Source organism: Rhinopithecus roxellana, chromosome 19, assembly GCF_007565055.1.
Source record: "Rhinopithecus roxellana isolate Shanxi Qingling chromosome 19, ASM756505v1, whole genome shotgun sequence".
Taxonomy (NCBI): domain Eukaryota; kingdom Metazoa; phylum Chordata; class Mammalia; order Primates; family Cercopithecidae; genus Rhinopithecus; species Rhinopithecus roxellana.
The window spans coordinates 57,423,542-57,711,899 of NC_044567.1; the positions used below are offsets into that span (position 1 = coordinate 57,423,542).

Genomic DNA, 288,358 nt, shown 5'->3' on the forward strand with positions numbered 1-288,358 from the left:
AGCACATTTCTTTCTACTTGAAACTAAGATTATTTATAAAAGGAAAACTACCTAGGAGATGATGACTGGGCAAAGCTTGTCTAACCAGAGAACTTCATAAATCCATGGCTTCTTCCTCATGCTATTCCTGGAAACCACCTTTTAAAATTGTTCCCATAAGATGTTGGATCATACCCAATGTGAAACCATCAAAAGATAATTGTTGTAATTGCACCAATAATAAGTGCCATAATGAGTCACTAGACATCTGTATTTACATGCTGAGGGATTATGTCTTAGTTTCTATATCCAAAGTTAGGTTTGTAATTATTATTATAAGTTACCATTATGCTCAGGTAGGACATTTAATATACACTCAATAAATAATTATTTATTGAATAACAAACAGTTTACTTTGCATTATAAGGAAATCTGACTAGATGAGAAGGAATTTTAGTAACTATAGAAATCAGTAATGATTCTAACATGATCAAAATGTCAGCATATGTGGAACGTGAAAGTTAGAAGTTTTATTGCTCCATGATATAATAAAACAAACTGGAACAAATGCTAATAGTGAAAAATAAAGAAAAGCTATGAGAAACAGTATATAGAAAAAAATCATCAGAACTTGATGATTAATTCAATGTGAAGTAATGGATTAAGGAAAATGAAATCAAGGAAGTCCTCATTCCCACTGCATGAGAAAATCATATTTAGGAATAATTTCAATAAAGAATTATGGCTATTGAGATGATGGATAATTCCATGATACATTTAGTTTTAATGAAGGAAAGATTTTGTCAAGTTGAACCTTAGAATTTGGAAGGAGGGGAAAAAAATAAAACAGAAATGGCCAGGTTCCAAGGACATAAAACAGTGCATTGCTGGAACTGAAGAAAATAGTTCCAAGAAGTTACATACAAATATTGAACTATCAAAAAGCCCTGAAAAAAATGACACTGTATTTGATAGTTTGTATGCCACAGTCAACCTTATTAATATCATTTTGGTAAAGTAAGGGGAGCGGAAACCTTGCTATGGAGCCAGGGTTCTGACACATGGAAATGAAGGCAATTAGGGCAAACACATGTTTGAGAAATTGGGGTGTCAAATAAAATGAATGGCAACTCTAGAGAGTCACAGCATGAGGAGTAATATTTTCTTTTACAAGGTAGAAGAGGCCAAAGGTTTTCCTACTTAAGACAGAAATCGCATAAAGAATGAGCTTGCATGTACAAGAAAGACTGAGAAAACAAGTAGAAAGGAGTTTAAAAAGGGGAATGGAATCTTTAGCAATCATTTGCTTATTTGTCTCTTTGCTCACCTAATCCTCAAAGTTAAAATCATTTCACCCTCATCTATGACTCAAAGTCAATAATAATTTTAAATTTTATATTTTAAAATAAAGAATGTGATTGGATTGTAACTGAAAGGATAAATGCTTGAGGGGATGGATATCCCATTCTCCATGATGTGCTTATTTCACATTGAAGGCCTGTATCAAAACATCTCATTTACCCCATAAATAAATAAATATATATTTATTTATATACATTTATTATATATAATATATAAAATAATAATAATTATTTTTTATTATACTTTATGTTCTAGGGTACATGTGCACAACGTGCAGGTTTGTCACATATGTATACATGTGCCATGTTGGTGTGCTGCACCCATTAACTCGTCATTTACATTAGGTATATCTCCTAATGTTTTCACTGCCCCCTCCCACCTCCCCCCACCCCACAACAGGCCCTGGTGTGTGATGTTCCCCTTCCTGTGTCCAAGTGATCTCATGGTTCATTTCCCACCTATGATTGAGAACATGCGGTGTTTGGTTTTCTGTTCTTGCGATAGTTTGCTGAGAATGATGGTTTCCAGCTGCATCCATGTCCCTACAAAGGACATGAACTCATCCTTTTTTATGGCTGCATAGTATTCCATGGTGTGTATGTGCCACATTTTCTTAATCCAGTCTGTCATTGATGGACATTTGGGTTGATTCCAAGTCTTTGCTATTGTGAATAGTGCCGTAATAAACATACGTGTGCATGTGTCTTTATAGCAACATGATTTATAATCCTTTGGGTATATACCCAGTATTGGGATGGCTGGGTCAAATGGTATTTCTAGTTCTAGATCCTTGAGGAATCGCCACACTGTCTTCCACGATGGTTGAACTAGTTTACAGCCCCACCAACAGTGTAAAAGTGTTCCTACTTCTCCACAGCTTCTCCAGCACCTGTTGTTTCCTGATTTTTTAATGATTGTCATTCTAACTGGTGTGAGATGGTATCTCATTGTGGTTTTGATTTGCATTTCTCTGATGGCTAGTGATGATGAGCATTTTTTCATGTGTCTGTTGGCTGTATAAATGTCTTCTTTTGAGAAGTGTCGGTTCATTTCCTTTGCCCACTTTTTGATGGGGTTGTTTTTATCTTGTAAATTTGTTTGAGTTCTTTGTAGGTTCTGGATATTAGCCCTTTGTCAGATGAGTAGATTGCAAAAATTTTCTCCCATTCTGTAGGTTGCCTGTTCACTCTGATGGTAGTTTCTTTTGCTGTGCAGAAGCTCTTTAGTTTAATTAGATCCCATTTATCAATTTTGGCTTTTGTTGCAGTTGCTTTTGGTGATTTAGACATGAAGTCCTTGCCCATGCCTATGTCCTGAATGGTATTGCCTAGGTTTTCTTCTAGGATTTTTATGGTTTTAGGTCTAACATTTAAGTCTCTAATCCATCTTGAATTAATTTTTGTATAAGGTATAGGGAAGGGATCCAGTTTCAGCTTTCTACTTATGGCTAGCCAGTTTTCCCAGCACCATTTATTAAATAGGGAATCCTTTCCCCATTTCTTGTTTTTGTCAGGTTTGTCAAAGATCAGATGGTTATAGATGTGTGGTATAATTTCTGAGGGCTGTGTTCTGTTCCATTGGTCTATATCTCTGTTTTGGCACCAGTACCATGCTGTTTTGGTTACTGTAGCCTTGTAGTATAGTTTGAAGTCAGGTAGTGTGATGCTTCCAGCTTTGTTCTTTTGACTTAGGATTGTCTTGTGCGGCCCAGCACTGGTCTGTGGCCTAGGGTTTGAGAACTCCTGAATTAGACAATGAGGCCTCTGAAGAACAAGATTCTAGGATAAATTTTGATAAGGTTATAAAATTCCTTCTTGGTGATTTCCCTTTCAATTAGCTTGCCTAATACTATTGCATCTTATGGAATGGAGGCCTACTAAATATCTAACAGTCCCATTTTGGAGGTTTTATCATTGAGAATTGTATCCAGTGATCTTATTTTTGGTTAACAATGGACACCTTTTGCTAAGGACCAGATAAATTGGAAAGCAAAACCAACAAACAAAATAAAGTTGTCAATCAAACAAGCAAAATAAAGGATTGTTCTGCATGGTTCAGACATCTTTGTGTCAAGACATCATTGAGCAAAGGGGATTTGTGTCCTCAGTTGAAGAAAGTAGAAAATTAAATAAATCCTGAGAATCCAAATTTAACTAAGGGTATCTACTGTTTTAAAACCCATTGCTCTCACAAAATTGCAGTCATAAAACAAGAAGAAAATAAAACTGTGATGTAACAGAGCTACAAAACATCAGTAAGGAACCAAGCAAATAAAAAAGACATGTAGTATTTTCGCAGACTTCAGTGCTATGTCTCTATTGCCTGGATAATTGGTATGGATGTGCCAGTCAGTCAAAGCATAGCATTTGGTGCAATGATGTCTCCCATTTGTAACATAAAAATAAGATTGTTATTTTCATAACAACACCACATTGTACTCCTTTAATTATTAGACTTAAAGCTTATATGAATCTCTCTGACTCCTAATCCAGAAGAGCCTTTGCAAACCAAGACTGCTCGCTCCTGTGGGACATCAGTTTTTCAGGTCGATAAAAGTTGCAGTACCTTAAGGAATTTCCAATGCTATTGGCTTCACCCCTTCTTCCAGCTACTGACGTTCTTGTCCTCCATTGGTACTTATGACATTTTTTGACCAAGTGGAAGGCCCATTTAGTTCTTAAATTCACTTCTCTTCACATCTGAGCCATTTCAGGTCTTTTTATATGCTGAAAAGGTAAATGGTGGAGGCAACCCTATCGGTATGCTACTCCTGCTTTGAACTCATGAGCAACGTCCTTGAAGAGGACGTTGAGGGTGGCTGTGTCTGAGGCAAAAGAAGAGGGTGGCTGTGTCTGAGGCAAAGGTCATTGTTGTTTGTTTAATTTTAATTACAAGCAAAATTAAGTCTAAACATAAGACTTAGAAGCTAAACCAAATTGAAACTATTGGAATTGGGGCACTCCTGCCTGCCACGTGGCAGGGTGCAGTCTCAACAACCCTTCCCTGCCTTACATCCTTAAGAACTAGAATCTTGGGTCTGGCTGGCATTTTGAAGAAGGCACATCCAAGCAGAAGAGAAGCACATGATTCAAATCAGAGACGCCTCAGAGCCATTCCACTATGATAATTTACTGTCTGCAATTTTAAAAGGCTGATTTAGAAGTGGAGTAAGCTCCCAGTTTTATGTTTATACACTGCCCTTTTTTGTTATTGCATCTGACCCTTTCTCAACTTGATGATGAATCTGAGATTCTTATACCTCTTTCCAAATAATTTTAAGAGACAAAACTCATCTTCGATTGAAGGGAATAAATAACTCAGAGATTGGCATTGGTATCCTTACTAAGGTGGCTTAGGTCAGGAAAGGCAATGTTTTTCTAAGGTTGTCTGCATCAAACATAAGCCTCTGGCTAGAGTCAGGACTTAGTAATCGTAAGAGTCCTTTTCAGCATCTCTCCTAACTTCACATATTAGTGCATGCGTTTGTTACAACTAAACCAGACTCGACTGTTTCAGGATCTAGTTCATTCTAAAGCTTTTTTCCAGTGGGGACATCCAAATCTCCCAACAGGAACGTTCAAAAGACCTCCAGTCCATAATCAGATGGCTTTGATCAATTTCCACCCTACAAGTCTAACCACTACCCTCTTCAGCACCACTCACACCTCAAGGACACTATCCAGGTAGACTCCCCTTATTTAGTGTATATGGACTGGTGTTCTCCACAGCACACAGAGAACTTCCGATGAATGGTTCTCTTCAGTTACAATTCAGTCTCTTTCTACTGAAGCCTCTGGAATAGTCAATAGCTTAGGATATGAACATAAACACTGTTCTGTCCCAGCTTGAGGTCTGGGTTCCGATCTTGCATTGAGTGACTGAAAGTTCCAGCCTTTGCTTCCTGGTTAACTAAACTCTCTCCCAGCCAGGTGTGGTGGATCATGCCTGTAATCACAGCACTTTGGGAGCTGAGGCAGGCGGATCATTTGAGCTCAGGAATTTGAGACCAGCCTGGACAACATAGTGAGACGCTGTCTCTACAAAAAAGAAAGAAAGAAAGAAAGAAAGAGAGAGAGAGAGAGAGAGAGAGAGAGAGAGAGAGAGAGAGAGAGAGAGAGAGAAAGAAAGAAAGAAAGAAAGAAAGAAAGAAAGAAAGAAAGAAAGAAAGAAAGAAAGAAAGAAAGAAAGAAAGAAAGAAAGAAAGAAAGAAAGAAAGAAAGAAAGATTAGCTGACTATGGTGGCATGCACCTGTAGTTGCCGCTACTTGGAGGGCTGAGGCGAGAGGATTGCCTAAGTCCAGGAGGTTGACATCACACCACTGCACACCAGCCTGGGTGACAGAGTGAGACCCTGTCTCAAAAAATAAAAATGAAAAATCAGTCAATGCTTGGTTCTTACCTGGTACTCTAAATATGTTCTTGTTAACGTTACCAAAGTAGGAATAAGAAGAAGTTATTATCAGAATATGAAATGATGATAAAATTATTAATCACAGTTGTCTTCAGAATAAAAAAAAAAACATAAGGGATTGTTATTTTACAGTTTAGTAAATATTCCCCATGTGCTTCAATATGTTAAAAGAATTCAGTAAATATCACAATTCAATTAAATCACCCCAGGATTTATGGTGGTGACCCCTCATGACTGGCCAATTTTAAGGCAACTTGATTAATATTCTTTTATTGATTCACAGAAAAGGAAATTGTCCATTGGCCTCTGCGGGCATACCCTATATAGCTGCTAGGTGTGAGAGCCTTTTTTGAAGTACACATTCTAATTGGCAGTGTCAGACAAGCAAAAATATATACAATAAAAAGATAATTATATGTTACTTTAGGAAAATAGTGCTATAGAAATAAAAGGAAGAGGCCGGGCGCGGTGGCTCAAGCCTGTAATCCCAGCACTTTGGGAGGCCGAGACAGGCGGATCACGAGGTCAGGAGATCGAGACCATCCTGGCGAACATGGTGAAACCCCGTCTCTACTAAAAAATACAAAAAAAAAAAAAAAAAAAAAAACTAGCCGGGCGAGGTGGCGGGCGCCTGTAGTCCCAACTACCCGGAAGGCTGAGGCAGGAGAATGGCGTGAACCCGGGAGGCGGAGCTTGCAGTGAGCTGAGATCCGGCCACTGCACTCCAGCCTGGGCGACAGAGCGAGACTCCGTCTCAAAAAAAATAAATAAATAAATAAATAAAAAATAAAAGGAAGAAAGACAGAGCCAAGTTTAAAAAAAGATATTGTAAAGTGCTAGAATTAGGTGGATAGGCATGGTTCCATGTTAAAGAAGTTGGTCAGGGCAAGCTTACTTGGGAACGGTTAAGTAAAGTCTAGAAGGAGGTAAGAGAGAAAGCCTTGAGACTATCTGGGAAAATTGCCTTTCATAGCTAGTAGGTACCATACGATGCAGCTACGTCTGACGTGTGTGAGGAAAGGCAAAGTTTTAGTGAGGGAATGAGAGAGCAGAGGGGGAGGTCAGGGAGGTCCCAGAGGCTTTGGGGGGCACTAGAAGTCCCTGTAAACAAACTTAGGGTTTTGGTTTTGTAAATTTTACTTTAAGTTCAAGGGTTCAAGTGTGGTTTTGTTACATAGATACACTTGTATCATGGTGGTTTGTTGTACAGATTATTTCAGTACCCAGGTATTAAGCCCAGTACATATAAGTTATTTTTCCTGATCCTCTGCCTCCTCCCTCCTCTACCCTCTGATGGACCCCAGTGTAAATGTTTGTTGAATTTTGCTAATAACATACATATATTCTGCGTATCTTCTTTTAAGTATCAAATAGTATATCATCAAAAATAAAATATAATTTAACCTGCTGTTTTGTAGTATTTCCTTTCTTATCCAAAACTTTAATGCTATGCATGACCAAGGTCTTCTGATAATAGCATATTCTCATGTGAATCAGTGAAACTGGATCACAATGAACAATTTTGGAAATTCTTGGTAAGTCGGCCTCTTAGTCTTGAATATGCATATCCTAATCCCTTCTGTCATGTTGGAGGAACTTTTTGTTTCTTCTTTTCGTGAGTAGTAATAGACTTGTTCCCACTGGTTAAACGCCTGAGCTTTCTTTATTGTACTGTAAATCATAGAACAGCACATCTTCACATTATCTGGAAAAACGCACTAAGAAAAAACAAAAACACATGCATTTCCTCTATGCCCTTGAATACTTTGCAATGTCCCTGGAATAACAGTACTCTCGGCTTCACTGTTTAGTCACATGAGGAAACCTGCAGATGGCACCACTGCTGCTAGTAGCCATCTTGAGCCAAACTTCAGAAAAACGGTAGTGAAATGGACTTAGAATCCTAGTAAACTTTGGATCAAACCAAACTTAGAGCTCACTCTGTCTTTAAATTTTTCAGGTGTAAGTAAAATGTTTTCTTATTTTTAAGTGTTTTCTTATTTTAATTCTTTGAATTAAGAATATTAATACAGGCAACATATGTACTTCTTTTTTTTTTTTTTGAGACGGAGTCTCGCTCTGTCGCCCAGGCTGGGGTGCAGTGGCCGGATCTCAGCTCACTGCAAGCTCCGCCTCCCGGGTTCACGCCATTCTCCTGTCTCAGCCTCCCGAGTAGCTGGGACTACAGGCGCCCGCCACCTCGCCCGGCTAGTTTTTTGTATTTTTTAGTAGAGATGGGGTTTCACCGTGTTAGCCAGGATGGTCTCGATCTCCTGACCTCGTGATCCGCCCGTCTCGGCCTCCCAAAGTGCTGGGATTACAGGCTTGAGCCACCGCGCATACTTCTAATGCAATATCTAAGAACAATTGCCTCCAACAAAAAAAAGGCATAAAATGTATTTCTCAAGAAATGTCACTTTTTTTTTTAGCAAGAACATCAGCTTCAACTTGCAGGAAGTTAACTGAAAATCCCCACAGATAGAAATGACTGAAGTGAATGCCCTTCAGGACAATAAAGCATTGCTCGGTTCCTTAGGTCTTTCGATAAACTTGTAGTTCATTTGGTTCCCTCTGCTATTGTTCATCAATAATCACTGAAGCTTAATAATTATTTCCTAGTGCTTATCACTTATTTTTCCACCCCACTTTATTACTGTCTCACATTAGTTACCTTGCTCCCATTGTGTGTGTGTGTGCGTGTGTGTGTGTGCACGCGTGTGTGCATATATGTGCATTTGCTTTCCGATAGCATGGTTTTATTTTGCAATTTTTTATCTTTTAAAATGAAGATGGGAAAACTCTAATATATAATTTCAATGTATTTAAAAATGAATTATTCTGGATTGTAACGTGAAAGTCAGTGTAGTCATAACGGAAAGCAATTTTGAAAGTTCTAAATGAATCCTTATTTTCTTTTAAAAACGTTAAATTACAGTGGTTGGATATGTCTGATGAGCTTCCCCCTTATCCTTTCAAAATGTTTGTTTTGGATATAAATATATTTTTATAACTCAGTTAATTTGCATATACATTCCATTTCAACCCCAATCCAAAATCCAAACCCCTGCCATTTTTCTGTCTGCACCCCACCTATGGTAACACTGTCACGTTCTGATTTTCAAGCTTAATTTCTGTCTTCAAAGCAACAGAAGCAGTTTTGTGTTTAAGCAAATAGAGTCCTAGTTTAAAATTTCTCTCTTTTCTCATTTGCACATTTTTAATATTCCTTCTATCACATTCCCCCCACATACATCTTGAAAAGAAATAAAGTATCTCAAGTGATTCAACTTTTAAGTACTATATTTTCCAACAAGGCTTTGAAAACAAAATACTCTCAAACTGCAGGGTATTTTATAATCACAAATTTGCTCATTCCCATTATCCCTAAGGGGCTAAAGCACATATTATTATTCCATTAAGGAAATGAAGACTCTCGGAGCCAAGCAATCCTCTCTTTAGCTCCCTCCTCCCATTCCCATGTTCTAAAACTTCCTCTGCATAAATAGTTCTCAAACTTTGTTAGCTATAACCTTGTGACTTGCAGAAGATGCTTAAGCATCACTCCTGCAGGGATTCTCAAGAGGTAATCCAGGTTGGTTCTATTTTCCCACTTGAAACAAAGCAGCTCAGCCTTTGCGTTGTACATTGTAGGTCTGTCTCATATTGTACTTGGAAAAATGAAAATTAAAAAGGAACTTGGCGTTCAACGTGGCTGAACATAATTTTTTAATTAAGAGTTTATCCATGAATACAGTATTCTAGATTTTTCCTAGCAGCTACCCAAATCAACACAAAATAATGGTGACAAAAATCCAAAACAGTCAAAGCAAAATTTAACATTTATATTTTTTCTCTAAAAATATTTCTATACTAAAATAATTCATGAAAAAATGTTGCTTATATTTAATATACAAATTCATTCAATTATTTTGCAAAATGACGTACAGTTATTTTGTTCTATAGAATATATCAAGCACCAAGATTGGGGTAGGTCTCTCTTAAAATTGATCTGTTTTATCACATATAATTTATTTATGAAAGTTTTCTTCTATTTCTACTTCTTTTTGTATGAGTGGGTGCTAAATTTTATCAAATGCTTTCTCTAGATCTATTCATATATTTATACTTTTTTCTTTATACTTTAATGTGGAAAATTACATTGATTTTTTTCTTAGTGTCTTAGATAATTCTGATGTAAAGGGGCATGACTTTTTTCCTTGGAGAAATGTTCAGTGCAACTGACCTGAACTGATTTGACCTGTTACTTTTTGAGATTAATTTAAAATTATCATTTCCCAGATGATCATGAATGCTGTTCTAATTATTTAGAATAAATCCAAAGTAATTGCATATTTATGATGTGTTGATAATGCTTGAGTTAAAGGCCCAGAATAACCTTTTCCAAGACATGTTCTGTTGATTTCTAACTCCATAGAATGCTCCAATTGACTTTCATGGTCATATACATTTGGGAAACACCACACACTAGATCTTAGGAATCTTAGGATTTACTTAGGAAATCAAAGTATATGTTAGCAGATTAAAGGTTCTTGTAAGTTCTACGGAATACATTTATTCATCTTTTTTAGTGACATATTTCCCAAATACATTGGACCATGGGACCTCTTTCTTTGCAAACATTTGACAGTTTTTGAAGCTATTAATGCACTTGGGAAAAGGTCTGTCTTTTGTAGATGAGTATTTTTGAAAAGCTTTATTGAGTTAGAGTTTATTAACTTGTGATAATCTGGAGATTTACCAAACCCATGCTTTCCTTTAAAATTTATATAAAAATATAATTTCTAATTCTATAAAGTTTAAGAATATCTATATAAGAAGCAAATACATCATTGAATGTTCATATCTTAAATAACAGTTAAACTTCAATGTAGACACATGTCCCTTTTAACTATCTCTTATTTTTGCAGAAACAAATATTTTATTTCTAACTCTTTAAGCATAAGTTAGATGAAAGCCCCAAAAAACCACTTAGTGAAGAGGAATAAAAAATAAATCATGACAAAAAAAGTAGGCTTTTAAATTTGCAAGTGGCAATTGCATTTTATATATATACAAAAGAGTTTAAACTTAATATACCAAAACCTCATTTACCTGAAGTACAATAATTCTAAATTTTTAACAGTTTAACCTGCTAAAGAAGTCTGGTGAAATTAGCCTTTTTAATATCTGTGAAAGAGAATATAGAAATCAAATTAAAATCATGGAAGCAATAATTCAGTGACTGTCATAATTTCTTTCGTCTTTTGTGACTACTTAATATCCTAATTAAAAATCTCTCTTATCTACTTGCAAAAGCATTTACAAACTCTAACACTGAGTAGCCTTACCCCAAGCCAGTCAGTGTGCATGAACTGGAAGATGATTTGCAGATAGATACCTTTTAAATTGCTTCTTTATTAACTACAATAACACAATGTATCTTTCATTTCTTTCATACCAGACTTCTTTCTGAGTCTTCCAATTCTTTGTCACCCTTCTCCTGAGGTCAGGGAAAATATGCAAGGTATTTCTGAGGAGAAGGGTATGACTAAGCAAATCTTTAATCCATAGTTTTCTTGATCTTCTTATGTAATAAGGGCATAAAAGAATGGAGACTAACATTTACTGAGCATCTAATGGGTATAAATCCTGTGTTGGGAGCTTCATATGCCTTTTAAGCCTTACAGCAAACCTCCAAACATCTCCATTTTGCTGATGAGCGAAAGTCTAGAAAGGTCATTCAGTAAGTAAGTAGTGGGCTTGAACATGAAGTCAAATTCATCTTGCTCTCAACGCTATGTTTTTTCCACCCTGTCACATGCTTTACTGTATGAAAATGTCTCTTTTTAAAGTGTACTTTAACATTTTTGCAATTATGGTCCTTCAATTAATACTTGAGATATTCTCTGTTTCCTTTAGAGTGGAGAAAAATGAGGTTAATTATAGAAAAGACTCAACCCTTGATCATTAATCCCTAGTAAGAAGAAAAAGGTGGTATTAGAATGTATATTTTTTTATTCCACATGCTGGTTTTTTTTGTTGTTTGTTTCAACATCTTGCTTCTTCTTGGCATGCTTGTCCTGTTGTTTCCATTACCCTAGAAGGCCTTTATGCATATAAGCAAATCTCTCTATTTTGTTAAATCTTCCTACCCACAATATTCCATAGACGACCTTTTGTTACAAGCCATTTCATTGGATTCAGATTGGTCACTGAAACATGATCCTTCCATCAGTACCTGAAACTCGTTTAACTCATGATGTGAACCTCATACTAACTTTTGAAGAAACCCATTGGCCATTGGGACCATAAAAAATAAGAGTTTCAGCTTAAGTTCTAATGTTCTTACTTATTTATTGTTTATGAAAGTTATACCCAATGTAAAGCAGGATGCTTGACAAAAAATAGAGCCAGAACAGTTAAAATTAATACATAACAAGATGGTACAAACCCTGAGTTGAGTTAATTAATGCAGTTGATAACCCAACGGTAACTACACTAGCAAGGTGGACATTTTAAAATGATTTCATTTTAAAAACTCAGACTTTTTGTTCCCTTAACTTCCAAATCACTGTATTTATGTGCTTTCCTATTGTGATTCCATTTTATATTTTATTCTTCTTGAGCCTGCAAAATATTACAATAAATTTTGATGTTTACTCCTCTTTTGCAAGGCTAGCCTAACAAATAATTCTTGATTTATTAAAAAATAACAAATCAACAACTGAGAACAATACTTTGTTGTGCTTTGTCTTTTTTGTTGTTGTCGTTATGAAGGGAAAGTAAAGCACTCTGTTTTGAAATGAATAGATGAATGATAATGTGCTCCTCAATGGGACACTGTCTCAAAACCTATTTTATTTCTGTGACTGGGATCTTCTGTGTGCCTCAGTCAGCTGGCTGATCAGCACTAGGTGCTGGGACAAGAGCCAGGTTGGCCTAACAAAGGAGTATGGAATTGCCTTGAGCTGTCAGGAGCAGAGCAGCCATTTATGTATCACTCAACATGGATGAACAATACAGAAAGTGACCCCAAATTCATCACTTTATACCTCTTTCAAAATATCCAAATAAATAAAATGCCTTCATTCACTCAAATGTTTAGTTTTAAAATACAAGTTGTATTGAAGAAGTCTGATATATTTTTTTCTCTGTAGTGCATGTTGCAAACTATTTTTTTTAGCAAAAATAGCTAACACTTAGTGAATATATACTTTATTCTAAGCACTCCCCAAGCTGCCTTCTCACTTAATCTTCACATCAACCCAATTAGTACATGCCATTGTTATTAAGGTTGTTAAAATGGGAAAAATAAGGCGTGGAGAGGTTAACATGACTTACCTAGGATTTCATGGCTAATAGGAGGATGAGTCAGATTAGAAACTGGTAAGTATGGTATTACAGCCTATCATTTATTATTTCATTAACATCGTCACGCTTACCATGCTGGCTAAATCAAGTTATCCGAAAGACTATTTTGTTCTTGCAAGAGTGTTGGCGCTATTAGACAAGAATATTTTCTTCCTATGTAAGACTGAGCTGGAAAAAGGGGATGCAAAACTATATTCATCAAGGAAACTTCTTTTCCTAGGTTATAGGAAAAGAGGAACAAAACATTGGTGGAGTGTCCCTGTGAGAACAAGAGACAACAAGCCAACAAAGTGAGACTTGACTTACTCTCAGAGACCTCCCCTTCCTTGGAGCCAGGGCCAGCAAATTCTTAGACATTAAACTGGCTATGTGCTCTCATAGCACAAGCAGCCAAATGACATGGTAGCAGCAAGCAAAAAGGAAATGTACTTTTTAGTTGTGTATTTGTTTAAATTTTATTTCAATCGCCTTAGGAGTACAAGTGGATTTTTGGTTACATGGATGAATTGTAGAGTGGTGAAGTCTGGACTTTAAGTGTACCTGCCACTCAAATAGTGTATGTTGTACACAATCAGTAATTAAAAAATGAAATGTATTTTTAAAACATTTTCCCTGTGAGAAGCTCGAATAAATCAAAACACAAACAATTCATGTCAGAATTGTTCTGTAGTACAAAAGAGATTTGCCAGATATGAAGGTAGGTCACTTTCTGGAGATGGAACAAAGCCTACATATATACACAAAACCTTTTAAAACTTATATATGTATGTGTGTATATATATAAGTATCTATGTGTATATATGTACACCTATATATGTATCAGTATACATATATCTTAGTATACATATATTTATATAGAGTTTATGTAAGACATATATACTAATATATATACTGATATATTAGTATATAGCATATTATATATTATATACAATACAATATATATGATATATATTATATATCATATTATATAATATGTTATACATTATATATGTATACATCATACATCTATGTATATAATGTATATATGTATATACATATGTGTATATAATATATATACACATTACATATGTAAATATGTAATACATTATATATAAGATATATAATATATCATGTTATATATTATATATACTAATATATCAGTATGTATATTAGTATATATGTCATACATAAACTCTATATAAATATATCTTATATAATTATTACTTATATATTAGTATATATTAGTATGCTATATATACTAATATATTAGTATATATTAGTATATGTAGGCACATATACACTATATATAGTACATTGATATATGTACATATAAAGGTTTTGAAAGGCTTGTGTGTATACACAGTATCAAATAAACAAAATTTAGTCAAAAGCATCTTAAATTGGCTTGGTTAACAGATGACATATAATATGCTAAAGAAGCCAGTTTAAGAAGATTTTAACCAAATCTTCTGTTTTTCAGTACACTGGAGAAACAAGCATTGGGATGGATATTATTACTTGTTTGTTTTTGTTATGCTTCTTTGAACAGTCTCATCACTTATTGAATGTGGACATTCATAAACTCTTGAAAAATTTTAAAATAGAGCATCATCAAATATCTTCTTGTAGTCTCTTCAATGTTCCTTAAAAACCCAAACCTTCATATATTTAAATCAGAGAGTTCTAGAACTTTATAAAGTAAGCATACACGGAATGAGCTGGATATTTTATACGGGGCAATTCCACTCTGTCATTCCTGTCTTCTGCAAACCTTTCTAAGTTGCTGCATGGATTCTGTAATTCTGTACTTCTTTTCCCCTTTACTGTCAATCCTAAGATAGCAGGAATACTTAACAACACCAGTTATTTTGAAAGGATGCTTCTTGGCCCTTCTTTCTAACTGCTTAAACCATTCTTCTGTGTTGAGAAATGAAAAAAAAAAAAAATCTTTACTCAATTTTTGGTGGTTTCTAGTTGATTGACTTCTAATGAGCTATCTGGCATCAGCAGCTCCATGAGGCTGAAAAGGTTTTTCCTATTCTCTGACTTAGGCCAGTCTTGCATTCAGTTTGAACATTTTTCCTTAGCTCATTAAATGCATGAAGGTGAATATAGACCATAAAGAAATGTTCTTTAAAAACTATGTCAGAGACAAAGATGTCTTATATCATTTTTTAATCCATCACTACAAATAAATATAAATGGACTGGGCATGGTGACTCATGCCTGTAATCCCAGCACTTTGGGAGGCCAAGGCAGGAGGATCACTTGAGGTCAGGCGTTCAAAACCAGCCTGGATAACAGGGTGACACCCCATCTGTACCAAAAAATACAAAAATTAGCCAGGCATGATGGGGCATGCCTGTAGTCCCAGCTACTCAGGAGGCTGAGGCACGAGAATCACTTGAACCCAGGAAGTGGAGGCTGAAGTGAGCAGAGATTGTGCCACTGCACTCCAGTCTGGGTGGCAGTGTGAGACCCTGTGTGTGTGTGTGTGTGTGTGTGTGTGTGTGTATGTGTGTGTGTATAAATTATGTGTATATGTACATATATATGTGTGTGTGTGTGTGTATATATATATGTACATATATATCACCTGCACATGCCAGACCGGACCTGAAATGCAAAGGCCACAAAAGTTACACATGGGGCAGGGAGGTACGTCACCTACTGACTTTTTGAGGGGAGAGGAGGAGAAGAAATAATAAAAGAAAAAAGGAAGAATTGAAGTCAGTACATCCTAATTATTGTGCTCAAACTTACTATATATATATATATATGTACATATATATTTGTATGTGTGTGTGTGGTAATTAATGACATACATAATGCTTAACCAAGCCCCTTATTTTTTTCCACTTTTACCACGCAAGTTACTTGAAGAGAAATTGTTGTCATTTTTCATGATCATTTCCTCACCATGTGGAGTTAGAAGCATAAACAGACATTTGCAATAACCCCATCCTCCCAAATGTCCTCTTCTCCAGCTCCCAAGTTTCTTCTTTTGCCTTTTCTTCCTGTTCCCTTTCTCCATTTCTCAATCTCTGTTTAAGTTAACATTAGCTTAGAAGGGCAATGGATTCTCAGACCTTCTACTCATTCTAAGACCTTTTGTTACCAAATAAGTACTTAACTAGTTGAAAGAAAGAACCTGATTTCATTAATGAGGAAATAAAGTATGTGTTCAACCCAGGAACAAGAAAAGAACAAAAAAACAGCAAGGTGGCTGTGAGACTAGGTTACAGAACCAGACAGGTGGCTTCAAATATGGGCTCCTTTCCTTTGCTAATGATGTGAACTTGGTTGGTCATTCATACTTAAAGACTCAATCTTTCCATCTGCAAACTGGGATTCATGTCAGTTTTCTAGGAATTCAATAGGTTTAATAAATAGCATCCCTCTTTCCCATCCATGTTCTAAAAAAATTGAGAAAATACAGAAAAAGAAGCAGATGGAGTCAAAATTTTCACCTTGATTCATGATAACGACTAAGTGAGATGATGTAGCTTAGTGTCTGAGCCAAATAAACCTACAAGGTAAATATCAGACTGAGACATTTAACCACTTGCACATGCCAGACCGGACCTGAAATGCAAAGACCACAAAGGTTACACATGGGGCAGGGAGGTACGTCACCTACTGACTTTGAGGGGAGAGGGGGAGAAGAAGTAAATAAAAGAAAAAAGGAAGAGCTGAAGTCAGTACACCCAAATTATTGTCCTCAAACTTAGTAGTTCAATGAATCATCTTATTACTTCTGGTAGAATAGTGATTAAGGGTTAGAAAAAGACAGAACTGTTTATATCGGGGGAAACTTTAGGGGCTGGAAAGAACTATTCCCCCATAATTTTCCCCCAGGTTTCTGAGGTCTTAACGCTTTGTGTCTAGACATTGCACTTACTGTCAGTCAATAAGCGCCACCCACTCAGGGAAGGAGAGCAGCATTTTTTTTTACAACAGCTTTGTGTCCAGGTTTTTGTACTTTTCCAATACCAGCCATACCTCCACTGGGTTGTCTTCTAGACCTACAAGTGGCTATTGTACATTTTGTTCTCAGAAGACTCTGGCATGAGTCACAATAAAATGTTAAATAAACGGACTCTGAGGTGGCATTTTACCCAAAGCTGAAAATTCATACTCTGATCTCTTTCTTAACCTCGAACTATGTCCAGCCATATTATTCAATGTAGCCTACTAGGGCACTGCAAAAAGTTTGAATGAAAACCTCATGAGTCAATAATAAAATTTCCCCCAACTAGAGATTCCAGAAAGAAGTTAATTCAAATAGCATTTCCCTTGTTTAAAGTTTGTTTCTTGTGTATAACAGTCCAAAAGAACCCCCCATCGAATTCTTTTTTATTTGCAAATTACAGATAATTTTGCAAATGAAAAATTATGTATATATGGTCATGTGCCACATAATGATGTTTCAGTCAAGGATGGACCACATGTATGAAAGTAGTCCCATAAGATTATAATGGAGCTGAAAAATTCCTATAGCCTGCTGACTTCTTAGCCTTTGTAGTCATACACAATACATTACTCACATGTTTGTGGTGATGCTGGTATAAACACAACTATTGCTCTGCCAGTCTTACAAAAGTCTAGCACAGGCAACTATGTATAGTACATAATACTAGACTGTTATAATAAATTACTGTGTTACTGGTTTATGTATTTACTATGTTATATTTCTATGGTTATTTTCAAGTATACTCCTACTTACAAAAAATATGTCAACTGTAAAACAGCCTCAGGCAGGTCCTTGTAGGAGGGATTCCAGAAGAAGGCATTGTTATCATAGAAAATGACAGTTTCACGCATGTTACTGCCCCTGAAGGCAGCGGGACAAGAGGTGAAGAAGAAAAACAGTGATATTGATGATCATGACTGTGTGTTGTCTCAGGCTAATGTGTGTGCTTGTGTTTTAGTCTTTAACAAAAAAGTTTTAATAGTAAAAAATAAAAGGGAAGATAGCATATAGAATAAGTGCATAAAGAAAAAAATATGTACAGCTGTACAATGTGTGTTTTAAACTAAGCGTTATTACAAAAAAGTCAAAAAGTTAAAAAACATGAGAAAGTTGATAAAGTAAAAGTGTTACAGTAAGCTAAGGTTAAATTCATTGTTGAAGAAAAACATTTTAAATACATGTAGTGTATCCTAAGTGTACAGTGTTTATAAAGTCTAAAGTAGTGTACAGTAATCTCCTAGACCTTCACATTCATTCAATATCACTCACTCATAGACTCACCCAGAGCAACTTCCAGTCCTACAAGTTCCATTCATGGTATACCAGTGTGCTCTGCAGGCATACTATCTTTCATTTTTCGTGCAGTATTTTTACTGTACCTTTTCTATATTTAGATACACAAATAATTACCGATACACAAATTGTGTTACAATTACCGACAGTATTCCCTGCAGTCATACACAGGTTTGTAGCCTAGAAGCAACAGGCTATACCATACAACCTCAGTGTATAGCAGCCTCTACCATCTAGGTTTGTGTAAGTACACTCTATGATGTTCGCACAACAACAAAATCACCTTAGGATGCATTTTGCAGAATGTATCCCCATCATTAAGCATTGCATGGCTGTACGTGTATATATATGTATTTGTTTATATCCATATATAATAAAATGGATCCAACCCTGCTTTTTTTCAACTTTTATTTTAAGTTCAGGTGTATAAGTGCAGGTTTGTTGCATAAGTAAAATTGTGTCATGGGTGTTTATTGTACAGATTATTTCATCACCCATGTACTAGGCCTAGTACTCATTACTATTTTTCCTGATCCTCTCCCTCCTCTCACCCTCCACCCTCTGATAGATCCTAGTGTGTATTGTTACCCACTGTGTGTCTATGTGTTCTCATCATTTAGCTCCACTTATAAGTGAAAACATGTGGTATTTGGTATTTTGTTCCTGTGTTAGTTTGCTAAGGATAATGGCCTCCATCTCAATCCATGTCCTTACAAATGATGTGATCTCATTTCTTTTTATGACTGCATTGTATTCCATGGTGTATGTGTACCACATTTTCTTTATCCAGTCTGTCATTCGTGGGCATTTTGGTAGATTCTATGTCTTTGCTATTGTAAATAGTCCTGCAACGAACATACACGTGCTTGTGTCTTTGTAAAAGAATGACTTATATTCCTTTGGGTGTATACCCAGTATTGGGATTGCTGGGTCAAATGGTATTTCTGTGTTTAGGTCTTTGAGGAATCACCCCACTGTCTTCCACAATGTCAAACCTCATTCTTTCTCTTCTCGTGCTTAACTAAAGGGCATGGGATGCCAATATAGAGCTAGTGTTCCTTCAGCAGATGCAACCTGGGCTGTTTTCTCAGGAATCGGTTCAATTTTCTTCAGGGCTTTGAAAGTTAAATTAGTTTGACAACAAGACTCTGGTGCTCATGATTTTCTTTTTAAAGAGTCCCATAGAAGTAAAGCCACATGATTATCACCAACATATTTAGAAAACAAGAGACTTACTCTGAGAAATATTATATTCCTAGAACCTAGCACTTGGTCTTGCCAAAAGCTGGAGAAGATATCCAATATTATCTGAGCAAAGGAAGAATGCCTTGGGTTTATCTTTAGCTGAGTGCCTCTCAGTTCATACCAGTTGCTCAGAATCTGCAATCTGTAACCTTGCTTGGTTGGGAGGAAGCTCCTTGCAGATGGTTCCCTTGGAACTGTGCATTTGGTGTCACTCCTTGTTCTCTCAGACATCATTGCTTTCTTGGCGAGTTAACATTTTTGCAATGGTGCCATCCCAGCTCCAAGATCGTTTTTTGTGTTATTTTTTCTTTTATATCCATATTTTCAAAATCTGTTCATTTATGCTTACACCTTGAGTCTCATGTTCTTGCCACCCAAGTTCCAAATTGAGTCAGCCTCTGCATTTATCAATGTGACCCTTTCCCCTGCCTCCTGTTTTTGAATTACTTATGTCCAAGACACCAGTCTTCTAGGGAAAATTTTCACCCCACTCAGAGCCACCATAAGACCACAAGTGAGGAGGTGGTTATGGAGTCTGTAGCCCAACCACAGGAGTGCAATCTTTGTTCTTTCTCGATTTCTTTTTTGTCTGATCTACAGTATCTACACTTTAAAGACTGAATCTTATTAATGCACATAGAACTCAGTCTGGCACCAAAAATGTGGCTCAACCCTCTTGCCTCTAAAAGGCCAGTGCACAAAATGTTTGTTTTTCTTGTGACAGATTTTATGCTGTTCAAGCGGTACTTCTAGGGTAAGCTACAAGAACTTGCCATTGAGGCTTTCTGCAGTGGATAATGCAAGTTGGTGACTGCTGAGATCCAAACACAGCCTGAATCTTTGCCATCTATGTGGCCAGCATTTGCTGAGGTCCTTATAAGGCTGCCATAACTACACAGAAGCTGTAACATTGTTTGCATGCCCTGCCTGAGGCTTAAGTTGCCTACACATCTTCAGAAGCCCTCCTCTGCTCAAGGTCAGGGCCTTGCGTAGAGGTTAAGCCTCATTGGCAGAGACATTTAAAGCCTGAGCACCATTCACTTGAAGCTACTCATGCAAATACCCCTGATATTATGAAAATGGCTACTTCCCTCTGGAAAAAACCACAATAAGCAGCACCAAACATTTAGCACAACTGATTGAAGCCTTATGGCCTGTCCACAGCAGCTAAGAGCCAAGGCTCAAGGGAAAAAATCTGCCTGGGCTAGTATACGCCTTTACAAAGCACCAAGATAAGAATGTTCTTCCCACACACTAAACTCATGGCCCCAAACCATATTTCTTACCCACATCAAAAACCTCTTCATGGAGATCTTCAGCTTCTCTAATTATTCTCTTTTCCTTTATTGCTCAGTATTTCTGCTCGAGTCTCTGGGGGTGTGTGGGAATTGATACCCTCATTCTGCATATATTCTCTGATCTAAAAAGACTGAGAGATAGAATATATCAGGAGGTCACAAATCACCATGTGCAGATTTCCAATGGACACATCAAACCTGTTTCACCACAATAAATTCTCTTAGCCTATTTTGAGAATATAAAAGAATCCAGAGAATAAGGAGAAATAAATTTTATGACAGTGCATTCTTTGGAGAATACCGCATGAGTCTCATCTGATTCCATCTCAGACATGAGAGGTCGGCCCATCCACCTCACCTTAATCCTTCCAATGGTTTCCAAAGTGTAATTTGGAGAGGCTACTCCCATGGGTGAGGGGCACAGCCGACTGAAATCCTCCCTGTGCCCAAGAATCCTGGAGCATGAGAGATCTTCTGAATGGTCTATAGAGATCCTTCTCTATGGGGATTGCCCTGCTTTTCCAGTTATTTCCAAGAACAAAGAAGCACAAATGCTTCCCAGGGACTGGATGTGGGTCCTTGGGAGAGCTGATGAGAGTCGTCTAGTCCAACAGAACACACCAGATGGAGGTTGGAGGGAGAGGGAAGAATGAGTGGGAAGAGACGGAGTGAACATCTCAGGGCTCAGGAGCATGAGCAGCCAGCACCTCGAGTGGTGAGAAGCTGGAGGTGTTCTACTCATGCATTATCTTTCACATGAACAATAATTTCAAAAGCGGGCAGAAAGCATTCTCCCCACACAGCAATGCCCATTTAATAAGTTGGCCATGATGATTGACTTGGTAATGCATGTAAAAGGCTTAGGACAGCATGCTTATTAGCCTATCACCAGTACCTATATGTTTAACATTATATGACAAAAGGTCAGTGAGTGTCTTAGTCCCACTCTTTCCTACTATTTATTACACACCCCTTGCCCCACTCCTGGCTAGTCAGCTTGCATATACAGTCATTTCTGCCATAATGCAACATATGTGTTCCTAAGAATCGCTGCTCTGTGTAATGTCATGCAATTAAAACCACAGAGCTTTGGATAAATCGGCTTAGGCACACAACACTCATAATCAGTGACACATTTTTTGAAAAGATAGAAATATAATAAAGATGGCAGCATACCCTGTATCTAAGATAAAAGCTGAAATTAAAACAAAAATGGTATCACAATTTTATCCATGTTAAGTGGTTAAGAAACACATATCACATTCAATATGGCACCTGGAGTTTGCTTGTGGACAGCTCTGAGTTACTGTGAAGTGAGGGAGGGAGCATCCTCTGAAACCAGACAGAAAGCTGTAACGCCAAATGTAGACGGGTGTGGCTTGTGGTCCTCGTGAGGTGTGTCCATTTGTGTGCTTTGTGTAACTTCTAGGTGGCTCCCTTCAGCTGAGTGCAGTTTTCTGTGTTTACCTACTGCTTCTCATGGATGACAACGCATGTAAACAAATGCAAAATTTATGTTATCCTCAAATGGATGATAATGTACCAATTACGCTGGAAAAAAATTCATATTTTCAAAATGAGCAGAACTAACAGTACATATTTACAAACCAGAAGCCACACATCCCCTAGCCTGCTTTGAAAAGGGATAATTTATAAGAATGTGATCTCCCAAGTGCAATAGTTAGAATCTTTGGATTTAGGCCACGAGCATTTGCCAAAAGAAATATATAATGGAGAAGAGAGTTGTGGAGACCTTTGTTGGGAAAGCCAGAACATCCTCACAGAGTTACTCAACTCTGACTAAATTATATGTGAAGACCTAGACAACACCTAAAGAATTATTGTGCATTTTGAAAGCAGGAAGAGGAAAATAAAAGGAGGAAACAAATGACCCTGATCAATTCTTAGTAATAACAAAGGAGATATGATTCACACTACACTCTAATGTGATAAATTCAAATGGTAACTACTTTTTGTCTATTTCTGCCAAAAATGAAGACCTAGGATCATAGGAAAATACTATGTTTACTAAATCTATCAGTCAAAGCCACTAAATCCTAATTCTTCTATTTCAAGATCCATTAAAAAGAAATTTCTGGGGCCAGGCGCGGTGGCTCATGCCTATAATCCCAGCACTTTGGGAGGCCGAGGCGGGTGGATCACGTGGTCAGGAGATTGAGCCCATCCTGGCTAACACAGTGAAACCCCATATCTACTAAAAATACAAAAAAAAAAAAAAAAAAAAAACCTTAGCCAGGTGTAGCGGCGGGTGCCTGTAGTCCCAGCTACTCGGGAGGCTGAGGCAGGAGAATGGCGTGAACTCAGGAGGCGGAGCTTGCAGTGAGCCAAGATTGCGCCACTGCACTCCAGCCTGGGTGACAGAGTGAGACTCCGTCTCAAAAAAAAAAAAAAAAAAAAGTACGTATTTATTTTTAACTTTTGTTTTGGGTTCAGGCATACATATGCAGGTTTGTTATACAGGTAAACTGTCATGGGGGTTTGTTGTATAGATTATTTTGGATTATTTAGTCACCCAGGTACTACACCTAGTACCCGGTGGTTATTTTCTGTCTCTCTTATCTCACCCTCCACCCTCAAGTAGGCCCTAGTGTCTGTTGTCCCCCTGTTTGTGTCCATGTGTTCTCTTCATTTAGCTCCCACTTATAAGTGAGAACATTCAGTGTTTGGTTTTCTGTTCCGGTGTTAGTTTGCTAATGGCCTCCAGCTCCATCCGTGTTTCTGCAAAAGACATTGTCTCATTTCTTTTTATGGTGGCATAGTTTTCTATAGTGTATATGTACCACATTTTTTACCCAGTCTTCCATTGATGGGCATTTAGGTTGATTCCATGTCTATGCTATTGCAATGAACATATGCATGCATGTGTCTTTATGGCATATTCCTTTGGGTAAATACACAGTAATGGGATTGCTGGGCCAAATATTAATTCTGTTTTAGAAATGTCTACTTCTTTGTTTTTGGAGTGAAAAATAAAGAATCCAATCGAACAAGAAATATAAAGGTTTGTTTGTATTTTAATTATTAAAATATTGAAAAAGAATAAATGAATTATTTATAAAAGCAGATTATCAGTCACTGGAGGCAGGTGCCAAAATAAATTCTTCTCTTCAGTGTAATAAAAAGTGTTCTGAAGCAAATTGGAATATAATATTGATAATGACAATAAATCATACATTCTTATACCTTTGGAAAAATGTAATTTTTGTGCATTTCTGAAGTTATTTGAACCTTCTTTTTTATCATCAGTGTTTCTAGGTAGTATTCATTTCTTTAGACGGAAGGTTCTTAAAAAAGTCATGACTGCCTTATTAGTTATGTTCGCACTTCTAAAACTTCCAGTCCATTCCATCTGCAGTGAGCCACTTCAGCAAAATATATTTTGGACCCTGAATTATTTGGCATAGTGTAGCAAAGCAACTGGTTGTTTGACTTTTTTTGTTGTTGTCTGGTATCATGTAGATAGTTATTTTTAGAACCAACTCTAAATGACTTTTCTCTGGTCTTTTTTTTTTTCTTTTCTCTCTTTTTTTTTTTGAGATGGAGAGTCTCGCTCTGTTGCCCAGGCTGGGGTGCAGTGGTGCAATCTCAGCTCACTGCAACCTCCACCTCCAGGGTTCAAGAGATTCTCCTGCCTCAGCCTCCCGAGTAACTGGGACTACAGGCATGCACCACCAAATCCAGCTAATTTTTTTGTATTTTTAGTAGAGATGAGGTTTCACCATGACAGCCAGGATGGTCTTGATCTCCTGACCTCGTGATCCGCCCACCTCAACCTCCCAAAGTGTTGGGATTATAGGCGTGAGCCACCGTGCCCGGCCTTCTCTGGCGTTTAGCAAGTGTCATGCTATAGTTGATGTGTCAGAAATATCCAGTGAGAATCAGGGAAACCTCATTAGAAAGAGTTTCTGATTGGTTCCCATACACTCCTGAGCTGTTTACTATATTACACTATGGTTTCAGTTTCTCTTCTTTCTTTGCCTAATCCTTGGTCTCTAAGAAGGTGTATTCTCATTAGAATCTCTCTGTTCTCTCAAAATCTAACACAGTACTAAGTACAAAGTTAGTTCTCTCTATATTGTAGTTAAATGGAATGAGTAAATTACAAGAACATTAGGGCTGAATTAGCCCAATTTGGCATTTTATATATTTGAATAATCAAATGGTAGCTAAAACCTCTATTCTGGTTGGTTTTATAAATTCAGTAGGGGACACACGGTGGATTTAATTTCTCCCTCATTTCTAAAGGACTCAGTTTAGGTCACTGTGAAGACGTGGGTGAGGTCATGAACTTCAGTCCAGGGCTGCTATTTTATTGTTTGGACTATCGCAGCCCTCCTAAGCCAAAGTTCTTATATACTTTCAAAATAAAAATGCAGCAAACTAGTGTGGAAGTAGCCTCCAGAGCTTTCTGCCCCTCACCACCCCCAACCCCTCCAAAGTTAGACTTAATCTTCTTGTTTCCATGTCAAATCCAAACTGGACCACCATCACTGGTTTCCTAGGAAACCCTGAAAAACTGTCTTTACATAACTCACTTTGCCCACTATTGGAATGCAGCCACTTCTGGGGAAAGGCACAGCAGCTGTTCAGCTGTCTCATAACAACACTTCACAACAGTGTGGGAGGGAAGCAAAGACCAGCAATATACTTAAATTAAACTTCCCTGGGGAGAGCGAGGTACCAGGGCAGAAGATAATAGTTTAGAATCGAGAGCATCTCATTAGTCAACAGACGTGCTCTGGAAGCGAACGTAGTGAATTTTTAATGGAATCAAGAGATCCAATCTTTTGTTTCCTCCTTCCCTTGAAACGCACTGATACATATTTAACTGCTATCATTGAAAGAGTCCTTCTGTTTCAAACATACTTCCAAAGAAGTATTTTTTTTTTAATTTTTATTTTGAACCAAACAACAAAAAAGAACACCAACAGCAAAGAATAAAAGTCAGCTGGGTTATGTTTTCATGTAATTCCTACTATTTCCCCAAAAGTTAACCTTTCATCCAGCTACCCCTTGGACTAGCTAGAATTGCCAAAACTCAGATGCCAATGCAAGAAGCATCGTTTCCACCTGGCTCTGTTCTCTTTTTAGCACAGAAACAAAACACGTGTTTATAGCAGCAATTCTTTGAACCCGGATTCATAGAATAGGGGTCGAAATTGAAAAGGTAAAGTCGAAGTTGCCAATAGTAAGAGGAAAATATTTGAACGGATGGAACCAAAACTGCCATGTAATGCTGTGCGGTTTGTTCTGCATCAAGGCACCCAGCCAACGAAGCAAATGGAAGCTTAAAGTGCAGTTTGGTCTCCTCTAACCAAACTGTGCTCCCAGGAGCCAGGCTACTTCCCAAAGAAGGGGTCCCTTTTTCTCAGCACAAAGGCGCCATCTGTTGGCCATCTCAACAGAGAGGCTGCTTGCTTTTGGTGGGTTGTGGTCATTCAGAGGGGAAGCCAATTTTTCTAGTGGAAACGCCGCATAGAATGGGGGACCCTAAGAGGCATTCTTGTACAAATATTTCATTGTATAGATAAGAGAACAAACACCAGGGACCCAGTAGAGAACAAAAATAAGGACCTCTGTTTCAGAAAGCAGAAAAAGATGTTATGAAAAGTACTAACAGAAACTTTTTTCTTTCTCTCTCTCCATGAATTCTCTGAAATTGTCATGGTGTCCTTATTTGCTTCATGTTATTGATTTAGTGTAATTCTAAGCAAAGAAAAATTTAAAACGTAATTATTAGTGTTCATGTCCCTATTCATCTTTATGTTGTGAAATGCCAGTTTTTAATACAAATGTAAATGCATTTTGTTGGTTACGCAGAAACACTGACACTATCCACTTTCTATTTTGTAGGTCGTACACGCCTACCCATTTCCTTCTTATGAGAAGGAAATGCGACAGAAAACCACCTCTTCTGTTTGTATTTTACTTCTGGAAACATACACATCCCATCAACCCTCTCTATCTTCAGTTTACTGGTGAATAAAGAAGGACTTAAAGGTAAAGAGACCATGGCTGTCCTATATTCCAATGTTGTCTTCATTTTCAGCCTAAGTGGTTGGCTGGTGCATGGAAGGAAGTACCAGGAGTAGGAATGGCTATCATAGGTTCCTTGCTCCTCTCTGTTTCCCAGAAGGCTATTGTCTTATTTCTCCACTGGAAAGCAACTTCTGGTTTGAATGGAATATGTGAACTCTAGGGATGTCAGAGTCCCTGCTCACTCCCTTGGGAATGGTACATGCTTACCTGTACTCTTGAGTCTTCCTAGACTCTCAGGTGTGGTGAGGCTACTAGAATTTTGTGTTATGCAGCGTTGTAGATGCTATAAGACGATGGGAAAGTATGAAACTACAGGGAACATTCAAAGTGTGAGTATCTCCTCTGCTCACACATAGGCGCCATTGTGCCGTGGGTCCTCACTTACAAAACACAAGTTGAAAGATTACATTATTAAGAATTTCAAGACAATAACTGGAGAGCATTAAACCAGGCACAGGGTCCTTCTGAGGACTGAGCACAGGTTGCCAGTCCACAAAACTGGACATGAGAAATATTAAGTTATTTGTCTAATAATCAGAGATAAATGCCTCTCAACATCAGCTCATTTCTTTTATTATTATTATTATTATTATTATGCTTTAAGTTCTAGGGTACATGTGCACAATGTGCAGGTTTGTTACATATGTATACTTGTGCCATGTTGGTGTGCTGCACCCATCAACTCATCAGCACCCATCAACTCGTCATTTACATCAGGTATAACTCCCAATGCCATCCCTTCCCCCTCCCCCCTCCCCATAATAGGCCCTGGTGTGTGATGTTCCCTTTCCCGAGTCCAGGTGATCTCATTGTTCAATTCCCACCTATGAGTGAGAACATGCGGTGTTTGGTTTTCTGTTCTTGCGATAGTTTGCTGAGAATGATGGTTTCCAGCTGCATCCATGTCCCTACAAAGGACACAAACTCATCCTTTTTTATGGCTGCATAGTATTCCATGGTGTATATGTGCCACATTTTCTTAATCCAGTCTGTCAACATCAGCTCATTTCTAAGCATTAACTTCTATTTACTTTTTTTTAAGCTAATAAACTGACCTTTCTAACAATTCTTCAGTGTTACTATTAGATCAACGAATAATGGGATGCAAGTTTGGGGAAGGAAGGATGCTAACAGTGATTGAATGCTCATGGTGCTTTGCTGTGCTTACCTAAATGATCTTATTCATTACGATTCTAATGAGGCAAGGTGTGTGTAATGCATTTTTAAAGCTGGATACTTAAACCTTAAGAAACCAAGTAACTCATCCCATGTCAAGTAACTTATGTGTTGAGAAAGCATGGTCAATGAGTTATAAACACATGGAACTTGAGTTCTCTTCCCAACCTCCCTTTCAAAATCTCTTCAGTGGCGTGGCTTTCCCATGACTCTAGATGGAAAGTCGGGTGAGCCCTTGAGTTTCTGCCTGTTTGGAAGTATCAAACAGTTTCTCCAATCACTTAGGTAACAACTCAGATTCAACTTGGAAGCCGAAATGTCCAGGTGTCTGTAACATTCACATGTCTGGATTGACTTAATGTTAAATCTTCTTCCCTTCCCTAGCTGGGCTGTTGAAATTGGCCACACCATTGCCAACAGTGACACAGCACTTCCTCTCTCCTGCTTGAGTCTTCCTCCAGTTATTAGTTTGAATGGGAGTGGTTAGTAATTGAGAAGTGGGGTGTGGAGCAAGAAATATGGGAATGGGGATGAGAAGTTTCTTGTTTGAATGAGTTTTGTGCCAGCTCAGACTTCTCTTAATCTCAAAGGATTCTGTTTTAGCTGGGTTCTCAGAATGTAGAACCTGCATAATTTATTGGGAACTGTAACCCCAAAAGTGAGGGACGGGGTAGTGAAACAAGGCAGGTTCAAAATAAGGATGTTTCAAGATGGTCAGTGTCAGGATGACTGGATGTTCACTCCTGTGGGATGTTCTGGAAAGCTGAGTGGCATGAGCTTTAGGATCAGTCCTTCAGCAGAGGAAGGAGAAGCTTTTGTGTGTTGGTTTCTATGCACATTTATCCAAAGTTTCATCCCATGAGACATTAGCTCTCTTAGAGTTCCAGGATGAACAAGAATGATCACAAAATAATTTTCTGCCATGTCACAGAAAAGCCCAGGCATGGGCGACAGGAATGCTGGATGGGCTTGATGTATGGTGGTGCCAAGATGCACCTGCAGAAAGTCATTTGGGGCCCATGCACAGCTCATCACTGAAGCTGTGGCCAAAATCAGAGAACAAAGAGGTTTAGCGGATCTGATACGATGCATGAACAATGTCTAACATGGGTGCTTTCCTAGGTTCACTGGAGGAGATTCAACTTGGGCCCTCCAACTCAAATTCTAGGCGTGTGCCCTGCCTCCTCTTCAGATGTTTCCCTTCCAAAAGCCTGGCCCTTGGGTGGCTCACTTCATAGCACATCTCACCTCTCAGATATTGGAGTCCCATTTTCCTTTTCCTGATAGTCCTTTTGGGCAGGACTTCAATAGCTCTGGGCTAGTTGTCTCTGCAACAAAAGTCTGCACTGGGTCCTAGAAAAACAGTGACATATTGCTTGGCCTACCATGGAAGGGAAGTACAGTTACTCCTGAAATAAACAAGCAACTCACCCCTGTTCCACCAGCCAAAGCAGCTTCTGTAACTTTATATTTTTCCCTTAAGGTTTCCTTGGATGAAAGTCAGACCCCAGTGCACCGTGTTGTCAAATAAGAGGGCAGAGCATTCACAGTTAAGTCTCACTTTAAAGCCTCTCTTCTTTTCCGTAAAAATCACTTTGTTTGGTGATTGACTTTACGATGATAAACATACCTGAAAGAGTCTGATGGAAGGTAAGAAATACAGCTTTTCTAAACAGAAATAAGGCTTTCAGGGAATGTTCTACAGGACTCTGAGTTCCCTAAAACACTGCAATTCATTTCCCCCTATAGGCTGGCTAAATTTACTGTCCTCTCAGTGTGAGAACTAGTCTTCTCAGACTCCTTGAAAAATGTTCCAATCTTTACTGTTTTTAGAAAGTACTTGGATATGACTAGAAAATACCCATCCTTCTTAAGAATTTTTAAAATTCTTAAATTGAAAACACCTCCATTAATTGTAGTAATGCAGAACACAAGATAGAACTGAGGGTTTTGTTTTTATTCTTACTGTACTGTCTAGCAAAGTTATGTAAAATTATGCATAATACATTATATAGCGATTATCTGAAAAAAATAATTTGAAATAAGTCCAACATTTCTCTGCCTTTTCTTAAGAAAATTTGGAGGTCAGCTAAAAAGCACACACCTATAAAGACTTTAACTGAAATATTGCTCTTGTGGATCAGGAAAAAAAGAAATTCCAAGAAACTCAAAAATTCAGAGCGTGAAAATATACTGATCTCAGTGAAGACTGTATTAGAAATCAGAAACAGATGGCAAGGGGAAGGGAGGAGAAAGTGGGGACCAAACATTTAGCATGAGAACAGGACTGTGTCTGTAGTCATTGTGTGAATTAATTAAGTTTTCGCCTTTGGAAAGATGTCTTCACAAGGCTAGTGGTTTTAAGCACAAATGGGGATAATGCTAAATGATGGTTTTGCATAAAAAGACTGGTATAGCTTAGAACATGCAGTTCTGAATAATATTGCAGTAGGAAAACAAGTCAACAAGCTATTGTGTGTGTATGTAGTGGACTTAATTAGAAAACATGGATTTGTAAGAAGTTTCCTCCTTCCAGATCATTCTTGGGGCTATTAATACGAAAACTGAAAGTCATTAGTGACCAGTGTTGCCTAAAATCTTACCAGGTCAATCCCAGCTGTTCTGTTATTTCATGAGAAAACCATCAACTGTTTAATCATTTTATTTGTATTAATAATTTCATTACTGTAATCATGATGAAGAATTCTCTAAATGATCCTTTTGCCAAAGACCATGTTCACCTTCAAGCCTAAAATGCCTACAAATTAGATGTGCTGTTTTCCCAGAAACAATGTTTTCATTACTATTAATGAGTAGTTATTTTTATTAATCCCAGACAAATGACAGTTTAAAAGACATCATCAGAAGATATTTAAGATTTTGTTTTTCCTTGTTTTATTTATTCACTCCAATGCTAATGATCTGAAGGAAAACATTGTTTCATTGTTTTATTCCTTCAAGAGTATTATATTATTTAAGCAACAACCACAGCAAAACCCTCAGGTTTTGGAAGAGGCCCATTAGCTAGTGGCACTAAACAGAGGTCATTAAAATTAATAACTCAATGCAGAGGATTCCTGCTTCTGAAAACGATTAGCATCTCTTTCCTATTCATACTTTTTCTTCTTTGTGTGTGTGGATAGCAACATGATCTTGCTTGTTGCCCAGACTGGAGTACAAAGACACAATCATAGCTTACTGCAGCCTCGACCTTCCGGGCTCAAGCAATCCTCTCACCTCAACCTCCAAAGTAGCTGATATCACAGGTAAATGCCACCATGCCTGGCTATTTATTTTTATATTTTATAGAGATGGGGTTTTACCATGTTGCCCAGGGTGGTCTCAAACTCCTGGGCTCAAGCAATCCTCCTGCCTTGGCCTACCTAACTATTGGGATTACAGGCATGAGCCACTTCGCTCAGCCTGTCCTTTTCTTTACAGTGAATTTAAGTTTTAAAAGTTGTGCCTAATTTATTTGAACATCACATCCTGCAGTACATGTCAGGATGCGCCGTGTAAGCCATAAACGTTCTAATACTGCAGGGATTCAGTGAACTTTCCATCTCCACACAACCAACCTCCATTCTTCTGTGCCTTCCTTGAGGTTTCTCCTAAGGTGCCCTCTTCTAACAGGAGGTTAGGTAGAGCCACAGTCAGCCTGCTAACAGCTGCACAGCCATCAGGAAAGTGGGAAAATTAAACTACCGGTGACACATGTTCCATCTCACCCGGTTTTGGAGAATCGATGGAGTGTGGTAGTTCACCTTGTACCTCTTCACCTTTACAGCACAACTTGAATGGGTCTGGCCCAGTGTGGACAGTTGGAGGCTCAAGTTCATACATTGTGCTATTATTCTGTGTGGAACAGGTAAGTTCATGTTGCTTTTAAAACGATCTGTTTGCTTCCCTCCATACAGATGGGAGAATATGGCTTAATCTGCTCCTGGGAAAGCATTACATCATGGTAGGGTTCAGGGGATTTGAGACCCAATTAAAGGGTGTTTTTTTCTCTTTAAGATTAAAATTTTAATATTGAACATTACTATTTTTCTAAGAAAAACAACTATAACTTCTAGAATATTCAACACTATTTTGATTATAATTAATGTCCTATTTATCTTATGCATTATTAAATCTGCAATTTACATATTTAATAAAAGTAACATTATTAGATATCCATTAAAATCTATAAAATGCAATTTTCCATTATTGAGTAAATAAATTTCTCAGTGAGTGGCTATTTCTCTTCCAACCACTGATGAAACAACATTATTCATTAGTTTAATTTAACTAGTAGATAATACATTGATGCAAACATTAATTTTCTGATGCATCCCTGTACTTACTTTGTGTGTATGTTTGAGCTGGTTAAGAGGCCCTGACAATTGTTTTAACCATTGACTGCAAGATGAGCTAAACTTCAGCTTTCAACGAAGATAGACTGAGTCTGCTTGTATTGAGATATCTGACTTATCCTTAATTACAAGACTTTTCCAACTGCGTTCTAAAATGTTGGCGCTGCATTAGTGAAATCTCTTTTTAATTGTTTCAAGTAAAGACATTTGTCATTGTCTCTGTACCAGATTGTGCTGCTTCTACAGACTCTTAAAATTCATATATGTCAATCTTATTCCTCAGAATCACAAAAGTAAAGATTTGAGCTCTTTGCTGTCTGTCTAATATATAAATTCTTTCATTTATCCATGTTCTGGAGACTTTGAGAGTCATCTAATCCAAAAATAAGAAGGCAAAATTCAGAATCCCTGGAAAATGGTGCCCCCGAGTTTCTAAATGACTACTGACTGCGTCCAAAATCTGCTACAGTTAAAACAAGCCATTGATCTCTAAATCTTTGTTTTAACTTCCCATTCCTATTGTACAAAATCCTTGGATATCAAATTTGTTAGTCATATATTTATTTGTAAGAGAATTCTTCCCAACTTCACCACGTCCAAGTAGAATTGCTTTTAAAAGGCTTGGCCCATCTTGATGAAACTACTGAATGCAAAAGGGTTGGGATTGGGACAGAGAGCACAAGTCCATTTCAAAGTTTTGATTGAGGAAAAATCTTTTGGTTGGATTGTACTTTTACCTTTCAAAAACAGACAATAGTAAAAAGATAGGACTGTGGAAGAAAACATACACACATGTGCGCACCCACACACACACACACACACACACACAGAGAGAGAGAGAGAGAGAGAGAGAGAGAGAGAGCTATGGAGGCAGAATGGCCTAGCAGAAATAATGGTAGTTTTGAAGTTAAATTATATAAAGACCTGGGTTTAAATTCTAAACTCAAAATTATATCAAGTGATTTTAGGTGAGATAGTTAACATTTCTTAGCTTCAGTTTCCCCTTGAAAAACCATAGATACTAACTGTCTATGGAACTGATTCCTGGCCCATAGCAGCCATGCATCAATTTGTACCCACTAGAGTTCTAGGAAAGAAAACAAAGAGTTGGGAAAGCCATTATACCTTGAATTTTAGTCAAAGCAGAGTAAAAAGGTTAGCTAGAATTTTCCTCTATATAATTTACGTAGAACAGGATTCATGTATTAGTAATTTATTCTACACTAATAGGCACTGATTATTCAGGGAAAAACATGAAATATAATACATACATACATATGTGTGTATATACTGCATATATATATATAATGCTTATTATATAATATACATGCACATGGCAAGAATGATACTCCCCTGCCATCTTGTGGTAGCATAGCTACATTATATTTTCAAGTGTAATGAATTTTATTCTAATGCCATGGGTTCATGGCAAATAAAACAAATTAATTTTAAAACACACACAGAGAGAAAGAGAGAGGAGAGATTTCTATCAGCATATACATTATTCAACAACTTTGATGATTTTGTTTTGCAAATAAATTGACACAATTTTATTTTCCTAAGAAGAAACTCGTTAATTGATTATTTCCACCTTTTATTGAGTGCTTTCCATGTATAGGCACTGTGTCAGGTCCTGGAGGCACATGGCTTAATAAGAATATATTGTCTGTCCTTGAGGTAGAACTGATGATGAATGCTATTACAATATCAGAGCCATGACTGAGAGATGTTCTAGAAATCCTTTGCTGAACCACCTAGCTCAGAGTGGTCCATTGAGAGAGACTTACAAAAAGAGAAAACACTACAGCTGAGTATTAAAAGGGTGGTAGAAATTAGCCAGGCCGAGTAAAACGGTGGGGAGTAGAGTGGTAGAAGAAGTGGAAGGAGGGAATATGATGGTTGAGATAAGTAGTGAAAATTTCATTTCAATTCCTAATGTACTTACCACTCATTTGCCAAGTATCCTGCTAGGTGTTGGGATATCAGAGTAGACATGGCAGATATCCCTACCTCTCTTCAGGATCTTTTTTTCCTCTTCCCCTTTTCAAAAATCTATGAACTAAAAGGGAGGGGTTTCTATTCTTTGGCACACCTGTTTTATTCTTTGTTTCTTCACTAGGGTCAGGTTTTTACAGCAATTGTGCTCTGTTAATGAATATTTTTGACGATGTTATAACATGAAAGTTGCATTTCACAAGGGAAGTGGTATAAATGTGAGGAACGTAATGAAAAGGAGTAGACTGTCCTTAAACAAAGGGATTTGCCCTGATATTGAAGGTTGGAAAAGTCAAATGTGACCACCATGACAAAATGGCATTTAATACAAAGAATGAAGTAAGAATGAGAGTTAACCGGGTAGGGGGAAAAATGAATGGCTAAGAGGAAGAACTTTTGCTGCACTGGGAACAGTGTGAAGCCCAGTGTGTACATACTGCATATATATATATCTTATTATATAATATGTATTATAGAAGAGGAGAAGAAACCCTTCTCTTCTTTTTCACAGATTTTGAAAAGGGGGGAAGAGGAAACACAAGATCCTGAAGAGAGCCAAAAAATAAAGAAAAGAGAGGCTATGTCATAAAAGACAGAGGGAGGAGGGGTTTTCATTGAATAAATCATTTTTAAATCTCTATTTCTCAGACATGGGGCTAAATAGTGGGGATTAAATGTTACCAAGAGCAAGACACCTTGCCCTTAGATTCTATTTGGAAGAAGACAAGCAAGTAACTGGGAAATTTTCAAATGGTCCAATAGACATATATTGTCTTATGCGATGTTCTCACTGATGTTGAATATCTTTCCATATGCTATTGGCTAGTCAGAATTCCTCTGACATATCCTGCTCCCATTTTCTATTATTGTTTACCATTATACTAACTTATAAGAGCATGTTGTATATTCATGATACTGGTCGTTTGTCTATTAAATGTTTTGCAAATATTTTCTCCAATTTTAATTTTTCCATGCCAATATTGTTTACAGTGTTTTTTCTCTTTTCTCTTTATGTATCCAAATCTGACTTAAACTTTAAAAACTTTATAATCAGGATACTTTTTTTATGTCTTTGGCATTTTGGTTCTTTCTTAGGAAGTCCTTACTATATATGCTATATATATTCTATATATTGAAAAATATATATAATATATAATATATATATGTGTAGTTTTTTAGGCAGAGTTTCCTTCATAGTGCTCAGGCTTGAATACAATGGCATGATCTTGGCTCACCGCAACCTCCGCCTCCTGGGTTCAAGCGATTCTCCTGCCTCAGCCTCCTGAGTAGCTGGGATTACAGGCATGCACCGCCACGCCCCACTAATTTTGTAATTTTAATAGAGGCGGGTTTTTTCCTGTTGGTCAGGCTGGTCTTGAACTCCCAACCACAGGTGATCTATCTGCCCTCCTCAGGTTCCCAAAGTGCTGGGATTACACGTGTGAGTCACCATGCCCGGCCAATATATTCTTATAAATATATTCATCTATAGTTTTTTAATGATATCTAGTACTTGTACATATTTATGGCATACATGTGATATTTTGATACATGAATACAATGAGTAATGATCAAATTGAGGTCATAATTTTAGCATCTCTATTGATGTCTAATTAACATAAAGTGCACATATTTATTATGCACAATTCGATAAGTTTTCAAATAGATATCTACCTGTAAAACCATCATCACAATCAAGAAGAGAAACATCTCTATCACTGCAAAAGCTTTCTCGGGCTTCTTTGTCATCTCCTCCACCACCCTCCACACCTGTCTACAGATAAGTGTCAATCTTTTTCTGTCACTGAAAGTTGGTTTGCATTTCTAGAAACTTATATAAATAGAAGCATGCAATCTGCACCCTTTTATGGCTTTTACTAAGCACAGCTAAACTACTGAGATTTATCTATCTTGTTGGCTGTATCAATAGCTCATTCCTTTTCATTGTTTAGTAGTATTTCATCTTATAGCTATAGCACAAACTTTTTTTACCCAGACTTGTTTTGAACGGTTATGTTGTTTCCGCATTTTGCCATTACAAGTGAAGCTGCTGTGAACATTTGTGTATGGGCCTGGGTATAAACATGCTTTCAGTTTTCTCTGTTAAATATCTAGAAGCAGAATGGCTGGATCATATGAAAGGCATATGTTTAACTGTTTAATAAGCTGCTAAATTGTTTTCCAAAGCAATTGTAGCATTTTACATTCTGACCAACATTTTATGAGGGTTCCAGTTTCTCCATGTCCTTTCCATTATTTATTATGATCGGCCTTTTCCATTGTAGCCAGTGTAATGCATGTGTAGTGGTATCTCATTGCAGTTTTAGTGTGCACTTCTCTAATGACTAACAGCGTTGAGTGTCTTTTTCCCCCCTGAGGCTTATCTGCTATTGTGTATCTCTTTTTTGGTTAAGTATGTATTAAGATCTTTTCCCCATTCTTAGTTATGTTGTTTGTAGAATCTGTTTCAAGACTGATGAGCATTATAGTCAGTGTGCATGTTTCTGAAAATCAGTCAATCACAGAAGTCACCTATTTTTCATAGTCAGACAGTAAGCAAAAGCCTTACTCCATGAACACATTTCTGAAAGCTGGCCAAACAATAAACTTACCTGAGCAGGGTGTAGTGCCTCACACCTGTAGTTCCAGCTACTTGGGAGGCTGAGGCAGGAGGATCTCTTGAGCCCAGGAGGTTGCGGCTTCAGTGAGCTTTGATCCCATCACTGCACTCCATCTGGGCAACAGAGCAAGACCCTGTTTCTGAAAAAAACAACAAATAGCTTACCTGAATAAGCACATTTCCACTGCTGAGGTCAACCAACTCCTGACTTTGAAGGTCAGCCAATCCCTGAGCTCTTCCTCTTCCAAATCCTCATGCAAAATAAGCTTCTTGCTTTGCAATCAGGGGGATGGTGCCGAAAAAACAATAGTTCTCCCTTATTTAAGCAATAAATTCAGATTTTTTTCTAGATGTCAAGTGGTGTCCTCTCCCCTCAACACTATTTCGTTGATCAAAAACTTGTTTTTATGTAGGTTTTGTGGTTTAGAAAATGTCTGTTACTTCTTTTCTGAAAGAAAGGAATTTTTTTCATCCATATGTATTGATGAGTTCATCCTGTCTTCACTTATTTAAATATCTCCTTTATCATAAACTAAATTACTAGGCAATCTTAATTTTATCCAAAACACTTAGTAATAATTTTCTTGGCATTTCCATCTTTTTTTTTTTTTTTTCCTAAAAATGCAAGTGCTGGTTACCAAATGGTTCTACTTTTCTGACAGAAGAATCTCTTTTACACATCTTGTGTAACTCAAAAATCAAGTTATGTGATATAATTAGAAGTAGTCAGTTTATTTAGTCTTACATCTGAATATTTCCAGTTTATCTGTTTGATCATAAAACAGTTTTTTAAACTACTCTTGGACTTTCTCATGAAAAGTAGTGACAGAACAAATGCATTTAAAAAGGAGAAAGATAATGGTGTAGACAGGTGTTTTCTTTCATGTTCAATCAAAAGGTTTTCATTTTTAACTCAGAATCTGTGAAGCTTCATGAGATCAGGGCTGTTGTATTTTTCTTTCTACATGCTGGCAAGTGGAGCAATGCCTTCCACGTGGTATATGTTAACTATTTGTGGGATGAATGATGAAATTAATGAATGAGTGAAATAAATAATTTTGTCTTTCTGTGTATATTTATGCTAAGCATATAACAGGGTAAAATTAAGAGGCATTATTCTTATTTACAAGTAATTACAAAAGGGTGGGTTGGACAACTTAGTTTTTGTCAATTAAATATAAAAGTAACAATGTATTCTCACTAGGTGAGAAATCATAATTTGCCAAACAAATGGTGTAGACTCTGAATACCTGGAAAGGTACAAGTCACTGTGGGCTAAAGAGACTGAGTCTCCCTAAATACAGGCCTACATTTGGACACTGAAATGATGTTGATTGATATATATATATATATATATACTTTTTTTTTTTAACATGTCAGCCTGTCTTTTAATCTCCTTACATGTAATACTTGTTTCCTTCTTCCTCCCATTCACCTTTTTCTTTAAGTAGCAGTTTGGTCACTTAGCACTTGACTCATTCCAGCCTTTGAATGACAGCTCCATGTTAGAGATGCCCAAAGGTCAACCAGAAAGAAACAAAGACAATTTTTTTCCTAGATTTATAGTTTTAAATGAACTCAGCATAGTTTTAGTCTATATTCTCCAACATTGTCATTTCCCCAATATTCTTAAAATATTTCAAACCTTGAAAATCACCACATAAGAATATAATGGTTAATTGTCTCATAACTACTCATAGTGTATTCACTTTCTTGTTGATCATGTTATTGTTCTATTACTATCAAAATAATAATTGTGGAAAGGAATGAAAATCTGGCACATTGAAAAAAAATGAACCAGAAGAGATTAAGAAGACATTATATAAAGTGCAAATATGCTAACTTGGACTGGATCCTGGAACAGAAACATGGAAAACTGGTGGAAAAACTAGTGAAATACAAATGAGGTCTGAAAGTAGTCCATAGAAATATTTAATAGTAACGTAACCAAAGTCAAGTTCTTTTAGCTTTGACAAATGTTCCACAGTCATGTAAGCAATTAGCATAAGTGGAAGCTGGATTATACTTATACGTGAGCTCTCTGTTTTATTTCTGCAACTTTTCTGTAAATGTAAAATTATTCTAAAAATAAAATGCTTATTAAAAACAATAAAAGAAATCATTATATTTTTCAGTAAGTACACTGAAGTGATTTCTAAATTAATTATATTATTATTACATCAAAAATGAGACTTTACTCATCATATTTTGTTTACTGCGGGTAGCACATGGAAAATGCTAAAGTCGCTGAATTATAGAACACCAATGAGTAATTAATTGTCTTTAGTTCCCAGCATGAGAAGGATGTATTCTCCACGTCAGCCACCAGGTGGAAGTATCAGCACATCAGTTACAATCAGTTCTTCATTGGGAGGTTTAAAAACTACCCTTTGAAAACGGTTTTTAATGTTATGATATGATGTTATTATATACAATAAGAGGAAGAATTCCCAGTATTTTGATGAAAATCAAGAAAGATATAAATTGGCTGTGGACAGGACTCCAGGATACTGAGATATCCAGAAAGAAAGTGAAAAAAATTTTTACCATTTATTTAAACATTTCCAGACGTGGATATAAGTGCACATGGATGAAAGTTGAACAGATAGCAACATCTGGAGAATTAACGGACATTTATCTTAGCCCAGACAGAAGTGTAGCATGCAATGTCTGAAACTACCAAGGCATGGAAAGCTGAACTGATCAGTATGATGCTGTCAGTGCTTTCAGTATGGGTGATATTCTAAGTACAGGAGAACCATTTAGACTGAATGCTACCATTTGACGGCCCAGTCTGCATTCTCCCTGCTGCCTTTTTGATGACATTTTCTACCATTCAGGAAATAAAAGCACTTTCTTGTGTCACCCAATGCAGTATCTAATTAGGAAGGCAAATTATAAAAATAAAAATGGCATTGCAGTGTATTTCTATCTAAAAATGAGGCTTGACTTGTAGTTTCTAATCCGTCAGTTTCTTTCATTAATTTGAATAATTAGGCATTTGTTATATCTAATTTTATGTCAATCATATTCTCAACATTCTGTATAAACTCTTTCAATAAAGATTGATACAGGTATGAGAAGAACCAGAATTTTTTCAAAAATATTATATTAGACACTATTTAATATAAGGTGAAATCTAGTGATTCAGTCACAATTTGATGAGTTACTTTCACATACCACATTCTGTAAGATGCGCATCAGGCTACTGAAATAAACAAATAATGATTTGCCTTTGTCCATTTTCTGAGTTATACCAATTTTTAGATATGTGTCCGGTGTAAAGTGCATCTTTGCCTGATTTTCAGTTAAAAAGACTTTTGAGGCCTGGGAAATTAGACCAAAAAGGATTAATCATAAATAATCTTTTAAATAGAGAAGGCCTACCATCAATATTTTAGAAAGTATCATTCCAAAACTAAAACTTTTATTACTAAGATTATAATAACAGGCAACTCTACTTACTTCTAAGAATAGGGTCTACATGTGTTTACTTATTGGTACACATATTCTCTGCAATTAAAATTTGGACAACTTTGGAGTAATGTTTTCCATGTTGACTGATGACCACAGACACAGTGATGATACAAATCTTAAACAGATTCATTTGATTTCCTCATCAGTAATCAACTACAACATCTGCTTCATGATTTCTTTTCTTATGTCCATACTTATCCATTTAATCTTAATTCTGGTTATTTGGAACAAAAATTCCAATAAGTGGCATTTTTCCAGGGCTCACATCTAATAGATTAAGACCTCTAGTGCTTTGACGCTTAGGTGTGGAGAGAGCTCTTTACCAGGAATTCAGGGCACTCTGAATTAGTCCTTTCTGCTCAGAAGAACCTTGCCTCTCCTTACCAATTTTCTAATAATAACGAACATATGCAATTGTTAAAAATTCTTGCCAGCCTTTGGACAATTACAAAACAGCATTTTCCATCAAAGGACACCTGGAGTATGACTTACAGACACTTACGATCCAGAAAGATAAGGAAATCAAACTCTGGAAGAATTCTGCCAGCCAGGACCCTTTAGGTAGAAGGCAGTGAGGTGGACTTCCCTGGATCTACCAGGGCAACTAAAGAGAAGAGGCACGGCCCTTCTGAACTATTCAGCAGGGAGAGGACTGAGGTGCTGAATATGTGGCTAAAGACACAGTAGTACTGTGAGTCCTCAACATAACCCATATTTTTTTCCAACCTGTGTTATCTAATACATATTTTGAATATGAAGGAAGAAAGTGTAAAACGCGGTTGGTGATTTGGTGGTTCTATTTTTGTTCTCTTTTCCTTTATTCAACAGAAAATTTGGTTGGTTATTCAATATTGTACTTAAAGGCATAAGGCGTGTGTGTATATATATATATACACACACACATACGTTAAGTATTATATGTTTACATATTACATGTATTATATACATATTGTTATATATTATACATACATATTTATTATATTTTAATATGTAAAATATTCTGTCACTTGTGTTTAGAAATATGTCAAGTTTGTTTTAGGCAAAATAATCAGTAAAACTTTCACCTTTCACTAGTGGTTTTGATGCTGTGCCCTTGGAATTTCAGGGTTTTCATAGAAAATATTTTTGTAAAGAAAAGGAAAAAAATGGTAGACATTTCATTGTCTTATTTTTTTAAGGACCACTGCTTAATTCCTTTTTTCTCAGTTCTGTTTGTTTGCTATTAAAACAAAAACAAACAACACAAACTGATGGCTTTCTAGGACACCAATAGCATCCACAACAACAAAAAAACACTAATCAGTTTCTGAGAAACTAAAGAGTGACTCATTATTCTAACTATTAACTACCCGATCATTCAGGTCACTGTTCTTTTCTACAGTGTGTGTTTATCTCATGCTCATATATTGGTTTTTAAGTGCAGTATACTGTGCTGAATCATTGTCTAAGATTCTTTGGAAATCTGTTTTTCTATTCAATTTATACTCCTAGATAGAAAATTTTTTTTGGAACAACAACAACAAAAAAAATCTGAACCATCATAAAGCTAAATGAAGCTCCTTGGAAGTAAATTGTTACTGGAGGTATCTAAATCAGAAATTTCTGTTCTTCAGTGTTATGTGTCTGGGGTATTGCTGTAAAGCACTGACCATTTCTTTGCTGAGACATAGTTTATACATAATGGAGAAGGAATAGGCCAAGGAGCGATGATGATGAATGTATGCGTTCCCCTGCAGAAATCCCTTTCAAAAGGAGTAATACTAACAAAAACAAAGGCAAGTTGAAAATGTGGTGGACCTCACCCTCAGACCAGGTGAGCCTTCAGACTCTGCACCTCGCTGGCCGTGCATAAAGAAGGCTGGGCCATCCCTGAATTCACAGTCAGGGTGGTCGTCTGTGTGCAGAACTTAAAGCAAACAAGAGTAAGCCATAGCCAGATGTGGGGGCTTTCAGGTTCACTGACGGTTCCTGGGGTACTTGGAGTCAAAGCAGCTCACGCACGTTCCTGCTTTCCACCAGGAAACGTGGAGACATGGAGGCCGAGGAAATCTGATCCGCTCCAGATCCCCAAGTTGGTCTTTTTACACCCCCAAAGACACCATGCTTGCTCCTTCTCCAAGACTCTAAGGAAATACAAATGCCTTTGAAATAGCAGCCACTGTTACTGGGTCAGATTGCTCCCGTAAATATAGTAAGCCAACAGATCTACCTTAGGGCTCAAGATCCAGCAAAGCCTCTCCTTAAAGAATATGTCTATGTCTTCATCCATACATGCACTTCTAGAGATATGTTATCAGTCCTTTCTACCAAGTAGACAGAATTTTTATCATTACATCTTTGAAATCATAGAAAATCCTTCTTTTCAGAGGCATCTAGTTTTACTTAATCCTGCTCTTCACCAAATCCTCAGTTCCAAAATTACTCTTTTGATTTTTTTTACTGACTTCTGTCATTTTCTTCTTTTGATTTGACTTTCTTTGTCCTGAACCTCAAATCCCACCTGAGAAACAAAAACTAAGAATTTAAAAGAGCATATTCTTTGCCATAGTTTCGTAAAATTACATCAACTTTGCATATGAATTGGCATAGGAAGATCACATTCCCTTCCATATGAATTTAGAAAAGGCATGAAAGTCAGCTCTGTTAGTTTCAGAGTGTTTGGTTCAACCTTTGTGTGCTCAGTGTTTGGGCGTAAAGGGTCATCTTTCTCTTCTATGTTTTTTTCTAAGTTGGCTGAGTAATTTCATCTTTAGCTCTCCATTTTTAAAATTACATCCTGGGTTTGATAAGATTAAAAGATGAAGTTATTAATTATGGATTTATTTAATATAACAATTGACTGATTTTTACAAATAGTTCACTTTCTAAGTGGCTTTGAACTTATCTTTGAACACCAATAATTTTATTAATGTTCTATATGTACTGGGCAAATGAAACCAAACTTCATTTTACCCCCATTGAAAGTCTGTTTACTGAAGTCACTAAATCACCCCGTTTCTGACCTCAGCTAGGGGTTCAAACTCTTTTTCACAGCCATTAACTTTTTCAGCGTTTCACCAAGCAGATGTGTGTTGTGTGACTTAATCTTTTCCATACTAGATGATACAGCAGGCCTCCACCTGACATGGGCTTTGATGCAGCATAAAAATCTCATTCATCAAATCTGATTTGTCCTCTTTGTTTACATATGATTAATTTAAAATAATTTTTTTCAGAGAGAAGAGTCATGAGTTTTGCCCAGTCATTAAAATAAGAGACACAAGGATTGGTATGGGGTATCTAGCAGAATTTTTTCAAGGAAGCCTAATCAATGTCCCCCATCTCACAATTTCTTCAGACACATGCTGAGTTTACATATTTGAATCAAATTCACATATTAGAGTCACAAACTGTCAGTGGTGTCAAAATACCTACCCTCACCATTCTAAATCATTTTTCACATTAAATATGTCAAGGGCTATGTTTGCGTGCATAACTGAAAAGAAGAGAAATAAAGCAATAAATTAAGAAATGGCGACATGAGCTTATTTATTTAGTTATTTATTTTTGGCTATTGCAGGTAGAGAAAAATGTATTTATTTTGCTATAGTACAGGTAAAGCAAAGTAATATTTTGTGGTTCTGAGTGAAACCAGTAATAATTATTTTACCTCTTCTTTTAAGTAATGTAGAAGACTAACATTTTCATTGCTTATTGCCAGAACTTAAGTGCTAAGATTTTTTCTATATTGTCTGATTTGATTCATACATATAATGATGAGATTCAAGAATTATTATCCCATTTACCGGATGAGGAAGTGGAGGTATAGAAGTTTTAGAAAAGTGAATTCACCTCTGTTTCTATTCTATTAAGTCACTATATTTCAGAAGGCACAGAGTATCTATTTTGCATTTGGGTTGGGGGAGGTGGAGATTTGCCCTCACTTTGACTCTTTTAGGTCAAGAATGATTTCTTTCAGAACCTGGATGGTTTACTTATTCCCATAAAATGAGTTGCCACATTAGGCCTCAGAGTCCACCAAATGAATGGTTCTTCTCTTCTGCCCTCCCTCAAATTTGTGATATGTAAAATATGTGTGAAGATGCAGATGACATGTGGGATCTCATTGGCTCTACCATTCCTTAGAGAAAATGTAATTGTTATTGATTCTAACTCATCATTCAAAAATTAAATTCCTCCAAATTTTCTCTTTTTCTAATTGGACGTTCCAGCTGCCATGGGATTGAGATTTCCTGTGGTTTTTTTTTTTTTTTTTTCTTGTCCCGAAAGTCTCTGTAAAAGATTTTATTTCTCTAGGCAACCAGCTGATTTTTCACATAGATAAGGTCAGTTAATTTGACCTTTGGGTCAATATGAAATGCATAATAAAAGCTGGTGCCCCAAGGACCGGATGTGGCCTTTCAAAAAAGTAACTTGCCAGGACAGGGAACAATAATTTATTACCTCATAAACCCCAGTTGAAATGCCTGTTGCCCAGCATAGCAATGACAAGGAGCTTGTGTGTCTTTATTTATTTATTTTTATTCTATGCAATAGAGGGGAGGAAAATAATAATAAACAAACAAACAAAAAAAAAACAAGCGCCTGCCCCATTCAGGGATGAAAAATAGCAAAGGCAAAAAAGATCCACTCATACTACTTGAATTTTTGTTTTATAGCAAGTTTTCATCCACTACACAAAAATTCTTAGAGACAGGCTTGGGAGAGTTTATTATCAAGTATAAAATCTTATTAAATTGTATTTCATAGCCTGAATTATGAGAGATACAGGAAATCTTTGTGAAGCAATTTGAAATAGAGAACCAAAATTGCTATTTATAGTCGACATCCAAAATGACTACTAATCAGGATAAATTTATCTATGGATCTGTTTGGTGGATCTATTTATACATTTAATTATAACAAATTCGTGAGACTTTGAACTCTTATATTGTAGTTTTTACTTAATTCTGTATCCTTATCATTCTGTATGCCATTAGCATCCTTCATATGTGGTATGATTAGAAGTGTTTATTCCTTCGCATAAATGCATTATAATTGGCGTTTGTGTCTAGTTTTATCTGATATGTTAAACAATCTGGAATGCTCCTTTACATAAGTCATTGATCACATCCTTCATTATGTCTTAGAAATGGGCGATCTCAACAAAACATACAAATATCTTAAAGCTATTGAAAACTATTATCTCAGTATAATTCACCAATTCCAGCCGCCATGTAGTTTTTCATCCATTCCTTCAGCTGTTCCTTTAAAATGGTACTTTTAGTATACATGGAATTATGGATAAAACAGACTGTAGAAAATATTTAAACCTCAAAATGTAGACAAATGCCTAAAACAAATCTTAGCTCTGTGAATGCCCTTCATCCGGGAATTTTTACAGAGAATGAGATGCAAGTTTTGGAAATCCGGTGGGAATTTTGAATAAGGGGCAATTTCTGAGTAATGGTGTAATAGAGTCATAGTAATGGTGTAATAGAGTAATGGTGTAATACCCCACGGCGGGGCGGGGGGGGGGGGGGGTAGAAGAGAAGCTTTGAGAATCTAGAATGCACCAGGTCCTTTTAGGTAGGAGACAAAAAATGCAGCCAAAGTGGGGAAGGGATGGAAAGGAAAATAGTCCTGAAAACAAACAAACCTATTACAAAATTTTTACGCCATCTACTTCTATGACCTTCTGGTGAGAATGCAACTGACAATCACTTTCCTAGAGAGCTATTTGGGAATACCTATCGAAAGGCTTAAATAACAGATACTCTGTCTAAGCACATACAATTTGAAGACTTCATACCCAGAAAATCATCATTGATATCCCAAACAACTATTTTAACAGAATTTAACTTTTACAAATAAAAAGTTAAATAAAATTTGTTTCATCTTTCCAAAATTTTTTATATGCAAATAGTGAGAAAGAGAGAGGGAGAGGCAAACAATTTATACCATGTATTTTGTTTGCAACTGGCTTCTTTATTCGTTTACCAATATATTAATGGCGCTTATTGCTGGTTTCTAATTTTATGGTGATACTAAATTTTCTTATTTTTTCAAACTTCAAAACACAAAGACAAAAAGCCATCAACAAATGCTATTTTGCTATATCTATATATGATTCAGTACTGCGTATCAAAATGGGAAAAATTTCTTTTCCCATATTCTTTCATTTAATGGTTCCCCATCCTCACTTGTAACCACAAACTGGATCTAGGGTTAATGCCATTTGTGCTCTATTTCAAAGACATTATTGGTTAAATAGCCTTCTTTTCAACTACCTTAAGAACCTAGCCACAATTTATATTATTGTTTTCATGGGAAAAATGTGTTCCAGGTTTCAAACAGCTAGTGTAAAAACAAATCCAAAAAAGTTTGTATGTATGTTGAAGATTGTCTATTCAGTTTCTTGTTTGTTTGTTTTTACTCCTGAAAGCTAGTTGGTGTCTTGAAGTCATGAATTGCCTGAGAGTACAATATACCCAGTGCCGGAAATTGTGGCCTGACCTTTAGTTAAGAAAGACTTCCTTCTAGGTCTCTGTCTTACAGAGACCATTCTTTCCATGAGCATTTCTTCGTTATTTTTGAAGTTATCAATTGAAATCACAATTTACTGATTTGTGTGTGAAGTAAGTCTGACACAAAACAGGGAATCATATTTAAGACTACTAAGTCATCTCTTTCTCATTACTTTCTTTTGTTTGATTGTAGAAAAACCTCAATAGAGCCATCTCTCTCTAATACTTATATTTATCTCCAGAGATCCAGCTTGTTCAAAAGGAGACCATTATCTGACTGCCTGAATAGATCCCATTGCAGGAAAAATTGACTGAAATATTGTCAAATGTGTTCCAGCAATAAAATTCAGGTAATAAGGTGAATTTCTAGCTTTCTGTGTCCAGACTCCCCTATATGATTCTAAACAATAGTTGAGGCAGGTCAAGAAGAAGAGGTTAAGAGACATGACGGTAAAGAAAGACCAGGAAGAGGATGAAAGCTTTGTGAGTCTCAGGAACATAAAACTGTCAGTTGTTTGCAGCAAAATTCTCACGACCCCAAAGCTGAACTTTGTGAACAGGCTTGGCATCAAACTCTTGCCTGGAGAAAATAAAGAAGAAAAGAAAGAGACAAAAAAAGAAGACCCTTGCCTTGCATACATATATATACATACACACACACACGCACACACACAAATGCACACACATATGGCATGTGTGCACTGCTTAAATTTGTAAGGACATGTATAACTGGCCCATTGCACATTGGATTACAGAACCTCATTCTACTGACTACAGGGTAAAACCAGTCTTCTTTCATCTGATTTGTGACCTCTCTAACACAGTGCTTCTATATAAGTCTTTCAATATCCTGAGCAGTTTGTATTAGGCTGAATGATAGAATTGTTTGTATTGGTCAATTATTTCTAACTCTGTTTCCTGGAGAGGCTATTTCTACTTTTTTTAGTATTACAAATTTCCTAATATGTGAGGAGGAGGTATGATGTATGATGAAAACCATGAATTTAGGTGTTGATTGGGTTTGAGTTTCAACTCAGCTAACTTTCTCAATTTAAAGTTATTTGATTTTTTTTTGTTTTGCCCTTTAAAACCATGAAAATCGTAGCATGTACCCCTTTTAATTATTGTGAGAACTGAAAGACATGCACACTAACTGATCACACTTACTTAGAAAGTTTAGATTAATGCCTGACCACAGTGAGTCTACAGTAAACATTGGATATAATTATTATTGTTATTAAAATAAATTGTTAATTGAATCAGAGACCTGGAATGAAATGATCCCCAGATATATGCACCTTAACCTTAGCAATCTCTTTTTGAGTACAAAAAGAGAACTTATTTTAATCTATAACAGGAAACATCCCACATTTCCCTCATATGCCTCCATAGTTAGGAATTTTGACCTATTTCTTTGTTTATTACGGTAATGGAAGTTTTCATCAAATGGGCTAGAACTAATTTTCAAACATGATTGCTATGACATCTTTCATAGTTTTTATCACATTATAGGTAAGTGCATTTTACTAATGGTCATACCTAGCAATAAAGAAATAATAGCACTTAATGCAAATGGATAGCTTAAAAATTGGACATTAGATGTGAACCAGAGTCTGACTTTTCATATAAAAGGTTTTATGGATTTTAAATATGACCCAGTGGTTTCTATTTGAATGCTGATTGTGTCCCTCTCTGTTTTTCATAGACATGGTGGGTAAATTCCACAGTAATAAATATCTTGGAAATTTCTGTGTAATAGAATTAGTACAGCTTATCTAGTAACCCACTTGATTATAATATATTTTCTACAATTGATATTATATAGTCCTTTGATGTTTGTTGATATTGGCTTTGATATTTATTAATGTTATCTTCAAAAATTTCATTTATGAGATTCAAACCTTCATCACTTTCTTATTTTCTCAGATGACCTGATAAATCTCTTATGTCTATCATTTTCTAATAATACTTTCTGTCCTACAAAATAACTTTCTTCCAGTCTTACTCTTTTCAATACCTGGTATATTTGTAGGTGCTGCTTAATATTTTCCCTCCTCTCTCATCTCTTGAAACTTACTTTAAATTTTTCTTTTCAATTGCTTTATATTTTTCAACTCTCTAAATGCCCTTATTAATATTTTCTGGGTTTTAGGTTCATTATATGTTAGATTTCAAAATCAGACCACAAGATTTATGTGCCTATTATTTCACATATATTATAGTTTTGTCATCATGAAGTTATCCCTTGATACCCCAGCTTAACTTTGACTTTGTGACAAAATATTGTTCTGCCTTTCTATTTACATGGGTATGCAAATTTCTTACCAAGATTCTGCATCACAGACTTTTGTGTTAGATTTCCAGATACACCAACAAGCCTAATTGAAAAAATGGGCATATGCATATTTACCCTCCTTTTGTTATGTTTTTGCAATTTAGTAGACAACTATCCTTATACTTTTAGCTCGTTAGATCTAGTAGTTGAAGACCTGTGAGGTAAACTCACAAAAGATAGATTAGCAAGGAAAAAAAAAAACATATTTAATTACATATGTATGTACAGGTATTCACATAGAAATGTGTCAAAAGGAAATGGTTAGAATTTAGGGCTCATATACCATCTTAACAAAGGATGATAAATTGTGGAGAAGTAACTATACAAAAGAAGGGAAGGCACCAAACCTCTAGGGAATATAAATTGTGGAAATGTAAGTATGAGGAAAACTAATGGAATATAAGGGTTATTTAGTAAGATGTGTTTTATAGACTCAAGTGCTTTCTCCATTGATAAGAGGAATCTCCACTGACAGAGCTGTCCTCCTCTTTCTGATACAAAAAAGAAAGACATCTTTACAAATGGAAATTTGTGTTATGTTTACAAAGGAAAATTTATGTCCCACTTTTAGACAGAAAGCTGGAGGGCAGAGAGCTTTTTCTGTATTTGCTATTCCTAAATTGCCATCAGCTTAAAATAAGCCTTATCTCAAAGCAGAATATTTTGGGCTAATATACACCAATCTCCATCTGTGTCTGTTTTTCTTTCTTTTTTTCTTTCTTTCCTTCTTTTCTTTCTTTCCTTCTTTTCTTTCTTTCCTTCCCTCTCTCCCTCCCTCCCTCCCTTCCTTCCTTCCTCTCTCTCTCTCTCCCTTTCTTTCTTTCTTTCTTTCTTTCTTTCTTTCTTTCTTTCTTTCTTTCTTTCTTTCTTTCTTTCTTTCTTTCTCTTTCTCTCTCTCTCTCTTTCTTTCTTTCCTCTAAACACTTTAGTTTTGAAGCTTGGCTGCTACCTTCCACATACTTTTGTTTTGTTTTTGTTGTTAATCTTGTACTTACTTTGTCTCACCAGTTCCTGATTTTAAATAATCTACATCGTTTTTCACAAATATAAGCACTGTAAAATGTTTATAAAACATTTTTAAACATTTAACATTTGTAAAATTAAAAACCACCCCCAATTCTGACATCCAGTGATGGTCTTTATTAACATTTTGGTGCATTTTATTTTTGTTGCAGGTATGTATTTCTGTAAGTATGTGTGTATTAACAAAGCTCACTAACACTTTATAATCAAATTCTCTGCTGGTTTCATATCCTCCATTCATCCACTTGCACCTTAAACATCAGCAAACTGACTTGTTCCTGGAACACACTGGTTCACCTTTACGTATGCACCCCATCCCTAAGCCGAATTTTCATTTTACAGTACCAAGGCACCCTTATATTTGCCTTTATATCAAAACACATTTTATATGCATTATAATTTTCTTTCTTGTCCATCTCTTCAGCTACACACAGAGCTTAACAATTTATTTTTGTTGTTGAAATCTGCTGAATAACAAGTTTTTAATAAGTATTTGTTAATCAGACATATGTTTCAAGCATTTTCTATCTCTATCAAAGGAAATGCATCAATCAACACATGTTTACTAACACCTTGTATATACTTCTATGCTAGATGTTGTATATGCTACAAAGAAGATAGTGACTGCTGAATACAGACAAATGGGAGAAGAAAGCAGGTTTGGAATCAGAAGACTTTGCTATTTGCTAATGCCCATTTCGCAATATCATTTAGAAATTTTCATTGTTAGTGGTTTCACAATATGATGTCAATGTTAAATATACTAGTATTAAATATATTTTGACATTAAAGATTTTTATTTAAAATCAAAATAATATTAAAATGTTAGTCTTAACATTTCAAATATTTAATTTAACATTAAAATATTATTGCTACTCTTATTTAATTCATCCAAGTGGCCACAATTTAATGAGTGTAGCATAAAGTATTTGCAGTTCTTACCGTCTTGCTGAAAATGCAAAATGTCGATTTCAGTCTTTGTCTTAAACTCGTAATTAAAACTTAGAGTATACAGTTCAACCCTAAGTCAGTACAAGGTGTGTGCTCACACTTTCTGGAAACTTGGATAGTGCTTCTTATTGCATTGGATCTCTGACAAAACAAAGATGTTGCCTACAAAAAACAACAAAGTTAATGAGACTTTTAAAAAAATGACTATAAACAAAGCAACCATGGCTCTCAAAAATAAAAAGCACGTAATTTTATTTTAAAGTCTTCAAGTTTCATTTTATCTTAAAGTCTTCAAGTTTAGATGGATTACTGAAGCCCAAGGAACTGCCACTCCATAGCTTTTCCTTCAGTCCTATTACTAGGGTCTCCCATAGTCTTAAAGTGTTATTCTACAGTTGGCAAGATCTTTAGGTTGACCCTTCTGTGAACTAGGAGGTCTACAATGAAATTTATATGAATCCTATGAGTTCTAAATTCTGTTTGGCTTTTACAACGTGTAACTCGGCATTCTCACAGATTTTAGTTTCCTTTTACTTATAGCATTTAATCCTCAAAAGTTTATTATATAGATACTGTTTCAGTGAACAGCTATTTAGCACTGTTATTACTATCTTCTGCTTAAGATTGTTTTCAATAATGCAAAACCAAAATTCAAAACCCGTACAAAAAGAGATCATCAGAATGTATTCATACAAATTCTGTTATGTGAGTTAGCGTATTTTTTTTTTTTTGCTTGTTTATGCAACGTCAAACTTTTCCCTCATCCTGTAAAATTCAGCATTCTCTTGTAATTCAGAAATTCTCAGTGATAAAGTTCTGCCTTAATTAGTATTGAGGATTATTTTTTTAAAGGGTGAGAGAGAAAGAGGAGAGTTGAGAGAATAAGCACAGGAAATGATTAGAATAACAACATGACAACTGGAGAGGCATCACACTTCAAATGGACGAATAGGGCACAATAATGGATCCCAAATGTTTTTATTTTTTTTCTTAATTTCTATGTTTCCATAAGAAATCTAGAGAATAGTTTAAGCTGAAGCCTTATCACTAGAGCCAAAAAATAATAAACACAAAAAAACTCTTTAAGAAGTAATAAAATATAAGAAAACAATATTTTAAAAATTTAAGTGTTAATAAAACATTTCTTTTTTTTTTTGGTTATTACCTACTTATTGTTTGTGATTATTTTACTTAGTACCCTGTGATTTCCTCCCTCTTTGCTTTGCCTGTCTTACAGATACTTTTAAGAACTCCCATTATTTGATAAGTAGTATCAAAATTCTTTTTGATAGGTTAGGGTCTAATTATATATGTAGATGGCCAGAATCAAAGCAGAATAAATGTTTATTTGTTTGTTTTATGTTTTTTTTTTTTTTTTTGAGACAGTGTCTCACTGTGTCACCCAGGCTGGAGTGCACTGGTGCAGTCTTGACTCACTGCAACCTCCGCCTCCCAGACTGAAGCCATCCTACCACCTCAGCCTCCCGAGTACCTGGGACCACAGGCACATACCACTATGGCCAGCTAATTTGTTTTGTATTTTCTTTTTAAGAGATAGGGTTTCACCACGTTGCCTAGGTTGGTCTTGAACTCTTGTACTCAAGAGATCCACCCACCTGGGTCTCCCAAAGCTCTGGGATTACAGGCATAAGCCACCACACCTGATAAAGAAGAATAAATTTTCAAAATGTTTACTTTCATTTGTCGTTTCAAATATAAGAAAATAGTCTTATGATTATACAATGTAATATTAATAACATTCAATTTCTTATGGCATTATTTACTTATACATGGTCATTTACTACAATCACAACTTTACTAATATAATTATTTATATTTATGATACTTTTTAATAGTATATTGATAAAATAGTTAACATTTCTTGAGTGTTTACCATGTACCAATTATGATAAAGGAATTATCAAAAAATTATTTATTTTAATATTTAATATCATTATAAGGCAATTACTATTATCCCAATTATAGAAAAAAATGAGGATCAGAGAGGATAGATAACTTGTCCAAGATCTTGTAGTAGTGAGATTATAAGTCTAGCTATCCATGTAAAAACTATGCTATGTCATATCTAAAAGCCTATGTAGCAGACAGGATAGACATATGATAATCATTTTGCAAATACAGATGCAAAACCTTATGTTCTCATTACTCAACTTGCTCATAAACACTCAGCAAGCTATTTGAAAAGACTTAAAGTGTGAGGGTATTTTGTTGTTGTTAAACTTTTACTTTTGATTCAGGGGTATCTGTGAAGTTTTTTTATGTAGGTAAACTCATGTCATAGAGGTTTGTTGTATAGATTATTTCATCCCCCAGGTATTAAGCCTAGTACACAACAGTTATTTTTTCTGCTCTTCTCCATCCTCCTATCCTTCACCCTTAAGTAGACCCCGGTGTGTGTTGTTTCCTTCTTTGTGTTCGTGAGTTCCCATCATTTAGTTTCCACTTATAAGTGAGAACATGCAGTATTTGATTTTCTGTTCCTGCATTAGTTTGCTAAGGATAATAGCCACCAGTTCCATCAATGTTCCTGTAAAAGACATGATTGCATTCTTTTTTATGGCTGCATAGTATTTCATGGTGTATATGGACCACATTTTATTTATACAATCTGTGATTGATGGGCATTTGAATTGATTCCATGTTTTTGCTATTATGAATAGTGCTGCAGTGAACATACACATGTATGTGTTTTTATGGTATAATGATTTACATTCCTCTGGGTTTATACCCTGTAATGGGATTCCTGGGTTGAATGTTGGTTCTGCTTTTGGCAGTTTGAGGAATCACCATACTGCTTTCCACAATGGTTGAACTACTTTGCACTCCAGGTAACAGTGTATAAGCATTCTCTTTTCTCCACAACCTCACCAACATGTTTTTTTTTTTACTTTTTAATAATAGTTATTCTGACTGGCATGAGATGGTATCTCACTGTGGTTTTGATTTGCATTTCTCTAATGATCAGTGATACTGAACTTTTTTTCGTATGCTTGGTGACTGCATGTATGTCTTTTTTTGTCTAGTGAGCTTTCTCACTTCATCACAATATTTTTTAATTTAGATTTTCTCATTTCAATTTCTTACCACTTTTTAGACATAGATGCATTCTTTATATTTCATCTGTCTTTAGATGAATATTAATTCACAATTTGATACTAGATCCTCCTTTAATTTTTTGTTCATGATTTGTCTGTCCAGAGTAAAAAACTATAAAAAAGTGGCAAAATATAGAAACCAATGGTTTTCAGGCATTGGATAATAGGAAATTCAAGTCTACAATTTTTTTTTTTTTTTTTTTTTTTTTTTTTGTGGCAGGGTCTTGCTCTGTCGCCCAGGCTGGAGTGCAGTGACGCAACCTTGGCTCACTTCACCTCTACCTACCGGGTTCAAGCAATTCTCCTACCTCAGCCTCCCAAGTAGCTTGGACTACAGATGTGTGCCACCATGCCCAGCTCATTTTTGTATTTTTAGTAGAGACGGGATTTCGCCATATTGGCTAGGCTGGTCTCGATCTCCTGACCTCAGGTGATCCGCCCCCCCTTGGCCTCCCAAAGTTCAGGGATTACAGGTGTGTGTCACCACACCCAGCCTCCAATTCTTAAGAGAAGGTAAACATATTCCCTGGCTTTCTGCCTGGGGATATGTTCATACCTCAAGGCAGATCAAATCAGAGCTCAAGTAGTGAAGCAATACCTCTGAGCTGCTAAGGCAAATATGAGTTCCAGGCCACTAAAACAGCTGAAATTTGCTGAGCAGGATCCCAGAAAATAGGGGCTACATAGAGTAAAGTACCCAGAAGTCTGCATGAGAAGTTACCATGGGGTCTTGACTGAGAGAAGTTGTACAGGCATAGGATAAACAACCGAGACAGCAGAAGTTTTTTCTTACAGAGATGATGGCAGAATCATGATACCAAAGGCCTTTTAAGTGTGGATGATAGAATTTTGGTCCAGGAAGAGCAGAGAAACCTCTCTAATAAACTAATATATTCAAGTGAGATCCAAGAAAATTAACAACATATTAATAAAGATTACATTCTAAAATAAAGGCCACATCCTAAGTATCAACTCAAAATTGAAATCATTATGTCATAAAAAATAATAAAATCAAGCTTCACAATGACAGGAGGATCTGCCCATAATTGAACATGTTGTCAAGAAAGAAAGTTGGCACAATCCAGATGTCTTATAACACATCACTATAATGTCCAGAATAAGATACAAATTACTAGGCATGCGGAAAAAAAAAAAAAAACACACACACACAGTGAAAATGTGACTTTTTAAAAAAACAATCAATACAAATAGATCATGCAATATTCCAGATGTTGTAATCAACTGATAGAGCCATTTAAATTTCAAGGGCCTAAAGGAAAAAAAAAGTAACAGTGAGTGAACAGATGAGAAATCTCAATAGAGAAATTAAAACTAAAAAACTAAACTGAAATTACAGAACTGAAGAGTCCAATATCTAAAACAAAACAAAACAAACAAAAAAAAATCACTTACTGGGTTAAAGCGCAGTTTAGACATTGATTACAAAAAAAGGTTAGTCAACTTAAAAACAGATCAACACAAGATATATATTCTAAAAAAATAGAGAGAAAAAGATTGAAAGAAAATTAGGAGAACTTACTCCTTTTGTCTAACTGAAACTGGCGAATATAGTTAGTAACAATGTAACGTATTAAAAAATTGCTGAGAGTAGATTTTTAAGGTTTACCACAAAAAACATGAGTATGTTTGGTGCTGCATGTGTTAATTAGCTTGGTTTAATTATTCCACTGTGTGTGTGTGTGTCAAAAGATCACAGTGTGCCACATAAATATATACAGTTATTATTTGTTACAATTATTAAAATATACATAACTTTAAAAAGCAATTAAAAAGAAAAATAAATAAAATTAACAGAGCCTCAGTGACCTATGCAAAAATGTGAAGTGGTCTAACACACACGCAACTGTGTGTTAGGAAGGAGAAAATGAAGGTGCAGAAAGCATTTTTTTGAAGAAATTCCTACTCTTGTAAAAGCAAAAAAAAAAAAAAAAAAAAAAAAAATCACCTTTCATATCCAAGGAGCTCAATAAATGTCAGTAAGAATAAATTAAAAAAAAAACCTATATCTAGGCATATCAAAATCATGCTGCTATCATAAAAAGCTAAGATGAGACATTTTATCATGTGCCAAAGGCAAAAACAAAACAAAACAGATGACAATTCAGGGAACGATTATATAAAAACAGTTGACTTCTTATCAGTAGTAATGGATGCTAGAAAACAATCAAACAATAAATGTGAAATAGCAGAAGAAAAACAGCCGTTGACCTAGACTTCTGTACTCAGTGAAAATATCCTTCACAAATGATGGAGATGCGAAGGCAATGCCAGTCACACAAAAGCTGAGAGAATGGTCATCAGCATTATAAGGATGCTGGAAAAAGTTCTTTAGGCTGAAGGAAAGTATTACTTGATGGGAATAGTTTCCAGGAAAAGAAACTGTCCTCAAAAACATATAATCTAGTACAGCATTGTTCATCAAACAATGACCTTGGGGCTCAGTCCAGCTCACTGACTGCATTGTAAAGTTTTATTGGAACACAGTCATGTCTATACATTTATATATTATCTATGACTACTATGGTCCTACGATTGCAAATTGAGTTTCAACAGAGATCATATTTCACCCTTTACAGAAGGAAAAATTGCTAAGTCTTATTGTAGGAGATAAAAAAGCAGACATGATAAAACATAACAAGACTAATGTATAATCGTGTGTAGCACAAATGTGTGCATTGAGAAAATTCAGATATCTCTTTAAACAAGCAAAAAAAAGAGCTACTTGGAAATTTTCACTGGTTGGATGAGAGATTAGAAAAGTGAAAATTTATGAATGTTGACTAAATAGCCACTGCCTAGAGCCTTTCATTCACCAGAACAGAATAATGGAAAATGATTCTTTGATACTATCCAGTGTTAAATTCAAGAAGTGGCATTAAAAGTACGATTCTATTGATTGTATCAGATTTTCAAATTTACTGCAAGGAACACTAAATTTTGAATTAGGTACCCCATTTTTATGCACAATAAGTAAATACATAAAGGATTTATGGATGATTTATCCTGGGCTCAATTTTTATAAGGCTTACTTCCGTAAGGTATAAGTTTCTAAAAATCCTTTCACGGATTGGCGATTTGTTGCCAGATTTGTCTGGCTATTAGATTGTAACAGCGCAGGTGGGAATTTAGGGAAATAAACAGTACTCATAAGGACCTGTTGATTAATTTGAGCTCAGCCTTTCCATCCCTAATATTCTCTTTCCTTTCTCTCTCTGCACATCTGTGACACTGGAGTTTGGCCCAGAGGAAGAACACACAGTGGAGATAAAGAGATGTGTGCCAAGAAAGGCGAATATTCAGATCAGATGGGATGCAGATGAACATCTGTGGTGAGAAAAAAAAAAAAAAACAACCAGGAAAAAAAAAAGCCAACGATGGATACTCTCCCAACGTTGAAATAACTGTACAGAATTCTACCCCTACAAAATCTCTTTTTTTATATTGAGTTTTTCACTTAAAGAAATAGTGTTTCTGTACTGTACTTAAAGGTTATTTGCCTGCTCCTCTGCAGGTGTGTGTGTGTGTGTGTGTGTGTGTGTGTGTGTGTGTGTGTGTGTGTTTCTTTTTTCAGTTTACCAATTCAAAGGCACAGGCCAACCTCTTATTATTTGTGTCCATATTTAAAGTGGGCTTGACAGTCAGATTTTTGCACTGACAGGCACACAATAAAAATCATGTACTGTTACTAGTTTTCTAGGCAGAATTATTTCATAACAATTATCTTCAAATCTCCAATGTTCTGTGTGCTCAAAACCAATTGTCTTTATTTTAATAATTAAGCCGAAGTGACAGTGGCTGACAGCTGCAATTGGTTTCATTTGTGAGGCAGGCACTGCTTTCAGTATCACCATGGAATCCTTCTGGCTCAGTGTCAGAATATTTAAGCCATTGAATGTAACCAAATTTGCAGTCAGACAAGGTGCACATTTTCAGGCAAACCCACATTTTGTGTGTGTGTAACATCATGCATTTTCTCACCAACTCTCAATAGCTTTAGCAAGATTTTTAAAGTATGAATCTACAAAATATTTAACAGATGAAAAGGGGATTTTTTAATGAAACTGCTTTGTTCCCTTTTTGTGCTATTAATCCAAGAGTTGGTCAAAATTTTCTGTAAAGGGCCAGACAGTAAATATTTTTGGCTTTGCAGGCCATATGGTCTCTGTTGCCATGACTGAGTTCTGTCCATGGAGTTTGGAAGCAGCCGTAGACAATATGTAAATGAATAGGTGTAGCTTCCGTCCAATAAAGCCATATTTACAAAAACTGGCTGCAGGGAAGATTTGGTTCATGGTCTGCTTTAAAAACCATTCAACATACTTTATTTTTAAAATAATGCACACTATTTTAAGTTGTTATTCTCTTCCTGATTATTAAAACTGCAAAGCACTTCTAGAGATGGAGAAGGAGTGATGATAGTTTAAAAACAAAAGATTTGAGATTATTTAGTATTTGAACAATACAAAATGTATTTTCTATAAATATAACGTGATATTTACATGACATATAACAAATTACTTCCCTGTAGATTTTCTCATTCATTTCAGTAACAACCTGGTTAGTTAGGGTGACAGGTTTGATTCCTCAGCCCCATGAAGCTTAAAACAGGTTAAGTGGCTTTCCCAATGTTATAATGGCTAAGTGCAAAATCAGAATTTTACCTTTTCCATTTGGATTCTAAAGCTTTTATTTGGGGCAGCAGAGCATTTAGGGACCTGATACTTGGTGGTAATTTTGATTCTACAGAAACGGTCTTAATTCACTCCTTGATGTGCAATTACTGTTAGAAGTGGCAAAGAAAATAAATACCTATCATGTTATTAAATTAATGGAGAGAGAAAGACTGGATAATTTAAGAAAAAAAAAAGCCTAAAATACTCAGTATTTCTCAGTCCAAATTATAAAGGTAATTTTCTCAGTGATCCACGTGCTTCCCCCATGGGAACAACACCTTAGTAGCCTTTTATGCAGAACTCCTGAAATTCAAAGAACGACTCTATGATTCACTCCTGGCTGACTGGCATTAATTAAATCCATTATGTATGTTTTTGGCTTCTGTGCAATATATTCTTTTTTTTTTTTTTTTTTTTTTTTGGTCCTCAGACAGAGTCTCGCTCTATCACCCAGGCTGGAGTGCAGTGGCACGATCTCGGCTCACTGCATCCTCTGCCTCCCGGATTCAAGTGATTCTCTTGTCTCAGTCTCCTGAGTAGCTGGGACTACAGGCGCTTGCCATCATGTCTGGCTAATTTTTTGTATTTTTAGTAGAGACGAGGTTTCACTGTGTTAGCAAGGATGGTCTTGATCTCCTGACCTCATGATCCGCCCGCCTTGGCCCCCCAAAGTGCTGGGATTATAGACGTGAGCCACCGTGCCTAGCCCTGTGCAATTTTATTGTTAAAATTTTTATTACGGTAAAAAGCTAAAAGGAGAGACAAACTATAGCATTAAGAATTTGGGTATAGACAGGGAGTTAGGAGCACAGGAAACCATGCTCATGGAGCGTGTCCATAGCTCTCCTGTCCACCTAAGAACTAACCAGCTTACAATATTACCATCTAACTTTCATCTATATTGATTTTTTTTTTTTTTCAACAAGAGCAAAATGTTTTGGAAAAACTGCCTCGAGTATCTTCTCTACGTTTGTCTTTGATCACAGGGTTTACAATTTCCATTCTTTAACAATACTTTTTCTGAAATGGCTCTTTTAGAAAAAGACAAGTTAAACTATTTTACAGTTGTATGTATATAAAATCTGAGAATATTGGTCATTTATGATGGCTCTGGTGATGCTAAAATTACGTACATATTAAGATTGCAGCCTGGGCGACAGAGCAAAACTCCGTCTAAAACAAACAAACAAAAACAAAAAGATTAAAGCAGCTCTTTAACATAAAGCTGGGTGGATATGACTTGTATGAAAAAGTATAGACAGTGGGCACAGCTGGTCACACACTACAAAGATAGTGTTGCTGATACGTAAAATGAAATGGCAATATGACAAATACAAGCAGGCTGGGCGTGGTGGCTCATGCCTGTAATCCCAGCACTTTGGAAGGCTGAGGCAGGTGGGTCATCTGAGTTCAGGAGTTCGAGACCAGCCTGGCCTGCCTGGCCAACATGGTGAAACCCCGTCTCTACTAAATATACAAAAAATTAGCTGGGCATGGTGGCAGGTGCCTGTGATCCCAGCTACTCGGGAGGTTGAGGCAGGAGAATCGCTTGAACCCGGGAGGCAGAGGTTGCAGTGAGCCAAGATTGCACCACTGCACTCCAGCCCGGGCAACAAGAGCAAAACTCCATCTCCAAAAAAACTCAAAAACAAACAAACAATAAAAGACAAATACAGGGATCTATTTTCCTCTACAAACAGACATCAAGGGTGAGAGGTGGGACTGAGAGATGGGTAGAAATTTTAGAGTGACCACATTTCCTCACATATCCAGGTAGAGGTAAAGTCACTATCTTAGTGGCTGTAAAAAAAAAAAAAAAAAAAAAAAAAAAAAAATTCAAGGAAATAGTTTTCACTTATAACCTACTTAAGTACGGTTGGTAGCACCTTAACTGGAGTCACTGACAAGCTCATCTATTGAGAAGTATAAAAGTGGCCATGGTGACACGGTTTCTGAGTCTTTACAAGGACATGCATTATTTTTGCATCATTTTATTACTATCAAAAGGTAATGGAAATAGTGTGTGGAAAACAGTCGTATTTGAGTTTTATCTTCTTTCATTTATGATTGAACTCTTATCAGCAAGAGGCCAAAAGAAAATTGCAAGTGTCATCACTGTAGAACAAATCCAACAAAAAGACTTCTGAGGCTTCTTTAAATTATTTGCAAAGACTGGGGCCTATAGCTAGGCTCATCAGTATTAGGTAAGTCAGTGCTGGCAAGGACCATGAAATCATCCTGAGTAAATACCAACACAAGTTCCAATAACTGTGGGTATGGTGTGGGGGCGAGCTACTGGGGCCAGTACAGGGGGACACAGTGAGCACTGAGAAAGTTCTTTAACAAAAGGCTGTCAGATATGATTTACTGAGTTGGCCTCCATTGGGCAAGCCTCACTGAGCACTCTGAATTCGAGCTTTCCACACTGGCAGACTTTTCCATAATCCAACAAAGACATAGAGTTATAGGCAGTTCATAAAAGTGATGTCTTTTGTTTAGTCCTAACAGGGTCTCTCAACGGGGGAGACAGAATCAATGAAGTGCTAAATATAATATGAAATCAATTTCCCTTCTCACATCACCCTGAGGATAAGAAAAGATTCTTGTTTTCCTGGGGCTGCTAGAAACCCCAATGTCTTCCGGGTGGTTGGAAGAGAAGACCAAGAGAATTTAAGAATATTTTTAGCTTAATTAGTTTAGGCACTTCATTTTGAGACAGATTTAGTGCATGTTTCATCTGTTTAAAGAATCACAGGAGTCTAAGTAAGATCGTTTCTCCAGATAGAGGGTGAAGTAGTTTGAGAAGAGGGTTATGCTTAATGAGATCCACTTTCAGAGAAAAATGGTATTAGTGGTTGAAGAAAGAGAATGCTAAATTATGAGCCAGGACCAACCCTAATAACTTAGAAAAATTGCTGAACATGATGATGTAACTATTTGGGTAACTCTGTGTCATAGTAAAGATTCATGGCAGACAGTTTAAGCTGAACTTGTTTATAAGCCATGCTATGTCTAGGGATATGAGCATATTTCATGTGTAACTACTGTGTAACTATGAGGATGTTGGTAAACATAGATAACATATAAAGCATTTTATTATTTTCCTTGATAGACTATCTCATAGAAATGAGGATCAGTTACTTACAGGAGACTGCTGAGGTATGAAAGCTACATCTTATTTTGGTATGATAGAGAATGTTATTTAAATTACACACTTAGGCACTCTGGATTCCTCTATAATGTATTTTCCAGCCCTGTGACTCTGAAAAAATATATATATATATATAAATATATACACATATAAATATATATATAAATATATATATCCCTATATTTCTTTTAAAATGTTTTCTTGCTGTAACTAATCTGTAACTAGTCTGTACCAGTCCATCTGAAGTTATTTGTGACATTAGGTATTTTTCCAATTTTCTTCAAGTAATAGCTTATTCAATAGGTATTTTTCCAATTTTCTTCAAGTAATAGCTTATTCAATAGTATAGAATAATGTCATTTTTACTTTTATTTTATTAGACAGAGCCTGACACTGTTGCTCAGGCTGCAGTGCAGTGGAGCAATCTCAGCTCACTGCAAACTCCACCTCCCAGGCTCAAGTGATCCTTCTACCCCAGCCTCCCGAGTAGCCAGGACCCACAGGCGCACTCCACCACACTCGCCTAATTTTTTGTATTTTTTGTAGAAACAGGGTTTCACCATGTTGTACAGGCTGTTCTCTATTTCCTGAGCTCAAGCAATCCACCCACCTGGGCCTCCCACAGTGCTGGGATTGGCGTCAGCCACCATGCCTGGCCTCATCCTTTTTTTTGAAACTTACACTACAGATAGGTAATTCTTAAAATTGAGAAAGAATACCTGAGTATCAGAGTATTGATTTAATACCTCTATAAAAAAGATGTCAAGATGAAATTAGATATGAAAAAGATTTATTGGAGAAACACCTTTGATGGAGAAAATGAAGAGAGACTAGAAGTTGGCAGACACAGGTCTGACATCTGTGAAAGGAGAGAGGGAAGGAAGAAGGGTATGGTGGGAAAGCTTATGCAGCTCTGAGAAAATCTCAGCCAGGCTAATGAGGATCCCCAGAGAAAAAATGGCCTGTAAGTGGAGTCCTGCATTTAAAAAGAATGGCTCAGCTCTGGCACCCTCACTGTGTACACTAGTAGCCACATTGTGCTTAGGGACAGAGGGAGTATGGCTTACATTCCCAAGATGAGGCAGCTGGAGGCCACTGGCCTCCTATAATCCTGTCAGCAGACCCTCTCTTGAGGGATAGTCTGAGCCTCGTATTCTCGTGGTGACCACAACTTGGAAATCTCATATGTAGAGTATCATGGAATATCAATATCCTAAAAATAAAAAACATAAAATGAAACTACACGTGTAATCATATCACAAGTCTGATTTCAACAATTGTGACTCAAACATACATGACAGGTACAGACTATTCAAGGTTAACTCATGAAAAACTCTAAAACTAAAATAATTTTACCTGTGAATTATTTTTCTTAGCTTTGGAAAGACTGTTAATTTCAGCATCAGCAGCAACAATCTTTGGATCATCTCCAAGCATATTCGAGTTCAGTGGGGTCGCACTTCCAGAAACAGTAGTATAGGTTACAAGTGTCATTTCTAACAATAAAAGGGTAATTCTTGTGTTTTAATGGTGAAATATATTATCTGCCCACTAGTAGTGCTCAAGAGGAACAATGCAGGATAAAAATATAATATGTCTTCACCACCTCTTTCTTCCTCCTTTACCTGCCAATATTCTTTTAGCTGTCTAAATTCCCCAAAGTTGCTTTGAATTTTGTGCTGCTCCCAACTGTGAAGGAATCAGCAGAGCAAAACATATTGGAGTGAATAAAACTTTCTCCAAACATTTCCCTCCTTTGGACTCTACAGTCCCATCTTATGGTTCCATTCATTGACAGTTTTTTTCTCTGCGGAGACCCAGATGAATGCCTTGCAGACATAATGTGTATTAAGTAAATTCTGAAAGAAAAGAGAACTTTCCAGCTTATCTCCTATATTGAGAGATTTTTTAAAAAATAAGGGCACACAACAAAGGTAGGGTAACATGCACTCCAGGTGCCCTTCTCAGCCTGGGAGAGATCATGTGCTTCATGAAGCAACAGACTCATATCTCAGATTTATTTAGGATATTGTCTGAGCCCAAATGATATTCCCTCCCCAGGTATACTTGCCATGCTCACTTTTCATAAAAGAGAATTTGTTCAGGTCCATTTGTCCAATGCAATGCTGAGTTTTAGGCTGTGTCATTGCAGAGGTGGTTGTGCTACCACATGCCTGACCTATTTATCCTTTCTGTGGCTTGAGCATCATTCCCTGGACAAATGAATGGCAGCTATGCTAGCAGGGTTTATTTTCTCATAGCACTCATGGCATGAGTCAGAGCTGCTTTGTACATAAAGAACCTCTTGGGGCTGCTTTCCACAGAAGAGGCCAATTAGAATTTTATGGACTCTCCAGTACAAGTGTTAATGTTTGATAAAACCTAACTATGTTGCTCCTTGCACTTAACTGCATTTAACCATTGTTTCAGTGCCTATTACTAAAAGAGCTATGCCTGCATTACGGTCACAGTGCTCATATTTGCTTCAAATCATACTGCATGTTCTTCTTTAGCAAAAGTCCAAGCTTGCTCATCAACCGCTGGCTCTAGGCCCTGGACTAATCATTGCATTTTTTGTTACTTAAGTGAACTTTATCTTCTGATCTTGTCATGGACTTTAACTTCTGTTTCTAGTTCATGATCATGATTTTTTTTTTTTTAATGACAACTTGGCTCTAAATTCAGGTTGCTGCATGATTACTTAGGACACCAAATTCTTTGCAGCTCATATGTAGCTCAGCACCATGAACAAGTAAGGGTGTAAGGCTGTGTCTGCCAATAACAGGAGCCCAATAAAGTTAATTGTTTCTCCGTTAGGCACTTTGCTAGTGCCCTGAACACATGGAACCGATTATCTGGCACTGCAATGTTGTTAAATAAAATGTGCAAAAAAGAAAATACAATTATTGCTAAAGTAAAAACATACCACAAGGGGTTATTAAAAAACCAAGATGTTTTACATTTTAAGGATGTTTCGCTGCTACATGTGTGTGTTTGGTGAAAAACGATTAGCTCCAAGACACTGCCGTGCCAGTGTTAAATTTTTCCTTCTGCTTCATTGTCTTGCAGTCGCCTGAAATAAATGGAAGCAGACTTTTTCATTCTGAAGGAAAAGAATGTTTTTTTTTTTTTTTTTAAATAAAGGCATGTTTAGGCAATGCTGGAATGTAGCCTACTCACGTAAAACATGCATCTTATACTCTAACTGGGATGTTTCTTCAATTTAAGAACATATTTAGTTCTATCAGCCCTATGGACAGGTCTGAATTGCTTATGAGCTCTGTTTATCCATGAGAGAATATCATCACCTAAACTCACTGCATCTGGCGTAGAATAGCAGTTACTTTGGTAGGATCGAATTCTTAAAATCCAGCTATAATTCTCTTTTAGTTATGCTTCAGAAAGCCATGGGGGCTTAATAAATACAATGTGTTTATAAGATAAAGAGTCATCATCAGCTTCCACTTAGCTTCAAAGGTTTTCCATTTCTCACCAACGCTTTACAATTGCATCCCGTTGCCTACCTGTAAGGCACACATTGGCCATTTTTTATTTTAAATTATTTTTCCCATATTTCAAATAACTGTGATCATAATATATTTAGCTGATACCCACTAGAGGTTATTCAAGAATGCTTTGTTAGACATTTTTGGGTGTGCACATGCCCTATACGGAATCAAACAGTATTTATTTCAGTAAAACACATTATGAGCCATTTGACCTTAGAGATGAATTCATATACGAGGCTAAAATACCCTGAGGGTGAGAAAAATAAAAAGACATTTTATATTTTGTTATCTAGGTCTTCAGATTTTTAAGAAAACTTTTTTTTTCTTTTCTCTAAAGTACCAAAGCACAATAATAACATACCAAGAAAGCAGATCTGGAAAAAAAACAAAAAACAAACAAAAAAAACAGATTTAGAATCTGGCTGTTAATTAAGACATGTCTTCCTTGCTTATCAAAGATTCACCCATTAGCACTTCGCAACATCACATTACTTGATTTTACCCAGTTTTACCTCTCTTGGTATGAATAATCAGAATAATCTGTTAGAGACGTGACTGGAATTTTCAAACTAGAATGTTTGACATTCAAAATTGTCATTGCATGTTCATTACAAGTGGATGCTAGTCAAATACAACAACATCTGATACATTCTTAAAATAATAATTTCAACTGATTATTAGGTCTTTATTTTGCTTATTCTGTAGCCTTTATTTTTAACGTGTTAAAAGAATGATCAGGCTGGCAGAACCTGATAAATGAACAGAAACAGGGAATTTTTTTCCAGTGGACAGAATCAGGGGGTTAAATCCTCGTAGATTAAAGACGTTCTTCTTTGGAGCAGAACTACAAAGCACGCTGGCTACAAAGAACTAGAGAAGCAGAAATGCTTCCTTTTTCCATATTTTAGTGGAGCTTGGCAAGCTCTGCGCTTTTTTTTCATTCTCAAAGTCACTGAGATGTGATCACATTCCCATCACAATTTTAAGGACTTTCAAGACCTGAGGCTTAATTAATTCGTTAATATTAATCCCATGCCATTCTTTTTATTTAGTCCTCAGGGAATATCTGATGAGAGAAAAGTCAGCATTGACCAAGTCAGAAGGAAGCAACAGCACATTGAGAAACTGGGTTGACTAAGAGTGAATAGTTGCACTGGAAACACTGTCATTTCCTTCTCAACTTCAATGTCAGACAGAGCATTCATGAGAGAAATAAAATGTAGAGCCTCGCTATGACTTTAGGTTATTCAAAAGACTATGCTTACAGTCGGCCAGGAGTGGTGGCTCACGTCTGTAATCCCAGCACTTTAGGAGGCCGAGGTGGGTGGATCACGTGAGGTCAAGAGTTTGAGAGCAGCATGGCCAACATGATGAAACCCCATCTCTCCTAAAAACACAAAAACTAGCCGGGCATGGTGGCGGGTTCCTGAAATCCCAGTTACTTGGGAGGCAGAGGCAGGAGAATTGCTTGAACCTGGGAGGCAGTGGTTGTGAGCTGAGATCGTGCCACTGTACTCCAGCCTGGGTGACAGAGCGAGATTCTGTCTAAAGAAAAAAATTAAAAAATGGAGTATGCTTACATGTGCCTAATTGATTTAAGTGATATCAAATATAAAGCTGTAGCATTTCCAAGAGGAAATAATTTAGGATAATGTGCTTTAACTTCCCTTTACTTAAAAAGGCAGCTAGCTGACAACAATTTAAAAGGACTTTGTTACCATCATGGGTATGAAAGGATGATTCACTATGGATAACCCTGATTTCTTTGAGATTTTGATGTGTGGAGAAAAAGATGATTAAGTTTTTATTAATAACCATTTGTACAAAATGGAAACAGTCATTGTGTAGCATGTAGCCAGAGGCTATCTGAAAGGGAATCTGGGAGATAATTATAGAATGCCTTAAATGACATAACTAGGTTTTGGCAACTTCTTAGAAAAATTTGCACAGAGATTGCATATTTAGTAGGTTAACTAAATCATTCAAATGACTCCTTTTATACTCGTTACAAGTAATGTAATACAACTACCCTGTACTTTATCCATTTGGCATAATCAACATGTTTAAAAGAAGCCACATTTTTAAGTTTAATATATAAACATATATGAATATTGCAATGTTGAAGAACAAAATCTTTTCTCTTAAAAAGTTAATCTTTTAAATTTGTTCTATATTAAACCTGTTTTTGATCAGGTAAAAATTGGATACATTTTAGTTTAAGACTTATTCTATGTTACCTCCATGATGTTTAAATTCTTCATAGGAAAACATAATTTACACAAAATCTTAACTAGAAGTCCTACTAGATGAAACAAGCAAAGGAGTATCTTATTGATATATTTATTTTTTAAATTTAATGTTTATAAATTCAGATTATTACTGAGCTCTCCCATGGAGACTATGAAGCTACTCTGATAAACAGGGATATCTCTGAAATCGTGGCTTATAGATGATAGTGGCAATTTTACTGACATACCAATCTACTATTTATTCCTGTATTTTTATTTCATTGTACAATATCCAGAAAACCTTGACTATTAAACGAAATAATATACAGTAACAAATTTTACGTTCCTATTCTGCAGTTCCAGGAAAATGATCACATAATAGAGATATCTTATTATGAGATTTCCACCATGCTACATACATTCAACGTAGCATAGTACAGACAAACATAGCATCTCCAAAGAGCAAACATTTTGTATATGCTATATGTGTTTGTAAAGGTTTTAGAGGCTTACATAAGCAAAATCCAGAGATAGGTAGGTGAATTTATGCTCAATTTCATATTCATTTTTTAGCCATGAGGACAGAACCAGAGGTTGGGAAGCGTACATGACTCTTAAGCCTTCAAGGATACTTTTTGACATTGTCATACTACTTCTACTCACATCCCATTAGTTAGAAATAAGTAGTATGTGTGACTAACAGTCATATGAAAAAAAGCTAAACATCACTAATTATTAGAGTAATTCAAGTCAAAACCACAATGAGATACCATCTCACACCAGTCAGAATGACTATCATTAAAGAGTCAAAAAAATAACAGATGTTGGTGAGATTGTGGAGAAAAAGGAACACTTATACACTGTTGGTGGGGATTTAAATTAGTTCAACCATTGTGGAAGACAGTGTGATGATTCCTCAAAAACCTAAAGACAGAAATGCCTTTGACCTAGCAATTCCCTTACTGGGTATATACCCAAAGGAATATACATTGTTGTATGATTAAGACACATGCACACATATGTTCACTGCAGCACTATTTACAATAGCAAAAACATGGAATCAACCTAAATGCCTATCAATAGTAGAGTAGATAAAGAAAATTTGGTGTATACACAACATGGAATACTATACGGCCACAGAAAAGAATGAGATCAATGTCCTTTGCAGGAACATGGATGGAGCTGGAGGTCATTATCCTTAACAAACTGAGGCAGGAACAGAAGACCAAATACAACATGTTCTCACTTATGAGTGTGAGCCAAATGATGAGAACACATGGACACATAGAGGGAAACAACATACACTGAGGCCTATGAAAGGGTAGAGGATGGGAGGAGGGAGAGGATCAAAAACTAATAGATACTAGGGTTAATACCTGGATCATGAAATAATTTGTCCAACAAACACACATGACACGTCTACATATGTAACAAAACTATTTTGTTGTAAATAAGGTATCTATTACCTATGTAAAAAGTTAACTTTTTTAACTTAAAAGTTAGAAAGAAAGAAGCAATATGATCATATATAATTGCAGGGAATTTGGGAACTGTGATCTTTAGCTAGAGTTTCTGTATTCTCTACAACGAAGAAAGGAGAAGGAAAGGAACCAGATCCCAAACACTAAGAACAAGTAAGTTCCACCTGTTGCTCTAAATCATGGCATATTTACTTTACATTTGGAGCTTGTAATTCTTATAAAACGCTCCAGCTCTGTCCTCTGGATCTTGAAACAAGAATCATGATGGGTTTTCTGTAGAAGTTTTAGCCATCACCCCCATAGCCATGATCAAGAATGATACATGCCCTCAGGCTGGAAGCAGTGAATATAAAAATCACTTTCAGTATCATTTCCTTCCTTCTAGGGTCAACCTCAACTTAATTCTTCCTTGTTTCCGTTGCTTTCCAATGCCTTCAGGGAATTGTTTCTTGTATTTTGTCTAGAGTTTATAGTTGTTATCTGTAGGACCGTTAGTCCAATGGGAGTTTACCAGCCATAACTAGAAGAGGAAGCTCATGGAAGTTTTTTCCCTGATATTTTCATGGATGGTTTCTCCCTGTCACTCAGATCCAACATAAATGTCACCTTTTTACTAAGACTTTTCCTGACCTTGATTTAAAGTAGCCCTCAATCTCTTGTTTTAGCACTACAAATACTACAAGCACTTGTAGTACAGGTAGCACTATAAGCAGCCTGTTTTAAGACTGCTTGTAGTGCTACCAATTATCTAAATTTTCTTTCCTTCGTTATTTAACTTATGTGTTGCTGTCTCCTTCTGTTCCGTCAGACCATTGTTCAAAAACACTTCTGCTACCTTCCTAAGCACACACATAAACACACATAAATGCAAACACATGCACACTCATCTGGAATTCCCATACTTTCCAATCTGCCCAGGGTAGTCTCAGATTATGCCCATTATCATGCCATAATAATTCATAACATCTATTAGTCTCATAATTTAATAAATTGGACTAATAAATTATATGATAATCTTCAAAACACCTATGATGCTAATTGATTTCTCTTTATAACCATGATTACCACCTAATATACTAAAATATATGTGTATCTAGAAATACATAAAACATATTACATGTAACATACATCTATGTTAGACTGTATGTCTGTCTTCTCATTCCAGAACACAAATTTATGAGGGCAGGAACTTTCTTTTGCTCCCTGTTACAATACTGCTGGCTAGGACAGCTCTTGGCACATCAAAAATATTCAATAAAGATTTGCTGAAGAAGTAAATGAATTAATCAATTAGTTTTCTTTACATACTGTAACAGAATACAAAATTCATGATGCTGAGAATTTGTATTTCTGTTTCTCCTTCTATCCCCTGTCCCAGGCATACAGTAGGCCCTAATTACATTAATGAATTTATCTTACAACATATGATTAATATTTTTTCTTTTCAATTGTTAACTAATCATAGGGGAATGATGAGCTATGATGTCTGCATAGGCAACTTATTTGGGTTCCTTTTGATGCTGTTCAGATCTTGGTTACCCCAATAACTGTGGGTTTTAGCAACAATCATATTTCCATTTATATTGTATGAACAGAGAGAACTAAGGCAATTTCTAAACTGTCAAATGGGTAGAACAATGGCTATCAGTGTTCACAGATGGTCATGTCCTCGCCTTTGGGATGTGTGGGTGTAAGGTACATGGATGTACTTTGGTCAAGGCATAGGCCGAGGCGCATATCTAGCCGCCTGCATGAATCAGCGAGTTTGGCGCACACCTGCGCTCACCTCCACTTGTTATATAATCTGTTTGTGTAAGTTCATACTTGGCTTAGAGCCACTGTTGTGCCTGGCTTGTGGGGTACTGGATGGCCAGTGCCACATGTGCGCTCGGCAATCCACTGGTCTCTGAACCCAGATAAGTTTCCAGGCAGAGCTGCATTTATTAATGGCTATGAAAGCTGGTCAGTGAAAGTGAAACCGGTGTCTTTGCACCTTGGCATCGGCCACTTGGCTCTCCACTTATGCACTGTGTATGTGTCTCCCATGCCTGAGGAGATTCTGGGGATGGATGTTTTGCACGGCTTGGCAGCTGTGCCGTCTATCACGAACTTAATGGACTCCTGGGCAATGGAACTGGACAGTCCATGAAGACCCGGAAACAATTTGCAGGTTTAGAAGCGGCAACGCCCCTCTTGCCTGGGATTGGGAAGACGCAGCTGAAACAGTCTTTCCTGGTAGCCAAGCAGGGTTTTTAGCAGGCACAATCCCTATGGGTAGTTAACCAGGGGTGCCCATTTAAACTTGATGTGCATGTAACCACAGATAGTTTGGGCTAGGGTCTATAGCCATGCATGGAGCACTTGGGGGTGCCACTAGGCTGTTGTTAGTCCCAGCTGTGGAAAGAAGCTGAGCTCTGGTGTTCCTTAAGAAAGAAGCAGTTAGTAGCAGCGGGATGGGTACGTTGATGGGTAACAACCCCCTGGACAGGGATGGCACAGACACCCACTTCAGCAAAACGCGGTGCCTACTTACAGCAGCAGAGTACGCTGAGTACAAGTCCCTTAGCAGCGGAATTACAAGAAGTCTTGGGATCTGTAGTCCTAATTCAAGATAAGGCCATGGAGCCTGAGGCACCCCTAGACCCTGAGCCTTCACCGTTAGGATGTGCATACCCCTGTTCCTAATGGGGTATGGTATACAGATAGGTCTAGCCAGGGTGCTTCTGCTGCCTGGACTGTGGTCGCAGCCCACATGGTGTTAAACCTAGTACTAACACCATATGGTTTGAAACCAGGTGTAAACAGAGTAGTTAATGAGCTCAACTCAGGGCAGTGTGAATAATAATCACCAAAAGGGTGACACCTGTGGTAATCTGCACCAATAGCTGGGCAGTTTATCGAGGCTTATGTATGTAATGGGCCTCTGTGCCCAAAGCTTATGTGTCAAGCTACTGTGTCAAACCTGTGCATGTATATCCAGCCTGTGTGCCCAAAGCCTGCGTGTCAGGCTAATGTGTGTCAAACCTGTGTATCCAAAACCTATGTCTCCCTCGGCCTGCGGGGTGGAGTGTAAGGTATTTGGATGTGCTTTGGTCAAGGAGTAGGCTAAGGTGGATGTCCAGGCCTGCATGAGTCAGTGAGTTTGGTGCACTGGCACACACCTCCTCTTGTTATATAACCTGTTTGTGTAAGTTCATACTTGGCTTGGAGTCACTATTGTCTGTAAAAGGGGTAACTGCCCTGTTGATGCTGTGCACAGCCTACATGGCTCTTGGGCTCTTGGGGCTCGGCTGACCTCAACATGGCTTAACATGGTGGGTGCAAGGGTGTCCAGAGAAAGAGAGCGCCAAAGCTCTCCGTCTATGCAGACAGACAGGAGGGAGCCAGGACATAGCTCGATTTGCTTGTGCCCAGAGAAAAGAGTTAAGCTGTTGATCCTGAGCAAGGGAGAGCCTGCCACGCAGCTGTGTGTGAGGGTGGCTGGCCTAGACGGGGCAAACAGAGTAAGCTGTTAGTGAGAAAGCTGTTGATGAAAACTGCTATTGAATAAACTATATTCACCTGCCTATGGCCTCCCAGAGTGTTCTTTCTGCTCATCCACCCACTCCCCTTGGACTGCAGCGTGGGCTGGACCTGAACCCCAGGATCCGACAGTGGATTACCTAAATGGCAATTGCAAAAGAACTTGGAAATTCTGATTAACTTAAATGGCAACAAGGACTTGGAATATCTGATTAAGTTAAAGATCTTGAGAGGGGATTATCCTGGATAATCTGGGAGGGGCCCAGTGTGATCATAAGAGTCCTCATAAATCAGAGAGGGAGACTGGAAGGCTAGAGTCAGAGAGATTTGCAGATGCTGTATTATGGCTTTGAAGATGGAGGAAGGGGCCATGAGCCAAGGAATGTATTCAGCTGCCAGACATTAGAAAAGGCAGGGAACAGAATCTGCCCTTGAGCCTCTGGATGGACCACTCTGCTGAGGCCTCCATTTTAGCCCATTGCAACCCATTTCAGATTTCTGACTTGAGACCAGTAAGAGAATACATTTGTGTTGTTTGAAGCAGCTGAATTTGAGGTGATTTGTTACAGCTGCAATAGGTAAATTGACATTAGATAATATACTTGACGTTAGGCTTCTTTAATGTAACTCACTTCTGGATGGCATGTTGTTGTCTGTTTTTACCTTTCTCCTTTTTTTTTTTTTTTTTTTTTCCCAATTGATCTATTAGGAAATAGAGAACTATCTTCATTTCTGCTGCTTCTTCCAGGCTTGAGTCTACACAACAGGCCACTCCCCAAAATTCCTCTGCTTAATTTAGAGAGCAGGTTTCAGGGTTTCACCTGGAAACGGCAGCAGCACGCACCTGACTCATCTATTCCTGGAGGGGAGAAAGGAAGCCCATGTTGATGTTGCTGCTCTTCCGTGAACGCGGAGGCTCCCAGCCTCATAGCCAGGTCGCCTCTGTGCTAACCCCATTGAACCTCACAACCGGCCCGTCTAGAGTGTGGAAGAAAGGAGCATCGACTCAGCTTCAGGTTTCACTTTTGCTCTAGTTTATCTATCTAACTTAGACCACATGTCTGTGCTTTCAGAAAATTTTCCCATTTTTGAATCACTGACAGTACCCTTTATTCTTCCTACTGCCAGGGATTCACTATTTTTAAATAGCTTTATTGTCATTTTAATAGGATTTGGGGAAGAAAAGCAAGTAAATACATGTGTTCAATCCGTCATGTGGACTTGAAACTGCTGTTTTAAACTGCTCTTTTTCTATGTATTTGATTACTTTTGCTCTACCCATCCGCATGTACCTCTACTTGTCAAGTATTGGGAGATTATGTAGGTTTCTTGCATTTGTTGTGGTGATCAAAGTTTCTTCGGGCAGTGCCCTCATTATCTGTCAGGTCTGGCTTTTTGATTAAGAACAGGTGCAGCCAAGCCTTTGCATTCCCTACCATTTCTGTCTGTATCAAATAAAAAGCAGGAGGGAGCTTTTCTGTGGGATCTTGCCTTTCCTCTCAATTCTCTGTGCTGGAGAGCTCTCCAAGATATTGGCAAGGATCTCAATTTGTGGCTGACCAATGGTCCCACATCCTGCCATGGCCCCCACAAATTTCGCAGTTTTGAGATAGGAGATTTTGATGTGGTTCTGCTGGAGTCATATCTCCCATGTAATTTCAGTTTAATCAGCTTCCGTCCATGAAGTGAATCATGGGTTCATTTTTCTGTGCTTTATTTGTATATGATGTAATTTTTTGAGAAGTTTATACATAAATGGTAGCATTCCCTTATTTCTAAATCAGATACTGGGCTTCTCTCAATCTTTTGTATATTCCTTTGATTGTTAGAATTATAGGTGGGTAAATTCAAGACGAGAGTTACACATATGTGCCTGAATTATCACTCACAGACAATCAGATATGTTTACATAATCAATAATCTTATATCCATTCTCTTTTTATAATTAGGTAGGTTAGAATTCAGTTTATCCATTATGACTTCATTTTATAGTTTAATCCTCAATTGCATTAGAAGATATAGAGGCCTCACTGTCTACTTGCATGATGCTCTGGTGAATTCTGCTATGTTATGTTGTTAGGGTCACTGTGGACCAGAATTATTTGAGAAGACTTAGCGTGGGAGCATGTCATTTCTTAGAACATGGCTGTAAATGCTTGTTAAATGTGAGAAAATGGGGCATATTAGGAAAGCCAGAACTGGAAATAAATCCAAGCAATTAAATATAGCTGATTCTGGGGAGATAAATTTATTTTTAATGATCGAAGGAAATCTAACAGACAAAACATGTTATCTAAAGCTGAAGGCAATAGACAAAAAAAAAAAAAAAAAATAAGTGCTATATATATATTTAGGGTCCTAACCCAAAAGTGTGCCAAAAGTGACAATGGGTAAACAGGAAAGAGATAAAAGATGTCCAGAGGTGACAATGGGTAACCAGGAGAGAGATAAAAGGTGTCCAGAGGTGACAATGGGTAACCAGGAGAGAGATAAAAGGTGTCCAGAGGTGACAATGGGTAACCAGGAGAGAGAGAAAAGATGTCCAGAGGTGACAATGGGTAACCAGGAGAGAGATAAAAGATGTCCAGAGGTGACAATGGGTAACCAGGAAAGAGATAAAAGGTGTCCAGAGGTGTTACAGATACTTGGAAAAGAAGATACACAAGTAGTTTCAGGATTTTGTCAGCAGCGAGAGAAGGCTCAGGGTTTTTAGCTAAATAGTAGGAAAGATCTGTCCCAGGGAAGAGAACTGACTCTGAATGAAGGAAGTATATATAGGTACTAGGCCTTGTGGATAGGAAGAGACAATAAGCAGAGCTAGATAATTACAGAATTTTATCTGTCACAATATTGTGTGCTTATAACATCAATAAACTAAAAGTAAAATCACAAAACCACCAACTTTACAGTAAGTGTCTTTGCAAATTGTATGGCTTTGTTAGTGTTTAATTAAAGCTTACTAACTGGTTGGGCTCAGACAGTTGTGCTCAGAATACATTTTGATTTCTTTAAGCCTAAGATAAGAATGTTCATCTTCATTTGGATGGCATTTATTACACAAACTCAAGAATTCCATGATCATATCAATAAAAATTAGGAGAATTTCTTTAGGTACTATAAATAACCCCTTCTCCTGAGACAACTGGAGAAGCCCCAGTGAATAACCAACTGTCCACAATTGTATTAGCCTTTTAAATAAAGGATTCCCAGAAAACATTTGGAAGAAACTATATGCCTTCCAGGGATAGGCAGCTGGAAGAGAGGGAAGAGATTAATACAGAAAAAGCTGTAGACCATCCCGATCCTATTCTTCAGTTCCTTGATTGGAGGCATTAAGTTTTATTTTATTAACTTCTTTCTTGCCCTTCAAAAGTTGAGGGTGCTCACTCCAGGGCTTGTGGATAACTGCCCCAGGGAACCTCAGTGCAAAGGTTTGAAATCACAGCTGGCTGTGATTAGAAGGATTGGAAGAGATCAGTGCTTGATTAACTTTCAGCTGCTATTGGTTTGCCTCAGTTCCTGCAGGAGAATTAATCTGTAGGTTCGAGTAAATTTTGGATCTTAATGGATACCAGATACATTGAGCCCACCCAGGCCACTGAGATTTTGCAATCCTTTTCCTCACATTTAAATGGTACAAATGAATTCATTCCTCCTTACCCAGTGGCCAGAATAACTCTACCTCAAGGTTTTTCTCATATAGCATTCACTTGATTTTGCCTTCTTTTCCAAGAAAGTATAGATTCGTTGGGGCGAGGTGCATTTGCAGAAGTATGACTTTAATTATTTGCATTCAGAGTTATTTGGGTGAAGAACAATGTATCCTGCTCCCTTTCTCTTAATGTGTGTTTAGTGCACATAAAATTATTCCAGCTCCGTCATCAATAATGTTCATTCTTTTGCACAAGATTCATCTTCTTCCTCAACTGAATGTATGCCGTCCTAGTTAAAGAGTCTTGAACTGACAATATATGCTTATTATATTTTGTTATTATCTGCATAACACTGAATAATAGGTTATTTAAGAGTTTTTATAAGAACTCAGATTTTGGGACTCTTGCAATCTTTACTGACTCATTTCATAACAAGGAAAGTTCCTGTTTCCTGACAGAGTATTGTACTTATGAATTGGAGAACTCAACACAAAAGAAAAAAACCTAGCAAAAAAGTAACACACAATTTGTTTAAACCCAGGAGACTTCAACTTTTCTGATAGATTATTGTGATAGCATGGACCTGAGAGACCCACATTGTTAAAATCAGAGACAAGTAAATACAAATAAAGTATTAATCATCATAAATCGAACAAATTTTCCTAAGTAGCATGTAAGTCATTCCTTTCATAGAACCTAATTGTGGGAAGTGGCAGGAAATAAGCTGAAGGAACTCAGAACATAGTGTGATGCTCGTGTATTTCTCTGAAATTTTTACATAAGTGTAAAAAGGAAATTTTCTTTTGTGTTTTTGTTAAAATCACTTACAATGGATTAAAACCATAACAATAAAAGGATGGCTACCTACATTCTGGTACAGGGACTCATATAGATAAATGGCCAGAGGTAATTAAATCTTGAATCTCTTGAGGAAATGAACCTGTTAATGTATTTTAAAAACATTAGTAATTAGAGAAAAATGAACCAAATCTCTGGATATCAATGTCTTTGCAGCTCAACTTGGCTGACATTTCCCTTTCGCTAATGAAATTAGAATTTTGAGCATGTCAGAACACGCATGATATTTTCAATGCAGTTTGATTCGTCTTACTCTTACGTACATAGTAGTGAACTTGTTTCTAGGCTGAGCAGTGGTTTCTTGGTTTTGCGTGGTTTCCTTTCCAGTCTATGGCCTTTAATTAAGTGCATCACAGATAATGCTGAAGGACTAAATCCAAGAAGCAATTGAGTTTGCAATAAACTAAGGATTCAAAGGGCTTTAAAGGAACCAATTTACTCTTCTTCTCACACTCATCTTTGCTAGAGTGGCTGTGGAGTACAAAAGTGATTAGTCTTCTACCATAAATGTACTCTGGTTTCTATGTTTACTCAATTTCAGGAACATTACCTGTATTTCTCTCTCATCAAAAGTCCAATCCTCCAAGTTGATTTCGTGTTATTATTCAGAGAATTGATTTAACTTGTTCTCACTAAAGTGAAAGTCTTAGAAGATACTGTATTTTTAAAGTTGTGCTAACTCAAACATGGGCCTACATCTACATGGAGAACCTTCTCTAAGGTGTTTGCCAAAAGTTAGATGAAAAACAAAACACACTCTGTTTAGAAATATTTTGGAGAAGGCTAGCATTTTTTGAGGAATTAGTTCCTGGAAATTATTTCTCTTAAGTAGCTCTCACTTACAAAATATCCTCTCTACTCTTTTTGTTTTCTTTTTTGAGACATGGTTTTGCTCTGTCACCCAGGTGCTGGAGTGTAATAGTGCCATCGCAGTTCACTGCAGCCTGGACCTCTGGGGCTCAGCCTCCTGAGTAGCTGACACCACAGGCACACACCACCATGCCCAACTAATTTTTGTCCTGATGTCCACAAACATATTTTTTTATAACTTCTCCCCTTCCACTCTTCACACCAGCAAGACAAATGTTGCCCCAGTGGTCAAATATGTGTTATTTCACATTGCCCTGCTCTAAGAAGGTGTGAAGAAGGGAATGCCAGCAACAGCAGTGATAACTCAGGTGGCTTTGTGTGTGTGTGTGTGTGCTGGGAGTGGAGTGTCTTTGAGCATACTGGAGCACAGGATAGACAGGAAGAGTTCAAGTGTTAGTAAAATAGATTATGAATCATTACTATGTTGGGGACTTCTAGAATTTAGGTCCAAAACAATTCTCCTCTGGCTGCAATCCATCATTAGTCATTCAATTAATAACGAATGAACCAATTAATATAAATAATATAAACCATAGCCTTCTAAAAAAGTGGTAAGGATTTTTGAAATATATCCTAGTGTGCACCAGGAGTCAAGTAACATGGACAGAGTATTTACTCAGCACATAAGTTGTTAGGCACAGATTATTAAAACTAAAGAAAAACACTTCAAATGAAAACACTAAAAAGAGGAAACTTTAAAAATCAGAAAATGATATTGACGCCTAAGTTTTCAGTTTGGAGAAGAGCAAAGAAATGCAAACAACACCATTTGTGATTGTATAGCTCTAAAGGCATTTTTGGTAAAAATAATAAATTATTTTTGGGAAAAGGTGATATTTATCAGTAATTTTCTAAAGAACTACAATCGGCTAACAAGTTATTGTATAGCTCTAAAGCCATTATTGGTAAAAATAATAAATTATTTTTGAGAAAAGGTGAAATGTATCAGTAATTTTCTAAAGAACTACAATGTACTAATAAAATAGACTATACAAGGAAGAAGCTCTTGGACAATTTTAGCCTGATGGGAAGTTGTGAGCATTTAAGATGAGGAAGGACCTGTTAGTCTTATTGGAAGCACTGTGTTATGTTATGTATATATTAGTAGTTGCATCAACTCACAGCTTCTGTTTTGTGTATTTCTCCACATACGCAAACTCCTGCTCCTCATTTTCCTGTTCCTCATTAGACACCTTAAGGGTCACTGACAAGCAGTGGCCGTTTTATAGAAATAAAGGTCTAGCATGAATGTGTCACGAAGTTGGAATAACTTTCTCTTCCCCTAGGATCCAGCAAATCAAGGTTGAAATCCCTTGCCAAAAGCCTAGGGCTCAGCAGGGGGCCACGCCTGGAAGAAAGGGGGGTTATCTTTGTACTGGAGGGTGTAGTTGCTGTATCTTCCCTGCTGTTAAACTACGATTTTCAGAGGCTACTGACCTGGGAGCTTTCATCAGCCTTAAACCTACTTTTAATAACAACAAGCTCAGGGAATCTGGGGAGTTGTTCGCGAATGTCTGGAACTCTGACAAATGTCTTCTAGTTCTGCTTGGAAAAGTCCACCGCTGTTTCATGGGCCATGTCTCTTCTCCACCAATTCAGGAGGTAAAACCAAACATCACCTTTTGGAATGAGACCTACAAATAAAAACAAATTAACTCACCTCACCACCCGCCCCTTCCCTGCCCCTGGAGGTACATTTCAGCCCAGTGCTTGTTTTAATGTTCTGTTTTACAGCTTTTTGTGTTGAATTCTTTTGACAGCCACTATTCTCAGAGTGGCGGCACTGCAATTCAACTTCCTCATTAATCATAATGGAGAATTGTGCTCACATGATCCCAGCGCATGGACTCTTCTCAGCTTGCAGTCCTGCTTGTTGCAACAAACAGGCTGCAAACTGTATTTACTTTACATGTCAGATATTGTTAGCCTTGAACCGGGGCCTCTTATGTGAACTGATCAGAAAGTCCAGTGCAGTCAGGCTCAGGTTTCTCCTCCATGATGGAAGTGACATCAGATCCTCCAGCGTGGTGATAGTGGTTTTGACTGAACTGCTTGGAGATTATGTCTGGAGATTTAAAAGCTGGTTGAGCTTCAATTCAAGGAGTCAGTGTCCTGAATTAAGTGTTTCCTTCAGGGATTTTCTGTGTCAAGATCAAGAGGACAAACTGCTGCGGAGGTGTTTTGATTAACTTGCATGTTCAATTTCTTGGGATTCACCAAGCTTCTATTTCCAAAGTTATTTCTCATTATTCTCCAACATGTGCATTTGTCTTTAGTCAGTCTCCCTTATCACAGCGAATTTGATCACATTATTTATCTTAAATTAGATTCTTTTTCTACACTTTTCGTTTCCAATTACTCAAGTGATTTTTCACCTCTCTGAAAGCCCAGTTTCATACAAAGTCAATATCCCGAAGTTCAGCATTACAGGATCTCCAATTATTTCGAGTGAACAATATAATGATGGCATTAAGAAATATCTTTAATGCAAGATTAGCTTGAGAGAAGGAGAAGCTCTGCATTTTATACCTGCTTATCTGGTGAAATTTTTATGAGTCACTATTAAGGATCCCAGAGGAAAAGGATTCTCCTGTTTTTCTCAGACAACTTTCTGGATATAATGTGGGCCCAGGATGGCATACCAACTTCAGCAACCAGAGCTCTAAAAGTAAAGCTCTTCTAGGCTCCTGAAGACTCCAGTGTAAGGATGTTATTTTTGGTCCCTCCAGTCCAGTGACTTCCAGTGGGGGAAGAGTTTGCCCCCCACGGGATGTTTGACAATATCTAGAGACATTTTTTGGTTGACACAACTGGGGAGTGGTCTTGTTATTGACATATAGGTAGTAATGGCTAGGGATGCTTGCTATGCATCTGTCCATGCACAGAAAAGGCCTTCACCTCTCCCAACAAAGAATTACCTGGCTCAAAGGATCAATAACACTGAAGCTGAGGAACCCTGCCTTAGTCTACATCGATACCATAAATTCAGTGCCTTATGAATATCAGGCATTCAATAAATACTTAAGGAATAAACACATGTATAAATTAAAGGTTCTGAACTAGAATCAGTGTTTACATTTGGTCACTAATACTCCTTTGTTAACTTGTTTCACCGTGGATCTTGCCAGCCTGCCCTAGATGTACATACTTACCATTTCTTCCTGCCATCTCTGACTTCCTCAGACTGGCTGGCTCCAACCTTGGTGTGTTAGATTCCTCTCCTTCATGGTCCTTGCCTGCTCAGGCACTCAGTCTCTGACTTGACAGCCTGCTGAGACAGAAGACCACAGAAGCAGGGTCAGTAGAAGACCTGGAACCAGGAGCAGCAACGGTCCCCACCACCTATTCTAAACAGTAACGTCACTTGATGAATTTCGGCAGCTTTCCCATTTTATGCCAGGCCCTGTTGATACAAGTGCTGTAGCTGTAATGAAGTTAAACTCAATATATTTTTTCCTCTAGTTATAACTGGCAATAATTTTGCAAGTTCCCAGCTACCGTGGAATCCATTCAGGGCAGGCAAAAATAAAGCAAACAAACTCCAGTATGAAATGTAATTGTGGTTGCCACATGTGAAATAGGTTAGCTACCAACATTTTTTGTTAGCTTTACTCTATGGACACTGGCTTTTGCTTAAACTAAGGGTATTTTACTAATCAGAAATGGAGACAATGATCTGGGCATTTTATTGAAAAAAAAAAAAGGCTTTTCCTGGAAAAATTCAGATTATGGAGACGAAATGATATTTAAAATATGTTGTCAAAGAGCATACCAACATTTGACATTCTTTATCTGAGAGATGTGAAAATACGCTATGTGCTCAGGTCTGAAAATATGACTAGACATAGTTAATTAATGCATGCATACTCTATATAAACAAATTGACCTGGCTGTGTGCTTTACCCATCTAATCATCACAGTGACCCTCTGAGGTATATTATGATATCCTCATTTTTATAGTTAAGGGTAGTGAGAGAGAGGTTGAATAACTTCTATACATAGCAAAGGAGACTTCTTAACTTACAATTGGAATGAAGATGGATTTAAAAAGGTTCATTACGATTCTAGAAAAATCTTAACCGTTAAGTTTGAACACATTTGACATTATAAGATGTCCCTAAACTTTTGAAAATAAATGCAGGTTTTAATTTTCCACAGTGCCAAGTTACTATCACGTTAAAATTTTGCATATATCTCTCATGTTATTCCTTCAGTTAAACAACTTTCTAGAAGTATAATTTTTCTCAAATATATAGTTCTCTCTGATCCTAACAAAAAGAAATTATCTACTATTTTAAGTACTTTTTACGGTAGAAAATTTCCTCTCTAAAAATAATGTGTCAGTAACACTGAGCCATGTTCTAGTGTCTCATTTAAATAAGGACTTCTCAGTGCCAATACTTTACTGTGTCATTAGGTGGAAACTGTGAGCCACTTTTAAACAAATATTTGGATGCAACTTCATGAAAAAATGTTTCCAGGGTTAGAGATGATACTCTGAAAAGAAGGAAAATTCAAGGTACTTATAGTTACTGAAAGGTTTTTTTTTTCCTTAATGGTACTTAATTCATCTTATAAGTAAACTGTATTTGTACAAGCGAAAGCACACATTTAAGTAGACCAATTTGCAAAGAGCCCTGTACATACATCTGTAACGTACTATAAACATGGAATATACAGAGTCCTTTTATACTTCTTCGTTTTTACATATTTTTATTTCGTATCAAGGATTTCTACTGACGTCAATGGCAGTCTCAGAATTGGAATGAGTAGTGTAGATTAAACATTAGTGGCTGAGAGAATTTTATCTCATTTGCTGAGAAAAGTCTTGCATAAAGGATCTAATCAGTGACTCTTAATTAAAGAAATTTTACTTGTTTCAGTCTTTCCAATTGGGATAAACAACAGCAACAATATGAATAACAGGCTTATAGTTTCAGACGCTTGAATGTTTTAATTGGGTGGAACTTGTAATAAATTACTTTCTATTTCATCATAATAGAGCTTTTGTCAATGTCCAAATATTCATTACCAGAATTTCCACAATTATTTAGGGAAGCAACATAAAACTCAAGTCATAAATTCACATTTTTATTGACACTGAAAAAATTAGTCTCCATTTAAATACCCTTCCCATTTTGAAACCAGCTTTTATCCCTGTCTAGTTTAGCAACATTGGTTAAGACAGTTTCTTAGAGCTGGTCAGATGTTGAAAGTACTCACAAGATGCATTGCATTATAAAATCCTGCATCATATATAGGACTTTCACTTTCATAATAAGGTATTATAACTTGCCAATTAAAAATGTCTTCATTCTTTCTGGTTTAAATAGGCTTTTCCATGTAAATTAGCCTCTGGGAGGCAAGAGACTCCATATTTCCTGTACCTCTGCCCGAACTTCTTCAAATTGTGTTTGGATGTATGAAGTGGGTCAGGAAACCAATTCATTGACATAAGCATACCAGGAAAAAGGCCTCAGTTAATCTGCACCCCCCAAAAAGAATACCTTTTTATAATATTGCTGAAGGAGTGGAGGTACTGTTAAGGAAATAATCTACCTTATCTGAAAACCCTGCCCCATTTCTAATATGGAAGAGAAGAAAAATGTGTTCATACTCTTAACAATAATGAATGTCATTTGTAGTCTTCAGATGGGAAATTTACATTAGTTATAACAGAACTTTGCAGTAATTTTAATAGTATACAGAAGCATTCGTATGTATGAGTGGGGTGAAGTAAAATAAATTTTATATCTGTTACTTCTGACTCCTTTTTGTAATCTGCTATTCCAGAAGTAGCTACACATTCATGCTTCTAGAAATAGATATTATATTGATCATTCACCCCATCCGTACTACCTGTTATATTGAGAGGAAAAGAAAAATAAATGGCTTTGAAACCGATATGGATCTTCGAGTAAAGGAAAATTGGTTTTCTTACACAGAATCCCCAGTGCGCAGTGCTGGTAAGAGGAAGCCCACATTTCTGATTTTCACTTCGTATGAAAAGCAATATTTTTCCTTGATCATTGTGGTGAGATTGAAGCAACAAATCTCACCAGCCTGAATGACCAAACTCCCCACCACCCTCTACCCCATAACGCTGTTCCCTTGCTTCCATCTGTTTTTTTTTACCACCCAGCTTATTTGATCTCCTGGAAGATGAATGGCTTTGACTAAAAAAATTAAACAATGGCATAACGAAAATGCAGCATAGAGTAAACCTTACCGTGCTGCACAATTTCCTTTCTTTTTTCCTGTTTCTGAGGTCAGGTCTGGGTTTTTTTTTTTTTTTTTTTTTTTTTGTGCCATCCACTCATATTTGCTGGAAGTCTTTTAATCACTGATGTTTCTTTTTAAAATTTTTGAAATTATAGTCATTTATCTTTTACAGTTTTCTGTTCAGTAGGAAGCAATGTAATGTCTAATGTTTCACTAGATACACTATGTAAGAATCTTCTATTCCAGTATTATTATTTTTCACTACTGAGTTCTAGTTCCCAGGTCTGTCACTTTAAAATATTAGTTTTCTCTCTGGTAAAGTAAAAGCAATAGTTGCCTTGCATTGACTCGTAGGGTAGTTGAGGAAGACACAAAATTATAATTCATGTAAAAGCAACTTGTAAGCCTTAAGATGGACTACATATGAAAGAAATTAGACTGAAAATATAATTTCCTAGCAAATGTATTGCATAGGATATTTTAATAAATATAAAAATTTATGGAATACATGAGTGGGGAAAAGGCAGGGGAATAATACTAAGGTCTGTTCTAGTGTTTCATGAAGTATTAGCTGATTGATATAGAGATACCTAATTTTTTTAACTGGCAAATTCTGGGTGGCTGCTTTTCAAATGTTACATACCGGGAGATATAATTTGAAAAGACCAAATCCTCATTAGATGAAAAAATAATTTGCCACCTGTTTGCCTTATCCTAAAAATACAACATTTAATGTACTAAATTGTTCAACAACCAGTACAGTTTCTGGAGAGCAATTGAGAGCCTCTCCATTTGCTCACAGAGCATACAGATTAAATTATATTGGGTTTGGCTGCCAGGATATATAGAAAGCAGCACGTGCCAGGGACAAAGGTTGGTGGGACTTTATGATGATGGTCAGGTTCCTGAAGAGGACAGCACATTTTCCACAATGGACACTTTAGGGGAGTATTGAGGAAAAACAACCTAGTTAGTTTCCTGGGTGACCTAGAGGGCTCACCTGTATGCAGCCCAGCAATGAGCTGAGCTGGATCACCAGGGTGGGGTATGAGGTCTTTGATATGCAATTTCCCCCAAAATTCGGCCTGCAAAAACATCATGTTTGTCCTGCTAGTATACCTGAAAAAGGAAACTTGAGCCCTCAGAAATACGTTGGATAATGCTTGTTTCTTTCCAAATCCTCTAGACATATGCAAGGAGGCAGGAATTTAGTAACTACATTTACATATCAATGACCCATGATGAGGCTAGACATATCCTGCCTAAGCAAACTTCTCATAGAATAGTGAAAGTTTAGAGAACATATTCACCCTGCCTGTCCTGTGTCTGCGTATTTCTACTTTGAGCTTCGCCTTGTGTTGGAGGCACTTATCCTTCCCATGGGCAAGAGAAACATCATTTATCCCGGGGCTGCCTTCAGCAAGCAGCACTATGGTTAGCCTGAGCCAGCCCAAGAATGAGAGAAACCTGTGTGAATGGTTTACATGGTCTAATTTGGATGGGACATATTTATGCACTCGATTGCTGAAACAACTAGGCCAACTAAATGAGACTGAGATATTCCCAGGGATGTATGTCAGGTACCTTTACTGTATTTGGATGAGTGGTGTCCAGTGGTCAACATTCATTTATACACTTCTGAATACCTGGAGTGGTGAGTCAACTGAGAAGAAACCTGGGCAATGAAGCAGTAGGGAAATTTCACGTAGAGCAGCTTAATGCTTCCTGGGCTAGTTGGAAATGCAGTAGTACTTGCAGACCTGTGTGCTCCCACTGGAAAGGGAAACAAAGAGACAAGGAACCCTGAGAAGTAACCTAAGCCTCCATGTGAGTTAGAAATTTAGGAGCAAAATTTAGGAACAAAAACAAATGACTGATAAAAACTTCCTCTTGAGGCTCCTTCATGAAAAAATCCATATGCCAGCTAGGCACGGTGGCTCACACCTATAATCCCAGCACTTTGGGAGACCAACACAAGAGGATCGCTTGAGCTCAAGATTTGGAGACCAGCCTGGGCTACGTGGCAAAACCCCATCTCTACAAAAAAAAAAAAAAAGAAAAAAAATGCAAAAATCAGCCAGGTGTGGTGGCACACATTGGTGGTCCCAGCTACTTGGGAGGCTGAGGCAGGAGGATCATTTGAGCCTGGGAGGCAGAGGGTGCAGTGAGCCAGGATTATGTCATTTCACTCCAGCCTGGGTGACAGAGTGAGACCCTGCCTCAAAAAAAAAAAAAAAAAAAAAAAAAAAAAAAAAAAAAAAAAAAAAAAAAAAAATCCATGTGCCTATAACTCTTAGAAACTGGGATTTAAAATAAGGAAATTGAAGAGATTAAAAAGTAAATAGAACTATGGAAACCAGTGGTACTTAGGAGATGAAAGGGAAAAGACTGTCAAAGAGAGATAGAAGGCAAGTAAGATTAATCTACAAACTATCAATTTTAAAAAGATCAGGATGAAGTCCTTTAAAGAATGTTTCTTGAAAAAAGGGATGTATAGCTAGATGCATTGACTAAATCTTCTTGGTCACATTGACTCAGGTTTCCAAGATTAAGGAGTTGAGATCACTATGTTCCAGACCAAAATCTTCTACTTCATTGTCAAGGTTGTTTATCAAGTAAGGAAAAACTGATATTGATGAGATGCAGCTGTATCACAGAATGACCACTAGTTATGTACCCCTGAGGCTGAGGGAGCTGTGTGGTTTAAAACAGGGGTCCCCAACCCCTGGGCCATGGACTGATACTAGTTCATGACCTGTTAGTAACCAGGCCATACAGCAAGAGGTGAGTGATGGGTGAGGGAGTACAGCTTCATCTATTTGCAGCCACTCCCCATTGCTGGCATTACTGCCTGAGCTCTACCTCCTGTCAAATCAGCAGTGGCATTAGATTCTCATGGGAGCACAAACCCAATTGTGAACTGTGCATGAGAGGGATCTGGGTTGTACGCTCCTTATGAGAATCTAAGGCTTGATGATCTGTCAGTGTCTCCCATCACCCCCAGATTGGACCATCTAGTTGTAGGAAAACAAGCTTAGGGCTCCCACTGATTCTACGTGATGGTGAGGTAGATATTATTTCATTATATATTATGATGTAATAATATAAATAGAGTATACAATATATGTAATGCCCTTGAGTCATCCTGAAATCCTTCCCCTGTCCCAGTCTGTGGAAAAATTGTCTTCCATGAAACTGGTCCCTGGTCCAAAAAGGTTGGAGACCACTGGTTTAAAAGGTATGAATGTTGATGGGACCTAGAACTTATGGCTTCCCTGAACAAAGGTGATCCATGCCTGCCTGTATGGTCTCTCCAGTCATACATGTCTTCCATGAAGGGTGACGTGATGATGGCAATTGTGCCTGGAAGTTCCATGACCACTGCATTGCTTTCTCTGTATGAGCTCTATTTTTGCCAGTCTTTATTATTTCTCAACAACAAGTAAACTTGGTGTTAGGTGAAGACTATTGTGTGTCTCATGAATTTGATTGTCAACTTGAACTCAAGACTACTATTGTTAGGTATAAAGGAGAGAATAGTTGTATGAAAAACCCTTACTACAAACCCTGAGAATCATGCCAGAGATGATGGAGAAACAATAATGAAAATGTTCTGGCTACATTATTTTATAATTAGAATATTTCAGGGGGGCATATAGGTGGAAGGACCAAAGATGCAAATATGCCTTGTGTTAATAAATGGTTCAACATTTTCGAGATGCAGAAAATTTAGCATATAAATTCTCAGAAAAAAAAATTAAAGTGATTTATGTGTGTATACCCTGGAGAGGGGAAAAGAGGTGAGAAGAGCTGCCAACTCTAAAATGTACCTCCTAAATATTGGTGTTATATGTTTTCCCTAGTATTTGCTTGGTACTCCAAAGAATCTATTTGAATAGAAAAATAATAGAAGTTCAAGACTTACTTAAACACCTGTGGTTTGGTGGTTTGGGGGTTGGATGAAACATCGTTTTCCATACAAGTAATTTAAGTAAAAAGAATTCTAAATAGCTAAAAGCTGCACACTGGATTCTGTTGCTTTGGGATTCGTAGCTAACCATTCATTTATAGCACATATCCTATGGATAGTTTCCTGTAAGTCCTATTTTGAAAGCAGTTAATTTTGATTACCTTTATAAGATATATAAAACATTGGTGGTGATTCGGGAGACTGTTAAATGTCATTAGCGAGACTCACAAAGCCAGAGAAAGACAAGCAATATAGGCAAAATCTAAACTGAATCACATTTCACTATTGACAAGAGCTGGGAGCCACATGCCGAGAATACTCTGAAAAGTGTTTGGATAGAATCAGGCAGTAAATATTAGATGAGTAGCATTCCAAAAGTAAATAAATAACTCGCACAGATTTGAATTAAAAAGGAAGTAGGTTAGTGTTGTAACTTACATTCTGGGATTTTGTGTCATAAGAGCAACACATCTAGAGGACATGCACTTCAAGTCTGGATCTTCATAGTGATGCAGTAATGACCTTAAGTTTCCCGCAAAGACCAGGTGAATAATTACCTTGCAAGTCCGCATTCTAGTCAAAAATATCACGTCAGGAAAGACTTCAGCCTAGTGAGATGGAATCTAACATTTAAAAAATGATATAAACATTTGTATAAATGATCAGTCTCTTAATTCTGAAAATGCTGAGCAGATCTATAAATATGCAAACTAAACTGCACCAATGATGCTAATCCATTTTGTGGAACAGCCTGTACTGGTATTCACAGGTTTTATAATGTTTAAAGAAAAGATGACTTTTAAGATAATGTAATAGAGTAGCCTTGGCATTCCAATTTAAAATAAGTAATTGAGTAACTGACCGTTGCACTAGAATCTTTTATGGATTAATTTTATTTCTTCTATTTATTAATAAGTTAGAACATATGCAAATATCTATTTACAGAAGTTGATTTTTCAATTGGTTCACAAATAAGAGATAGTTACAGGGATTATGGGGAAAATATCCACACTAATTCCCCATTTCAGGGTGAGGAACAAGAAAAAAGCCACAGTTGCTGAGACAGTGGGAATGCGATGTTTGGAAACTAACCTAACCTAGCAAACTTTAGGCAAAACTGGAGACTTGGTATTTCTAAAAGTGTTGTCGTTCCTGACATTCTAACTAATTCAGGCTTAACAAAGTACAGAAAAGCCCTTGATCCCTTGCAGTGTGAAAATTAGTTGTTTCCTAGTAAATTCAGTTACTATATTCTTTTTTATTAAAGTGATTTATTTGCAAGGAAATCAGATTGAGTTATATTTACAAAACATATTTCAAAACTATATGAAAACACTTTCATACTAACATGTTTCTTTTTAAGGTATAGTAATGCTGTTTATTGCAAAATCACAGTTTATCCTTGAATTCACTAGAATTTTTGACTCATGGTGAACTTCATTCACTAAGGTTGGAAAATTACATTTTTTTAAATGGCAGAAGACAATTGGCTAAAAATGCTTATGTGTTGTGAAGTTAGGTATTTTTCTGTTTTCTTATAAGTAAAATCAAGACTTTCAATTCATAGACATTTTAAACACTTGCTGTGTCTAACACTGTGTGGGTTGTTATTTTTTTTTTTATGTACCAGTAGTATCTTTTCTTAGGGAGTTTATTATTTTGTATGCAACCTAGTTATGGCTGAGGACTCCGTAAGAACGGAGATTTTAAGAGAACTTGGCTAAGTATTTAATCTGTATTGTGAGGTTCAAACCGACTTGGGTTTCATCATATGTATGCATTTTGATTATTAAGTTGTTAAATATTTTGGAGAGTTTTGCTCTTTAGTTTTGCTTTTTTGATGCAACAGAAAAGTGAATGTGTTACATATGTAAGTGTGTTTGATAAATTTAGAGGAATTAAATTATACATAGCTTGATTGCCTAAGGAAATTTAAAATTTTCAACTTGACTTGATGAAGCATTGATCATAGGGCCTCCTGAAAATGATTAAGTTTTATTCACGAAAAGTTTGTATAAGGTTAACCTGAAAAGTTTGTTTATGAGGCTAAGCTGGTCTTAATGGAAACGAATCTTTTGGTTTGTTTATTTTGTGTCTTCAGTAAATTTAATATTAACTCTAAAACTCATCATCATATCTTGTCTTTTTTATTAATAAAATCTTTACTTAGGGACAACACAAAATTTCTTTTTGTCAACAGCCATTAAAAAATAGCATTTCTTTAAAAACAAAATCAGGAGTTGCTTATAATTTGCAAAGGTAAAAAACTGAGTGATTGTGTTGACTTTTTAGAGACATCGTCCATGACACAATAGACTTGGAGACCCTTATAGTTCCTGCTTCTGGAATTAAAGAAGCAGGAGGCTTTATGCACCCCGATTTTGCCCTTAGGACCCCCAGGATCATGTTATTTCATCTTCACCTAAATCTAAAAGCAAGTCATTCAAATATCTCACTATCACAACACACTCTTACCTTTGTTATCAGTAACAGGAAAAATACTATGCTCTAGAATAGTAACAGAAAATGTATAAGCAAGATTATAGACTCAGAGCTTTCTTTAGCATCATTCATTTGTTGAACATTTTGTCTTATGCTCCCACAGTTGGTGTGATGCTCCATTCATGGGTCTATCTAGGTCAGCAGCAGTCTAGTATGGCTCTGAGTAATGAAATAAGCAAGTGAGGGACAGTTGTGGCTCTTCCTGGAAGCTTATCAATGTCACTTACATTCACCTTTACAAACTCCAGACCAAACAACTCATGATGCAGATATCTAAAAACCAGAGCAGTGGTGATCTCTTTCTTAAGTCTCTTCCCAACCCCTTATAGTTTCGTTTCTCTCTGGTAGATATTTCATGATTCTTGAACAACGTTCCACAGTGTTGAAATACAGAATGATGGGCTTTTGTCAGAATATTCATTTCCTTGCAGCGCCAACTACAAATTATGTCAGATGATGGAGATGCTTTTTCCCCATGTTTCTTAGTACGTTGAAAACGTCAAGCTCTTGACTTTGCTCTAGTGTCTGTCCACTTTTTCTGAAAGTAAAAATCCCCATCTTTGCTTCATCATCAGTCTACTAATTAAAAGGTTTGACTCTCCAGGCAATCACACTTTTCTGGGAGTGCATGATATAAAGCTCTGATTCAAAACACTCAGTTCTAAAGACTTCACCTTCACTTGCTCCTTAAGATTATGGTCTATTCTGCAACTTTCCAACAGCAACTATATCTGCCAAATAAGTGAAGGAGTGGGAAACACCTTTATTTAGGCTTAAGCCAACAGAATAATAATTTATATATAGCTGTTTGTAAAATAAAACAGGGTTAAGCAGAATTAAAATAATAAATAATAGTCTCATTTTATGCATACTTCAAAATATCTTCTTCTGTAGTTTTTTTTTTTTTTTTTTTTTTTTGAAACAGAGTTTTGCTCTTGTTGCCCAGGCTGAAGTACAATAGTGTGATCTCCGTTCACTGCAGCCTTTGCCTCCCAGGTTCAAGTGATTCTCCTGCCTCAGCCTCCCAAGTAGCTGGGATTACAGACTTGCATCACCAAGCCCGGCTAATTTTTTTGTGTTTTTAGTAGAGATGGGTTTCGCCACGTTGGCCAGGCTGGTCTCGAACTCCTGACCTTAGGTAATCTGCCTACCTCGGCCTCCCAACGTGCTGGGATTACAGGCGTGAGCCACTATGCCCGGCCTTATGTAGATTTTTAAATGCATAAAAGTAATAGATTGGTGAGTGCTAATACATTCGCCCTATTGCTCAAAGTCCTGGCTACTAAATTAAGGATGTAATTCATGTGATATTTTATGTTTAATTCACAACTTAAATTTTTGCATTAGACATTTTTGTTTATTTCAAATCTTCAGGGAGCCAAAGGCTTTCCGGCCCTGCCTCTTCACTCAGGCCTCAAGCTTCACTTCCACAGATGTGCGTAAAGCGATTTGAAGGATCTGTCATACCAGGCCCCTAATGAGAAGCAAATTAGAGAAGGTGTGGCCTTCCACGGCTCATTGCAGGTTGCCTGCATATTAATGAAAACAGATCCTTTTGACACCAAAAGGCAGCTTACTTCAAGTCTCCTGTCTTGTTCCCTCCAGATTCCTTCAGGCTGTCAGACTTGCAATTTGACAAAATAAAGCTAGGCTGAATATTAATGTTTCCTTTCTCCTCCTTTATCTGAACCAACATTTTGGAAAAAGATTCTAAATAGTTTCTGACATCATCTCATTGCCCAATATTGAACAACCATTTACATGAAACTGAAAGTATATTTCAGTTTCAAAGAAAAGGACTGTTTGGGGTATAAGATCAAATTTTATAAAATGTTGAATTCAAACTCAAAACTCAAATTCAAAACTCAAAATGATACTGTGCCTACTAAACTAGAGATAGTAGTCATGAAAAGAAATATTGAGATGGAAGGCTACTGAAAAGGAAAATGATAACTCAATCAAAATATAAAGAAGTTAGAGAGCATTAGACTCTGCAGAGATGTGAAGCAAAGAGAAGCTAAAGAAATTCTCTCAGAATTTGAAGAATGAATGAAGAAATGAGTGCTACAGAATAAAGATAAAAGTCAGAGACAAGAACAGACAAAAGAGATCCAGTACACATATAATAGAAATTGCAGGCCGGGCACGGTGGCTCACACCTGCAATCCCAGCACTTAGGGAAGCCAAGGTGGGTGCATCACCTGAGGTCAGGAGTTCGAGATCAGGCTGGCCAACATGGTGAAACCCCCGTCTCTACTAAAAATACAAGAAAAAAAAAATTAGCTGGGCATGGTGGCGGGCACCTGTAATCCCAGCTACTTGGGTGGCTGAGGCAGGAGAATTGCTTGAACCTAGGAAGTGGAGGTTGCAGTGAGCGGACATCGCACCACTGCGCTCCAGCCTGGGCGATGGAGCGACTCCGTCTCAAAAACAAAACAAACAAAAAGAAATTGCTGAGGGGAAAATACGTAGCATGCAAAACAAAAGCAACACACAAAACAGCAGAAGAAAAATAGTCTCCAGAGTGACAATGAATGTGATCCTTAAAAAATCACAGCTAATGCCAAGAAATCACAATGAAAAGCTATAGAACACAGAATACAAACATCATATTCTTTTAAAAAATTTCACAGATTAATGGGAAAAAAATCTAAAAACCTACAGATAAGGGTGTCAAAGAAAAATACAAATGAAAACAAAAAGTAGTTGGACATGAGATTTCTCCTCCCAGAACTAAATTTCAGGAAATAATGAAGTATAATATAAAGAAATGTAAGGTTTAAAGAAAGAGACTCAATAATTTTCTGTTTATTTAAACTATTGCTTAGGTGTAAAGAAAATATAAGACATTTTCAGAAATGCAAGGGATCAGACTAAACCCAAATTACCCTTCCTGAAAAAAGTACTCCACTGGTTGAAAAATAAACCAAGATGAAAAAGACATGCTGGAAGAGAAATAATGATGAACAATGAAACCACTAAAATATATCGGGGCAAGTTAATGTGCTTATGACACTTTAGGAAAATGTACAAATAATCATTCAAAGAACATGCAAAATGGGAATGTCTTCAGAGAGAAAATACAATAAAGTTGTACAAAATTATGTATATTATTTTATTACGTATAAAATAATATATAACATATTAAATTATATAACAGATATAATTTAACATATATAATAAAATTATTTTCACAGCAGAAGCCATATAAACAGCTTTATCCATATTAAGTACAGAGAAAAATACATTCATATTGTATTGCACTTATCTGAATATTTGCTTACAAGCAACAAAATTCATATTTGACTAAGGTGGACGATACAGTTATTGCAAGGATTTTAGGTAGTTCTCATCATTGACAGAAAGATGGTAGAATAGGATTCAGGCAGAGATAGAGGGAAGTCAATTACATGTGTTCCTCACCGGTACTGTGTTTTCACATATTGAAGGTTTGTGGCAATCCTTTGTTGAGCAAGTCTGTCAGCACCATTTTTCCAATACCATGTGCTCACTTTGTGCCTCTGAGTCACATTTTGATAATTCCTATTTAGAGCTTTTTTCCTTTTTAAAAAAACTTTTAGGTTCAGGAGTACACATGCAGGTTTGTTAAATAGGTGAACTCATGTCACGGGAGTTTGCTGTGCAGATTATTTCATCACCCAAGTAGTAAGCCTAGTACCCCATAGTTATTTTTCTGTTCTTCTCCCTCCTCTTAACCTCCACCCTTAAGTAGGCCCCAGTGTCTGTGGTTTCCTTCTTTGTGTTTATTAGTCCTTATCATTTAGCTCACACTTATCAGTGAGAACATGTGGCATTTGGTTGTATGTTGCTGTGTGGGTTTGCTAAGGATGATGGCCTCCAGCTCCACCCATGTTCCTGCAAACGACATGATCTTATTTTTTTTTTCTGACTGTGTAGTATTCCATAGTGTGTATGTACTGCATTTTCTTTATCCAGTCTACCACTGATGGGCATTTGGGTTGATTCTATGTCTTTGCTACTCTGAATAGTGCTGCAATGAGCATTCTCATGCATGTGTCTTTATGGTAGAATGCTTTATAGTACTCTGGGTATATACCCAGTAATTGAATTGCTGGGTCAAATGGTAGTTCTGCTTTCAGTTCTTTGAGGAATCACCATACTGCTTTCCACAATGGTTGAACTAGTTTATGCTCCCACCAACAGTGTGTAAGTGTTCTCTTTTCTCCACAAGCTGGCCAGCGTCTGTTATTTTTTGACCTTTTAATAGTAGCTGTTCTGACTGGTGTGAGATGGTATCTCATTGTGGTTTTGTTTTGCATTTCTCTAATGGTCAGTGATAGTGTCCTTTTATTCCTATGCTTGTTGGTCACATGTATGTCTTCTTTTGAGAAGTGTCTGTTCATGTCCTTTGCCCAGTTTTTAACAGGGTTGGTTTTCTTTTGTAAATTTGTTTAAGTTTGCTGTAGATGCTGGATATTCAATCTTTTTCAGATGCATGGTTTGCAAATATTTTCTCCCATTCTGTAGGTTGTCTGTTTACTCTGTTGGCAGCTTCTTTTGCTGTACAGAAGCTCTTAAGTTTAATTATATATCATTTATTAATTTTTGCTTTTGTTACAATTGCTTTTGGTATCTTCATCATGAAGTCTTCATCAGTTCCTGTGTCCAGAATGATATTGCCTAGGCTTTCTTCTAGGATTTTCATAGTTTTGGGTTTTACATTTAAGTCTTTAATCCATCTCGAGTTCATTTTTGTGCATGTGTAAGGAAGGGGTCCAGTTTCAATCATTTGCATATGGCTATCTAGTTATCCCAGCACCAATTATTGAATAGAGGCCCCTTCCCTCATTGCTTGTTTTTGTCAGCTTTGTTGAAAATCATATGGTTGTAGGTAAGTGTGGACTTTTTTTGGGCTCTCTATTCTGTTCCATTGGTCTATGTGTCTGTTTTGTACCAGTACCATATTGTTTCAGTTACTGTAGCCCCGTAGTATAGTTTGAAGTCGGGTAATGCAATTCCTCCTAGATTTGTTCCTTTTGCTTAGGATTGCCTTGGCTATTCAGGCTCTTCTTTGGTTCTATTTGAATTTTAAGATAATTTTTTTTTCTAGCTCTGTGAAGAATAGCATTGGTAGTTTGATAGGAATAGCATTGAATCTGTAAATTGCTTGAGCTTTTTTATTATGATTATATCCATTATGGTAATCTGTGATCAGTGATCTTTGATGTTGTTATAGTCATTGTTTTGAGGTGCTGCAAACCCTACCCATGTAAGACAGTGACCTTAATTGACCAATGTTGTATGTGTTCTAACTGCTCCACTCACTGCCTGTTTCTCCATTTTTCTCATTCTCTTTGGGCCTCCCTATTTCCAGAAATAAAACAATATTGAAATTTGGCCAATTAATAACTCTACAATGGCCTGTAAGTGTTCAAGTGAAAGGAAGAGTCGCTTGTCTTTCACTTTAAATCAAAAGCTAGAAATGATTAAACTCAGGGAGGAAGGCATGTCAGAAGCTGAGATAGGCCAAAAGCTGGACCTCCTGCACCGGTTTGAAAATTTGTGAAAGCGAAGAAAATATTCTCAAAGGAAATTTTAAAATGCTACTCCAGTGAACACATAATTGATAAGAAAGTGAAACAGCTTTATTGCTGATATGGAGAAAGTTTGAGTGGTCTGGGTAGCAGATAAAACCAGCTACCACATCCCCTAAATCGAAAGCCTAATTCAGAGCATGGCCCTAACTCTATTCAGTTCTATGAAGGCCTAAAGAGGTGAAGAAGCTGCAGAAGAAAAGTTTGAAACTGGCAAGTGTTGGTTCATAAAGTTTAAGAAACTGTTTCTACAACATAAAAGTGTGAGGTGAAGCAGCAGGTACTTATGTAGAAGGTGCAGTAAGTTATTCAGAAAATCTAGCTAAGAAGTTGATGGAAGTGGGTACACTAAAAAACAAATTTTCCAAGTAGATAAAACAGCCTAATATTGGAAGAAGATACCATCGAGGACTTTCACAGCTAGAGATGAGAAGTCAATACCTGGCTTCAAAGCTTCGATAGACAGCGTGAGTCTTTTATTAGGGGTAAGCACAGCTTGTGACCTTTAAGTTGAAGCCAGTACCCATTTACCAAATCCAAGGGTCTAAATTTACTTTGCCTGCGCTCATAAATGGAATCACAAAGCCTGGAAGACAGCATATCTGTTTGCATCATGGCTTACTGAATATTTTAAGCCCATTGTTGGGAGCTACTGCTCTGGGAAAACAAGAAAAAGATTTCTTTCAAAATATTGCTTCTTGACCATGTACCTGGTCACTTAAGAGGTCTGCTGCCGATGTACAAGGAGATGAATGTTTTTATTTCTGCTAGCACAATATTCACTCTGAAGCCTAATGTCAAAGGGTATATTTGACTTTCAAGTCTTGCTACTTAAAAATAAATTTCATAAGGCTATAGATGCCATATTCCTCTGATGGACCTGGCCAAAGTAAATTGAAAATCTTCTGGAAAGGCTTTACCATTCTAGATACCATTGAGAACATTTGTGATTCATGGGAGGAGGACAAAATATCAACATTAGCAGGAGCTTTGAAGAAGTTGATTCCAACCCTCATGGATGACTCTGAGGAGTTCGAGACATCAGTGGAGGAAGTAACTGCAGATATGATGGAACTAGCAAGAGAACTAGAATTAGAAGTGGAGGCTGAAGATGTGGCTGAATTTCTGCAATCTCATGAGGAAGTTGTAATGGATAGGAGTTGCTTCTTATGAACGAACAGAGTTTTTTTGAGATGGAATCCACTCCTGTGAGCATTATGGAAATAACAAAAAAGAACTTAAAATATTACATAAACTTCTTAGTTAATAAAGCTGTGGCAAGGTTTGAGAGGATTGATTCCAACTTTGAAATAAGTTCTACTGTGGGTAAAATGCTATCAAACATGCATTTCGGAAAGGAATAGTTAATCAATTCAGTAAACTACATTGTCGCCTTATTTTAAGAAACTGCCGCAGCCATGCAAAGTTTCAGCAACCCCTACTCTCATCAATCAACAACCATCAACAATGAGGCATGACGTCCACCAGAAAAAGATCATGAGTCAATAATAATAGCTTTGAAGATTATTAGCATTTTTAGCAATGAAATATTTTTAACCAAATTATGTACATTGTTTAGACATAATGCTATTGCACACTTTATAGGTTATGGTGTAGTACAAACATAACTTATAGATGTACCGGGAAACCAAAAAATTTGTGTGACTTGTTTGTTGGGATATTTACTTTACTGAGGTGGTCTGGGCCTGAACCCACAATATCTCTGAGGTATGCCTGCATCACCAATGCCATGACATGTGTTGAGACGATTTGGACAACTCCCCCAGATCATCATCCCATGACATTTGCCAGCTTGGTTGGTGCCATTGCCCCTGATACCATCATCAGCTATAAGGTCTTAATTACATTGTAGCCACTGGGAAAAAGCTCTGCCTGAAACTGCTTCCTGAGAGAATGAACAAATGTGCAAAGCCTTCAGTAGGGAAATTTAACTGGCTAGGGCAAAGACATTTACTTAGCTGCCAGAAAGATTCAGCTATCATTGACTCTGCCCTGCACACCCTCTGACTGGGATGTTCCCAATTTGGAAAGAATACAAGGACAAAAGTCTACTCCAGCAAAATGAATACACAGAAAGATACACACACACACACACACACACACACACACACACACACACACACAACTTCACATTTTTAAGGTAAAATGAATTGGGGTCCTTTGATTAAAAAAAAGAATATATATATCGCCTATATATTGTAATATATAACCTATCTATATAGACTGATATATTTGAATTTAGGTCTTTAGAGCAGCAAAAGGTGAGCATTATTCTAGGCATGACGGTTAAACATATTCTGTGACTCTACGTCTAGGACCACAGTCACATCTACATTTGGCTTGAAGACCAAACATAGAGCTGCAAAAATGAATGCTTATGTCTCTAATATAATGAGCCTTCAGATTCAAGTTAACCTAAAATGACTCTTTTCCCAGTGAATTTTACCTAAATGTCAAAAGTTATGTGCCAGGACTACCTCCAAATATTTTCATTGCCACCCTGATCTGGCTTAGAGACAAGAACATAACTTATAGAGGCTCCAGTTGCAGTAAACTTACAGTGGATCACTTTTATTTTTATAAGGATATCCCTGCCAAGTTCTAAAACATGGAAACTTCTATTAGCATGCTTGAGTCGGCACACAGGGCAAGTGTTTTAGCTAATGGTATCCTTCTTGACTTACGCTCCTCCACACTTTTGGAAATTAAAAATGGCCATCATTATCAACTTTTTAAATTGTTATCTTTATTCCTTTGCTAGATCTTCACGTTTTAAAATGTCAAGATAATATCCCTCCAGTTATTTTTCTATTACTTGGATAATTCTGCAGTTGCATTATGCCTTTTCTTCCATACATCCATTACACATTTCAGAGAAGCTCATTTCCAAAAGTAATTTATTCTTTTAAAATGTAGATTTAAGCCTGATGCCAACTCCTACCCCCAATAAAAATAGTGTTCAGAGTGGGGACTTTCAATACTTTTTATTTTTATTATCGAAACTCAAGAAAATTGTTTCAACTCATATTAAGGCTATAAGATAGTTTCTGAGATATGGCTGATGATGGTTTATTCATTATTCTACAAATACTTATTGAATTGCCACGAGGTCATATATACTTCTAAGTACTGAAACACATCGTTGTACAATAAAAGACAAAAATACCTGCCTTTGTGCAGCTTACATTCCAGTAAAGAAAAAAATAAAATAACCAAATTATAGAGCATGTTGCAATATGTTAATTGATATGGATAAAAACACTCAACGAAGATAAAAAAAGTTTAAGGGAAGAGATTTTTTACACTTTTAAACAAGGTGATTATGAAGACCTTACTTTGAAAGTAACTTTAACACGTGGACTTGAAGAATATGAAAGAGAGTGCCTGCTTTGTCTGGGGAAGGAGCTGTCTGGTCAGAAGAAATAGGAAGCTTATGGAAAGACTAGAAAGAAGAATAGCTGAGGATCAGTGAAGCATTAGAAGAATGAACAGAGCGGGTGAGTGATGATGATGACGGATCCAAAAATTGTCAATGTGTTTTGATTCAGAAGTTATCACGTGGTTTCCAATACCAAGGAACCTGGTACAAGTTAAATTTCTGCGTTAAACTTAGCAGAGAAGAGGCTTTAGATCAAAGAGGAATCCTCAAGCTGTTATATCCGAGGATGAGATGGTGCCTTGAATACGGTAGACCTAAATAAACATGTACTGCATTATCTAAAATGAGGCTCTGTGTGCAAAAATGTGAAGTGAGAAACTGACAGAAAAAAAGTGTATGCGCGCGCATGCATGTGTGTGTGTGTAATGCACACAGTTTTTTTCAGATTATCATAATAGTTTTGGGTATACAAATTCTGAAACACAAACATCAGTGCTGCTTTACCATGCATAATGAAGGAGAGATGATTTGATATTTGGGGTGAGTAGTAGTCTAACCAATATTCTGGAAAAGTAGTCTGAGGTTTGAGGGAAAGGTCTGAGGGATATATGCCTGGTGCTGCCCTAAAAATTTGCAGAAAATACATGCCCAGTAAAAGCATTCAGTTGCCTCGGTGTGTGATGTTTCCCTCCCCGTGGGAGAGCTTTAGGACAAATACCTAATGCATGCAGGGCTTGAAACCTAGATGACGGGTTGATGGGTGTGGCAAACCACCATGGCACATGTATGCCTATTTAACAAACCTGCATGTTCTGCACATGTATTGCAGAACTTAAAGTATAGTTTAAAAATAAAGATAAAATTTCAGTTGCAAATTGAAATAAAATGGGAACAGTTCACACAGTCTTTATTCTGAATTTAGTAGCAACACTTTCTCTCAGCCAAGAGTGTAACTATGTCAGCACTAATCTACCATGCATAGCAGGTGCCAACAAATGGTTGTTGAATTAATTAACCTGGTTTTGCTATGCCTAGGGAAAGTTCTTTGAGACACTGAGTTCCATACAACAAACAACTCTGTCTTGTTTTATGCTTCCAGACAAAAGCTTTCTGTTAAGGATGGGGACTTTGCCAAATTGAGAGCTCCTGTTCGTTTTCTTCTTGACTTTATGAGCCCATGATCCATCTTGATTCTTTCTTGCCTGATGAGGTTTTGATAGACTATAGATTGGTTTACCTGACCTAGAAAGTTGCCATTTTTACTCTGGTAGATATCCATACCAACCTGAGTGGCCTAAATCCATGCCAACGCTTGACGCCCTGGTACTGGATTCTACATACAAAGAGAGTTTGAACGTAGTATTTCTAAGATCCTGATGTTTCCAATACAATGCTACTTTATCTTATGGATCACTTATCACTTGCTCCTTCAGGCAGGTAAACATAATGAGGCTGAGGGAAACCAAGGCCACACTCCTCAACCTACACAATCATGTCGACCTGCTGTGAAACTCTGTACCATTTTTCAAAACTCCATCATATCTGTCTTGTTCCCTTTGCCAAAAGCTGAGTTACTACATCTTGGCTGATTCAGGATTTTGTCTAGTTCTTTCCTTACATGTTCCCCATTGTCTCTTTGATGCTATTTATACCTAAAATTACTCTCTATTAGTTTAATGCAAATCAGAAACCTAAGGCAAGGGTCAGCTGGTCACTAAAATACATTAAACTCCTATCACTCAGGAGGTGCTGGGCTATGTCTCCAATGTCCATCCTTCTATGTTACCTACACAAAGCTATCTATTAAATGTCTTGGAGATATTTATGAATGATTACATGAGAAACAGAGATAATATATGTTCATATATTATTGTGATGGAGTTGATCATTGTTAGAGTTGAGGTTGGACAAATATTAATCTCTTTCTGGCCTCAGTCTTTGATTTGTTCACTGTTACTATCTTCCTCCCTGAATTCTTCCAGCTTTCTGAAGACTTTGGTATGTTTGATGCTGTTTATTACAATAGAGAAAATCCTCCAGCTGGCAGAACACCTTTTCCTTGAATATGGGAGTTCAGGGTGGGGAATGGTTAAGCGACTCTTATGTTGTGGTCGCAGTGAGGTTGGAACACCTGCTCAGCATCAAAGTCCTCATTACCAAATTTTCTTGTATTTTTTTGTAGACAAATTTAAGTTTTAATTCAGTTAGAATGACGAATTTAAACTTCTGTTTTTGTTATTTGGTTTAATGATGTTCTTAAATAGAAATTTTCACTTAGAGTTTATTTTACAACATCACCTGTATTTGCTTTTATTTCATTAAATGATTTCTATTTGAATTTAACTATTTGGCATATGGAGTGAGGTAGGAATTAAAACTTTTTTAAAAATTGTACATATTTACTTTTTAAACAATTATCCTCAAAATCTAAGGGCTTACAACCAGTACAGTGCTCTCTCAACAAGCTATATTTTAGGGTGGATAACCTCACAAAGTCTTTTTGTGAATATTTATTTTATATTTAACAAATATAACTATACAAATATATAAAACTACATATGCATATATATATAATGTAGTTATATTTTACTTTATAATAGGCTTGGGTACATATATATACAAATACGATATTTCATCTATCCACCAAATATATCATTCTTTACCAAAATATGGGTCTTACAAAATGAAAAAGGGAAAATAAATTTATACATAAAATTATAGTCTTGTAATTTTATATTTAATGTAGTTAACTAAAAATTTGTTGGATAGTCTACGTTCAATTATGATTGTTTTTTCAAATCTTATAAGAAAGTTGGTTTCATGGTCTATTTCAGGAACCATCCCAAACAAATATAAAGTTTAGATAAATGGACCTTATTACTTGAAATGATATATTTTATCCTTTTAAAACAGAGTTGGATACTGTATATATGCTATCTCATCTCAATAACATAAACAGACATAACAGAACACATTAGTGAAATAACAACCTTTCCAATTCATCATCCAAAATGCAAACTAAAAGCATGTTTATTTTTTTAGGGTTCACATATAAATTGATCTCAAAAGATGATTTTTTAATTTCTAATAATATCCTAATAGATTATCCTTCACAAAATCTAGGTACTCTGTAACACAGACATAACAGTTATTCTCATCTTATGCTGACAAACTTTCAGAATTTTACATAAAGGTATCTCAAATAATTGAACTAAATTTACCTGTTTTCAAGACTTAAACTAAAATCAGAGTAACTTCTGAGCATCTGAAATTTTTTTCTTGTTTCTCTTTATTAGAATTGTACTAGGAACTACAGAAAAATACCTGCTATGTGACTAATATTTCATTTATACTTCATCTAATATATGGAAATTTATTAAAACTAATAAGCATCTAATATCCAAGATGAGTTCTAAAAATGAAAGACAGCAAGACTCTACCCCCAAAAAAATATTAAACAGGTAAACCAAAATTTCCACACTTTTATGATGTCAATTTTAACCCTAATAAAATAGATTCCATAATTTGCAGTGCCCTCAGTCAGGTCTTAAGTTTAAAAAACAGGTAAAATAAGTGAAAATATCTGTATGAATATTTGCTCAAACAGTTTCTAAAAGAGAAAGCAAAATTATCACTCTATACAGAAATAAATGGTGTATTTGACTACATTCTTGCAATTTGAATGGGAAAAAATCATATTACAAAGACTACCTTGAACATCCTTTAAATTGTTTTTTCTTCCTTTTCTTTTCCCAGTCCTGTGTTTTAAATTAACCAAGAGAAATAAAAGGAAGAACTGGAGAGAAAGCCAGTGCATTGTGACAGGATGATTTTATTTTATGTATGAGTCTGAGTGAGATTTTAGAAAATGGATACTGTATTTCTTAAATGGGTCTGTGTTGGTCAAAGACCATTAGGCAACTTTGGAAGATTCCACAGGGACACCTGGGGCCAGACATTGCAATCCCAATGGACTGAGTCCACTGTTTGTCTTTCTGCATGGAGAATTAATAAATGTATCAATCTTCTACCAGCGGCCCTGAACTAGGGAACATAAAGGAAATAGAATAAGTGGGGAAAAAATTGCACGTGTGCCTTTTCCTTCCCCCACCTCCTGATCTTTGCTTTTCTGTGTGTTGAACTTATTTTCCCTTCAGATTTTTTCACATTATTCTTTTTTTCCATGTTATTAGTTATGTCTCTTAGCATTCCTGGCTGCATTGCACTTTGTCTGCCTTAAAATGATGTCTCCTAACCTGGACAGGGGCTATAATTTAATGAAGTTGGCCACCTTTGCATACCTTCTGCTCAGAAGATCAGTCGGTGGCCTTGAAGTGTCAGATTTCATTAAATGATTTTCGTTTCAAGGAGAAAAAAATTCAATGGAAAGTCAAGGAAACCAGTCAGGAAATATGCATGGTGCCAACAGCCTCAGAGCACAGGATTCCAAAAGTCATTTTAACATTTCTGAACTGATAAGCTAATTAATTATTAAAACAGAAACACTCCTAGGATACCAATGACCAAGGTTATAAATACACCCCTTTCAATTCCTCTTTCTTTTATTTAACTGCAAAATGTTGCCTTTAAATTGCACCACGGTTATTGTAAGAAGTCAATTAGAAAGGTTTCAAATCACAGCAGAGTTAGAGGAGCTAAGAGGAAACATAAATTGCGTTACCAAAAAAACGGAGTGGGGAGCTTACAGGATTTTTAACATTTTACTTTCTGCTTTGTATCAACTGGTCTAAAGTACAACTGAAGCAAAATTTAGAAACATTGTGATCGATTTTCTTTTTATAGCAGTAGAACTTCCTCTCCACCACTTGGCTTAAAGCCACAATAGTTGGTTCATCATTCCTTTAGAAAACAGCTAGAGGGTATTGATAGTGGCTACACAACAAATCAAACATTTCTGTGAATTGCTTGCTTACTGACAAGACTTTATTTGTACGGGGTTTGTCTTTTTTTTTTTTGGAGAGGGAGCTGTGTCATCCAGGCAATCCAGGCAGGAGTGCAGTGGCGCCATCTCGGCTGACTGCAACCCCTGCCTCCTGGGTTCAAGCAATTCTCCCACCTCAGCCTCCGGAGTAGCTGGGATTGAGAGGTGAAGCCGACTGGGCTTCTGGATGGGGCGGGGACTTGGAGAACTTTTCTGTCTAGCTAAAGGATTGTAAATGCACCAATCAGTGCTCTGTGTCTAGCTAAAGGTTTGTAAACACACCAATCAGTGCTCTGTGTCTACCTAATGAGGTGGGGACTTGGTTAACTTTTCTGTCTAGCTAAAGGATCATTAAATGCACCAATCAGCACTCTGTGTCTAGCTAAAGGTTTGTAAATGCACCAATCAGCCCTCTGTAAAAATGGACCAATCAGCACTCTGTAAAATGGACCAATCAGCAGGATGTGGGTGGGGCCAAATAAGGGAATAAAGCAGGCCACCCAAGCCAGCAGTGGCAACCTGCTTGGGTTCCCTTCCATATGTGGAAGCTTTGTTCTTTAACTCTTCACAGTAAATCTTGCTTCTGCTCGCTATTTGGGTCCACACTACCTTTATGAGCTATAACACTTACCATGAAGGTCTGCAGCTTCACTCCTAAAGTCAGGGAGACCACTAACCCACCCAGAGGAATAACTCCGGATGTGCCACCTTTAAGAGCGGCAACACTCACTGTGAAGGTCTGCAGCTTCACTCTTGAAGTCAAGCAAGACCAGGAACCCTCTGGAAGGAAGAAACTCCGGACACATCTGAACATTTGAAGGAACAAACTCTGGGCACACCATCTTTAAGAACTGTAATGCTCACCGCAAGGGTCCGCGGCTTCATTCTTGAAGTTAGTGAGACCAAGAACTCACCAAAAGGAACCAATTCCGGACACAGAATTACAGGTGCCTGCCACCATACCCAGCTAATTTTTGTACTTTTTCGGTAAAGATGGGGTTTCACCATGTTGGCCAGGTTGGTCTCGAACTCCTGACCTTGTGATCTGCCTGCTTTGGCCTCCCAAAGTGCTGGGATTACAAGCGTGAACCACCGTGCCTGGCCGGGTTTGTCTTCTTAAAATTTCCCTTTGGGACTCTGGTTTTCTTTAAGCAAATGCCGTGGTTAGTCATTTAGGTGAGAAAAGAGGTGTCAGATGGAGACAGAAAGGCAAGAGCAGAACAAATCCAAGAGCTGACTTGTGCTGCATCAGAAAATATTTGTGTATTCTGTTGTCCTGAAAGGAGGGGAAAAGCAAGCCAATTATCCCCATTGGAACCTGAAGGTCAAGTTTATTGAAATGAGCAAGGGACTTTGAAGCACATAACTAGTTGTATTAGTCTATTCTCACACTGCTATCAAGACATACCTGAGGCAGGGTAATTTATAAAGAAAAGAGGTTTAATTGACTCACAGTTTTACAGGACGTAGAGGCAGCATGGCTGGGAAGGCCTCAGGAAATATATGATCATGGCAGAAGGCAAAGGGGAAGCAACACATCTTACGTGGTGGGAGCTGGAGGAAGAAAGAGAATGAAGGAGCTCTTTTCCTGAGTGCAGGCTCCATGTGACCCTGTGTGGCATGGTGTCCCTCTCCCCGGTCTGTGAGTATATGTGACTAATACACTGCTGTTGATCTGACTTTTCCAGTGTGAAGTATTAGTATTTTGCCATTCCCATAACACTATAGAGAAATCCTTTCCTCACCAGTGGAGTGAATAGGAGGCGATTTTAAAATGAGGAATTGCAACATAGTGTGTGAGGCAAGATATATGCAAGAATCACTAATATAATTAGGAGTGTCCAAACAAGTGGTAAACTATGTGATACTAATTGAAAGTACTATGGAAGTTCAGAAATGTTTGTATGCATAAGTAATTTTAGTTTAGTAAACAAAATATTTAATGGAAAAAGTTTAAAGACTTTGAAATAGGAATAAAACAACCACATCTCATGAGAACTCTATCATGAGACAGCATTAGGGTGACGGTGCTAAACCATTAGAAACCACCCCCATGATCCAATCACCTCCCACCAGGCCCCACCTCCAACACTTGGGATCACAATTCAACATGAGATTTGGGTGGGGACACAGAGACAGACTGTATCACTAATACTCTTCAGTTTTATGTTCTTGGCATCAGCATGATACAAACGTTTCTACCCACCCAGTGTTTTTAAAGCTTATCATATAAAACAACCTTTTATTACCAGTTTAGTTTTATGTGATTTAATTTTTGTGGGGAGGGGGAGTCCATTTTTTTTTTTTTTTTAAATTAGTGATAAATGATGAGTCCTCCACCTGTTGACAGCTAAAAAGGAAGGCTAACTGTATCAGGCAGGTTCCAGACAGGAATATTTGTTTGTTTGTTTTTGTTTTTTAACAGGATGTAATACAAAGAATCAATTATTCAGGTATTGGAGGATAAAAAAGGCAAAGGGGAAACACTGAGATGATACTGTCAGAAAAGATTGTCAAAGTGAAATTGCACTAAAACTTGTTAAGATGGACAAGACAGACTTTATTCGAGTTATAGCAATAAAGGAGAGAGACTTCAGGACTGAATTCAACCCTCCCACTTTTTGTTTCTGTAGAAACAGGAGGGTTTTTAATTTCTGGGATAAACTAGTGGAAATGTGGCTGGAAGGGGAAGTTGGTCAAGTCATTAGAGCATCTGTGTTTGCTAATTGTTGTTTGTTCAGGTTAGCCTCCTACCCTCCTGCAAAGAATGGGAAAAAGATACATTTGTCTTCCTTAATGATTAGGTTTCAAAGGGGGTGGCTCCCAGGTCTTTGAGAAAGACATTTCTGGGTTGTAAAAGGGGCAGAGAAAGAATTTACCATTGCTGGTATTTTACAGTAAATACTCCAAGAAAGGAGAGGTCAGAAGCATACGGTCACGATGTAATTTGTCTAAAGTGTAGTGAAGATGAGACGAATGTGAAGGCCATCTTGGTCAAGATGCAGGAAGAAAGGGAAGAAGTTGTTGAATATTTTCAAGTACTAGAAGTTTGGAGGAGAAGACTGGGCAGCTGGGACCTACACAAGAAGAGGACGTGTCTCAACTCCATACCTCTGGAATTCATAGGAGAGAGCTCCTGAAACTGAAAACTCTACTGAAACTTCTGAGAAAGGGTCCTCTCTGGTGGATACTACCTCTAAGGGAAACTTCTGAGCAGGTTCTGGGAGTTGTTTTTTTGTTTTGTTTTATTTTGTTTTTTGTTTTTTTTTTTTTTTTTTTTGAGACAGAGTCTCACTCTGTTAGCCAGGCCGGAGTGCAGTGGCATGATCTCAGCTCACTGCAACCTCCATCTCCCGGGCTCAAGCATTCTCCTGCCTCAGCCTCCCAAGTAGCTGGGATTACAGGCGTGTGCCCCCAAGCCTGGCTAATTTGTGTGTGTGTGTGTGTGTGTGTGTGTGTATTTTTAGTAGAGACGGGGTTTTACCATGTTGGCCAGGCTGCTCTCAAACTCCCAAAGGCCTGGGATTACAGGTGTGAGCCACTGTGCCTGGCCTGGAGTTCTAAATGAAGGTGGAAACTAGACCCATCAAGCTAGATGAAGCTGGGAACTGTGAACACATGCTGCTGTTGGTGTGAAGACCTGTTATGGGAGTGGTACTTTTGACAACAGGGAGCAGACTGCATGAGTCTCCAGGCTTTCCAATCTCCGCTTAGTGTCATCTACCGCATTATATGTAGCAGAGAGGCAGATGGTAAAGGAGAAATGTGGTCTGTACAATATCATAGGGCAGAATATTGAAAGGTGAACTTGGAGATAAGAAACACGAACTTAATATTTGGCGGTATACCAAGGTGGCGGCCCATCTACACACTGAACCAAGACAGTAGAACCAGGATCCAAAAACTGAATAAGGATTGGGAAAGCAAAAAGTGTGTCCCAACCCCTGATTCCAGGTAGGGGCTAGAAACAATATTAGGAACCTGTCCTCAAAAGGAATTGTGTTCTAATCCTCATTTGAATCTCAAAAGATATGCATATCAGCCTGGGTACAGTCAGGAGCCAAAAAGTACACTGTGATAAAAAAATCAAACTCACTGTTTTTTAAAAATGACTTTGTGTATAGTAGCCTTTCTTTAAAATTTAGGTAAATAGACACTCAATGGAAATTAGAAAAGTGGACCTTGAAGTGTTTCTAAATGCTTTTTATAACTCAAGCCTGAAATCAGCTTCTAGAAGCAGAATGCAGAGATTGAGGCTGATAATCATCTACGGTCTTTTACATTTCACCCCCTGGGAGACATTGACACTACGTTGCTGATAATTTGTTCTGTGTTTAGATATTTAAATTTTATTTGTATGTATATTCAAATGTGGCAGTGTTTATAAATAACTCACAATTAAATATGCCCCTTTTAATGTAGAGTTTCAGGCTTTTCATCTTGTTTTCCATTTGTCTTGGAAAATTCTTTTAGCATGGATGGATAAATAATATTTGTAGTAGTTAATTTTTTGAGCACTTGCCATGCATGAGCCACAAAATGTTATAATAATACTTTATATGAATTGACTCATTCCTCATAACACCTAACTAACTATAGGGTCAGGACTACCTTTCTAAGTTATAGACAAGAAAAAGTAGAACGAGTAACATGAAATAGTTATTTGCCTAAGATCCCAGCAAGAAAAAGAATAAATCTAAGTCTAGCGAGTGTGTATGTTTGACATGCTACTACTTCTAATCATAAATATGTATTAACACATTTCCATGCATCTGGCTCAGTATTAAGCTTTTGTATAAATCATCTTATATATTATTCACAGAACTCCTACATGCCAGAAACCATTATCTCTCTTATGAAAATAAGAAAATTAAGGCCAAGAAAGATAAGTCATAGAGTTAATAAACAGTGAAGGAAATATATGAGCCTGGAGAAATTGCCTCTAGAATCCATCCCGTTGATCAATCTGCTATACCAAAATAAACAGTCAAAGGAAAATCTAATGGAATCTTTCAGAAATATCTGTCAGTTAAGCAAGAAAAAGAATAGCCATCATTTCTGTTTTGGTTTTAGGAATGGAACAGTACACACTGGGTCTTATCAGAGAGTGGAGGGTGGGAGGAAGGAGAGCATCAGGAAAAATAACTATTGGGTACTAGGTTTAATACCTAGGTGATGAAGTAATCTGTACAATAAACTCCCATGACACAAGATTACCCATATAACAAATCAGTTTATGTACCCCTGAACTTAAGAAAATTCTTATGTTTAGAATGAATAACACTCTTGTCCATAGAAGTAACATTTATACTATGGTAAATCAATGTTGCTTCATTTAAAAATAATCTCAAGGAAATTGGAGCAAAGGGGAAAACAAACTAAAAAAGGTATTGATTATCTGCAGAGGGTACTGAGATATGTATTATTGTTGTCAATAGTAAACAAGCCTGGTGCTTCTCAATCAGTCTCTTCTTCTCATGCCCAGTACAAAAGAAAATTTCAAGATGGGATTATACAGTGTATTTAATTAGTCATCAGATAAGTTATAGCTCTGGAATTATAGTATCCCACCCCTCATCTTCAATTTTGCTTTCAATGGTTTCAGTTTCTTGTGATCAACCATAGTCAAAAAACATTACATAGAAAATTCCAGTAATAAGCAATTCGCATGTTTTAAATTGTGTGCCATTCTAAAGAGTGTGATGAACTCTCATGCCACACCAGTCCATCCTGCCCAGGATGTGAATTATCCCTTTGTCCCACATATCCATGTTGTATAGGTCATCTTCAAATTAGCCACTTAACAGTGTCTTGGTTATCAGATCAAAATAAACATGTATACAGATGCTCCTTGACTTATGATGGGGTGATGTCAAGATAAATCCATTATACACTGAAATTATTGTTAAGTAAAAATGCATTTAATACACCTAAACTACCAGACATCATAGATCCATCTCGCCTACCTTAAATGTGCTCAGAACACTTATATTAGCTTAGTTAGGCAAAATCTTCTAGTGCAAAGCATACTTTATAATAAAATGTTGACTGTCTCACGAATCACTGAATATTGTAAAGAAAAACAGAATGCTTTTGCACCATCGTAAAGTGGAAAAATCATTAAGTTGAACCATCATGAGTTAGGGACTCTCTGTATATAAAGTTCAGTATTATCTGCGGTTTCAGGCATCCACTGGGGGTTTTGGATAAAGGGACAATACTGTCTGTAGAGAAGTCAGATCTTCATTACCTAGAGAAAAAGACATTTAAGAAAAGACCAGAAGCTTCATGGGAAGAATTGATGGAGCCTTAAGAGAGGTATGATGAAGAGGCTCTAGAATCTTAATTCACAAGCCCCAGAAAGGATCACAGAATGTTAAGGCAATTTCCCCAATTCTGCTCTTCTAGAGCATCCTTCCCGTAGGCTGTGCTTTCTGCAGACTTTCCAATACCCAAGGAAGTTATGTTTTCTTTCTCTTTTGGCATCTTGTAGATGTAATGTTCATCTGTTGAGGCACATTGAGGTGATTTGCCAAATGGCAAAAGAAATGTGCCGGGTCATTATTCTTTACTCTGAATGAGCCAGACTGACTGTCTATACTGTGGGAATATGCCAAATAATTACTTTAACCATGTCTTTCCCTTTAGCTGTGTATACATGGACCTCGTATTCTAGATAAACTTGGTTAAACCTCGTATTGAATAATTACTGGCAAGAAGCCATGTGCTCAGAGTAATTTAATGTTCATCTTTGGTTTCTACAGGGTGCTAGTGACAAAAGCCGGTTTTGCTTATGCGTACGTTAGAAGGATTTTCTTTTCATAATTCAAAGAAAATCTACAAAACATGAAACAAAAAAAGTACTTGATTTTTTTAAAAGCATTTTTGATTCTAAGTTTTCCTCAGGAATCACAGATACAGTGCTGAGAAAAAGCTGATGTAGTTTAACTTTTAAAAACAGAAAGTCCCCATAAAAGGGTACCACATGTTCTTACTGCCTTGCAAGTTAAGCAGTTGTTATTACATTTAAATCATGTCTGACATAATGTTGCTTTCGATTTGAAAGTGAGGACCAGTGTTGCTGCATTTTATTATAAAAGGTAAACAGTATGAATTCCCATGAATCACTGTACCTTGTAGTCCTATCGTAATTGAAAAAGCCTTGGGGTAGGAGGCAGGAGCTAGAGATCCAAATTCTGACTGTGATACTTATTAGTTTTAGAACCAGAAGCAAGAAATTTAACATCCCTCTTCCTTCCCTTGTGAAACTGGAAATAATATCATCCTAATCTTGCAAAGCATGTTTATGAAGCATAAATTAGATCATATACAAAGCTATGTCATAAACTATAGAGCATGAGAAGTTCTACACCTAAAGGACAGAAAAGATATGTTAACTAGTTTAAGATTTGTACACTTTTTTTTTTTTTTTTTTTTTGAGACGGAGTCTCGCTCTGTCGCCCGGGCTGGAGTGCAGTGGCCGCATCTCAGCTCACTGCAAGCTCAGCCTCCCGGGTTTACACCATTCTCCTGCCTCAGCCTCCCGAGTAGCTGGGACTACAGGCGCCTGCCACCTCGCCCGGCTAGATTTTTGTATTTTTTTAGTAGAGACGGGGTTTCACCGGGTTAGCCAGGATGGTCTCGATCTCCTGACCTCGTGATCCACCCGTCTCGGCCTCCCAAAGTGCTGGGATTACAGGCTTGAGCCACGGCGCCCGGCCTGTACACTTTTTAAGAACAAAAAAAACCCACTAAGAATTGCAGAGGGAAGTTGGAGAAACATGAATAGAATACAAGTTGGCAATACGTACTCCAAACTTTGAAAATGCTCATACATTTGGAGCCAGGACTTTTCTTCTGGGAGCTCTCATAAGACTACCATGATGAATACTATCTTAATAAATATAGTAAAATATCCTAATATCTACATGTCCAATATTAGGAGAATGGTTAAGGAAATTATAATACAATTATATGGTGTTTCTTACACAGGAGTAAGATTTCCATAATTATATAAATGAAGTAGGAAATTTGTGTCAAAATGTTTAGCCAATATTTAGGAGCCAGCAATAATATCTATCATCAAGATATAAACTATGAATAAATTATCAGATAAAACAAAACTCCACAGTTGCCTCTGAATGCTGTGCGATTGTGGGAATATTTGTCAGATTGTCTTTCTTAAGTGTTTGCAGGTTTTCTACAATAACCTTCATGACCAAACACAAAGAGATTAAATACGTACATACATACATACAGTAACATGAGATGGCAATTTTATCTATGGTCAAGAGTGAGCTCTGTGGTCACAATACTCTCATGAAATGTTGAGCCATTGGAGTAATGAATACTCCTCACTTTTGATAAATCAGTTATCATTGGTGCTTCCTGGAAATTTCATATTATTCATTATTTGGATGCAAGAGTTTTTATTCTTTACAGTATCAGAAGAAGCGCGATTCCCTACCAGAACATTAACAATAGTTATTTTGAAATCTCTGCTCTTATTTTAAACACTATTCTGCAATAAACTGCTTGGAAAAATGGGCAGATCAGAATCTTCTAACATAATGTTGACATTATTTAATAGCTGCTTTGGTTACTGTTATAAGCTTTATAAGAGTGATTAGAAGTACAAAACTTCCATTAAGACATCTTTGTATCTCAGTTTATGAATAAAGCCAAACTGCAGTTTATAACAATGTGTTTTATTTTCAGTTACACATTAAGATTATTGACTTATTACCTAAATATTCTAGACAAATTACATATTCTATTTTTGGAGGGGTTACTGAGGCAACATTTCATCTCTTTTCTGTTATGCTTGAAAAACCTCTTTAGGGAATATGTAGCCATTGTTATAGAAACCTGTTAATGTGGATCTTTGGGGACTTGTTCATCAACATCATCTATGCATAGAAGTCGTCTTAGTTTTTTTTTAAAGTGAGTTAAAAATCTATTCAGGCACATTTTCAGGTTAAGAACAACAATAAATAAAACACTTTATGTTCCCAACACTGTTTCCTCTCCCAGAACCCACTGGAAGACTACATTTCTGAGCCTCCCAGCCTTCCTTGTATTTTTGTTAGAACAATTTTCCTAGCAGGTAAAATGTGGACAGAAGTGATGTTAATCCCATTGGGCAACATGTAAAAATCATTCTTCAGAATCTTTCAGACTCCTCTTCCTCTTCCATAGTGTCCATGAAAGCCAAGACTTCCATCTGGCCCTGTAGGAACATGGTCTTGGAAGAAATCCACTAGGAAAGCATCCAGATTGGCATCGAAAGAAATTCTTACTGTGCTGACCCACTGAGAGTCAGCATTTCTTTATTTTTCAGCATAGTTTACTATCTAATCCTGACACCTATAAGCACTTTATTTTATAAGTTGTTATTAACTCTATCATCGACTAATTTGATAGTCAAAGAATATGTATTTGCCTTTATTTGGGAATAAAGTTTCCCCTCTTTCATATTCCAGCCAGAAAATATCTCATTCAAGAGTGTTTTGTCAAATGGTCAATTAAAAATAATACTATTGATAAAAACAAATATGAGTCTATTGATGATAACCTATAATGCATGGACTACTTCAATTTCACCAAGTGTTTAAACTTTTATTTCTCTCTCTCTTTTTTTTTTTTTTTTTTTTTTTTTTGAGATGGAGTCTCACTCTGTCGCCAGGCTGGAGTGCAGTGGCACAATCTTCGCTCACTACAGCCTCCACCTCCCAGGTTCAAGCGATTCTCCTGCCTCAGCCTCCCAAGTAGCTGGGACTACAGGCATGTGCCACCACTCCCAGCGAATTTCTGTGTTTTTAGTAGAGATGGAGTTTCACCATGTTGGCCAGGATGGTCTCCATCTCTTGACCTCATGATTCGACCGCCTTGGCCTCCCAAAGTGCTGGCATTACAGGCATGAGCCACTGCTCCCGGCCCAATATTTTATCTTTGAATTATGTTAGTCTAGGGGACGTCTATATTCTTCCACCCAATAATTTTGGCTCCTCATAGAATTGCTTTTACTGAGCTGAGCATTGAATGTACACTTCTGTGCTTTTCTGAGGAATATTAGAAAAATACAGCCCTCTGTTGTATGGGAAAGACAGGGTCCACTATACAGTGATTTACTGTAGTGTATCATCTGTGACTATATAGCAGTGGCTCCTTTCTTAGGGCCATTCTGCAGTATTTCTTCCTAATTTTGTTGTTCCAATATCTGTACTCCTCTTAGAAGTTTATTTTTAAATAATGGACACTATGACCCTATTTAAGTCTTTGTTTTGATTGGTGGGATTCTCATAGCCATATTTGTAATCAACCACTAGATGTAAAAGCTGATTTGACATTTTTCTTTCCTGTGAGCTTTGTCTTTTATTTTACTTTTTTTTTCTATTTGTATTTCCCCATATCCATAACTGTTCATATGTTTTACTTTATTTTTGTTTGTTTTTTAATATATTTCTCTCTAGGCCCTCTAATAGTTATTTTGTTCTGGTGACAGTGCTGGTTTTAGTTTTCATAACCTAGATAATTGAAGAAGGGTAAAGTTTGAGACATAAAAATTAGTCATAATATATAGTGAATTACATATATATAAATACAATGTAATTCAGTCTACAAAACACTGGACAAGCTTGGTCGTGGTTGGGAGCATGGTAGTGAGTCTTCTTAAATTATTTAATTACATATTTATTTATACATTTGATTTTTGATCATGAACATTAAAAATTTAACAAATTTCTAAATGAAATGGTCTATTTAATTCTTGATCCAGTTGAAGTACTGTGCAAAGTTAATATAATACTTAGATAGAGTATATCTGAAATAGCAAACAACTCTAGAGGAATAGTCTTGTTTAAAGAAAAGAAAAAGTAGAATACTTCATAATCTGTTAAAACACAGATTATAACCAAATTTATTATATTATGGATTTAAAAACCACATGATTCACAAATATAGCTTATACCATCAAAACACATAATGCTTCCAATACATCATTGATAAAACAATAAAATTACTTCTGTCCTCTTGGAGTAAAGAATGTCCAATTTTGCATATTTATATGAAAAAGTAAAAAAATCAAAATGAGAATTCATTGTTTTACTTTCTGCTCCTAGAAGGTAATAGTCTGAGAATAAACTGTCACTTGTTATTATTATTTTCAAAAACACTATACAAAAAAAGCATAGAACTCAAGATTTCCACCTTATGAAATATACTATCATTCATAGCATGGTCAACACTGTCCCCTGAAAAAAATAACATTAATGTCAAAACATCAGAAACACCATCAAAATGCTAAAACCTATAGCCATTGATCTAAGTTCTACAATTTCTCCACCTGAAGTTTCATTATTTTTGAATATTTCCATCTTTCTTCAATGGAAAAATTAAAACAATATCTTTCAAGTAAAAGCTTAAATTAGTGACTACATTGAAAGCATAACTAAGGCATTGGAGGTTTTTTTTTCTCTCTGCCACCAGTGTCCTGAACTTATTGTAATATGAACTAAATATCATCTCTCTTTAATAAGCATCTGCATATATTGAACCCATTTTGTATGTTTTGGTGGGAGGGAGATAATGGGGGAAAAAGTGAGACAGATTCCCAAGATATAATTTCATCTAATTTGGGCTATGTCTCTATTACTTTTTATAAATAAATACAGTTAAAAATGCAATGAGACCAGGCACGATGGCTCATGTCTGTAATCCCACCGTTTTGGGAGGCTGAGGCCGGTGGATCACCTAAAGTCAGGATTTCGAGAGCAGCCTAGACAACATGGTGAAACCCCATGTCTACTAAAAATACAAAAACATTGGCTGGGTGTGGTGGTGTGTGCCTGTAAACCCCGCTACTCGGGAGGCAGAGGCGGGAGAATCACTTGAACCTGGGAGGTTGCAGTGAGTCGAGATCATGCCATTGCACTTCAGTCTGGGCAACAAGAGCAAAACTCTGTCTCAAAAAAAAAAAAAAAAAAAAAAAAGTGATGGCACTTTTGTATTAGCTAATCAAATATAAAATTAGATTGCAAATACTTTGGGTTTATAAGACATCAGTTATCTCTCTTATTGTTATTTCCTAAATGTAATGTGTCTACTTTTCCCAGATTTCTTTCAAAATATTTTTCTTATCTATGATTTTCTGCATTTGACTCTGCTACATGTAGGAATGCCAGGTTTTTATTTGTTGGTTTTGTTTCTGTATTTATTGTGTTTGGGATTCCCTGAGCTTCTGAGATGTGTGATTTCAATCACTATGTATAGGAAAATCTTCACAAGTATGTCTTCAAATACTTCCTTGCCCATGTTCTCTCGCTTCAGGGACACCACTTAAGTGTTCAGATTATTTGACCTGTTCCTAACATGTCTGTGATGCTCTGTTTAGCTATTTTTTCTTTGTCTCAAAGTTTCAGTGTGAGTAATATGTATTAAATTGTCTTCAAGTTTACTATTTAAAAGCATTCGATAAATTTTTAATTTCAGATATTACATTTTTTCTTCTAGAATTTCAATTCGGTCATTTTTTAGGGCTTTTACCATTCGATAAATTATTTGTCTCTTAGTTACTTGACATATTTAGATTTGTTTAAGTCCTGTCTATTAATAAAAACATCCATTTCATCTTTGTATCTGCCTGTATTTGCTGCTTTTTGTTTTTTGTTTTCATTTTTGGGTCAGTTTAACCTGTCTTTTTGCATCTTTTGATTTCTGCTTATATGCAGGACATTTTGAACAAAAAAATAGAATAGACTAAACTAGACAACACATTTTGTTTTCTTGCTTCCAGAGTTTCCATACCTTTTCCCTTTCAGGCAGCTAGGGTGAGGGATGGATCATTTTGATTTCACCATGAGTAGAGCTAGACTAGCACTGGGTCGTTTAACTAGTGTAAAGTTTAAATTGCAATTAAAGAGATCTATATTTCTCCTTCCTCTCAGTCTATAACACCCTGTATTGTAGCAAAGGGGGTTGAGCATTTTGATCCTACCAAGATCTGAGCTGGCAGAGAGCTGAGTTGCAGCCTGAGTTTTAGTTTAGTTTATTCAACTCTGCAGTGCCCGGGCTCAGGCACTATGTGAGACTGTTTTTCTCTACTCTCTCACTCTTTCCATTGATATGTACTCAGCAAAATCCTCATTAGAGATAACTGTCAGATGAGAGATTTATGTTTGCTTTTGGAGATCTTTTAAATTCTAATCCATCATGTCAACCCATACAGTTCTTAAATTTCAGCTGGTTTCTCATGGTCTCATGGACTATTTTCTGATTATCAGGCCTGCCTCTCCCTCTGCTACTCATGCTAAGACTAAAATATTGCTCCAAGTACAAAAGAAGCCCCTGCTTTTTGCTCGGGTATGACGGACTTCTCATCCTTTTTTGTAATTTAGTGATTTCAGGCCCCTTTGCATCCACTGCTCTTGGATGATTTCAAAGAAAAGTATGACTGTTTGTTAATCTGGTATTGTGGTAGAAGTAATCGTCTCTACCAAACTTCCACTTTCTACTGTAAGTGGACCTTTCAACATAATTAAGGATTTAAAATTTTACTCTGTTGCCTTTTAGTGTAGTGAATTTCCCATGTTTCTCCCCAATTATATCATATATGCCTTGAAACCATTCATTCATCCATCCATTCATTCATTTGATCATTAGTTTATTCTTTAATTTGTTCCATCCCGTAAAAAATTACCCACGGCATACTCACTAAACTTTAGAGGATTTACACAGTTCCAGCAAACATATCTCCAACAATAAAGTGTTTACAGTGTTATTTGGGCCAGGGATGAGCAATTGATGAAAACCAAAGCAAAATAATTCTATCTCTAAGAATTTATAATTGAAACAGAAATAGATTCATTTTCTGAATCTGTTGTTGAGGACATTTTGAATACGCACCCTTGGCAGCTGTGAGCAAACATCTTCCGCATTTGCAGTAGAAATAGTATTTAAAAACCAGACAAGAATCTTCTGGTCTTCTAATAAAGAACAATGAAGCAAATGCACAAAGGGAATTTTAGTTAAAGAAATCATGGACTTCAATGACGTGATTCTAGGTCTTCCTGAGAGCCAGTCATATCAAATATCTTTGTGTTTTTAGATGAATCCATCATTTTTTCTCTTAATCTTCTTCATATATTGGCTGACTTTCATTTATTGAAGACTTGAAGTTAATGAATACTTTCTAATACAGATTAATAAGACATATATACAAATAAACAATTTAGTAGGAAGTGGAAATGGATGACAGAAAAAAAGAGGGAGGTGCGGGGGGAGAGAGAGGGGAGAGAGAGAGAGAGGAGAGAGAGGCGTTCCATGTAGGTATTTGTGAATATAGATATATAATTACTTATACTGAGGTAATGGCTAATTGATCTCTCGTAAGCATTCACAACATAGAACCGTGGTTCCCATCCACAAAATACACTCCTCCTCTGGCAGTTATGGGAACTCATTCATCTGTTTACTCAGGCAAAACAATCAACATAATTCTTGTCAAGTCTATTTTTGTAATTCCCACATGTAATACACCAACAAGCTGCATGGGCTCTATCCCCAAAGCCTAGCTTAAATCTAGTCACCTCTTACTAACTCTGGCTGTCATCCTAAATTCACACCACCATCATCTCTGTCTAGACTCTTACCGTATTTTAATATATCCCCCAACCATTCTATTCGGTACACAGCAATAAACATGGTCTTTTAAGAATGTTAATCAGATTGCTTAAGTCTCTTGCTAAAGCTTTTCGTTTATACTTGCAATAAAAAGAAAATTCCTTAGTGTGGCCTTCAAGATTTTATACACAAATATTTCCCTTGACTCTTTCTCTCCTTAACTGTGGGTACAGCTACACTGACCTTCTGACTGGTTATCCACCATATCAAGTTTGTTCGTGTCTTACAAGCTTTATACATGTTTCGCTTTCTGCCTAGCAAGCTCTTCCCTCCTCAGTCTCAGTCCTTACCCTGCTGTGATTGTTAACATTCAGTGTCAACTTGATTGGATTGAAGGATGCAAAGTATTGTTGCTGGATGTGCTTGTGAAGGTGTAGCCAAAGGAGATTAACATTTGAGTCAGTGAACTGGGAGAAGCAGACCCACCCTCAATCTGGGTGGGCACCGTCTAATCAGCTGCCAGTATGGCTAAGAATAAAGCAGGCAGAAGAAGGTAGAAAGAGCAGACCTGCTGAGTCTTCCGGCCTTCACCTTTCTCCCATGCTGGATGCTTCCTGCCCTCAAACATCGAACTCCAAGTTCTTCAGCCTTTGGATTCTTGCACTTACACCAGTGATTTGCCAGGGGCTCTTGGGCCTTCGGCCGCAGACTGAAGCTGCACTGTCAGCTTCCCTACTCTTGAGTTTTGGGGACTCTGGCTTCCTTGCCCCTCAGCTTGCAGACAGTCTATTGTGAGACTTCACCTTGTGACTGTGTGAGTCAATTCTCCTCATAAACTGACCCCATATATACATATGTCTTATTGGTTTGGTCCCTTTAGAGAACCCTGACTTACTATACCTACTTAGCCCTCCTTTACAACTTAGCCGTCTGCATCATTCTCACTCTTTCAGAGCAGCCACTCCTGACAAAGTCATTCTAGACCAGAAATTCTCATCTCCTCTGCTTTGTTTTCGTCTGCTTTATTCCTGTGCTTTATTGTCTTCATTGCATTCTCTCGATCTGAAATTACAGTGTGTATTTGTCTATTTGATTATTGTGTATCTCCTTTACCAGAAGAAAAACTCCTTAAGAATGAGGACCTTGAGCATCTTCCTTCTGCTTTGTTCTCAAGCTGGAACACTGTTTAGTACATTGTAGAGCTTAGTGAATTTTGGATTGAGTGAACAAAGGTATTTTACGTAGGCAGGAAAACCAAGCAAAGGCATGAAGGTAAAACAATGTGGGTTGTATGCAGACAGTGGCAAATAGTTTTTCTCGGTTTGAGAAAAGGCTATATGGAGAAAAAGAATGGCAAAGTAAATGGCAAAGGGAGCTTATGGTCATGTGGCAGATCAATGTGAAGGCAACAGCAATAGCTCATCGAAATTCAGATGAGGAACTCCTTGTTCAATCACGTATTGCTTTATATAGCTATGACATAATATTAAGAGACACTGATATTAATGCACTGCCTAAATCATTGAGAGTAACATCAAGGAGGACTTCTTTTAGAATAATGTAATTCTGAGATGTCAAGTCAGTTTTCCATGAAATGTCCCAACAGCTTCATAAAAAATTCTGGGCTAAGGAAATTACATGTCCATCTTTAATATGGACAAAATAGATAAATATGAACATGATATTTTAATATAAAGTGAGTTCATAAATACAATGTCTTTGGGGATAACTGCTTAGTTCATGTAAAGAACTTCAACCAGAATGTTAATAATGTACTTCATCTCCAGGAAAACAAGCATATTCTGTATCCCATAACTTCAAGTATCCATAGTAACGTGAATCATGTTGATTAGATATAATAAATATCATTTCTCAAGAAGATTAGAGCACGATAATTGTTTTATTCTAGATTTTTCTTATTGCCAGTTAAGTAACTTAATGTAAGAAAAATTGGGAAAACAACACTGACTTTGAGAAAGAAAAGAGCAATTTCTTCAATATATATTCTAATATGGAAAACATCTCTATTTAAAATTACCAGCTTTAATTTGGGGTCACAATCTGAAATCTTAACAATTATAATTCTTAACCAACTCTCCGAGCAAGTTGTACAAAAGAACCAGGAACATTTAGATTCTTGTTCTAATCACAATCAGTGTGAACCTGCTGTGTTTGTTAAGAAATGTAGACCATTCAAATAAACAGTATAAATTCCACTGTGGAGATGCTTCCAACATAGATGTAATTGGTAAGGTCAAACTGGATGGTCCATTGACTTTAGATGGTCAGATAGGTGTCTCAGAAATTAAAAAATACTTTGTAAAACATACAGTCAAATTCCTTAGGCTAAGTATGAACCAATTAATGGAGTAAGCATTTGTAGCAGAAAAGTGGTACAGAGCGTAGTGCCACAAATACTGTAATCCAAAAAGGAAGTTCATATTAAGTTTCTAAGGATTTTTAATTTTTTTTAAAGTTTGAATTTTTGTTGGTACATAGTAGATTATATATTTAAGGGGCACATGAGATGTTTTGATACAGGTCTGCAGTGCATAATAATCACTTCACAGAAATGGAACATCCATTCCCTTATGCATCTATCCTTTGTGTTACAAATAATTCAATTACACCCTTTAAGTTACTCTAAAATGGGCAATTATTATTGACTATAGTTATCCTGCTGTGCTATCAAATAGTAAGTCTTATTTCTTTTTTATTTTTGGACCCATTCACTATCCCCACCTTCCCCCAACACCGCACTACGCTTCCCAGCCTCTGGTAACCATCCTTCTACCTGTGTTTATGCGTTCCATTGTTTTGATTTTTAGATCTCACAAATTAATAAGAACATGGAATGTTTATCTTTCTGTGCCTGGTTTATTTCACTTAACGCAATGATCTCCACTTTCATGCATGTTATTGCAAATGACAGGATCTCATTCATTTTTATGGCTGAATAATACTCCATTATGTCTATGTACCACATTTTCTTGATCCATTCATCTGTTGATGAACACATAGGTTGCTTCCAAACCTTAGGTATGGTGAACAGTACTGCAACAAATGTAGGAGTGCAGATATCTCTTTGATGTACTGATTTCTTTTGGGTATGTACCCAGCAGGACGATTGCTGGATCATATGGAGCTCTAGTTTAGTTTTTGTGTGTGTGTGTGTGTTTTTTGTTGTTGTTGTTGTTTTGAGGAACTTCCAAACTGTTCTCCATAGTGATTGTACTAATTTACATTCCCGCCTACATTGTATGAGGGTTACTTTTTTTCCACATCCTTGCCAGCCTTTGTTGTTGCCTGTCCTTTAGATGTAAGCCATTTTAATGGGAGTAAGATGATATCTCATTGCAGTTTTGATTTGCTTTTATTTCTCTAATGATCAATGATGTTGAGCACCTTTTCACATGTCTGTTTGCCATATGTTCGCCAGAGTATTTTCCTACTGAGCTGTTTGAGCTCCTGAGATATTTTGGCTGTGTCCCCTCCCAAATCTCATCTTGAATTGTAGCTCCCATAATCCCCGTGTGTTGTGGGAGGGACCTGGCGGGAGGTAATTGGAATCATGGGGGTGGTTACCCCCATGCTACTGTTGTTATGAGTGAGTTCTCACAAGATCTGATGGTTTTATAAGGGGCTTTTCCCCCTTTTGCTAGGCACTTTTCCTTCCTGCCACCATGTGGAGGACAAAATTTAGCTGGACGTGGTGGCGGGTGCCCATAATACCAGTTACTCGGGAGGCTGAGGCACGAGAATCACTTGTTAACCCAGTTACGCAGGAGGCAGAAGCTGCAGTGAGCTGAGATCGTGCCACTGCATTCCAGCCAGGGCGACAGAGCGAGACTCTGTCTCAAAAAAAAACAAAAAACAAAAGATGTTTACCTCAGGAGACAGTCTAAGCTTATCCCTAGGTGCCATAAGGACATAATTCTCTGAAATGAAATTCACATAACATTGTTTCAAATTCAAAAGACACTGGCTCCTCTGCTCAAGTGGAGAAGGGGAACCAGGTATATATGCATTTGGCTGTAACTGAGCAGAGAAGCTAAGGCTACCTGTCAGTTGAAGCTGTGGTACTTCATATAGAGAGCAAATGCCAAACACTCTCTTCAGGAGTGTATAGTACAGGGAGAGACACCTGAACTAAGTGCAGAAACTGTGTTTGCTCATCAAGGGAGAACCTGAGTATCAAGGACCATAATATCCGGGGCACCGGGTTAAAATAGATCTACTCTCAATACAGTTGACTACAGCCAAGGGCAGGATTTTGTGTCCTTAGTGATTTGAGTGATAAAAATTTCCAGGTGAGTTTACAGAAACATAGTTGGGTAGGTAAAGGTCAACATTTGAATTTATGAAGGGTAGATATTCCAGTGACCCTATTTTTATGTCTAATATGCAGAGCACTCTCTTCTTAGTATCAAAGTACCAGGAAATTGAATGATCATTGGAAGATTATAAGCTAAACATAGACACATAGAACTGGAAGGAAATTAAATGGGTTAGAGCAATAATGAATTTAGGCGGGTGGTTTCCAGGCAATACATAGTGAAGATCACTAAATTATCTAAATTTTCTATTAGGAGACCCATGAATGAAGAAGAGAGAAGCAGAGGGAAAGAAAGAAACTGATTGAAAAGATGCAGTCAAAATGGGCGGTGGGAAAGAGAAGGAGGTAAGTAGAAAAAATTTTTCAGTTTGTCTACGATAAAATCTAAAGTCTAATTAACTCTATTTTCCAGAAGTCATATTTGCTGTCAAGATACAGTTTTGCCTACATAAATTAGATGGGCATGGAACCAGTTTTTCCTCTCTAGGTTTGAAATTTCTATTGCATTTCTTTTTGCAAGGAACAGCTCCTTCTAATTCTCTGAAGGTCTCTCTTACCTCTCTGTTGTACTTCCTGTGAAATATATTCTTGTGTGTGTGTGTGTGTGTGTGTGTGTGTGTGTGTGTGTGTGTGTGTGAACTCACTTGCTCAAAGTGTTGTTTGGTTGTAGTTTCCTTTCCCTTTTTTAACTGGATTATTCTTCTTGGTCCAGCTCATTCATACCGACAACTCCAATGGGACATCAAGTTTCCCATTTTCCCACCGCCGCCGCAAGTTTCCCCTTTCTTTACCTTGTTATTTTTATTTATTAGTGTTATTATTTTTCAGAGGGGTAAAGGGGCAGAAACTGGGAATGTTCAAATGCTTTTCTGATGATGCAATCAGATTACTTCCACTCTGCTGCAAATATCAATCCCTTAAAGCCTGTAACAATTTTCCTGCCCACCTGGCAGAGGTAGGAGGCAGTGTTGTATGTGGTGGTCTCAGAACTTGTCTACTAATCTTTTAACACATTTCAGCCAATATCAAAGGCAGTCTAATTCAGAATGGACTATTACCTTTATTTATTTATTTATTTATTTGTCTATTATCATTTAACTGAGTACCATTAGGTATGGCAGGACTGGAGAACTTGCTAGGTATATTCAGGTCTATGTTTCTGTAGGTCTTCAGCAAATACTTGGCAGCCAGTTACTACAGTGACTTACAGATCTTCTCTATTGCAAAACTGTTTGCCAAACCCTTAAATTTCTACTCCAAGTGTTAATAACAAACTTAAGAGAACTATCTTTTTGACAGTACTTTATTATGTTTGAAATGACTAAGTTTCCAGCAATGATATCTCTACATCAACAATTATGGGAAAATGTTAGTGTAACTATTAATCATAAATGGAAGATACCAGAACCAAAGAGACAATATACAGAGGAGAAAAAGAGTTTGCTTCCGTTTTTTGATGTCTGAGGATTTGGTCTGTTTTATTAGACTTGCCTATAATTCTCTACGTAGCAACAGATTTTGAATTTTATGAAAAACCGTCTTAGTTCCTTGTGTTAGTGTTGCTGTCAGTCTTAATTTTTAAATGACACGCATTGTCATTTTTTCTGTTTTGCTGTGTTGCTTTAACTGTTTTCTGAAGTGTGTGGTGGTAAATTAGAATAGACTGCATGTTCTTTTCTAGCCAGGCAGCATTTTAAACTAAAGGTTGTGTTGTACAAATCTTAGTATTCCTTTTGTTGTTTTTCTTCACTTTTATCTTTCTCTTAGTTGCCAACCCAAGACCTGAAACATTTTTACCAACATTTGTTTATTTTATTTAACCCAAGGAACATAAGACTGTGCACATGTACAATGTTTATAGGTTTGCATGTAGCCCTCAGATAACTTCTTCACATTTATTCTTGATGACTTGGCTCCAAACCCATCTTTTATATTCAGTCCTTATTTTGGTGTTTTTTTCTCTTCTTGGCTTCAAAGCCGAGCATGATTCTAAGTGGCACTAGTTGGATGATTACCATAGAATCTCAAACAAGCCAATGTGTTATGTTTTATGTTTAGAACTAACAAATACGTCTCATGGCTTAAATGACTGCCTTTACAACAAAGGATGGGAGCTAAATTATACTCACCACTTACTCTCAGGATCTTTCAAGTGTGGAGAAATTAGAGGAAAGTCAGGATGTTCTTGTCCTTTATTTAATTTGTTGATAAATAAATAAAGTGTCAGGCATTTTGTTTTAAACGTTTAAATTACCTCCTCAGCAAGCATTTTATGGTGGTGGAAGATTATTTTATACTTTCAAGTGTAAGTAAAACTTTCTAAAGTTGGAGAGTTATCTCCATTCCATTCCAAACTACTGAGATTTCGCTGTAAACAAGACTTAGCTTTCTGATCTGTTAATTTCATTATGATTTTTTCCCTTTGTCTTCAAAGCGGTGTCTCTCATTTGTGCTTAGTGAAGAATAAATTTGGAGAGTAAACTGTTCAATGAGATGAGGAATACAATGATCATGGAAGGGAGGACTTTCTTTGAAATACTTGTGCCAAGTTGGAAATGTAGATTTCAAAATTATCTTGCAAGTTGGAAATAGACATCCTAATTCAGTTAGGCAATTTGATCAGAGATACTTTGTCCAAATTATTTGAATAATAAAAATGGCAGAGAGTTTTCTCTCTACCAATCAATTCATGTAGCACATTAAATTATGTATATATCTGCCTCAGCACTATCCCACTCTACAGCTTAATAGTATGTTACTGAGAAAAGGGAAAATATTAGTTTAAAATCAATTATAAATTAAAAAGCTTTAATGCATATTTCTTATATATTTTTTCTTTTTGTAAATAGATTTGAAAAAAAATCCTGTATTGCTTACCTTCTGTGATTTTTTTAAACTTAGAACAAACCATTTTCCTTGGAAGTCTGAATTAAAAAGTTTTAGTTTCTGAACCACTAAGTAGTTATCATAGACATTTAAAATACTCCTATGGTTATGATTTTGTGGCTTTTGAAAAATGCAGCCAGTCCCCAACTGACCAAAAATTTACACTGCAAATATTTTTGCAAAATTAAGGATTGCCTTTTGGTCAGTGCAGTGATCATTATTGAGTCTCCCACCCATATTTAGTTTGGATTTGAAGGTTATTTGCGTTTGCTCATGAGGTTTTTCTCTTTTTCTGTTGTCTTGTCCTCTTCATAAACTGAATTATGCTGTTGAGTGTCAAGATATGTATCTACTTATACCTCAAATATAATTTATATATTTATCAAATATAATAAATATGTTCTAACCTATCTCTTTCAAGATAATAGAGACTTGGAAATAATCTAGTCTGAGAGATGTATCTCTGCTCACACAGCTGTGAAGGAGTAGAACTGTTAGGACTCCCAGTCAGGAGCTCAGCAGAGATAACACAACTTAATTTGAGATTGACTGATTTGAAAAGAGCGAAGGAAAATAACGAACTGTTTCCATATCCCAGCAATTTCCATTCTTCCAGCTTAGTGTAGTCGGATGTATAGTTAGAACACCATGGGTTGCAGAGTCAGAGAAAACTCAGTTCAAACATCACTTTACAAGATGGGTGACCAGGGGCTAGTTATGAAATCTTGGTGATACTATATTTATCCTCTTATATAATTAGATGGTAAAAAGTCTGTAAGGATGTTTTGAGGATTGAATAATACAATAAATGTTTGTAAAGACTTTGCCATAGAGTGAATATGCAATACACACACACACACACACACACACACACACACACAGATATATATAAAATATATATATATACACACACCTATGTATATATATAATTAAGGAATACTTTATTATTCTTCATATCTAAAATTCTAAGGATATAATTCTAATGGTAGCATTAGACATTTATTAATAGCTTATTCATAGTGAAGACCCACTGAATTGTTTTGTGTATTTTATTCTCTGACCTGAGTACATACATATTCTCTGCCCCAGAACTCTGAGTTCTTACCTTAGCATTATGATTTTTGTCCAAGACTTTATCTCCAAGACTTCTGGACAAGTCGACATGTTCAAAATAATAATACACTAAAATCAATTTGTTAATATTTTGAAATGGGTTATAATTCAGTGGTATAAAATTAACAATCAAGAAACTTGAAATTTGTTTAGCTGTTATCTAATATGAAATAAGTTAATATATGGAGAATGCATTTAGTGCTTCGTATACACTAGGTGTGTTTGAGAGCTGGGTATGACCATCATCATTGTCATCATCACTATCATCCTTTTTATGTGATGGACAGGAGGAAAAGACATGCAAATAGCATTCACATTTCATTTTGATCTGCTGAATTCATTGGACCATGCTAAGCTAAAGTTTGTGTTAACATATTCATTTAGTATTGTCCTTGTTTGATTTCGTTTAATTAACTCATGGATTTATTCATTCAACACACATTTTTAAGCACAGTGCTGGGTACTGGAGATGCAAAGGTGACCAAATTCAATCCTTGCTTTCAAGGAGCCCACAGTGTCTCAGGAGAGCCAGACATTATTCAGATGATGAAACCAATGACTGTTCAACTGCCGTTCTGATAAGGGAAATAAAGTGCAGGGGGAGTCAGGGGTCAAAGCTTCTGTGGGGAAGAAATGCTTGGGCTGGGTGCTACAGATGCAACAAGAGTTCAGAAGGGAAGGGAAGAGCTTCCCCAGAAAAAAACAGCACACACAGAGTTTCTGTGCCAGGAGGGCACACAGCATTCCTTAGACACTGGGCAAAGGGTAGAGGGGCTAAAAAGCAGATGGTGAGGTTTGATAGTGGGAGATGTTATATTCACAGAGCACATAGCTTTGGTGGAAATGTTTTAAATGCACAGCTTCATTTTGTCCTCTAGTGAGGTAGATGCTTGCCCCGTTTATGAATACCCAGGTTCAGCGAGGTTAATACATTTACACAAGGGTCAACTCAAATCTAGTAACTGGCACAGCTGCAATCTAAATTAAGGAATCTCTGGCTAGAGCTGAGGACTGTAGCCTCACTACAGTGTAGAGATTAGGAGTTTAGTATGGATTAGACCACACAAGGAGCTAATGATTTATTAACTGTTTTTCTTCTTAGAGCAATAAAAAGACGTGGAAGAAACTCAGCTACTAATTGACAAGATCCAATTTAGCTCTAAAAAAACAAAAATGGTTCTAATTGTACTGTGGAGAACCAATGACTGCATTAATTTGGGCTAGAGGGAGAGGGAAAGATGAATTAGGAGGTGGCTGGCAATTTCGTGGAGAGAATAAATGGCACCATGTAGTAACAAGGAAGAGATGTGGACATGCATCTTTCTTTTTTTTATTTTTGTTTTTGTTTTTGAGACGGAGTCTTGCTCTGTCGCCAGGCTGGAGTGCAGTGGCACCATCTCTGCTCACTGCAACCTCTCCCTCCCAGGTTCAAGCAATTCTCCTGCCTCAGCCTCCTGAGTAGCTGGGATTACAAGCACGCACCACCATGCCCAGCTAATTTTTGTATTTTTAGTAGAGACAGAGTTTCGTTATGTCGGCCAGGATTGTCTCGATCTCTTGACCTTGTGATTTGACTGCCTTGGCATTTGTTGATCCATTTATAAACTACTGATGTTGTAAGAATGTCTACAGCAGAGCATCTAATTTGTATGTCTATTCATTAAAACTCCTTTGATTGACAGTTAATTGGTTTATAATATTAGTCTCAAGACTAAACAAGCTATGTATGTAACATTTGATCTTTCCATTACAGGCATTATCACAAAAAAAGTGATGCTGTATGTCTTTTTCCTGGATTTTTGTCCACCTGAAATGTGTGATGTCTACAGTGGTTCCACTTGGATATCCACTTTCTGCACATATTTTCATATGTAATTTGAAATTGCATATGGCCGGGCGCAGTGGCTCAAGCCTGTAATCCCAGCACTTTGGGAGGCCGAGACGGGCGGATCACGAGGTCAGGAGATCGAGACCATCCTGGCTAACACGGTGAAACCCCGTCTCTACTAAAAAATACAAAAAACTAGCCGGGCGAGGTGGCGGGCGCCTGTAGTCCCAGCTACTCGGAGGCTGAGGCAGGAGAATGGCATAAACCCGGGAGGCAGAGCTTGCAGTGAGCTGAGAACCGGCCACTGCACTCCAGCCCGGGCGACAGAGCGAGACTCCGTCTCAAAAAAAAAAAAAAAAAAAAAAAAAAAGAAATTGCATATGAATATAGATAGAGCAAACTGACTTCCTTTCCAAAAACACTTAGATAAGCTGAATGTGGTGGCACACACCTATAATCCCAGCTACTCAGGAGGCTGAGGCACGAGAATCGCTTGAACCTGAGAGGCAGAGGTTGCAGTGAGCCGATATTGCGCCACTGCACTCTAGCCTGGGTGACAGAGTGAGACTGTCTCAAAACAAAAACAAACCATTTTAATAAAATAATTTAACTTTGGTATTTGAAATGAAAATTTAGAAAACAATTAGAAGTATTAGAAATGCTTATTGCTTAGATATCCCTATTGGATTAAGAGACAGAATCTCAAAAAATGTAACAGATAAGGCCAAATCTACTCTACTGGAAATGTTGAATCTAGCGTTTAAACCTAGGCATTTGCCAGCAAGGTAAGCACCTCACAGTAAAGGGGTGCTTAAGATTCAACTATTCATTCAAAATAGATGAAAACCATATTTTGCATAATTGTGGCACATGCTAATTACAATTTATGGATTTTTAGAATTGTTCTTTCTTTTTTCATGTAATAACTGTGGTTATTTCTTCAGAACACTCAGTAATCCTGATGTTCACCACAAGACTTACTGGAGACTAAAGGTGTTTCTGAAAGACAGAAATATTTTCACAAATTTAGAGCGATTTTTTATGTGTATAAATGATTGAATAACATCTTTCAGCATGTGGTACATCTGTAAGCATAGCCAGTGAGGCCAGCATAATGCATCTGCAAAACACCTTTAAAAACCTCTAAATATCTACCATAAATAATATTGGAGCTAGTCGTTTAAGAAGTAAAACAAAACAAAAACAAAACCTTTTTAAGTCCTTGAAATTCTGCTCTTGAAGAAATGCCTAGGGAAAAAAAAAAAAAAAAAAAAAGCGTTTTTGGCGTTTTCCATATACTTCTTGTTCGGGAAACCACTTAAAATTTACAAGATTTATTCCTTACATTTGGAACAAAATACTTTTTGTTTCATCAGATTTCCTTGAAAGATATTTGTTTTCAAGATGTTTGTCACCACTTGTAGGTAAAATAAAATATAGGGGATTTTCAGTACTGGAGACATTTTGTACAGTCCGTCCCCGTGTGGGCATTCCGAATTAGACGATTCAGGAAGAATTACTTCTTTTTACGTTTATTAAATATTAACTCTGCTCAGACCTCTTTGAAAACTACAGAGACTGATTGCACATTTCCTAAACTTGTTATGAATTTAACATGCCAAGAATTTATCTTTTTATAAAATAGACCATTCTTAATAGTTTAGACTATTTCTTCTTTTTTTTTTTTTTTTTTTTTTTTTTTTTTTTTTTTTTTTGAGACGGAGTCTCGCTCTGTCGCCCAGGCTGGAGTGCAGTGGCCGGATCTCGGCTCACTGCAAGCTCCACCTCCCGGGTTTACGCCATTCTCCTGCCTCAGCCTCCCGAGTAGCTGGGACTACAGGCGCCCGCCGTCTCGCCCGGCTAGTTTTTTGTATTTTTTTAGTAGAGACGGGGTTTCACCGTGTAGACCAGGATGGTCTCGATCTCCTGACCTCGTGATCCACCCGTGACTATTTCTTCTTAAAAGAAAATGTGGCTGAAAAACTAACTGTTGGGTAATATGGTCAGAACCTGGCTGATGGTGTCATTCGTACCCCAAACCTCAGCATCACACAGTATACCCACTTAACAGACCTTCACATGTAACCCCAAATCTAAAATAAAAGTTGATAAAAAAAACAAAAAATTGTTTTTTCTGTTATAAAAAGGTTTCAGATTCCAAAGTCTAATATTTCCGTGTTGGTAAGATATGCTTTAATTAGGAAAAGTAAATACGTCACCTTTCCTTTGAAACTTTGAGTAGCATGATGTATGTTAGTGAAGGTTCAGAGACTCACATGGAAAGACAAAACCTATAGTCAGGCCTGAAAGAGTCACATAAATGATGTGGTTTTGTTTTTGTTGTTTTAATTTTACTTTAAGTTCTGGGATACATGTGTAGAACCTGCGGGTTTGTTACATAGGGATACATGTGCCATGGTGGTTTGCTGCACCCATCAACCAGTCATCTAGGTTTTAAGCCCAGCATGCATTACGTATTTGTCCTAATGCTCTCCCTCTCCTTGTCCCCCACCCCCCAACAGGCCCCAGTATGTGATGTTCCCCTCCCAGTGTCCATGTATTCTCATTGTTCAACTCCCACTTATGAGTGAGAACATGCGGTTTTTGGTTTTCTGTTCCTGTGTTAGTTTGCTGAGAATGATGGTTTCCAGCTTCATCCATGTCCCTGTAAAGGATACGAACTCATTCTTTTTAATGGCTGTATAGTATTCCATGGTGTATATGTGCCACACTTTCTTCATCCAGTCTGTCAAAGATGGGCAATAATTGCAAATCTGGATACCTGTGGTAGATAGCAAAAGTGTCTGACATGATGCTTCTCTCTCTGCCTACACACATGGTTTGGTCCCTCCCAGTCTAACTCTGGTTTTAGCTAATGGGATGACAGCAAACTTGATGCAAGCACAGACTTGCAATGTGCTTGCATGCTGGGGCCCAGGAACTCTGACCACTACCATGTGAGTGGGTCTTGGCTAACCTGGCAGAGGATGAAAGACACGTAGCCTAGTCTTCTCATCACCTTAGTTGGTCTTGAACCAATCACCAGAGTGCTAGTGAAACTATCTAGCTTCAGCCAAACCAGCTTACAGTTGAAGAAATCCCCAACTGCCCTACACATTTGTGAAAATCAATCCATATTATTATCCCAAGTGGCTAAGTTTTAGAGTAGTTTCTTACAGTGTGGAAACTGAATTATCCATTAGGTACTTGATAAATGATGGTAAAATATTAGTGTAGACATAGCTGAAATTTCTGAAGTCCCCTATGCTACAATTTAACCTACATTCTGTTAAAACAGAATGAGGACAAATTAGTGTTCAGTGGAAAGATAACTTGTGTGAGAATCTAAATTCATGCTCTCTCTGTTGCTTTTCCCATAATTATGTACAAGGTTTGGAACAGATGCTTAAGTTACCTGAATCTCAGGCTTTACAGCGTTTTCTTCATTAACCACTCTGTGAGTGCTGTAGTCCTCAGAGTTCTGTCTTTGGCTGCTGTTTTTCCCACTTGGCACAGTTTCCTTCCCTTTGTGAGCTAATTATGGCATAATTCCACTGTCCTCTATATACCCATTACTCCTGCATCTGCTTTTTGAGCTGAGATCATCTTTTCTCTGACATCCAGACTAATATACTAGAAATTTCAGCTACTTTCTTAGCATTTCGTACAGGTATTTCAAACATTAAAAAAAAGAAAAAATTAAAAATAAATAGAAAAAAGGAAGAAAAGAAATAAGAAGTAAGAAAGACAGAGGAAAGGAAGGAGAGAGAAAGAGAAAAACACCTATTTTCCCCCTTTATTTTTAGACTTACTTATTTTGTATTCTCTATTTCACCTGGTCACAACATCCTTTTCCTAGGTGATAAAAGGGTATCTATTCCTTAGTCCTTAAATCTAGTCAGTTATCAAGTTCTATTGATTTATCTTTGAAATATCTCTCAAATTCATGCACTCCTCTCTGTCCCTGTTTTAATACCTCTCTTCACATCTTCATTGTGTTTTACCTCAAACATGTAAAACATATCTCAGATGGCCTCTCTGCCAACAGTCATCTTTTTTTCAAAACTATTGAAAATCAGCAAAGTAATCACTTCAAAATGTAAATATGAAGATCCTTCCCATTCCTCCTGCATAGGATCTGTCCATTGTACACTGTCTCCTGCCAGCAAAAATCCAAGGTCCTCAACATGTTATGAAATATTTCATTGAGTTGTTGCTGTAATGGTGGTTGTTTTATTTTTTTTTTTCATTTTTTCTTATTTATTTTTTTTCTTAAGTAGAATAAGGAAGAGTATGAGTTCAGTTTTACATAAATTGAGTTATAGATACCAGAGACAAGTTTAAATGCAGATGTCAAATAGTCAAAATATTTTGAAATAACAGGTCTGGAGTCCAAGTAAAAGGGCTAGAATGTACATACAAAGATTATGCTGCATCCTCTCTGGATGATTTTTAGAATTTTCAAAGCCAGAGACCTGAGCTACTTCAAGACATAAAGAACGGGTGCAAGATGATGATCCACAAAGTAATGGGAATGGATGGCCAAAGAGGTAAGAAAACCAAAAGACTACAGGATAACAGAAATCACAGGGGAAATGTCTTTTAAAGAGTGAGTGCTTAACAAGTAAACCTGCCCCTGAAATTTCAAGAAAGATGACAACTGTGATGTGCCCTTCTGGTAATGACAACACGACAGCCTAACTCAGAAGGCTCAGGGGCTCCATCCATATTATGAGTTTGCTTATCAAATATGGCAGAGGCTTGAAGGAACTTTCATACACTTTTCTAAAATTCTTTTTGATGAAGAGGTTTACAGGATGTTAAAATAAAATTTTAGACACTAACAGGATTTAATCAACAGAAAAAAAAAAATCCACAAATCAGGCAGCCTCCAGAATCACAGTAGGTTCAGAGAGACTTCAGGGATGCCTTGTGGTCAGAACAAATTTATAGACAAAAGAAGGAGGTGATGTACAGAAATTGGAGGTGAGGTACAGAAGCAACTGGAGTGGTTACGGGTTGGTGTTTGCCTGATTTGAACACAGTATATGAATGGTTAAAGTGTGGCTGCTGCAACTGGCCAAGACTCCGATATTGTTACAGATGCATACTCCTAGGTTACAGTTTTCAATCTTGCCTACCTATGAATGGTTGAAGTGTGGCTGCTGGGATCGGCCAAGACTCAGCTATTGTTACAGATGAATACTGCTAAGTTAGATTTTCAGTCTTGTCTACCTATTAAGTTAGGTTACGGTTCCTCCAAAAGGACTCAAATATAGAAGAACTCAGTCCTTCTCAGGTCATATTTAGCTTGCTTTAACAAGTGGTAGATTCGTGTATACTCAAATTACATGTAAAACAATTGCCAATTGATAGATATTGTCAGAGAAGAGGATAGGTCACTGGAAGAGTTGAGAGAATAATAAATCTAATTTTTTCCTGCTGTACAGTAAAAAAAGAGAAAAAAGATTCTGAGCATCTTTGGAATCTGTTTGTATTACTAGCCTAATCAATAACGAAAACAAGGGAACACTGAACAGCCTCTATTTGCAGAGGTTTTTTTTTTTTTTTTTTTTTTCTTGAGATGGAGTCTCACTTTGTCTCCCAGGCTGGAGGGCAGTGGTGCAATCTATTCTCACTACAACCTCCGCCTCCCAGGTTCAAGAGATTCTTCTATCTCAGCCTCTTAGTTAGCCGGGATTACTGGAGTGCATCACCACACCTAGCTAATTTTTTTTTTTTTTTTTTTTTTTTTTAGTAGAGATGGGGGTTTTCACCATGTTGACCAGGCTGGTCTGGAACTCCTGGCCTCAAGTGATCCGCCCATCTTAGCCTCCCAAAGTGCTGGAATTACAGACACGAGCCACCGTACGCAGCCCAAGAAATGTTTAATCTTCTAATAGTCATATAATATTCAGGATTCCAAAAGGAAAGACTAGGTGCACGCAATGGGTATATTGAAAAGTATTTCATGAAGGACTATTTACGGAGTGGTCAAGGATCAGGTAGCTGATCAGGGATGCCGAGACTTCCAGGGACTAGCAGCACTGGGATGTGTTACCACTTCCAGGCCTCAGGGAGAACAGGGGGAGATTATTCATCAGGATCTAGTGACAGGGAAAGAGGGAAGAAAGAGGGGCCTCCCAACAGCATACAAAATTTTGGGAAACATAATCACAGTCACAAACAAAGTACTGAAGTTGAGATGGAACAGAGAAGAAATGCTCAGGTTATTCTCTTCCTATTCTCCTATTAGTCGAACCAAATCAGAAGCCAGGAGGTAACGAAGTTTGATGATGCATACCTAGGGCACAAGCATCTCAGGATACAGGACAGGACAGAGAATGGGAGAGGATGGGTTTGGGGGGGGAAATGGAGAAACAGTGACATGGTCCTCTAGCTAAAGGCAATATGCATTACCATTCTCCTCACTTTCTGAATATACAGCAGCAAGATGTCAAGGCAGAGTAAAAAGGCACCCACTCAAATGGGTTACCATTTGGAATTTTGATGTCTAGTCTTTAATTCAGAGAAGAGAGGTAATCTGATGTATAGGCTTAAAGGTTGATGGAGATTTGAATTCTGTTTCCACCACTTATAGTGGTATAACAGGCACAGAGCCTAGTCTGAGTCTCGGTTTCCCCATCTGTAAAAGTGGAATCATAATAAATTCTAAGAGTTTTATAAGGTGCTTGGCATCTAAATGCAGGGGTTTTTTTTTTTTTCTTTCTTTCTAGAATATCATGCTCACTCCCATGTGTGAGAGAGTGACATTGCATTTCATTAAAAATGTGACATTGCATTTCCAAATGTGTATACCCATCTAAGTGAAAAACTCTCAAAATCCCAAGCAATAAGCTAAAGAGTTGCAAAACTATCACCCCCAAGGACTTTTCCTTATTCAATATTTCAAGGTTATAAATAAATCCTACTTAAATGCGCACTTGTGACCTATACCATTTCAGAGATTGTTCCCTGATCCTTATTTTTCTTCCTCAAAGTTTTCACATGCCACACACCAAGACCCACACTTCTTTTCTTGTATACTTTAGGCATTAATTTCTTATCAAATGCAGTTCAGCACCAAATCACCATTTCCAGGGGGAAAAAAATGAGATCAAGGACAGGATCTTTCAAAAATCATTGGATTAGGTACTTATGGAAGCACCACCTTACATTTTGTTATTAATCAGATCCATTTGCATGCCACTAATATTCTGGGATTCTTATTATAACTGGCATTAATTGTGTCTTTTGGAGGTTGTGAATTCCAGACAATCCTGGTGGCTGGGAAGAATCTGAAAATGTGCATTTTCCATGTTGCTTGTGATGTGAGGAAACAATCCTACAGCCTTAAAATCCTTCATGAAATTAAATATTATCTTAAGAAATCCTAATTAAATTAATCTCCCACTCCATCTTCACTTTCATTTCTGTGACTTCATTCTAGGCTGGCCTGCATATGACCTGGAACACACTGGCTTCACATTAGATGAAATGTTACTAAAGCCTCAAAAAAAAAATAACCTTTTAATTACCTTTTAAACTCTATAAAGAGAATTCACTTTTTCGTGTGACATCATTCTATGTTTCGAGCATACTTATTTTATACCCTTGCTGTACTAATTTGTCTAAGTCTATACTGATAACCAACCAGATATTGAAATAGTAAAATAGATTTTTCTCTGTACGTTTCTACTCATACAAAGAGATTATAAGCAAAGAATTCCTCGATTTTCCCAATTTTGAATGTATTAATTAGGCCTTTATCTTATAGTTCTTTGCAAGGAAGAGCAGAAATAACAGTCTAGTTGGCATAATAACAAAGATTCTGAGGGAGCAAATGTTCCTTTAGAGACAAGTTATCATTTTGAAGTCACAGAAATAAAATCAAAGCCACTTTACAGTGATACAGTGACACATCAAGATGGTGCCATGAACATCAAATGTGCTGTGCACTAAAGTCATTACCACATTTCACAAAATGATACTCTGTTTTTTTTTTTTCCCTGAAGATTAAATAAAATGTAATGACCTCAAAATAAAATTGCAGTACACCAATTTCAAAATGGCAAACTTAAAAATTTCTACTTTAGGTTTTCTTTGTGTGTGTGTGTGACATTTTGGGGAAAGCAAAATTCTCACACATTTACCTCACCATTAGTTACCTGTTTAAAGCATGTACATTGGTCAGCAACTATATTTTTGTCATTTACTTCTCCTGATAGAAACCTAGCTAGGGTAGATTATTTGAGAAAAAAAAATTCTGGAGTTTTTTTTTTTACATAAAATGTATGGTTTGAAGTATGAAATGTTGAACAGAAATACGGAGTTAACTTATTTGGGTATACATTTAAACAATATTTTTAAACCACTGGGCTGAAAAAGCTTGATACATATGAAAGAATCATATTTAAATTATTTAAAAATTACCAAGCAAAGAACTTTGGTTATTTTCTGTAAATAACAGTAATTATAGGATAAGAAGGCATAGACACTTATATGATAAAACACATACAAATGGAACAAAAAGATAAAGTAACTTTCACAGAATGTCTTCCTTTTTTGTGACTGCAAGATCATTTTGAGCATATCCTAAAATATGCACACCTTTCTTTGGTCACCACTTATCTAAGTAATAAATAAGAGAAGTAGTGAAGAACATATATAACACAGGGAAAGGGATTGATGGAAACGGTGCTGCCATGATTACAGCTGCACATTGCAGATAAATGGCAGATGAAGTGCAGTCATCTAAAAAAGATGGATAAACAGATGAGGATTGCGACACAAAATATAGGTGAGACATCAGTGAAGAAGCAGAATGAGCACCTTCAAAACTTCTCTATAAGAGCAACAAAAGCAATGGCACACATTGTCAGAATAAAGTTTTGCAAAATTCTGGAGATTAAGCAGAGTCTTGGAGCAATCTCAATGTTTATTTAAAAATAACACTTGGATCTCAGAAAGGGGAGACCCATGACCTTTTAATTTGCGAATTGTCACCAATTCAAAAGACCATGAAATGCAGCATCCCTTCTCTTATTTGATCTCCTAGGAGCATATGACATTGTGGATCTTCTGTTGAACCACATTTTTCCTAAATGTTAGGATGCAACATTTCTATTACACTGGTGCAAAAGTAATTGCGTTTTTTGCCATTAATATATTTTTCTACTGATTTTCTGACTTCTTGTTTCCTTTGCACACTTTAAAGTTAGGTATTCCTCAAGATTATGACATGTGCCCTCTTCTTTTATCACTTTATAATATGTTTAGTATCCCATTCATTCCAAAGGATTCAATCACCATTGACATGCTGGTAACTTCCAATTTGGTGTAATTAGCTCACACTTCCCTGGTGTGTTCCGGGCTCTTAGCATCTTTGTGAATATAAATGCATACACTGTGACAATCTTAACACACTTACAATTTTGGATCTCCTAAATCTCAGAATCCATTCCAAATCCACGGTTCCAAGCTCCTTCAGTTGCTTTATAATTTTAGCTCCTTTCCATCAGTAACTGACTCTATTTGGAAAATATTCAATACCTTCTGATGAAACTTGCTATTATTTTTTATTAAAAATATGCTTCCTCATGTTCCGCTACTATGTGATTGGCTTGAACACATACATCTTTGGCAGAGTCCCAGAATGAGATTTTGAGGAACTTTTTCATAACTACTTAGGATTAGAAATAAAAGGGAAAAATAACTCTTGCTATTTCATTTGACTGGGAGGTTTAATTGGTTAAAGGAGCCAATGAAAGTGAGTAGAGTTTCAATGCTGACGGTTTTAACATCTCAAGTTTGCCCTATTTACTGAACACGTTGGGAAAAAAGTATGGATAAAAGATCAGAATGAGCACAAAGAAATGGTTTTCCATTGTAGAAAGTAATCAGCCACTCTGGGAATGGTTTCCAACAGTAACTATGAAATCATCCATGCTGCCAGTTGACATTAGAAATAACACTGCAACTATGTTTAAAGTGAAAATTTTCTGAGAAGTTCAAGAGCAGCCAAGAAAAGACATTAGGAACTCCAAATTCCAGACACACCCTTCCCTGATAAAAATCTTGATTTTGGTCATCTGTTAAATCAGCTGTGGCACTTATTTTAAGATCTTATTTGTGTGTGTACGTTCCTTAGAATTACCTATATACAAAATCCTGTTATCTGTAAATTAGAGATAGTTTTGCTTCGTCCCAAATAATCAGAATACATTATCTTTCTTTTCCTTGGCCAATTGCCTTGGCTAGAACCTATAATAAAACATTAAATAAAAGTGGGAAGGGAGGACATCCTTGTCTTATTAAGATTTTTGAAAGATTTCGATACCATCTTGTTGATAGACTTTTAATCAATGAATAAAGGCCTTTGTAACCTCAGTATGGTTTCAGGATTTATTTTTTTCCCTGAACTGTTCAGACACATAAGTGATAAATGGGATCTGAATATTAGTTTATGTAGACTTGCTCTTTCTACTGCCGAGAAAATAATCCTATAGTGTGCTTTAACTTAGCTTTGCAGTCTGAGCACAGGATTTGTTCTTTTTATACTCAGGGTCTTGTCCTAACTTATTTTTATTTCTTCCTTTTGCCTCTGTCAGCTTGCTTTATCTTACTACCATAAGCCATCCAAGACCACCTTGAGTTCAAAATAGGAATTGTATTCAGTAACGTTTATGCCTGTGGAGTGAGACAGACCAGATTTGACTCTGCCCTCGCCCAAGGGCATGATCTTTAATTATGAAAATCCCCAGTCCTTCATCTTCTTCATCTTAACATGATAGTAACAATAGTATACAGGGTTGCTGTGAGTAGTGCAATCAGCATAAAAGAATCAGTCAGTGATCAGGTCGGGTGTGGTGGCTCATGCCTGTAATCTCATCACTTTGGGAGACCAAGGCAGGCGGATCACGAGGTCAAGAGATAGAGACCCTCCTGGCTAACACAGTGAAGCCCCATCTCTACTAAAAATACAAAAAATTAGCCGGACATGGTGGTGGGCGCCTGTAGTCCCAGCTACTCGGGAGGCGGAGGCAGGAGAATGGCATGAACCCGGGAGGCGAAGTTTGCAGTGAGCCGAGATCGCGCCACTGCACTCGGCGACAGAGGGGACTCCAGTCTCAAAAATAAATAAATAAATAAATAAATCAGTAATCATAATGACAGTGACCAATGTTTATTATTATTATTATTTAATGCATTAAATAAGGTAAATAAGGAAACAACATTGGCATGCCACTACTTTCATGTGTCTCAGAATATAAAAATCCAACAGGAGAAAAATAGATGCGCATAGATTGCTTATGTGTGTTCTTGCATTTATCTCCATGGTGCCAAGCCCATTTCTGTAAGGTAAGCCATCAGTCCCAGCTTTCCAGTGAAAGATTATCCACTCTGGGAGCTCAGTTCCTGCATTATTCATGCCATTCTGCATGCAGCTAGATTTATGTGTCAGGAAAAACATACAAATGGAATCCGATTTACTTGCACAAGTTCCTGAACCATTGGATTTATGTTTGAGTAAATAAAGACATATGTCTTATAGGTATTGACTTCTCTTCTCTTTAGAAATAGAAGTGTAATGCTACAACTTCTTTTCTTGGCAGGCGTAGACTTCTAAAGTTTTGAAAGCAGTGCAGCCTCAAATTATATACTTTCAATTTTCAGATGTGTTCATTATACTTTGCTATTTGCATTCAGCACTTTCAGCATTAAAACAATGGAAAAATCTACAACTCCGGACCACTGTGAAAGGTTCAACATTTCCTAGCTTAGCTACAAATCATAGAGGCAGCTACAATAAGGAATTCAGATGTAAAAACTTATTCAAGCCTTCCTCAAGCTACCTAATGTTTAGGTTACAGATATCTTCCAAAATCACCTCAGCAAATTGTACATTTAGCATTGCCATGAACTGTTCCTCAGGAGGGCCCTACCTGACTTCAGGACTTTCATCTAGCCTTGATGCATTGTATTCATTTTGCAAGAATGTCAAGGTCATGAAACAAAGACTGAGAAACTGTCATAGACCAAAGGAGACTATGGAGATATGACAACGAAATGCTGTGTGGTATTCTGAATTGTATCCTAGAGCAGAAAAAGGATATTAATGGAAACGGTGGTGAAATTTGAATCAAGTTTGAGGTTTAGTTAATAGTAATGTATCAGTGTTGCTTTCTTAGTTTTGACAAAAATGAGACGGCAGTACAAAATGATAACATTATGGGGTATGTGGGAACATTATGGGGTGTACGTTAAGGGTGTATGGGAACTCCACTATCTTTGCAACTTCGCTGTACCTGTAAAATCGTTTCAAACTAAAACGGTTTTTTAAAAATAAACAACAGTAATAAAAACACTTTGAAATTTAAATAACCATTGCTTTTCTTTGGTAAACAATTTTACATACAAGAAAGAAAGTCACCTCCAGGTGACACATAGCCAGTTTTTCTCCCTTTGTATCTTTCGATGTCTAAGATTTTATGAAACTCAAAAAATTACTGAGTCTGCCTGTGGCAGCAACACATTTTGAAACCCACCTGATGTAAATGAATGTTTATTTGGTTGTTTATGCTAGAATCTACAGTTACTTCTGCTGTTCTAGAAAGCGTATCTACCACCAAAACCTGAACACATTTTTTTTTTTTTTTTTTTTTTTTTTGAGACAAAGTCTTGCTCTGTCGCCCAGGCTGGAGTGCAGTGGCGTGATCTCAGCTCACTGCAAGCTCCGCCTCCCGGGTTCATGCCATTCTCCTGCCTCAGCCTCCCGAGTAGCTGGGACTACAGGCGCCTGCCACCTTGCCCAGCTAATTTTTATGTGTTTTTAGTAGAGACAGGGTTTCATAGTGTTAGCCAGGATGGTCTCAATCTCCTGACCTCGTGATCCACCAGCCTCGGCCTCCCAAAGTGCTGGGATTACAGGCGTGAGCCACCGCACCCGGCCCGGAACACATATTTTATCAGAAGACATGAAAGTGAATTTATTGAATCTTTGAAGCTTAAGTCATAATTTTAAAATAAAAAAATCGAATTAGGATTAATGAGAGATATTATAGATAAAATCGAGATTTTTTGTTTACATTTCACGTTATAACAATGACAGGAAACAGAAGGCTGTTTGGATTTATTATTCTTTAAAGGGGGAAAAAAAGCACTTGTAGAGTTAGACAACACGAGGTATAGATTCTCCACCTTTCTCTCCTCCCATGAAAAATGTATTTTAGGAGTATTTGGGCAAGGAGGAGCTTTCTGAAGAATGACACTAAGAATTAAAATGTATCAAGATGTTTCCGTTTAAAATCAGTCTTACATTTATGTTAAATGAAGTAATAATTGATAAAACAATATTAAGTTGAACAGATCTATCAGAGAACTTAATTATTACTCTTAGTGGAATGAAACCAGTGAAATATATAATGTTTTGGATCCTTAAATCTAATACTAAATAATTATTTTTTACAGACTCAGAGGCCCCTGATTAAAGAATATAAATATGCTGAATTATGTTCAATAGACGTCTGTCATATCCACTTAAGGTTTAATGAAGTCCATAAAATTTGCACGTATACATCTTAAGATACATTACGAAATGTTTCCAAAGTACCAATTTTGGTTTACTTTAAAATGTTTTTAAAATTTCAGTCACTGTGAGTATTGAATGTCTAGCATATATTACACAGCAATTTTAGCAATGGTTATACACAAAGAAAATAGAACATCTGAGTTTATTTGGTCTCATTTGTTTGTAAAAGCCGTGATGTCATACAACTACCTAACTACCTGAATGGTGTTAGAATTATGTTTTTCTGCCTGGTGGCTTATTGTCAGGTCAAGAAGGGAGTAAAATTTAAGTTTTTCAAATTATATATGAAAAGAGAAATTGAATCTTCACAGTTTAAGTTACAAATGGCATAGTTTTGCTGCAGACTTTAGTTGCTTTCATAATCACAAGCATTCTTGGAAAATAGCATCTCTGCACCAATTACGGACTTTTACATAAATTTCTCTAGGTCTCACAGTAGATACCTTGCAAAGCAAATATCTGCCTGTGAAGGAGACTCCTGTACTTTAATTTTCATGAAACAATGTCTTTACCCTGTTGCTTACAACTCAGGTAATCAATTGCTGTTTCTTTATTGAGTCATATTTAAAATCAAGCTAAAATCAATTTAAAATTTTTTGTCAATGAGTCTTTTAAAATTTGTAATGTGTGACTTCTTTCTCATTCTAAGTATACATAAGCATTCACATCTATTTTTGCATTTGTAGTTTTTAAAACATTTCTTAAGGAGAGTCCTCAGAATTGTAGAAACTTCAGACCTTACATAACCTAAATCTGCATCTATATGCAAAATGACTTTCAATCTCGGAATTACCTTGGCAATGGCACATATTAGATCCAAAGCTACCTGGAGTCCTGTAGCCCCAGGAGACAATAATGAACATCTGTGGACACAGAGTCACTTATAACATAGATGCAGGATGAAAAATGGCAGAGCATGGCAGGCTGAACCTAGCTTCTCTCTCCCTGCTTGACTAGAACTTGCCTGGGTCTCCACTTCTCCACAGTTAGGGCTGAATTTCACAGCCTGCATAGTTTGCAGAATCATCCTCAACACTTTTATTTAGCTGGATGCCCACTTATGCTCCCACTCCACCCCCCGCTAGCCTTGGTCTTGGGTTGCCATGCTTCTCATGGTAGGTTAGTGTTACTAATCTCATATGCTCCCCTTGTGAGGGCTCAATTTCCCCTCCCATAATTATTTTACAGCAATAAACAATAACTTACTTCATATAATCTGGACTAAAAGGTATTTCTAGGAGCGACTGAAAGGAACTTCCCTCTATATTTGAAAGGATGGTGTGAAATGACCTATATTTTTAAGTGATGTTTTAACTTTTAGACTGCACATCAAAACAAATTAGTAACAAAAAGATATTTATTTTAAAGTTTTAGGAAACTAGTGCAATATATTTTAAAGCTAAACATGCCAAGGATGTGAGAGATCTAGAGATAGGCTACAGAATGCATCTATAGTTTTGTCTAGCATGCAATATTGTCTAGGATGCAAAATGGGAGAAACCTAAGTATAACTTATCAAGGCAAAATAGCAAATAGAAGTAATAGATTAGATCAATAGTAAAATTATTTAGAAAGGCGTTCCTTTCTAGGCCAGGTGCGGTGGCTCACGTCTGTAATCCCAACACTTTGGGAGGTCGAGGTGGGCGGATCACCTGAGGTCAGGAGTTCAAGACCAGCCTGGCCAACATGGTGAAACCCTGTCCCTACTAAAAATACAAAAATTAGCTGGGCATGATAGCATGCGCCTGTAATCTCAGCTACTCAGGAGGCTGAGGCAGGAGACTCACTCGGACCTGGGAGGCGGAGGTTGCAGTGAGCTGAGATTGTGTCATTGCACTCCAGCCTGGGCAACAAGAGTGAAACTCCATCTCAAAAATAAAAATAAAAAAAAAAAGAAAGGTGTTCTTTTCTATTCTTAAAAATTAATGATAATTAATATATAAAAACCATATATATGCATTTATACATATATGCATGCGCACGCACGCACACACACACACACACTCCTCCTTCCTCCAGTAAATATAAGAATATTCTGAACAAAAACTCATTCTTTCCATATGAATAGCAATTTATATAGTTAATTTTTAAATGTTTAAACTTCTTTGTATAATAGTTTATTATTGGACCCCATTTTCCCCATTTGGTCATAAAAATGATCTACTTTTACAATGGTATAGTATCCTGCAGCAATCATTTTTCTTCTCCTCCTCCTGCTCCTCCTCTTCTTCTTCCTCATCTTCTTCTAAGCTCCATTATAACCTGTATTCACATTTGCAGCTTTCAGAAAGAGCCAAACTGTACAGCAAAGAAAAACACCATAAATTCATGATGAAATTCTACTTTGGGTATTTTTTAATATACTCTCCAGTCTGCAAAGAGTAAATTAATGGGGATTTCTAATTTTGTTCTTCAGAATGAAATAGTGTCTGGTTGTTGAATTCCTGAGCTACTAATATATTTTCAAGCCTGACATTGTCCATTTTACATGTGGAAAGACACCTTCTAATTCAGTAAGTCAATTAATATTGTGAAAAGCAGTTGTCCATTTTTTTCTGTCTTCCCTGTACCGTAATACTTTCTTGGGTCCAAATGAAAGCAAAGAACGTGTGTTTTTCTTATTTCCCGGATTCTCTGGTCCAAATAAACCTTTACTTCTTGTCACACCATTAATTATCTAGGCAGTCTATACAAATTATTGTCTTCCTTCAGCAATTTTTTATCTTTTGAAGTCATAGATATGTATTTCTCCAAACTAAACGAATATTTACTGACTTCCAAGATACGATAGGTAACATGCTGCTAAGTACTTTCCTGTCATCTCGCTTAATATACCTAATACCCTGTGCAACAGAGAGTATTGCTGCTAATTTGCATATAACAAAGAGAATGATTAGAACTTTTAAACAAATTAACTGAGTGTGCATCACTGGCTAGTGGCAGCAGGAGTTTCCCATTCTCATGCCAGTTCTGTGGTCACAAAGAGGAAGGACTTTGAAATGACACTTAATGAACCAGTCTCTGCACCTGCAGGCTCTGGGGTCTGCAGAAAATTACTTAACTACACTAAACCTCAATTATCTTATTTATAAAGTGGAGATCCAAAGTACTACAGAAGAGATTTATTGATTATTAAATGAAATGATGTATTAAAAGAATTTAACCTTAGGAAAGAACATCAGAAGCTGCAGCTAACAGAGGCGTCCAGTTCTTCCCGAACCCAAATCCAGTGCTTTCCACTAAATTATAGACACTGTTCATTATAATTGTTCCATATTGTCTGAGCATGGTGGTTAATGCCTGTAATTCCAGCACTTTGGGAGGCTGAGGTTGGAGGATAGCTTGAGGCCAGGAGTTTGAGACCAGCCTGGGCAACATAGAGAGATCTTGTCTCTACAAAAAAAAATAAAAAATAAAAATTGCTCAAGCATGGTGGCATGTGCCTGTGGTCCTAGCTACTCAGGAGACTAAGGTGGGAAGATCGCTTGAGCCTAGGAGTTTGAGGCTGCAGTGAGCTATGATTATGCCACTGCATTCCAGCCTGGGCAAGAATCTATGACGTTTCACTTTCATGTGCAAAACCAACATAATCATATACATTAGTAGGCACCTAGCATCCCATATAATGTCCCTGCCATTTTCACTCTCAGGTAACTGACTCCACACTCCAACATCATGCCAGGACTCCTAATTGCATTATATTTTACCAAGTATAATGCATCAAGAAAAAAGGTAAAACTCAGTATTCAAGAAGCATAACATATATTTGAGCAAGTGGGAAACTAGAGAATCTTTGTTTTTCATTACAGACTTCTCTACAGCCGACTTTGCTGCCTGCCTTAAATGGAAATAAAAAAGGAAGGCTTAATGGAAAACTCTCTTCTATAAGTTAAAAATCAAATTTGTGAAGACTTTATTAAGGAAAACCAAAACAACTTTCCATGTCTGGTTTTAAACATGGAGCCAAATGTCCTATTCCTAACAAGTTGTGGGGAGCAGCAGGAGAGAGGGTAGAGCAAAAAAGCTTTAAAAACTAATGTTCTTGATAGAAAGACAGGCTTCCATTGGCTATTTAGGTTTAACTGTTGTGGGTCTCCAGTGTGACCTCGTGGGATACAGCTCATTAAGCGATTGTATGAAAACATAAGAAAATAATTTTATCCAAACGGTAGCCACTCCAAATTTTCATCTCGAGTTAACCACAAGTTCTTAATGTTTCATTAGTAGAGGGGAATGTTCAAATTCAGAAATGCATAAGTGAACTCGCCAAACGAAGGCGTACATCCTATTTGGTTTCTGGTTCTGGGCAAAAGTTCAGACAACTGTGTATTTTATCAAAAGTATAAATACTTTTCAATGTGTATCCAATTACCATGCAGATCTCTAAAGTGAAATGTGTGCAGTTTCTGAAGCACCCAAACCTCTTTTCTAAGCATCAAAAGCAACTGGCTCATGTTAAATGTCTCCTCTATTTCTATCTTTAGAGTTCTGCATGGTCCATACTCTAGGACAGAAACAGGATTAGAAAAGACTGACTCTTGTAGCCCATCCAAACCACATACAGATTCTGCCTGGTTCCGATAAGTTAGAAATACTGTTGGGCTGAATTTATGCTACCGAAATAATTTCAGTGTCTTATTCTCTTTCCAGGGACTTGTGTAAGGACTTAACACTCAAATTGGGAAATGATTAATTTATTGAAAGCTTTGGGCTGGGCGCGGTGGCTCAAGCCTGTAATCCCAGCACTTTGGGAGGCTGAGGCGGGTGGATCACGAGGTCAGGAGATCGAGACCCTCCTGGCTAACACGGTGAAACCCCGTCTCTACTAAAAATACAAAAAACTAGCCGGGCGCGGTGGCGGGAGCCTGTAGTCCGAGCTACTCGGAGGCTGAGGGAGGAGAATGGCGGGAACCCGGGAGGCGGAGCTTGCAGTGAGCCGAGATGGTGCCACTGCACTCCAGCCTGGGCGACACAGCGAGACTCCGCCTCAAAAAAAAAAAAAAAAAAAAAAAAAAAAAAAAAGAAAGCTCTGATTTCCAACTCTGAATTAGTAAATTTTAAATACCTCAGGCTATTGGAAATCTCTCTGGTGTCTAAACCAATTAACAAAATCAAGAGTGGACATAAGGTAACCTACATTGAGTTTGGTTTTACACTAATAGCCAAATCACATAAGATGGAAGAAGAGAATAATCCATGATGTAGATTTAGATAAACCCTAATAAGAAAGGCAAAAATCTCCTCCAGAATACAACCATGATAAACAGTAGTCCAAATTATTTTACTTTTAAAACTAGAAGCCCAGAGATGCTTCAAAAGATGCATGCTCACAAGAAACACTAATTTTAATTCACTCCCTATCCAAGGAACATGCTACCTGGAAACTATGATGCTTTATATAAATGCTAATGTCATTTTTAATTTTTTAAAAATGTTATTAAACAATATTGACTTTTTTATTCAATCAGAGGAGTTCTGAAATTTTAAATGTAGTAAGGATGTAGTCAAATTCTTTATGAATATAAACTGTTTCATTGTATAAAACTGTATTTGAGTAATATGCAAGTCCTAAAATGTGTGATGGATTTAAAGGAAGGACTAGTAAATTTCTTAAGAACATCTCCTACTGTCCTTTAGAGATGTCTACTACCTTGATTTCATTTGTGTTCCCACAGACTACTGTCTCCTAACTGGCACCCCTGACTCAGGTAGCACGCCTGAAAACAGGTTCACCATCATCATCTTAAAACTGCTCAGCTCTGATTATGTCAATCCTCAGCTTAAAACCCTGCAATAAATCCCTATGACCTATGAAGAATAAAGTTCAATATAAGCTCTTAGCATTATGAACAGTGCCTTTGGTGGTTTCCAATTCTATCAATCATTTATCTTCCCTGTACTCCCTATACAAACCATGATCCCATGACAACAAACTGCTTGTAGTTGCTTAAAGATACCGTGCTCCTTTTGGGTTCCATATTAGAAGACTGGATAAAGAAAATATGACAGATAGATAGATAGATAGATAGATAGATAGATAGATAGATAGACAGACAGATAGATAGATATAGACAGACAGATAGATAGATAGATAGATAGATAGATAGATAGACAGATATAGATAGATAGATAGATAGATAGATAGATAGATAGATAGATAGATAGATAGGTATAATGGAATACTATGCAGCCATAAAAAAGAACAGGATCATGTGCTTTGCAGGGACATGGATGGAGCTGGAGGTCATCATCCTTAGCAAACTAACAAAGGAACAGAAAACCAAATACCATATGTTCTCACTTATAAGTGGGAGCTAAATGATGAGAACACGTGGACCTATAGAGGGGAACGACACATACTGGGGCCTTTGGGAGGGTGGAGGGTGGAGGATGGGAGGAGGGAGAGGATCAGGAAAAATAACTAATGGGTACGAGGCTTAATACCTGGGTGACAAAATAATCTGTACAACGAACCCCCATGGCTAAATTTACCTATACAACAAACCTGTACTTGTGCCCCTGAACTTATAAATTTAAAAAGAAGGAAAAAATGCAAAAAACAAAAAAAAAGACACCATGCTAATTAATACCTACTTGTCTTCACAACTCACAATGTTCCTTTTGTCTGGAATAAGCCATTCCACTCCTTCAACAACCTATCTCCTTGGAATGTTTGGGAATCAGCTCATTGTTTATTGCTGTAAAATAATTATGGGAGGGGAAATTGAGCCCCCACAAGGGGAGCATATGAGATTAGTAACACTAACCTACCATGAGAAGCATGGCAACCCAAGACCAAGGCTAGCGGGGGGTGGAGTGGGAGCATAAGTGGGCATTCAGCTAGATAAAAGTGTTGAGGATGATTCTGCAAACTATGCAGGCTGTGAAATTCAGCCCAAACTGTGGAGAAGTGGAGACCCAGGCAAGTTCTAGTCAAGCAGGGAGAGAGAAGCTAGGTTCAGCCTGCCATGCTCTGCCATTTTTCATCCTGCATCTATGTTATAAGTGACTCTGTGTCCACAGATGTTCATTATTGTCTCCTGGGGCTACAGGACTCCAGGTAGCTTTGGATCTAATATGTGCCATTGCCAAGGTAATTCCGAGATTGAAAGTCATTTTGCATATAGATGCAGATTTAGGTTATGTAAGGTCTGAAGTTTCTACAATTCTGAGGACTCTCCTTAAGAAATGTTTTAAAAACTACAAATGCAAAAATAGATGTGAATGCTTATGTATACTTAGAATGAGAAAGAAGTCACACATTACAAATTTTAAAAGACTCATTGACAAAAAATTTTAAATTGATTTTAGCTTGATTTTAAATATGACTCAATAAAGAAACAGCAATTGATTACCTGAGTTGTAAGCAACAGGGTAAAGACATTGTTTCATGAAAATTAAAGTACAGGAGTCTCCTTCACAGGCAGATATTTGCTTTGCAAGGTATCTACTGTGAGACCTAGAGAAATTTATGTAAAAGTCCGTAATTGGTGCAGAGATGCTATTTTCCAAGAATGCTTGTGATTATGAAAGCAACTAAAGTCTGCAGCAAAACTATGCCATTTGTAACTTAAACTGTGAAGATTCAATTTCTCTTTTCATATATAATTTGAAAAACTTAAATTTTACTCCCTTCTTGACCTGACAATAAGCCACCAGGCAGAAAAACATAATTCTAACACCATTTAGGTAGTTAGGTAGTTGTATGACATCACGGCTTTTACATTCAGAAGTAAGACAGCTGGAACATATATGGTGGTAGGAGACTTTCCTATGTGCCTCATTATGTTTCACTCCCTCCTGTAGGCTACCTCCCCACCTTCATGCACTTTTATTATTGCGTGCTTTCATTCATCAGTCTTTTCATTATTTCAGTACATACCCAGGTTTGAGTTCTATTATTAGATCTCCAAATCTTAGCAGGAAGAAGTAACATTTTACATTATACTGGTTTTCTCTAAAATATCTTACAAAATTCACATCTATAGTGGAGTTATATTCTTTGGACTGAAATAAGCACCCACATTAGGGATCTTTTGACTAATTTAATATGTGCAACTGTATACATAGGTGACCTTTTCGTTCGTTTGTCTGCTTTTTTAAGGTCAAAAATCATTCTCCACATATGGCTGACAAATATTTTATTAAGAATCTTTAATTATCCTCTGCCAGGATTTGCACAAGATAAACATCTGCAACAAGATGCCACTACGTCCTTTTAAATATTTTAGAATTAGGTGGAACACATAAACTGTGCTGCAGTCTTATTTTTAAAAATGAGGTGCTGAAGGCAGAGAAAATACAGGAACAGCATGCTTTTGGTGTGTTTCTGTCTTTGACATAAAAATGACAAAACTCTATCGACAAAAAAGGGAAAATACATTCCATTAAATACCACAATTTTATAAACAAACAGAAACACACATGTAAAACCCCATAATGAATTTCTTAAAAAGCATTTTTTCTAGGAAGAGGTTTTTCTTTTTAGTTGTCAAATGCAAGCACTCAACAGATTAAGCTTTTGCAAAACAAAATCGTCTGATATTATCAGTAATGGCAAAAACTACAATTACATTTGCACCAACCTGCAGTTCAAAGTGTTGCCTGTATTACTTACTCCATCTCTTCATTCATTCGCTGGATATTGTGTGCCTACCGCAGCCTCTGTGCTGAAGTTAAAACATTGTACGTGGTTTTTTTTCTGTTGGTTTGTTTGGTTTTGTTTGTTTTGTGTGTATGTGTGTATTGTGGAGGCAGGGAAGGGAACAAGAAAGAACAAAACAAAAAATAACAGCAAAATCAACAAGACAAGAATTTAGCTTTGTAAACCTGACATTCCACCTGTCATAATAAGTCTAAGTACAAGGGAGGAGAGGATGGAGGATGTGAAATGTGCATAGCTTAAAAAAAATAGCCTGTGTTCAAAATGCCAAATTCTTAATATAAATTAGAAAAAAGTAACCCTTAGCCAAATCTTTACATTTAAATATGTTTTAAATTTGACATTATAATAGTTGCAAAATTTTTGACTGAATGTCTTTTAAAATTTATTTAACCAGTTTTATTTTGAATTTTTGTTTCTACTATATTGCTGTTGTAAATAAAGATGCACAATAACATCTTTTTACATAAGTATTTGGTCAATCTCTGTTTTCTTAGGATAGGTTTTTAGAAATAGGGTTAATAGGTCAACTTTAAGTCTGACTGATATATATTATCCAATTACTTGCAGAATGGTATCCTAAATTTAAATTTTCAATTTTTTAATATTATATGAGAATGCCTAATTCATTTTCAATATTTGTCAACTTATTGTTGAAAATGTATTGTGTATTAATATTTAGCTGGCATTAGTTCCTCAAAGAGCCTTTTTAAAAGTCTTTTTTAGAAAATTTTTTCCAAATGTGAATGTTTTATCTGTTAATTACCTATTTATGTGTTTTCCCCATTTTATGTCTTCTGGGTGTAAGTTTTCCTTGTTTACTTATTAGCAAACTTTATGGACTGTATATTTCCCCAGAGTTTATAGTTTGGCTTCCCATTTAAAATAAGATAGCCTTATACTTCTTCACTTAACTTTCCCGTGTGCATTCTCTTCACCAGTGGTATATTTTCCTTTGTTTTTAATGCTGAGATAATCGTTCCTAATTCTATACAACAAGTAAATATTTTCTTCAAGTTTTTTTCTTTTCTTTTCTTTCTTTTCCTGTTTTTTTTTTTTTTTTTTTTTTTTTTGAGATGGAGTCTCACTCTGTCACCAGATTGGAGAGCAGTGGTGCAGTCTCGGCTCACTGCAACCTCCGCCTTCTGGGTTCAAGTGATTCTCCTGCTTCAGCCTCCTGAGTAGCTGGGACTACAGGTGCACGCCAACATGCCCAGCTAATTTTTGTATTTTTAGTAGAGACAAGGTTTCACCGTGTTGGCCAGACTGGTCTCGAACTCCTGACCTCAGGTGATCCACCTGTCTCGGCCTCCCAAAGTGCTGGGATTAAAGGAGTGAGCCACTAAGCCCAGCCTCTTTGAATTATTTTTGGGTCCCTTTTTATTGTTGAATCAATGTGGAATTTATTTTGATGTGTGGTTTGTGGTGATGCTCTGACAGTATGCTGTTCACAATTATCGAAGTCCCATACAACTATTGGTTAATCATTTCCTTCCCTATAGATTTTGTTACTCCACCTTTAAAAACAGAACTAAATTGATACATCCATACAGCTTATTTTTCAGATATCTCTTCTGCATGATTGATTCGTCCATATATTCTTGCTTGAGTGCCATACTATTTAAATTAATATAGTTTAACCATATGTTTTAATATATGGCAGGAGAAACCCACTCTTACTTGTGGTGACTGGACCTTTTATATGTATTCTTATTAGTCTTCACTCTTCTTTTTCACTAGAACCCTGGTGACCAGATAATTGAGTGATAGCTACCCTGTTTTCTAGCTAGCCCAGATCTTGGTCTTTAAGTCAGGGCCACTTTTGAGAAAATGAAGGGGAAAGAGTGAACTGTTTTCCTTTTTCAGGTTTTGCATTAGGCATAATGTCAGTCTGTCCTCATTTATTTTTTAATCCAACTCTTTAAAGATAGATGAAAATCACTCCAGATTCTAACAATGTAAACTTTCCATTTTAATTTTTAATACTACTAAAAGTTTTTAACATTTCTAAATTATGATTAATTTTTCATGAGTAAATTGAGAAATCATTCGTCAGGACCTGTTTGCCTGAAACCCAGAAAGCCCTGTTTTTCTACATCACCCTGTTATAGAGGTTGGTCAAAACTTGCAAAGGAGTATATCATATGTGAGAAACAAAGAATTAATGCAGATTATTCAGGATAGAACAATAGAAGGAAGAGAAAGGTGCACTTTGTCGGGAAAGACAGTAGTTCTAATTGTCTGGAGTTACAAACCTAGATACTCCCAACCTAATAATCTTCCTATTCCATTTTGCTTTTTGTGTTCTGTGAAACACTATAACAATTATATTAAATGTTTTCTACAGAAATCAATTTTAAAATATAAAATTTATAAGATTCTAATGAATGCTGTACATTTGTAATCTAGTTTTTAAAAATATACATATATTTTAGAAGGTTATATACATAAATATATATATGCATATTTATAATATAAAACCTCAGATATTATACTTTGCTTTCAGCATTGTTTTGAGTTACATTTACATCCTTTAAGAGTTTCTGAACATTTCTGACTAGCACTAAAGTTGTGGGCTCATTTCTTCAGGGTCTTATTTCTTGTGCTCCAATTTGCTGATGTTGAAATGTCTCATACTGCTGGGCACAAATATTCCAAACATTACTCACAGAAATTAAAAGAAAGTGAACCATATTGGAATGGAATTATTCATTCAATTCAATGCAGTCTAACATGGCTAATTCCATGCGGGAGTCTTAAGTTTAAATAAACTTTCCATGGCAATCTATTTTCTGAAGACTTTTGCTTTGTTTGAATTCTTTTATAGAAGGACATTTTCTTCCATATGTTTATTCTCACAGACAAATACAGGAAAAAGCCCACTTGCTCTTGTTGACCTTTCTGCTTAGCAACTATTACTTTTCTTAGCTCAAAGGTAATTCTTTATTCAAGAGGGCCTTATTTAGAACACATGATAGGCATTCAGAGTTTTCCAGTAGCCTCTGAACACTACAGAGTATTTATTTACATTGTATGAAATTAGAGGAAATGAAGGGGTATGCATTTGAACTGGAAGCAATAGCCCAATTCTCTTTATAGAGAGATTTCAGTCAATGTCACTTTGGGGGGTGGTGGGGAAGAACTCAGATTACAGACATTTTAAACAATATAGATTTTTGTTACCTAACAATGAAATACATCATTTTGCTTTTCTCAATAAAACCCAGGCTGTGAGTTATGGGCTATTTCTATTCTATGCATTGGCTAAGAGTACATTTCAATCCCTGTCTTTGCAAACTAAGACATCTGGAGTGATCTCTGTTGACACAGCCCAAATGAAACAACTTTAGGGAAATATATTATTTGAAAAGGACTTGGATGCATCTAATAACATATCTGATGTGCTGTGAGCCCATGCATTTGCACATAGATCATTAATAAAAGAAAATCAGTGAACAACTGGTATCTAGTATGCTACAAATGGGATTTGTATTGGAATGGTTTTGATTAAAACAAAACACGGCTTTTGTCATTTCCATTGCTTAAAAAGTGTGAATGGTATTTAGTTAGGTTGAGTTTAAATATATTTGGAAACAAATTTTGCCAAACACAACACTCAAGTTTATAGTCAGAAAAAAATGCTGTTAATGTACATTCTCTTTTGAGAAATGTCTGTTCATATCCTTTCCCCACTTTTTGATGGGGTTGTTTGTTTTTTTCTCGTATATTTGTTTGAGTTCTTTGTAGATTCTGGATATTAGCCCTTTGTCAGATGAGTAGGTTGCAAAAGAAGATATTCATACAGCCAACAGACACATGAAAAAATGCTCATCGTCACTGGCCATCAGAGAAATGCAAATCAAAACCACAATGAGATACCATCTCACACCAGTTAGAATGGCAATCATTAAGAAGTCAGGAAACAACAGGTGTTGGAGAGGATGTGGAGAAATAGGAACACTTTTACACTGTTGGTGGGATTGTAAACTAGTTCAACCATTATGGAAAACAGTATGGCAATTCCTCAAGGATCTAGAACTAGATGTACCATATGACCCAGCCATCCCACTACTGGGTATATACCCAAAGGATTATAAATTATTCTACTACAAAGACACATGCACACGTATGTTTATTGCGGCACTATTCACAATAGCAAAGACTTGGAATCAACCCAAATGTCCATCTGTGACAGACTGGATTAAGAAAATGTGGCACATATACACCATGGAATACTATGCAGCCATAAAAAAGGATGAGTTTGCGTCCTTTGTAGGGACATGGATGCAGCTGGAAACAATCATTCTTAGCAAACTATCACAAGAACAGAAAACCAAACACCGCATGTTCTCACTCATAGGTGGGAACTGAACAATGAGATCACTTGGACTCGGGAAGGGGAACGTCACGCACTGGGGCCTATCATGGGGAGGGGGGAGGGGGGAGGAGGGAGGGATTGCATTGGGGAGTTATACATGATATAAATGATGAATTGATAAAAAAAATAAAATAAAAATTAAAAAAAAAAAAAAAGTCAGGGACAGAAAAAAAAAAAAATGTACATTCTCATTATTTCTAAATGCAGCACACGAAAGCAATGGTTTTAGTTCAAAGGACAAAAGTAATTTAGTTTACCTATATGTGGTGTTCCTTATGTAAAATATATGATAAACAAAACTGGAAAAATGTATGTTACAATAAAGCCATTGGGTAGGCCAGCTGTAACCATGTTTTACCAATTGTGAGACAATTTTACATTATCTACCTCTTAAGGTAAGGTAATTCTAGAAATAAAGAATGTAAAATAATTCTAGAAATAAATGCCAACTGATATATTGTGCAGATACCAAAGTAGTTTAATATATCTCCATCCTGAGAAAGTTTTAGAAAAAATGTAACCTATTACATTCATTTTGATGCTGCAAAAAGGCTGGAGTAATCTATAACATTAAATTCATTGAACAATATCACCTTTCCAAAGTAATTGTCAAACCTACTCAAATCTTTATTATTTAAGCTCCCCTTAGAGAGCATGTAATAAATGACTTTGCATAGATGTTTATTTTAAATATCTATTTAATTTGTCAAGCTCAATGCAGGACTACTGAAAGAATAAACAGGTTGGAACATTGCTATTCATTTGTATACATCCCAGAACCTGAACCTTAAAATTAAGAATAACAGTTTTGTCAACAAAACTGAGTAAAAGGGCCGGGCGCGGTGGCTCACGCCTGTAATCCCAGCACTTTGGGAGGCTGAGACGGGCGGATCACGAGGTCAGGAGAATGAGACCATCCTGGCTAACACCAGTGAAACCCCGTCTTTACTAAAAATACAAAAATATTAGTCAGGCGTAGTGGCGGGTGCCTGTAGTCCCAGCTATTTGGGAGGCTGAGGCAGGAGAATGGCGTGAACCCGGGAGGTGGAGTTTGCAGTGAGCCGAGATGGCGCCACTACACTCCAGCCTGGGCAACTGAGCAAGACTCCGTCTCAAAAAAAAAAGAAAAAAAAAAAAAAACGGAGTAAAGGGTCAGTAGCGGTGGGTCACGCCTGTAATTCTAGGACTTTGGGAGGCTGAGGTGGGAGGATCACTTGAGCTCAGGAGTTCAAGACCAGCCGGGGCAATATAGAAAAACTCTTTATCTAAACAAAATATATATAAAAATTGGCCAGGGGCAGTGGTGCGGGCCTGCTGGACCAGCTACTCAGGAGGCTGAGGCATGAGAATCATCTGAGCCCGAGAAGTGGAGGTTGCAGTGAGCCAAGATCACTGCACTGTAGCCTGGGGGACAAAGTGAAACTCCGTCTCAAAAAAAGAAAAGAAAAAAAAAAAAAAAAAACCTGAGTAAAGATTCCTAATAAAAAGCTTTTAGTTCAAAGAAAGTGTAAAATACGGTTTTGAAGTACTCCAGTAAGTTCTGTACTCTTGACAAGAATGCCGCTAAATATAAAATGAGCACATATATACACAAAAGTGTTATAAAATTAAACTTCAGATGTAGTAATTAATTTTTGTGCATTGAGAAACATTTATCTTCTATATCAGAGATCCCCAGCCTCCAGGCCACGGACTGGTAGAGGTCTGTGGCCTATTAGGAACCCGGTAGCATGCAGGAGGTGAGTGGCAGGCAGGCAAGCATTACTGCTTGAGCTCCACCTCCTGTCAGTCAGATCAGCGGTGGCATTAGATTCTCACAGGAGCACAAACCCTACTGTGAACTGCACATGTGAGGGATCTAGGTTGCACGCACCCTGTGAGACTCTAACTAGTGCCTAATGATTTGAGATGGAACAGTTTCATCCAGAAACCATCCCCCAACCCCATGGAAAAATTGTCTTCCAAGAAACCAGTCTATGGGACCAAAAAGGTTGGGGATTGCTCTTTTAAATTATGCATTCATATATTTATATATGTTTGCAAAGATATACTTATATATATTATATGTATGTACACACACATATAAACACACACCTACATATATTGGTTAAAATGGGACTGCTCAATGGCTTTATTGTCACATACATTTTCCATTAATAATTATTATTCAATAACTTAAATCCATTGTTGTAAAACTAGGTGAAGTCAATGCCACTTTGTAAGATGTCCAAGGTCTTTGCTGTATTATTTGAGGTTCATATCATTTCACTTATGTCTTCTGTACCATGAGAAAATTAATCTATGCTTCCCCCCACCTTTTAATTTGAATAATGATTCTGCCCATTACAATCTACTTTCAGGTGCCACCTAAAGTGATAATTATTGTCTGTTGCTCTAATATGATAATCCTTTTTACCTATCACAGAACTTTTCTCTTTACACACCCCATCCATTTCATCAAAAGAAAGGGGATGTTGCTTATAATGAGTTCACCTGCTTATCAATTGAGATGGTGGAAAGAAAGAGATGGATCATTCACTGTGACTGTTTACAAAGGTGTGAGCAGGGTGTCGGGGAAGGCAGAAAAAAAAAAGTAATACTTTGGGACTAGTAACAGTAGGGTTTTTTTTTTTTTTTTTTTTTCTTTTTGAGATGGAGTCTCGCTCTGTCACCCAGGCTGGAGTGCAGTGGTGTGATCTCAGCTCACTGCAAGCTCCGCCTCCCGGGTTTATGCCGTTCTCCTGCCTCAGCCTCCCGAGTAGCTGGGACTACAGGCGCCCACCACCACGTCCAGCTAGTTTTTTGTAGTTTTTTTTTTTTTTTTTTAGTAGAGACGGGGTTTCACTGTGTTAGCCAGGATGGTCTCGATCTCCTGACCTCCTGATCCGCCTGTCTTGGCCTCCCAAAGTGCTGGGATTACAGGCTTGAGCCACCGTGCCCGGCCGGGTTTTGTTAAAATCCCTAGATCTGAATGTGTAAAGGAGACAGACAGCTGTGATAACCGCATTGCCCAGTAGGACCTGTGATCCTCAAGGGAACGTCACAGCCACGTGTTAACCCCATATGGGTGGAGCCAGAGGAGTACATATCAGATGGACCTTCCCCTTTTGCTCTAATATTCCACTATTGTTCTCCATTGACAGGAATCCTAATGGAAGCCAAGTGATGTCATCCTACAGGCCAGCTTCTCTGACTCAGAGGCAGTGTGGGGAAAAGACAGAGGAAGAGCAGGGCCAAATGGGAGATTCCAGCACCTTCTTCTTGGGGATTTGAATTCTATCTAATAAGCCTTTCAAAGCAGGGTTATTAGACTTCTGTGAGCCACAGACCCTTTTGAGAACTTGAAAACTAATAATCTCTTGGCCCAAAGACATGCACATAATAACATACACAAATGTGGCATGCACTTTTAGGGAGCATTCCATAGCTCCTTGACTCCATCCTAAGTCTCAGTTTAAGAAAGTCTGCTGTAGTATTAATAAGATTTAGGAATCTTATTTTTTATCTCACATAAAGCTGTTAATTCTACTTTCTTTGGTGAAATTCAAAAGATCAAAATAAAGGTGTATTTTATCCAGCTTTGTGGTCTCTATGCCCATCACATAGATTGTCTGGAAAATGTCCAGAATATCAAGACAACACTCTTGTCAAGAAATCCACATTTGGCAATTGTATCAATAGGAAAACAATTTACAAGCATTTATTTAAAAAATACATTTACAGGCCAGGCGTGGTGGCTCAAGCCTGTAATCCCAGCACTTTGGGAGGCCGAGACGGGCGGATCACGAGGTGAGGAGATTGAGACCATCCTGGCTAGCATGGTGAAACCTCGTCTCTACTAAAAAAATACAAAAAACTAGCCGGGCGTGGCGGCGGGCGCCTGTAGTCCCAGCTACTCGGGAGGCTGAGGCGGGAGAATGGCATAAACCCGGGAGGTGGAGCTTGCAGTGAGCTGAGATCCGGCCACTGCACTCCAGCCTGGGTGACAGAGCGAGACTCCGTCTCAAAAAAAAAAAAAAAAAAATACATTTACAGGCTGGGCGCAGTGATTCACACCTGTAATCCCAGGGCTTTGGGAGGCAGAGACGGGCAGATCACGAGGTCAGGAGATCAAGACCATTCTGGCTAACATGGTGAAACCCCATCTCTTCTAAAAATACCAAACAAACAAACAAACAAAAAATACAAAACAGTGAGGCGTGGTGACGGGCGCCTGTATTCCCAGCTACTGGGGAGGCTGAGACAGGAGAATGGCATGAACCCAGGAGGCCAAGCTTGGAGTGAGCCGAGATAGTGCCATTGCACTCCAGCCTGGATGACAGAGCGAGACTCCGTCTCAAAAAAAAAAAAAAAAAAAATTAAAAAAAATACATTTACAGGAGTTAAGAGTTTTAAATGGAGGTAATATGCAAATAACAGTATTAAATGGCTTTTAATTAAACTATTCTTATTCATATAACTGCAGGCCAAAGACATATTCTAAGTTCAAAGCCATTTGTTAGACAACCAACTCTTCTATTACAAACTCTTCTAGAGGATAATTTGGAGGTGGGCTGTATTAACTAGAGATGTTTCTAAAGAAAAGTCTTTCAAGTTTTGGAAAACCGTTGAAGTATTTTTGTCATTGGATTTCTCTCAGAGGCACGAGCATGTTTCCTACGCCAATGACTGGTGCTTCATTAGGGGTATATCCATACATATCCATAAGGATATATATATATGGATCATGGCCAGACCCTAAGGGAAAGGCTGAAATCTGTGTAGCAATATAACTGTCAAATTGACACAGGAATGGGTCTGTTGATAATAACCTGGCTAATCATTTTGCTAATTGGACAGCCAGTTGGGCCACAGTGCAAAGTCAGATCAGTTTTCAGTTTAACTACTCACACAGATGATGTTTGACTCAAATGTATTACTTTATATCAACACAGTGAATGGCTGTAGAAATAATACCACATGTGCTGCTGCCTCTTTTTAATAAGTGTCTTCCTCAATTTTCCCTGTTATAATAGAGATTTTAACACAAAAAAATTAAAGGTTATTTAGAGGATATCAATTGAAAAATGCACCCATAGGATCCTGGAAATTAATCTAGCTACCAGTGCATCTCCTAACGTAACCAGTTTATCACTTGTCTCCACTTTAAGCAGCTCTCATTCAAGTTGACTACCTTTGATTTCCTGCTTAAGAAGCACTGTGACCTTTCTCTCTGCTTTCTTCATCCACATAATATGACCTTCCCTCCCCATCCCCCCAAAAAAAACCATGTTTTTTTTTTTGTTTGTTTTGTTTTTGTGTTTGTTTTTTTGAGATAGAGCTATTGCCAGGCTGGAGTACACTGGCGCAATCTCGGCTAACTGCAACCTCCACCTCCCAGGTTCATGCAATTCTCCTGCCTCAGCCTCCTGAGTAGCTGGAATTACAGGAGCACACCACCACATCCAGCTAATTTTTTGTATTTTTAGTAGAGACAGGGTTTCACTATGTTGGCCAGACTGGTCCCAAACTCCTTACCTCGTGATCTGCCCTCCTCGGCCTCCCAAAGTGCTGGGATTACAGTGTGAGCACCGCACCCGGCCCATTTATTTCTTTTATTAGCAATTTTTCAGCTGGAAAATTAAAGAAAAAATTGCAAAGTTTCCAATGTAGAGATGAATTAGCAATTAAAGCCAGATTGTTGTCTGCTAGTTATAGAAGACGCCCCTCAAAGCAAGGAATTTTGCAGTGGGTTTAGAGAAAACCATCAGAATTATTGTTCATATTTCATATCAAGTGAATTATTGTGACATGAAAACTAGTTAGACGAAAAGTTTTAAAAGTAGAAATAAAGCTTTGCTAATATTCACAGAATTACTAAAAAGAGTTAAGTCTTCAAAAATGAGTTGACTATAGTAAGAGTTGCAGCATTTTTTGGCTACATAGCTTGCTACCTTATGGGAATAAAACTACTCTCAAAATTTTGTGTCTGTTTCTTTAAAATATTTGTTTGTTTTCAAAAGAATTATTTAGGCCCTTTAGTCTTTTTCGTGATTGGAATATCCATCATGTTACTTTATAATTAATGATCAAAACTCCCACCGTGTCAAGCTAAACTAGGAATCAAGAAAATTGATCTATTTATGCTTCATCTTCTTTATTTCTCCTGTTTATAGTGAAATGAACAGTGAGACAAATGGTGGAAAGAGAATCTTTCTGCGGTGATACATCTTGGTACTGTGGGAAAAGCTTATCCACGTGGAAAAATATATAATCCTGAAGAATGATTGACTTTGAATATTTGCATTGGGCTGAGTAGAACATTATCACAAGTTTTCCTACCAGATTCTTTGATAAGTAAAAAAGGGAAAAAATATATAGATAATGCTAATAAATTTGCTTCTGCTGTTTCCTCCGCCTGAAATTTCCTTTTCCTGTCCATGTTCACCTATCCTTATCAAGAGTGCCTGCGTGATTCCAAGTTCTCTTGCCTAAAGCTCCATTTGATGCTCTCCAAAGAGAATTGTTCTTCTCATCTTCTACCACCAAAGCTTTTCATAGCTTGATCTCCTTGATCTTTTCACGTCATGAGCCTCAAATGCTTTATGTGGTCTCATGAGCTCTTATCTTACCAAGAGCATTTATAATACAGTTTTCTAATGGCTAACTTGACTTTCTTCTCTTGTAAAACTCTTAAGGATATAAAACATCTTTTTCTTAGAATTACTTTTGCACAGAACACTCCTTTCCTTTCAGATAATAGGTCATCAATAAAATATCAGTGCTTCCAATTGGCACCCAATTATAATAAAGGTTTTCAATTTTTTTTTTTTTTTTTTTTTTTTTTTTTTGAGATGGAGTATCGCTCTGTCGCCCAGGTTGGAGTGCAGTGGTGCGATCTTGGCTCACTGCAACCTCCGCCACCTCCCGGGTTCACGCCATTCTCCTGCCTCAGCCTCCCGAGTAGCTGGGACTACAGGCGTCCGCCAACACACCTGGCTAATTTTTTGTATATTTAGTAGAGATGAGATTTCTCGTTTTTAGCCAGGATGGTCTCGATCTCCTGACTTCGTGATCCACCCGCCTCGGTTTCCCAAAGTGCTGGGATTACAGGCATGAGCCACCGTGCCTGGCCAATAGTTTTCCCACTCTATGTGTTGCCTTTCAATTCTGTTGATTGTATCCTTTAATGCACAGAAGTTAACCCATTAGTGTATAACCCATTAATCCAGAGCCCTCGTGACCTAATTACCTCTTAAGGCCCCACCTCTCAATAATGCCACATTGGGGCTTACATTTCAACATGAGTTTTGGTGAGTACAAATATTCAAACCATAGCACACGGCCAGGTTAACTTATTGATATTCTTGGCTGTAATTGCTATGGACATATGGAAAACCAGTGTTTTCTTCTCAGAGCTACAAATTTTAGTCATTTGTCCATTCTGTAGCTCAAAGGACTAAACTTTAAGGAAGAAAAGATCAGAGCAAGTTTTACATTCTATTGAATGTAAAATAGATTCATTAGAATGAATGAATTTTCATTCTAATGCCCAGTGGCTTTAATGTGTTTACTATACACATGACTCACTATACTCAATGGCTTTAATGTGTTTACTATAAGCCCTTTAAGGAAAGATATTATTCCTTTCATTTATTTTCCCTCATAACATGCTGTCAATGTTGCTTAAATATAATTGAATTAATAAACGAGTGGTATCACATTTTTAAGATTGCTATTGCAACTAGATGATGTTTCATGAATGAAAAATATATTAATATGACTCTTTAAAATAATGTAATCTGCCTCATTTAGGTATGTAGTATATTAGCACCTAAGAACAGAGTTGCCTGTGGTGATCTCAGCTTGTCTTTAATTAAAACGAAACTATTACTACAGTTAAACATGTTGGATAGTAGAGCACTGTTCAACCATGTTGACTGTCCTTGTGAAAAACTCACTCTGGTCTCCAAGGCCTTATGCAAACTGGGGTTCACCTAGAAATGCCCTTTTCTTCATTCATTATGGTCCAGCCACACTGGCCTTTTCATATTGTTTCTCTAACATGCTTGTTTGTGCCATAAAATTGTATTCTTATACTTGCCCTCAAATCTTCTCGAAGTTGACATTTTGTTACCATTCGGGTCTCAATGCAAATGTCATGTCTTCAAGATATCTTTCCTGAAGATAAACATAAGCAGCTTCCTTCAGTCATTCTCTTTTACATCACTCTGTTTTAATTGCCTAATCAGATTTATCACTATTTGAAATTATGTAGTTTGTTTTAATTTTCAAATCCAATGATTTGAAAATGAAATATATATATTCTAATATATAGATTAGAAGCTTCATGACAACAAGATCCTTATTGTTTGTAGCTGCTATTTCGTTACTGTCTAGAATAGTGTAATTTATTGAATAAAATAGAATTCTAAATAAGTATCAGCTCTTTCTGTCTATATCCCTAGAATATGAGTAACTACTGGAAGTATACTTAGATATGGACTATAGTATATGATTTTGTTCCAAGCTATATAGCAAAAGTCAGTAGCACATCATCAATGACTCAAGTTAAATATAAGTTGAAAAAGAAGAAAAATTTGTTTTTAGCACCTAATTCAAATTTGGGGGAAAGGCACTGTACTGTGAATACTTATTATAATTTGGTTGAAACTGATCTGATGTGGATTTAAGGTGCATTAGAGGTGTTTGGAATTGAAGACAAGGGTCTGTAAAGATAATATATTATTCTAGCCTTCATGGCTTCCTTAAAATTGAAACTGTTCTCCATGATCCTCCTTTGGGAAAGGAGACTTACTCAGAGTGGGGGTTTGCTTGCATTTGATTGTTCAGCTGTATATCAACTGGCATGGGTTCAGCAGAGGTCTCTGCCATTTTGCATTCAATCCTCCTGAAAATCACCACCCAAATATCCTACAACAGGGATCAGGCTTCGGTTTAAGTGCTGCTCCGCTCACATACTTGTGTTCTAGTCATTTAGAAAAGTGTGATTAAAAACCATTATGTGCCCTAACAGATGTGACCTTAAAGAGTCTACTAAGGTTTAAAAAAAAAAAAAAAAAAAAGGTGCAAAGCAATAGTGGTTAGACTAACACCAGGAAAGTATTATATGAGCTGAACCACACTGAATAACTTCTCATTGATTACTACCTTCTGTTTCAAGAAAAATACCACGATGTTTAAGAATGAGCTGCAATGTTCTTACATCAACCCCCTTTCCCCATCTCACTACTTCCCTGGTTCTAACGAGGAAGAAATTAAACGTAGATGGTTACTGAATTTTAAATGCTGTTCATTGAAGAGGAATTATTGGATTGTTACCATCTTCATTTCCTCTAGTCTCAGATAATTTAAGCCATGTGCCAAGAAAATACAAAACAAACAAAACAAAGCCATGGAAACCATTTAGAAAATAAGATCCTTTTATTTTAAAAATCTCTCTTGTAAACACTAAAGTAATTTTAGGAAACAAGTTAGCTACCTTTTATTAAGCATACTGCTCCTGTTAACTGAGAGTTTTGCTAATTTCCCCGAGAGTTCACAAAAGCATCTCAATGTTTCGTATTTAATGTAATATGCTATACCTTGTCCACAAATATGGAACTACTCAGCTACCAGTGTTAAAACATGTATATAAATTGTCAATACAGTAGGAGAGCCTTTTTTAAACTAGTAATTATCTTTCCTATGATTAATAGATTATTCTGCTCTTCTCTCCACAAATATTTTGGTCCTACTTGTGACCAGAGATATATATTTATGACATCTCTTGATCAAAGGATGGAGTCTGTAAGCCTGAGAACTGGACAACTGGACTGGGATTCAGTAATACCAGGCATAAAATATAATATAGTTTCCTGGAAAAGTCTATTAGCAATACACATATGTGCTTCACAAAAGTTTGTAGAAAAATGAGAATAAACTATTTTTTTCTCAATTATCATGCTGAATAATGCATTTTACCTTCAATTTTATTTTTATTTGATGTGGATTTATAGCATGCATAGATATGTTAAGCAATATGACTATAAAGTAGGGCTGTTGCACATTGCAGATGGTAACTGTGAATCCCTTGCATGACAAAGAATGAAACTTAAAGAAAAGTAATCCTATTATAGTAAAGGCTTTGTACATTGCACAATGTTTTGTTAAATCATTAGCACTTTTCAGATATTATCAAGCAAAAAGATATTATATAGTTTGAGAAAACTTTCTTAAGTTAAAAATAAAATATATTTAAATGGTCCTTAATATATTCTGTAAAGCAAGAGAGAGGTACAAATACCAGTAGTATTTATACCCAACTTTTGCAAATTTTAGTAGATTTGTTGTTTGAAATAAGCCTCCACAAACAAAGTTGCCTGCCTCTTCTAATAGCAGCCAATTTAAACATCACTTTGAAGTTTACAAATCATAGTCTGTTAATGGGGGTAATTAAAATGACATAGCATTTCATTTTAATTATTGAAATAGTGTGTGTCATGAGGGTGTAAATCAGGGACTTGTGACTTGTGGAAAATCAGAGTCAGGACAATGTTATCAAAGAATTGAGGAAAGTAGTTAACGGTTGGGGAAAGACACTTCATCATTTATTAAGTTGGTGCAAAAGTAATTGCGGTTTTTGCCATTACTGCAATTATTTTTGCACCAACCAAATACTTAAGTCATCTTTGTTCTTGAGGTAAACTGAGAATTCATGGTTTCCCTCCGAGAAGAATTAAAAGCTTATGATATAAGCACATGAGAAACAGGAAGCTAAAGGGTTGTTTTTAAATCAATGGGTTCAAGATGGCCCCCTCCACCAGACTTCTGTGTTCCCAGCCCCACTGCACCAAGGCCTCTAGTAGAAGCTAGCAAAGAGAGTCATGAGCTCACCACATGTAGCTCATAAAAACATGGGGTGGTAAATATAATTCCTTTACACGCAGTACCTACCAACGATTCCGAGCAATGTTAAGATTTCCAAGGATGCCAGAGCAACACAGGTGAGTGTGATGACTTGTAAAGAGCTTTGAAGCTGAAGAGTAGACTTGCCATGGGGCAGGGAAGACAGCAAAACCCAGGATAACTTCTTTATAACTCGGAGACATTGGTGCCAATATCTACTGCTGAGTGAAAACATACAGTTGGAAGATACTGTGTTTGAGCTGGCTGGACAGAAATTAATTCTTGGACATCCTACTCATTCTTTTCCTTCTAAATCTGTATTTCTTAAGGAATATATTAGGAATGTTCCAGAATGTTCTCTGAAAGGTCTAAAATCTTGCTTGGTAAAATACTTATAGGGTCTTTTGATGGAGAGGGGGTAAGAGATTTTTGTGGGAAAGTTGGAAGATAGAGGATAATGGAGTAAGAAGATTGCAGTTAAAAAAAAAAAAAAGTCTAGGTCTTAAAATTGCATCTGTCCTTTACCTTCAACTACTATCTAATCCTTGGCAAATCATTTCCCCCATCAGAACCTCGGTTCCCTCATGAGCAAAATGAAAATAATAATGACTTAGAGAACTCTTGACAAGAATTACATGAAACAGTGTCTGTAAAAGGCCTAATGGAATATAATAGACTCTTAATTTTTCATTTCATTAAATTCCTTTGGAAAATTCATAGTCTATCTTGCCTGAAATGAAGGTAGAGTATTTATAGTGCTGTTTTTTTCGTTATCTATTTTGATTAAGATTTATATAGGAAACAGTATGGACCTAGACAGGCCAAATGTAGTAGTGACACCCAGACTGTATGTGTGCTTGAGACTAAGAACATGTAAAGAAGGCAAGAAGTAAAGAACTCCCATCATGCCTAGAGGCAGCACAGCCTTCCTGCATGGATGTTTCAGGATATTTCAACAGAAACTTCACAGTTCTTGCAGGAATTGGTGCCACTCTGTATTTCTATGTCTTATAATTGCTAAAAGGAATAGATAAGCAGTGCAGTGGATGAGTTTATTTTCAAGTGTTTTTAGCGCATAGGGTAGGGTTTGTAATGATAAGGTAATGTTAAGAAAAATCCCTAAGATAGGAGAATGAGAGAGTGAGGGGAGAAGGTAAAACTCATTCTATTCTTGTTCCCTCAGGTGAAGCTTGATTGAAATTTTCTGTGGATGAATTGTTACATGAAGCATAGTTCTAGAAGGTAGTGAGAAGTTAGGAATATAACCATCTCTGTTTCACTCCAGCCCTGTAAGTCTTGACTATACAGCTGTAAGAGAACTCTGTATTATATATGCAAAACCCCATTGCCCAAAGATAACTTCTAAATTAAAGAAATATTTTTCTTCTCTATTTAACTGTAGGTCTTGAAACCTTTTAGTGATGCATTTCCTTCTACTCTGTCTTCTAGCAGTCACTAAATATACTTTTACCTACAATGGAAGCAAGTTTGATTTTAAATGAAGACAATTTAGATAAACTTTGGGATCTGTGTAAAATGATACTTAGAATATTCATGAATTCTGATCTCACACAGTTTTCAACAATAACACTTTTGTATTTAAGCCAATATGCTTATCTTTAGAATACTATTCCCTCTAATAATAAAACTTCATTTTAAATTATACATAGTGTTATACATTTTTACAACTTATGTAAGATTATTGACATCGACTCAACCCATATTTTGACACCATTACCCATACATGCAAGATATATGTTTGTGGAGATACACAGTAATCTACCTTACACTTTACAACTTGGATTTTAGTCTCTTTTGTTCTCTTTCAGACAAGATCTAACTCCTGTTACCTAGACTGGCATGTGATGGTGTAATACTGGCTCACTGCAGTTCAACTTCCTGGGCTCAGGCAATTCTCCCACCTCAGCCTCCCTGGTAGCTGAGACTACTGGCATGCACCACCACGCCTGGCTAATGTTGGTAATTTTAGTAGAGAAGAGGTTTTGCCTTTTTGCCCAGGCTGGTCTCAAACTCCTGGGCTCAAGCAATCTCCCTGCTTCAGTCTCCCAAAGTGCTAGGATTACAGACTTAAACCACTGCGCCTGGCCTAGTCTTATTTTATTATTATTATTTTTTTAATGCAAGACATTGATATCTCTCTCTTCTAACAATGATGGTACTTGTATATGATATGCCAGCTACACTTCTGTGGAGCTGCAAGTATGTTAGCCTTGGTAAATGAGAGACATGAGTGAACATTGATCATATGGCAGATATCTAACAACTTACAGACAAATCTATATCTGTAAAATAAAAATTCTCAATTGTGTTTTCTGCTTTGTTATATTTCACTTAAATGTGGGAACCAAAAAAGTAGATGTAAAATTAGTTCTCCAGACTAAGATTTCATAATATTAAAAGAGCTTTGCTTATTTTAGGAAAATTTGCACTGATAAAAAAGGCATATAATGACCAAGTTATTAAAAATTTATTTATAGTTAAAATACATGTGTGACTATAAATGTTTATCCCTATATTGCAACATTTAATTAGTATGAATACAACCAAGCTCAGGTCGTCTTGCATATTCAGTATGGTAAATATTGTTTCAAAATGCTTTAAAGAAAATGTTTAAAATAGTGTACTGTGAATTAAAATATTTAGTGGCCATGAAAGGATAAGATACAAGGACTTAAATTGTTATTTTGTTCTTTAAATAAATGCATTGAACTGATTATAATATTTTATACATTTCGATGTAACAAATTACTTTGTGGGATATAACAGGAAACCAAGCTAATTTTCCATCAATTGCACTGTCGAAGATTGTCCTACTGTAATATTTTGATTTTAGGGCATTAGGACTTATTTCTAGCAGAATACTGGAATAGAAGTATTCAGCTCTGACATAGTCATTCGTTTCTGTCTCAGGACCTAGGTACATTTTAATAGATGGGATGAGAGAGAAAGGGCTGTTTTGTCTCTCAAGGAATTGCTAAACCAGATGTTGAAAAGGGAGGAGAGATTTTTAAATTTTAGTTGAAAAGCAGTATCCAATGAATTAAAAACTGATACCCAATCAGTAACAATGCCTCCAGCCAGATAGCTTTGGGCACTTCTGAGTCCACCTCTGGCCACTTCTTTACTCCTCCATGAAGTGACTTTTCCAGGTCACTTCTTGTTGTATATTTGTGGAGGATTTCTGCTAGAAGCGTGCAGATCACCATCTGCTCTGCAGATCAAAGGCATCCATCTCCTAAGTTTCCCGCTGAAACAAGAGTCAATGCTGGAAAATTTAATTCAGTGAATGCCACTCATAAAACGAATTGCAGATTTTAATGCACCTTAATTTTCAAAGGAATTTAGTCTATGATATTTAGCTAAAAATAAAAATACAATAATATAATGGTGTAATTAGTTTTCTTAAATTATTATATTTTCTGTTTGGTGCCTGACAGAGGGGAAAATGGCATTGTTGTACTTCAAAGACATTTTTCTTCATTCTGTCTTAGCAGGCAAAAGTTGTGGAGTTTTTTTTTAATAGTATTTACACATAATGAGATGGTTATAAAAATCTAAGCTTATTTTCAACATGTAAAGAAATGTTTCTGAGTGACGTTTGTGTGTTGTAAATTTAAGCAATCTTTCCTTAACTTTGAAATTTTTCAAACCTTTTATCTTTGAAAGGTTTCTGTTAAAAGCTGAAAACATCAAAATTAAGAAGCTGAACCCCCAAATTTCTGATTTTGAAGATGGAAAGCCATCTGAACTTTTACAGGATTCCAGCAGGGGGCAGTGGAATTCCACAGACGAATTTGATGGCTGTGCTGAAAAAATAGATGCCCAGAATGTAAATCTCTGAAGAGAAATCTGTCTTAACACAGCTACCTCAGGAAAGGGGGAATTATTGCACTTAATTAAAGTGTATTGACACCATATGTGGCCCCACCTCTCCCACTCCCCTTTTTGGATTCATTAAGAATTAAAAAAAAAAAAAATCAGAGACTAGTAAAGGCAATATTCCTATAGTGCCTGTGACTTAACCCTTAATCATTAATCCTATAAAAATTACACTTAAACAAAAAGCTAGTTAGTAAACAGAAGCCTTTCAAATTAGACAATTTATGTTCATTATCTCTATAACTCAAAGTCAGTCTTTGGACTGTTTTGTAAAATATTTTTCTCTTAATGACAGTTTGTATTTTCTTCTGTAATATTTTCAACAATTTTAAATGACAGCAAAGCTCTAATTATTTTTGCCAGTGAGGTTTACATAAAGATTGAATGTTTTTAGATCATCTGAAAAGAAATAGAAATCATATTTGTGTGGGTCTCATTCCCCATATTTTTTAAAGTTCTTGCACTTTGAATAAAATACATCCGTTAGAGTTAAAAGTGAAACCTTTTTGTTATGACTTGGATACTGATTTAAAAATTAAGCTAAATTTGACTCTTTGGAAAAATGTAGCTAAAAAGTCCGATTTTAAGAAACCTTTCAATACATTGTCTTATTTATTCTCTTTTTTTGTCACAACTCTTGTGTTCTTTTTATTTTTTTAACTGAGTTTGTACTTTACTTCTTCAAAACGCATTTGGAGGCAGAAATATATATTATCATCACATTTGAATTAGTTCTAGAATTAACACCTAAAATCTGAATTTTTTATATTCTAATGAAATTGGTTTCTTCCTTATGTATTTTAAGATTTTAATATTTTATTTAATATATTATTTTCTGATTGAAAAATAATAAATAAGATTGTAGAACATTTAGAAAACACAGATAACCAATATAAACAACATTTAATGACCCATACTTCTACCAGACTGCTGTCAGAATGGTAATATTTTTCCCTCCTTTTTTACATCGGTATAAGAATATTTATTTAACATCAATATACATTTATTATAACATACACCTCACATATGTTGAGATACATTTTTTACATATTAATATATATTTCATATATCTGTATATATACACATATGTAATGTTGGATTATACCAGCTATAGAATTTTATAATTTTCTTATTTCTACCAAATATTATGCTGTGTAGACTTTCCCATCTTTAGGTTATCACTATATGATTTTAAATGGGTACGAACTATTACATCATATAGATTTACCATAATTCATTTATTTTTCCTTGTAGATAAATAATACATCTGAAACTATAGTAGCCTAGAAATTGAAAGTTAATTCTAAAGTCAAAAGTGTTTCATGGTATCAATTGAGTCTTTTGACTTAAAAGCTCTGTCTTTGAAATTAGGTCCGTTCACTAATCTGAGTAAACAGCTAGTAACTACAATTTAGAAGTCTTAAAAGGGAAGGAAGAATATTGACTGTATACTCTAAGGGATGAGATACATATTTTAATGACTATATTTTAATACCATAAAGAAAGGAAGGTAGAGTTTGAGACTCCTGTGATTATCACATGTGCATGCTTTTGCTTACAATGAAACCCTCTTGGTCCTTTTGTTAGGGTGAGACAGACTTTAGAATGAATGCCATTTTTCAATATTCATATGCCCCAAAATATTTTTAGATACTTTTTCTGCTACTGTACAAAACATAAAATATAAATTCAATATTTCATTATATTATTAAAAATCATACATTTAGTAACTAAATTTGAAAGCTAGGTACAAAATATTTAAAAATCTCACAAAGTTCGGGGAAGCTAATATTAATGAAACGTCTTCTTGTGAGTGGAAGAAGTTCTTGCCACACTCCCATAAATTCTAGTTTTCAATAAGCTGTATACTGATTTATTTTATCATATTGATATAAGAACTTTGGCATGGCTTATAAGTTAACTATATATTTGACACCAAGTACAGAATGAATACAGAATTGATTGCATAGGGTGATTGTCCTAACCATTTTTTGGGAAAATATTTAGTTTAGGTAGCTATATAAATATCTATTCTACATATTTATAGACCTTGCAGTTTTTAAAGGCCTTCCATATTTTTGGAGTAGGTAGAGGAAAATCAGAATATTAGTATCCTAATATTATATGTGTGAAAACTTAGAATTGGCTGAAATATTGATTAACGTTAGTAGTTATTAGATCACCATAATACAGCATGCTGAGAACTGAATCCTCTTTGCAGATGCATGCCTTAGTGTTCATCCCACTGCAACATCACGTTATTTTAAGCTACTAAACCCTTCATATCTGTGTCTAAGTAACTGCATACATCATGCTTAATCTGTAAGTATATTGTATATAAGTATAATATATGTATATACACATATGTGTGTGTGCGTGTGTGTGTATATATAGAGAGGGGGGAATACAAAGGAAGCATATAGAAAGTGTATACAAATGAAAACACCTAACTATATATACATTGAACTATTTTCAGCTCATAATTAGCCAAAGAAAAAATAAATAGTAAATTTAAGAATCCTACATTTCTTTACACTCTGGCCTGTGGATTATTTTTAAACAAAGAAGCATTTTCAGCCTTAATCATAGCTGTGAGTAAATGAAAGCGCTCCTGCACATTTGAATTTCACAGGTTTTGTATTTCACACTGGGAGTCAGGCTTTCACAGATTTTTAACTACCTTAAAACCTTGTTAACTTTCAGCTGAAATTGCTGTTTTACAATGTCATGTTCTTGTGGGAATACAGGATCTTTTAGAAAGCAGTTTTGAGGAACTCTATTCCCAGAGCAATCTAAATCCAAAGCTGGGTGGAAACAGTACTAGTTGGTAGAAGTTACTTTGGCTTAAAGGGCAAGCTATGTTTACAGACAAATGGTACAATAAAACAAAGGTGAGTTTTCTTTAAAATCAAAATGCATGAGAATATTCTTCTCATTGAGAATGACAAGGACTAGCTCTGTTGCGGCTGTTATATTGGGGTATACCAGATGCTTGTAATGTCTTCTTTCTGCTATTGCTGCATGAGGAAGGTGCTGCAACTTACTGGTGACTCCTAGGTAGCTGATGCTCTCCATCTGCTCCCACCTGGCACTTCCCTGGATAGCCACGTGCAATAGGGAGTGCCAGTCTGAGATATCATAGTTAGCCTGCGGCTGTGAGCTCAGTCATAGTGTTGAGGGCTTTAATTCTAAGTGAAAATGAAAAGCCAAGCTGGGAACCACCTGAGGATTTCAATAGTTAGTAGGTAAGGAAAAGGGCTCAGGATGGTCCTCTTTGAAGTCTACCAAATGGAGAACAAAAGGAAAGTGAAGGCTGAGTAGGAATCAGAACCATTAAGGCTTTGAGAATAGGTATTTAGATCATGTGCATAAAATATCCTAGCACATAAGGACATGGCTTACAGATTAGTTATTTATTTATTTAGAGATGGAGTCTCGCTCTGTTGCCCAGGCTGGAGTGCAGTGGCGTGATCTCGGCTCACTGCAAGCTCAGCCTCCTGGGTTCACACCATTCTCCTGCCTCAGCCTCTGGAGTAGCTGGGACTACAAGTGCCCACCACCACACCCGGCTCATTTTTTGTATTTTTAGTAGAGACAGGGTTTCACCGTGTTAGCCAGGATGGTCTCGATCTCCTGACCTCATGATCCGTCCACTTTGGCCTCCCAAAGTGCTGGAGTTACAGGCATGAGCCACCGTGCCTCGCCTCCAGACTTTTTTTAAAAAAGAATTTTGTACTCTAACTTCCTTCTAAACCAGTCATTCTTAACCTGGGAAGATTTTGCTCCTAGATGATAGTTGGCACTATCTGGAGACATTTTTGGCTGTCATACCTGGCGGGAGAGGTGCTGCTGGCATCTAGTGAGTAGAGGCAAAAGATGTTGGAATCATCTTACAATGGACAGAAAAGCCTGCCCCACAGGCCCACCCCGTGACAAAGAATTGTCCAGTCAAAAATGTCATAATACACAAGTTGAGAAACCCTGGTTTAAGCCCAATTTTCTGGTGATGTGACTGTGTCTACCAATTAAGAGCAGCTAGTTAATCGGAGAAATTATATCAAAATGGAAATACATAACTGACATACAAATTCTTAGACCTACAATAAAAGCATCACGAGTGATTTAGTTATTTAGTTTTGTGAAGAGTCACGAGCAGAGTACTTCCTGTATTTGTCATGATGGTGTGTTTTTCAGGACTTTATCGTCCTCTTATAAATGTTCACTGTAAAGAGAAAAAAAAAAGTGTGCAGGAAATAAGAATGCGAATTTCCCTAAATAATAAAGGAAACAAAATAATAGAGAAGTTTCAAATTAAGTAAGGGCCAAAAAATAGCTGTAGAAATAAAATATTAGTGTGTCTGGTAATGTAATATAGGTTTTCTTCCCCCCTATTTTTAAGGCACGTATTGGACTATAAAGAAAAACGCATTTGGTTTGTCTGAGTTGCGCTGCATTCCTCATTACAGGCTTTCCTCTCCTAGAAAGCTTTCTAGACCTCTATGAAACAGACATTGTGGGGTGTGAAACTGTCAAATGCAGACAAAAGGCTTCCAAGGGGCCTAGTGTTGCATTAGAAGGCACTTGTTTTCCATCTCAAAATCGAGCTTGCATGTGATGAAGTCTGTTTTTTTCTAAAACTTGGCAGCAGCTGACCAGTAAAATTTGGTCTTTGCCGGAAGTCTTAGCTACAGCGGTGGCAAGGGTTAATATTAAACCCACCACAGCATTTTGCACAATCTCCCAGGAGATCTTTCAATGGATTTCCACTGCCACTGGAAATAATGGCTCGCAGCTGCAGCAACCCATAGTAACACTTGATATTCCCGTCGCAAGCAGACCAGTGCTTTCAGTGGAAATGAGAAAATCACCAGTGCGGTGCTATACACTGTGCCTGGGGTCAAAGTTCCCAAGCTGCAACCTAAAATGACCTCTCAGCCCAACACTCAGCCTCGGTTGCTTCTGGATGTGTCTGTTACCTCCTTATTTCATGAAAAGTACATATTGGCATGCGTGTATAAAGGTAAAAGCCAATGAAGAGCCCTAGGGAACCTGACATTCCTGGTATAAAGGGAATTGATTTCTGTTTTTTCACAGAGTAGTTTTCATCTACTTAAAGGGAATCTAGAGTTATTCTTTCAAGATTGTGGAGAAAATGTCCAAATATGCCATATAATTTAAATGCAAAAGAATGTTTCTCTTTTCCCAATCCTTCTAAGTACCTCTAATCCATCGGTCCCAGTGCTAAAAGTCCATCATCATTGGATATAACATTCTCTTGGGATAAAACTTTGGACATTAGAAACAATTCGTAAAACTAGAGCTACCTTCAGAGAAATATGACAAACTATTATTTAGAGAAATTCTCAAGCATGGCAGTTCCTAAGACTCTGGTACTGTTTGTACATCTTCCCTGCTCTCCATCATCTAAGAGATCAACATTTACTCCAGCAATCATTGACTTATGTATTTAGGTACTTCTTTATTCAATCATTCCTTCACTATTCATGCATTCACTAGATAGACTGGTTACATGCCAAGACATTGCCATGCAAGGGGACGAGTACATGGCCTATGCCATTTGTCTGGGCAAGTTCCTTATTTAGACCAGCTGTTCTGGAGAAGTGACCTCTCAAGCTCTCCAGATACTACAGTGATTTAAATCAAGCACAACCTTCACTGCCCCCCTCCGCCCTTCCTCACATTGCAAATTATGTATCTGTATCTAATGTTTTGTTTTTATATTTTGTATGATATATTTTGAAATATTACATAGTATATACATCTACATAAATAGACATATATATGTATTTGAATGTGTGTAAGGGAGCTATGTGGAGACTGCTCTACGCATCCCACAATTCTATGCCATACTGTAAATGGGCTGTGACAGAATTTTAAAGTATCAGAAAGCACTGGAGCTGCTCTATGATGTCATGGAGGTCCCTTGAGAAAATGTCATAAAGTGAGTTGCATGTGGTGATAAGAAGCCACTAAAATAAACAGACTTCTCTATAATTACTAAATTTCTCAGAAAAACAATTAGAGTGTTTGAGACATTTTGTATCTGTCTTCCACTGAGTTCAAAGTTTCCGCTCCACCCATTTTCTAAAAAGTGCCAGTTGAAATTGTGCAGCATAACCAAAAGAAAAAAGAATTAGAGGCCCCTTTGGAGCACTTGACAGAAATTTTTGCTGTGATTAATTTTCTTTTAAACAGTTGGGAGCTCTGAAATAAAATGGAATAAGTGGACTTGTTCTATATAAAAAAACACAATCACTTTCAAATTATTTTGCATGATGTAAATTTTTAGTGTTATAATAATTAAACAGCAATCTTGTATTACAGTCATATATATGGGCGTGTTATATACTACATATCTACATTGTATATCATATTGTTATTCAAACTACACATACATATGTGTGTATGTATATATGTGCACACATGCGTACACTTATTATGTATAAACTCTCATAATTAATTAACTTACATCTTTCCTCACAAGCCAAGCTTTTAGCACCTAAAATTGCAGGTTAAAAGTAATTCCCATGTCATCAGATTCTTAGGAAAATCTTGAAATGGAACCACTAAGCTTTCACTAGAACGTAGTTTCATGTAAATTACATATAAAGGAAAAACGATTTTGATAGATTAAATTTGCATTTTTATATGCAACACTAAGACGATAGGTTAAAATTGAGACCTTGACAACATTAGGGGCAGACCCAGGAGGGAGAAAGAAGCTGAAAGACGATATTGGAGGACACCAATACCAAGGACATAGTCCACTGACTTCACAAGTTTGCTCCAGTCCTGCCTTCCTGACTGAAGTTCAAGAGGCTCTTTGAGTTAAACCCCAATCAGCTGTTCCCTGGTATAAAGAAATAGTGTATTCCTAGACTCTAAGCTATTTTTTTTGTAAAAATAATTCTATTCTTATTTATATATATGTCCACTCTGGAGAAGCTTGAAGCTTTATTTTAATTTTAAAGGCATAATAGAGGACTAAATTATATTATGTCAAATTGAGTTACATGACAGGCTCTCAATACTTAATGACTTTGCTATTTTTTTTTTTTTGCTGCCTCAGCAAAACCTCCTCAGGAACCCTCAGGGACAACTACTGTCTTCTCCTCTACCCTAAAACACTTAGCTTCTATTTCTTTCTACTCAAATAGCATCCTGTTCTTTTGCAATCATAGCATATATTTCCACTTAGGTAGATTTTTATTTACACTTGTTTTTCCTCTGCCTTTAGAGAATGCACTTCCAGGAGACAGAGGTGAGATTGCATTTATCAAAGTAGCATCAGAGTCCTCTGGCACCGAGTAGACACTCAATAAAATGTTGTAGAATGAATAAGCAAAAGGATAAGTGAATGGATCATTTCACTCTGACTTGTGGAATGTACAGGCATGTGTAACACCTAACTACAAAGGAGTTTTGCTTATGCTGTCTCAGCAAATACGGTCTTTAAGAGGCATGCTTGTAGCACATTATACATCTCTAAGGATACAGAGATGAAAAGGATGACCATTATCCTAGGATATTGGAGGGAAATGGCTGAAAAACTCTCATTTTATAAATAATCTACCAAATTTAAACCTTGTTCAAATGTTTATAACAGAGAACATGTCTTTAGTGGTTGCAAGAGAGCAATGACCTCTTGCATCTATTAATATTCTGCCAACTCTTGGTTACTAAATTTATCATCAGGGATGAATGTTATTTTCTGCACCATATAGAATTTTCTGCTAGAATTTAAGCTAAATTTAGAGAAATAACATACAGAATTATGTGTAGGCTTCACTCATATGTGTATAAAAATAAATACTGTGTGTGTCTGTACTCATGTACTTGGGGAATTTTTAAAAAATGGATCAGCCTCTCTTATTTTCACTAGGATGGGAGGAGCAGAAAGAGAGAAAATAGTAAAAGGATCTATTGTTTTCTTGGAATGCATTACTAAATTTTAGTTTTTATTAATTTTAGTTTTTATACATTTGTGTAGCTTTTGAAACCAACTTTAAGCAGTGATGAAGTCACCTTCCAGGTGAAGCTAATATAAAGTCCCTCCCATGTTGCCACTGAGTATCTAAACTTGTTCAGTGTTGGGAATAGAGAACATCTCTTTCCCTTAGAACATTACACAGCATCAGTTTATGGCTCAGATTTTCTGTAGAATTAGGAAGTTAATTAAGAGTCTTGGTTTCATGACAATGCCCTCATAACAGTAGTCAAAATAGGAGTTAAAACGGTAGAAAGAGATGTGGACAAAACTGGGTCATAGAGAAGGTACTTTATTACATATTTTCTATTCCTTTCTAATCTTTTTGGTCTGAAAGCAGCTGCAGACCTCCCTAGGGAGCAGGCAAGGCCGACTGGCAGCTGGTAAGCACCTGTTGAGGTGGCTGGTGTCCATTCTGATTGGACAGGGCATCTGTTTCTGATTGGTTGTTGCTCATGCTCTAACAGTCATTAAATGTCTTCAATATCACCCCTCAGAATAGGCAACCATGCTATATTCTTGATACTTATACATTTGATTTGTATAGTAAAGACAGTTATCTTTATCAAAATTGCAACACAGAGGGGAAGGGTTATGAAGCACTTTGAAACAGGTTAGATGTCTAAGTTTTAGAATAGTTTTAAGAAAAATAGAACACGAAACAATGCAAGTTACTGATTAACCAATTTATCTTAACTAAGGCAGAAAATCCATTCATCACATGACTAATAGGCAAATGGATGCATGCTGTTAATGACTTTAAAAAGTTATGATTCCAACAGGAGATTGATATCCTTATTTAACTATGGATTTTCATTTCTAAGTCTTTTTCGTAGATGATATAGTGAAATTTTATCTGCATCTATATTTACAAAGAGTAAATGAATGGAGTATAAATTAATGAGACTTCATCCTATTTTCACTTCCTACTCTTGTCAAAAATACAAAATCAGGAAAAGCAGACAAGTATTAAGTGCCAGGAGAAAGAATGGTTATATCTTGGAACAGAGCTGAATCTTCCACAGCTACCTGACATTCGACATTCACTTAAACAACTAAACAGAAAATGGTACTCCACAGCTATAAAAAAAAAAAAAAAAAAAAAGTCAAGCTGTAAAGGTACGCTTAGTGGCTAGACACAGCTGGAAATAATTGAGAAGCAGAGTACAGTGCAAAAGAGTTTAAAAACCACATGGTCTCAATGATATTTTCATAGTGCTCCAAGCAATTTTCTTCCACAAGTCAAATGGTTTCAAGACTCTCCAGCTCAAAATTACCTACAAAATATAAATGCCAAAAAAGGTAAACTGCAACGCATTAGGACAAAACAACCACTAACCCTTGAGGAAATTCCTTGTCAAATTTGTGAATAGGACACTTCGTGGTGCAGACAGCCATGGCGAAGTCTTTAATCCAAACTGTCGTTGTCCCTCGTCCACCCAGTGAATAGGATAAGTAGTGATTCACACAAAATCCTGAGAAACACACCTAAATCACCTGACTCTTTGTTTCTGTGGTATGGAGTGGGGGGTCCTAGGAAGGGGCTTCTGGCAGTGTTCATATAGGTAAATTACTGTTTACTATGAGAGTGCTTCTGCCACAATATGCAAAGTCTTACTCCAGGTGACTTTGTGGGTTAATTGACGTGAAAGTCTTAGGACATCTTTCTCAATAAAATGTATAACCAATATCATCACGAATAAGGTAACTATTATGAACAACCTAAACACCAAGAATTCAGAAGTTAAAAGTCTTATGTCTAATTTGTGTCTCTAATTTTGCTCATAATTGGTATTGATAAGAGATCTTACCTAATGAGATTCTCTAAGGGGAGGATACCATACAATTTTTACTTTTAAAATGTCTAAAGACAAATTAGGGTTATGTCACATATCACTCAATGATATGCCAATCTTTCTCTAGCTAATTAAATACGTTAGCAACCATTTACTCAGCATACTGCATGGAAAGAACTTTTTCTAAGCACCTTACATGTAAAATTCACTTACACATTTTAAAAATAATTTATTATTTCCATCTCACAGATAAGAACAGTAAGTTTCAGAGACAGTAAACAAATAGCACATGATCATAAAAGTCGCCTTTAGCTGGCCTGGGATGTCAAATTTACATTCTCTTTCCAAATTCATGGAAGACAGGCATTTCAGAAAACAGTAAACCTAGTACAGGAGTTATGTCTAAAGTTAAAACAACAAAAACATTGCTTTGTTGCAATCTGTCACTTATTTCCATGAAAGGGAAATATAAAATTCTAAATAATTCCCAAATTGAAATATATTCAGGTTTTGATGTGATGGAAGCAAGATTGAGATTTGGGACTGGATTCAAAAATTCTGGAAACTGACAGTATCAGAGGAAAAGATTATGATGCATGTACCAGAAACTAGGACATTTAAAATATGTCAGATTACGGTGAGTTTTTGAAGTATCACAAGTAATTATATGCAGAAACTGTCTTCTGTTAGGCAGTTGCCTAAAAAGGAACAATGTTTTAGGCTTCTTTCTAATAGCTCATACACCTATAGATGGTCATAATCTACTTCCTTTAGTTTTCAAAGACAGCTAAGAGAGGTTTTAGCTCTTTTTCTGTATTCTTGACACTTTAGATAAGGATGACTTAGACCACACGTTGGCAAAATATAAATGGTTGCCATATTGGCTGTCTGCCTGTTTTTATAAAGTTTTATTTGAAAACAGCTAGACTCGTTCATATATGTATTGTCTATTGTGACTTTCATGCTACAACAGCAAAATTGAGTATATGTGACAGAGACTGTCTGGCATAAAAAGCCAAAAATATTTACTGTCTGGCTCTTTGCAGAAAGTTTGCCAACCCCAGACCTAGACGATTATGGCCTATGTTAAAAAAAAAAAAAAAAAAAAAAGAAGAAGAAAGAAAGAAAGTCAAGACTATTGAGGCCGTGGTAGACAAAGGGAGACAGAGTTAAAATTTCGTGCTCCTTTCCAGACAGTAGTCTGGTCCCCATGGCTTGTCATCTGTCATTGTACCATTACGACCATTATTGCAGAGGACATCTATTTGGCCTAATAGCAGTAGTGCCATAGACAGAATTTACAGAAAAAAAAAAAATAAATAAAAGTTGCCAGAGCCCATTAGTTTGAGACAAGATTTTATTGAATCTTCACCTTATTACAAAATTTCACTTGCCAAACTCAGTGTTTTTAGTAAGAGGTAATTATTTGTGTAGGGTTTTAAACAAATCCCAGTGGAATTCAAATATTTTTAAAGACTATCTTAGATAATATATTTTAGTATTGAATCAGTGTTGAGTTAGTTATACCACAAAAATATGTGAAACTAGGTTGAAATGAGAGAAAAATCAGTAGTAGAGACCTATACGTGGTTCCTGCAAGCATCGTCTTTCACTATTTCAATTGTGGTACTGAAAGGTGACATAACATGAGTATTTGGGGTGCTTTTTCCCTAGCTGTGGACACGAATTAGTGCTCTATTGTCTAAGACTTAAAATAGACCAAGGAACTTCAAAAGCAACATTTTAAAAATGGGGATCCGTCCAGCTGTGTTCTGAGCTTCCGCAGCACCGCGATCTGTTCTGTCAAGCACCACTGGGTCTCCACTGCACTCAGTTAGAAGTCAGCCACCTCGGAAGCCCAGGCACGTCAGCCACCTTGGAAGCCCAGGCACAGCATCAGCCACCTCGGAAGCCCAGGCACGTCAGCCATCTTGGAAGCCCAGGCACGTCAGCCACCTTGGAAGCCCAGGCACAACGTCAGCCACCTCGGAAGCCCAGGCACGTCAGCCACCTTGGAAGCCCAGGCACAACGTCAGCCACCTCGGAAGCCCAGGCACGTCAGCCATCTTGGAAGCCCAGGCACAAGCTTCAGCCATCTTGGAAGCCCAGGCACAACGTCAGCCACCTCGGAAGCCCAGGCACGTCAGCCATCTTGGAAGCCCAGGCACGTCAGCCATCTTGGAAGCCCAGGCACAAACGTCAGCCACCTTGGAAGCACAGGCACAATGTCAGCCACTTGGAAGAACAGGCACAAGGTATCAGGGTATTTTCTAGAAAGGACGTAATCAACATGGCTGACTAGAGGCACCCAGCACTGGCCTCTTCTATAAAGAAAGACAAAAACAACAACCAGATCACCACATGTGGAATAGTCTAAGGAACAAAACTGGAGTTTAGCAAAGTAACACAGACCTTCTGAGGCCCAGCGACTCAGGATGGCAGCATAGAGAGGGAAGCAAGGCATCTGGCGGGGATCAGCTCAGAGCTGGGAAGAATTTCTCATTGTGGGAAAAGGTAAGAGGTGATCTGTCGAAGTACGCACTCTCACTACAAACTCCTGTAATCCTAGCTGCAAGACAGCCCACAGCCCCTGCAGCCCCTGAGCCCAGTAGAGGAACTGCCTGGAGACCACATGACTGCATTGATCCAGAGAGGAATCGGTTTTCCCCAACCCCCAGGACTCAGGCTGCCATATAGCATGTCACAATTTTGAGAATGAAGCTGCCATCAGACTGCATTCTACCCTGGGGCTCAGTAGGCTCTGCATCTCCACACTCCTGGGACCCTAGGGACATCCCACCTCACAGAGGGCTAAAATGTCACAACACCAGCTGGACCCAGCTGTGCAGCCATGTCGCCTTCTCTTGTGCCCACACAGCACATTGCATTTTGGGCACAGGCAGTCTCACACAGCAGGTATTCTGCCCCTAGGCCAGAGGCAGTTCATGTGCATGCCCCCTTAACCTGAAAGCTACCTTCCCAGGCCCAGTCACCAATGCTGAGAATTTCACTTCGTCTAGCAGTAAGGCTGGCTGGCACTCTCCAGGGGCCATAAGACTGGCCTTCCTGGACCCGGTCAACCCTGTTCACTCCAGAACAAAACCCCATCACACTCATGTGTGCCGCACAGTGTCCCAAAGACTGGCATGCCTAGGGCATACCACCACTGTTAGTGATCTTGATCCCTTCAGTGCTGAAGCAGCTGTGTGCCCATGTTCTGGCTTCGGGGCTCCAGGGTCTAGCCAAATAAGGCCTGCTGCCACCAACATTTCCACCCTTGCTAGGAATGGAGCCTCCATGCACCTGTGGCACTCCTTCCCTGACCCCCAACAAAGCCTCACCACAGCCTCTTCAAATGACTGCAGCCTAGGCCACTGAGGCACTAGCAGACGCTGCAAACATCGATTACAGATGAAGAAATCATGAGGAGACTGCGTACTACATCCACCCAGAAGCAAACCCAAAGCACCCTACCCAGCAGACACTATAGGACATGTCTATAGGAGAAAGTCTTCCCTTAAAGAGCTACTCCATAAAATTGGAAGAAGTGACTATTCCACAAAATACACAAATATCAATGTAGGAATATACAAGGAACTCAACACAACAGAAAACAATAACAAAAATCTGATTAAAAAATAGACAAAGGATCTGAATAGACTTTTCTCAAAAGAAGACATGCAAATGGCCAACAAGTATATGAAAGATGTTCAACATCATTCATCATCAGGGAAATGAAAATCAAAACCACAACGAGATATCGACTCACCCCAGTTAAAATAACTATTATGACTATTGTCAAAAAGAAAAAAAAAAAACAGATGCTGGCAAGGATGCAGAAAAAAGGGAACTCTTAAACACTGTTATTGAGAGTGTAAATTATTACAGACATTTTAATGAATGGTATGGAAGTTTCTCAAAAACTAAAAGTAGAATCATTTGGTATTCATCCAAAGGAGCTAAAATCACTATATTGCTAGGTATTTATCCAAAAGAATGGAAGTCAGTATACTAAAGAGCACCCCTATGTTTATTGCGGTACTATTCACAGTAGCCAAAATATAGAATCGACCGAAGTGTCCATCAACAGATGGATGGATAAAGAAAATGCAGTATGTATGCCCAATGCAATACTATTTAGCTATAAAAGCAAATGAAATCCTATCATTTTCAGCAACATAAATGAGCCTGGGGGACTTTATTTTAAGGAAAATAAGTCAGGCACAGAAAGATAAATACCACATGTTATCACTCATATGTAGGAGGTATAAAAGTTGATCTCATAGAAGTAGAGAGTAAACTGTGGCTATTAGGGGCTTGGAAGTGCACAGGAGAGAGGAGGATAAAGAGAGGCTGATTACGAGATACAAAATTACAGCTAGATGGGAGGAGTAAGTTCTAATGTTCTATAGCACCATAGGATGAAGATAGTTAACAATAATTTATTTTTTATTTTCAAATAGCTAGAAGAAAGAATTTTGAATTCTCCAGACACAAATAAATGATATTTAAGGTGACTACCCTGATTTGGTTATTTTACATTTATATATGTATCAAAATAACACTCTGTACTCCATAAATATATAATTATTATACATTAATTAAAATTTAAAAAACATAAAATGAACGTTCCAGAATCCCACGGACTTTTGCTACTCCATACCACTACGTAGCTTAATGTTCAAATACTTTAGCTACTAAACAGCTAAGAAAATTCTCGAAGAATGATATAATTATATTGGCACTTTGTTGTGTAGCCATTTCTGTTACTACAAATGTTAAAACTTTGTATGGTTCAAATCGTATTTCCCAAAGTATAAATATTTGATATAATGTGGCATGATCTATTAAAACATTGCCAGCCGTGTCTGTAATAGCCGTTAAAGCAGACCCTGTATCATGTCTATAATGAGTAAACATATCTAAGCATAATTGCCTTCCACTCTCTAATCACTGTCTTTATATAACTTGTGTACCCCAAGTTTGACCTTTTTTAAAAAACAAAGAAAGTGTACTGAGAGATGTTGACTACATTGCATCATTCAGGGCATTATGCTGAAAAAAAAAGAAATTTAGGTTATCTGCTTCAATTAATAATTATTTCCTTCACCTATTTGGGCAATAAAAATTATTTCCTTCACCTATTTCCTTCACCTATTTGGCAATAGCATCAATAAGATACTATGCTGTGCAAATAGGTGCAACCTATATTCTTTAAATCTAGTTTACATCAACATGAAATCAATTTAAGATTTTTTCTGATGATAATAAATTTGCCACATATAAGGCTATCAAAACATAAAGGTGAATGAATATAAAAATATACATTCTGATAAATGTTTGTATTCAAGTATGATGCTTTCATTAATTCTTAAATTTTAATCAAATAGTATTTGTGGGACAGAGAATAGAGCAGGTGATTCCATTAACAGTTTGGGTCTTTGAAGACACACTTGCAAATCAAGCAAAAAATTCAGAATCTTTGCCTCAACAAACACAACTTAAAAATCTGTCAGTTTTCCAGAAACAAATATGATGAGTTTTGGTTAGATGTTTCACTGACCACCCAGACCAAAGGAATTTATACAAATCTGAGATACACCCATCCATTAAAAGACCACAAAATAAAATGCCAACTAGCACATCCCAGTCAGCGTGGATACAGCCATGTCCTAGAAATTATTAAATGAATCATCTATTTCTGCTTTTGTGAATGAGCTATTCTATGTCTCAGTTGCTCCTACTCTTAAAATAGAGACAAGCTGGTTCTTGGACTGGTTATGGATTCTATTCTCTGCCCTTTTTTTTCCTTCTGCACCTGGAGACTAAGCTGGCAGTATTGTCAGCTTCCTTGGGCTTCCTGGTGCTTGAGCTTCCCAATGGGTCTGATGAAGGGAAGCACTGAGAGGAGAAGAGAAAGCAGGAGAGAAGGGTTCTATGTCCCCAGTATGTCACCAACGGGCTGCAGTATTGGCAGTATCTATGTCCCTCTACCTATGGCCACAGCTCCTAAAGGCAGCTCCTCTGCCATGGCTACAGCTCTCACTTGGAGCAAGTAATGCCTTTCTCTTGCTTTGCCCTTTTGCTCAGGGATGCTGTGTTAGTCAGGATTCTCTAGAGGGACAGAATTAATAAGATGGAGATATATATGAGTTTATTAAGGAGTATTAATTCAGACAATCAGAAGGTCCCATAATAGGCTATTTGCAAGCAGAGGAGCAAGGAAGCCACTCCCAAAGCTGAAGAACTTGGAGTCTGATGTTTAAAGGCAGGAAGCATCCAGCATGGCAGAAAGATGTAGGCTGGGAGGCTAAGCCAGTCTAGTCTTTTCACCTTCTTCTGCTTGCTTTATGTTCTGGCGCCTCTGGCAGTTGATTAGATGGTGCCCACCCAGATTAAGGGTCGGTCTCCCTTTCCCAGCCCACTGACCCAAATGTTAATCTCCTTTGGTGACACCCTCACAGACACACCCACGATCAATACTTTGCATCCTTCATCTAATCAAGGTGACACTCAGTATTAACCATCACACATGCCTAAGTGGTGTTCATCCATGGGCATTTCACCATCCCTGATGGCTCCTTTCACTCTACCCACACCCCTAAAAACTGATGCCTGCTCTTAATCAGTTCTGACTATTATTACATGGTATCATAGACTAGGTGACTTCAAAATTTATTTCTTGCAGTTCTGGAGGCTGGAAGTTCAAAATCAGGGTGACGGCAAGGTCAGATTCTGGTGAGGGCCTTCTCGTGTGCAGACTGCCAATTCTCCTTGCATCTTCACGTGGAGGAAAGAAACTGAGAAAGCTCTCTGAGGTCCCTTTTATAAGGATATGAATCTTATTCATGAGGGCTCCACCTCCGTAGCCTGCATCTTTAATCTCTCCTCACTTAACCCTTTTGAGTACATCATCACTTCCTTCAGAAATCTGCCTAAAAGAGTTATTACCCCCTCATGATCTATTACTACAGATTTGCAAATATCTACACAACTAATTTGCCTTTGGCAGGTTTTCATTGAGGATTAAATTTAAAACAAATAAAGAGATGTGGCCTGGTGCGGTGGCTCATGCCTGTAATCCCAGCACTTTGGGAGGCAGAGGCAGGCGGATCACTTGAGGTCAGGAATTCAAGACCAGCTTGGGCAACATGGTGAAACCCCATCTCTACTAAAAATGCAAAAATTAGCCGGGCATGGTCATGTGTGCTTGTAATTCCAGCTACTCAGGAAGCTGAGGCAGGAGAATCACTTGAACCTGGGAGGTGGAGGTTGCAGTGAGCCAAGATTGTGCCACTGCACTCCAGCCTGGGCAACAGAGCAAGACTCCATTTCAAATATATCTATATATGAGATGTTGTAGCTTCATACTTAGAAGGAATTTAGTTATAATGAAAGTAGTGTGCTTAGTGTGTTGATGGGACTACTGTGTATGACATTATTTTGGGATGATGGACAGTGTAGGTTCTACTTCTTAAGTTTTGAAGTCTGCCACTCAGGATTTTGACTTCTCAATTATTCTAATGAATCTATTAGAAAGTGAAAGACCACAAAAGTCAGTAGCAAAGCGCTACCTGCATGCAGAAATGAAAAGGGAGAATTGTTTATTGAGTTCATTTCGAATGATAACCAATGTATAAGTCATTGAGAAGTGTTATTTTATGTAATTTTGTATTTTTTTCACAAGTTTATCAAGTATTTATTAATGAACCCATATTACAAATGAGCAAGTTGAGTCTTGAAAAAATTAAACCACTGACAGCTGATGCCCATCAGAGGTAATGCCATCTGGTTCGCTTTGCTATGGGCTAGTTATCTACTTAGTTTGCTACAACCTCTGGTAATCAGACTATACGCCATGTCCTCAATCCTCGAAGCTTGGAAATCTTAGCTATGAGGTTCTCTTGGCCGTATTCCCCTAGGTCTCCATTATTCCATTCACAACGGGCTATAAACTTCTTTCTAGAGTAGGTCTCTTCGTAAACATGCTAGGATGCAAAGCCTTGGATTCCTCTGTTTTAAATCACAGAATTTCAATGTGTCTCTCAGCCCAAGGATGCCAAGGGTAGTGGGACACTTTTCAGAGAATGATTGCAGAGAAAATAAGCATATCTTCCTAGATTCTCCTCAGTCAGAAATTTCATTTGGAGGAAACTTTGTCACGTAGTTTTCTACATAAGAACAATGCTAGCTTTTGCTCTTGATTTATATAGAAAAGTTAAAAGTTTTTTTTCTCTCTCAGGATCAATACTCTTGAAAGTCAACAGCATCTTTAGCTTATTGACACTGCTAATATTATATGATATTGTTTGAAATATAAAATTTTGCAAGCATTTCTTCATTCTAGGAAGAATTTGACTCTTGTTTTGAAGCTATTAAAGTCATATTAGTGAATCACAAATAGCTAAGGACCACTAAAAATTACCTGGAAGAAATGCATTATTTATTGTTTCAAAGTATCCTCTCTATACCTAGACAAGTCTGTGACCATGTCTATATCTGCTTCACATATGTCTTTTGATATAATATCCATGTGTGCACAAATCATATCTATGTATCTATAAAATGGAGAGCTAGTGAATGGATTGCGAATTTATTGAGAACAGCAGTACAATAATAACTTTTCTGGTGGAAATACACCAAATACGAGTACATCAGAATTTTCAGCTTCCAAAGACCCTGAGAGCATCATGTGGTAATAATGCTTGTCAATATTGCAAATGATACAAATTTTCAGATGATGACCTTATAAATCAGTTTCATTAAAAGTTAGATTGATTTGCTAGTTTTTTCATAAAATTAACCTTTCTATCCACAGTAAGATACTAAAACAAAACACTATTTTAGATATTTTGCCTGCTAGAAGTGCAAATTCAATGTGATTTGAGCTATTAACCCAAAAGAATTGTGATGCATAAAAATCAACAGTGAAAGGGTCGATAGTTTTGTAGTATAACATTTGTCATTATCATAAGATTATATAAAATCTTAGTGTATGTTTTGTTCTTATTACATTAGTCACTCATCCCATTGCTAAAAGTAAAATGGTTACAAATGGGCTTCATCAAATATTATACCTCCTATTATCTTTAGTCTCTACCTTTACAAAGGCTCACTTAACCGATCAATTTGTAATTTTTACATTATTAAGAACATATTGTCTTTATACCATTGAGAAAACCATCTGTATATCATGTTCTCATTCCAGAAACATTGCCTTTGGCCAAAGCTTTCTTCTTAACAACATAAAAAGTAAAAAATGCAGAAAACAGTTAGTCCCAGAAAATTTGGTTTAAATGTCTAGCATTCCTTTAATAGAAATTGTAGGTAGAATTTCATCTGCGTTAGTCAGGGTTTTAGAATAGCAGGTAGTATGTGGATAACTGTCAAATTTTCTATGAGTAATTCAATTGATGTGGAATAAATTTGGTTATGTTTTTGTCTGCTTGGTATTTCAAAGTTTATTATTTTTTCCCTTGTGGAGATGGGCCCAAATCTAAAAATCATTTGTTGTGGCAATTTTCTCCCACTGATGAACTAACTCCCATGTCTTCCTCATGTCCTGCTTTAAAAATCTACCATATATTATGGTTATATATGATGAATTGAACCCATTCATTCATGTTTTCTTCCTCCCAAAACTCCACAAATAACAGTAAATGAATAAAAAAAACATGAATCCAAGTGGCCAGCCTTCAAGATGGTTTCCAATGATCTCTACCTCCTGATATTCACAACCTGTTTATTTCTGCCACATTGTACAAGAGTTGGTCTCTTTGACCCATATATGGCAGAAGTGATGGTATATCACTTCCGATATTGGGTTGTAAAATAGTATGGGTTCCATCTCTTTCCCTCTCTCCATCACTGTCTCTCTCAAAGTGGTCAAGGTAGCTAATAAATACTTACAAATGAAAACTCAGATAAATAGTTTATTGATACCCAATAATGTTTTTCTTTTTATTCAAAATGCTCAATATCCTATTTATAGTAAATTACCTCTTTCCTTGCTCAATTACATTTACTTATTATTTATAGTTTCATTTTCTTTTAAATTATTTTTCTGATTTAGTCAATATACCACTTTTCTTTAAAACTTAAGCAGACACTGGTTGTTTTCTGGTTTTGCCACCCATGTGTTGAACACGACTGTTCAGGGTCTAGCAATATTTGCTAAGGTCCAGTTTTTCATCAGCCAAGTGGTCAGAGTTATTTTCATATTGGGGAAAATGTTGGAGTATACAACATGTGATGCAAAACATCCCTTCCACTCACTTATTTATGTATTTTTTCTTCCCTAAAGTATAGTACATGCCTAATGCTGTCTCACATGTATTAATTTAATGAAATGCCTCTTTATAAGAATTTCTTGCTAATGATAGGATTTGAGTTGTGGCAGGCAATATTTAGGATATTTATTTTTAAACAGGGATGTTGTGTGTATTTATGGGCAAATGATCCCATTTCCCCTAGGGAGTCAAGGACATTTTTAAAGGTTATTTTCTTATAAGTATAAGCTTCTTCGTGAGTGTAGAGTCATTAAAAGTGAATCTAATTTAACTCACATCTAACATATCAAATATTTGCATTCATAATAATCTACTTTGTTTAACCAAAGGCTGGTAGTGTGGTTGGAATTCTTTAAGCTGTGCATAGGATGAAGAAAAAAATTTACGAAAAACATTTGATGTGTTTTTATTAAAATAAAGTTTAGTCATTTCAAAAGCTAGTGCAGTAGTTTATGTTTGTTAAAAATAGTATAAGGACCAGTGACTGCGACAAAGTGTATATTCCTGCCTTGTCTCTAAGGAAAGCATAATCAATCCTTCAGAAGGGATTTAGTAACCGAGATGATGATTTCTCAGTGTGGATTCCACCTGATGTACCTTTGAGTTAATATGTGTTGAATTCTGACCTTGGAGACACTACCTCATAAGGAGTAGACCAACAGTGTGTAAGTGACCAAAAAAGTCTCTGAATGTTTTACTGGGGATGAGCGCCATGGGCAGAGTAAGCTATAATGTTAAGGTCACTGATGAGACACTGACTTGGCTAACCTTACCCCAACTTAACCAAGCACGAAGGCAGATCTGCAGCCAAGGCTGTCACGGTGGGTGAAGGAAATTTGGAGAAGTCTTCCCTCCACAGTTGGCTTTGAATGAGCAACAGTTGGTTAGCGCATTGTGTTTATGAGAATAAAACCATGGGCATCATCCCAGCTCAGCCCAGTTAACATCATTTGTTTCCATGACCACCAAGTACGCCATGAACCTTGCCAACAATATTATAAATGCTCACATTTGGTTTCCAGGACAATTGGGCAAAAAGCATCTACATCCTAAGTATCCTCCATGCTGTAGATAAAAGAGGCTTAGATGGCATGGATCCGCTATATCATATTTGCATTTATCTATTACATATGATCTTTTCTTAACTAGAACATATAAATACTGAATTTTATAATTTAAATTGAACTTGGATGAGAATGGCCCATAAATTGGCAAAGAAATATTATAGGTAAATAGATGGATTTTTGCCACAGTCACTCATAAAATGGTTCCTGGAATTTAGCATATAAAATCCTACATTCAGCTTGCTTAGCTTTTCCAGTTAATGTACAGCTGAGCTATGGTGTGTAGAAAAATTTAAATTATCTAGTGGAGGTCAGTATCTCCATAGTCTTCATAATTTTCAGAAGTGAAGTGATTTCATTTATGGGAGTCATATTCCAAGTCTTGTCTTTTCTCTATTTTCCTGATATTTAAAACGTAAAATGAATGTAAGTGATAAAACTTGTTGATACTTAGGTTCTCTTTTAATTAAGGAAATAGCAACTTGCAAACTGTAAAGTAACTTTAGGAGTCATGTGGAAGTGCATGTGAGTTGGGGAACACAGCTGTTCCTTCTAGTTTCTTTGCTGATAAATAATGAGGCTAGAAATGGCAGTGATGGAGCTGCTGCAGTGGTGATTGGAGGTGACAGTGGAAATGATGGTGATAGGGGTACTGATGCTGAAAGGGGAGATGGAGGTGATGGTAGTGATTGTGAAAATGGCAGTGAGAGTGCAAAGAAGGGAGAGGATTGTGAGGTTGTGCATAAAACAGATGGTGGTCTAAGTCATGATGGTGCCATTAGAGGTAGAGATGATGGTGGTAGAGATAGTAGTGGGGGAAGTTATGGTGATATGGTTATTGGGGGTGGAGATATTGATGACATATTAGTAATTATGGAGGAGTCTTTGATGATGGTGGTAGTGGTGGAAGAGGAGATAGTATTGGAGGTGGATGTATTTGAGTTGGATGTGGTGGAAGAGTTCAGTTGCTATCTTTTTAAAAAAGTCTTTTTTCCATGTGAAAAGGAGGAAAGGAAAAATAATACTTAATATGTATATACATATACATGTCTATGACTAGTTTTCTATTGCTGCTGTTACAGATCACCACAGACTTAACAGCTTAAAAAAATCATCTCCCAGATCTGCCATTCAGAAGTCTGGGTTGGCTCAGCAGGCTTCTCTGTTCCAGATTTCACAAGAACACAATCAAGGTGTCAGTTGCCAGGGTTCTGATGCAGGTGCTTTGGGAAGAATGTTTGTCCAAGCTCATCCAGGTCATTGATCAAATTTAGTTTCTTGCAATGGTAGGATTGCAGTGCCCATTTTCTTGCTGACTGTCAGCAGGGGCTGGTCTTTCTTTTCATGTTCTCTAAGCAGACCCCCTTTAGTAATGAGGGTTCTGTCAAATGCTTATCATACTACTGATCTCCCTTCCACATCTCTCCGAGTGACTTTTCTGCTTTAAAGGGGACTCATACTACTATTGGGCACTCAGATAACCTATAATTATCACCCTACTTTCAAATCAGCTGATTAGTAACCTTAATTACATTTACAAACTTCTTCATAGCAGTACCTGGCTTAGGTTAGTATTTGGTTGAATAACAGGAGATGGGAACCTTGGGGGTTCATCTTTAAAATTCTGCTATATACATGAAATCCCAAGTATCTGCTCTCAGTTTGATTTACCTTCAATTTGCAAAACTGATGAGACATTGAATGATCTCAATTTTCAACAAAGACTCAGAGATTACCTTCCAAATGGTCTCCCTAGTTGCACTTACAAAGCAGTCAACAGCCTCTCCTGATTTCTATTCCCCTAGTATCTCCCTGTAGGATCATTATTCCTAAGGATTTAATTTCAGCATTACATGCCTATAGTCATAAATCTTCACAATGTATTTGTCCTTTTCTGATTTCCTGTAGGACTTGTCTGCCTCATTCATTTTGAAACAAGCATATGCGTATTTGTATTCTTATCTATATTGCATATATATTTGTCATGTCATATAGATTCTAATTTTCTAGGAATCAGAGTCATATTTTCTATTGTTTTCATTTTTTACTGAAGAGGAGAAAAGGAGGCAGTGTTGTCTTAATAACATTAGTATAATATTTCAATATCATTATATCATTTAAAATTTATCTGTGTCTCATTTAAAATTAAAACAAATAATAGTAAATATACAATCTATAGCTAGTCCAGAAGAAAGAAGTTAAACAACAAATAAGACTACTGTCACAGCAAACAAGGAAAAACAATTCAAAACTGAAAGCCCTGCGACCTTCCTTATGTTTGCTTATAAATTTGTCTCCGTGAAAACAAAGCACTACTTCTTTACATCTTCTTTTGAGTGATGCCAGTGCCTTCCAGACAAAGACCACCAGAAGCACAGCTGTAGTTAAATTAGTTAGATTTACTTTTGGTTGCAAAAAGGGAGAACATGCACCGTGGGGATCTGAGGATGTCTTCGAAAGAGGGTTTTAGAGAGAACGTGATACAGAATTTACACTTGGGTTGGGTAATTTGGGAGAGGGTCTAAGAAATGAGTTTGCTCTAAGTTTAATGCTTCCAGAAAGCAGGACAATTTTATGACTATCTTAAAGAACCTTAACCATACAAAGAGGGGACTAAAACAAAGATAAAGCTATAGCTGGTAAAGTAGCAGCCTATCATTTAGAAGAGAGAGAGATGTTTGGTATTTTGTAGGTGGCACTGTGATTTTCTTTTATTTTTTAATTGATTCTTAGGCAAAATTATAAAGTAGACTTGTTTTATCTCTTTTGTCAAAGACTCAGGATAACCTTGTCTAAGTCTTGTATTTTGTGAGATCAGTTAAGCTAGATATAATGGCATGGCCCAGGAAGGGTATTATGCCAACTTTCAAATGTCAGGATGGTCTTTTTCGATTTTCTTTCTCAGTGGTGTGCTAGATTTCAGTAGTGGCTTTATTTCTGTGCACATCTAAACAGTTTTTTTGTTGTTATAATAAAATAGTTCTTAACATAAATTGAATTAATCGATCTTAATTCCAAAGTTCTATTTATAAATATAATCATGATGGTAATGATGATAATGATGACAATAATAATCATAGCACCAATGAATGGAAAGGAGAGGATATGAGATGGGAGATGAGGAAAGGGTGAGGAGAAGACATCAATGAATGCTAACCTTGCCCCAAGGACAACCCTATCTTATTTGGTATACAAGTACTATTTGAGGTAGATATTGTCTTAGATAAAGACACCAAGGGACCAAAAGTTAAATAATTTGAGGGAGATAGCCCATAAGAAGGGAATGTATTTAGTTGTTATTTTGTATGTGTGTGTGTGTGTGTGTGTGTTTTTCTACACCAGCTAATTCTCCACTTGTCCAGACACCAGCTGAGTGTCTTGCAATCAACTCAATTCTGACATTATCTACTTGGAGTTAGTGTTGAATTCTACAAAGTGAAGGGCTCAGTCTCACTTTAAGATTGTCCTCTACTTCACGTGCCAGGCCTCGCATATTTCTGAACAACTGGATATGAATAGTGAGTTTCCATAACCCTCTCTTCAGGTTCAGAATTTGCTAGTCTGACTCACAGAACTCAGAGAAACACTTAATTGTGCTTGCTGGTTTATTATAAAGGGTATGGTAACAGATGAACAGCCAGGTGGAAGTACACAGGGAGAGGTTCAGAAGGATCCCTGTGTGGCAGATGCATCTGACAGTGGTAACTTAAGCTTACTCTGAGAATGACCCTATATGGCAGATGCACTTGAATATGTGTTTGGAGTTCCAAGCTATGGAATCCAGGAGCAGCAAACCTGGAGATTTATTTCTTATCTATGAGGAGCATCTGAACCCTCAGCCCATCCTGTGGAACATGGATCATACAGGAAATTGAGACCCTTTGTTTGGAGTTAAATGAAGGCTGCCAGGTAGAGATTGTTATATAAACTGCATGGTTTTAACAAGCGGTGGTGGTTCCCTTCTACTGCCTGATGGCACTGGACCTCCCTGTATGTAAGTTCCTCTCAATAAACTCTATGTCTTGTTTGTTGGCTCTGGGTTTTTGTTTTTTTTTTTTTTTCCATGTTTATTGGCTTGCATATATGTGTCTTTTTTTTTAAATTATACTTTATGTTCTAGGGCACACGTGCACAACATGCAGTTTTGTTACATATGTATACATGTACCATGTCGGTGTGCTACACCCATTAACTTGTCATTTATATTAGGTATATCTCCTAATGCTATCATTTCCCCCTCCCCACACCCCACAACAGGCCCCGGTGTGTGATGTGCCCCTTCCTATGTCCAGGTGTTCTCATTGTTCATTTCCCACCTATGAGTGAGAACATGTGGTGTTTGGTTTTCTGTTCTTGCAATAGTTTGCTGAGAATGATGGTTTCCAGCTGCATCCATGTCCCTGCAAAGGACATGAACTCATCCTTTTTTATGGCTGCATAGTATTCCATGGTGTATATGTGCCACATTTTCTTAATCCAGTCTGCCATTGATGGACATTTGGGTTGGTTCCAAGTCTTTGCTATTGTGAATAGTGCCGCAGTGAACATACGTGTGCATGTGTCTTTATAGCAGCATGATTTATAATCCTTTGGGTATACATCCAGTAATGGGATGGCTGGGTCAAATGGTATTTCTAGTTCTAGATCCTTGAGGAATCGCCACACTGTCTTCCACAATGGTTGAACTAGTTTACAGTCCCACCAACAGTGTAAAAGTGTTCCTACTTCTCCACATCCTCTCCAGCACCTGTTGTTTCCTGACTTTTTAATGATTGCCATTCTAACTGGTGTGAGATAGTATCTTATTGTGGTTTTGATTTGCATTTCTCTGATGGCTAGTGATGATGAGCGTCACTAGCAGTGGTGGTTCCCTTCTACTGCCTGCTGGCACTGGGCCTCCCTGTATGTAAGTTCCTCTCAATAAACTCTATGTCTTGTTTGCTGGCTCTGGTTTTTTTTTTTTTTTTTTTTTTTTTTTTTTTTTTTTTTTTGAAACAGTCTTGCTCTATCCCACAGGCTAGAGTGCAGTGGTGCAATCTCAGCTCACTGAAACCTTTGCTTCCTGGGTTCAAGCAATTCTTATGCCTCAGCCTCCCAAGTAGTTGGGATTACAGGTGCTGGACTAATTTTTGTGTTTTTGGTAGAGATGGAGTTTAACCGTGTTGACCAGGCTGATCTCGAACTCCTGACCTCAGGTGATCCACCCACCTTGGCCTCCCAAAGTACCGGGATTATAGGCATGAACCACCGCACCCAGCCTGCTCTGGGTCTCTTATTCAGCCTCTTGAATCTGGTGGCATTCCTACTGGAGTTGATAGGGGTCTGTCATGACACCCAGTGCAGAAGTTTCTGTCCCTGTGGAGCTGGAATGTGCCAGCCTCCCAGCACATGGATGTGTTCCCCAACCCAGAGGATCTTGTAACTCTGTGCTTTAGAGATTTTCATGAAGGTTTCATCATGTAGGCAAGATGGATTATTATTTTAATTGTAGCTCCTCTCCCCTTTCTGAAGATGAGGTTGCGGTAGAGCTGAAAGTTGCACAGATTCTGATCATGGCTTGATATTTCTGGTGACCAGCCCACATCCAGGAGCTATTCAGGAGCCCACCAAGAGGCACCTAATTAGAACAAAAGATGATCCTATCACTCAGAAAATTCCAAGGAATTTAGAAGCTCTGTGTCAGGAATCAAGGTCAAAGGCTGAATGTTAGAAAAAAAGATGTTCCTGGAATCTCTAGTATGCAGATTACAAGAGTTTAAGGAGCTCTGTGTCAGGAACTGGCACCAGATTCTCTCTCTTTCTCTCTCTCTTTCTTTCTCTCTCTCTCCCTCCCTCCCTCCCTTCTTCTCTTCTCTTCTCTTCTCTTCTCTTCTCTTCTCTTCTCTTCTCTTCTCTTCTCTTCTCTTCTCTTCGTCCTTCACAGTTGAATTCCCAAGAAGCAAAGGATTCCTATAAAAGTTGATTTGTTTGCTTTTAAAAGACTATTCCCCAAGAACTACCAGTGGAAAATCGGGGAAGTGAGACAGAGAAGAAAAGAAGGTGTTCTGTATGCCAACAAACACTATGCCAACAAATGCCAAGTAAGAGGCATGTATTTAGCAAACTCCCCCAAAGCATCACCCTATAGGGAAGTTCTCAAAACTGTGTGGTTCACCCATTAACATTGTCCCAGTAAGGGACAAGAGGACTGGGCTCTTTATTCCTCCCTACCTGGGCATCATTGGTGAGGAGCTGGCAGGAGAGACAAAGGAGTGCATGAAATCCCAGGCCCCCGTGAAGGGCTCTCTGTGTCCCCAAAGTGTGTGGTCCAGTGGGTCTTAAACTTCAGCAAATCAGAATCACCTGGAAGGCTTGTTAAAATAGTTTCACATTCAGTAGATCTGGGGTGGGACTCAAGAATTTTTATTTTTGACACATTTCCAAGTGACTCTGAGAAGGGCTGATATAGCATGAGGAGTCTTTAGGCAAAGAGACACAGATGCTGTCTATTGGGATTATAGCAACGGGAACTGACCCAGATGAAAACCACACAGTGATCCTAGATGGTATGCAAAGAACACTCTGGAATACAGTGGAAGCAACGGGATTAGGATCTAGATCTGTCTGAATCCAAAGCTGGTACTCTAAAACGTTTGCATGGTGACACTTCTCAATTGTGTATTACAAGAAGCTACAGAATAAACTCATTTGAGACTTGTCAATTTCAATGGTATATAGACAGCAATCAGATTGGATAGCTAATTTAGATGATTAATTTGAAATATATATTAATTACATTTAAAAAATATGTATGTAAATCCTTTGTTTTTCTTAAAGGTCATCTAGCTAGTAGGCATTTTGTGTTTTCCTTTGTGTTGAGGACAAAGAACTATCACTGCCCATTTTCACTCCCTTCAATTAAATGATGACGGCTGAAAAGTTTCACAAGCACTACATTCCTTTATCATATTTTCTATGCTGTGAATCTCATATTTTAGTTTTAATTTCACATAGTGTTTTATTCAGTAAAGGTGATTGTTTTGTAAGTCAGTAATCAAATACGATTTAATATGTATGATTTTATATGAGCTGCTATCAATAAGCTCACAATTTATAGAAGAAACATTTCTGAATACTTTGTTCTATGTTTTGGATTTAGATAAGAGGCTGTTGGTTTACCCAGAACCATAAAGTCTCAGTTCCTCCTGTCCAAGTTGAAGCCAACTAAATAATGCCTTGTCACATTGGGTAGGCCCAGCCTAGGGATATGCTATGAGTAGACACAGCATAGGGAAGGCAGGAATGTTCTGGAAAGATTTTAGGAGGAAAGAGGGTGCCAGTGCAAAGTTTATCTATGTTATGCTTTTTCCTGTGGGCAGTAGGAGTATCATTTTATGCTTGCCTCAGATACTACAAAGGCTTTCTATATGTTTACACATAAATCTTCACTGCCCCCAAGTGAGGTAAATACATGAGGTTTTGGCAGAAGTGTGAAGGCTGTTCCATGCATTTCATGAGAGAAATTTCAATAAAGTGAAATAACTTGGTATCCCAAACACTATGCCAACAAATGACAAGGAAGGCTGTTTACATTTGGATTGTGCAACCAGAACAGGTTGGGTTTTCTACATTCTGAGGCTTCCAGCCAGCACTTTTCAGTTGATCCACATTAGAAAAAAATTTCAGTTAAAATAAAAAAGAGAGACCTGTTTAAAAAACTACCTGGAAAACACATGTTAGGAACTTCAACCTCTTTTTACTTAAATGGGATTCCTTGAAAAACAATTACCATCATGCATAGAATTTCAGTTTATACATGCGAAGGTAGTTGGAGCTTTGAACCAAATTATCTCAATTATTTACAGGCCTTGATTAACTGAAATGCCCTTTAGTTGAAGCAAAGTGTTTTGTTTTTGAATTTTCTGAATGAGGACCATTTTTCCATACCAACCGAACATAGTGTATAATCCTGGGACCCTCCAAACATACTGAGTAGGCAAATTATAACAATATAAATATTAATTGGAAATAGTAAATAGAGATAACAGAAATATAAAATATTTTTCTATGTCAGCTAATAATCTCCTGTCTAGAGGAGTGATTCTCCAAGTGGGGTCTCCAGACCAGCAACAACCACATCACCTAAGAACTCAGTGTAAATTCTAGGAGCCGTAGCCGAGACCTACAGAACTCGAAGTCTGCGACTCCATAATATATGTTTTAACAAGGCTTCCAGGTGATTCTGATACATGCCAAAGTTGGAAGACCAGGTTGGATAATATTTAATGACTGAATAATAGTAATAGAACTCAGAATAGTAGGTAACATAGTGTAATGCCATTATCAGAGGTAATTTTGTTTCTTCATGTATTTACATACATCAATAGAAAAAAACGAGACAGAAAGAGACAGCATGTGAGATTTTAATAGTCAGCATTACAGGCCATTTATTTTTGCCATAAGCGTTTTGTTGTTTTCCAAGATTTCTTCATTGAACAAATGGTTTTGTGATTAAATCTTAAAGAGAAACACAAGAGATATCCCAAGGTGTATTGTGGCGCGTGAAGAAGTGATGCCTAATTCTACTGTAGCAATTTACAAAGCAACAGTCATCTAGTATGTAGCAGATGTATGTTCAAGGCACTGCTCTCTTCATAAAGTATGGGCAACTGTCATCACACAGCTTATAACCACATTTTCGCCTGCTCTTACAGTAGTTGCTTTAAACTGCGGGCACACAGCTGATTGAAATGCGGGGAATCCCTGGCTGAGAGCTGCCTTGCTGGGTGCTCCCTTATTCACATTCCTTCTGGGCATGGAACATCTCCCTGGCTCTGGTTTGTACGTGTGGTTGTCAGTCTTCTTTGTTAGCTCTTATATATATTTTGTATATGTATGTATAAATATTATATATACATATAAATATATACATATATAAGTATATATGATTTTATATGTATATATAACCATATGAATATGTGATTTTATATATAAGTATATACATATAAATATGTTATATAAATATATGTTATATGTAAAATATATAAAAGCTTCAAATGCTAACAAAGATTTACAATATATATATAAAATCTGTGTGTGTGTGTGTGTGTGTGTGTGTGTGTGTGTGTGTATACATGTATAAATGAGCCAGATGGTGATGGTGAGTGCTTATTTTTGGGAAAATATCTGAAGCCATCCTTGCAGAGTTAAAGAGAAAAAAACTCAGACAAGGTCTTTCTGCATGTCTGATACGATTTGTTAAATTAAAATTAACCTAGAGCTGCCCCTGTACATATTTTAAGTTGGGCCTAAGTGTTTCTCATACATAGTGAACTGTAACCTAACTGAGCGTGTAAACAGACTATAGCCTACTCTTGTTAACGAGAAGTCACTTCTCAGCCAATCCCAGCAGCCGTCCTTCAACCACTCACAGGTGACCAGCTGTTCAAACCATGTGCAAATGAGGCAAACGCTGAGGTGTAACAACCACGGCTGTTTCTGGACCTCACTTCCTTTTCTGTGCGTCACTTTCCTTTTCCCATCTGCAAGTCATCTCCGAGTGTGCAGCAGCTGACATTGTCCTGAACCTATTCTGGTTGCAGGAGGAGTGAGAGGAGGCTGCCAGAATCATGAATTGTTCTTCGCTCAATTAAACTCTGTTAAATGTAATGAGTGTTCAGTTTTTTCTTTTAAACAGATTCTATGGTGAAACTGCCAAGGAATTCAGAAGCAAGTTCTGGCTTCCAAAGCGTATTAGTTTCTTGTTGCTGCACTAACAAAGTACCACAAACTTAGTGGCCTAAATCAACACTGATGTATTGTCTTACACTTGTGGAGGTCAAAAGTCCTAAAATCAAGGAGTTGGCAGAGTTACGTTTCTTTTAGAGGCTCCAGGGGAGAATCCATTTCCTTCCTTCCTTTATTGTCTGGAGACTGCCCGCATGCCTTAGTTTATGGCCTCCATCCAGCAATCTCCTCACTCCGACCTCTGCTTCCGTCATCACATATATCACATCTCCTTCTCCAACTCTGGCCTGACCCGCTTACCCCAACACACTTGAAGGATGCCTGTGATTCCACTGGGCCCGCCCAGATAATCCAGGATAATCTCCCCATCTCAACACCATTAACTTAATAACATCTGCAAAATTCTTTCTGCCACATAAGGTAGCACATTCACAGGTTCTGGGAATTCGGATATGCACATTGGAGGGGGGGCAGTATTCTGCATGTCATACAAAGGAAGAAAGCTTTCAATACTGGACTCTATTGTTCTTTATCCATGTAATAAACTAATACTGAACTTCTGTTATTCCTGTCACATTTGTAAAAGATTGAAGGACAGATCTCAAGGGTTATATAAATGTTATCGTTGACAATGCCAGAATCCATACAATGAGCTAATGGAGAAAACCAAGCTTATTTGGCAATATTATGTTGAATTTCTGATTCATTGTACATTAAAGAAAATAACACCAATGTTTGTATTTATTACAATGGTTATGCATTATGCTTGTATAATATTAAAATGCAGACAGAAAACAAATGAAAGAATGACAGACCTTTGGACATTTATATGCATGTTCATTTTTATTTTTATAAAGTTGGACCACAATGCTTGTATAATATTAAAATGCAGACAGAAAACAAATGAAAGAATGACAGACCTTTGGACATTTATATGCATGTTCATTTTTATTTTTATAAAGTTGGACCACAATCACAATGCACATTCTGTTTTTAACCCTCTTTTCATTACTGTCTCATGAAATCTTTCCTTTTATTAGGATTCATTTACTAAATTTCACAAAACCATAAATGTAATTTCTCTAATATTATTGGAGATGTAATTTGTTTTTTATTTGAATATTTAAATTTCATAAAAAATTTTATGTTGAACATTCTAACCAGTAAATCCATGCATGTCCATAATCATTTCTATAACATAAAATGACTATGACAAAGAATTATTGGCTGGGCGTGGTGGCTCAAGCCTGTAATCCCAGCACTTTGGGAGGCCAAGACGGGTGGATCACGAGGTCAGGAGATCGAGACCATCTTGGCTAACACGGTGAAACCCCGTCTCTACTAAAAAATACAAAAAACTAGCCGGGCGAGGTGGCGGGCGCCTGTAGTCCCAGCTACTCGAGAGGATGAGGCAGGAGAATGGCATGAACCTGGGAGGCGGAGCTTACAGTGAGTTACAGTGAGCTGAGATCTGGCCACTGCACTCCAGCCTGGGCGGCAGAGCCAGACTCCGTCTCAAAAAAAAAAAAAAAAAAAAAACTATTGAACATTTTAGAAATAGTTACATCCATAACTGATGATATCAGCCCCTGAAAATCACATATAGCTAAGCAGAGAAATATAACAACACGTGCGGCCATTCCATTCATTTTCAAAGAATTTTTCCTATAACTTCATTGGGGGATAGAAAGCTCAGAGTCAATAACATTAATTATAGAATAGAACATCTATGTTTTATTTACAGAGTTGGTAAGTAAACACATTTAGGATCTAGGTCTTTAAACACTCTTTGTTTAAAATGTGTGGCATGTAATTCCATATCTACAAAGAGCAACTGACCTTGCTATGGACAGAGACAGCTCACAGTAATCAGTGTGTGTAAGCAGAAATAAAAAGGTGGATGACTTCGAAAGTAGTGGGAATACTAGCGACATGCTTGGAGAAGACCAATGCCAAATTAAATTTTGTTGAAGGGCAATACTTGCAGGATGATTTTTCAAAGACTCAAAAATTACAGTTGACACTCACCAGTGTAATCTAATCATCAAATGTTCCCACTGCCCTGCTGACTTACATACCAGTGAGAAAAACTAATAGTATTATTTGATGTAACGTGTATTAACGTTGAATGCTGAGATCATAGAAATTAATTGGACGACTTTTATTTTAAAATTATAGGATGCAAATAATAACAGCAAACATTAAATGTTGGCCTAGGTCTGAATATTACTAAAATCTATTATCTTATGCCCATTACTTTTCAGAAAAGTAAAAGAGAAAAAGTGCATAGAAGAGATTTTAAAATTAAGTAAATGATTAAATCACTTCTGAGAACATTAAAGATGACATGCTCTTGATATAAAATTAAGAGAGTTAAGCCAATATCTGTATTTGTATGTAAAATCAATATAATGTAAAATCAATTTTTACATCAAAGTGAAATACATTTTGCAAAAGATAAGTACATGTGTGTACATATTCATATAATCTTATATATAGCAGTGGTCTTGAAATGGTAGAGTCATAAATGATTTAAGTTTATTTTTATTATCTTCTTTTGTGTAATAAAGATGATAGTATGTTTTCTAATAATCAACAAAAATTCATAACTACTTTAAAAACAGAAATAAAGGTGACCTATTGAAAGCTTTATTGGACCTTTACAAATAGGTCAAATACACAAAACAAAGTGATCATTTTTCCCTATTAATATTACAGGTATGGTGGTAAACACAAATATGTTCTGTGCTCAATTTGTAAGACTAATAAAATGTATAATATCTAAGGACAATTGTAAAATATATCCATTGTACTTTATCTTTTTTTGAAAAATATAGCAATGATTTAAGTAGAGGGATGAAACATTATAATGACACACTACAGTCTTATTACAAAATTCAAAAAGGCTTTTGGTTCTGCTGCCAAAGTTTTAACTTATCAGATATTTTACAGCAATCAGTATACATCAGGATCTGGTTCTCTTGATTTCAAGCTTTGTATGATCACAATGACTAGGATCAATCCTATTACTGGGTATATACCCAAAGGATTATAAATCATGCTACTATAAGGACACATGCACATGTATGTTTATTGCGGCACTATTCACAATAGCAAAGACTTGGAACCAACCCAAATGTCCATCAATGGTAAATTGGATTAAGAAACTGTGGCACATATACACCATGGAATACTATGCAAGCATAAAAAAAGGTGAGTTCATGTCCTTTGCAGGGACATGGATGCAGCTGGAAACCATCATTCTCAGCAAACTATCACAAGGATAGAAAACCAAACACCGCATGTTCTGACTCATAGGTGGGAATTGAACAATGAGAACACTTGGACACAGGGTGGGGAACATCACACACTGGGGTGTGTCAGGGGGTGGAGAACTGGGGGAGGGATAGCATTAGGAGAAATACCAAAGGTAAATGAAGAGTTGATGGGTGCAGCAAACCAACATGGGACATGTATACCTATGTAACAAACCTGCACGTTGTGCACATGTACCCTAGAACTTAAAGTATAATAATAATACTAATAATAAGAACACCTTAGTTTTAATCAAATCATAAAGACTTTGGGTCTAGCAAATGCCTGGTGCAACTAGAAAAGGCAGCATAAATTGAAGTCCCAGACTTTCCTTGAGACATAGGCTGCTTTTGAACACTATGTTGATCTCAGCTTGAGAACTGAAAATCACTTGTAAGGAATTCAATTCAATTTCTTTAATCTTCGAACTCATGAAATTAATGCAGGTGAGGTTATTTGTTTTCAGTGAGCCATTTAATATAACGAAGGAGGGTTTTGTAATCCCTAATTAGTTTTTGCCCTCAACCCCCCCCAATTGATTAATAACCCAGGGGAGTGAACAGTCAGCCACCTCCCCCTCCCAAAAATTGCTGCTGCCATTAGGAAAGTCACATTCAAAATCACCGTTGTTAAAATAATAACAAATTTGAGTAAAAGATGATGGCATTAGTGAGTCAAACAAATTTCAATTCTTATTGATTAATTGGTAAAATTTATATCATCATAAGCCCTACAAATCTACCTTAAATAAATGGAGAAATGGAGAAATGAGCTATGGTTTTTATTGAGACTACGTCTACTATCCAAACAATTTTTTTTTTTTTTTTTTTTTTTTTTTTTTTTTTTGGTGAGCAGAGTATAATATAGAACTGTGCAAGATGACTGGCTGCTATATTTAACTCAGACAAACACATAACAAATCATTATTCTGTAGTGAGAAGGCACACCTCATAGGCTCCTTTTTCTTTCTTTCTTTCTTTCTTTTTTTTCTGTCTTTTTTTTCTTTCCTCGGGGCCTGGATATAAGACCACAGCCATCTAAATAATCCTCCAGAAATAAACCAATGAGATTGTGAGTCTGACAACAGACACAGTATTATACCTGCAGCTGGTAAATGTTTCCATAGTACAACCACCTTTCCAGTAAAAATTTTGTCCCCGGGGGAAAGTCAGCAGCAGCTAAGATTTTAACTACTTTTCTGCAACAGAAAAGTTTGGAGCAATTGAGCCTTTATAAATTTTAATATTTATGACTTTTATTTTTCTTAGAGAATTACCCACCCATCAAGTATATTGTGAAAATACTACTACTGTATTACTAAATTCCCATAATAAATTCTTTTGAAAAATCTGGATGATTAACTATGAGGCTACCTCATAAGAAAATAAATAATTCCAAAATCATTTTGTTATTTTCCATAATTTGCTATGTTCATAATTAGTGAATGCATATTTCAATTAAATGAATATTAGAGGCAAGGAAAATTTGTAAAAGTTAGGCCAATTACCTGGAGTGTGAACCTCCACTGATTGGCCTGCTCTGTTTTGATAGGACCCCTAAATGTTGAAATGTTTGACTTTTGCATCCTACCTGTTCTCTCCTCTGTAGAAAAAGTATTTACTTCTATATAACCTTTCAGTCTGTGAATGTATTTCCAACAGATACTACGCTACTATGGGGGATATAACATAGTGAACTTAGTCTTTGCTCTCAAGGAATCTAAAACGAAATTGAAAAGAAAGGGCAGAACATTAAATAGCAAGCCACTCAGAACTTTGGTGAGAATATAAACAGTTACAACTGTTAAAATTTGCATTATTTGTCAAAATAGGAAATTCATGAATGCTTTTACCTAACACGCTAGTCCAATGAATCTAATACATATACATGTGTGTGTGACAAAGATATGTGTGTGTGTGTATTTGTGTGTGGGGAGGTATGTATAGGTGTGTACACACACACACACACACACACACACACACATATATATATAATGATGTCCCACCACATTATCTGTAATCGTAACAAATAGCAATATGTGAAAGGAGTAGTCAAAGGAAAGAAATTGTAGTCTTTTCTTATCCTGAGTTCTCTCAAGAAACACCAGCCTGAGGGGCTGCATTGCTTGTAGGTTTATTTTGGGAATTGATTGCAGTTGATGAGAGTAGAAGCATGAGAATAGTGTGATAGAAAAAGAAGGACTACCAATCCTGACACAAGCTATTGATCTTGCCATTTCCAGGGCAGTTGTGTATCAATCTTGCTTGGGGACCTTCTGAAACAATGAGTAGACTCTTCTTTGATAGTGTTTCTTAAGGGTTGGAATCTGATCTTTTGTGCCTCCAATACCCATGAGTTGCTCTATGGAACTTGTTTCCTTTCACCTTCAAGTTTCTCATCTGTAAGAATCTCTGAGCAGTTGCCACAGGCCTCTCAGATGGTGCCCGAGAAACAGAAGGACAGAAAGGAGAAGGCAGGCAGTTCTACTGAGATGAGGGGCTGCCAGAGTGCACCCGGACCATCACAAAAGTGGAGTGAGCTTTGTTTTAGCTGCATCCCAGAAATGCTTGATGTTCATTTTAATTTTCATTCAACTAAATATTCACGTGTCATTTGATTTTGACCTGTCAGTTCATCAGATGCAATGTTACTCAATTTCCAAACATTAAAGATTTCCCAGATATCTTTCTGTTACTGATTTTTAGCTCAATTCCATTTTGGATAGAAAACATACTTTGCATAGTTTCAACAGTTTTAAATTGTTGAGTTTGTTTAATGACAAAAAATATGACCTGTCATGGTGAATTCGCCGTATGTGCTTGAATGTGTTCTGTGTTGTTGGGCAGTATTCTCTTATCAATTAAGCCGAGTTGGGTGACAGTCTGATTCAGGTCAGCTATGATTTCATAGGTTATCTGTCTACTTTATTATTAAATAGAGAGAAATGTTTAAGTTTCCAATCATAATTGTGGGTTTGTCTTTCTCCTGCTTTATCCATTCTTGTTCAATGTATTTTGATGTCCTGTTTTAAGGTGCATACATATTTAAATTATATCTTTGGGTGAACTAACCTTGTTATCATTTTGTAATGTCCCTCATTATTTCTGTTATCCAGCCTAATTCATCTGAGATGAATATAGTAATTCCAACTTTTGTGTTGTTCGTTTATGATGTGGTTCCTTTTACTTTAGTCACCCTAAGGTTTTACATTTCTAATGGTTTTTTTGTAGACAGTATATAGTTGGATCTTGCTATTTGCTTATGTAATTTCATCATCTCTGTATTTTAATTCATTCTTTTTAAAATAATTATTGGGTGTTATCTCTTTAAATTTTCCCTCTTCTCTCTCTTCTGAAGGAACTTCAATTACACGTAGGTTGGGTCATTTGATATTGTACCATTGCTCTTAAATGATCTGTGTACTTTTCCCCATTCTTTTTACTTTCTGTTTTGTGTGTGTGTGTGTGTGTGTGTGTGTGTGTTATTTCTATTTACCTATCTTCAAATTCATGTATTCTTTCCCAGGATGTGTCAAGTTTACTAGCGAATATGCCTGAAGAATTCTTCCTCTCTTATATTGTTATTTTTTGTTTGTTTTTCATTTTAGCTTCTTCAATGTATTCTTTCTTAAAGCTTGCCTCTCTCTGCTGAAATTCCCATCTTTTCATGCATTTGTGTCTAGCTTTTTATAATATAGTAGCATAATTCTATTAATCATACATATTTTAAAATATTTCTCTAGCTGTTCAACCATCTGTGTCAATTTTCATTCTGGGTCTGTTGATTGTTTTGTCTTTTACAATGCCATTTTCTAAAGTGAGTGTGTGTGTGTGTGTGTGTGTGTGTGTGTGTGTCTCATAATTTTTAATTAAATGTCACACAATTGGCATAGAACATAATAGTATATATTGTCTGGTTTACGCAATATTTACACAATATTTAAACCTGGAACTGCTTGCTCCTTGTTTACTTGCCTACCAGGCTATACTTATTAAGGAGGGGAAAGTAGGAGTCAATTTAATCAGGAGTATGGCTAGGTTTGAGTTTTAGTGTTACTGGGGTTGCCTTATTTCAGAGTTTTAGAACCTTGGGGTCGCTGATATTTTTGTCTGGAGAATTCTTTGTTGGTGACGATGGTGGCAGGTGGTCATGGTAGTTCTGTGTACTATAGAAGGTTCTGCAGTATCCCTGGCCTCTATCCACTCCATACCAGTGACACTTTCCCATTCCCAGGTGTGCCAATTAAAAGGATCTCCAAATATTGTCAAAATGTCCCCGTGAGTCAAATTGCACTCATTTGAAAACCAAAAGCTTCAGATCCTCTAAAAATGCCCTGTTTTTGTAATAGTATGTTTAGAGGGATTTTCCTCAATGTTCATGCCCTGCCCAAGGCTGTCAGCCAGACTGGTGTACCTGAGTCACAATCTTGTCCCTCCTCCAACACTGCTTGACATTTCTAGTGATAGGGGCAGAGGCACTTGCTCTGTTTTCTTGGTCTTAGTTAGGCTCTGTGAACTCAAGCACCAGGAATGAGTCCTTCCTAGGAACCCTCTTTTTCTCTTCGTGGCTCCTAAATTCTGCCTTATCTCTATGGAGGATTTTTGTGGGAGATCATTTTCTGACCCTGCTTCAACAGTCTCAGAATTCTGAAGGTATTTGTATAAGATCCTGGGTTATACAACGTTTCCTTCTTTTCCTATCCCCCACTCCTAACGTGGAGGAGAGTTTTTCTTTTATCTTTCCTCCCCTCCCACTCCGCCAAAAAGGAAACAACGCAAAAATGAGTTCTACATGTGCTTTGGAGGTGGGAGTATGACAAGATTTACTATACCTCCCCCAGTGGCCAAAGGAAAGGTGCTAATTGAGAGAGAAGTTTTATAATGTGATACATATACACCATGGAATACTATGCAGCCATGAAAAGGAATGAGATTATGTCCCTCATAGGAACATGGATGGATCTGGAACCCATTAACCTTGGCAAATTAACACAGGAACAGAAAACCAAGCACCACATATTCTCACTTATAAGTGGGAGCTGAACAATGAGAACACATGGACACAGGGAGGAAAGCAACACACACTGGGGCCTGTTGTGGGGAGCGAGGGTAGGGAGAGCATCAGGATAAATAGCTAATGCATATGAGGCTTAATACCTAGGTGATGGGTTGATAGGTGCAGCAAACCACCATGGCACACATTTACGTATGTAACAAGCCTGTGTGTCCTGCACAGGTATCGTGGAACTTAAAATAAAACAAAATACATTAAAAAAAAAAGGGGGGGGGGGCAGGGGAAGTTCCATGTTGCCTGGGTGTCTTTCTCCCAGAAGATTTCTCCCTCCGTGCTGACACCACAGTGAGAACCTCTCTCTGGTCTTCTCCTTGCCACCAGTGTTTCTCATGAATTCTGGCTGGATATCCTTGGCAAGGAGACTGCAAGTGGATGTCAACTCCCCTCGGAGTTGTCTAGGACTTTCAAGGATTCTATAGTGTCACACTGGCCCTCACGCAATCTTTAGCAATTAGTTAAAATAGTACCCAAGCTTCTTACTCATGTGTGTAGTGTCTGTCACTGCTTGTGCTCTGCCACAGGTGTGCTCATTCATTTGCCCTGCCTTCCCTTAGAAGATGTGTATTTTTTAATGATTATTTCAAGCTCCCAAGCTCCTACCTATTTGTCCTTGGATCTTGTCTCTCCTCTGTTGCCTTCAAGAAAATTCCCAGGCACAGTGACTCATGCTATAACCCCAGCACTTTGGGAGGCCGAGGCGGACAGTTCACTTGAGGTCAGGCGTTCGAGACCAGCCTGGCCAACACAGTGAAACCCTGTCTCTACTAAAAATACATAAATTAGACAGACATGGTGGTGTGCACCTGTAATCCCAGCTATTTGGGAGGCCGAGGCAGGAGAATTGCTTGAACCTGGGAGGTGGAGGTTGCAGTGAGCTAAGATCACGCCATTGCGCTCCAGTTTGTGACAGAGTGAGACTCTGACAAAAGAAGGAGGGAAGGTGGGAAGACGAGAAGGCAGGAAGGTGGGAAGGTGGGAAGGAAAGAAGGAGAAGGAAGGAAGGAAGGAGGGAGGGAGGGAGGGAAGGAGGGAAGGAAGGAGGATGGGAGGGAGGGAGGGAGGAAGGAAGGAAGGAAAAGACAGAAAGTCAGAAAGAAAGAAAGAAAAGAAAGAAAGAAAGAAAGAAAGAAAGAAAGAAAGAAAGAAAGAAAGAAAGAAAGAAAGAAAGAAAGAAAGAAAGAAAGAAAGAAGGAAAGGGAGGGAGGGAAGGAAGGAAGAAAATTCATGATTTTGATTTTTATTATCTTTTATTTTTTTTATTGTTAAAATGAGGGACACTTTCCAGTTTTCTGTGTCCTAGGGCAGAAACAAAAATCAAATGTTGCTCTTGGTGTACTACCTTGGCAAGCAGCAGTTAAGTGTAGTTCTAGGAACTTACATAAGGTCTCCCCGACCGGCCAAGGCACCGAGGTGTAAATTTGGCCAATTTTTTAATTTTATTTTTATTTTTTATTTTTTTATAGAGTCTCGCTCATCACCCAGGCTGGAGTGCAGTGGTACGATCTCGGCTCACTGCAAGCTCCACCTCCCAGGTTCACACCATTCTCCTGCCTCAGCCTCCTGAGTAGCTGGGACTACAGGCGCCCGCCACCATGCCTGGCTTTCTTTGTATTTTTAGTAGAGACAGGGTTTCACCATGTGAGTCAGGATGGTCTCGATCTCCTGACCTGGTGATCTGCCCGCTTTGGCCTCCCGAAGTGCTGGGATTACAGGCGTGAGCCACCGCACCCAGAGATATGGCCAATTCTTAAATATGTCTATGGTAATTGCGTTACGCAGAAGCTAAACATCTCTTTCTCTGATTTTGCAATTAGTGTTAAATTAGTGATTAGTTATGAATAGCCTCTCATTGTTCTTCTCCAGTGCATCAATGGTGCACAGAAACAACCACTGGCTTGTGTTTTTCTTGTAAGTATGACTTTCCCCAACTTCTCAATTGTTTGAGTTGCTGCCCTAATTAGTGCTTTCCCTTCCATTAATATTCCATCAAGTATTCTTTAAGCCCTTGGGTAATGGTGCTGGCAGAGGCACTGTGGGCAGAGAAGGAAAGCCAACATCCAGCGCATTCTGATAAAAATGGATCACAGCCCCACAGCAGTGTAGAAGGAGTCTAATAGAATCAGTCTTCCACCAAGTAGCTGGCTGGTCTCTTCTAGAGCGTAGCATCATCAAGAGCTCTTCATAGGCCTCTGCTGCCTATAATTTAGGCATTCAATGATGAAGTCCTCTCCATTAGGTTTAATGAAAGGGAGCCCATACTGTTTGGCTTAGGACTAGTCCCATATGGCCATCTTGTTCATGGTCCTACTACACAAGCAGAGGAGTGGCCATGGAGCCATATGCCTAGCCTTATTCTCCAGCTGGATATCGGGTACTTTCCTATTGAGTCCTACAAATGCAACACTTGAAACAGGCAGACTGTTACTGACAGCACCTCTTTTCCCCTAGTCCTCATTCAGGGTTCACCTATAACTTCTTTCAGGTGGGATTTTTTGCCCTCTAAAAGCTGACTTTTCGGGAAGGATGCTTTTCTAAAATGTCTAGGCCCACATTTCTATGCTAATTACTCATCTGGAACCCAGATTTATGTTTCAGGCAACCATCCAAAGGGAGTGCCATGAAATTCTATAAATGACTCTGTGAGAATCATGTTGATATAAATTTGCTGACAATCTTGATTTCCGATCTGTAAGTTTCCTTACTCTCCCAACCTAGATTATATTGGAGTTCATTTCCAAAGATACTCTGCTCAGACTCTTATTACAAGAAATGATTTTTTTTCTGCATCAATTCTTGGATGTTATCTCTTATCTAAACATAATTAAATAAAAGTAATCTATGAAAACAGGTTAATAAGAAAACATATTAAGTAAGAGCAAAAAAAAAAAAAAACACATAGTACATATACCAACTTCTTTATCTAGGCCCTGATCCATTACAGAATATATAAGAACTTAGGAATAAGTGTATTGGTAAATTTTAAGAAAATCCCATTCTGCTATCAAAAATGTAACATAACATATTATACTGATGTGATGATGTAGTTTATAAAACACCAAAAAGTATTATGATTTAGTAATTTTCTTTCAAAAAAGATATGAAATTAAAGGATAAAATATAATATCTCATGAACTATATCTGTAAAATATGTCAATTGATGATTTCCTATAAAATAAAATCTTTGACCAGTTGGCTGCTTTACCCTCACAAGTGTATGTTTTCTAGGTGACAAACCCCCAGGAAACTGATTATAGAGAAATGTATTCTCATGATAATACAGTAATTAAAATATGCCCTCGATGCTTAAAGATAAACCTATTAACTATCACTCTTCACCACTTCACCCACACAGTGTTTAAAATCACAGGATCATGGAATAACTAGTACAATCATTTTCAGTATTTAGAACCATCTATCCTAACAAGCATTAATTTACTACTGAAGATATTGTTGAAGCAGTGAGAACATTTGCCAAAAAACATTTTCAGTTTTCTGTTGTCATTGTTAACATTTACTTCATTTTTGTCATGTGGCCACAGATTCCATTTGACACGTCTTAGATAAGAGCTACCCACTTGCCTTTAAATGTTGACTTGGCGTAAGGGAGAGGTTTTCAGACTGCTTCTGCTTCTGTGAGGTGGAAGCCATTAGTGAGAATATATAAAATGTTCAAAATATTACCCCAAAGGTTTATATTTTTAAGCATGCTTTAGTTATAATAACTATTTCAATTTTTTAATAAATAAATATTAGCAGTCTGATCACTATTGTTTTATGGTAAACTAAAAACATACCTACTGTGGACTCACTTAATTTATTATATATAGGCAGCAAAACAAGTATAAATGAAAGATGGCTTTCATTATCTTAATCCTCACCTTTTGCAGCTTCAAATACATTTTAGAAAAAAAAAAGTAAAGTAAGAATAAATAAATAACAAAGTAATTTTCCTTTGGGTTTTGGGAAAAGATGGACTTTCATTAAATTCACATTTTGCACTTTCTCAAGTTTCTTCTTATATCTGTTTACATATTTGTGTGATGGCTGACTAGGGCTTAGAGTTAACATATTTAGCTATGGAAAATTTTTCTCTGCATATCCATATGGCCTAGTTAATACAGTTATTGAGTTAAATTTGCACACTTACTCTAGGAAAATCAAGCCTTTTTCTAAGAATTCCATTTGCAGGTATGTTTCTGTGTCCTGTGGACACATAAAAATATAATTTGGAGCTGATGGAAGCCTACTGAATAACTTTGTATGGGACCTGTCATACTTTGGAAGCTTTGCACTCTGAGCCAAGTAGTTGTGTGCATGGCCTCTGAGCTAAGTCGACAATAACTTAGGAGCTCTTCTACCCCACTGAGGTTCTAATTTGCAACTGCTTCTGTACTCTCTTTGAACCCCATGCCATGTGTATTTGTCTGTTTTCACACAGCTATAAAGAGACACTTAGGACTGGGTCATTTATAAGGAAGAGAGGTTTAATTGACTCACACTTTTGAATGTCTGGGGAGACCTGGGGAAACTTACAATTGTGGTGGAAGGGGAAGCAGGCACGTCTTACATGGCAGCAAGTGAGAGAGAAGTGCAAGCAGTGGAAATGACAAATGCTTTTAAAACCATTAGATCTCGTGAGAACTCACTCACTATCACGAGAACAGCATGGAAGACACCAGCCCCATGATGCATTCAGCTCCCACGAGGTCTCTCCCCTGACACAGGGGGAGAATGGGAATTACAATAGGAGATGAGATTTGAGTGGGACACACAGCCAAACCATATCATCATCAAATTCTCAACTAAAAGGCTTCAGACTTCTTGTGTTGGTTGTCTCAAAGACTATTGTCACCAACATCATCAATAGGAGTGCCAGAAACCCACAGGCAATGCTGCTGTAGTTGATGACCTTGCCCGGACTTCATAGTTCATAGCCTAATTCCTGGAAGTCCCACAGAGATACGACCTTGTCTGATCAAGATCCCTACATTTCTCATGATCACTTAAAACTCCCCACTAAGAGTAAGCCAGGCATTGGAACCATGAGAAGTAAGCGTGCTGACACAAGCTGACACAAATTAACCATCACCGGTATCAACAGTCGAGGTATTATCCGTGATAATTTACTTCATGAAGAGAAAGGTATTCTGTTGTGAGATGATAGGATGATGCTGCCACACTTTATAGAGAAAAGCAGAAAACCCTGGAAGAAAAAATTCCCTGGAGGCATGCACACCTTGTCGCTAGATGTTGCAGGGACACACCTGTTTTCTTATTTTTCCCAGGGCTGGGGTTGACTTGAGAAATATTCTAGGAACATTTAATTAAATTCCCGTATTTTCTTTATTTCAATTTAAACTTGGTTTCAATGATTAGACACAAAAGGTATAAGCTAAAATACAAGTGACTAAGTCTGATTAAAAGACGACTCAATGAGGAGACAAGCAGACTGGGTTCTATCCTGTGTGTGCCACAGATTGAGCTCAGAGAAGTCACTTACCCGCTTAAAACTTCAGGTATCTCATCTATTACTCACTATCAAATGAATACATATTGAACACATATTCTGTGCCAGACACTGTGATGACACCAGGTTTACAGTGGGGAAAAAACAAACACGATCATAATGTATAAAAGATGCAGCTAGAATTTGACCCCAGTCCTCTCTGCCTCTAATGCTTCTCAACACTCTCATACATTTAAAGCCCCATATTTTTCCACTATATCTAGCTTTTTATATATAGCAAAATAATGTATTCTCCCAAATAATACAATATGTATTCAAACATAAAAGTAGATATCTCAGTACCATATATGTAAACATATAAATTATGTATACCCACATGCCATTTAAAATATGTTTCACATTAAAATTACATTTGGGAGTCATGTTGTGAAAATAAAATAACTGTTGATTTATGAGTCTTAATAAGAGGCCGATTCTTCCTTATAATAAAAGTGTTATTTATGTCGTTCCTGTTAAGACAAGAAAGTTTCACCATGGGGGAGAAAGCCATTGATTTCCCTTTGGGGATCTTAAAAGTAATTTTCTATTTCCTAAGGTAGAAAGGAGACCCCTGTGTACTCTGTTTTATGCATCCCATGCTTATCTTCCCTTCAAAACCCACTCAATCCCCCCATGATCTGTGCCCATGAATCTCTCCCTGGCCTCTTCCACTCTGTGATATTGCACTGCTCTAAACTAATGGAACTGATTTCCCTTTCAACAGTGGGATGGGAGAACACCAGATGGAAGCAGATAGCAGCACTCCCAGAACAAGGAAACTGGTTGGAAAAGCCTTGAGGGTGAAGTTGCTGCAGGGCCAGAAATAGAGAGCAGCCTTCTGAAAAAGAAGGTCACAGATCCAAACAAAGAATGTTTATAATCTGTATAATTTCCAGGTTTTTTGGATAACAGTGACCCAGCAGATTGCTCACGCGGAGTCACCCATGCTATTCCTGGGAAGAGAACAGATTTTTTTTCTATTCCTTTTTAAAATTTTCTTTTCTTTTACTTTTTGTTTGTTTGTTTGTTTGACACAGGGTCTGGCTCTGTTGCCCAGCCTGAAGTGCAGTGGCTCAATTATGGCTCACTGCAGCCTCGACCTCCTGGGCTGAAACGATCCTCCTGCCTCAGCCTCCCAAGTAGCTGGGACCACAGGTGTGAGCCACCATGCCCAACTAATTTTTTAATCTTTTGTGGAGACAGGGTCTTACCATGTTGCCCAGGCTGGTCTCAAACTCCTGGCCTCAAGCAATCCTCCCACCTCAGCCTCCCAAAACATTAGGCTTATGTGCCCATGTGCCATCACGCCTGGCTGAGAACAGATTTTAATGTTGTCAGAATGAAATAAACAGATAGATATATGACTACTTCATTTGAGCAGATGAAGTTCTAGTGTGTGGAATCCTAACGTTCCCACCGATTCCTTTTTTGTTATTATTATTTTTAATTAGCATAAAATTTGTTTTGATGAAATTTTTCATGGTGTATGTATCATAAAGGTAGAGTATTAGTTAATTCGGATTAATCAACTTCAAAGTTCTCAGTGTCTTACATCACCATATTTTTCTTGGCTTATGGCAACTGCCACGATTTTCTTACTCATGGGTTGACCAACTATGGCTCCTCGGACTTGACTGGAAGAAGCTGGGCTTCACTACATGGTAAAGTTGGGTTCAAGTTGGCACCACAGGTTTCTACATTCTCCTTGGGCCAGTAGCATTCTGTTCTCTTCTTGGTGAATCTGAGAAGCACAAGTAGGCAAATAAAATACCAAAAATATGTTTAAAGCCTCTGTGTGTGTCTCATGCCCCCTACCATTCCACTGGCTAAAGAAAATTACATAGGTGTACATCCAAGTCCTGTAGCAGTGTCACGAACATTTCTCTGTACATGAGGGGGGCTCTACAGTTATGTGAGAATGTAGTTGTTACAAAGGAGTGAATAACTGACACCAGTAATCCAATCCATCTCACAAAATTGACAACAGTACCAAATGTTTCTAAGAAAAATACTATTCTTTCTGAATACCTAATCCTGCTTCTGAGAGACAAATCTTTTCTATATTTTTTGCTGTTTACCTTCATCTATTTATATATGTTTGTGTGTATATATTTACATATATTTGCATATATGCATATATAGCTATATACATATATTTACATATATATATTTCAAGGTGAAGTCTTGCTCTGTCACCCAAATGGGAGTGCAGTGGCATGATCTTGGCTCACTGCAACCTCCACCTCCAGGATTCAAGCAATTCTCCTGCATCAGCCTCCTGAGCAGCTGGGATTATAGGCGCCTGCCACTGCACCTGGCTAATTTTTGTAATTTTAGTACAGGCAGGGTTTTGCCATGTTGGCCAGGCTGGTCTCGAACTCCTGACCTCGTCATCCACCAGCCTCAGCCTCCCAAAGTGCATGGATTACAGGTGTAAGCCACCGCGCCCGGCCTGTTTATATTTTTAAATATATTTAGGAAATAGTAATGTGCTTATATTTTGTATAAATTTGTATTCATACGTATTTGTCAATTTCTGACATTATCTATAAAATTCCTGTAATAGGAGAAGAAGGGTTTAACTTTGTTGTATACTCATATGTTCCCTTCTCCCACTGTATCACATAATATTATCACAATTTGGGGATTTAATCTGTTACCACTAGTGTTTATGTTATCATTCACTGCTTACATGCTACTTTTCAAATTTCCTCACTTACTGATTTTATATTTGCTTGAATATCTTTATACCTTTGTTCTAAAAATCCCATCAAGCTCCTGTCACTAAGTTTTTCTAATATTGAAAGCACAGATCCTAGCATGCTGTTAATTTCACCCCCATCCCTTAGTACACACTAAGCTTTGCCCCCTTCTTTGCACTAGCTGCCGTGGACTCCTTGTGCAAAATTATTCTCCTTGGGCTTTCTTCTGTGCTTGAGATACTCTACTAGTACTCAATATTCTACTAGTATTCAAAGTTTCCACTGATAAGTTTAATTTCATATTTTTAGTATTCGAAGTTTCCACTGAGAAGTTTAATTTCATATTCTTAGTAGGTGATCTGTTTTATTCCTCCTCCATATGTTTTTAGTATATCCATTTTATTTTTTGAATGTCTGAATATTGAAACAGTGCATCTTATAGATGATCGCTTTTTTAGTTAGTGGCTGTTCCAAATTGAAGACCCATTTTCAGGTTTGGGAAATTGTCCATCATTATTGTCGTATTTATTTATGTATTTATTTTGAGATGGAGTCTCACTCTGTCGCCCAGGCTGGAGCACAGTGGCTGGATCTCAGCTCACTGCAAGCTCCGCCTCCCGGGTTCACGCCATTCTCCTACCTCAGCCTCCCGAGTAGCTGGGACTACAGGTGCCCGCCACCTCACTGGCTAGTTTTTTTTTTGCATTTTTTTTTTTAAGTAGAGACGGGGTTTCACTGTGTTAGCCAGGATGGTCTCGATCTCCTGACCTCGTGATCCACCCGTCTCGGCCTCCCAAAGTGCTGGGATTACAGGCTTGAGCCACTGCGCCTGGCCTTATTATTTATTTTATCCCCTCTCTGAACCTCCTAGAATTATTCCTACTTTCATGATTTTTTCCTCTTATTTTCCATCCGTTTTATATTTGTTGTGATTTCCAGAAGATGTTTTCTCTTACTGATTGTTCCAATCACAGTTATCATCATCTCTTGACTCAATTAATAAAATAGTCTTCGAACTCATTTTCCTGACTTTACCGTTGCCTCATTGTTGTTCAGGCACAAAACACCAAACATAGAGACCCCTTTAAATATGATGTCAGCACAAATGTTCTCTGCTTCGGAGTCGGTAATGGTTTGGATGTGCAGTTCACTCAGAATGAAAGCTGACATCTTTGCAACAGTCGACAGGCCACTTCTCCATCTGGACTATGGTCAGCCCTCCGTTGTGCTCTCTGGCCTTTCTTCCTTTCTCTCAGTCTGTCCTAGACACACCAGTGGCTTTGCTAGTTTTCTTTTTTTAAAAATTTTTTTTTTTATTATTATACTTTAAGTTCTAGGGTACATGTGCATAACGTGCAGGTTTGTTACATATGTATACTTGTGCCATGCTGGTGTGCTGCACCCATCAACTCGTCAGCACCCATCAATTCATCATTTATATCAGGTATAACTCCCAATGCAATCCCTCCGCCTTCCCCCGCCCCATGATAGGCCCCGATGTGTGATGTTCCCCTTCCCGAGTCCAAGTGATCTCATTGTTCAGTTCCCACCTATGAGTGAGAACATGTGGTGTTTGGTTTTCTGTTCTTGTGATAGTTTGCTAAGAATGATGGTTTCCAGCTGCATCCATGCCCCTACAAAGGACGCAAACTCATCCTTTTTTATGGCTGCATAATATTCCATGGTGTATATGTGCCACATTTTCTTAATCCAGTCTGTCACAGATGGACATTTGGGTTGATTCCAAGTCTTTGCTATTGTGAATAGTGCTGCAATAAACATACGTGTGCATGTGTCTTTATAGCAGCATGATTTATAATCCTTTGGGTATATACCCAGTAGTGGGATGGCTGGGTCATATGGTACATCTAGTTCTAGATCCTTGAGGAATCGCCATACTGTTTTCCATAATGGTTGAACTAGTTTACAATCCCACCAACAGTGTAAAAGTGTTCCTATTTCTCCACATCCTCTCCAGCACCTGTTGTTTCCTGACTTTTTAATGATTGCCATTCTAACTGGTGTGAGATGGTATCTCATTGTGGTTTTGATTTGCATTTCTCTGATGGCCAGTGATGATGAGCATTTTTTCATGTGTCTGTTGGCTGTATGAATGTCTTCTTTTGAGAAATGTTTTTGTTTGAGTTCTTTGTAGATTCTGGATATTAGCCCTTTGTCAGATGAGTAGATTGCAAAAATTTTCTCCCATTCTGTAGGTTGCCTGTTCACTCTGATGGTAGTTTCTTTTGCTGTGCAGAAGCTCTTTGGTTTAATCATATCCCATTTGTCAATTTTGGCTTTTGCTGCCGTTGCTTTTGGTGTTTTAGACATGAAGTCCTTGCCCATGCCTATGTCCTGAATGGTACTACCTAGGTTTTCTTCTAGGGTTTTTATGGTATTAGGTCTAACATTTAAGTCTCTAATCCATCTTGAATTAATCTTCGTATAAGGAGTAAGGAAAGGATCCAGTTTCAGCTTTCTACTTATGGCTAGCCAATTTTCCCAGCACCATTTATTAAATAGGGAGTCCTTTCCCCATTTCTTGTTTCTCTCAGGTTTGTCAAAGATCAGATGGCTGTAGATGTGTGGTATTATTTCTGAGGACTCTGTTCTGTTCCATTGGTCTATATCTCTGTTTTGGTACCAGTACCATGCTGTTTTGGTTACTGTAGCCTTGTAGTATAGTTTGAAGTCAGGTAGCGTGACACCTCCAGCTTTGTTCTTTTGACTTAGGATTGTCTTGGCAATGTGGGCTCTTTTTTGGTTCCATATGAACTTTAAAGCCATTTTTTCCAGTTCTGTGAAGAAACTCATTGGTAGCTTGATGGGGATGGCATTGAATCTATAAATAACCTTGGGCAGTATGGCCATTTTCACGATATTGATTCTTCCTATCCATGAGCATGGTATGTTCTTCCATTTGTTTGTGTCCTCTTTGATTTCACTGAGCAGTGGTTTGCAGTTCTCCTTGAAGAGGTCCTTGACATCCCTTGTAAGTTGGATTCCTAGGTATTTGATTCTCTTTGAAGCAATTGTGAATGGAAGTTCATTCCTGATTTGGCTCTCTGTTTGTCTGTTACTGGTGTATAAGAATGCTTGTGATTTTTGCACATTAATTTTGTATCCTGAGACTTTGCTGAAGTTGCTTATCAGCTTAAGGAGATTTTGGGCTGAGACAATGGGGTTTTCTAAATATACAATCATGTCATCTGCAAACAGGGACAATTTGACTTCTTCTTTTCCTAACTGGATACCCTTGATTTCTTTCTCTTGCCTGATTGCCCTAGCCAGAACTTCCAAGACTATGTTGAATAGGAGTGGTGAGAGAGGGCATCCCTGTCTTGTGCCAGTTTTCAAAGGGAATTTTTCCAGTTTTTGCCCATTCAGTATGATATTAGCTGTGGGTTTGTCATAAATAGCTCTTATTATTTTGAGGTACGTTCCATCAATACTGAATTTATTGAGCATTTTTAGCATGAAGGGCTGTTGAATTTTGTCAAAAGCCTTTTCTGCATCTATTGAGATAATCATGTGGTTCTTGTCTTTGGTTCTGTTTATATGCTGGATTATGTTTATTGATTTGCGAATGTTGAACCAGCCTTGCATCCCAGGGATGAAGCCCACTTGATCATGGTGGATAAGCTTTTTGATGTGCTGCTGAATCCGGTTTGCCAGTATTTTATTGAGGATTTTTGCATTGATGTTCATCAGGGATATTGGTCTAAAATTCTCTTTTTTTGTTGTTGTGTCTCTGCCAGGCTTTGGTATCAGGATGATGTTGGCCTCATAAAATGAGTTAGGGAGGATTCCCTCTTTTTCAGTTGATCGGAATAATTTCAGAAGGAATGGTACCAGCTCCACTTTGTACCTCTGGTAGAATTCAGCTGTGAAACCATCTGGTCCTGGACTTTTTTTGATTGGTAGGCTATTAATTATTGTCTCAATTTCAGAGCCTGCTATTGGCCTATTCAGGGATTCAACTTCTTCCTGGTTTAGTCTTGGGAGAGTGTAAGTGTCCAGGAAATTATCCATTTCTTCTAGATTTTATAGTTGATTTGCGTAGAGGTGTTTATAGTATTCTCTGATGGTAGTTTGTATTTCTGTGGGGTCGGTGGTGATATCCCCTTTATCATTTTTTATTGCATCTATTTGATTCTTCTCTCTTTTCTTCTTTATTAGTCTTGCTAGCAGTCTGTCAATTTTGTTGATTTTTTCAAAAAACCAACTCCTGGATTCATTGATTTTTTGGAGGGTTTTTTGTGTCTCTATCTTCTTCAGTTCTGCTCTGATCTTAGTTATTTCTTGCCTTCTGCTAGCTTTTGAATGTGTTTGCTCTTGCTTCTCCAGTTCTTTTAATTGTGATGTTAGCGTGTCAATTTTAGATCTTTCCAGCTTTCTCTTGTGGGCATTTAGTGCTATACATTTCCCTCTACACACTGCTTTAAATGTGTCCCAGAGATTCTGGTATGTTGTATCTTTGTTCTCATTGGTTTCCAAGAACATCTTTATTTCTGCCTTCATTTCGTTATGTACCCAGTGGTCATTCAGGAGCAGGTTGTTCAGTTTCCATGTAGTTGAGCGGTTTTGATTGAGTTTCTTAGTCCTGAGTTCTAGTTTGATTGCACTGTGGTCTGAGAGACAGTTTGTTATAATTTCTGTTCTTGTACATTTGCTGAGGAGTGCTTTACTTCCAATTATGTGGTCAATTTTGGAATAAGTGCGATGTGGTGCTGAGAAGAATGTATATTCTGTTGATTTGGGATGGAGAGTTCTATAGATGTCTATTAGGTCCGCTTGATGCAGAGATGAGTTCAATTCCTGGATATCCTTGTTAACTTTCTGTCTCGTTGATCTGTCTAATGTTGACAGTGGAGTGTTGAAGTCTCCCATAATTATTGTATGGGAGTCTAAGTCTATTTGTAAGTCTCTAAGGACTTGCTTTATGAATTTGGGTGCTCCTGTATTGGGTGCATATATATTTAGGATAGTTAGCTCTTCCTGTTGAATTGATCCCTTTACCATTATGTAATGGCCTTCTTTGTCTCTTTTGATCTTTGATGGTTTAAAGTCTATTTTATCAGAGACTAGGATTGCAACCCCTGCTTTTCTTTGTTCTCCATTTGCTTGGTAGATCTTCCTCCATCCCTTTATTTTGAGCCTATGTATGTCTCTGCATGTGAGATGGGTCTCCTGAATACAGCAGACTGATGGGTCTTGACTCTTTATCCAGTTTGCCAGTCTGTGTCTTTTCATTGGAGCATTTAGTCCATTAACATTTAAGGTTAATATTGTTATGTGTGAACTTGATCCTGCCATTATGATATTAACTGGTTATTTTGCTCGTTAGTTGATGCAGTTTCTTCCTAGCTTCGATGGTCTTTACATTTTGGCATGTTTTTGCAATGGCTGGTACCGGTTGTTCCTTTCCATGTTTAGGGCTTCCTTCAGGGTCTCTTGTAAGGCAGGCCTGTTGGTGACAAAATCTCTTAAGCATTTGCTTATCTGTAAAGGATTTTATTTCTCCTTCACTTATGAAACTTAGTTTGGCTGGATATGAAATTCTGGGTTTAAAATTCTTTTCTTTAAGAATGTTGAATATTGGCCCCCACTCTCTTCTGGCTTGTAGAGTTTCTGCCGAGAGGTCTGCTGTTAGTCTGATGGGCTTCCCTTTGTGGGTAACCCAACCTTTCTCTCTGGCTGCCCTTAAGATTTTTTCCTTCATTTCAACTTTGGTGAATCTGGCAATTATGTGTCTTGGAGTTGCTCTTCTGGAGGAGTATCTTTGTGGCGTTCTCTGTATTTCCTGAATTTGAATGTTGGCCTGCCCTACTAGGTTGGGGAAGTTCTCCTGGATGATATCCTGAAGAGTGTTTTCCAACTTGGTTCCATTTTCCCCCTCACTTTCAGGCACCCCAGTCAGACGTAGATTTGGTCTTTTTACATAATCCCATACTTCTTGCAGGCTTTGTTCATTTCTTTTTCTTCTTTTTTCTTTTGGTTTCTCTTCTCGCTTCATTTCATTCATTTGATCCTCAATTGCTGATACTCTTTCTTCCAGTTGATCGAGTCGGTTACTGAAGCTTGTGGATTTGTCACATATTTCTCGTGTCATGGTTTTCATCTCTGTCATTTCATTTATGACCTTCTCTGCATTAATTATTCTAGCTATCAATTCTTCCACTCTGTTTTCAAGATTTTTAGTTTCTTTGCGCTGGGTACGTAATTCCTCCTTTAGCTCTGAGAAGTTTGATGGACTGAAGCCTTCTTCTCTCATCTCGTCAAAGTCATTCTCTGACCAGCTTTGATCCATTGTTGGCGATGAGCTGCGCTCCTTTGCAGGGGGAGATGCGCTCTTATTTTTTGAATTTCCAGCTTTTCTGCCCTGCTTCTTCCCCATCTTTGTGGTTTTATCTGCCTCTGGTCTTTGATGATGGTGACATACTGATGGGGTTTTGGTATAGGTGTTCTTCCTGTTTGATAGTTTTCCTTCTAATAGTCAGGACCCTCAGCTGTAGGTCTGTTGGAGATTGCTTGAGGTCCACTCCAGACCCTGTTTGCCTGGGTATCAGCAGCAGAGGTTGCAGAAGGTAGAATATTGCTGAACAGCGAGTGTACCTGTCTGATTCTTACTTTGGAAGCTTCCTCTCAGGGGTGTACTCCACTCTGTGAGGTGTGGGGTGTCAGACTGCCCCTAGCGGGGGATGTCTCCCAGTTAGGCTACTCAGTGGTCTGTGACCCACTTGAGCAGGCAGTCTGTCCGTTCTCAGATCTCAACCTCCGTGCTGGGAGATCCACTGCTCTCTTCAAAGCTGTCAGACAGAGTCGTTCGGGTCTGCACAGGCCTCTGCTGCTTCCCCTGTTGTTTTTTAACTGTGCCCTGTCCCCAGAGGTGGAGTCTACAGAGATAGGCAGGTTTCCTTGAGCTGCTATGAGCTCCACCCAGTTCGAGCTTCCCAGCGGCTTTGTTTACCTACTTAACCTTAGCAATGGTCGGTGCCCCTCCCCCAGCCTCGCTGCTGCCTTGCGGTTAGATCACAGACTGCTTTGCTAGCAATGAGGGAGGCTCCGTGGCTGTGGGACCCTCCCAGCCAGGTGTGGGTATAATCTCCTGGTGTGCCCGTTTGCTTAAAGTGCAGTGTTGGGGTGGGAATGACCCGATTTTCCAGGTGTTGTGTGTCTCAGTTTGCCTGGCTAGGAAAAGGGATTCCCTTCCCCCTTGTGCTTCCCAGGTGAGGCAATGCCTCGCCCTGCTTCAGCTCTCGCTGGTCGGGCTGCAGCAGCTGACCAGCACTGATTGTTCGGCACTCCCCAGTGAGATGACCCCAGTACCTCAGTTGAAAATGCAGAAATCACCGGTCTTCTGTGTCACTCGTGCCGGGAGTTGGAGACTGGAGCTGTTCCTATTCGGCCATCTTGCTCCGCCCTCGCTTTGCTAGTTTTCTACATAGTGCTGGTCATATGAAAATCAAACGTGTCACACATGAAAGCCACATGTGTGATTTTACATTTTTAGTAGCCAGTTTTTTTTTTTTTTTTTTTTAACAAAAAAGGACATTTTAGGCTGGGCGGTGGCTCATGCCTGTAATCCCAGCACTTTGGGAGGCTGAAGTGGATGGATCACTTGAGGTCAGGAGTTGGAGATTAGCCAGACCAACATGATGAAACACTGTCTCTACTAAAAATACAAAAAATTAGCTGGGCGCGGTGTTGCCTGCCTGTAATCCCAGCTCCTCCAGAGGCTGAGGTGGGAGAATTGCTTGAACCTGGGAGGCAGAGGTTGCTGTGAGCCAAGATCACACCACTACACTCCAGCTTGAGTGACAGAACAAGACTCTGTCTCAAAAAAGCTAAAAACAAAAAACAAACAAACAACAAAACACATTTATTTATAACTAACATCTCTCTCTCTTTTTTTTTTTTTGTCTGAGACCCCACTGTTAATTGAAAACCAATGACTGCTCATTAGTACTAAGGGTCAAGAGTTTTCAGTAAGTCACAGAAACAGAGAGCAAAATTGTGTTTACCAGAGGCTGGCGAGGTGGTCTGGGGACTGGGGATATGTGAATTCAAAGAACACATAGTATTTCCATTAGATATGAGGCACAAGCTCAAGAGATCAATTGTACATCATAGTGACCACAGTTAATAGTAATATATTTAATATTTGAAAATTGCTAAGAGAGTACATTTAAAGTCTTCTCATTAAAAAAGAAAACGATACATATTTGAAGTAAGGCATATGTTAAATGGCTTGACATAGCCACATAGCCATTCTATAAGGTGTACATGTAACATCGCATCATGCTGTATACCGTAAGTACTGTATATGTAATTTTTCCTTGTCAATTGAAATAAATTTCTTAAAACAGTGTTTTTAAAAAGTCAGTAATGTGAACACAGATGCCTAAATAATGCCAGGTTCAAAACTTAGATTTGAACATTTGAAATATCCAGGGAAATTATCTTACTCTCTCTGCTTTGCTTTATTGTAAGAGATAGAATTCATATCTTACTGGGGCCTTTTAAGTTTACTTTCTTTGGCCAGGCGCAGTGGCTCATGCCTGAAATCCCAGCACTTTGGGAGGCGGAGGCTGTCTGATCACTGCAGGTCAGGAGTTTAAGACCAGCAAGGCCAAGGTGGTAAAACCCCATCTCTACTGAAAATACAAAAATTATCCAGGTGTGGTAGCACATGCCTATAGTTTTAGCTACTCAGGAGGCTGAGGCAGGAGAATTGCTTGAACCCAGCAGGCGGAGGTTGCAGTGAGCCAAGTCTGTGCCACTGCACTCCAGCCTGGGCGACAGAGAGAGAATCCATCAAAAAAAAAAAAAAAAAAAAAAGAGAGAGAGAATACGAAATACTATCTGCATGCTAAAACTTTCCCATGAAAACTGGATAAAGATATGATGAGATGAAGGGAAGACCCTAAATTATGAAATCTTTCTTCTGATAAAATAGTTTAGACAAGATTAATTTGGAAAAAATTGTGGTAAAATCCTTCTAACATGCCCAACTCAGACAGAGCGTGGTGGAGACTTATGGCCAAAATAGGGCTTGGGATTGAGATCAAGTGCTCCAAATGAGTTTTCCTTTGTGTCCCAGATGAGAAACGTATTTGGAAGAATCTGTGAGAGAAATATGCCAGGCAGAAAGTCTGAAAGACAATGAACTTTTTTCTTGATCAGGCAGACCCTGTCACTGATATTTCAGACAGCAGCACCAAAAAGAATATCAGAGACAGACATAATGTGTACTGGGAGTGAAGGCAAGCAAAACGGAACAGGGACCATTGATAGCTGTCCCCAGTAAGGCATTTTCCCCATGCAAGAAGAGATAAACTGCCACTGTTGAAAACGCCAACTTGTCTTACGCTTTGTGCTGCTGAAGTGGTACTGAAAATGTATATCATATCTATTCATATTAGGTTGGGTTGCTCTAACAAAAAAATCCAATTTAGAATGTCTTAACTAAGATATGTTAAGTAGTAGCGATAGAAAGTAGAGAGGAGTATATGGAATACTGGAATTCCAGAAAATGAGACTGGAAAATATGGAGCAGAAGCAATAATAAAAATAGAATAAGATATAATCCTGAGTAAAAGACCCAAATCAGAAAAATATATAAGTAGGCTATACATCAGGCAAAATTAATCAAAATAGACTAATATATACAACTGCATTTCAAAAGAATAAGAATCCAAAAATGTCAAGTAAACTGTAAATAAAGCAAAATTTGCTACTAATAGTAACAAAAATTCAGGCTCTTTTCAATGCCTTCTCCTCAGCATTAAACACAATAATTCAAGATTTGAAGGAAATAGGTTATTTCAAAAGACACCTATTATCAAACAAAGTACAATTCAAATATGAATGTAATGACAAGACCGGCTCCTATACTTTCTCTGAAAGCACAAATTGAAGATATCCTTTAGCTAACTGCATTGCAATAAAGACTTCAAAAGTGGGCAGTTTCTAGAAAGCATTATAGGTGGAAAGCACAAAAACTATTTAAACTAGTTATGGAAAAAAACAAGCATTATCAGTGTAATTATAAAACAAAATGCAACTAATTCTTATAAAAGCAGACACATACAATGTTAATCATATAAAGAGGTTCTAAATTGCTGGGTGATATCCCTGAAACTGGGTGACTGAAATTTAAAGAAGAAATAAAAATGTGCTACTTTCCTCATTTTAAATAGGGAGGAATAAATAAATATTACTTTATCATTGACACTGGTAAACAGAAAAAATTAAGTTCAACTGTGCTTTTTTCAACAAAATAAAAGGTGACCATTCGTGTAATTAAAAATCGTACTTGTTAAATATTCAAGGCAAATTATAACTCATACTAAAAAATAAAAAGAAAACAGACAGAAACATAAGATAGGAATGATGAAACTTGATATCCAAACAGTAAATTTATTAGTGATGACAATAAATACAAATAGGATAAAACTCCTCATTAAAAGTATAAGTCAATTAAAAGTATAAGTTAAAAAATGCACTCCTCATATAAGTAAAAAAATGCAATCCAGAAACTTGCAAGAAATGAGACAACATGGGAGTTTAAATTTTTAAAACCTCCTCATCAAAAATAAAATGAGATTTATGAAGTAAATATAGCAACAATGTATTTGTACAGTCAATGGCAAGTACAGTCAATTAGTACAGTCAATAAAACAAGCTAAGGGCCCTTAACCAAACATAAATAAGTGTAGAACGAATTGCACCCAATTGAAAGAATTAGCAAGAAGTCCACAATTGGCTCCCTACAAGAAAGAGCAGAAGAGAGCAAAGTAGTAAAGGTGGAGAATGATATCTTAAAATGTTTGCTGCTATTCCTTTAAATTAGTGAGGTCACCAGTGGAGGTATTTGCAGTCATTTGGAATGTTCTTTGAGCCTTTCTTCTTTCATATGGTTTGGCTGTGTCCCCACTCAAATCTCATCTTGAATTCTCACATGTTGTGTGAGGGAGCCAGTGGGAGGTGACTGAATTATGGCGTTGGATTTTTCCTGGCCTGTTCTCCTGATAGTGAGTGAGTATCAGGAGATTTGATGATTTCAAATATGGGATTTTCCCTGCACAAGCCTTCTTCTCTTGTCTGCCACCATGTGGGACATGCCTTTCACATCCCACCAGATTGTGAGTCCTCCCCAGCCACATGGAACTGTAAGTCCAATAAACCTCTTTCTTTTGTAAATTGTCCAGTCTTGGGTATGCCTTTACTAGCAGTGTGAAAAAGGACTAATATATTCCTCTTGGTGGAGAACCATCAACAATATAAAAGCACATTGGCTAGAGTTAGAAGAAGCAGTCTAGTTTAGCCTTCTCATGCTAACCTCGTCACCCTCTTGCAAAATAATAGTCTCAAGCAGACCAATGTGTAATCTCCTAATTCTAATTCTTTGGGAGGAAACAAATACATGTAATTGGAAAAAAACAATTGTGGAGCCCCTCTAAGTGAAATATTTAAAACCACAAGACCTCCTTACCTCTAAGGCAAGAAAGGTGAAGACTGATCTAAATGGGAAGAGATGGTGGCTGGTTCCACAAGAGTAGACCTCAGTGCATGATGCATAACACAGCTGAAGACCAGCAACCTCCTGGGACTTCCCACATACTCAGAGAACTTGTCCATCTCTTTTTATTTTCCTTTCAGTCAACTAACATATAACATCTTAATACTCATGCTTCAACTTGTCGTTCTGTCAGGAAGCATTTGATCTGTGTCTAGGTTAAAGTAATTACAAAAAGTAAGCAATATAAATAAAATCTAAAATGAGGTTTGGATAACAAACAGGGGAGAAGAGTTAGTGAGGTTTGAGGGATAAAGGAATGTTTAAGTATTATAGAGTTGCAGTAAGTAGAAGTTTGATGCTATAGAAGAAATAACGTATTAGTGAAATTAAAAATAAATTTCTCAGTTTCCAAGCTAGGTGTTTTAGTCAGGGTTCTCTAGAGGGGTAGAACTAATGGAAGATAGATAGATAGATAGATAGATAGAGATAGAGATAGGTATAGATCTATATAAAGGGGAGTTTATTGAGTATTAGCTCACATGATCACAAGGTCCCACAATAGGCCATCTGCAGGCTGAAGAGCAAGGAGAGCCAGTCTGCGTTCCAAAACTGAAGAACTTGGAGTCCAGTGTTTGAGGGCAGGAAGCATCCAGCATGGGAGAAACATGTAGGCTGGGAGGCTAAACCAGTCTAGGCTTTTCTCGTTTTTCTGCCTACTTTATATTCTGGCTGAACTGGCAGCTGATTAGATGGTGTCCACACAGATTAAGGGTGGATCTGCCTTTCCCAGCCCACTGACTCAAATGTTCATCTCCTTTGGCAACACCCTTACAGACACACCCAGAATGCTTTGTATCCTTCAATCCAATTAAGTTGACACTCAGTATTAACCATCACAAGTCTACCCCTTGTTAACTTGAACCCATACACATCTCCTGAGATCATACATAATCTTCAAATGAAGAAAATAATAAGGTCATAATTATGCCTAACATAATACAACTATCCTTCCTACAACCAGAAAGGCACCAATCCCCAACCCAAATATTAGTACATAAAGTTAACAATACTTAAATGCTGATGTGAAGTCAATAAACTTTATGTCACATGATAAAGGAGAAAGGGAATAAAATGAAGATATTTTCTTAGTGAAAGTGTGTACATGCACAAACGTGTTTATCAAAAGAAGGAGGAAATACTCATGACAATTACAGTCCTCATTTCTGCAGCTGGTCATGTGGTCATAGGTGGTATTGATGACTACCTTCTTCTACCACCCATTCTGTATTCCCTTTGCCTTCAGCAAGCACCTCAGCAGGTCATGGATTTTTTTTCCTGGTTGTGTGACCCAAACCTTTATTCTTGAAGGGTCTGGGTAATTTGTAGTCCTGCCTGGATTGGACTATTATAGTTTCCCATTGACCTTAATCATAGGACATGGTAATACTAAGGGACACCCTAATGGATTCCATGCATACTTTTCCTACCTCCATTGTGGAGTAGTAGATCGATTTCATCTTGACAGTCTCGGTCAATCACTCCAGCCAACACTGTAACTCCCTTCTTAGCCTGTTGACTTCAAGGTAGGAGGAGCGCAAAGTGTCCAGGTGGCAATCATAAATTCCAGTTTAATGGCATCGTTGTTGTGTCTCCTGGTGTCAGTGTTCCTCCCTCCGGAACTAACACCTTTAGGCCAGCAGAACGTAATGTCACAGGAACAGGAAGCAAAAATTTTGCTAGTGGATCACTGGGGTGATGGTGAGTAGTGCCACTTCTACCCCTTGATTTCTAGACCTGTGAATCCTGGCTATGGGAGCATACATGGCCTTCTGGAGAACTTTGTCCCAGCCCTCCAAAGTATTGTCACCTAGTTGGGTTGTAATTGTGACTTCAAAAGGTCGTTCTACCATCTATCAATCCAGCTGCTTCAGGATGATGGAGAACATGTCCATGTAAGGCCAGTGAATTTCATAAGCACGAGCCCAGTGCCCCACTTCTTTAGCCATAAAGTGAGTTACTTGGTCAGAGGCAATGCTGTATGGAATACCGTGATGGTGAATAGGCATTCCATGAGTTCACAGATGGTAGGCTTGGCAGAAGCACTGCGTGCAGGATAGGAAAACCCATATCTGGAGTCAGTGTCTATTCCAGTGAGGACAAACCTCTGCTCTTTCCATGTTGGTAGAGGTCCAATATAATCAATCGGCCACCAGGTAGCTAACAGATCACCCTGAGGAATGGTGCCATATCAAGGGCTCAGTGTTGGTCTCTGCTGCTGGCAAATTGGGCACTCAGCAGTGGCTGTAGCCAGGTCAGTTTTGGTGAGTGGAAGTCCATGTTGCTGAGCACGTGTGTAACCTCCATCCCTGCCACCATAGCACTTGATTCATGGGCCCATTGGGTGATGACAGGGGTGGCTTGGGAAAGAGACTGAGTGGTGTCCACAAAACAAGTCATCCCATCTCTTTGATTATTAAAATCCTCCTCTGCTGAGGCCACCTGTTGGTGAGCACTCACATGGGATACAAATATCTTCACATTTTTTGACCACTCAGAGAGGTCCATCCACATACCTCTTCCCCAAATTTCTTTGTCACTAATTTTCCACTCATGCTTCTTCCAAGTCCTGACCATCCAGCCAAACCCATTGGCTACAGCCCATGAATGAATTTATAATCGCACATCTGGCCATTTCTTCTTCCATGCAAAGTGTACAACCAGGTGTTGTACTGCTCAAATTTCTGCCCACTGGGGAGATTTCCCTTCACTGCTGTCCTTCAAGAATGTCGTAGAAAGGGGCTGTAGTGCTGTAGCTATCTACTTTTGGGTGATGCCTGCATTTCGTGCAGAACTATCTGTGAATCAGGCCCTAGTCTTCTCTTCCTCTGTCAGCTGATCATAGGGAGCTCCCCTGAGGCCATCAGTGTAGGATGGGGGAGAGGAGGCAGGGTGGCAAGAGTGGAGTCCATGGGCATTTGAGACACTTCCTCATGTCACTTACTTGTGCCTTCAGGACCTGCTTGAGCCTCATGTATATACCACTTCCATTTGATGATGGAATGCTGCTGTGCACAACCCACTTAATGGCTAGATGGGTCAGAAAGCACTCAGTTCATGATAGGCAGTGCAGGTCACATGGTGACTTGATGACCCATAGTCAAATGTTCAGTTTCCACCAAAGCCCGGTAATGGGCCAAGTGCTGTTCCAGTAGTTATCTGCAGAAGATGGCAGTGCCTTGCTCCATAAAGATTCACTGCATAAATTATCAGTAATGTAGTAGTGTCCTCCCTAAATTAAAGGGGTTCTGGGTCTGTAAATTGTCTCAAGTCTGGAAATTGATTGAGGGGATGTGATTCTCTGTTTTTATAATTCAAATTAGTCTTTTGTCCTTTCGACCTCTAAGTTTTTTATTTATATAAATTAAGTAGGAATGCTGTAGGCTTCCTATCAATTTCACTTCTAGGAACACAGTGATTAATTAGCCAATGCCACAGCTCTACATGAGTCAGACTATTCTGATTGCCGCTTTGCCTCTGCTGTCCATTACGCTAGCTATGCCCAGCTTGCCTTTGATGTTTGAGTGCTGTCACTTGGCCTCTGACACCTTGGCATCCAATTATTCCCATTGTTTATAATTTTGTAGTTGAGTGACTGTAGTTCCCACTGTTAGATCTGACATACAAAGAAGAGCAATTACAGGGCTCTTCAAAGATGCAGGTGCTGCCCTCACAAATCTATTTTGCAAGGCATTGGTCAAGGGTATATCTTCTGGACCCTCCCAGCTGGGATGAGTAGGTCTAAAGTGGCTAATCCACTCCACCATTCCAATCTCCCTAAGCCTTTGGATCCCTTCCTCTACATTAAGCCAAGGGAGATCAGGCATTTCCACCTCACTCACAGTGGGCGAACTTTTAATCCATATTTCAGCTAACCAAACAAACTATTAGAACCTTTTTTAGCTCCCCGAGCTGCAACATTAAATGCAGAGTCCCTACTTAGTGGGCCCAAATCAATAAATTCAGCCTGATCCAACTCTATGTTCCTTCCACCATTATCCCACACCCTTGATATCTATTCCCATGCCTGTTCTCCAGATTCCTGTTTATATAAATTAGAAAACTCAAGCAGTTCTTTTCAAGTGTAGTGCATCTCCCCATGGGTCACACTCTCAGTCCCATCTCTATGGGCCCACCAGGACTTTAGTCTAATTATAGGTCTAGAAGCAAACAGGAGTGTTGGGGGTGACTCCTCAGGAGAATCAACATTGTATTGCCTGGCAACTGCCTCATGGGAGGCCACCACTGTTGCCTCAGGCAGCTCAGGGTTTATCTCCTCAGACAAAGGTGGAAAGATGGCAGCATGGGTAGGGGAGGGGATGTTGCCACTAATGGGGAATGGGGAAACTGTTTCTTCTGGCAAAAAAGGTTCATCCGAGTTTACAAACTCAGTGTCCTCATCTTCATCAGCATCCTCCCACACATCCCCATTCCAAGTTTGAGGGTCCCATTCTTTTCCAATCAATGCCCTCACTTTAACAGTAGACACCTGGCAAGGCTGTGCACGCACTTCTCCTTGCAGGTCAGCCACTTTCATGATAAGAGCTTATGTTTGTTTTTCCACAATTTCAGCTCTTTCTCTACAGGAAATAAGACTCACTTGGGGCAATCTTAGCAGATTTGAAGCTCAGTATCTGCTTCTGAAGCTGGGAGATAGAATCTCTGAGTTCATCATTTTCTTTCATCACTTTGTCCACTGAACTTATGGGCAACCAACCAGCTTCATTATGTTCCTTGGTTCTCCACATATGGTCAAAGGTATTATATATAGAATCACTGAACTCCTTGGCTCTCACGAGCGATGAATCAGGAGTGTCAAATGCCTTTATTTTGCATAACTCTCTAAACAGGTCATGCCAAGGACTATCAGTGTTCTTGATACTATTAGAAGTAGAGTCCTTAGCATTTTTGGGTCTAATCATATTAAGCAGCCAACTCCAGAAACCCCCAAATCAGTGAAAGAACTTCATCCTTAATATTCTTTTCCTCTAGAACCACTCCTGGTACCAAAATTTGTATTAGCCAGGGTTCTCTAGCTGGACAGAACTAATGGAATATATATATATATATGAGTTTATTACGTATTAACTGACATGATCACAAGGTCCTACCAAAGGCGGTCTGCAGGCTGAGGAGCAAGGAGAGCCAGTCCGAGTTCCAAAACTGAAGAACTTGGAATCTGATGTTCAAGAGCAGGAAGCATCCAGCACAGGAGAAAGATGTAGGCTGGGAGGCTAGACCAGTCTCTCTTTTCACATTTTTCTGCCTGCTTATATTCTAGCTGTGCTGGCAGGGTGCCCACCCAGGTTAAGGGTGAGTCTGCCTCTCCCATCCCACTGACTCAAATATTAATCTCCTTTGACAACACCCTCACAGACGCACCCAATACTTTGTATCCTTCGATCCAATCAAGTTGACACTCAATATGAACCATCACACTAGGTCTACAAAACTTTAGTATTTAATAAAGGTATAAATAGTATGTAATAAAAATAAGCCCTTTAAAGCCCTTTGAAAAGGGACTGTTTTATTCAATAAACAGTCACAATTAATGACTTACAGAAAAAAATTAGTTTTACTCCTCTTTGAAATCAGGTATCAAGATAAATTTCAGACTGTCAAAATCATAAGGTAATTTTTTAAATTAGAATAAACTATTGGTGAATATTTATCTGGTCTTCAGAGTGGTCTTTCCAGTATTTCCTCCTTTTCCACAAAAGCAAAAGGAGAAACATAAATCATAATAGAAATAATTTAAAATGTTTCAATTTTACATATTTTTTCATGTTTCAAAAAATACCATAAAAAAGGGCAAGGTATCAACTGGAAAATATATTTCATGAAAGAGTAAAGAAAAATATATGCATAATCTTATGTGCAAATAAAATTTTTCACTAAAAATAGAGCATTTGAACTAAATTTTGTGAACAGTTCTGGGTCCTGATTATTTCCCAAACATGTATTTTCTTAAGCACATGTCTGGAGGGGCATGGGAATTTTAGAAAACACATCTTTTTAAAGTAAGCATCCTTAATTACTTTCTGATTTTGAGCAATTACTTGAAGACAGTAGCAGGATGAACTTATAAAAGTACAGATTTTGGAGTCTGACAAATCATGCTAGAATCCTGCTTTAAACATTTACTAGCTCTTTCACCACGTGTATGCCACTCAATTTTTTTGAGATTTGATTCGAAAATTGTAAAGTTTGGATCTTTGTCAATAAGCAAAAAAAAATATTACTTTACTTTCCTCCTTGTATGTCAAAGTCTTGCAGGTTCCGAGTTTCTAAATAATGCATGATAAAGGCAATTACCTAAACCAGGGTTGGCAGATGACTGCATGCATGTCAAATTGGTCTGGCCATTTTTAAATAAAGTTTTATTGAAACACAATCACACCATTTTTTTAAAAAAACATGTTATCTGTAGTTACTTTTGCCCTATACAAGCAAAGTGGTATCATTGTGAAAGAGACTGTCTGGCCTGGACATCCTAAAATATCATCATCCCCTTTGCAGAAAAAGTTTGCCTACTCCTGGACTGAACTATATTGCTACTTAGCACTTGTGAGAAAAGAACAATCTAACTGTCAAATACAATTACCAGGTGAAACTGAGATTTTAATCTAGAAGTATTAAAATGAAGATTTTGTAGTTAGCATAGTTTTCATGCGTTCTGAGTCATTCTAGCCAAACGATGCTTTTAAATATGTTTTAAATGTTTTATGCATCTGATTTTTTTTCTCTTCTCTTTTCTTCTCTTCCTCTATGATTTCTTTCTTTCTTTATCAGCAAATCCAATGAGTGATCTAAGCAGGAAAACTACTGAATGTGAGCACTGCCCCCACTGCACCTCTTTGATTTTACTACAATACAGAATATAGTTAAGCAGATGTTCAATGCATTTCAGGCCCTGGCTAAGGTACAATCAAAATGGATTGAGTGCCAGAAATCAGGCAGGGGAGTCTGGACTGGCTGTCTTTGCTCCGATTCAATCATGTCTTGTGTTAATCCTGCCCTAGCTGAATCTGAATTTATCTACATGTCTTTGGCCTGGAGATCAAACTGAGAGTTTATGGCTGCTTTGTCTCTTGTGAACTTCTGAGCACTTCCTCTTTTCATTCAAACAAAAACAAAAAGAGAGAGAAAGAGAGAGACAAGATTAGGTCGTCCTTTTTGTTATTGCCCTACCATTTTAGAAATAAAGAGATGCTTGACTGGGACATCAATTTGGCAGGTTTAGATAATCCTGTATATCTACTTGCTCAAATAAGTATCTAAATACTATAAAAATGTGGTTTTATCTAACTTTTACTTATAAAATAGAAGAACCAAGACAACTCATCTCAGAGTGCTTCCTCCTTTTATTCAGACCACATTTCTTATTTTATTAATGATCACATAATCTCTTCTATTTTAACATGTATTTTATTCTTCTGTAATGCTTCTATAATTCAAATGGTTACACATAGTTATCACATCTAATTTTGAGTCATTGCTTGGACCAGAAAAGCCTATGGACTAATTCCTTTCTATTTTCTCCTTTCTTCCTTTAGGATTCAACTGGCTAATAATTTCATTTTCTTCTTATAAGTACATTCTTCATTCCATGTTTTGAATTGAGCCTGAATCAGAATGCTTTCTCTTTTTGGAGACATGTATCCAGAGACTGATCCTTCGTGTGCCAAAGAAACATTTTGATTGATTTTTAAAAATTATTTGTATTAATTACTTTTTTAGACATCATTATTTATTACTTAAATAATATGAACCTTTTAGCATAAAATTCAGTTCATTCTTAATTGAGAAACATAGTGGGAAATCTCAATTTTAAGTTAAAAAATGCCTTCTTCAGGCGGAACTTCTTTTCGATCGCTCGTTCCTTCTGTGCAATGGAAAATTTCTGAATGAAATTTAAAAATGAACTTTCTGGAATATTTGAGGGCATGTAGATTTTCAGTTTCTTACATTTTCTCTGAGAATGAAAGGAAGTGATTTTCTTGGGCACTGAAGGGGAAAAGGTGAGAAAGAAAATGGCAGAGCCTGTACCACCGGGTTTGGGCAATATTCCCCAGTTGGCGGTATGAATGATTTCTATTCAGGTAAGGTAGTGTTCTAATTTGAGGAGTCTGTACATTATGTTGTCCTCCACCAATTGTTCTTAACTAAAAGGAATATCAAGGGAATAAGTCACAAATCATATTTAGGTTCATTAAAACAATGAATAGGAACCCGGAAAGGAGAGGTATTTTTTTTTTATATTGCACCTAAAATTCGTACTTAAGCCTTACTTACATTTCTGCCTTATCTTTCATTGCTGGAATTCTGGAAAGTCACTTACTTGCCACCCTAGAATATGCCTTGTGCATTTCTGTTTGTGGTAAAATTTTGGCCATTCTGTAGACTTTTCCAGAGAGCTATGTGTCTCATCCGTTTCTTCATATTGGAAGCAATCCATATGCTTTATTTTCTGAATCTCTTATGTTAGGTTTATCAAGAACAACACACCATGAGGAGGAGCTAGCGTATGTCAGGCACCATGGTAAGTGCTAAGGAGATGGTTGCAAACGAGCCATAGAAAATCCCTGGTCTAACAGTTGTCACCAGCTATTGTGGGGGAAAAGCTATAGGCCATGAGATCATTGAGTAGAGTTCCCAGCTGAAGAAGTAGCACCTTAGCTGATTCCTAAAGCATGTGTGGGCTATAAATACTTCCTAGAAGGGGTGGAAAAGAAAAGATATTCTACAACAGAGAACTGCTTATACAGAACTTCATAGAGAAAGTCATCATGTTGAAAATAATAAACATTGGCCAGGCGCGGTGGCTCAAGCCTGTAATCCCAGCACTTTGGGAGGCCGAGACGGGCGGATCACGAGGTCAGGAGATTGGACCATCCTGGCTAACACGGTGAAACCCCGTCTCTACTAAAAAAAAAAAAATACAAAAAACTAGCAGGGCGAGGTGGCGGGCGCCTGTAGTCGCAGCTACTCTGGAGACTGAGGCAGGAGAGTGGCGTAAACCCGGGAGGCGGAGCTTGCAGTGAGCTGAGATCCGGCCACTGCACTCCAGTCTGGGCGACAGAGCGAGACTCTGTCTCAAAAAAAAAAAAAAAAAGAAAACAAAAGAAAATGTAAACATTTAGAAGTCATAAGGCAGGTGAAGATGTAGAGTGTGATACAATGAAGAGGATCTGGGCTGGAAGACCAAGAGAATGAGTCAGGTTTAGGAATGAGTGTTAACTCAGTTGAGTAAGAGATCCATCACATTTTATCTGGGTATTTGGGCAGGCATCTTCTCTCTAAAAGCAAACACTAAAAATCAAAGCTTTGAACCAGACTTTGTAACAACTTTTCTCTAAATCAGATAGCAAAGAATAAGGAATATCTACAAGTAATTGTCTAAGTCCAGGATGATGCATTTTAGTTATGACTGGGATTTTATGTGTGCATTCATGTGACAGCTCTGTGATTTTAAGGTGGCTCTGGCTAGAGGACTTTGTTAAAATAAAATCCTTCAGTACACTTGACACAGAGAAACCCCATATCCATTTGTCAAGTGCTCTAATTTTGTGGTGCAAAAGTAAGATATCTAAATTGTCAGCCTGCTGATCTGTTGATAATTTGACATCCTTGAAGTCAAGTTTTAAGATCATATTGTCAAGAGCTAATGGTATTATCTGAAGACATCAAAACACAGAAGGCACCAGACAATGGGAGTCATTTGATACATTCCTTCTTTCATTTTTGTATTTTATTCAGGTGGATGAAAAAATGTAAATGTGAGTTTAGATATCAGGATGTTAGCACAACCCAACAAAGAAAGAGTAGTTTTCTTTGAAACTTGGCAGGCTTGGAATGACTGCTTCTGACATCATCGGTATTTTTAATGAAATATTAATGACTCTGATTTTAATAGGAATTTCAGCACAACCTAAATTAAGTTATTGGAAAAGGGATATGGTCCCGTTAAGAACAGTAAAACCGTAAGCCCCCTTCCTGAAGAGTAGATGTGGGCAGTTAAAGTGACAATCAATTTAACCAGGCCATATTGCTTTGTAAGTCTCTGAAGTGTGAAGTCCCAGCATGCCTTATGTATTTCATTTTAATTTCCTTTTGGACAGAGCTATGGTTAGTGGGGAACCTCACACACAAAAAGAAAAAAATAAATGTGCAGAAGAGAAGGAAATTATTTAACCCTTTCAAAATACGATGCCATATAGTTAGCTAAGTCAAGAAAAATAAGGAAGATTAAATTTCTTTTGTTTTCAAAGAAAAATAAATGGGCAGCACGTGTAGTAAATAATGATGACAGATCATATTGATAATTTCTATTTAAAAACCTAAAATGCTCCCTCGACATGTATTTTAAGTTTTTTTTTTTTTTTTTTGGTTAAGAAACTAGGCGGTTTAGTAATAAATCTTCCTTTGCTATTTCTATGTAGAAAGATAAAAATCATGTAATTTCCTATGATTTTTCATCTGTCATTGGAATTAGATATCTAAATGGCCAGTTTGCTGATCTGTTGATAATTTTACAACCTAGAAGCCAGGTTTCAAGATACAGTTTTTGGAGTCAGATTAGGTTAGATGTTTTTAAGATGATGTCCTTCTCAATTTTTACAGAATTTGGATAAACAAAATGCAAAAGGAATATAAGAGACTATTCTTAAATTATAAAAGAATGTTTGCAATTTCTATGCAGCAATTTCTATGAGATTGTTTTTGTCCCAGAGCAGCCAGGAAAGAAGACAGCAGTTGTGTGGTAAAATAAGACATAATTGGAATTGAGTGTCCAGAGTGCTAAATTAGACTTTTATTTTAGCTTTACCACTAATTTATAATTTGATGTCTTTAACGTCATTCTATCTTCCTTGGTTTCATTCCTTATTCTCTAAATAAAATATTAGGTCTACATTAAACATGAAGCATCCTTAGAAATTTTTATATGTTCAACTACCATTTTCAATTTAAATAAAATGTTAGCTGTTCAAAAAGCAAATATTGCTATATGTGTGATTTTTTTACCTTAATATGAGTTGAAAGGTGGCTATTTATATTAAAGTTATCCACGGGAAGAGTTTTCCTTCAAGATTATATCAGTACAAAACATATAGGGTACACTGTTTTGTGTCTTTGAATAAAGAGTGGAAAGCACCAGCCACATCCTTTTAATAAGATTAATGTGTATCGACTGGTAATTTCATAAAAATGTTGTCAAATTAGTGTTCCTGAAGCATAGTTCTAATAGTATTACCCATGCTGTCCAAGATTACCTAGTGGTTCCCAGAAATGCTCAGAGTCAAGACCAAATTCTTTTCTTAGACTACCCTTCAAAGGTTTCTAAAACTTAGTCTTAACCTCAATCTGTGTTCTCAATATTTTTCCCAAGACTTTCCCAAGACTTCCAAACTTTACTCCTTCTTCTATCCTTGCTCATGTTGTTCCCTCTCTCTGATATTCTCCTTCCCTGTTGGTAGATGTCAAAACTTTTCCTCAGCTTTCAAGGTTTGAAGTAAATGTCATCCGTTGAGTCAATCCATCAATTGCATATAATTTCTTCTTTCTGGATTCCCACAGCAGCTGAATTTCATGGTTATAAAGACTTAGATTTAAACCTTGGCCTTACTAATTTCACATGAGCAACCTGACTTATTCTCCTGAATTCTGAGGTTATGTGAAAGGTAACAAGAGTATCTTTCATGAAGAGTTTGGAGATGTGAGGATTAAATGATAACACATACGAGATGTCTTGTATCCTGTACATAGCAGGCATGGACTTTCTTCTGTTTTCTTCTGGTGTCTTCTATTATTTATTGCTTTTTGATTACAAATTGCACAGTGAATGTGTGTTAGCTTTTTGGTATTGGTATAAGGCATTGCCTTCTCCATTTTACAGAATCAGGAAGTATAAGAGCCTCCCTTGTTTTAACCACTCTCCTAGAGAAACGTATGTGCACATGACCTCTAGGCTCAAAAATTTAGATGCTTATGTTCAGGATTTGAATCTTGAACAGGTATGACATAGATGGAGGGAGGTTAAAATTCATATGCAGAAGCAGAAGCAGCAGTGGCAGGGTCCCAGAGCCTCAGAATCCTGGCCAGAATGTGACTCCTAAAAGTTAGTTGAATGACTTCCTGCTTCTTGGATGTCTGAAGTAGCCTGGGTTATTTTCTAAGCCTGGTTTTCCAACTTTCCATCGATTATTTCAACCTCTAATCTCCTACTTGTTTTATCTTTGCTCAAGAAAAGCACTGTTGGTTCTGTTCCTCACAACTGAAAGTCCTTTACCTGATATACTTCTCAAACTCCTTCAAGGTACACAAGTGACTGATTTGACTTTCTGATTTTATTTCTTTAATTAGCGGAAATACTCCTACATAAAAATATGTCAACTATTAGCTACCGCAAGTATACTTTATACAGAAGTGTCAAGATAAATGTTTGATGCTTTTCTTTATTTACTAGTTTTCAAACTAATGCATCCTTTCTATAGATTTTTTATTTTATTAAAAATCATTTATGTGATTTTTTTAGTATTATTAAGAACTAGTTTCTGAAGTATTTCTATTAATTACATTTATTGTCTTTACTGAAGTGCAATCATAGTATCTTTGTACAGTTGTTTTGTTTTGTTTTGTTTTTGAGATGGAGCTATGCTCTTGTTGCCCAGACTGGTGTTCAATGGCACAATCTCGACTCACTGCAACCTTCGCCTCTCAGGTTCAAGCGATTCTCCTGTCTCATCCTCCCAAGTAGCTGGGTTTACAGGCATGTGCCACCATGCTCAGCTAATTTTGTATTTTTAGTAGAGACAGGGTTTCATCATGTTGATCAGGCTGGTCTTGATCTCCTGACCTCAGGTGATCCACCCACCTCTGCCTTGCCTCCCAAAGTGCTGGGATTATAGGCATAAGCCACTGCGCCCAGCCTATATACAGTTGTTAATTTTGCTTTCTCACATAAATTATGTATGCATTTTCCTATCACTAAAGCTGTTAATTATTATTCCATTAGTGCTCACATAAAATATCATTAAGTTAAAGCACTATTCTGTTACTTAATTACATTACCTGGCTTTTGAATTATCCTACGTTTGCAAACAAGATTGATTCTCATTTATTTCCAAGCAATGTTGCAATCAATGTCTTCATGTGTATAACTTATTTTGCTTTTAAGTTGTTTCCTTAGGATACATTCATAGAATGTTTACCAAATCACAACAATTAATGCTGTTAGTTTTACTGCATACTGTCGAATTACTTTCCACAAAACTATACCAATTTATACTCTTCAAATAATGTAGGAAGATACTGTGTAAATGTAACTTTGCCTGGTTGGTATTTACTTTTTAAATTGGTCACTTTAATAAGGGTAAAATGTCACCTCATTATTGGTGCCATTTACATTTTTTATATAAGGAAATAAAACTTGCCATGTATGCAATTATTTTTTGTCAAACAATTATTTGCTTTATTCCCAGAATTTTGACATTTTCTCACCAAAATTTTTAGTTATTTTAAAAGTATAATCTATTTTCATCATGTTTTTTCCATATAGTGTTTTCAAAGTCAATCTCAAAGCTTAGAAAGCTACTGATGAATATATTGACTAACTGGTCATTTTAATTTACTTTTAGTTTTTCATTTTTATGTGTGTGTGTGTGTGTATATATATATACACACACACACACATTATCATTTATCCTTTTAGAATAACCTTGGATATCCTAAATTACTTATTTTTCCACATTAGTAAAATTTAGTAAAAATATATGACATTATGTGAAAAATCCCACTGAGTTTCAAATAAGATTGCATTTGATACACCACTTGTTGTTAGAACTGACATTATGACATTTCATCTTCCTTTACAAAGACAAGTTTTAAATACCTATTTTTTTTTTTGTCTCTCAATTACAAAAAGTAGATCCCAAAAGACTAAAAATAATTCTAAAGGATGTACTATTTTCTCTTTTCCACCCTGGACAAAAACTCTAAGCACCATTCTGTGGAAACAGACATCCAGTGGCCAAGAGCACAATGGATATTTTGAATTGCTTTGGAAGATGTTAATTAGAACTGCATTATCTTTCTCCGTAAAGCAGATTTAAATTTCCTGGTATAAATCTTGATAAATCTTGGTGTCTATTTTATATATCCATTTCTAAGCAACAGTGTTATTGATTAATATTTGAATACATTGTTTCATTCATTATTTTATTCATTTCTTGCAACCATCCTGAAGTTGGTAATAAATGTTTTCATTATTTTTGTCGTATCAGGTAGGTGACTGAAAAGAAGCTTCAATTGAGACAGGAATGAAGGGCAGGGGATGATCTTGGAGTCATGCATACTCCACCCTTATTTTAAAACTATTATTCTCTCCCCAAATGATTCTGAAATGCCTAGATTATTACCCTGCAATGACTTCCCCAAGATTTTTCTTCTGGAACTAGAGCTCAGATCCTCTGACTCTCAGTCTGCTTCTCTCACCTGTATGACAGAATAATTCTCAAGAATACAGGAAATCTCTCCATTCTTTGCTTTTGTTTACATGTAAGCAACACTAAATTATTTATGCTCAATCTGTACAATCTTGCCATTTCTATCCTTTCTTTAATCTTTGCTCAATTCTCCCGTGGGCCAGGATTTCCCTACCTATGCTGCCCTTGGCCAAGCCTGCCTCTCCATGGTTGAGATGTAGGTATAATTTTCTGTAATTAAAAGTCTCTCATCTCCTCACTACACTTTTGTCTCCTTCGGGCAAGAACCATGTGCATGTTATTTGTTATTGAATTCCCAACACCTTTGTTGAACAAAAATATATGCCTTCCACTGCAAAGCACATTAGACTAAAATTTCATTCAGGTTCCTAGCACATGGTAGGTGCCAAAAAATTAATTTACATCAGGTGCTTTATTTTCTTAGAAGACTTCCCTTAGCTAACCATGTGTCTAAGCCTATCATAATAATAAACACAAGACCCTAACCCATAACTATCACTTCCCCAACTAGAGTGAGAGTTGTGAGACTTGTCTTCTTTAATTTTTTTTAATGTTATTTTTATTTATTTTTATTTTTTTGAGATAGTCTCGCTTTGTCACCAGGCTGGAGTTCGGTGGTGCAATCTTGACTCACTACAACCTCCGCATCCTGGGTTCAAGCGATTCTCCTGCCTCAGCCTCCCGAGTAGCTGGGACTACAGGTGCCCACCACTATGCCCAGCTAATTTTTCTATTTTTAGTAGAGACAGGGCTTCACCGTGTTGGCCAGGATCGTCTCGATCTCCTGACTTCGTGATCCACCCACCTCGGCCTCCCAAAGTGCTGGGATTACAGGCATGAGCCACCGCGCCCAGCCCTTTTATTTTTTTAATAACTTTGGCAACTAACACAGTGCCTGATGTGTAGTTAAGTGCTCTCTCTCTCTCTGTCTCTCTCTCTCTCTACACACACACACACACACACTCTCTCTATATATACATGTGTACATATGTGTATGTGTATATACAGAGAGAAAGAGATGTATATACAGGTGACCCTTGAATAACATGGGTTTGAACTGCATGGGTTCACTTATACACAGATTTTCTTCTGCCTCTACCTCCCCTAAGACAACAAGACCAACCTCTCCTCTTTTCTTTCTCATCCTTCTCAACATGAAGAAAATGAAGACAAAGACTTTTATGATCATCCACTTCCGCTTAATGAATAATAAATATATTTTCTCTTTCTTAGAGTTTTTTAGTAACATTTTCTTTTCTCTAACTTACTTCATGTAAGAATATAGCATATAACATATAAAATATGTGTTAATTGATTGTTTATATTATCAGTAAGGCTTGCAGTTAACAGTAGGCTACTAGTAGTCAAGCTTTTGGAGAGTCAAAAGTTACATGCAGGTTTTTGACTGTGTAGGGGATTGAGTCCTTTAACCCCTAGTTTGTGTAATAATCAATTGTGTTAATATACGTGCTGACTTATATATATAAACACTGACTTGTCACAGTGACTTAGATTATGTATATTTGTGTATACATGCATATGTATCCATGTGTATGCATATGTGTGTACATATGAATATATATGAATATATATGCATACACACATATGCATACATATATACATATATGCACACACACACATAATCTAAGTCACTGTGACAAGCCATAGTTTTCTGACAGCTTATTGTATTTTCAGGAATCCCGAAAAATGTAGCAAAGTTTGAACCGCCAAGAAGCATCCCATCCCAGCACTCTGCTACTAGTTAAGGCCTCCAATATACTGCTGTCTGGAGCTACTGAGCTGACACACTTATTTTTCTAGAGCACATATCTCCTCCTGTCTCTGACCTGCGTCTTGGGTACAGTGTAGCACATGATAGAGTACACTTAGGGAGAAGCATTTAGATACCTCAATCTTCACTGCTTATCTTCATGTTTCTAGGACAATCAAAATACTTTAATTTTTAATGTACAAAATGATTTTTTCTTTGAAAGGAGGGATATGTCAAACAAACCAGAATGGGAATCACGTGTTTTGGACTTCGACCATTGTGAAATTTACCTTCATCATGAAGGGAAAGACACATATAAGCATATATTAGAGGGTGATACAAAACACTAAAATGCATGTAAGCGCCCTGAGGACAGCAGCTTGTGTCTGCTTTATTCTCCACTGTATTTCAGTGATTTTTAAGCTGTGCCTGGCACATAACGCTTAATAAATATTTGTTTAATGGTCAGAGAATATATTAGGAAAAAGGTCTTATATGTGCTCAATATTTTTGAAAAAAACTCCAGTAGATTGTAAAGGGATTACTCAACTTTACACTGTATTTAAGTTAGACTAATATATTTTTGAAAAACATGACATAGTGAATTTTAAATAAAATATATGATTAGAAGCTAATTTTCCTCAGACGCTTTACTTTATGACTTAAAAACTAATTATGAAATGAATGATTCTTAATAATAATGACCACACAGTCTCAGGTTTTATGTTTTCTTTCTTTGTTAACCCGAAACCCTGTTATTGACATGGAGAGTTAAACTGACATTTCTGCAAGTTTTTTTTTTTCTTGTTTTATAGTCTAAAGGTTAATGAGCTGTGGTGTGGTTTAGTGCTGCGTGTGCTAAGCTAGCACCTAATATGTTAAGTTGGGTGCGATTCAAGCCTTCCAAGAAAAGTGGTCTCAGACATTACAGGCGTGGGAGGGAAGACAGAAGCGAAGACATCGATGCTATTGCTATTGTGTTTGTGTTATTGCTCAAGAACGGTGGTCCTGGTCAGCACACACTGCTGTTTGGGACTTTGTATAAAAGCTGTTCTCAGGGGGAGCGTAAATATCCCACATTCCATTTCAAAAGGTGCTGGGTTATAGGTTATTGACCAGTTTAGGGATTTATAGCTGGAGTCAGTAATTGTTAACGAAAAATGGCTTGACAATTTTATTATTGTGGAGGCCTGCTGGGAAAGCTAAACTCAGACTTAGCTAAGAACTAACTTGATCTTGACAATAATAGATATGTGTATGCATATACATTTACACACACCTATAATTATGTATAAATGCTTTATACATAATATACATTTACACACACATATAATTATGTATAAATGCTTTATATATAATAGTACATACAAATATTTTACATACAATTATGTACAAATACTTCATTACAGACAATGCTTTCATTTTCATAAAGATGTTAAATATAAATTCATTTCTTGCTTCAACAAGGATAAGTATACTAAATATTGCTTCACAAGAATATATAGATTATTATAAATAACTGAAATACTGACAAATGAATGCTTTCTGAACAATCAGAAAATTGTTAATTTGTGTCAAATATCACAGGAACAAATAAAAGGAAAAGAACACAATAGTCATGGGAGCAAGCTACTCTTTAATAATAGGTATCATAACCCCCGCCACTTTGCCCATCCCCTGAAAATACACCAGTGCAATTGTGGATCCCTACAGTCTGAACAAGTTAAACACTTAAGTTTTTTAAAACATAAAATGTTTTAAAATTAAAATTAGAGACTTGATTATCATCTTGATGCTTTCTGATGCTTAAACTCAAAATTGCTCATAGATTAGGAGCTAGTTCTAAGAGTTAGTTTGATGTTTCTCTAGTGATATAGAATACTGTGATGTTAATATTAGGTGTCAACTTGATTGGATTGAAGGAGGCCTAGATGGCTGGTAAAGTATTGTTCCTGGGTGTATCTGTGAGGGTGTTGCCAGAGTGGATTAACATTGGAGTCAGTGGACTGGGAGAGGGAGACTCACCTTCAGTGTGAGTGGGCACCATCCAATGGGCTGCCAGCAGGGCTAGAACAAAGCAGGTACAAGAAGGCGAGATAAGCTGGTTTGCGGAGACTCCTGGCTTTCGTCTTTCTCCTGTGCTGAATGCTTTCTGCGCTTGGACATGAGACTCCGGGTTCTTCAGTCTTTGGACTCTTGAACTTACACCAGTGGTTTGCCAGGGGCTCTTGGCCTATAGACTGAAGGCTGCACTGTCAGTTTCCTACTTTTGAGGCTTTTGGACTCAGACTGAGCCACTACTGGCTTCTTTCTTCCTCAGCTTGCAGACAGGCTATCGTGGGACTTTGCCTTGTGATAATGTGAGTTAATTCTCCTTCATAAACTCCCTTCCATATATATACATATATCCTATGAGTTCTGTCCCTCTGGAGAACACTGACTAATACAAATACCCTAAAAAACTGTCAAACAAAACCTTCCAAAAGCATGTGCCACAGAAAATATCCGGGTTAAGTTTTAAGTAAGAATACCAATTTCTGTCCATTTGAATTTTGCAAACAACTATTGAGTAAACAACTATTGAGTGGCCAGTGTTCATATTCCAGATGAATTATGGGGTTATAACTTCAGCAGAGAGGCCTATAAACCCTTTCAGATACCCATAGATGAAACCAATTGAACAGAAAAATAGAAAAAATAATGTCTTCAGGGTTCTAAGCTAAGAGAGGGAACTATATTTATACTTGATACATCAAGGGATTTCTGCAATGTTTAATTCTTTACCTGTAAAGGAACAACCTAGAAAAAATCCCAGAAGAACTCCACAGTAGTCTCTGCTTGCCCACTTCCCACCTGTGTTAGTCTGTTTTCACACTGCTGATAAAGATACCCAAGACTGGGAAATTTACAAAAGAAAGAGGTTTACTGCAAGATACTTAGAAAAACCTACAGTGGTCTGTTTCCTTAAGTTAATGTCAATTCGACATTTACTCAAGCAATAAAACAATAGCATATTACATTAAAAAGAAAAAAGAAAGAAAGAGGTTTAATGGACCTACAGTTCCACATGGCCTCACAATCATGGCAGAAGGTGAAAAGCACGTCTCACTTGGTGGCAGACAAGATACGAGTCAGAGCCAAGCCAAAGGGATTACCCCTTTTCAAACCATTATATCTCATGAGACTTATTCACTACCATGAGAACAGTATGGGGGAAACTGCTGCCATGATTTAATTATCTCCCACCAGTTTCCTCACACCACAATGGGAATTATGGGAGTTACAATTCAAGATGAGATTTGGGTGAGGATACAGTGAAACTGTATCACCATCCTCACCCCCAAATCAGCATCTGGAGCTGGAAGCAGGAACAGTAAGTGTAGCTGTAAGTAACAGACCTTAGGGAACACCGTGGTTATGGAAAAATTCAAGTAGAAGAGTATCAGTAATGATTTCTGCCTAACAAATACTTTCACTGAAGAGAGATATATGCCTTTCATTGCAAAGTACATTATACTCGAATTTCACTCAAGAAACAGGTATTGAGTGCCATCTATTAGTCGAGGTTTGTTTTGTGAGACTACAATGGTCAACCCCAATAGCAAGATTATTGCATGAATGAAGCTTATGTTCTCATTAGAGAAGACCATCACTAAATAAGTGAAAAATGATTATGGTTGTTACGTAATGTCATAAATGAAATAAGATGATGATATACTCAAAAGTAATTGGGGTGGTCAACTTAAGATGTTCAGAAAGATCTTCAGCAGCAATGATTACTGGGCAGAGACCTGAAGGATGAGAATGAGCTAATTTGGAAAGAAACAGAGAAGAGCATTCTAGGAAGTAGTAACAGCAAGGATGAACTTTTCTTCATTAAGAAAAGTTTCAGTGTGTTTAAGAAAATGGCAGAAAAACAAAATCATTGGAAAATAGAAACCAAGATGGAAAGTGAGATGAGATGTTGGAGATATAATCAGGAGCAGATTTTGCCGGGTTTTAAGGATGAGGCCTTTAAATGGTGGCAGTGAGAGTCTGGAAAGGTGGATGAGTCCAATCTGGTTGCACTTTGTAGACATGGTTTGTGGTGTGTATGTTATTCCAAGTTTAATGGAAGTCAGTGGAAGGCTTTAAGCTTGTGTGTGATTTATGGCTGCTGGGCGAAGAACCGAGGCAACCAAAGCATGATTGTATACTCCATAACATTGAATTGCAGAGAGTACTGTTGCTACTTACACCTAGGAGTGGTTACTAGAATATAGAGAAGGCATCCACATGGAGAGACCCACCACTGCTATGGCTTTCAGTAGAGTAAGGGAGCCAACCCAATGGTGTGACCAAAGGGTGATGGAGTCAAAGGAATAAATGCACTGACTTCCCCTTTCTCTGAGTCTTTAATTTCTTGCTGTCTCTCCCGTTGCATAAACCCAACCAGAGGGAATCTGTTGATTTCCTTCCTAATGTAGTTCTAACAAGGCAGCCTGCGAGGGTGTAGCCTACCGGCCAGCCGCAAACAATAAAGCAGTGTATTCCTAGGCTGCACAAACAACAGAAGAGTATGCAAATAATTTCCCAATTTAATGCAATTTCTAGGAAAATCTCAAGTGGTTTTGTTTTACGTTTTAGCCATATGGAATAAGTGAGTCTTTTTGAGCAGTGGAGGGATTGTATGGCATGTGAAGACATTGACGTTCCCCCATGTTCTTGACACCCTGCAGGAACATATGCATACTGGGAGAATCAGTTATACGTGATTGAAATGAAAGAGTGGTGCCTTTATGCTGTGCAGAGGCCTGGCAACACTAATCCAGGGCATCTTTGACTTCATCCAAAAGAGAGAAATAAAGTATTCTCTTCCTTATTCTGCAAAAGCTCTATTGTCAATGGAAAAGTAACAATGATGGCAACACCAAGGCAATAAGCCAGAGGAAGTACAACCCTTAGAAATGGACACTTATCATATATTAGAGGAAAAATGGTTATAGTTCTGATATGGAGGCATAATAGCCAAGTTCTGGCTCCACTATTCATACTGTTAGTGAGGAATGGTCATGACTAATTTAGAGATATATGTAACTACCTCTAAAGTTTCAAGAAAATGCACTGAATTTGGAACTCTCAAAAACAAAGTCTGTTATTAATAAAGAAGGATACCTAAAAACAAAGAAAAAACATATGTAATAGTTTAGGAATTACATGAAAGTGATGACATAAGATGGGGTAACCCTTGACATTCAAAATATCGAGTTTGAAGATACATACATTACAATTGAACAAGGTGAGGATCAGAACAATTAATGGATAAATAAAACTACATAATTCATAGCCTCTAGTTGTGTTTTACCTTAACAATGAGATGGGCTTGGTCTACCAGATGCTTTTCAGGTAAGATTCAAAATCTAGGTCATCTTCCTAGATGTATATTTTCAGTGTATATTTGTTGGTGCTGGAGTAAAATATAATACACTGTATCTCATGAGTAGGCAAGCCTTCACACTGAGATTCATATCTGTCACCATAAGTCCTTGATTTTGCACCCATGTAGCATGTAGCACCCTGCCAGGGAATACATGGCACCACAGGAAAAACACTCTTCATCTTTCTGGGAAAATTACTTTGATCAATATTAATTTCCTGCTACAATTGTACTCAATCCAGAATTTAGCTCCCAAACGTGCAGTTACACTAAATTCAGCAACCTAATACTTGAGAGGCAAATGACAATTAAAAACAGCCAGTTTTTTTCTTATTTTACTGGTTTTTTAAAATTTTCCTAAATGTATTAATTTTAAAATTAAATCTTCAGTTGGACACACACAATATTATTATTATTATTATTATTATTATTAATTATTGAGACTGAGTTTCGCTCTTGTTGCCCAGGCTGGAGTACAATGACACGATCTTGGCTCACTGCAACCTCCGCCTCCCAGGCTCAAGCAGTTCTCCTGCCTCAGCCTCCAGAGTAGCTGGGATTACACGTACCTGCCATCACGCCCAGCTAATTTTTGTATTTTTAGTAGAGACGGGGTTTCACCATGTTAGCCAGGCTGGTCTCAAACTTCTGACCTCAGGAGATCTACCCACCTCAGCCTCCCAAAGTGCTGGGATTACAGGTGTGAACCATCACGCCAATTATGAAACAAAGTTAATTGTTCACGTATAAGCTGTCATGAATAGTCATGACACAGTGTGCCATTTACTGGGCTAATGCCTTTCACCCAGGTCTATAATTCTCTACTTCATTTGGCAATGGAAAGATAGATCTCTGCCACCCACTTTCCTTCTCTGCAGCTGGCTCCTTAAAAGGCTCTGTCAATACACGTGGACTAGAAGATTGGAAGATGAAAAGAGACTTGCCTTTTTATACTAGCATCCTGTTAGCTTTTTCTCTGTTTTCTCTACCTGTCAGCTTCACCCTGGCTTTGCTCCTGCAACCATTCCACTAGCAGAAGTTGAATCCAGTTTTCAGTCTTCCGGCACTTCCAGATCAGCTTCAATGTGTCTCCTTCTCATTAACTGTCCAGCTCCTCCTCCCATAAGGTCTCAGGTCAGTCCCACAAAGGCACTGAACTCACTAATCTAAGTTTAGTGGCATCCTTACCAGCAGAGTAGCAACCCATCCTCAGAGGTCTCCAGGTCCCATTCTTCAAGTGTTAAGTGGGAACACATCTAATGTTCTCCTAGTCATAGAGGTGGCAACTCCTTACTGCTGTTAATACACCCATGATTTCTTAGTGTTTTCTCTGTGTCATTTCTGTTCTTCAACAGTTAATATCCAATTCTTTATTTTCTCTGTTTAAGTAACATGTGCAATTTCTACTTCTCATCTGGGTGCTGATTGATACAGAAATTTATATGGGGAGTGATCCCAGGAAACAAATGACCAAAAATGGTATTTGGAGGTTAATGAGATAAATATTTTGGATTAGCGTACTCAAGTGTGTTGTATGTTGCTCTTTTATCCCACTCCAAAGTGTTCCACTATATAGTACCCATCTTTTTGAGTGGTAGGCAGTAAAACTTCAGAAAACTTTCCTTTACCTTTGAGGGGATATTTTGATATACTCAGACACTTGGACCCTTAAACTTCACCCAGAATATGAGTCCCTAAAGTTTTGTACTGTTTACCTTCCACTTTCCGATTGTCATATTTTTAAGCTGTATTTGTCCATTTGCATTGCTGTGAAGAAATACCAGAGGCTGGGTAATTTGTAAAGAAAACAGGTTTATTCAGCTCAGAGTTCTACAGGCTGTCCATGAAGCATGGCACCAGCATCTGCTTCTGATGAGGCCTCAGGAAGCTTCCAACCATAATGGAAAATAACGGGGAACCAGCATGTCACATGATGAGTGAGGGAGCAAGAGAGAGAGAGGGAAGAGGTGCCAGGCTCTTCTAAACGGCTAGATCTCATGTGAACTCATAGAATGAGAACTCACTCATTACCACAAGGACAACACCAAGCCATTCAGGAGGGATCTGCCCCCATGACCCAAACACTTCCCACTAATCCCACCTCCAACATTGGAGGTCACATTTCAACATGAGACTTGGAGGGGACGAAACATCCAAACCATATCAGCATCTCAATGTTTAGTGCTGCAAGTCAAACCAACATAATCAAAATTAAATATTCACTGGATAGACTCGATGGCAAAATTAAAATGACAGTAAAGAGTCAGTGAACTGAAACGTACATCAATGGAGATCATCCAATCAGAGCTAAAATATGGAAAAATAACTGAAAAGCATTAATAAAATCTCAAGAATGTGGAGATAATACTAAAAAGACTCAGATTTCTTCCTAGTTGGTACACACGTGGGAAACAACTAAAGAGTCCTGTAGAGGTTTCAGAAACTGAACCGATATTGAAGGATAGGTTACAGCTCATGATGTGAACCCAACTGATTGTTTGAGCTGATTGTTTGCTAAAACAATCGGTAGAGTTTTTAAAAGATTCAAAATTTCCTACCACGATATTAAAATTTTTAAGGATACAATCCACTATTACTTGACATATAAAGAAGCAGGAAAATCTCAATAACTTTGAGGAAAAAAAACAGATAACACCAATGTTGAAATCATTAGAAAAATAATTTAAAGCAACTGTTACAACCATGCTCCAGGAAGTAGAGAAAATACTCTTAAAATGAATGGAAAGATAGTCTCAGCAAAGACATAGAAGATGTGAAAAACAGAGACATTAGAATCTAAAAGTAAATAACTGAAATTTTAAAATTAATAGCAAAATGGAGTTAATCGTGAAAAGAGTCAGTGAAATACATCAATAAAAATTATCCAGTCTGAGAAACAGAAAGAAAAATATTTTGAAAAAAAAAAAAGACAGCCTTGGGTACCTGTAAGACAATTCTAAGAGTCTAGTATTTATGACACCAAAGTTAAAAAAGAAAGGAGAGAGAATATAGTACAAAAATAACTAAAGAATTAATGGCTGATAGTTTTGCAAACTTGGTAAAATAAAGTTTACAGAATGAAGAAGTTCAGTGAACCCCAAATAAGATGTACTTTAAAAATCTATACCCAGGTAAATCATAACCAAACTGCTGACAACCAAGAACAAAGAAAAAAAAGTAAAAATAGCTAAAGGGTGGTTGAGGGGAATTAGACGACAAATTACATATAAGAAAGCAGCTATTTGAGAGACTGCAGATTTCTCGTCAGAAAGCAAAAATAAACAGACAAAAGACTAAAGAAGATGCATTTTCATGTTATTTTCTAAAATGATGGATCAATATATATTACAGTGATGAAAGATAAATTTTCCGAGGAGGGCGGATCACGAGGTCAGGAGATCGAGACCATGGTGAAACCCCGTCTCTACTAAAAATACAAAAAATTAGCCGGGCGAGGTGGTGGGCGCCTGTAGTCCCAGCTACTCGGGAGGCTGAGGCAGGAGAATGGCGTAAACCCGGGAGGCGGAGCTTGCAGTGAGCCGAGATCGCGCCACTGCACTCCAGCCTGGGCGACAGAGCGAGACTCCACCTCAAAAAAATAAAAAAGAAAAGAAAGAAAGATAAATTTTTGTGTCTGAGGCAAAGAAAACCAAACGAAAATTCCCTCTATGTTAGAAACCTTAGAGTTTTTACTATTCTTTGAGATCAGCAGTTAGATGGAATACATATAGAACATGTGAAACTTTCATGTTTTTCAATCTGATACAAAATCTTATCTCTCAATGAAATCTGTAGAATTTTATTTTTCTTGCCTAAAACTGCATGAATATGTACTACATATAATAGTCTAGTATACTCAATGCCTACTAAGCTTTTAGTAAGGTTTTTATCTTTGGTGACTTTATTGAAGAGATGCCACTTCATATTCTATTAATAGTTTCTAATGAAAAAAGAGTTATGTATGCAGAGATCTACTGAATCACAGAAAGAATGAAGTCCTAATAAACTTGCAATGTAGATTATATTACTTTTCAATACTCTTAGCACTTACTCAGTTAAAAGTAGCAGTTGACCAAAAAACTGATTAGAAGATAAGAAATATGAAGTATGAAATTCATGTATTTTCATATAGCTCAAGAGTGGCATAAGAAAAAGTACTTTGATTTAAAGTAGCCTTACACCTCATAACCACATGACATAAAAATCTCAGACTAATGCATTAAGCTAGCAAAAGTTTCCTTGGATATTTTCCTCTAAGGAAATGTAAACCAATCTTCTCTTTAGTGTCCAGATAAAGAAAACTGATATATATATATTTTTTTTGTCTGAAGAAGTAAACAGAAAGAATTGAAATAATTTCATTGAAAAAGAGTTTTTTAAAAACATTTAAAGAGAGACTGGTCAGTCTTTTTAAAAAAAATCTGTATCTTTAATTATTTCCTTACAAAAACAAATTGAGAAAGGGCACGAATATTGTGAGGAAACAACAGAGGAAGCAGCATGTTTTTCCAAGTCCCCGAGCCATGTGGCTGCTGCTGGGTGTCTTTTGTCTCAATGGTTTCCTGAACATGAGTGGAAAACACGACTCTCATAATATTACTTGAGCCTTTTCTCTTCCCGGTCCTCTTTTAGCTTGGTCATTGGGGGAATCACCAGATGGGAAGAAACCTTTCAAGTCCATTTCTCCTTTCCTATCCATTCAACACCTTCTCATGTCCAGTGGGGTTTTCACAGGTTCTAATATTACTGCAATGATTCAGCAAGCCCTTTGAATTATGTGCAGGAAGGGAATAGTATTCTCTTCCTAATTCTTTAAGGAATTCACCTTTCCTTTCTAAGAATGCAAAGGATGAAAATATGACTCCTACTGGATTAAATAAAATAATCACTATGGAGTTAAATGCTATATTTTCAAAGTCTAGGTTGGTAACAATAGAATAGGAGGGAACAAGCAGGTCATCCACTAGTATTGCTTCCTTGAGACAAAACACTAACCTAAAAGTCACTGGTGTACAACCACAGAAATGTGGCGGAAACTAAAATTAATAGCAGGTATAAAAGATACCAACACTGACATTAATAGCACCTGGCATTCAAAATACTCCTCCTTGCTCAACTAGAATAAATTTTAACTAGAAAATAAGAAGCTCCTTGAGTCTTTTTCCATTTGTAATTCTCTCTATCACAGGGCCAGAAAGGGGCCAGGTAACAATTGGTAACAAATTCTAGTCTAATAGGTAAAAGTCCCCTGTATTGTATTAGTCCATTTTCACGCTGCTGATAAAGACATACCTGAGACTGGGTAATTTGGGAGGTAATGGACTCGGTTCCACATGGCTGGGGAGGCCTCACAATCATGGCAGAAGGCGAAAGGTACATCTTACATGGCAGCAGACAAGAGGGAAAATGAGAACCAAGCGAAAGGGGTTTCCCTTTGTAAAACCATCAGATCTCATGAGACTTATTCACTACCATGAGAACAGTATGGGAGAAACTGATTCATGATTCAATTATCTCTCACCAGCTCCTTTCCACAACACATAGAAATTATGGGAGTTACAATTCAAGATGAGATTTGGGTGGGGACACAGTCAAACCATCTCACATATATATCGTATTGACTATGGGAACTAATTACTCTGCCTTCCTTTACCCCAGGCCCTTTTATCTTCTCTTTCCTAATCTCTACCACAAGGTATTATATCAGAGAGTATACAACACACTCTTTTCTCTTAACTCCTGGCTTCCAGTTGGGTCTAGCCAATGGGAGGTTGTTCTCAGTGCCTAGATTATCTTCTCCCCGACATAGGCAACAACAAATCCTTCTGCTGACAGTGTTTCTTTACTCATTTTGTTCTTAGAGGTTCTACTGACTGACTTTTCATGTTTTGTGTGACTCCAGCACTGATCATAATTATCTGACATAAGGTACAATCTGACTCCAGTTGACTTGATGAGTCACTTCAGTGGAACTTTGGAACTTGGAAATAAGAAACTTCTTTATAACACATAAAACTGAGGACCTCTTGGTTAACATGTCTACCAGAGAGAGAAAGTTAGTCTAGGAAGAAAGGTTAACACAGCTGATACTTAGAGATGAACAGTGAGTATTTTGACAGTACTTAAGCACTTCGACCTATGTTTTTTTTTTCTGAGGTGCAACAGCTGAATGCTTCTCTTTATTTTGGCTTGATGTTCAATGCTTGCTTAGATTATTCAGTTTCCTCAGTAACTTTTAAATAAATCTAATACATTTCTTTTTATGTTAAAGCTGTAATTTATTCAAATTCTATCTTCTATAATCAATTTGTTGTAATTAATACAATAACAAATGGGCTTGAAAAGTGGACCCTGCTGCAATGCTCATTTTAGGTTGTAGAAACAATGTAACCAAAGACATTCTGTAGGGGAATTTTCTTTTTCTGGTAACCAGTTTATCCAGTAGGATACTTGAAGTCTACAGAACTCTGGAGTGTAGCTATATGATACACTATTTCTGAATTTAAAACTTCAATGCCCACACTATGTTTAAACTGTACATAAGACATGAAAGGTTCCTGGTGTGGTTTTTAAAGTGTTTCGCAGTGTCCAGCCACCATTAAGTGCTTTGGGAAACACACTTTTAAATATTTCCTTATCATTGATGTTATTAGTTTGTGGAGCCAGAAAGAGTGAGAACTGTGTTCAGGGGGTCTTCAAAGAAAAAGGTCCCAATGTCTGAACTTCTAAGACAGCCCTAAGTGAAAACGCAAGGCATATGCTATGGCCATAAAGTGCTGCTGTTGCCGTTGCTGAAACCCACTCACAGAAGTCAGGTCCTCGTCTGTCAAGAGGAAACGGGAACCATCTTTCTAAACATATGACTCTTCCTCTGCCAGGATATGTGCTGCTCCATCCTGTCAGTCATGGGGATGAGCAACCCACCACTTCCCTCTCTCCTCTATTCATTCTCGAAAGAATGGGAGGTAACAGAAAAGCTGATTTGGGCTTAACCATGTTCTGTGCCTATGCATATAACAATTTATTTTGCGGAGAATGAATGTTCATTACTTTCATTGAAAAATAAAGGACTAATTCTTATTCAGCCTGACACACCAATGCAGTCCCAATAGAAAAGGACAATGAAAATGTTTTAAACTGCTCAATTTTTGTTAAGGTACAGTGGAAAGGAAATCTTCCTTCTTGTGCCCATACCATTCTTTCTGTATTCTGGATATTGTATGTCACCCGAAAATCCACTTCATGCCATTTCGCAGTGGCTAGTAAGTATGCATTCTTGTTTTCCTCTGTGAGGCATATTGAAGACCTCACCCTGTTCAACCCAGAAGAAAGTCATTTAAACTCACTAAAAGCAGGGACTGTCCTTTCTCCTATATGTAGGAAAATTCTTAGTTCATGTTACAGTGCTAAGGATAGAGTAAATGATAAATAAATATTTATTTATTTATCTATCTATCTATCTATCTATCTATCTGAGACTGAGTCTTGCTGTGTCACGCGGGCTGGAATGCGGTGATGCAATCTCGGCTCACTGCAACCTCTGCCTCCTGGGTTCAAGCAATTCTCCTGCCTCAGCCTCCTGAGTATCTGGGATTATAGGTGCCTGCTACCATGCCTAGCAAATTTTTGTACTTTTAGCAGAGATGGGGTTTCACTGTGTTGGACAGGCTGGTTTCAAACTCCTGACCTCGTGATCTGCCCACCTTGACCTTCCAAAGTGCTGGGATTACAGGCATGAGCCACTATACCGGGCCAATAAGTATTTATTGAATAAATTATTAAATGGATAGCTATTATTATGTATTAATATAATTTAAGGACTCTCCCAATAATTATGTATTCATATAATATAATTTAAAGACTCTCCCAACTCTTATAGTAAAGTCTAATAGACAAACAATTTGCTAAGGTGATGGGATGTAATGATTTGAATGTAAGAAATTTATCAACAGAAATTTTCTTAATTCAAATGAAATATAAGAAGCTATTGCCAGAAACAGGAGGGTCAAATAACATGTATTTTAGAGCAAATGTTGCAGGTAGGTCCATAATTAGGACTAGGCATGCCTGTGAGTTTTAAGCCCTATATTGTATTTTTAAATGTATATTTCATGCAATAGCATGTGTATAGGATATGAATAATACAATGCAAAATTTAATTTTACATTATTTTAAATTATATAAGATTATTTGATATATATTATCTGGGTGATGAATACACAAAAGACTCAGACTTCATCTCTGTGCAATATTTCCATGTAACAAAATCGCACTTGTACCCCTTAAATTTAGACAAACTAAAAGTTTTATAGACAGAAGGAGAAAAGAATAATGTCATGCATATATAATTAAATGTCTTTCAAATTTAGTAAGTGCATGCTTTGAAGCCAGTATAATACAAATTCTTCACCTGTATTTTTTAAAGAAATAAAATGAATATATAATCCTCAGCAAAACTACCTAATATCAAATTTATTTTTCTTTCAACAAACACTTTTTCTTGCACAATGCAGCTGTGTTTTGTGCAATTTTCTCCTCAGCTTCACTTTTCTCTTCAACTTCACGAAAATAAAACATCTGTGTTTCACATTCAGAGAGGTGTTTCTGTTTTTTCTCTTCTTTCGCTCCCATTTCTCTCCTTATTCTCGATCACAGAAGCCCTGAACTTTCTCGAGAGCAAGTAGTGATTCAAGACAGAGTCCGCTGTAGTCAGAAGAGGGGAAAGGAAAATCAAGGAACTCTCAAAAGCTGATACATTTTATCTTGTAACAGCAACAACAAAAGAAGAACCAAGGAAGAATGCAATATGCCTGTATGACAGAATTACTTTATAGTTATTATTTTTAACCATATAAATTGTCATTTTAGTTAATTAAAAATGATTGAATATTGGTTCTTTTGCATAATGCAGCCTAATACAACAAGTTACACGAAATAAAAAACTATTCACATCCTTGGTCTTCTATAGTAAAAGAAGAAAAAAGGTAGGCAAAATAAGTATCAAATAATCCAATCATTTGTGTTACCTCTATTCTGATTCTTGCATGTGCTACCATTTGCCATCACAAGAAATGCGGAAGCAGTTATCTCCACTATTAAATTTCTTATATTAAATTTCTTATAACCCAAACCTTCCAGTGTGTCTCCATGTCAGGTAGAGACCTCTCCTGTTGCCTGTCCTATCAGATCCACAATAAATATCTTGCTAATTCTGCAAACCCACAGGGGTCCCCAACCAACACCCACACTGATCTAACTACTCTAAACCATAATCCTACTTCTAACATTTTCTACTACATTTCTAACATTTTCTACTACATTTCTAAAACCTTTATTTGTATTATTCCCTACATTTTAATCATTTTTGAAAACAAAAAAAGTGCATGTTTTGCTGCCTAAGTCAAATAGTTGATCAATTTCTATTGTGTTTTTACGTTAAGTCATTCCATGCCAAAATACTATGATATTATTTTAACGCCGTTGCATAATGTCAGTGCCTAAGATCAGAAATTAAACAAGTTGATGTTGTGAACTTTATCAGCTGGAATACAGGTTGATTGCAATTTGCAGCTTAAAATTGGTTAATAATAGCAACTGAAGCCCTTGGAAACATGTGTAAAACTCCTTTCACACGTGCCTAATAATTCTAGTGAGATTATTCCACAGGGGGAAAAATTACCTTCATCATTGGGCTTGCATAAAAACAAACAGAAGTGGATTAAAGTAATTGCTTAATCAACAACATTCAGCCAAAAGTCTACAAGAGTGTAGAATTAATCATCTTATTGTAAGATTCGTTAAAATGTAATGGGTAGAGTGAGAACACTGCACAGCTGGCAGTAATTTTGTTTCATTAAAAATAAAAATAAATACACCTTGAAAAACACTATTTTGACAATATTTTGCTCCATACCTTGTCTTAAAAACAAGTATTTTTTTTTCACTCATGTACTGCAGAGCGCCAGTTACCTGAAATTTGTGAACTACAAAAGTCACAGGCGGCATGATCTTTTACAGTAACACTCCTTATCCCAAAAGAATTTCTTTCCCCTGGTTAATGGTTAGTCAAAGTGTGGGTTTTTTTTATTACTATTCTTGACTCTACAAAGACTACATTTTTAATACACTATTTTACAGTTTTTAGAACCTAAAATCTAGTTAGCAATTTATGAAATAGAAGTTTTAAAATTGCACGTAAAACTTATTTTTAAATATAATTAAATAGTTCAAAGTGGAATATCAATCACTGGGGAAACACAGAAAGGAAAGTAGCGATATTCAAAGGGGGTAAATTATTATATCCCTTGACATTTAAGAAAGCATTATTAAATTACCATTAACTCTAGCTTCCTGAAGACAATTCAAGTATGAAATCATTTCTTTTGGAATGTCTGCTTGCATTTCCAAAGATTCATCATTGTTTTGGGGTATACTGGACGGTTTTGATGCAACTTTAAATCGACAAAGACATTTGGCTGTTCCAGTAGATTGTTTAAAGAAATGCTTTGTTTTACTCTTTCTTTATGGTACATGTGCATGGTCAGTGGCCACTGAGTTTAAGGATCCTTGAACTTTGCTAGAATTACATCAATCCCTTTGAGGACATCTTTAGACCCTAATATGTTACTGACTTTTGTTATCTACCTATGATGTTAGGGGTAATAATACTAACAACAACAATCATTACTAAATGTAGCAGATATGTACATATAGGGCGCTAAACTAAGAACATTTTCCTTTGACTCCTATTTTCTTCCCATTTGCAACCTTTAAAAAATTTCCTCTTTTGTCCATAATAATTTATCTCTTGCTGTGAGTTTATGTACTCTACCCAGCAAGAATAAACTTAGAATGTAGCCCAGGACCATCTTTTTTTCCTCAAAAATTTCCCATGAGCATTTCTCCCACCCTTGCCAAGTGATGTAGCAAATATTTCTCCAACATTAAAGAAAAAATATATGCTCCTGCAAAGGAATATTTTTCCATATTGTTACATTACTAATGAGTCTGGAAGGTTAATGTGAATTGTTACTACAACAGTCTCCAGCTCTCACTTGAATCACCTGATAAACAATGAAAATCCTGGGACCCCACTGGGACATAGTGCTTCAGAGTCTCCAAGGGTAGACAAGAAACCCCGAATATGTTTTATCTGTTTCAGGTGATCCTTGGGATGAGCCAAGTTTGGGAACCAGTAATATAGGCACATAGCTTTATTTCCCAGTATTTTACCAAAATATTTTGGCAAGATACCAGAATTTGGCCATACTGAAGAGATATTGATGATCTGTCTCTTAGTCAGTCATACAGTGTCATTTGATTATCTTCTGTTTGATCCTAATTCTTTGAAAACAAATACTGTATTTGTAAATACAACTTGGGTGCTTAACAAAAACCAGGACCAAATATTATAGGATGAGTTTGATCAATAGTTTACTCACCAAATGTGTGTTGGGTTGAAATGGAATCAGGTTGAGGTTTTCAGGGTATGTTTGTTACACTGATATTTACTTGCATTCTGATGAAGTAAAATTTGTAAAAGGTTTATTTTCTATTATTTTCATTTTTAGTATACATGAGTTGAAGACCACTAAGATCTTAAGTTTATGCTGTTTATGATGTGTTTCTGTTTGTGTGTGTGAAGACATTGTGTTATTGAAGGTGACGGTCTACAGCAAGAAGGATACTAATAATTCCATATTATTAACATGTTCACATTAAGACTGAATTGTTGGTAATATCTTTCATGTGTCTAGCACTTTGTGGTTTATCAACTATTTTCATGTAGATCTTGCAATGTGTACCTTTTATTCACATTTTAATATTTTTTAAAGAATGAGATTAATTTTAAAATCAATATGTTTACTTAATGTGCAAAAAGGTGTTATTTCTTCAAAAACTTTCGGTGAGTCTTATAATCCATGACATCTTGAAATCAAGTGTATGTGGTATTATTCCACTTATTTCAAGACAATACTATCGAGTTCATAGGGCTTCTGTTTTCCTCAATTAAGCAACAAGGAAATTACACCACAATTAGAATTTAAGCATTTAAACTTGAGATTTCTTCCCAGTGGATTGCATGGCTGCTGAAGTTATTACATGCCAACGTGTATACTTATTGTAGCAAGGAAAAAGTATCCAGCCTGTCTCTGAACACAAAAATACTGACAGTGGTGCACAGTATGGATTTCTCTAGTAAGCATTTCCAAGAGGAAACATGATATGTTTAGTTTCCAGTATCCTTTATACCAGGTGGATCATGTGATAAGTATTGCTTATGAGATATGTGGCCCAGGCAAAGCAAACTCCATTCTTTCCATTTCTTTGTTTGACTACCTAAGAGCCCATGATAATCTCTGGCCCGTGAAACATGCCAAACTCTGCCTGTTTCTCTCAACCTGGTGGTGACAGCTTCCAGCTGGTCACCTGATCAATCATACCTGTCATTGGCCTCCGTGTCTAGGACGTGATTGCTTTTGTTTGTTTGTTTTCTTAGCTTGCTTCGCTGCTTTACTGGCAGGCTTTCTTGCTTGTCCATTAAAAGCCAAATGTGAAAGTCGCAAACGACACCATCTGGGAGAAAGGAAAAAGGCCTGGCCCATCTCACGGGTCTTGATTCTATCAAAGCTCCTAGAGGCTGCAGGTATTTTCCTCACTGCACTGTTTTGGCTGCAGTTGGTAGTGATGAAGGAAGAGAGGAGGGTTTTGTTGTTGTTCTGTTTGGTTTTCTTTTGTTTTTCAGGTTTCTTTATAACTTTAGCATGAATTGGAAAACAGGAGAAAATAGAGAATATCTTTGAGAAGCTCCCCTTGTAATGAAATATTTGTCTACTTTGACCATGCAAATGAAACCTTGAATCCTACAGACATGTGACTCTTAAAAAGGCTTTTTGAGAATGTAAAATGTAAAAGGCCTTTTTAGGCTCCTGGAAGGAAAGTATTATAGTTTATATTTATTTATTCATTGATCTACGGGAGATGTGACATAGAACACTCCTCCATTTAGCCTTTTTTTCCAGATTCAAAATGTGAAGTTTAATGGCAAGTCAGATCTACAACAGCTTATCAGTCAGTACTCAGGGTGAATGTAATATATAAACACAGCATCTCCCTCAAGCATAGAATTTTACATCTTTAGATCGTCTTTAGTAAAGAATTCTAAAACAGTCATTCACAGATAAACCGTTTTTAATGTTTCTCTTTCTTTCCTCATCTGTTTGTACATCAAACCAAGTTACCAGCTACGAGTTATGTTTCATTTTTCCAGTGCTACTACAGCATACTACCTGATTTGATTTCTGTTTCTGCAGAAACAAAGGAGAAAGATCAGTCAGTGTTCATGGAGTGCCTGACACCTTTTTTTTTTTTTTTTGTTGAGACGGAGTCTCCCTCTGTCGCCCAGGCTGGAGTGCAGTGGCCAGATCTCAGCTCACTGCAAGCTCCGCCTCCCGGGTTTACGCCATTCTCCTGCCTCAGCCTCCCGAGTAGCTGGGACTACAGGCGCCCGCCACCTCGCCCGGCTAGTTTTTTGTATTTTTAGTAGAGACGGAGTTTCACCGTGTTAGCCAGGATGGTCTCGATCTCCTGACCTCGTGATCCGCCCGTCTCGGCCTCCCAAAGTGCTGGGATTACAGGCTTGAGCCACCGCGCCCGGCCCTGACACCTTTTTTGAAGACTGAAAAGGACATGCCATGTGCCTAGGAAATAAGGACATTTTGAAACAGTGTTTACTTAGTTACCCAAGTTTAGGAATGGTCCAGAGTAGATACAAAGACAAGGATCAAGTCCCTAAGGAATCATCCTGGAGGAGCAGTATTTCTATATATATGTAAATGCAATCCTGAAAGTAGTGTTTTAAAGAAGCGGGCGCGAGTCAGCCAGGCACAGAGGCTCATGCCTGTAACCTGAACACCTTGGAAAACCAAGGCAGGAGGATCTCTTGAGCTCAGGAGGGTTTTGTTTTGTTTTGTTTTTGAGACAGGGCCTTGCTCTGTTGCTCAGGCTGGAGTGCAGTGGTGGAATCATGGCTCACTGCAGCCTCTGCCTCCCTGGTTCAAGAGATTCTCCTGCCTCAGCCTCTGGAGTAGCTGGGATTACAGGTGTGTGCCACCATGCCTGGCTAATTTTTGTATTTTTAGTAGAGAAGGGGTTTTATCATGTTGGCTAAGCTGAGCCCAGGAGTTTGAGACTAGCCTGGGCAACATAGCAAGATCCCAGTCTCTACAAAAAAAAATAGAAAATTTAACCTAATGTGGTGGCACATTCTTGCAGTCCCAGCTACTTGGGAGGCTAAGGTGGGAGGACTGCTTGAATCCAGGAGTTTGAGGCTGCAGTGAGCCGTGATCACATCACTGCACTTCAGCCTGGGTGACAGGGTGAGACTCTGTCTCAAAAATAATAATAATTATTATAATAAAGAAAGAAGGGGCAAAGGCATATATAAATAGATAAGACCTCTATTCCAGAGAGACAAACAGAAAATTCCAGGAAACAAATTTCTTTGTACCGCTTCTAACACTATCTGTAGTACTGGTAATGTTCAGAGAAATAGGGCTGAGGGATGAGGCATGCCCAGACACTGTCCTACCTGCCGTAACTGGGGAAAAAATCAAATTGAATCATAAGCATATGTTCAATTCCCCTCAGAGCAAAGACAGCCTTTGGAAAAAGAATACCCAAAGAAGCTACTTGAATTCCTATGTCCTCTTCTCCCCAATCAGCACTACCATTTAAAAAATTTGTCTTCTTTTTATACTGATTTCATTCTGAAGCATAATTCAATGTAATGTTGTTATTGCTTACATCATGGGGTTGGATAGGTGGGAGGTAGGGAGAGGAGGCAAGTGTGTAAGTGATGAACTGAAGTGGTAAATTGTTTGATTGCTTGGCGAGAGAATGTTGCCAGTGTATTATAGCTGGAGTACATTAGAGTTAAACAAGGTGATGTGTCATGTTGCAACAAAAAAATCGAATATTTCTGAACCTATTACTACCTATGATTGAAGCTTCCTTTATGTAAGTAATGTAAGATATACTTCACCATTCCTACAGCAAACTGTATTCTTGCTTTCAGTGGTTCCTATAACCACCAGATATTCTATCTAATAGGACCTGGGAATGAGATTTAAAATATAACATGATACAAAAACTGAAAGGTTTACATAGGATGATTAAGCTTGAGTTGCATAGAATTTCTTTCTTACTTGTTAGCTCACTGTTATCTTATTATAGGCATATTCAAAATAGGTATATTACATAAGTTAGTTGCAGATATACATATATACGTGTATATATTTGTGTATTTGTATATACATATATACATGTATATATATATACACACACACATATGTATATGTAATAAATAGAATCATGGCATTTCAATCAATATCTTTTTTTTTTTTTTTTTACTGAGATGGAGTCTCACTCTGTTGCCCAGGCTGGAGAGCAGTGGCACCATCTCAGCTCATTGCAACCTCTGCCTCCCTGGTTCAAGCAGTTCTCTGCCTCAGCCTCCCGAGTAGCTGGGATTACAGGTGCCTGCCACTACGTCTAGCTAATTTTTGTATTTTTAGTAGAGATGAGGTTTCACCATATTAGCCAGGCTGGTCTTGAACTCCTGACCTGGTGATCTACCCACTTCGGCCTCCCAAAGTGCTGGGATTACAGGCGTGAGCCACCGTGCCCGGCCTCAATCAATACTTTTAAAGAGACCATATGATTTATTCATAGCATAAGTTTTGAGAGAAATTGGAAGGAAAATAGCTTCAATGATGACTCCATCACTGCACCAAATCTTTTATTTCCCGTGTCACTGCTACTATAACAATGTAATCATTATCACAGGTTTTATATAGAATGATGCAACTAGTCAGGGTCTAGGGAGAATTTTGTCTCACATCTTCAATTGTAGATGATGGAATTCAGCAACAATAAGAACTTGTATTTTTGAGGGATTATGTGTCATGTGACTTACATCTACATTGCATTGAAACCTTACAACTGGGCGATGTGGCATAGTGGCCATACATGCCATCTTTGTAAGCATACTGCCTGGGTTTGCCCCTCAGCTCTTGAGCTCGGGCAAGTCATTTCACCTGCTTGAGCCTCCGTGTTTTATATGTAAATGTAGATTTAAAAGATAGCACTTACACCTTAGGACTTATACAGACATCAGGTAAGTTAACATGCATAAAGTACCAAGAATGATCTCAGACTTATGATCAACATGTAGGCAGTCAATGTGACTCATTATACTACACTCTCTCAATTTGCAGATGAGGAGCCCGACATTTAGCTAGCATAAGTGACTTGCCATGTGTATTAGTCCTTTCTTACACTGCTATAAAGATACCACCTGAGACTAAGTAATTTGTAAACAAAAGAGCTTTCATTGACTCACAGTTTGGCATGGCTGGGGAGCCCTCTGTAAGCTTACAATCATGGTGGAAGACAAAGGAAAAGAAAGGCACATCTTACATGGCTGCAGGAGGGAGAAAAGGAGGAAAGGAGAAGTGCCGCAGTTTAAAATCATCAGAACTCGTGAGAATTCCCTCACTATCATGAAAACAGCATGGGGACCACCATCCCCATGATCCAATCGCCTCCCACCAGGTCCCTCACTCAACATGTGAGGATTCCAATTCTAGAGGAGATTTGCATGGAGATACAAAGCCAAACCGTATCATTCAGAGTTTGGGGCATTGCTATAAAGACACTTGAAAATGTGTAAGCAGCATTGGAACTGGGTAACAGGCAGAGGTTCAAACAGTTTGGAAGGCTCAGAAGAAGACAGGAAGATGCTGGAAAGTTTGGAACTTCCTAGAGACCTGTTGAATGGTTTTGACCAAAATGCTGATAGTGATATGAATAATGAAGTCCAGGTTGAGGTGTTCTCAGTTGGAGATGAGAAATTTATTGGGAAGTGGATCAAAGGTCACTTACCCCTTCCCTAGAGATATGTGGAAGTTTGAACTTGAGAGAGATGATTTAGGGTATCTGGCAGAAGAAATTTCTAAGCAGAAAAGCATTCAAGGTGTTACCTGGCTTATTCTGAAAGCATTCAGTTATATGTGTTCACAAAGAGGCGGTTTGATATTGAAACTTACGTTTAAAAGGAAAGCAGAGCATAAAGGTTTTGAAAATTTGCAGCCTAACCATGTGGTAGAAAATAAAAACCTATTTTCTGGGGAGGAAATCAAGCCATCAAATTATGCAGAAATTTGCATAAGTAACAAGGAGCCAAATGTTAATGGCCAAGACAATGGGGAAAATGTCTCCAAGGCGTGTCAGAGATCTTCATGGCAGCCCCTCCCATCAGAGGCCTGTAGGCTTAGGAGAAAAAAATGGTTTTGTTCTCCCATGGCCCCACTGCCCTATGCAGCCTCCAGAGTTGGTGTCCTGTGTCCCAGCCATTCCAGCTAAAGCCATGGCTAAAGGGGGCCAAGGTACAACTTGGCCATTGCTTCAGAGGGTGCAAGCCCCAAGCCTTGGTGTCTTACATGTGGTGTTAGGCCTGTAGGTGTGCAGAAGACAAGAGTTAAGCTTTGGGAATCTCTGCTTAGATTTCAGAGGATACATGGAAATGCCTAGATGTCCAGGCAGAAGTCTGCTGAAGGGGCATAGCCCTCATGGAGCACCTCTGCTAGGGCAGTGTGGAAGGGAAATTGGGGTTGGAGCCCCCACACTCAGCTGTGAGAAGAAGGCCACTGCCCTCCAGTCCCCAGAAAGGTAGATACACAAACAGCCTATACCATGCACCTGAAAAAGCCACAGGCATTCAATGCCAGCCTGTGAAAGCAGCTTCAGGGCCTGAGTCTTGCAGAGTCACAGAGGCAGAGCTGCCCAAGGCCATGAGAGTACACTCTTTGCATCAGTGTGCCCTGGATGTGAGACATGGAGTCAAAGGAGATGATTTTGGAGCTTTAAGAAATGCCCTGCTAGGTTTTGGACTTGCCTGAGATCCATGACCCCTTTGTTTTGGCCAATTTCTCCCATTTGGAATGGGAACATTTACCCAACACCTGTACCCCCATTGTATCTTGGAAGTAACTAACTTGCTTTTGATTTTACAGGATCCTAGGCAGAAGGGACTTGCCTTGTCTCAGATGAGACTTTGGATTTGGTCTTTGGGTTAATGCTGGAATGAGTTTAGACTTTGGGGGACTGTTGTGAAGGCATGATTTTGTTTTGAAATGTGAGAAGAACATGATATTTGGGAGGGGCCGGGGTGAAAAAATATGATTTTACCTTGTGCCCCCTCCCAAATCTCATCTCTAATTGCAATCCCCATGTGTGCAGGGAGAGATGTGGTGGGAGGTAATTCGATCAAGGGAGCAGTTTCCCTCATTCTGCTCTCGTGATAGTGAGGGAATTCTCACAAGAACTGATGGTTTTAAAGTGTGGCACTACCCCTTGGCTCCTTCTCTCTTTCTCTCCTACTGCCATATTTGACGTGCTTTTCTTCCCCTTTGCTTTCCACCATGATTGTGAGTTTCCTGAGGCCTCCCCAGCTATGTGGAACTGTGAGTTAATTAAACCTCTTTTGTTTACAAATGACTCAGTCTCAGGTAGCATCTGTATAGCAGTGTGAGAATGGACTAATATACCTTGTGTCACAGAAGTTGTAAATGTATCAGCCTGTTCAGACTAAAGCCAGAACCTTCCCACTTAAATACAACATGAAAATGCCAATTCAGCATTCTTTTCACAAACATTTACTAGGTCGTGAATATGTGCCAAGCACTATAGTGGGCACCCAAAATGTGAAGATGATTACGGTGTATTAAAAATCTAATGTAGAAAATAAAATCTTGGCAGTCACACAGCTCCAAAGTGGATACCAATTATTTCTCTACTCCCACCTCTCCAGCACCTCCTCTTGCTTGTAATGCTTCTGTCATTACAAAACCCTGCTCTGACCATAGGGAGTGAGGGGAGGAACGTAACTATGCAAATCATGATAGAACATGAAACAGAGCAACATGTTAACTCAGTTATATAAACCATGAAGCCTAAATCTCAATAGGGTTTATCCTGTGATAGTAGGAAGATCTCATCTTGTATACCCAGTTATAAATTTTAAACTTTAGGAACAAAGACAAGGAGTAAGCCCCTATCCAGAGAGTTTAATCACTTACAGTCTTCTAATAAAGCTGCATTGCTTGTGATGTCAAGAGTGAATTATCCTAACATAGGCTCGTTAAACAGGGTTGTGAAAAGTGTGCATAACTTTGCCAGGCATACACCATCACAGGATGGAAGGAGAAATCCACACAGAAATAACAGAAGACCTGATTTCTTTTTTTTTTTTTTTTTTTTGAAACGGAGTCTCGCTCTGTTGCCTAGGCTGGAGTGCAGTGGCACAATCTCGGCTCACTGCAAGCTCCGCCTCCTCCTGGGTTCACACCATTCTCCTGCTTCAGCCTCCTGAGTAGCTGGGCTGCAGGTGCCCGCCACCACGCCTGGCTAATTTTTTTGTATTTTTAGTGGAGACGGGGTTCCATCTTGTTAGCCAGGATGGTCTCGATCTGCTGACCTTGTGATCTGCCCACCTCAGCCTCCCAAAGTGCTGGGATTACAGGCGTGAGCCACCATGCCTGGCCAACACCTGATTTTCTTAATGCATAAATTTATACTCAATTAAGTGGGTGGCAACAACAGTCTTACTAATGTTAAGTCAGATAGTAACATGTTCAAAGACATGGAACAGCACCTAGGCAGCAGGATGGAAGGGAGGCATAGATGGGTAGAGGTTTGGGCATAGCATGAATTTGTTTAGGAATAAATTCACAATGCCTGATGCAAGAGATTTGCCTTCTGGCAGTGATAATCTAATGAATATAATGAGATATATCTTTAAAAAATAGCTAATATTTACTCTAGGTGAAATGTGTTATTCCTAAAATTTCTTCCAGTTTTTTAAAGAAAGAATAGATGATACTTATGGTCTCTTGTAAAGCTTTCTCTGAACACATTTAGGTTTTGTTTTGTTTGGTTTTGTTTTGTTTTGAACATGATTTTATTCTCCAAGTTCTCAGCCAGCCAAATCGTGCTTTATCTTCTTATTTTGGTATAATGCCTGAACAAGGCCTTACAAAATAGCTTCCTGTCTGGCTTAAAACATACCTCTTTACTGTCTCTGAACTGAGCTGTGAGGAGGATGTGAAGTCCACAAGTATAAGGTGAAAATAAATAACCATCCAGTTCAAACAAACCACTTGCCTTAGTCAACAGTTCTGGCCCATGTTCATTTGTACCCAACAAAGTCCCTCAGCTATCTTATTATCACAATTCTTTAAGGTTAACCCTTCAAAGATGATCTTGTTTTGAAGTTCTAAACATCCCGCTGCATGCAAAATGACTCAGGTATTATCATATATTGATGATTCATGATGTTCTTCTGGAAAATGAAAACTTAGTCATCTAATCAATAAAATCATTTTAAGTCTTTGAACTGGTTCCAGGTCAATTTTTCTTGGCAGTTTTTTGGCTTCCTGAATTATACTGACCCAAACCATGAATAATGATCTAAAATTGCACAATATACAGAAACCATCTGTTCGATAGGAACAAGAGGGTGATGTCATGGGGCCACTTCTAATCTCAATTTTATGTCCTGCCAGTGCTGATGTCACTGGCTTGGCAACACATTGGCAGAGTCCAACTTGTTAAAGATGAGTACGTTCAAGAAGGAAATTGTATCACTGCATGGAGAGGGACTTCTTATGTTTTCTGGATTGCAGATGGACTAACAAGAAATGGCAAGAGCTGACAGTAAAATGGCTAGTATATATTTCACTGCAGTGATTAACGTATTGTAGTTGACAAATATAGTGTCTTTTCCTCATTTGTATTTGCATTTGCCAAGAAACAAAGTCCTTCATCTTCTACAAAGGAAAATGCTGCAGAACTTTTCACAGGAGTAAAATATAGTTGCACCACAAGAAGATGGTAGGGACTAGTCTTAATGTTTAAGTGTCCAGAAGAAAATTGGGGTGTCACACTGAATGAGTCTGTAAGACAGATTAACACTGTATAAACTACCAAGTTATTGATATATATGTAAGTGTTGTACATAGGAACCTTGAGGTAATTGTCTATCTATGCTTAACCCTGGCAGGTTTATCCACTTTGGGGTCCAACTACTACCACCACCACAACAGAATGATATGGAGAATTTTGAGAGGATTGAGAGAAATACAACAAAAATGATTAAAGAGTTAGATTATCATTTCTGGGTAAAAACGTTAAGAAACTTGGGGCATTGTTGAGAGATGGATAGTAAAGACATGAAGGGCATAGACTACAGGATTCCTTGCTGCAAGAACTATTGCTTATGCACCCCCTACTGCTGCAACTTTAAGGAGTTATCATAGAAAGCAATAATTGATTATCTTCTCTTTTGATGGTATAATTTTTTTGTCTGAATTACCAGTATACAGAAAATTGGATTTTCTATTTAAACCTGTGTCAGAATTCTCAATTTTCAAATCAAATTGAGTGAATAAAGTTCAACTCACTTATGATTTGAAGGCTTCTGTAATGAGTTTTTGAAACACATTTAAATTAATAAATGTTTAAGTGTATATGTGCTATCTGATCAAAATAAAGGTAACTTACAGAAGCTGGTGCCAATTATGACTGCACTTAAATAACATAGTGATATAACAAATAATCGTGAGCTCTTAGGGACACCTTGGAAGTGAACATATTAATAATTTTAAATTAAGTATATACAACATTTTAACAGATTTTTGTTACTCAAATAAAAGAAAGTATATAGCCAGTAAAGAAAGTTCTGGAGAGGTTGAGCTTGGGTCTTCATTCTAGGTAGGATGATGGTGGAAAAAAATAAAAGTGCTTAGGACAGGGCAATCTATGCTTTCTTTTAAAGTATGATTAAAACACATTAAATTTTAATCTGTTTTACTTAATTTGAAGTAAAAAATGTATAATTGTACAAACACATAAATCGTATTTCATGTTATTTTAAGATAATTTAGTTTCTGTTGTGTTAAATGGAAAGAGTTTGCACGCCTGAAGAAGGAGACACAGAAACAGATTCTAGTCACATATCTCAAACTTTTTCCTCAGAAATATTACAATTTATTAGTAATTAGAGAAGTTTCCTAAAGTAGATCATATTCTTTTGAACTTCGGAGAGCAGAAATTGAGGGACTTAAAACATTTTCTTATGAGAACATAGAAAAAAAAATACCATATCTGAGGCAAGTACTTTATGAGATTAAGAAGAATTGCTAAACAATCATAACCTAATACCAAGACCCAGAGGGGATGACTCAAGGAAAGAAAGTTTTCTTGATTACAGCCCAGTTAAGCAATGTAATTAAAATGGCTGCTTAAAAAATATGTGCAATTTTGCCAATGGTAAGTGTGTTTTCTGGTGACATATAGAAACACTGATGAGTCCCAGCCAGGATACGATTACAAAGACAAAAGGTCACTGGGCTCTCCTTACAACAAACACATGTTTTCCATTGGCTGTCTCCCCCATGGTGAATTGCCTTGCCACTCATTAGAATTTATTGATGCATAATTCCCCTGCAAAATAGATTATGGAAAATGTAGTCTTACATAATCTTTGTCTTCCTTCTTTCTCTGAAGAACTGAGTGAAAGGTGTATCACAGTGGCCATTTTTGAGGTGACGATGAGGTTGAGGAAAGAGGAAAGGCAGTGAGCTGTGCGTGCAAAATGTCCGTTTTCCATTTTGAAGCACACACAGGCCTTTAAATGCTTCACTTATCTCATATTGTAAACTCCAACATGGGGAGAAATATTCACCAGACAGGTCATAAATCATGCCCAAAGACAGGTGCAATAAATACCAATGTCAAAAAGTTACAGAGTAAAATTAGATTGTTTTGACAAGGCCTCCAGATGCGCTGACAACAGGGCAAGTAAATGGCCTCTTTTCTGAGAGCCCACATCACTGGTACGTGGGTGGGGAGAGGGACCCCAAGCCATCATAAGAAAAAGTATCTCAGAATTTTAACACTTGTCACCCTTACTATACTATCCTCAAGGAAATGGCCAGCAAAGATTCCTCTACCTGTGCTATAAAGTCATCACATGTTAAAATGTTACTGATGAAAACACCATATCAACATAAAGTCATATATCACAGGGAAGACATTTAACGTGTGTATAATGCCCAAGTGGAAAATACGCTTGCAAATCAAATTGTTGTAAATTTCATATGTAAATATTTTTGTATAATAGTTATAATATACATAACATTTTATATGTAATATATACTATTTAATGAAGGTAGAGTGATACTCATAAATGAATTATATATGCTTATTTGTTTAGATTTTTAACATACTTAAATGAAAATACTTTTAATTATATTGCTGCTTAAACAAAACACTTTGATTGAATAAATTTAACTTGACAGAAATTCAGGCATCCTAGTTTTCTAAGTAAAAGTACTAGTTGTAATAGAAATTGAATTAGAATGACAACACATTATGTAGTTTTACATGATGTTAGGTATGTATAGATATAATGGCATGCCAAAAACACCTTCCTCTTTTGTTGTATATTTCTTACTCAGTCAAAGTTGTATGAAAAGTACAATTATTTCATTTAACAATTGACAAAAATTTTCATTTATGTTCATACTATAGATATGTCTAGCTATAGGAAATGTATTAAGAGCCTTATATAATTAACTGAATAGTTCAACTTCCTAAAACAGTTTCATTTGAAATCAATAAATAATTGTGATAAATTTACCAGAACTTTGAGGGCTAGCAATAATGGTTAAAATAATATGGCCCTGTGCATAGAAATGTTTAGTTTGTTTCTGAATGATTCAATATTATAGTTATGTTTTCATAGCAATCTCTATTTGGTCAGTTTGTCTCAATCCATTCAATATTCAGATCCTGAAAACCAAGCTGTGCTGACAACAATTTAACAAATATACAGCTGAAAGAGTTTCAATCTTGTGTTATGTCTGAGGTAAATGAAAGATAGGTACGACATCATCTCAACAATCTTTTACCCCAATACGCTTAGATTAACGTGGAATCTCACTTCCATCCTCTGATGTCATTGCCAGTTTAGAATCACGCAAAACTGAGATTGTAAGTTTCAAAACAGTTTATAAACTTCCAATCTGCAGACTGTTTAAGAAGTCAACTCAAATGTTATTTCTATAATCCCTGTAGAAATGGTTCCACAATGGTAATTCAATTATAAATTCCTAGGCTGAATTTTTATTTTTATTTTCTCTCTTTTAGGAAAGAAACAAATCACCAAAGTATTTCTATATTGATATGGTTGATATTCCAAAGAGGGATACATTATTTTGCATTATTTTAGTCACATATAATTAGTCATATTATTTTGTCTTATTTCTCAGGATGCAATTGAGTTATCTACCTCTGCTGAAAAAGTGGATTATTTTGCTGGGTTGTATGTGGTGAATTAGACTTATGACCTAGGGAAGTAGAAGTCAGGAGGGAAGGCCTGGTAGCAGCATCCTATAAACCAGGCCAATGTGTTGCCCTGAAAAGGAATGCACTGCCATAAATGAAGGCACTTGGAGGGCAAGGGTCATGGTATGTAATTAGCACAGGCCATTTAAGGAAGAATAAGAAAATAATGTTTTACAAGCTGGTAGGAAGAGAAGCAAATAATCATTTAAATGTTCCAATTGTGAGTTCCGTCAGTGTGTGTGGTTTATTTTATAAGCAACTTTCTTTACTAGTAAGACGCAAAGCAATACTGGAAAATGAAGTGCTCACTGGTACCGTGCAGTATGCACTCCAGGGCCCTTCCTTTGAGCTTCTTTGCATAAGGTTTATTTCCGGCATTCTGTTTTGTTCTCTTGCTCTAAGACTCATGGTGACACTGGACAAATGGTAAACAAAAGCACATAAAATATGAAAATCTCTTTAAGCTATGATAGATATTTTTGTCCAGTTTCTTGAAGGAAAGGAACAACAGATTATGGTTTATAAAAATGAGGCATTCACAAAAGAAGCCATGCTGAAACGCTTTTTCTAAGCAGCCAGGCCACCTAATGTTTAAGTGACCCATTAATATCACTCTTGGGAATCCCCAGTTGCCCATTTCATTTAAAATAAATGAAATGAATTTTCAGCTGTACATTCAGTATTGCAGCTGACTTATTGTTTGGTGTAGGAAATGACTTCTGTATAAGCAAAGGTAAATTAAAGGTCATGTTAAAGGGGCATTATTGCCTTCCGTGCATGTTTATAATCACACATTGTTTATACGTAGGAAAACAGAAGCATTAAACAGGTTTTTGTTGTTTCTTGTTATTAAGATACTGGGTAGCCAAATCACCCACACACACATATATATGTGTATATAGATGTATATATGTGTGTGTGTAAAAACAGAAGCATTAAACTAAGTTTTTTGTTGTTTCTTGTTATTAAGATATTGGGCAGCCAAATCACCATATATATACACACACACACATATATATGTGTATACACACACACATATATATGTGTATATATGTACATATACACATATATAATGTGTGTATATATGTACATATACACATATATAATGTGTGTATATAATGTGTGTAAAAACAGAAGCATTAAACTAAGTTTTTTGTTGTTTCTTGTTATTAAGATATTGGGCAGCCAGATCACCACATATACACACACACACACGTATATATGTGTATATATGTAAAATCTCCATATATGTATGTAAAATATATAAATATATATGTAAAGTATATACATAAAAATCTCCATATATACATACACATATATATGTAAAATCAGAGTAAAATGTGACAACTAAGCAAAGATTAAGACACCTATTTAATTTATAACGGGTGCTAAATATACGTACTATCATTCCCTTTGAAATCCTATGCAGAGTAACATGGAGGATATCTTATGATAAAATTGTTATAAGGCAATTATTCTTTGCTATACTCTACACAGCTGGTCAATCCATAGTTGTTTTTTTTTCAATTCCAGGTGCAAGTTACATTGTATTGTTTATTGTTTTATTTTGAAATATTTCTTCTTGGCACCCTTACCAGGAAAAGTTGCCATCTTTGGTTGAAGTTTGATAATGGAAGATTATTTTACTGGTCAGGCTATTATGGATTAATTAAGATGGAAATCTGGAAATTGGTTTTCATTCTTTGTTTCCTACAGTGAGCAGTACAAGAACAAATTAATGGAGTGAAACATGATCTCTTGGCTGCTAAATTCCAAAGAACGAATGTGATATTTAATTACTTACAGATATTGAGCCTTTTTTTCCGCCACTAATTTTAATTTTGTCTCCCTGTTGATAAATGATTTGGTGTTTTTGTTTGTTTGCGTCATTTTGTTTTTAAGTTAGAATTCCTACAGAGGTAATATATCACCATAAGACTTGAGGGCATGATACAGAAGATTCACTTACAAAGGACAGACACTCATGGGCCACAGCATTCCTCTGATGGATACAAGTCACCAAACATTCAACAATAGGTTGTTTGAAAGGGCTCTCATCTGAGCTATAATCCTTATTTGATTTAACATTTTATCTACATTGAAATATCTTAATCATTTGTTGAATGATAGAATCAGGATATTTTTATTTGTATTCCCTGAGAGCTAAAATTAAATAGAAGATGCATATATTTCACTTCTCATATTTTAGAGAAATTAATTTGAGCTACACTAAACACAACATCAATAAATTTGATTGTGGCTTTACTATATTTGTTCTTCTTAATTAATTCCACAAAATATCTGCCATTATCTTACATATTAACTTCCTATGAGAAGAGGAATAAACTCAGGAACCTCACCGCACAATTGGTTAGGACCACACAAATTGTTCATTAATTATTCTGTAAATACTTCATATAGCAGGTCTGTTTTCCCCAGCAAGATTATAAACTCCTTGAGGACAAGAATTATAAACTCCTAAAATTCCTATCACTATCTAAAGCCAAAAATAAATGTATATTATGTGTCATTCAAAAACATTTAAGCTAAATCTTTTTAAAAATGACAATCTATCATAGATGTTTATTAATACTTTTGTTTTAAGTAGTTAAGGTTTGCTATCTTAGTAGTGGGAAACCCCAAAAAGTAGCAAATGAGTAGGGAATTCATTGTCATTTGCCTCATCAGATTCTATAAAAGATGTAAAATTTTAATAAGTTCAATAGCATTTCCTTTTTGTGCCTAAAAATAAATATCAACAGCATAGCACCCATTTTAATAATTACCTCTTAATTGCAAAAATAGTGCTTACATTTTGATGAAACATTTAAAAAATAAAAATGTATAATAAGGAAAATAAGAAATATAGGCCCAACTCCAGAAAAAGCTCATTAATTTTGTACCTTTTCTTCCAGGCTTATTTGTATATTTTAAATCTATATAAAATTTGAAGATTTTACAAATGATGAATCACCTCGGGTATGCAGTTTTAGTAACTTGGTTTTCTCACGTATCTGCATACAATGATAGTTTTCTCAGTTAATGAAATATCCCATAAAATATTTTAAGCTGATTCATTAAATTCTATGGAAAATGAAAAACATTATTTAACTTTTTTCTTTTTTTCTTTTTCTTTTATTATTTCTCTAAGAACTAAAGTGTCAACAGCACTAAAGATAACATATTTGTGTGCGTATTTGATTGTCTTATTTTGTGGTGAATTTCAAGACTTAAAGTAGCTAATGCAAAAAGATGATAATTTGTATTAATTTTGGCACACTATGCCAACAGTTTTGAATAATATATATGTCAGAAGGCCTCAAGAAATAGAGCATTATGTCTGTTGTAATTATTCTCTCCCCTTTTCTGCCACACATAGCCGCATGGCTCAGTCATTATCTTCTGTGATTTAGTATATTTAATACCAAAGGAATTCCTGCTAGCCATCTGCTTTTCTATGTTAATTCTTGCCCTTTGCAGTTTTCTTTACAAGATATAATCATCTAGAACAGCAGGTCCCTACAGAGAACTTGAACATTTGCTTTTAATCAAAAGGCATAGTTTATATTAAACTCAGTAAACAAAATCAGGGGACTTGTATAAATAACAATTTGTGCATATCATTTTCATTTTTGCTGACACTTTTGACTCTGGTATTGATCTTTCTCCAGGTTGTGAAACTCAGAGGGCAAAGTGCAAAGTTCAAAAGTGGCTATTTGCCTCAAGGTTTATTGAAAATAAAACATCAACGGAAGTCCTCTGAAGTAATTTGAGGAAACCTTTTTTCTTCTAGGAAGGATGTCATTATTCAGTTTCTAAGGTTAAGTCTGCTTAGAGAAAAATAATAAGTAAAAATAGGCTTGAAACATTAGAAAGCTGGCAGAAAATATCTATATAATTATGAGACTGAATGCAAGTATGTAAAATTTCCAAAAACAAACATTGCTTTCTATATGGAACACCTCTTTATCTGTTCATCATCCAAATACAGAAACTATAGCTCCATCTTGCCAAGTCCATAGTACATGGACCAAAAGAAAAAAAAAAAAAAAAAAAAAAAACAGATGCGAAATCAATAAGGAAAGAGTACATTTTAAAAATGCATTGTTTTAAACTGATTTAATAAGAAAATTAATTTTTAAAAATCAGTACAATTGGATTGTCATCAAGCAGCTAAAAGACACAGTTCATTTTTTCAATTGTCATGTTCCAAATGATTATTTTGTTTCATGCAAGCACTTGCTGGGAATATTTCTATACTGAAACAAGACAAGTGCAGGCAGAGCTGTTTTTAATTTTTAAAGATAACTAAAAACATACAGAAAAGGCTTCCAAGCTTGACTTGAAATTGTTGTATCTAAAGATTCTCAATGCATTTATTAGGAAGTGTCCATCCAACTTAAGAGAATTGTAACAGGCGTCCTAAGGTCAGACTGCAAATCAGGCCAGGAGTCAAGAGCTTCAGTAATCTTTTCCCAGCGTCATGCAGTAGATCCTGGTTATTTTCAACCAAATTAGACATCATTTTGGATGTTTATTCTCCCAATTATCTCCTTACCGCCCCCCCCCCACCAGTCCTTCTAAGTTTCTTTATGGTTTTATTTAAAAATTCTCTTAGTTTTTTATTACGAGAGTAACTTAAGAATGGTCTATTTGAAATCTTCATCACATATAGAGGTGGAACACAAAATCATTTATGTAATAAGACTCCAGCTAACAGACACCCTCCAGCAATCTGAATGCTTATGAAATGGCATGAAAATAAATCCAGAAAATTAAACTAAGAGCTAGACAAAATATAAACTTCTTCGAGCTGTGCTTTTACAAGACAGATATGTCTAGGTATATGAGCTCCTAGTTTTCCTGGAGCTTACACTCTAATGGTTGAAGACATATAATATAACAAATAACTAGAAAAGAAACTTTCAGGTACAGTTAAGAGCCGTGAGTCAATAAAGCAGTGTTATGAGTAATGATGAGGGGTGATTGAGAAAGGGTGGTCAAGAAATAAGAAGGATCTTATTGAGAAGCCAGTGACTGAGGTCAGTTCTGAATTAGGAAGATGATTATATAAAGCTTTTTGGGAAAACAGGACGGAGGGAAAGAATAAGAAGCATAAACTCCTAGAGTGGGGATGATATTTCTTTTCTTTTCTTTTTTTTCTTTTCTTTTTTCTCTTGTAGAGTACAGACGTGTTATGGTAATTGACGGATTCCAGAAGACAATTCCCCGCATGCCCATCACATGCCCCCCCTCCTCCCTCCCCTCCCTACCCGTCCACCCATCCCTCCCCTCCCCTCCCTCCCTTTCCCAATCCCCTCCCCTCCCCTCCCGCCCCCTCCCCTCCCTTCCCCTCCCTTCCCCTCTCCTCCCGTTCCCTTTTCTTCCCTTTTCTTTTTGCTTTCTTTCCTGGAGAACAGAAAGAAGGTCAGGATTGACAAGATGCAGTAAGAGTCAAGGGGTTGGTAGGACATGTATAGAAAGTAAGCAGGGGACAGATTATGGATTCTAAGTGCAGTCAAAATGGTGGCAGCCATTGAACAGTGAACAGTGGAATTAATTGATTTCTACTTAAGCCTTTTTTTTTTTTTTTTGAAACGGAGTCTTCCTCTGTTGCCCAGGCTGGAGTGCAGTGGCGCGATCTTGGCTCACCACAACCTCCCCCTCCGGGGTCCAGGCAATTCTCCTGCCTCAGCCTCCTGAGTAGCTGGGATTACAGGCGTGTGCCACCATGCCCGGCTAAATTTTTTTTGTATTTTTAATAGAGATGGGGTTTTACCATATTGGCCAGGCTGGTCTCAAACTCCTGACCTTGTGATCCGTCTGCCTCGGCCTCCCAAAGTGCTGGAATTACAGGCATGAGCCACCGCACCCGGCCTTAAGTCATTATTCTAATTGCAATACTGACTGTGGATTATTGGGGAAACTAGCAGAGATACTATCAGTGGAATATTGACTGAGATTCAAATGGAAGAGAATCCAAGTAGCAGTTGCTTAAATGAGATTAAAATGTCACTTTCTTTCATATAATAATAAGCAATTTAGTGTTGACATAGTAGATCCTGTCATGATGAATGTGGGCTGTTTCCTGATTTCTATTCTGCCATCCCTCAAGGGTAGAAAAAGCAGTAAGGAGGAAAGTAGAAAGGAAAGACCCTTCTGAAAAATGCACATTCCACTTTCATATAGCAGTGGTAAGAAATTAGTCCTACATCTAAGCTGGTTTTAAGGGGGGATCATGAGCTCAGTTAAAAATCGAGCTCAGGCTGGGTGCAATGGCTCACACCTGTAATCTCAGCACTTTGGGAGACTGAGGCAGGAGGATCACTTGAACTCAGGAGTTCAAGACCAGCCTGGGCAACAGAATGAGACCCTTGTCTCTACAAAAATTTTAAAAATTAGCTGAGTGTGGTTGTGCATGCCTGTAATCCTAACTGCTTGGGAGGCTGAGGCGGGAGGATGGCTTGAGCCCAGGAATTCAAGGTTGGAGTGAGCTGTGATCACCTCACTGTACTCCAGTCTGAGAAATAGAGCAAGGCCCTGTTTAAAAAAAAAAAAAAAAATCAAGCTGATGTTATAGCCATCATGCCACATATGAAGACAAGGCTGGAGATAAGAGGAAATAAGCTACATGTGATGAGGGGAAAGTATGAAAATAACATCCTTGTGTTACTGAATCACCTGAACTCTGGAAACATCTACTCTTACAAATTCTTGACATGTGAGATAGTGAACACTTTATTATCAATACATTGTTATGAGTTGGGTCTTCTGTAACTTGTAGCCAATAAAATTCAATATGATAAATCTCAGGAGAAGCAGGGTGATGATGATGTAGTATCCACCTTTTCTAGTTGGTCCTTCCATGGGATGAGATCAATGCTCCATTCTTAGGGTACTTAGATATTAGTGCCTTTGCAAAACTGATGGCATTTTGTTTTTTCAGATGGTGTCTCGCTCTGTCTCCCAGGCTGGAGTACAGTGGCGGGATCTCAGCTCACTGCAAGCTCTGCACCCCTGGTTTCAACAATTCTCCTGCCTTAGCCTTCCAAGTAGCTGAGATTACAGGTGTATGCCCCCATGCCTGGCTAACTTTTGTAGTTTTAGTAGAGATGGGGTTTCATTATGTTGGCCAGGTTGGTCTCGAACTCCTGACTCAGGCGATCCACCCACCTCGGCTTCCCAGCGTGCTGAGATTACAGGTGTAAGCCACCAGACCTGGCCCTGACATCATTTTGATTCCTCAGATCCTAGGGTCCTAATAGCAGTTATGCCTTCATGTAGCAAATAGAAATCTGAGGGGAAATCTGTAGAATTCATATTCAAATCTGTGAAGGTAAAATATCAAGACTAGGGGCTGAATTATATATTTGCCCAACATGTAGAAATCACAGTGGTGTTCATAGGTTGGCATCTCCATTTTGACTTTGCCTTGAAAGTTCTGTATGGCATCATGGTTAAGTATTTGGGGCTGTGGAATCCAACAGATGAGGGCTGTGATTCCAGTAATGCATAATAATTCCCATGTGACCTAACCTCGCTGAGATTTAGTTCTTCATACAAAATATGAGGATTGATAACACTACCTATTTCATTGTATATAATAAGATGAACAGTCTATTCATATTGAGAGTTTACAATAGGCAGATACTGTTTTTAGCAATTTTTAAATATTAACTCTTTTAATCCATTCAAGACCCTTAAGAGGGTGGTAAAAGTATTGTTATTCTCCTTGCACAGGTAAGGAAACTGAGACAAAAACAACTCGAGTAACTTGCTCCAGGTTACTCAGCTAGTAAGCACTAATGCTAGAATTTGACTCCAGGCCATCAGGCCTTAGAATATGAGCTTTCTCCCTGTTTAAATGAAATATTGCCTGCAGAGTGTTTGGCACATACACATGCAATAAATGTCACTTATTATTTTTATTTTGTATTTTCCCATCACCTTATTTTGACTTCAATGTGGGGGAGGTGATTATCCAAAGATGTGAATTATCCAAGGATTGTGATAGTCAGAAGCAGAGGAAATATTAGATTTTTCTTAGTGGGAGTAGGAATAAAGATTCCCAGCACTTGAACCAGTCTAAAGCAAGAAACAAATGTCCATAAGCCTTCTTTGCTCCACATCTGTTTTTATTTTTCAGTTTATCAGCCTGCTCTTTCATGACAGGATTTTGCAATATTTAGCTCCCCTGGTGACTTATAGAATATCAAGGCAAGAGAGAATAAAGAAAAGCTTTTAGCCAACTTCAGCTTTTCCTTCCTTAAAACTGAAGATAAGCTCTGGCTGGACACCATGAGATTGGCTGAAAAGACCAATTCATGCATCTCCCTGTTATCAGTCAAGAGGGGAATGCTGGCTTTACCAGTGCCCAGCACTGTTGATAGTCCTTGTCTCACAGGGTCAGGATGGTGGTGTGTGAAGATAAGACAAGCTTGTAGCCGAGGACTGCCCAGATAGAGCATGGTTTTTGTCTACTGGAGAGCAGGTGTGGGCATCTTTGGTAGATGATGTCTGTGTCATCACATGAGGTTGGGGTTTGACGAGAACATGAAGAGGAGTGAGTAGAGGTATAGAGATGTTGGGTTTATCTCCTGCAAAACCAACTGTTCTTTCATAAGCTACAAGAAGGAAATGACCTCCAGTCCTTTGATTTCTTATAAGAATTCATATAAACCATAGCAAAAGCTAGGCCAGTACATCTAAGTACATCTAAGTACAAGCGCTCATTGGAGATGAACAGCCCATTACATAGAACTCATGTTACGTATAACTTTTATGAGTGGTTGTGAATTGACAATACTTCTCTAAACTGAGAAAGATCAAGTATTGTTTACCATCTTCTGGATACCAAACCAGTGTCTCCTATACTGAAAAAACCATCATGGTAGAATAAGAACTGACTCTAGCAATGGTTCTCCTGAACTACTTCTGGAGTTCAGAAATACAATTGTCTTCCTTTGGACACTCTTTCATGTAAGGAGTCCAAGTACAGATTTTAAAGAATGGAAAATACTTAGGTGTCTTAAAGAAGTCCACGCAGCCAGTGATGGATTGGAAAGGGACTGCTAAGAAACACTATGTCAAGATTGAGGCTGGATTTTGGCTTGCTCTGTTATGATGAAGAGGCAATTAGCTGGCTAATTCTAACCTTAGAATACAAGTGTACCTAAGTAACTCAGATATTTTGGGATATCTGAGTTTGATATTCCAAACTTGAATAAGGTCAATTTGAATACAAAGTGGTCAAAATACTTGCTCGCTTGTCTCCATTTAGTATGTAAATAGGAAAATGAGTGTTCAAGGAGGTTCACAATCTAATGAGGACTTTCTGTCGCCAGGCTGGAGTGCAGTGGCATGATCCTGGCTCACTGCAACCACCAACTCCTTGGTTCAAGTGATTCTCCTGTCTTAGCCTCCCGAGTAGCTGGGATTATAGGTGCCCACCACCACGCCTGGCTAATTTTTGTATTTTTAGTAGAGATGGGGTTTCACCATGTTGATTTAGTACAATGAGTAAAATATACAGTTTTTCACAAGGATAAGCATTTAACATCACAAAAGTGGCTACTTCTAAATCAACCATTCAGATTTGTTTCTACTTCCTTTTTTAAAGATGTTATTTTATCACACTATATTAGGTTCACTATTCCTTGAATTTCTTCTTCTTTTAAAACTGTTTTTTAAAACAAATATTCTTTTAAAACTGTACATTTAGAACTTCTAATGAATAGCTTCCTTAAAATAATGTAGAATCTTGTCTGGCATACTGTTTCTCTTTCGATTTCGAAATGTCTTAAGATAGCCTCATTTTATCACCATTTTTGAGGAATTTTTTTTCTAGAGTTGTAGGATTTTTTGCTTTTTGTATTCTTTCGGCCATTTAAAGTTGTTATTCCATTATCTTTTTGCTTTCATAGTGTCCTTTATAGAGCAAAATAGTCCACTTTATGGTTTGATCCTTGAATGCAATGTGCTTGTTTTGCTCCTTCTAAGATTGTTTTTCAGACATTTCACAATGATGTGCCTAGATGTTGTTTTGTACTATATTCAGAATTCATTGAGCTTCTTGGATCTTTGAGATGAAGAGTTTAAAGAGTGTTGGGAAATTCTTTACCAAAGCCAATTTAACCAGTGATGGATACACTAATAGCTCTGACTTCACCAAGATACAATATATCCAGGCAACAGAATTATACTTGTATCCCATACATCTATACAAATAAAATAACATTAAAAAATAGCTGTCTCTTCTTTTTCTGTTTCCTCTGGATCTTCAATTACATGCGTGTTATACTGTTTATTATTATCCTATATGTCTCTCCCACTTGGTTCTGGTATTTTTGTTTTTTGTTTATTTTTTATTCTTAATACCTTTTCTCCCTGTTTTCACCTTTGATCATTTTCTACTTACCCATTTTTAAGTTCACTGGTCCTTCTTATGCTATATGTTGTCTGTTAAGTTTATTCTGTAATGTTTAATTTAAGGATTATATTTTTCAGTTCTAGAGTTTTCACTTGATCTTTTTTATAAATGAATTTCTTTTCTCTATTGGACATTTCCAGCCATCCTTTCCTTCATTTTGTATATATTTTTTCTCTATTTTCTTTAACATACTAGTGCTAGTTATTTAATGCCTTGCCAGTATTAGCAATGTCTGACTGAGATTGCAACATCTCAGTCAATGTCAGGCAGCATGTTTTCACTGTTTTTTAAAAATCTGTTTCTCATGGTCTTACAGGATAAGATGGAAATATCTGTACGTCTTTCCAGTCTGACTCTAGGCTTGCTCTCCATATACACCATAATGCACAAAAGTTCCATGGCTGAGATTTAGTGGGTAAAGAGAAGTGGCTTTGATTTCAAGGCTTCCAAAGTTCTAGCAGGTCATGGCAGTCTGCATGGCTGTTGAAATATCTATTGTTCTCTCCTTGATCTAGCAGACATCCTTTGCCTTTGTCAGGCCCAGTAGTCTAGCAGTATTTACCCAGTTCTTGGACAATGGCTTCACGTGGGTGAGCAGCTTTTGATCTTTGCTTATCCTGGAAGAGAGTTTCCAGTAATATTTAGTTCCGTCACATTTCTGTGCATGTACAGAGAGAAGACACCTGTAGTTTATAGTGTTGTTGTTGTTGTTGTTGTTTGGCAGGAGAAAAGCTTGTGTAATTCTCTATACCAGCAGTTGTCAAATTACTGCCCAATCAGGGCCAAATCTAGTCGGTAACGTATTTGTTTATAGCCGGTAATCTAAAAACAGTTTTACCTTTTTAAAGGATTGTAAAGACAAGCAAACCACTAAACAAAGAATATACAACAGATGAAATATGTCTCATAAACCCTAATATATTTAGTATCTGGTCCTTTACAGAAAAGGTTTACTGGCCTCAGTCTATGTCTTCATCGAAATGCTAACATTCTCTGTTTCATTATTTTTCATTCTGAAATTCCCACTATCTAGCAGCTGGAACTATAGATTATTGCTATAACGTTATTTACTTCATTCTTCTATTATTCAGCACTTGTATTTTCTACGTTCTGGTTGCTTTCTTCAATTTTGTTGTCTATTGAAGTTTTCACTATGTAACCATATTTTTAATTCACAGAAGACATCTTTGCTTTCTGAAAATTTAAAATAACACCACATTTATCTTGCATACATTCTACATGTTTTCTCGAAAGAACTGCCCAGCTGACCCACAGAATCATAAGTAAAATACGATGACTGTTCTAACCAACTACATTTTGGGTCATTTGCTATGTAGCTGAATCTGACTGATGTTGCCAGAATTCTGGAAGTAGAGTAGAAATCTGGGAATCTAAACATTCATGTCA

At 37.2% G+C, this 288,358-nt stretch overlaps 1 long non-coding RNA gene across 5 annotated transcripts; it reads left to right on the forward strand.

Moving 5' to 3' along the window:
* Nucleotides 1–26,791: 26,791 nt before the first annotated feature.
* Nucleotides 26,792–162,999, forward strand: LOC104654045. Of its 5 annotated transcripts, none has more exons than XR_746770.2 (7): nt 26,792–26,932; nt 31,935–32,015; nt 47,343–47,450; nt 51,053–51,116; nt 57,781–57,875; nt 124,312–124,403; nt 162,672–162,999. It is a non-coding gene; the product is annotated as an uncharacterized LOC104654045 (long non-coding RNA). The 5 variants fall into 5 exon arrangements; XR_004055169.1 differs by lacking the exon at nt 162,672–162,999 and adding an exon at nt 159,660–159,993; XR_746771.2 differs by lacking the exon at nt 162,672–162,999 and adding an exon at nt 147,286–147,361.
* The last annotated feature ends 125,359 nt before the right edge of the window (nt 163,000–288,358 follow it).